Raw genomic sequence first — 288,358 nt, forward strand, 5'->3', positions numbered from 1 at the left:
GAGTAGCAAATAAGCACCGTGCAGACTGTGTGATGTAATCTGTGTAAAGAGGAGGAGGTGTTAGCTCAGGGTGCTGGTCACCAACAGGTCACCCTCTGACTGCAGATTCCACACAAAGGTTGCCCAGGGAGGCTGTGGCTGCCCCATCCCTGGAAGTGTCCAAGGCCAGGTTGGGTGGCACTCTGGTATGTCTGACTTTATACTAATATTAGCAAAAGTAACCTTGAAATAGAATCACTGTTCATTAATCTGAACACTGCTCTAGTCCAAAAATGCTCAGATTACTGACATTCACTGCAATCTTCTTCCCCAGGCCACTATCAATAGCAGTCTTACTACCAACCTTTGAGCACAGTAATTGCCTCAAACTGCTGTTAAGCAAATAAATGATCTGTGGTGCAAAGTGAGGGAAAGGAGTTGGGTTTCTGAGTAGGTAAACTTGGTAATTTTCCAGGCAGCAGATACATATATGCCCTCACTTGGCTGTTTGCAGATTTTCTGCTACAGGAGTTTGGTAATGCATTTTATAGGTGGAAATTTAAGGCAAATTTGGGTGCTCTGGGCAGTTTTTCAGCTCATGAAGCCAGGGTAGCTCAGTAGAGATCCACTGAGAGTCTGAGCTCAGAGCTCAGCTCCATCTGCAAAGTAGGTTTCATGGTTCCATGTAGATGTTGAAGGGGCAAGGGAATTGTACCTTGTGAAATTAGACATTTCAAAGGAGCATCTTTTCAGCCTCTGAAAAAGTGAGAGCATATCCTTGTAAGATATATTTGTATATAATGTAGACTTTAAGGAAATGCTAATTTTTGTTACTTTATCTATAGAATGTCTTCACTCAGCCTAAGAAAACAACCTCTAATTGTTAACTTATATACAGCCATGTTTGTCCTAATTAGTATCTGTGAAGTAATTCTAGACACCCACATATAGAAAGTTATTAAGGATTTTAAAATTATTATTTTATCTAGTGGTCTCTCAGCACCAGCTGCATAAATAGATCCAGAACACTGCTAGTAAAATGAGAAGGGACAGGCAGAGGGGACTTGGTTGTGTCTGGGTTAGCTGTGATGTCCTGGCTTCACCATAGTGGGTTCCTGGGGATGACAATGGAGCCCTGTCCCAACATGCTCCAGTGTTCCTTCAGAAACAGAACATGCTCACTGCTGTCTTGAGGAACCTCAGACCCAGCCAGAAGGGACACAAATGGTCATTGATCGCATGAGTGACTCTTAGGAGCTGTAAGTCAAGGATTATAAACAGGCTGAACATAGTAAGCAATGCATGTGGTGATCCTTATAGTTTTATTCAAGGCACTCTAAATCAACTTGTGGTCCCATATTTTTTCTAAAACTCTGGAAACTGATCATTTTGTTAAGCTGAGTGGTTCTGGTGACTGTTTATGAAAAGGACACCAGGTCAAAGCACACTTAGTAAAGCGCACTTTAAATATACATTTCCAGCTTCTTTCTGCAAAAAGACACGGCAACTGGAACTTGCCCTCATCTGTTGTTTCCTCCCTGCAATATATAAAAATTACATTTCAGCAAATGCCTCTTTCTGATTCCTGTGTCTTGCTGATTTTTTTTCTGCATTGGCTTTGGAGTCCTGCATCCCTAAACGGGGCATCACGAGCAGCCATGAGTCACAGTGCAGGCACTAAATGTCAGAGTTGAGGTGGAGTTTACTGCCACAGTTGGTGTGAGCAGTGTGACGGGCGGTGTGTCATTCCCATAGCGGGGATGTCTGGGCAGGGGGGCCCTGGGTGCCCCCCTCCTCCAGCACAGCATCATTGGGCAGGGATGTCACTGAAAGCACGGCGGCTCCTGCCTTGGTGATCTTTGAAATGTACATTTGAGGGATTCAACAGACCTTGAAAACAAATGTGGTGACCCCAGAGTGCCCTCTGAGCCAGGAGAGCGGCCGCCGTCTGCGGGGTGACTCCGCAGACACGCTCGCTCCCAGCGGGATGGCGTGTTCTCCAGGAACAGCTGCGTAGGGATAATGAGGAGAGCTCAGAGCTGAGGTGCCATGCAGAAGGCAAGGCTCTGCTGGGCTCTCTCCTGGGGCCTTACACTGGAACACTATGTGAAAATTGTCTGTCTTGGGTCCTCATCTGACCTCTTCTTAACAGAACCCGCTATAGCCCTTAGTGGGGAGAGCCAAGGGATTCTGATGGAAAACTCCCCTGCTCCTGTGTTAGGAAGTAACTTCAGGACTCTTGTTTTGGCTCATTTCCTGCCCTAATGTCACCCCTGCCATCATGGGCTTTCCTTCTTGAGACTCACAGTGTTGAAAATAGAAGATGGAGGAGTAGAGGAGTCACTATGGCCTTACACAAACTGGGCTCTTTCTGCTGCTGACCTGCCCAGGGAGCTCCAGTAAATTCCTTCAGGGGGCTAAAACTCTGCTTTGTCTTCTGAAATCTGAGGGCAATATTCTGAGCTATTTTGAGATCAATGGTTGAAGCAGAGGCAGTTAAAGAAGGTAAGTTAAACAGAGGAAGTTAAAACATGAAAATGGAAGACAAGATGAAGAAACGAAAAGAAGTTGCAAGTATTCCTTACTACTTAAATTGAGACTTTTTGGAATCAAGGATTATCCTTTCTGAGCACTGAGCAAGTGCTGAATGATGACTATAAAGAGTTAATGATGGTTTAAGGCCATAGGCTGCACCACTGTGATGGGAGCTCAGCACATTTGATCTTGGGGTGTTAAAGGTCCATGGCACCTTGCAGTTGAAATGTTAGGTTTTTCTCTTTTCTTATCTGGCTCTAAAGCTTCATTCCCATTCAGTAGAGCAAAAATAAATGAAATAACTTTACAAACCCCAACAACTGACAAACCACCCTTTTGGTATTTTTAAGTCTTTTATGGAACCTTGTTTGTAGAATATTATTTATGGATTTTTGATTTGCTCCCAGCCAACCTGCCTTGCTGGCTCTTTGCAGAAACCTCTGCACTACCACAGCACATGGCAGCACCCTTGTGTCAGAATTCTTCTGCAAAGGTGTCACGTCAGCAGGGATGTGCTGGGTACATGACCCAGCTCAGAGGTACATAGTGCCCTACATAAAGTACCAGTGCTGAGCCTGTTCCAGTTTTATTAATTCCCATTGTCTAAATACAGCTTGAACATTATCATAGACAAGGATTCATTCTCCTGGTCATTGTCTGTAATCCTTCCTAAGGACAGGAGTGAAAAATTGTGAGCAGGGTGCTGTAGAAGTCCAGGTCTGTGAAATGAAATCTGGAGCAAAAAGGGGAGTTGTCAGTTGCTAGAGTTCCCCAAATCAAAGTGAATTAACCAAATATTTTTAAATAGGAATGAGATGGGGTGGAACTTGTGGTTGGGAAACATCTTGGTAGCAAAGACTTGGAGGATTAAAATGGCAGAGACCTGGAATTCTGAAACGTGTTCCAAATCTGGCCTTTCCAAAGACCACTGGTGGTGCTGGTTTGTGTAGGGCTGGTTTGCTGCTGGCTGGGCCTAGGCTGGGGCCCAGGCCCTGGTCTCAGGGAGCACAAAAGGTGCCAGGTCAGAATCTCAATGTTGCTGACCTGCAGCAGCTGCAGCGTGGCTTGGATCTATCGGGATATTCTGCTTTGCCATCAGGCTCTGAATGTCACATTGACTCTTGGGGCCTAAGAGAAAGGGAGCCCTTCTGGGACACAGTGCTTTCCATGGACTCAGCAGGAACCAGCTGTCATGGCACCTAAAAGGCTGGAAGAGCCACGGCTAATGGAAACAGGGCTTGAGTTCAGCTGAGGGAGGCACGTCTAAGGAGCAGCTTTTCCCAAAACTTGAGGAAAGGTCAAAGCATGTGGAGCTGGGACAGTCCTACTGCTCGTAACTCATGTAACCCTATCCGCACAAAGCCATTCCCAGCCTTCAGCTCCTTTCCAGGAGAAAGCGAAACCGTTTTGACTTTCTGAAAATACCTGGACATCACCCTTACCTTACTGTAGATCAGTGACACTTTCACCTCTGTCTCATCAGACCCGAAAAATAACTGATTTTTGTCTCCCAAGCCCTGATATCTCTCCAATCTTTGCTTTTATTGCTTTTGGACTTCCAAGTCTTGTGAGTCATATCTGCAAATTACAAGAGTCAGGTTTCAGTGGTGACCATCTCAAAGTGGCTGCTGGAAAAATTCACCATTAGTTCATGCGTTTTTATTTGGTCTATGGCCTTGGTGTGGTGAGTCTTTGCCATTTCTCTTTCAGTTTTTAAAGATGTTTAATTGTATGTTGGCATTCAGGTCCATTGTAAGAGTTTTAATCAAGGGTCTTAAATCTGCCAGCTCTGGAAAAACAGACTTCCTTTAATATTGTCCACAATCCAGCATTTCTGTAGGAGCAACCAATGTAATCTCAGCCACCCAACCCTTACAGTACACACAGGTACCTGGTGAGGTGCAGGGGTTACATCCCACACCTGGAACTGTGGCTTCACAGTTCCTCCTGGTACAAATAACAATTACAAAGTGTTTTTGAAACGTGCTGTACCAATTGCAATACCCAGCTATTGCTTCCTGGCATTTGAAGCATTATTAGCCTAAGTTGTCCTTAAAGCAGAAAAATGATTTTTAAGTTCTGTGACACCTCAAAGTGTGAGGTTTGCAGGTAACAAGTAACAAGCGTGGTTAGGCCTGAAGGGCACCTGGCCTGCACAGCCAGGGGTGATGGGCAGTGACAGGGACAAGCTGTGGGAAGCATGGAGGTGCCTCCAGCTGCTGCCAGGAGTTTGCAGGACACCCAGACAAGATGCACTTGCCCTGCGGGAGGTGACACAGGAAACATGACGTTTCCCGCAGTGGTGGCGGAGAATGACAAAGAGTGTCCTCTGTGAGCTCAAATGGACAGAAAGGAAAGCATTTTGTCAGCTGCAGCTCCTGACAGAATGAGGATTGTGGCTTTCTGCATTCAAAACCAAATTTCCTTAAATTGGCAAGCGGCTCCCAGTGCTGCTGGGGAGAGTTCTCCCAAACCCTGAGCGGGGGAATTGACACCGTGCTGAAAACAGCAATGAAATCACAGCTTCCTTCCTCCCCAGCAGCCTTTGTGCCGGGGAACGTGTGTCCCAGGGCAGCCTGGGACTGCTAATGCCGCTCCTCTGGAAGATGGGAGCGTAACACAAGACAGCTATTCAAGGGCTGCTGCTGTCCCGGAGTGATTTATGGCACGCAGGACAGATTCTGATGTGTCATGCTGCAGGGGGAAAGGAAAGGAAAGCGGGACCGGGGTCATGAACAAAAAGGAATTTGCTTATCCAATTTCCGTCTCTTTCTGAGTTTGATTGGAACTCACAGTTGTCAGGCTGTGTTTAAGTCTCGTCTCTCCCGACGCCTCCTGAACGGCAGAAGGTCAAAACCAATTATTGTTTTGCCTCCAGGGACTTTCCTTCTTCAGAGGGACCTTACAGTGGATATTCTTTAAACCCTTTTCCTTCCAATTAAGGCAGCAAATTCCTCTTTTAGCGGTTTTTTTCAGGGGGTGGGGGGACAGTAATCGGGACACTGATAGATTTATCAATAGCCCTGAAAAACAAAGCCTGTATGTCTCAGGAAGCTTGAAGTCTAATTCCTTTCAATGACTTTTCTCACTCTGAACTTTAAATCTGTCGTTTCATTACACCGGGAATGGAAAGCCCCTAATTTTCCCAGGCTACAGATTTCCTCTGGTTTTTTAACCCTCAAATACCATGTGGATTTATGCCTCTGAGTACCTGTTGATGAAGTTTTTCTTGTAGATAAAAATGCTGAAGGTCTCTTTTTGGGTGGAATTTACAGCTTTATGGACTGGAGGCAGTTGGGAGAGGCTGTACCTACATCAGCAGCTATAGTCTGACTAGTCATGAAGAAGCCTTCCAGATCTTTGGGGTGGAAAGGGAAAACTTCCTGAGATAGTTTTGGATTTTTCCCCTTTCCTTTCTATTTTGGACAGCCTTGTTTTCAGTTTTATTGACAGTATCTCTTCTGCTCCAATGCATTGATGCCACTTAGAGCCTGTGTCAGCAGATTGATTTTTTTTAGATTCATATATGTATCACAGGCTGCTGTCATTATTCCTTTATCCATTGGAGGGGTTAAATCTTTAAATTTACTCTTTCCCCTATATTTTGCATGTAATCCTCGTTGTGGGAAAGATGAGCAAACAAAATAATGTCTCCTGAAAGAGCAAATCCAGTGTAAGGTCAAGGGAGGGAGGCGGTGGAGGAACAGTGAGTACAGGAAGCAATAACTTGGTATTGCAATTGGTACAGCACGTTTCAAAAACACTTTGTAATTGTTATTTGTACCAGGAGGAACGTGAAGCCACAGTTCCAGGTGTGGGATGTAACCCCTGCACCTCCCCAGGTACTTGTTTGCACTGTAAGGGTTGGGTGGCTGAGATTACATTGGTTGCTCCTACAGAAATGCTGGATTGTGGACAATATTAAAGGAAGTCTGTTTTTCCAGAGCTGGCAGATTTAAGACCCTTGATTAAATGCATTCACAGCTTCTCTGAAGAACTGCAGAGCTCATATGATGTGATTATAGGGCAGCTGTGGTCTTGGGGACTGAGAATGAGGGCAGAAATTAGGAAATGTGAGTTGTCTTGATCTACCACACTCTGCTATGTGAGATCCTGGGCTGGTCACTCAAAATGCTTCAACCACCTTTTGATAGACCTGCCTTAGATGTTTAGTTTTGGAGGACTCAGCTCACTCCCTTGACTGTGTTACCCAGAGAGTGAGTGTGGAGGAGCTGGCTGAGATTTCCATCCCAGATGCCTGCATTAATCAGATAATGGGGCTGAGGAGTGCCCTGTCCATCAAGAGACTATTTGCAATTGGTTTATAAAGAGTTAATTTATTATCAATGTCTCAATCAGTCACTCCACACCAAACTGAACAAATCCAGGGATTACTGATAAATGACTTGCAATTTACTGTTCCTGTCTGCAATGTGTGTATAACAAGAGTCAGCCAGGTATTAATCCTTTCTAAAACATTTATAAATAAAACTTGAATACCAAGTGTGGCTGGAATACTCCTAGGTATGACTGAAAGCAGAGGTGCAGAGCCTTAGCCCTGAGATCACATCTGGACACACATCACAGCAGCGGTGCTAAGGAATAATTTATTGGTTGAAAAGAACGATTCCCTTTCTACCCAGAGCAAAGAAAATCATCCAGATCTAATAATAACCCTCTAATCTCACCCCACCGGAGCAGCTGGGGAGCGCAACGGAAATTTCCTTCCCAGCTGCTGGGAGAGCCTGTCCCCAAAGAGGGCTTTTCTTTTGATAAGGTGTCTCCTATCCCAGGCTGCTGAACCAGCCTGAATCAGCACGTCACCCCGGAGTGCAGGAAGATCCCGGTCTCCGCCGCTGAGTCACATGAATAACTGGAATAGTTCTGCAAAGCAGAATTAATTCCCAGAACCTCTCCAGGCACAGACCAGCAGGCACATGCTTTAGCTCCAGCATTACTTCACAGCTCCGTGAGGTAGTGGAAAGGACACTACCGATATTTTTAATTGAGATAAAGCAGTTTACCTGGTGTTAAGAGTGTTAAACCTTACAAGTTTATTGTTGACAGTCTCCTGCTTCCAAGACGATTTAGGAATAAGCCAGGACATAACAGAGCTATTAGGGTTAAGCTCAAATCATCTGTGCAATGACTCAGAGCTTGTAGTCCTTTCAAACCAAGTGCTGTGGGGAGAAGCTGCTTATTATTAACTATTGAGTAGCTTGTGGTTTGTGCAGCCTGTTCAGCCAGCAAAGACATCTATGGAAACTCTCTGGGGTTTTTGACTGAGACAAAAAAGTCTGATTTACAAGAAAACTAAATCAAGAGTGCTGAGATTGTGGTTTAGCAAAGTCCTCAGATTGGAAATTTGGGCAGAGCTATGCAATTCTTTATAGAATTTTTCAGTCCTAAACCTTGTAAGTGCCGCCGGTGTGTTAAAGAAATGAACTTGTCTGAGACAGGGAACTGAGGGGAGAAGGCTCTGTAGCAAATGCAGGATCCAGGTACTGCTCCAAAAAGTGGACCAGGGTGGGGGAGGCTGGACTAGGGAAGTAGGATGAAATCGAATCAGAGGAAAGCAAGTAGAGGGTTAGTAGTTAATGAAAATTTTGAGAGTTTTTCCATTTAAGCTGTATTTTGTTATCTGAATAATAATGATAATCTGACCAGGCTCACAGGAGAAACACCACTTGTACTTCTACCTGTTGCTCTGGAATGTATCATAATGAATACAGGATAAGCTGCTCTGCAGTTCAGCATCACCAATAACAGGAACTGATCACATGGCTCTGATTTCTGCCCTCTCCTCATTGTTCTAGAATATTAAAGTCAAAGTTTGGGCTATTTCTCTACAAGCTGCTGTTGGGTTTAGTGTATGTTAGTCTCCTCCAGAAAACGTGATGTGGTGTTACTCTTGACCTGTTATTTTCAACAACCATCACAAAAGAACATGAAATCTGGAAGTTCAGTGTAATTAGGAAGCATTCCTGAAGGGAGCTCTATGGCCAGCATTTGGAAGTCTGGCTGTCTGTGCCGGATGAACCTGTGCCACTTTCCCGGGCTCCAAGGCAGCACCTTTCCCTGTGCTGTATCCGAAATGAACTCACCAAACCCAGAGGTCTGACATCTGTTCTTGTTTGGATGGCAAAACTTGTGATAATGGTCAGAAGAAAGTAAACAGACCAGTAGCCATGGAAACCTCACCTCGTTTTTTCCTGTTTCTTTTTCTGCTTTTCCTAGTGAATGAGTTGGTGCCGAATCCAGCTGGAATGCAGCCTGGGAGACGGCCATGCCCAGCTCAGCCACGGCACAGGGCAAACTGTGGCCAAAGCCATGAGCCTTCTCCTTGCAGGTGCTCCCCAAAGGGCTGATTTCAGTAATCAGCTTTTTCAGGAAGAGCAGTTCAGTGCCTCAGGAAGGGTCAATGTTCATTCCCTGCTCTCTCTGGCTGTGGCCAGAAAATAAAATAACCCAAACACAAAGTAGCCTATCATGACTCATATCGACATGACTCAACTCTTTCCTCCCATTCCTGCATCCCAAGCAGGTGGCCTCATCCAGACGGTCTACAGGGAGCAATCCTTGGTCTTTGCATCGTCTGGGAGAGCACTGGCTGGGACAGGCCAGAGCCATGCCAGGGAGGGTTCTAACAGTGACACATGGGTCATGGATCAAAGCTGTGCCCTGCTCCTTCTGGATTTGCAGTATAGATTCAACCTCTGGGAAAGCTGTGAGCAGGGAAGGCAGCTGCCAGTGGTGGGTTTGGGTGTGTGACAGGGACACCAGAACAAGGCAGTGCCAGGCACTCTGCTGCTCCAAAGGCTCATTCACAAACACCTCCCAAACCAGGGGGCCCACAGGCAGACAAAAGGTGGCTGGGATTTTCAGAGGCTGTTTGAAGTCATCTGGACGTTTCTGTGCAGTAACCAGAGCTACAGGGATTTGATCCATCCTTGCTGCCCTGAGATGCAACTCAGCTGCTAAACTTTGATACCCAACTCTGCAGTTCAGGTGGTTTAGACATCTCTCATTCTGTCCAGGTGTTTGCAGGCCTGGAACAGGTTGCCCAGAGAAGCTGTGGCTGCCACATCCCTGGAAGTGTTCAAGGCCAGGTTGGATGGGGCTTGCAGCAACCTGGGATAGTGGAAGGTGTCCCTGCCCATGGCAGGGGATGGAACAAGATGATCCTTGAGGTCCTTTCCAACACAAACCATTCTAAGATTCTATAAAACTGTACAGCTGCTTTATGTGCTGCTAATGCCATATTTTGTAGCTTCATTTTAGAAGGGTTAAAGAAACATGTCCCATGGCTCTGTTCAGCTCTGCCTTTTATTTATTTTCTCCTCAGACAAACAGGAGGTTGATATCAAAATCATGATTTTAGGGGTACATGGTGCAGACAGCAGATCTGGCTGAGCAGTAACCGTCAGTTTATGTTCCAAAATGGAGCGGGACAGGTATTTATTGTGGGAAAGCCCCCAGAGTGCAATATTTAGTGGAATGCTCTTTCTATAAAATTTTACAACCAGTTTATAGAATTCCACAGAGAAGATTGTCGAGATGCAATCTTTATTATGTTCCAGTCCAAATCTCTGTGTGGCTTCTAAATATGTGTGTCATAAGTGTGTCTCTAAATGGACTTGTCCCTGGTCACATGGGAAGTGCGTCATGCCAGAATTGATATCATCACTGGATTATCCTCCTCCTTAGCACTTTGGATCTCTGTAATGCACTTTGAAGTCTTCAGAGGAAGAGCTTCATGGGAGTATTTGAAGAGCCTGATTCAGTTCTTAATTGGACTGATTCATGTTGAGTCACCAGAATATCCATTAGCTGCATCTTTAACATCCAACATGCAGATTTTCAGTGGTCTGCAAGGGCATCAGACACCCCCAGCAGCTTCTGAGATTCCATAGGATTGGGATATCTGCTTACCTTGGTGAAAGTGCTGATTCCTGGTGCACCAACCAGCACAGCACTGGCTGCCAAGTCAGCCCATTTCTCAGTTCTCCTGACACCTGGATGACCAACTGCTTGCCAGGAAGGTTTTGGGAATGCCCTCCCTGGCACCTCTTATGCACACAGAGCCCACCACACCCACCCCTCTCCATCCTGCAGGGTGCACTTGGCTGCCAGGAGCAAAGTGAAGAACACAAGGAGCATTATCCTTTTCATTTCCTGGAAAGGCATTTTAGTCCACGAGTGCTCCTTGAACAAAACAGCAAAAGGCAGTGAGTAAGGCACCTGATGACTAAAATAATTTCGATTGTGGGAAGCAGCAGGATTTGATGTTGAACAAAACCCAAGTGGGATTCATTTCACCAAACTCAAGCCATGTGAAGTTAAGCATTCAGTTAAATTCAGCCTAAACAAGGCACCCAACTCTTGATCTCTTGTCAGAGGGGACAAGTAGATGCTCTGAGAGGGTGACTCATCCTGTCTGACTTTGTTCTGCTGGGCTGAAATGAGTTGTCCTTTGAAGTTGCTTCCTAATACTCAGCAAAATATGTAGAGAATCTGGAGTGGGCAGTTTATTGATATTAAATAGCCTAAGTTAGGTAAGATAAAGACAGCACTAATACACTGCCATGTGCAAAGGACCACAGATTCACAGGAATCATGGATTCTATGATTCCATGACCAGCAGTGGCTCACTTAATGTTTTTCCAGACTGTCCAGGTACTCAAAGTGTCTTAATAACTTTCTTTTCCTTTAGAGGTAGCATTTCTGGCAGATTTTTGGCTCTTTACCACTCCTTTTGGAGTGGAAAAAAGGGAGACATCTAATCAATGAACCACCTTGTGAATCTCTGTCCTATAGTTCTCTTTCCTAGAGGAAAACATTTGCTTCATTCTGTAGCAACAACTACACAGAATGGATGGGAAAGGAGAGAATGAGCAATTCCAATTATTAGGATAATAAAGGGAAAAGAATGGGGACACTCAGTAATAAAATTAAACTTTGGCAAACTTGGCCAAACCCATATGTGTGTTCCGGACCCACTTTACCTCTCTTCGAAGATGCAGTGAAGGATCTACAAACCCTGCCAGCACTATGGGGCTGCTGAAACTTCTATCACAGAGATGCAATATGGGACAAGATTTGCAAACTTTTGTTTGATGGAGTAAAAAAAAAAAAAATCCCCACAGGGTGTTTGCAAGATTGAGGGTAAAGTACTAATGCTGCAGCCTCACCTGGGGTGTGATTTTGCTTTTTCATTTTGATAGATTGAAAGCCTAAAACTAAGAAAATGAGCTCTGACTTAGACTCACTAAAAAAACCCCACAAAACAATGTAAGGGATCTGTGACAACTCTCTCTGAGAAGCAGAAGGTTTGACTTGAGAATAACTGTGGGCAATTAAATATTGAATGTAATAAGAATATTTTCTTTGTGTTTCTTACGACATTTCTTGGTTAATTATATCATGCATCTGTTGAATATGTAGAACGTGCTGCTAAAAATGCTCAGCTTCTAAAATTAATAAAAATATGTCAGAGAACTAGATGTGTTATGAATAATACTAGAAATGGTACAAATAATGATGACTATGGAGCCAAGGGGCCTACTCCCACTAGTAGGAATTATTAGGGATGAATAAGAATTGTGGGATGACAACTATAGTACTTTAAATCTTTGAAACACTTCACACACTTTCACCCCAGAGACACCTTGCAGCAACAGAGGAGGAGAGATGCAGGAGCTGATCCTGTGCTATGACGTCAAACAGCTTTGCCCATGACTTCAGGAGGTCTGGGATCAAGCCATAAAATTCCCCGAGGCTGAACTTGGTGTCAGTGGCAGGATGAGCTCAGGCTCCTGCACTCCTGCTCTGGGTGGTCCATAAGACCACTCTCATGGTGTTATCTGTTAGCACAGTGGTGTCTGTATAAGTCACTCCTGCCTTTCAGCTTTGGATTATCCTAATATTTACAGGGCTAGAAGCTTAGGAAATAGCATTATGTCCCTTCCAACCCAAACTATTCTATGATAGGATAGATAGAGAGATAGACAGATAGATGGATAGACAGATAGACTGATGGCTTCAGATGGACAGAGGGCAGGGCTGGATTGGATGGTGAGAAGAAATTCTTCCCTATGAGGGTGGTGAGGCCCTAGAACAGGTTACCCAGAGAAGCTGTGGCTGCCTCATCCCTGGAAGTGTCCAAGGCCAGGTTGGACAGGGCTTGCAGCAACCTGGTCTAGTAGAAGGTGTCCCTGCCCATGGCAGGGGGTGGAACTGGATCATCTTCAAGGTCCCTTCCAACCCAAACCACTCTGTGATTCTATGATTATATATATAACACACATATATATATACTTAAGAGCTGGACATCATCTCCTTTACCTAAACCAGTTTGTGGACCATGAAGGCTAAGGCTGTTCTGAGGCTTTCTTTCTGATGGCCACACTATCCCTCCTTGGATCCCAGGAAAAAGAGTAGCAGAGGTGGAATACAGCTGGGGCAGCACAGGCTGGAGCAGACCAGAGTGGGAGGGGACAGGGGACAGTGTAAAGTCATTGCTTTTTTCCAGAAGATTGATAAATGTGTAATTCTGGAATAAAACTGATTTCAAAGAGAAGGGATGGGCAGAGCTGACAGCAAGGGGAAGGATCCTGTCTGGCCTGGTTTCACTTTGCATTTTTATGTCTGTTCCTGCTGTTGTGAAAGGGCAAAGTGAAGCCCCAAGTTATTTTACTCTGCACCATCAACATTTCAGTCTGAACTAAGAGCTGGATTTATAAGGACTGATCAAGGTTGATTGAAGACCTTTCATAGACATGATGGGGCTTTGGGCTGGGCCTTAACAAAGACCATATTTTTAAATTTATTTCCATATTGCAAAAATGTTTGACATTATTTTCTTCTTGTTGAGTAATACTTGATTCTGGAAACTTTTTTTTCTTCCTACAGCAGAATGAGAAATCTGGAAAATCATTGTTTCATGAATAGAATTGGTAAAAAAAAAGTGTGATATACTGCAACTCCTTAAATAAGAAATTAATCCATTAAAAACTCACAACATTGGACAACCAAAGAAAAAGATGTGTCAGGAAGGAGAACCAAACTTTTCCTGGGTTGTATCCTTATTTTAGGCATCAGTTCCTTGCTGCTGTTTTGTTTATTTGCCAGATTTTCTTTTTATCTTGCTGTAGTTACTGTGCTCAGCTTTCTCCAAAAAGAATGTGCAACAAGGAATATCCAAAAGGTTAGAAAGAGAATTCAACATCATATCTTTGTTCATAAAGACTCTTCTTGAAAAAAGGATTATTTTAGCCAAGTTTTCTAAGGAAACAAGACTCAGGACCATGTATGTGGCAGTCTGTTACTCCCTTTCTAGTAATCCTTAATGGTTTTGGAATTTTACTGGGAAGTAGAGGTCAAATACATACAGTTTCTATAGATTCTGTGGAAATATCTGACAATTAAAGGTAAAGGGTCTTCATAATGTGCCTTATGAGGGAAATGCAAACACAACCCCTATATCCACATGGTAAAGGCAGAGTGGGAAGTAGGGTTTTTTTTGTCCCAGTGCTCATGGGACTATTTAGAGAGCAATGGGTTCATGCCTCTCCAAAGAGAAATGCTATTTATTATTGTCTAGTGGGTGACTTCTGCTTCATGAGGGAAACATGCTTTTCAGAGGGTTTTAGAGAAGAAGGTGCCACCCTGTGCTGGTAGAGACTTTGCACACGGGAAAAAGCAGTGGTTTAAAATGAAAGAGAAAGATGCAAATGAACAGGCACAAAGATGCAGAGGTGGCAGGAGAGGGGAGGAGAAGGATGCTGAGAAATGGAGCCTGGACCAGCTGTGTGGGCAGAGCCCCTTGGGTCTGGCTGAGCACTGGGATGTGGCTCCGTGGCTTCTTCAGAGCAGATGGATAACCAAAGGATTAAGTAAGAGAATTCTCGTGCAGAAAAGGGAGAGAGGAAGCTGACCTGAACAGCTCCATTTCCCTACATGTGTCCTTTAGAACCCCTGCACAAGAGAGCTGGGATGGGAGAACTCTGAATTTGTTGGAGGAACTGGGACAGAGAGGGACAGGGGACACTTCCAGTTAAGAACGGCTGGGTCTGTCCCTCTGGGCAAGAACCATGGATATTTTTTTCCTAAAATAACCCCTTTCCCTTCTTCTTTTGCTTATCTAGACCCTGTTCTTACTGACAGCAAAGGGAGTTTCCATTTTATTTCTTCAGCTTTTGCTGGGTTTTCACATCTTACTGTATTTCTGATACCAGAGAAGTTCTTTTTAGGGCTTAATTCTTAACAAATGTGGACATTTATCAGAACTGACTTTTAGTGCTAAAGTGCTTGCTCTGTCCCTCTCACAATTTGTGAGAAGAGGAAGGTGGGGTGTGAATACACAACATTTCAGCAAGTCCCTGATAACTGCCTGGATGCTCACTTTTGCCCTTGAAAAATGGAAGTGAGCTTACTTCTCTCTTCCTGAAGGCAGTTTATTTTATGTTTAGTGAAAACAAAAGCAAAGCAACAAAGCCATGATAAGAAAATTCTTCTACTCTTGGAAGTTCATTTCTGCCCAGTAGCTGAAATGCTTCAGTTTCACACTGTCTCTAATTTTTCTTTTTTCAAAACTTATTTCTGTATTCCCAGCTAAGGCCTATATTAGATGTATCTTAGGAAAATCATCCAAATCGCATTTCATGAAATAACTTCAAACCTCACTAAAACTTTTTTGACTTGAAGACCTGAGCCTGGTCCTACTGTCAGAGCTTTCTGATGGTGAGACTGGCCCTGGGATTGAAAAGTCACTGTAAATGCTTTAATACCCATGGATTTAGGGATTTCCTCAAGCACTTTATAGTCATGTTCCCAGCTTTGTCTGTGTTTCACTGATGATTGTCTGCTGTTCTCCCTAATCCTCCCTGGGCTTTCTGCAGCTCTATCTTCCCTTCCTGCTGACAGATAAAGATTTATTGTTGCTACCTTCAGTGTTCCTGATGTATTAAGATCTCATTCCTTTCACGTAAACATGGGAATGTTTTGGTGTTTTCTTTTAGTCTTTGATTTCTTAGAAATAATTAATTCATTCTATTATTCTGTTCCTATTAGCAACCTAACATCTGAGCTTTTAATTACTCTACCCTTGCTGTTTAATTAGTTAAAGCTTGCTCAGACCTTTGAAAATAGAAAATACAAGACATGATTATTTAATATTTCTGAACAATTGGCATCAGGATGTTTTAACCTTCTCTTTATATCCACTGATGGAGGAGCATCCCTTGTCACCTCCCCCCAGAAACCAGAGACATAGACCAAAACCATCAGCTGAGTCATTTCTTTGTAATTTGACTTTTGACAGGGAGAGATTTAATATCATTGACTTTCTCTCAGCTTTCTCCACTTTCTGCTATGGATCCTTTTCAGGTGACTGCTTAAATGGATCTCAGAAAGATTTGGGCATGGTGCTGCTGATCCATTTGCCTGTATCAGAACGCACTGCTCATGCCAGGAATGGATTTGTGATGCACTAATTTTGATTTGTGCATGGGAAGACTAAAATTCAGTGCACCTTGATTATAACTGCAGAATTCTCTCTCATATCCAGGAACAGCATGTGTGGAAACAGCCAGTTGTGTGTTGGGCTTTGTTAGTTATCTACAGATCATGAAGCTCTGTGCATATTCACACTGAAAAACTAAACCAACCCCCTCACAACTTAATGTTTGTCAAGGCAAAGATTTTTTTTACCTGCAAAAGAGATGTGGATTTATTATTCTATAGTAGTCATCGAGTGATTCTGATATCTGCTCTTGTGAATCACTAGTATTCTCCAGGACTATTACTTTTAAATGTCAGCTCTTCACATCTCTGCTTGTGATCTGCCACTTCAGCCACCACCCTTTGTTTCCTTATCAGTGTCAGGGCAACTCCCAAACCCACAAAGACTCACCACTTTAGGAAGGCCTTTTTTTCTGAGTCTGATTTCTGCAAAGAGAGTTGTATGAACTCTTCCAGCAAAGCTCTCTTTGAACATCTTCTGTTGTGAACAAGGTGAGAATATGGTTGAGGTAAATGTAGTTCCTGTGCCTGTGAACCTCTGGGTTACATGTGACACCAAGTGACACCATCCTTGCAAGAGGTGTCAGTAAGAGAAATATGTGAGTTTCTACTCTACACTAACTTTGAGACATGGAAAAATTATGATAGCAATAGAAATAGGGAGTTCTTCAGATTCAATTTTCAAGGAACCATTAGAGACTTTTTTTCTGATATAATTCCCAATCTTTTCCCACTCAGCTTTGATAATAAATATCCCTTGAGGACAGCAAACATGAATCTACTGTGAATCTTGGACAAGAGGTTTTAATGATTTCATTTAAAGTGCTGTTCATTCAATCCTTGCAATCTGCCTGTCTCTTTCCTTAGTTCCTTATGTTTTTGTTCAAAGAATTCTCCCTTCCAATTAAGTGAATGAAGCTTAGAATTAAGTAAGGCTGTCACAGGAAGTAAAATGAATATGACTGATTTTTATAATATAAATTGGAAGCAATTACCAGTTTTCTATCTTCATTTTTGCTTGGAAAATTTACACTTAACCCAGCAATACACCTTAATTAAAGGCCTATCTATCTATATAACCTTCTCTTTCTATCAAGAGTCCTTCCGTGGGCTGTGTTAAATTTACTACAGCTTCATCTCTTTGTTAATAACCTTTTCCTATATTTTCAATTAAGTTGCTGGTCACATTATAACACTGAGGTAAGAGCTCTGTCTGACCTTTAATAGGATATGGATAATAGAACATCTTTGGCTCATGTTCTCCTTTGGTAGCACAACCTCTCACTTCTACTAAAAACATCTATGGAATTTGTAGACAGTTAAATGTGCTCCTTGCACGAAGGAAGTCTGTGCCAGACTGCAGTAAAACTGGATGGACTTCCATCCACAGTCTCTGAGACCAGACAGTGCTGAAACAACCTCACTTTTTCTTGGTTTTATGGCAAACACCAGTGGGACACTGTGAATGAGCCTTTATATAAGATAAAATATTTTATTTTGACTGATATTTTCCATATGGCAGGTCATGCTTCTCCCCACATGAACCCAAAGGACTTTGGGGTAAAGGGGGCTGTTATTTGAGGTGATAAGGACCACACTGTATCTGAATTCAGGTAGCTGGACACCAAGTAGAACTGACAATTGATGATAAAGAATGATAAGGGATGTTTGTGCTCTCCTCAACCCCACAGAATTTTGGGGTGGGAAAGGTATATTTGGTATCCAGCCAAAGTTTTGTCAATAGGAATATCAGAACCAGCTGCTTTTCTTGCTGTTCTCCACAGTTGGATTAATCTATTCTTCTTTATGTTTTGTCCTTTTTCTTGTAACTTACAACATGTGATGCTCCAAAGAATTTTACTGCCAGAGTATCATGTGTTTTTCTCTGGATAGGGGATTATTATTTTACTTCATTGAGTATGAAACCTCCAGCTCCTTTTCAGCTTCATTTTTTTGTTCTCAAATCAGCCTTTCCCTAATTTAGTTGAACAACTCATACAACTGGCCTTGGCTGAAAGTTGCCAGAGCACAAAGGGGACACAGTGAGTTAAATCTGCTGAGGTGACACCTCTCTGCATTAATTCCTGTTGATATTTCTGTCTCCACGGATCAGTGTTCAGGAAACCTCATCTGGCATGTCCACATAAAGTGGGGTCTAAAGATCAAGGCAGTAAATTTGTCCCAGATGAGGCAGAGCTTGATATTTCAGAAGGAGAACTCGACCTGTGGCAGACCCTGAATGGATGAAGAGGGAACAGCTCCAGGATGGGCTCAGGGCAGGGAGGCCACTCCTGCCCCAATGTGACTCACACTTATTCCCATATGGGTTTGTCCCACTGACTTGAGTGCTTTGTTCAATGAATTACTGGTTGAACCTGCTGGTGAATGTGCCATATCAAAGGGTTGTGGGGCAATCTCTTCCCCAGGCGGGTTTTGGAAGCTTTGGAAGCGGCTCAGATCCGCAGATAACACTCCCAGAGGAGTTTCTAGGGGCCCTGCCTTGGTGTGGATGCAGCTGATGCTCCTTGTCCTGGAGCAGCAGAATCTCACAGTCACCCTTAGTCAGCAGGACTCATGTTCCATCCATGTCCAAACTGAAAAGGAATTCATCATCATCATCATCATCTTCATCGTCATGTGTTCACCTGTCACGACACTGCCTGCAGCTCCACCAGTATTTCCAGCCCAGTCCACCCATTCATCAGCTTCTTCCACAGTTATTTCCATCCTTCTGTGTCACAGCCTTTGTTCTGATGTGAACTCCCTGACTTTTTCCACCAGGCTCTGAATCTTTGCCTATTTAGTCTCTCTTAAATAAACATTTCAGCTTGTTTTTCTGCAGAACTGAGTTTACTTCTACACTCATTAGGTTTTGTTCCCATTCTCCTCCCCACTTTCTACTTCCCTATCTGTTCTGAGATTGTGGGATAAGGAACAACCCCTTGTTTAACATGCAAAGCATGCAAACACAGGCTAAATAATTATGCAAATACTTTCAATTGCTTTCATTGTGATTTTTATTATCATTGTTTTGGTCTTACCATGGGAAGTGGAAGCCAGTGAGCCAAACTGCCTGAGTAGAGCTGGGACTAGACCCTGAATTTCCTGACTCCTGTTCAGGCTGCAGCACATGACTGTCTCCTCTGGATGTTGTCCCCTGGAAAATTTTTATTTACAGAAACAGAAGTTCTGGAATTTGCATTGTTTTGTAGCAGCAGTTCCTGCAGTGTGCTCAAAATACTGTGTTTTTTTTTTTAATATTCAGACCATGGCAGTCACATTTCTGCAAAATCATAGTAAAGGAAATTATTGTGGACACTGGATACTTCTGTGCTGTTAGACTTCCCACTGTGAGTTTGCTGTAGTTGCTACCAGGCTGCTCTGAACAGGAGGGGGTGGTGTAAGAGAAAGCATTTCTTTTAAAATGTGGTGCACATCAGAAAGAGTCTCCCAAGCCTTGTGTATGGGAATTGCACTCAGGGCTGTGTTTTGGGGCCATTAATGGATCATAGTCCTATGAGAGAGGAGGGAAGGGGCTGTGAAACAGCAGAGGAACAGAAGGAGGGAGCTGCTCTAGGCAGTGCCAGTGCTCTGGGAATGGTCTTCCTCTGACACCAAGGCTGCAGACTCATCCCTGAGGTGCTGCCAGCTTTGCCCCTTCTGCTGGCAGGACCAGCCCAGCAGAGCAGCAGGGCTGGGAGCTCCAAGCTATGGAGAGAAGGATCACTGAGTGAGGCACCATCTCCTCCTGTCACAGGCCACCAGGGAACTGTCAGCCCATTTCATGTGTCATCACTTTCTTTCCCTCTTCAGGTAAACCCACCTCCCATCCAGTGGCCACTTCCAAACCAGGGCTGAACATGCCAAGCCAAGAGGAGAGGGCGGGATGCTCTGGGACACAGACAGGACCCAGACACACAGGATTTCCTCCCTGCTGCCAACTCAGCCCCTAACAATCAGTTAGTTTTCCTGGATATATTTTTAGAAAGAAGCGGAAGGAGGGAAACCTTTCCTGCAACTTTCATTTCTGGAATGAAGTAATTGCTGGATCTTATTTCTGGAACAACAGTTCTGCCTCCTAAGAAGTGAGCACAGGGAACATTGGGAATGACTGAAGCCGTGGGAGGAAGAGTCTGAACATGCCACGCAAAGTATCACATCTTCCAGTTGGTCAAAGGGATAATGAGACATGCCACAGTGCTGGAATGCCATGGATCTGTGGAAAAAACTGGAAAGAAGCTGAGGAAGAGCAGAGATACCAGGCAGCCTGGAAGATGGGATACCATGGAATTTTGAAGAGGAGTGCATGGGCTGTGTGAGAAGCCTGGCAAGACCATGAATTTGCTGGAAATGCAGGAGATGTATGCACAGTATTCAGTTCTTTTGTCATTTAATCCCAAATCATTCCATGTTTTCCATTCTTCAGAAAGCCCTCTTTCTCAGGTTGCCTGATTATATGAGGCTTTTGGCCCTCAATGAGAAACAACTGTACTGGTTCTTCAGGTCACAGCGAAAAGCTTAGCACAGATAATCCAGCTGGGAAAGCTGAAAGCCTTTGGGATGATGTGTGGGGCTCCCAGTGCTATCCCTGTGTTACTTTTCTAGAAGTCACCAAGAGCTAGTCTGAGCTACCACACGTATTTGGGTTTTCAGGCCATGCATTCTACCTAAAATGTGGTAATCTGTGGGAGGAAGATGGAACAGCCCAGAAATGGCATCATTTTGACACATGGAAGACAGTGATTCAGTCACTTCACAGGTACATGGACTGCTGCAAATATGCAGCTCATAAAAACCCTGACAGTGTTTGAAGAAGCAGTTTGACAGTGTCAGTCCCCTCGTCATCCTGCCAACTGGCCAGTCTGTTTTCCATGTAAGCCAAGGGCTCGTGGAACAGGTGAGCACTTGGTTGGCCCGAGGAAATATCCCTGTCTTTGTGCATGAAGCTTTAATGACATTTCTTGATGTGGCCTTGTTCTGTGAGTGAGGAGAGGACCTCAGTCTCTGAGGATGCTAATCCAGCACTTCTTGCTGACCTTACACTGACCTACATAATTTAAACCAAACTGATGCACAAGCGACACAGTTTCTGCTGAGAAAGTGCAATATGTGCCAACATGTTAATAGTACATTTTTTTTCCCTGTCTGTTTAATCCAGTATCTGATGTGAATGGAGGGAAAAAATGTGTGCAACGTATTCCTTGCACCAAAGCCTTAGAAAAGAAAATGTAAATGCACGAGTATGACACGAACTCCCTCTCTGCGAACACGCGCTCACAGACTGGGAGCTGCCAAAGCACAGTGAGCCAACCTACAGTGTGTATGTGATCTACTGAAGGGAGGGGACAGGCCTAATTTATGCACTTGGCCCTCAGAGCAGGGCTTACCTCAATGCTTGTCAATGCACAGATTCTGTAAATCTTTCTGGGAGAAGGAATGTCAGCTCCCACCAGGCTCTGGACACGCTGAAAATGTCGCTCGTGCAGATGATGACTTGTGTTCAATTTGCTGCAGTGGATGGGCCTGAACCAAACTCTCTTTCTTGTTCCAAACATCTCTAAATTTAGGAGTTTTTGGCAACCCAGTCCAGATATGAGTCAATAGTTCTCTGTGTTCCAAAGGATAAGTATTAGGCTGCAAAGGTGGGAGCTGTTATGTAAATGGGATAATATAAAGGAATATCTGTATTAATACCTTTGTTATGCTCAGAGCTAGAGGTTTGCCAAGGCTTAAGTGGACTCATGATGGGCTGGACACATCCAATTAATATAAGTAATGTGATTTTTCTTGAACAAATGTGACTTCTTGGTGCACATTACAGCTGCTGAGTGTTCCAGCTCTGCTGCATCTGGTCCTTGGAGGGTTACAAATGTGTAATCTAGTGCTGAAGCTGCTCTTATTTCTGCATTTGTTTGGTATTCAATAAACGGGTTTGATTTTCAGTGCTTCTGTCAGGGAAGTAAAAAATATTGGGGTGTGTGTTACTGATGGATATAAAAGCCCCAGGGGAAAAAACCCACAGAATATGAAATTAAGAATGATGTGTCCACATGCAAAATAAGTGCATTGGACCTCCCATCTCCTTCCTAATGTCATTGCTGTGTTCAAAGATTCTACATCAAGTAAAATTCTTCCAAGGCTTCTCTCAGTGAGAAACTCTCATCTGAGTTTCTTCCACTGATGCCATAATTAGCACTGAACATGTTCTGCTGTTTCTCTCTTGTCCAGAGGGGGAAGGAACCATAGGTGGGTGTGGTTTATGGTGGGACTTGGTGCTGGCTCAGGGCAGGCGGAAGGTGAATGCCTTGAGCTGTGCACTTGTACTTTGGGTTTTGGTCAAGTGGGCAATTCTGCTTGGTTTTCAGGAAAGGAAACACAACTTCCTTCCACAGTCCTACTGAACCCTTCATATTTAAATATTTCATGACTCACCTGTCAATCATATACCAGTCTCACTCCAGGGTGTCTCCTGAGTGGTCGGAATTCACCACTGGCAGATAGAAGAGAAAACCAGTGGCACTAAGGAAGATTATTCCAATCCCTCTTTTGGCTTCCCAGGCTGGCAAGGACAGGCAGTTCCCCTACTTCTCCACAGCTCTGCCCATGGCTCACCATGATCTCCACCTCCACTCCCTGCAAAGGGCCCCTAACTGGAATTGTCCTTCCCACTCCAGTGCTCCCTTGCTGCTGTGCACCATCACCGTGCTGGTTGTACCATTGTGGAAGGAGCAGGTTTGTCCCTTTTCCTGTGCTGCCTGGAATGCTGAGCACTTTGAATCACCTCCCCAGAAGCAGGAGGCAGTATCATGGAGCAGGCACAACGTGCCACATGAGGATCAGCTTTGTGAGCTGGATCGGTGACACTGTGCAGCAGAACACAAACTGCTTATTCTTTCACAGCTGTTCTCCCAAGCACTTTGAGCATTCATTCCCCTCAGCATGCAGGAGATTTACGTATTTCACTTCCATGGACATGGCAGGAGAGACCCTCCTCACTTGCAGATTTGTTCTTTTAATAGGCATCCAGCACAACTGGGAATTGAGCACATGTGTGTGTCCAACAGAGAAGAGACCAGAACCAGCTGTAGGCACAAAGAACTGCTTAGGAGGCCCATTTTTTTGTGCTGATTTGGTAACTCATGGGCCAGCCAAATCTTCCTTTTTAGGAATGAGAAGAACAGGAAAAACAGAGGACCTCATCTTCAGATTGTATCACCCGTGGAAGGGGAGAGTTAGCAGGGAGAGAACTCACCACATGAGGTTCTCCTCTCCCTGATGCAGCATCTGGAGCAAATAAGGTTCATCGTGGGCAAACGTGAGCTCACTGTGCCTCCACTCCAAGCTGGCAGAGCAGTCGGGGTGTTTGGGCTCTGAGTCAGTGCTGTGATAACTCGCTCGCGTGACCTGCTAATTGAACTTTGAGATCCTTCAAGATACCAAACTGTGGCACAGACCTGCTGCTCCCAGTTTTGGCTGTCTCAGAATCCAAACCTTTTCAAATCATAAATTTTATTGCAAATCGTAGAAGGACAACGTGGGGTTTGGGAGAGGCAGGCCCTGTACCCGTTCTCAGTATTTGGGGTAAGTTACCTGTGCTCTGTGACAACAAGACAAGTGCAAGGAACACAGTCCTCAGCAAAGCCCTTTTAGAGTCAGCCACAGAGAAAGGTGAATCTTAAAACCAAAAGAAAATGGTATTAGGAGGGAAGAAGTGGCAATGAACAGAGGCCTTAATTTGATGCCAATGGGTATCTCAGAGTAAGCAATTTCCCCAAGGATTGCCCGAGATGCGAAATGAATTGTAAGAGCTGCTTTACAGGCAGTTGTGGGCACACACCTGCTCACAGCCAGGGAAAGACAGTGCGTAAATGTCTGGAATATTACATAAAAGCTGTCTGGGAGACTGGGCAGAGCAATTAAAATCCATCTCGCTTAAATGAACCCTGAGTGCAGGTCAAACAAATCTAATTTTTATTGTTCCTTAAGGAGATGTCTGCACAGGAGACAAAGGGGGGATGCAGCCATCAGGTTAAAAAATCAAGATGCCTTTAAAAAATTAAATGTTCACAATAGTGCTACAGCAAGCTGGATAAATGATATATTACAGCGATGGTTTAAAACTAATTGATGACTAATGTTGTAATGCATTTGTAGCTACACTGATCTATTATATATCTCGGCCAAGCTGAAGGGACACTTCAAGGAGAAAAATTGCTAACTGTTTTAACCTGATGGAACTCGGGGAAAAAATAGTTACTTTAGGAGATAAATGGAAAGGTTGTGACCTCCTAATGTACATCTGGGTCTTGCAATGCAAAATCAAATTATCATTAAACAGAATGTGATCGGTGATGGAATTAAAACAACTGCAAACCAGAAATTTCCGTAGGGAAGCAACAATAGCCCAGTTTGAGCTGGGAACACTGGCTGAAAAGCTGCCTGGATAAAGAACTGGTGTAACAAGTTGGGATGGAATTGTTTTGCTCTTTAATGAAAGTTGGTTTAATTGGAGACTGCAGGAAAAACGTAAGCATCTTTACATCCATTTACATACGTAAGCCACTCTATAAACATTACTTAATTAGTGTCTAAATAATTAACAATTTACTCTAAGTTCTCAGTAACATGTGTCTCTCTGGATCTTGGAGGGGAGACAGATGCCTCATTTTCCCCTCCTCATTTTTGTTATGCCTGAGGCTCGTGCCCTCTGGGTTTTACCCTTACAGTTGGAATTTGGAGAAGATGTCAGTCAGGCTCTGCTTATTTTCACATCTAATTCATGCAAAAACCAGGTTTCCTCCCGAGGCAGTAAACTGGCCCAGATTTGCTTCAAAGTTTGGCCCAGGTTCAGTGAATGACTCACTTTAGCTAAGGTACATCCATCTTCCTGGCTGGAACACACAATGGGAAGTGTTGTCACAGAGCAGATACCCCCTAGAACCTCTCACGGATTCAGGAGCTCAGAAACCAAAAGCAGTGGCTTGTTCCATCCCCTGGTTTCCTGTTACCCAATATTCAGGACATTGGGTGGGTGTACCGAGAACACTGTTACTCAACCCTGAGTGCCAACGTGGGGTTTCGCTTGCTAAACATGCTGCAGGGGGCTGGGATGTGCTGCTGGAAGCTGGGCTGGGAGGGGCTGCAGTCATGAGCCTCCCTGGTCCCAGGATCTGTGCAAAATTCTATGGAATAAATCTGGCACTAGGTTACAAATGAAGGTAACGTCATGGGCCACTGCTAAAATATGGATTACCTTGAAAAGGCCATGGTTAAAAGGCCAAAAATACTCCTCTCAACCTCTGAATTGGTTCCCTTTATTAGGACTAGGTAAGATATGAGAGAACAATCTGACCAAGACACCCCTCACCACAGGTGACATGAATTTTCTTCTTGAAAATAAGTTAATGAGCAAGAACATGAGCAGCCTGTGATATTCTCTGAGAGCAACATATTCCTCTTTAACAAATGAACCTTCCAGTGGGAAGGGAAATGCTTGCAATACCAAATTGCAAATATTTTGTACTCTGAAGGGTTTGATGTTCCACAAACCTCCATATATTTTAACTGCTGTACCTTAGGCTTCCTCCTCTGCATTCATTCAGTTCTGGTTTGAAGCCCAATTCAGGCAGCAGCTTAGAAAAATAGTTCTCTAACTCAAGATGGAGCAGCTGAAGTCTTAATTTGGGAGGTCTTTCTTTTACAGGGGGACATTACTCTTGGGTCAAAATTTTAAGTTATTCAGGTCATGGTACTGGTGTCAGTTTTCAACATTAGAAACTCAGTGACAAAAGTACCACTGAGCTGATTTAGAACATTTATTTTCTCAAAGGATGACAAACAGTCACATCCACAGCTCTTATTGGGATTTCTTTCCTTCACTAACATTAAAACAAAGCAACTCTAAGAGGTATTTTTCATTCCATATCAAGGTGATTTCCAAAGCTTGGGGCTAAGTAGATAATCCTGTATGTCCCAAGACGAGGAGTTCTCAGGGTGTGCTGTGACGATGGGGACAAGGTATCAATGGGAACATCCCATGGTATTTCCATGATTGCAACAGACTGTAGGTAAGGAAACTGTTCCTGTGTTTGGATCACACTCATAAACAATGATCCCAGCAATTCTTGGAGAGGGTGGAGTTATGCACCCAGTCACATATTCCTCCTAATTTGGAAACAGACATAAAATAGCCTAAAATAAGGGAGCAGTTACCACTTATTCCCTTCCTCAATTTCTTATCTTGCTTTCTAACAACATTCCTACCTGTGGTTGACAGAAATGGCAAAAATGTCCAGTATTTCTGGGTTTTTACGTGTCTTGATTTTTATTTCACTTTCAGCTTTTCTGACTGGTCAATGATTCAAAAAGTTGATTAAAGCTGTGATGGTTTTATCTTTGCTCTGGAAAGACAAACTGTAAAATCCAAAGGGTAGCAACTCTTTGGGGATTTTAAAGAATGGATTTTAAAGAATGGGATTTTAAAGAATGCTTGAAGCTGCTTCATTTGCTGCTTGTGCTTAACACTGGAAAAAACTCTGAACTGCAGCTGTGCCAAAGTTTTTTTTTAACTCTTGTACACACATTAAAACATATTTCTCCATACATTTTAATTTACTGATAGCATTTGCTCCATTTGATTTATACTAAGTCTTTATAATTGTCAGATTAGTGTAAGAATGCAAGTAGGAAATTGAAAATGTACCTTTGATTGTTCTATCTTTTTCCATATTCTTTCTAATATTATGTCAATAGTCTAAAGGAGTTTTTGATGTGATGCACTGAATATTTTGACTCAATGCTGAGAGCTCAGCACTGGGCACATCATTTACCAGCTCACTGCTGTCAAAAGCTATTTCATCCTTCCTCCCTCTTGACCCAAGCTTGATTAATCTTTCCAGAGTTTCGGTTCTGGTTTTGAAACAGTGTTGATTTTCCCAGGAAGCCTTAAGAAACTGAGCATCTGCTCTGTGCTGTTTGGGCAGCTTGAACAACTGCAGAGGGAAGGGAATAATCTCCCCCAGGCCCCTGACAGGATCACATCCCACCCCATCACAGTGCCCGGTACAGGCAGCGCTGGCAGGAAGAGCCGGGGAAACTCCTGTTTTCTGGGCCGTGACCTGTGAGGCTGCAGGATTTTAGGAAATACCAGGTTAGCTCCAGGAGCAGGGAGGTGTTATAACTCCTTTTCTGTGATTCTGCACAGAAGTTTTCAACATCAGTGAGAGCATCAGTGTGTGCTTCAGATTTCCATCTGTCACACAAAGCATAAATCCAAGGCACTATGTGAGATCAGTCATGCCCAAAACATTTAAAGGTACCTAAAATGTTGGAGAATTAACATCTTAAACTTTTCTCCAGAGTCCTGAGTGGTGCAGATGTTCTGCTAATCATATATTGAAAGCTCAGGCAATGCATTAAGTTTGCAAAATAGATTTATATAACAAAGATGAGGCAGAATGAACCGGATCCACAAATGTCTTTCTACTCACACTGTCTATAATCATTTCATTACATTTATTTGGGGTTTATCCAGTTTTGCTGTGACCACCTACTGACAATGTATCTGTAAGGAAGAAGAAAAAGCACGAAATTCAAATGTGCAAGAAGACGCACAAAATAAACCCTGTGACATTTTCTAACATGTGATTGTTCCCAAATGCCAGACTAAAACATCTCTCCGACCGTTTCTTTTACAAACTACTCTTGTTCCAGAAACTTGGCCTTACTTAGGAGGAAACCCCATAACTGTCCCTTAGAAGTTGAATTGCATCAGTGTGGGTAAGAGGTTGGGCCAAATTCCTTAATGGTGCAATTCCGTGAAAATCAGAAATCCTACACCAGGGCTGAATCTGCCCTGTGGTATAAAAATTATCTCCCCAGAGGCAAGACTTTTGGAAACAGTATCATATTTTAATTCTAAGCAGACAATTTGTTTTGGGTTGTATACAGAGCATGACTCTCTCTGCTATAGGAACCAGCTACATATATGGTGATTTTATTCCTGTTTCTCGTGCTGTTTGGCCTATTTGTGTATGATTTGCAGGTGGCTACATGATCCTACAAACTTCTTTTTATGTAATGGAACGAGCCCCTGCTCCATCTAAGATTTATAAAGATTACAGTGCTGGCATTAGAACATCATTTGTACTTTTTGCAACAAGTTTTGGAGAAAGGCTCTGTGTTGCTTATAATCTTGGAAGTACAGATCCCAGTTAATCTTACCCTTGGAGAACAGAGAGCTACATTTTTTACAAATTAACAGATCTTGACTGATTGCCTCCATGACTGTGTTCACTGGCTTTGGAATTCAAAGGGCAAAATAGGATCTGCCTTTTGTAGGAGGTGCCAGGTGTGGAATCGGGACACGCTGCCTGAAGGGGGTTTGAGCTGCCTTCAATCCTCTCCACTCTGACTGGATTTGGCACCACTGTGTGATATATCACCACTGTAACAAACTACTTCTCACAAGCTGGTCAAATCCTATGGAAAAAGTCTTGGAAGGATGTTGCCGAAAGAATATTTAACCTCTGTTATAGTTGTTTTTCCGGAGATGTGAGGTATTGTGAAACTTGAGGAGCTCGACAAGATTTTCACAGCTTGGCTTGTGAAATTCATTTCCAGCTCGAGAGATTGTGATTTCATGATTTTGCACATCTGGATTGTGGCGCAGAGCTGTGATGGGAGACGTGTGTGGCAATCTTGCCTCTCTCTGCTCCTGGTCAGTGAGGAGTCCTGGCTGTGAGTTGTCACCTGCCTGCCCTCACCTGAGCCGTGTCTGATCCACACAGGAAAGGCTGCACAGCTAGAGTGGGACCAACATCAGTGAGCTCAGGAATTACTTCCATATAAATGTTAATGATAATATTAATATTTCTAATATTTAAGGAGTGTAAAGGCATAGACAAAAAAGTTGCAGGGGTATCTGTACTGTGTGTTCTGTGGAGCAAACAGAACATTTTCACTTGCTGAAAACACTGTGTGCACAGACTGCTGAGCATCTCCTCTGCCACACTGCACCAGTGGGTTGCTTTTCTGGCCGGACAGTTTGGGAGGGGTGGTCTTCTCCTTAACTAATCTGTGGAGATCTGGCAGCCTTCCCAGAGGGGAACCAGTTGATGAAAACAGGACTTAAGGCCAGCATCTTTTCAGCATTCACACCCCAGAAGGAGAATTTACAAAGGTGGCAAGAGCCATGTGCATTTTCCCTTTGTGCATCACTGTGTGACAACAAAGTCATCCCATTTTCCCACCAGGATCACATGGTGTCACAGAACTTCACTTATTCTTATGGCACTGGCAGTGTGGTTTTGCAGAAAAATCCCCGTGCTGTCTGGAATGCTCAACTGTTGGGTACCAGAGTCGGAAAACATCCTGCCTGCCGTGAACGTTAGGAAAACAGAGCAGCCCTGACTCGAGTGCCAAGTGGTTTTTTGGAAGGCTGACTCCCCTGAGAATAAAGGATATTGGTGTCCAGCCAAGAGGGCAGGCAGGAACAGGCCGTGGGCAAGACACTGGAATTTTGGAGCCTGAAATACTGTATGTTTGTTTGTATCAGTTTCTGACTTTGGTATTAAAAGGTGAGCTGCCCAAATGGGTCACAAATTGATAAAATCTGAATTATTTTTTTTCTAGCTATATTTAGAGCCGCATAAAACAGGGATTTCCCTTTTTGGCTGCTCGAGTATCTGAGAGTAACTTAATATTTCTGTTAAAAACAGAAAAAGTCCCCTCAAGGAAATTTCCTTTTTTTCCTATGGTACACTCAAAAATTCCTTCTTGTCGTTACAAAAAATTCAGTTGGTTTTTACTTCCCTATTTCCCTGTTTGAATGAAGAGTCCTAATCTAATGACCCCATGAGCATTTCATCCAGAGTATTCTCCAGCTTCTGTGTCCTATACCACTGTTATACTTATTTAAAATGAGATTAAAACCCACCCTCAAGTGCTTGTATGAACTGCCTGAGCACATGTGTTACAAGAACCTTTATAAATATTTTCTTCCCTTTCATTGTTATGCTAATCAACACTTAAGTGGAATTTTTGGATGCACAGAGATACTTCTGGAAGTAAAACAATTTGCTTGCCTTGTTTTGGTTTGTACATGGATTGGTTTTAGATGAAGTTTTCTGCATAGAAACCCTTGAAAATGTCACACACAATCAGTATGTCCCACTCTTTCATTTGGGGCCCAAATACAGGTCACAAAGCCATTTCTGTTCAGCCCCTGGGGCTGAAATGCACCCACTGGGCTGGTAGATGTTGTCTGGTGTATCTGAGAATCCTAAACCACCGGATTCAGAAGTGCCAACAGTTTTTCCACATAGTTATTTTTGCAAAATGCCCTGTTAACTGAAAAGCCAGGCCCAGCCTTTGCAATTCCAGCATGGCTGTGGGGGCAATTCAGTGAGGAATTCTGCACATGGTTTTTTGCCGGGGTGTCTCCCATGTGAACTTCTGCACTCCCAAAGTGATGGTTCCCACTGATATTCACCAGGGTCTTGGGGCAAAACTTGGGTCCACAGAGCCCAAGGGACATTTTTGTGTTGATCTCAACAGAGCGGGGCTGAATCTTTATTTCCTTGACAAAGCTGGAAAATATTCCTTCCATCTCTTTCCCCTTCACACACATATTTTCTCTTCTTTATAGAAGAAGTAATTTGTCTTTATCTCACCATTCACCTCTTCCTCTGATTGCAGTTAATGGAATTGTCACCTTTATGGACTCATGCTCCATTTCTCAACCTGTCTGGACTTTGGCCTCCAAAGGTTACCATGAGTAGTGAAGTAATATGATTGAGTCTTTTTAGACAGATTTATGCAAGATTTCTTCTGCAGCAAGTGTCACATCTAGTCTAGTTCTGCAACAGAGAATATTTCAAAGATGCCAACTGTCATCTAAAACCACTAAATTGTTCTGAGGGGCTGCTTGAGAGGACTCAGGGCCATCCCGGGCAATGCTGATTTACACTACCTGGAGCTGTATCCCTGCAGCTTGAAATATGAGCTTTGGTTAATAATGATAAAAAGAATGTCCCTGTCTCCCAGAAAGTCCATTTAAAATGGAATTTTCATCAGTTACTCTGTAATGAAAATGCAAAAGGGTATTTTAAGTGAAGCTGTCCAGAATCTTGGAAAAAGAGAGGGGTTATTTGGAAGCAAAACCACAACAACCACGCTCTAAACAGGGAAAGGTGGTCTTGGGTTCCATTTCATACATCTACAGGGGATTTTCAGCTTTACAGAAAGATTTTGAAATTATAGAGGATTCACCACACATGTTCCTACTCCTCCTGCATTTGATACAAGCACAAATCAATCAATCATCATTATTCTGCACTAATACAACACCTGTTAACCCTCGGCTTTCAGAATATTTCAAAGGAGCAATGAATTAAACCTCATGTGGGCTTGGGAATATGTAATAATCTAAACTCTGATTGTTCCATTAAAAAAAAAAAAAGGCATTTTCAGGGCTTTGATTTTGGGGGCTGGAGATCCTTTAACTTTCTTAGAAATATCTTCATTTGTCACCCCCTTGGAAAGAAATCATGTGAGTACTAGGGAAGTGAGATGAAATGGAAAAAATGTATTTAGAAATCTTAAGTTAATACATTTGTCTGTACTTATTTTTGCTACTTCTTGAAGCAAAAAGACCTGGATACATCGAGGTGCTAATGTGATATAGGTATAAAAAAGGCAAAATTGATCCCTGTCTGTAACTAAAAGAGTGCACGGGGAATTATCATCGCCACTATACAAGTCTCCAGCAAGCCATCATTTTCAACATTACACTTTATGTCAGGCTCTGATGACTCGTGCTCAGAAAAGATGAATTCTGACTGAAACAAGTGCAGAGAAAGCTTATTACATACTGCAAAAATTGCTGTTATGAAAGAAAATGTAAATGGTTAATGTTTAACTTGGCAAAACAAAAGAAGGGATTTAAATGGTGTCTACAAATACACTGTGGGAGGACAACAAGTATTATTTAGATTACAAGAAAGTTCGGCAATGTATGAATATATAGGGGACAGAAATAAATTTAGTTTTAATGAACAGAGAAATAGGATTCTGGAACAAAACAGCAAAGAAGGGAGATAGCTGGGAGGGCGAAGAGCCAGAACTATGAACAAGTGCCCATCATGCGCATGGTAGGGTTGTAGGATTTGATTGTCAGAGACAGAAGCACTCTCAGGTCCATTTCTCTGGGCTTCCTTTTACTGTTTTTCAGTTAAACAAAACGTGGGTATCTCCACAGCCACGGCACTTTGTTTTAGGTCACTGAACTAATGTGAAACAGCTTGTTTGTGTCTCTGAGTCTTGCACTTTCTCTCCATGGAGCACTTCCCTGGTCAGTGGTAGCCCTATGCTGGGATTTGTCCCCATGGGCCAGGCTGGACTCAGATCGGGATAGATGTGTCTCAGAAAAGAGACATTTGAATCCTATTACAAAAGTGCAGACCTGTCTTGGAGCAAAGCAGAGCATGAGAGCACACACTCTCACTGTGCCACAAGCTGATTTGGAATTACAGTCAATAGAGAGATTTTTTTTTTTTTAAATCTATCTATTCAAAGCGAAACATTTGAATTAATGCAAGAAAACCTCCATTTGGTCAAATGTCCTTCCCTGCCCCACCTCCATGCAAGGTATTCCCAATGGAAAAACGGATTTTCACCCAGATTTCAGTTTTGTAGCAGTGTTTTCCATCAGAAAATCATTCCAACGGAAAATTACTAACTGGTTGTAGTACAAAGTGACTAGCGAGGCTCTCAAAATGATTCAGTGGTAAAGCTGGAATGAGAACCCACAGTTCCTGACCACGAACCCTGTGCTCTGACCACGAGACAACACTCATCCTTCCCTGAGCAAGGTTGTTCCTGCAGCATTTCTGCCTGGGCTGAAGTGGGAATACTCTGGAAATGTTGCAAGACAGCTTTTTTGCTGCAAGATTTCCTGCTGTAGAATATTTGGGGGATAACGGGAAAAATCCCTGGTGGCTTCCTGGGGCCAGAAGTGTTTGGACATGATGGGAATGTGAGGGCTGCCATCTGCTCCTCCCTTCATGGGTTGTGGAAGGTCATGGAGGGATGTGGTGGGATCTGCAGTGTGCAGCCACAGCTGTGCCATGGGTTAGACTAATTGATTCTGTGATCTCTGTTTCCCAAGGATGCATTTGGAGCAGATCCCAATGCCCCGTCCTCCCTCCATTTTAAGCAAACCTTAACTAAACTCAGGGTTTATTCCTCATATCAGCAGTTTCCCAGCCTTTCAGGTAAAACTCAGAGTAACTCCGTGCAGAACATCACACTCACGGCTCACAGCCCTGTTTTATTTATTTAAGAAGCAATTACATATTTATGGATCAGAGGGTGGTGGATGTCCTTAGCCCTGACATTCCCTCCTGCTTATTTAATATTATATATATTTATATATACTCTCCCATATTTACATATATTTATTATTATATTTACTCTTGTATGTTTATTTATTTTTCTGTATTGTGTATCTCTTTCCCGGGGCTCACCACGTGGCTTCTTGCACCGCTCCAACGCTTCTCTGACCGCCTGTATTTTGCAGTGCTTTATGAGGGCAACGGGGCTGAGAAATACGATATACCAACCCCTTTAGCAAACCAAGACAACCCCACCCCTTCTTTGTGCTTTATTTGCTTTTAAACACAGGATAAAGGCGATTCCCTCCCTTCTGAGCCGATGCCCCTCAGCACCGGAGGAACCCTGCGAGGCCGCTCCCGCCTCTCCTTCCCTCCCCTTCCCTTCCCTTCTCTTCCCGGCGCAGGCGCGGCCGGCCCGGGAAGGGGGAGCCCAGCGGGTTTCCCGGCAGCGGCGGGTTTCAGGGAACGTCCCTGCTCGGGGTGTGCTCGGCCCGGGTAGTGTCAGGGTGGACAAGTAAGTGACGGCGCTCGCCAGGGCACGGCGGCCCCCGGCCCCTCAGCGCGGCCGTGAGGGGAGCGCGCGCTGCCTCAGCGCGGCGGCGGGTCCCGTCCCTGCCCTGTCCTTGTCCTTGTCGCTGACTTTGTCCCTTCTCTAAATCCATCCCCCTCCTCGAGGGCTCGGATCCAGCTGCTAAACTGAGGTCTCGCGTTCGTGTTGTTGTTTAATCACCAGCCCCGCCTCCTTCCCCAGGGAGCCGCTCACGCAGCCTCGGGCCCCACGGCGCCCCGGCCGTGCGGGGGCTGAGCGATTTAATCGCTCCAAATCACCTCGCAGCCTGGTTTTCGTGGAGCTCGTGGGGCATCATAGGATTTACATGTATAACTGTATAACTCCTACATTTAGTGGGAATGGGGCTGCCCTTCACAGCCCCCACTGCCGGGGAGACATTTGAGGCTTCCCTGGGCTGGGCTGGGCACACAGATGGTCCCAGTGCCTCCTCCTGAGGTGCTGGATCACCATTTCCCTGCCGCCTTCCCTCAGATGGCAGCGCTGGGATGACCTGGTGGGCAGGTGGGCTGTGCACGTCACTCATACATTGGCCTAATCCTCCAGATCCCCGTGAGATTTCCATAAATGCAGTTTCCAGTCTGGTATCTCTGGTGTCCCGTTTCCACCGCTGCCTGTTCCATCCTCATGCAGCTCTGCTTTCTTGCACCTTTACAGCCTTGTCTCCTTCCCATGGCATTTGTTCCTGCCTTCCCGTACAGCTCATGGGTTGGCAGGGAGCCCATCCCAGTAACCTGCTGGAATTTGCTCGTGCTTGGTTCCAGAGCGTCCCGTCACATCTGTGTTCCTCTCTGGTGATGGGCTCTGCACTGACCTTGCAGATTCTTTCTCTGCTGAGGAGCCTGGGATTTGTTAGGAAGTTTAATAAATTTAGCACCAGTGTCTCTTGTCTGGAGAACACTTAGGAAACAAATTCCAGGGAAGGAGAGGAGCTGGATCAGTCATCTCTGAGGTTTTTAGAAAGTAATAAGCAACCACATTGCTGTGAAGGTGGTCTTGTCTTTTTTAATCCTCATATATTCCCTCATCTTGGAAGACTATTTGCCTAATTAGCTCGAATTAACTTTTTTCTAAATGTACTTAAATGTAGTACAAAAACATTGACATATAAAGGGTCTGTAATGTTAATGGTCCCCTTTCCTTCAGGAATGTGTACGAGCATATAGTAAAAAAAAGTCACTTTTTTTTCCCTTGGATGTGTGTCTGGGATAGGAGGAGGAAAGAGGAATACGGGGGGAATTGGGTGCTTGCAGGGACAGTTGTTCCCAGCTATAAGAATCATGGAAGAAATAAATTTATAGTGCCAGAAGAGACTAAACAAAGTAGTTCTATGCTGGGAAGATTTTATGTGTATTCTTAGCCACTTCTGTTACTCCATTCTGTGTTTCTCAGCTAAATTACCATTTTAAAATGTTAATTCTTTTGAAAAAATTCTCTTCCCAAATAAGGACTCTTATCCATTTTGTTTCTTCTACTACTTAATAACCCTGTTTTCTCTCTTTCCATAAGTCATCCTTCTTTCAAACATTCCTTTGATTCTGTTAGAGGTTGTTCTGTTTCCTAAGAACTTGTAGATTTACAGGAGGGGATCAGAACGGTTCTCCCTTGTGTTCCTGTTTTGTATCTTGGGCTTTTCTAGTGACTCGACATTTTTCCCTTGTACCTGCTACTGGAACAGCCTGATGTGCAAAATCAACAGAAGTGGCACAGCCTTGGTGGAAATGAGCTTCATTTGAAAGGTGTCTTGAGCTGCCTTCAGCTTCCCCTCTGCATTTCCATGTGTGAAAGGGAAAGTAGTCAGACTGTTCATAAAGTCTGAGAATTTGTGACCTTCAGCTGTTTGAGGCAAGGGAGCTTTCCAGCTCTGGACTTCTGAGCTGTTTTGGGAAAGTCGTTGAAGGGAATTTACAGAGTGGTGTAGGCCTGATATCCTTTCAGGCTTGGCTTTGTAAAAGTTTGGAGTTAAGAAACTGGTGGGCTCATTAAGAAGGCAGATTTTGCACTGGTAAAACCAAACCAACCAACCAAACTCCCCAGCTGTGTATGTGGGGAGAACTCACTGCTTCAGAGAGACAGGTGTGATTCTTCTGTCCCTGTAGAAAAGAAGGGGATGTAGACAAGTTAACATGTATGGTCTGTTTAAACAACAGATTTTTCTGCAGAATTAGTGTTTCTTTTAACCTAAGCTAATATGCAACCTCAATTCCTCTTAAGTAGTTGTGACAGGAACTTCAGGGCTAGTGATTTTGGAATTGCAGCCCAAATAAATGTTTAATTTTAAACTGATGAATTACTTGGGGCTTTCACTCTTCCCAGGCTTTTGCTATGCAAGAGTGAACAAATACTGTGTAATAAACTGTGGATTCGGCTTATAGACACATGTTTGCTTCTGGGCTGAGCATCCTGAAAGAAGTGGTTTGCAGCATGTCTTTAAAAATTTATTTCACTGTTGCATCTCCTGCTGGCCTAAGTGCTCCAGTATCTGCCAGGAGTAATTATAGGCAGTTGGTTCAGATGTTGCTTAAAAGTGTAAGCCTTGATGGGAAATGCAGTGGATTTCAGCCAGAATGCTAATTTTGATGTTTTGTCATTTCATAAAACTGTGAACTCAGAACAAATTATTTTTATACTGATCTGCTGGTACGTAATCACAGGGCTAGCGCCAGATTCAACCATGATGTAGCACTGGAATCTAAAGATGGGATTAAAGTTAGAATATCAGCATTAACAGAAGTTGGCTAATTCAGTATCTACAGTAGTATAATGGCTGTATTTGCCCAGATTTCCATGTAATCCTGCACAGAAGCTCATGGTCCGAGGCTGGTTTGCTCCAGGAATGCAGTTTTAAAGCTGTTACATGAACTGTAGTTGTGCCTTTTGAATTGTATCTATTCCCATGTTACATGTTATAACTTAAACAGATACTTTGCAAATTAACATTATTGTGCGGGAGCTGTGTTTATTTTAGGCTTCTTTTTTTCTGGCATGTTTTGTTGATTGTTTGGAGTTTTTTATTTGTTTCTCCATTTCTGTTACAGCATAAAAGAGAATGAAAAAAAAATACAAACGTCACAGTACAGGAATCTGTCTCAATTTTACAGGGAAAGAACAGAGATTGTTCTTTTTGTCCATCATGGGGTAGGTTAAAGTGATAGAGACATAGGGATAAGAAAGATCTTCCTCAGCATTAGATTAATAAGCTGGTGGATCCAAACACTTGGATCCATCAGTCATTTTGGAGCCTGTTACCTCCTTTCAACTAGTCATGAAGCTGCTACAGCCAGAATTTATGTAATAATCAGATGGCATTTTTCCCCCTCAGTCAATGTAAACAAGATAGTGTCTTCTTTCAGAGCTCCAGGCATCCTGCAGTGTCATTTGGGACGTGTCTGGCTGCCAGATCATTAGCACAGCCTCTGGGGGAGCAGCGTCACGTCAGGGAATGGATCTAAAGAGCTTGGTGTGCGTGGATTGTATCCATTGCCCTTTCTAGGATGTGGAGAGGAAAGGGTGCTCTATATACCCCCCTTATTCTGTAGGTTTTCCTGTGTGAGAATTATGTCTTGACATAAACTGATCAACATTTCCTCTGCTTGACAAGTTGTAGGTTATGGCAAAGGTTCAAAATGCTGCCAACCTGTGAGAGCACCTGTGATGTTCACGAGCATCAGGAGTTTAATCCTGAGCTCCTCATGTGGCTGGGAATTTGGCACTAATGGATGCAGGATCAGACCCCGCTTTTGGAGTGATGGCTCAGTCCCAGCAGGGCTGGGAGAGCTCCTGAGAAATTGGAGCCCTTGGGTTTCCCCAGTAGCCTGTGTCTTCTCATCTGTTTTTGTGTCTTCCCGTGGCCCTTTGCTCAGTCTTCCTTTTTCCTGAGAGCTCCTCTCTGCAGCTGTTTCCTGCTGTTCCCAGGGCTGGGTGAGCACTGGAGCAGAGAGAGCTGAGCGTGTTTCCTCTGTGTGGCAGAGTTACAGGCTGGGGAGGACACGGGGTGTGCTGGGCATGATCCTTGTGCCTGCTGCCAGGGGGGGACCTGGATCTTCCTCTCAAGGAAAGCCAAGGTGAGCCCTAAGCTTTCTCCAAGCATATAGTTGTGAGGAGCTCCTGGGGGCCAGTGTTTTGGGAACTGCCTGAAGCTGGAAATCCCTGGCCTTCCATAGCCACCTCCATGCTCCAGAGCAGCACCTCTCAGTTGACACCAACACGTTGTTTTTGAGCTATATCTCTACTCCGAAGTGGTTTTGGGATCATTTCTGGCTGCTTATTAGAGCTTACTACTGCACTGTGTTATGGTACTTGTTACTGCCACATCCATGAACAGCCAGAGAGCAGAAAAATGCTTTTTGACTTATCTGACCATGTTGAGATTGCGAATTCAGCTCATCACCCGTGGTCTGTGGAGAGCTGCAGTGAGCCCTCTGGGGATGATTCAGAATGCCATGGAGTCGTGACTGCATGGAGAAGGTAAATACAGAGCAATTGCTTAATGTCTCCTCTAGCTCAGGAACTCAGACACATCAAACAAAACTAGCAGGTGGCACACTCAGAGCAAACCAAAGGGCTTTTTCTTGCATTGTTTACACAGAACTTTATAATCCATTACCACAGTAGTTTGCAGTTACAAAAGTTTCCCTGGACTCAGAAAGAGCACAAACAAATTTGGAGAGGAAAAAGTCTTCAAGGTCTGCTAATCCTAAAGATAAAATTTCTGGCTCAGGAAGTGCCTCTGCTATAGATAGCAGGAGGAAGAAGGTGTCCTGGGGAAGGACTGCTGGATGAAAAGGGCACACATATGCTTTTCTTATGGCTGCTGCTGTCTGGGGCAGGATCCTGGGCTAATTGGACCTTTCATCTGACCCAGCACAGCCCTGCTTTGCTCTTTAATCAGGGGCCAGAATGCCATTGCTCTTATTTGATCATGGGCTGCGTCTGCCTGTGTGAGCTGAAGACAGGAACTGGAAGGAGAGCAGGATTCTTCTGTTCAGTACAAATCTCTTCCAGAGCAGAATATAGAAAGAAACAGCTCTGTTGTTTTAAGATCTTGATATTTATTGACACTGGCCATGCTGATGTCTTTGTGCTGTTCCTGAGAGAGATATCTGTGTAGACAGTAGAAGCTGAAAAGAAATAAATTTTTGATCTAGTTTCTTAGAATAATTCACATAGTTATATTCCTTTCTTTGCCGATTAGTTACACCAGGATAAACTGGGATACATCTTGCTTTATATCAGACCAGGTGGAAGTAGTTTGGCCTGAAAGTATTTAAAATGCAAGAGGTAGAATTAAAGGGCAGAAGGCATTGGTGAAGTAATGGCTTTGTCTTGGACACTGAGGGTGAGGGGGGAAAAAAGATATGGAGAGACATTACAGAGGATTAGTGCATAGTGAATTATTTATAGGGAGAAAAGGAGGTACTAGAAAACAGTAGAATATTTTCAGTCCTGCCTGTGGTGGGATTTACTGAGGCTACATTACAATGTTAGAGGGACTGTTAGGAAGGTTTCGGTGGAACAATCTAGGTATTATGGCACTGGGAGATGGGGCTGGATCCTACTACTAAAATTAAGTCTCTTCTGCTATTTGAAACTAGTTTTCCTTGTTGTAAGTTGTGAGTAAGCTCCACAGAATATACCAGAGAATGGATAAAAGAATCTAGAGGTGTTTGGTTTTAGTGAAGAAGCACACTCTCTCCAGCTCTGTTTTTATTTATTCCAGTTTTGTTGTTGTTAACATTGTCCTCACATTCTGAAGACAGAGATCCTGCACCTATGTGTTTCTGTTTTGGGAAGGGAAAAGGTGAGATACGAGGTGTGCTTTTGTTCCTTGTTTTTGTTTTGTTTGCTGTCTGGTAGCTGAAAAATAAATGCTTGTTGATAGTTATAGCACAGTCCCTTGGGCATTGAAGGGTATTTTCTATATTAGTACTGCCCTTCAACACAGCCTTAGAATTCCCCATCTGCTCCTACTCTCCCACACAGACATGTGCCTTCTTTCTCTTTTCAAATTCAAACAGGAATTACAGAACCTGGAAGAGGAAAGGGAGTTTTCAAGAAGAGATGGCCACTCCACCACTGCCCTGTGTGTGGGTTTACTGTAACTCTAGAAAGCCAACAAAGTGCTGAATTTCCAGTATAATGTCAAAAATGATTCTTTCAATTTCTACAATCGAAAAGCAGCTTTTATTTAACATATTTAGATCTTTTCACACAAAGATTAGGAAACCTAATTTGAGCCTGTTAACCTTTTTCGTGGTAATCCATAGAAAAGCACAGCTGCACTACTAAAAACATACTGTTTATCCATGATCACCGAGGCTGGGCAGCCTGCAGCGTTCCAAAGATCAAAGTTTAAAACAGACGTGCCCGTCCTTCCTAATTGCTTGGATTTAAGGACGTGATACCACCAAATCTAGACTTGCTGCTGCTAAAAACTTGAGCTGAGCTTCAACCTGTGTTCATGTGAGAAAGGTACGTCCTGGCAACTTGATAACCATGAAATGAAGTAGGACAGAGCTTGCTAGTTGTAATGAAACAGTCTTCTGATTACTTAGTCATTCCTTTTAAATTAAAGTAAATAGTGTTAAAGATTTTCTTTTTTTTTTTTAAAGAAATATTTTTGCAACCGAGTTTTACCCCTCCTTTTTTTTTTTTTCATTACCTATGTGGGAAAACTAACACGTTTATATAAGGATAAACTGGGAAGTCTGTGGTTTCCAGCATGCACATTTTGAATAATATTTATACAGACTATTATTTAATGGGCCATATAAATATTTATCATATGCTGTAGCCTTTTGATCATAAATGCTTGTTTGAAAAGCCATTCTGTCCCTGCTGTGATTTGCAGAGAAAGAGGCCATTGCTGGTTTAGTGCTTGGAGGGAATTTTGGCTTCTTGTCCTGCCTTAGCAGTTACAGTCATGGATTAACACAGTCAAGCTGAACATGGCTTTTAATTTTATTTTTTTTCTCTGTCCCTTACCTTCTGTTTGCAAATTCAATTAATAAATTGTAAATACGAGGCCCTAATTCTGCAGTGGACAGACAAGGCTCTGTTAAAGTGCTGGAGGCCTTTTTTCTTGGCTGCAAACTTGCTCTTGGCTTTCTGAGCTAGATACTTCAAGGGGATAAAAGGTTCTATCTCCACTGCTTTCACCACTTGGACGTACATAAACATGCATCATCCTGCATTGGATATTCTGGTGTCATGTTGGGAATATTGCACGTGAAGAATGGACCTGTCTGGTCTTTTAGGACATTTTATTTCAGTCATTCTTCTGGGTTGCTGTTTTCCTCCTGCATTGCCTGCAGAAACTGTATGTTGAGAGTCCAATAGATACAAAACCCAAACCAAAGTTTTCTTTGCATAACAAAGTTTTCTTTGCACGTGGCAATGAATGTTGGTGTCCATATTTCAAATCAAGAAATTTGAACCTGGGACCTTCTGCTACCTCTGAACTACATTAAAGAGATTCTTGATTTCTAATTTGGAGCTTCCTCATGTACCAAAGGAATCTTCTGGAAGCAAAACAGAATGGCAACATTCCTCTTTAAAATTCTTCTTAAAGTACTTTGGCTAAAGATTTTCCACTAGCCTGACTGCTGATTCTCAAGAAATACCTTTGGGCAGAGTCCATAATTGGTGACATTTATGACCTGGAGATGACAGTGCTTTCCGTGGATGTGCTTGATAAGTAGGTGGCATACCAAGCCATTGGTATTCCAGAAAAACCCTTGGCATCAAATGATGTTTTTGCAAGCAGATCAGATCCGATTGCAGATCCTATTTACTTCAAACAGCCTCAGTAACTCGGTGCTTGAAAAAAAGATTAATATTTACTTTTACCTTCTTTTCCATGAGACATGGAGTATTGCTTTGTGAATCTAGGCGAGCTTTACTCAGAGAAAGACCGGTTAAAATAGGTTTGTGGTTCTTGGTTTTGGACTCTGTCACTTAACTGGTTTCTGTGTGCACTGATTTACAGCAATAAACTCCTGGATGTGCATAGGCTGATAGGGGCTGCTGGAGCACGTAAACAAACTCTGCTTCCTGCCCAGTCACTCACACGTGCACATCCTGGCTGCTTAGTAAGGAAAAAAAAGGAAAGTAAACATTACATGGGCAGATTGGGTTCCAGGTTTCAAATGTTTGTGGGAAGAATCCAATGCAAAGCCATAATTTTAAGTGCTGAGTAGGAGGTACTGTGAGCTTAATTCTCTAACATCTGTTAAGCTTGTTCTCTAAGTAGCAAAAACACATTAATGAGCTAAAATCAAGGCTGCCTTACAAGGGAGAGAAATTTAGAGTAATATTGTGTGTGTGAACAGGAGACAGGATGTAAAATACTCCTTTTGCTATTTGTATTTTGTGAAAAGCAAGGAAGAAAGATTTGCCTGTGTTTAAAAAAAATAATAATCTGTTTTGCAGCTTGTGGTTTATTCTCAATTTTTTCTGAGTCAGCAGCTAAAGGCAGTGCCGAAATAGGGGAAAACCAGGGAAATTCGTGAGATAGTATCAGGAACAGTCTTATGCAATGTCTTTGTAGTAAAGCTTCTCCCAAGTACCTAGCAGCACCTGCAGCCAGCCTTTGCAGCTCTGAGGAGATGGAGTGCAAAATTAAAAAGTGAACAAACACCATCTTTTGAAAAGAACGTCTTGAAACTGCTTTTCCAGCCGAGGGCTGAGAGGGAGATGCTGAGTGCGTGTCCCCCCAGGAGACAGATGCAGCGTTAGTCACCCACGTCCCCTCTGTGGCAGAGACATCGGCTTTTGTTAGTCTGACCAGGTCACAGAGCCAGGGCCAAGAAAATAAAGGAGCTTTCTTGCCAATATTCCTTAGTGTTAACTCATGGCACACCATTTTTAGCTGCTTGCTCATCGCTGGAACACATGACCTCGCTTAACGAGATTAATGTGTGGCACCTCAGCTGCTGGGCAGAGCCAGTGCTCACAGAGAGGAGCCACAATATACTCCGTAGTTTTGAGTTTTTCCAAGTTTCTGACACTGTCAGAAGCTGATGATCTGTACAGCTTCCTCTGGTGCCCCTGCCATGGTGCGTGCAGAATGCAGCTCAAACTGCTTTGGTCTGTGCCGGGCTGCTCAGGAGTTTTAGTGATGGATAGAACTCCCTTGTGCTGTCCAAGTAGAGAACAAAAAATGGTCCCTGGACCCAGCAGTGGGGTCTAAGCATGAAGTGCCAGGTTGAAGCAGGACAAAATCATTGTGTGATAACAGATCTCCGCAGATCGACCACATTCCCATGAGCTGTTTAAAGGCTGGGATGAGGGGAAGCCTCAGTAGGTTTCTTCTGCCAAGGTGTTATCTTCTGCCTTTTTCAGGGCAAATGAAACTTTGCCCAGCTGTTACACTGCTTAATTATTACCCAGAATCATGTTTGGAGTTTTCTGAGATAAAGGGCTCCTTTTTTTCCCTTCTTTATTTTACCTGCAACCTCTTAGCCTCAGTGATTATAGATTTGTGATGTCCATCAGCAGCAGTGGTTACAAGCCAGCCATGGATGTGAACAGCCACCTGTATTGGGCCAGTGCTATGTTCAGACTGACAGCCAAGGATAGTTCCTGACCCGTACTCAAAATTATGATTAAAATAGAGAAAAAAGGATTAATTTGAAATGTGAATAATCATATTCTACTAAGCATTTCTTTCCAATCTTTCCCTCTTTGCCTATGCCTCTCCCTCTAACCACCCCTTAGTCCACATCCAGAAGTAATCCAGGTCATTTATTTGGGGGAGGGGGGCTGTTTTTAAGTAGAGCCATTTTGATGCTCTGTAAATACCATGTGTTCGTCAAGTGGTAATCGATCCATTCGCTTCCTGGAAGTCAGAAGCTGTGTGTCAGCTGAGTTTCACGTGGTTCAGAGACGTAACAGATTCGCACAGGCACTAAACTTGGTACTTGTCTGATGTTTCAAATACTTGTACCAGCTCTTACTTAGCATTCTCCCAGCTTGGTTAAAATGTAAATGTTAACTCTTAATTAAGAACAAACTGTGAGAAATTTAGAACAGTGAATTTGTCACTATATTAAATGTGAAACAGTTAATATAGTGAAATATGCAACTCATTGTGAATAATTAAATCAATTAACTTAACCTCACTTTGTTCTTGTAGGTTGTCAGAGAGTAGGCAGAGATTTCCTCGGATGCTCTCATAACACTTTTTCAGCAAATTATATTCTGAGGCTTTAAAGTTGAGTGGATTGATGGTGGAGAGCTCTTAAAAACCTAACTTTTTATTTCTTTCTTTTTCCTTGGTTACCATGTACCTGATTGTCACGTGTTTACTTTAATTATCAGCATCACACTAGTTTTTTTTGGAAGAGGAAACTGTTTCCAGAATCTGCAGAGCTCCAGCCTGACTCACTGTCCCATTCAGCAGTAAAATGTCACTCAGGAGCTGGTTGGTTTGATGGGAGGCAGCAACTCTTGTGATCCTCGTTCCCTTCCAGGTCAGGGCTCAGTGGAGCCCAGCCCAGCCCCCCTTTCACTGGTTCAGGAGTGGAATTTGTTTGCTTTGAGACAGTGAATGACCTGTGGTGGTTCTGGCTGTCTTGTCCAGAGGGGAATTCAGCTTTCCGGGCATCACCAGCATCCCCATCTGCCAAAAAAACCCAGGAGCCTCTGGGTTGAAATTTCCCTTGTGTGTAAAGCACCAGCACAGCCTTTGCTTCCCTTCCTCTCTGCCTCTTTCTCCCCTTATGTAGATGTGATACTCTGTGACAACAGCACATTTTCATTGTATGAGTGCAGGAATTTTATCACTGCCTGCATATTTTACATGCACAGTTACAGTTTGCTTTTCAGGAGCTTCTGTGCCATGCAGCTTATGTGCAAACATTTGAAGAAAAGTGGTACAACTAGTGAAAGACTTGAAAACTCTAAGTAATTAAAAATTGCCAAGTGAAGACTTGCTGCAAAAATGAGTTATCCTGTGAAGTGCCTGTACTGCTTCTCTCCTGCCCTGTTCAGTACAGTTTTCCATCATCAGTTGTTTTATCTGCTTTTAATCCTTTTTTTTCCCTTCCACAGGTTTATTAAGAATGCACAGTAAGGAGACTGCAGTCAGGTACTATGTTGGGATTGATGTTGGCTCAGCGAGTGTTCGAGCAGCTTTGGTCGATGGCTGTGGGACAGTGGTGGCACACGCGGAGCAGCCCATCCAAATTTGGGAGCCCCAGCCAGACCACTATGAGCAATCCTCTGCAGACATCTGGGCTGCCTGCTGCTCAGTCACAAAGGTGGGCAAAGGCAAAGAAAATGAAGGATTTGTGTTGCAAGTGGTTCTTCAAGTTTTGAATGTTTGAGGTCTTGCAGTCCTTCAGGTCAGTTTGTGCTGTGTAACTTGTAACTGTCCTTGTACATTAAAGTCACCTTGAGGATGATGGAGCCTCACAGTGTTTGTTTTATTGGTGAGGAGCTGAAGGCCAGAGTGAAAAAAACTTCTGCTACAATTGCAAATAGAATGAAAGGCCCTTCTTTGTGCTGTTTTGGCAGGGGGAGGACTTACCCACTGCCTTCAGGTCTCACGTCTGTGGGGTTTGTTTTGCTGGTGTTTGTTCTACCCATGAGACAGTTCTTTGAGGAGTCAAGGTTGCTTAGAGCCTGGCAGTGCATATATTTGAAGATGTGCTCATACTGCACTGGAGTCACAAAGGAGCATTTATTGTATAGAAATTGTTATTTGGTTTGTAGATGGTCCCCAACATAACACCTGTGATCCTCATTATAAAAGGATCCAGTATTGTAAGACCAAAATAAATGATAAATGTTTGTGGATAACATCAAACATAAACCCAGATTGAAATAAACCTTACTGTAGGGGGAAAATTTGTGCCCACTGATCCAGGGCTCTGCCTGTACCTGCTGGCGGTAAAGGTAAATCTGTGACCTTGCTTGGCAGTGCACACAGAGGCCATTTCATCTTCCTTAGCAAAGCCCAGGCCTGCTCCATGTTCTAGGGTTGGCTTTTGAAATATTTATGACAGGCTTGGTAATTTGCAGATGGACAGTTCACCCATTGTCTTGTTATTGATCAACCTTTTCAAACATTAATGAGCTTGGCTCTGTAGAAATGCCCTGAGATGGAGAGGAGGAGATGAGGGGGAAGGAAGGGAAAGAAGGGAGTGACAGGAGTGATAGGGAAGAACAACTTATTGTTAAAGACAAGCAAGTCTTACTCTTTATTTGATTTTTCTTTTTGTGAGTTGCTTTGTTCTTGCTCTGGACCCCTTTAAATGCAGTCTCTGATGTGTGAGCAATAAAACAGTCTCTGAAACTATGGCTTTCCAGAGCCAGTAAGAGACTGGCACTGTAGCAAGTCTAGTGAAAGTCTTTCCTTATAGTACTAATTAAAATAATGATATTTTTATTGTTGCTGAGAAGTGGCAATTTATTACTCTTGTTCATTTTAGGTGTCTTGCAACCTCCTTTGGCACTTAATCCACGTGGGTGTTGTGTTTTTTTTCCAGTGCTGCTGGAAGCCATGAAGTTCAGGCATTTTGGGGCAGTGTTTTTTTGGTTTTTTTTTGAAAATCTTCCAGAAAAGTATGATGTCCAAACTCTTGGTGAGAGAGAAAAGGTGTGCATTGCAGAGGTGTTATCACTGCTACAGGTTTTGACCGGTTTTATTTTTGGGACCCTTCAGTATTGCAAGGCAAAAAGCTGTGGCTCAATATAACCAAAGCAATTCTAGAGTATTTATTGCTTCCACAGGTGGGAACTGAGTGAAGTAACTGATGGAAACACTTGGCCCTAATCCTGTGTCCGTGTTTCACATGCAGCTCAACTCTAAGCTTTCAAAAACAGAAAATAAATGGTTGCTGGTTTTCTGCTACCTTCATTTTCTGATATTTTTGTGCTTCCTGCTTTATCCAGGACCGCGGCTAGTAAAATTAAAAGCTATTAAGGACCTCTGAATTCAGTTTTGAGAACCAAAGAGTTTTTTGTAATTTATGTATTTTTCATTAGAAGTGTTAAAGAATACAGAATATAAAGAATTTCACAGTTTGAGCTTGCATTTTTAACTTGTAACTCACTTTCTGTACTCATTAGTTCAGTGGGACTTGCATATGAATTGATACATTTGTATTCATGTGTGTTTTGTGTATTTTCAGAAGGTTGTCTGTGGAGTGGATGCTGCCCAGATTCGAGGGATTGGTTTTGATGCTACATGTTCTCTTGTTGTTCTGGATAAACAGTTCCAGCCTTTGGCAGTCAACTGTGAAGGTAGGACTGCACACAAAAAATGGTGTTACTCTGTGTGTGCTACCACTGGTGGGAGTGAACTTTCCATTTCATCCACGTGCTCCATCTCCATCTTGGAGATGGAGATGACACAAAACCTTTTTTGCAAGAGGATTTTTTTTCCAGTTTAACTGTTTTAATTTTACTGCAAAATTAATTTTGGGATGAGAATTGCTGTTTGGCTAAGTATTTGGCATCCCAAGATCAAATTAATTCATCTTGGCTCAAAGAAATTGCTTCTTAGGGAAATCTAGGCTCGTTTTTCTTTTCTGCATGTTTTCTCCTCCTTCAGACTTTGCTGATCATGGCTTTTATAGTCTGTATAAATGCCCATCCACACTGGCTAAAGGAATACTAAAAATGTTGGTGTTAGTGTAGTCCAACTGCTTGCTCTGTCATGAAGCTGCAGGCAAGAGGTTCAGTTGTGTATTTTATTATACTGGTGCTCTGTCTTTGTCTAGGACAGTGCTAAACTTCAGAAACTGACTGTGACCTTCTTCTAAAAATCTGGTGGGTTTTATTAGAGTTGATGATTCAGAAGACTCAAAGTCTTTGTTGCACTTTATTTTTCAATGAATCCCATTTAAGATTAGGTGTGTGCAAAATCAGTAGTTACAGACCTACTCACAATTCTGTGTATGTTCTCTTCCTATTCTCAGATATATTTGTCATCTCCTCTTATCCTCCTCAAAAAACCAGCTTTGCCCCCAAAACATCCTTCTCTAAATTTAGATAGGATTATTTATTTTTCAATTTCAGAGTACCTTACAATCTGTTCGATGCCTAATGATGTCTGGGGCTATTCTGGTCTAGTGAGTCAAATTCAGTTCTTATTTTTTATGTTCTGATATCCCCATGGAACTTGTGAGTGATGGTGTTAAACAAGAAGACAAGAATTCACTGAATATTCTCATGCTGCTAAAAGTCATGCAGTGGTGGGGTTTCAGGCAGTTTCAGATTATTCCCCCTGAAACTGTACTTCTGAAAGAAATTAGGGTAGTTCAGCCCATAAGCACAGAAGAGGAAAGAGAATCTCTGTAGCTGTCTAGCTAGCTGACTAGCTGAGTTCATTTCAATTTACAGCAGAGTTGTTCAGATTTTGTCGCATTTTTAGTCCTTGGTCACCAAAATGCTTCTTTATATTTTTAACTAATTATGTGAACTTTGTCAAGAAGTTTGGGTTCTTTGATTGAAATACGGTCTATGAGAGCATGGTGTTTCAAAGTTCTTGGATGCTCCCAAGCCTGATTGGTTTGTCAGCATTCTCAGTGCTCAGCATGTCTTAAAGTTGGCTCAGAGGGCTGAAATGTTATTTTTAGATACTTAGTGTGGATTATTAGCTCAAAGAGAATTTGAGTTTTCGATGTAGAAGTGAAAGTGTGAAGCAGCTCAGGGTAACTCACAGTATTGAGGTGGGGTTAAACCAGACCTAAAATAATCTCTTTTTTTCCTTTTGTTCTCCCCAGGACAGAACCATAGGAATGTTATTATGTGGATGGATCATCGTGCAGTGAGTCAAGTCGAGCTCATCAATGCAACACAACATAGAGTTTTGAACTACGTAGGGGGAGCAATGTCTGTGGAAATGCAACCACCTAAACTGCTGTGGATAAAGGAGGTGAGTACAGTTAACATTGTGGGGCATTTTTACTAGTGATTAATGCTTTTTGTTAATTCCTGAGAATGAGATTTCTAAAAAGTCTTCAGCCTTGGTGGTGAACTCCAAGGTGTGCAAAGTAAGGCCAGGCTTAACTTGTTCTTTTTTCCTCTCAGTTACATAGAAAGATGTTTGATTTAATTGAAATGGCATGTTTCCTGAGAGGACATTTCATATGCCTTTCTTCTGTAAGATTAGCTATACATAGAAATTTAGGTGCAGGTAATGAATGAGTCCTTGAAGTATCCTGGGATTTAGTTATGGAGGTGTATTTCCTGTTCCAGCTCTTGCATCTGGGCATGCTTACAGGGGTGTAGGTGCTACTTGTGGGCTGGAGTCCCAGAGGCACTGCATCCAGTAGAGAGGGGATGTGATGGCTTTGGCTGCTGGCAGAGGAACTCTTCAGTTAAAGATTCTGTTTATTTCTGTCCCATCAGTAGCAAATAAACCATCTGTAGAGGGAAGATGCCCTGTTTGTAATGTGGAGCTCTACCTCTGTCTCCTGTGTTTAAATTCTGTGTGTCACAGATGACATATGGCCTCTTAAGAACAACTGTCAGATAAAAGGAGAGACACTTGCCACTTGAATTTTTTATAACCTCCTCCAGCCTGGCTTTTACGTTTGGCCTCAGTGATTCTCACGGTCACTTTAACAAAGTCCAAAAGTACTTGCTGCCAGTTTCAAGTAGTCCAAGTCTCCTGTCCTTGCAAACATGAGATATCATATCAGAACAAGGTGCACACTGGGGAGAGTCAAAGGAATTAACTGGTAGAAGCAGGTACTGACAGATTAATGATAATAGACCACAGTGAAAGTTGACAATGAAAAACCAGTATCCATCTACTAGTTCTTCCCTTCTTGAGCAATGAGTATCATACATCAGTCATTTTATAAATAATAAAATGTAAGCTGTAAAAACCTTAAACTGATCCATTAAGTTTAAAACATTTTTATATTGCAAGGTCTGGAATATCAGTACCTGACTGATCAGGAAACCCAGATTATGAGGTGTCCAAATGTGCCCACCAGGGCTGTAAGTGTGTGCTGTGTAAGCCCTCTGCCACAATTGCTGTGGTTTAAAGGGGAGAGCATTGCAGGGCCTGTTCCCTCCATGAGCCAATGGGTAGGACACAGCACTCACCTGATCCTACGTGCCAGCCAGGAGCAGGGATTGCCTGGCAGAAGGTGTTACCGAACAGGGCTTGTTCATGTGTCCCTTTTCAGCTCCTGACATAACAGATAAGGAGATTATTATCCTTAAGAGAGGTTTTTTTCCCCTCAGTATGTGCTTTGCTGAGCTGCTCACGAGACAGTTCCTGAGTGGGCTGGGAATGACTCACCACTAAACTGCTTATGCTTGTCCTGCTTAGCTCAGGCACCTCAACAACATCTACAGCAGCACCTGAGCTGGGGAGAAGAACAGCAACAGCTACCATGGGGTCAGCTGTAATCAGCTGAGATTTGGGCATGGAGTGCTCAGCTTTTGAACTTTGGAGAGGTACAGGATGGAGTGTTCTTACTGCTTCTGTACTTGTTGCAAAGTAGGGGGGTGAAAGGAACTGTCTGAAAAGGAAAGGTTTGTTTTCAGTGCTGGTCACAGTAATGGATCTGTGGATTACATGACATTGGGGCTGTCAGCAAAGGGTCGTGTTGGCCTCTGGCAGCTCAAATTCAGCCTCATGTAGTGCAAGTGTCCTCACTTTTTGCCAAGGAAGAAAAATGTGACAATAATTTTGAATGTCAGGTTCTCCAAATGAGAGCTACAACAGAGTTTACACATAATTTGTTACTCAGTGCACTGTCTTGAACTGGTCTACAAATATAAATTAATGAATTTTTTTCAGATTCTTTGTTACCAATATTTTATAGATAATAAACTGTGACACAGGTATTAAAAGTATGGTCAGGAAAACTACTTATGGTACTTAATGTGTCCTTCCTGTTTTTATGTGCTGTATCTTTATTTTCTGTATTTAGTATTTAGTGTATTTCCCTCCTGCTAATACTGCACAGTTCCCAGAAACATAGCAGAGTAAAATTTTGCTCTAACTCACATATCGTAAGGAAAAAATACTCTGTTCTGGTCACAAGATTATTTCTTAAGCTGGTGATAATGCACAAACTGGCAAAAAGGAAGTTTAGTTTTCAAATCCCTTGGGAGAGTTGCAAGATAAGCAGGTAGAAAGAAACATTTTAGTTTTGTTTTATTTTGTCCTTTTCAACTGAGGATATCTGAGGGCTTTGCAAAGTTGAAACTGGAATTCCCATTATGTTTCTACTTAATTATGACAACTGGTGTTGAGAACATCCTGCACTGGACCTGGTTTGACCTGGTTTACTGCCTGGGAAAGTTTTACATAGTGTGTGCCCACACTGTGCCGGGATGTGATCATGGCTTTGGTCTCTCCAGCTTTCCTGACTTCAGAATGTCACCAAACATGCTGTCAGCATGTTTCAGGTGTTGTGGATCTGAGTAGTTTATTTGTCTTAAATCCTCACCTCTGCTTATGTTTTCTCTCTCATATGTGAAATAATGTTTCCTACCGAGATATTCCTTGCTCCAGTGATCAGTACAGTCTTGGGACCTGCTTGAAAATAAGATCCCTCTCAAAGCATCCCAGAGTCTGTTGCTTTGTTGTGAAATGCTCTTCCAGAATTTTCTGCCAACTCATGCAAATACATACAGGTGGTTCAGATTTTTTCTGCAAACACTGCCTGCATTTCTGGAACTGTTTTCACCTGTCTGACTGCAAGGGCTGCTGCTTGCTGCAAGAATTGCTTTGGCTCAGACCAGGAATCTGTTTGACTCATTTTTGGTCTGATTAGTAGGTTTTTTGCTCTATACATTTAGCTAATTTTTCTGAACCCACATGCACTTTTTACACCAGCTGTGTCTTGTGATGATGACTCCCACTGTGCTTTGTGTGAACAGGTATCTTCTCTTCTGAAACAAGCTCCTTAAATTTCATTTGACTTCCAGTACTTGCAGAGTATAAGGTAGTGAAGTGTATCATTCCCCAGACAACACCTTCATGCCATGGACCATAGGGATATTTTTTTCCCTTTTCTTCCTTACTCCTTTCTTAATATTTCTCCCTGATGTTGTCATATACCTCACAGTATCCCAGGAAGTTAAGGCAAACAGTGGATTGGGCACATTCTCCCGTGACTGACCGTGATCCAAACTGGCTAAACCATGGTGTATCCAGAAGCTGCTTTGGCCTTTGTCCTTTTGGTTGGTGTCACCTTTCTGGAAAGTTCTGGATCAGAAAGCTGGACATGGCTGCAACATGTACAACACATGGATGTTTATAGAGAAAACAAAGCAGCACAAAACCCACAGCCAGACACTTTGCACAGTTTCTGCTCCAGGTCAGCAGAAACACCTTAATATATGAAGAGTCACTGCTGACTTTTGCTTTGAACTCCCTGGACCTTATTTTGAACTCCCCAGGAATTTATTGTTTCTGCTGTTGAATGGTTTTGTGCTGTTTTCCCTCTATACATCTCTGCCTGGGATTGGTGCTGTGCACATTCCACAGCTGCTTGCATTGATTTAGGTTTTGCAGAGAGGGTGCAGTGGGGAAGAGAACTGCTTTGAGTCTGAAGTTAAATAATAAAATAGAAGTTAAATAATAAAGGTAAAATAACCTGGTACTAATAATTAAAAACAATTTATAAATCCATTGAAGTAATCAGCAGAGTCATCTTTGGTGTCATTGGAAAAATGTCTGATACCTTTCTTTTAATCAAACCTCATGTATTTGTAACAATGAACAGCATCTGATTAGGAGAACCTTAAAATTAGTCCCCATGAAATATGTTCTTTTCAGTGGATCCTCATTTCTCTGGTACTCACAGAATTGTTTTCTCGAGCTTCAAAGTTTATTTAGGCTGGCATAAATATAATTTTTTATTTTTGAGTTTATTGCCTAACCAATTAATATTCAAGATTTCCCTTGACTTCTCCATATTCCACAGTTTGTGGATTCAGTCATATAAAACCTCAGTCCTGCTAGTACAAGGTAAGTTACACAAAAGTGACTGTAAATTAAATTAAATTAGTTTGCTAAGAGTCATTTGTGAGACTAATGATTTAGGAGATTAACTAGGTGCACTTTTGGAAGTAGGTTATTTAAAGAACTGATGCTAAATGACCCTTTGGACTGTTGTTACACCAATAGTTAGTTGTGTGTATACTGTGATCAAAGCCTCCCTCTCCCTTTCCATGGTACTAACCTGACTCTGGAGGGCCACATTAAAAGATCCTGTTGTCTCATGTTTTCCCCTGGGAGTATCCAAAAACAGAGTTTCCCTGCAGTATCCAAAAACCTGACCACTGTGAGGAAGGTTCTGACATGGGTCAATTCAGCAGTGTTGGCAAGTTGTGAGTCATTAGGGTGTCTCTCAGAGAAAGGAGTTGAATTTCTATTGTTTGGAGAATTTTCATCCAAGCAATTAAAATTATTTCTGAAGAATATGACTTTGAAAATTTACTCTGAATTGGTTGTAGTAATAAAGAGGGAGGAAAGGGGAGAAAGGACTAAGGTGGAGAGGAACTTTTGTTAAGGGCATGGAGTGATAGGACAAGGGGAAGGGCTTCAAACTGACAGAGGTCAGGGCTGGATTAGAGATTAGGAGGAAATGCTTCCCTGTGAGGGTGGTGAGGCCCTGGCACAGAGAGGCTGTGGCTGCCCCATCTCTGAAGTGACCAAGGCCAGGTTGGATGGGGCTTGCAGCAACCTGGTCTGGTGGAAGGTGTCCCTGCCCATGGCAGGGGATAGAACAAGATGAGCTTTAAGGTCCTCTCCAACCCAAAGCATTTTGTGATTCTGTGATGACCTAACTGTGCTTTTCCATTTCCATCATCCTATTCCTAGAACTGAAGTCAAGGATGGTCTCACTGACTGTGAGGAGTGAGCTGACACCGCTGTAAGAGAAGTAGATACTGGTCCTTATCTCTTTTGTTATGCTTTTCTGTTATGCTCAATTTATTTTTATTTGAGGAAGGATTTACTCTCATCTGCTTCTTTTTTACTTTCTTTTCCATATAATGCATTCTCTTTAACATTTCATCTCCTTACACATAATAAAGATTCAGCTAGAGACAAGAGGCTTCAGGATATATTCTGTTCTTACAGCTCTTCATCTCTATTCCATTTTGGCCTTGAATTAAGAAAATAAACTTTGAAGGCCACAATAGGCTTTTTGAGATCTTTTGTTTGATTTGCAGTGCCTTTCGTTCGGTTTAGTTTGATCAGTGCTGAATCATTTCACCCTCTAACACCTAGTAGTCAGTGTCCATGAAGTGTTTGTGATTGCAGATGGGTGTTCCTGTGGCAAAGCCACCCCTGAAGTGGAGTTTGTGTCAGGGACAGCTGCAGTCAATGATCAATCCTGTGTAGCCTATGGGGCAGTCTGGGTGAAGTGGGCACATCTGTGGCCCACTTAGGAGGAGCATTTTTCTGCTTCCGTGGACCACGTGTGGTGAGAGAGAGAGTCCAGTGTTAAATCTGTAATGTAAAATAAAAGAAATACATGATTTTTTTTTTTTTCCAAAAAGCTGATTTGTGTGGGTGCAGCCACATTTGACTTTTGAATGTGGTCAGCCAAACTAAATACATCAAGTGTAGATAAAGTTGAAATAAAGAATCATTATCCTGTGACAAATATTTAGAAGATAGCTGGAACATAATTCTGACAAAGTCTTGCTAAAGTCAGTGAGGTAAGTTTGAATGTCAGCTTCACTGAAAAAGAGAGGGGTCTTTCAAAATAGCTAGTTAAATTCACTCCTTTTGCTCTTATTTCCTTAGATTTCTTTGTTCTCTAGAATTATCTTGCACACTACTATTGCAATAGTTCTGTAGTTGCAGGTGCATTTTTTGCAGCAATTCTGCTGTTTTGTAGACTTTGGCTAAAGAAATGGGATGTTCACACACATTCAGGGTGTGTGGATAGTTCTGGGAGGTAGATGCCTGCGTATGAGCTGAAAATACAGGTACAGGCTCCTTCCCTTGGGAATTATTTTGCTGCAGGTGTTTCTACAGCATGACTGTACAGATGTCTGTGCTTTGGCAAACCAGCATTAGAGCAGTGAGAGCACAGCTCGAACACGGCCGTGCAAAAATTGCAGGGCAGGGGTTTGCAGCTTCAGAATTAGCCTGTTAGTATTTTTTTTTTCCCCAGAGATAGTAGAAGAAAAAAAATCTTGTTTACTAACTTCTGGCTGGAAATTTTATTGTAGCTTGTGCCAAACTGAAAGGATGCATGTTATGTTTTCCTCATAGTAATGACATTACAAATCAGCTATTTCTAAAAAATACTAGTCCCATGAAATCAGAGATGCTGTAGTTTATTCTAAGTGGGTGGGGGATGCTGGGCTGGGAGTAGATATTTGGTTAGTAACTGTCTCCAAATGAAATGCAATTTTCCTATGCTCTGCTTTCTCAGCTCTGTTCTTAATGTAGTGTTGAAGAACAAAGAAAAGCCTTTAGCAAAAAAAAATTTCACTTCGCAGAATGACTATCTACATATTATTCCTCTGCAATTAATAACTAAAATCAATAGGCTGTATTTTTTTTCCTAGCACAGTGGTCAGTGATGGTTCTGTGTGTTCTGTGTTCACATCCTCAGTTAGAGCTGCTGTTTGATCCAGCGTTCTTCTCTCTGTCCCCTGGGACTTGCAGCTACCAATGGGATAATTTGCAGGAACAATTAAGACATCTCTTTCCCTGGCTGTGGAGGGAAGGACAGTGGATGGACTGGCATCAGCTTGGCAGCAGCTCCTTTACTGCATTTCTTCTTCCTTGCTTGCTGCCCTTGCACTGGCTTTTTGTCTTGTTGAATGTGAGTGAATGTTTTTCCCTTAAAATAAACAGTAAATTCCGTGTTGAGAATGAGTCCAGGCTGTTGAGTTTAGAGCTGAACTCTTGTTTAGAATTGTTTATAAATGTTTCAGCACTCTGTGTTATCAAAGTCCGTACGCAGTGCAGACACATGTGCACAAGCCACACTCAGGATACCTCTGGGATTTGAGGATACCAGCACGTGGCTCTGACACATCTTGCCCTGGTGGTCTTCCTCTAAAAGTTTACATTCCAAGGTCCTCCTCTCCCCCTGTCCCGCTTCCTGAATCTGATCATTGGGTCAGTTAATCTTTTACCAATTAGAGGGCAAGTCATGGTTGCAAAATTGATCCATTTGTGGCCTTGACTCTGGCAAGGACAGAATTTCTGCTCAGGACCTCTCTTGGAATAGCTCTATCCCATGATTTGGCATCCCATGTGAAGTGTGGGAGATGCAGGTTATAAGTCCTTGCTCTGTCTGAGTTGGAGCAGGGCATGGAACATCAGTTTCTTACATTCCTTGAAGTGTTTGCATTAAGTGTTGGGTTGTTCTCTTTCCTCTGTTCACACAATGTACATTTGTTTTCGGTAATTTAGAAAAAGACACACTGATAGACTTCATAGCCCTATGCTACAGATTGCCTGGGAGATGGAGATTCAAATCTGGGGATGAACTGGGAAAAGCAGATGGTTCTTCAGTGATTTTCAGGCTTCTTTCTGGTTTTCGGATGACTTAGAGTTTGACCTGATGTGGAACTTAAATGCTCATATCAGCTTTCATTTTTGCCCTAAATGGTGAAACATTTTTATGCGTCCATCTGTGCCTTTTGATTTTAACCTGGATTTCTGATACACCACACTCAGATGATTTTTGAATTTCTGGGTTTTGGCTGATGAGTAGCCACGAAATTTAGACTGATACACTGTGTTAAATCACATGTTGCTTCTAGCCTAAATTTAGATAATCTCGTGGCCAACAGGGATCTATTATGAAGGCTGTCTATAGTGTAATTTAAGATATTTGATTAATGTTTAATCTCTTAACAATAACAAAAGTTAGAATATCTTTAATGTTTTTATACACAGTTTACTTCTGGTGGAAAAAAGTGTGTTTTAACAAACATTAGATGACTGAAGATCACTCCATCTCACAAGATAACTATACATTCAGTAAGAGCAGAAATCAAAGGTTTCCTGTACAGAAAGAGGCTGCCTCAGCAAACCTGAGTAAAATCTGCATGTTAAAGCTCTTTCAGTTTTTCCAAGGAGAATGTGGCTCTAGGTATCTCCAAAAAATTTCATTGGATGCTGGAGCTCCTGTGAAATTCTACCTTTGTATGTATTTTCAGTCCAATTACAAAGTCCCTCATTATCCTGGACATTCCTTGTCTAGGAATATTAAGAAGCATTGCATTACATAATTCTTAAACTCTTTGTCCCCAAGCATTTGGGATTATCTATAACAACCTCAAAAAAATTATTCTGTGGAGGTATAGTTGTTAAAACAACCCAAAACAATCAGAGAGCTGAAGGAAAGGGACTCTGGAAGTACCCCTGGGAAACAGCAGGACTGTGTGAGTTCCTCCAAGTGAGTTTGGAGGGTGAGTCGCAGGATGTGAACACAGCATTTGGGAACGTTCCCGGATCTTCTCCACAATCCTTTTAATGTGGTCACAGACTCCTGACTGTGGGTGAAAATAAATCTGAATTAACTTCAGTGAAACATGGAGACTTTAAATTTGTTGGGAAAAAGCACCGTGATTCTTGTTGTCTGTACTAATTAGTGATGACACAGCGTCGAGATGGCAAAAAATGAATCATTTGGATGTTCATGAAACAACATACTTTGAGTGTCACTAACATGTGGCTTTTGGGAATTCTTGAAGAAATAAAATCAGGATCCAAGTAGTATCTTTGGTGAAGCAGATTTGTTTGAAGAGGACAGTTACTCTTAATCCAGCTTCCTTTCTTATTATCAGTGATAGACAAACTACTGTTGTTCCTTGAAGGCTATCAGGTGTGTTAACGGCACATAATGGCTTTTATTATCAAAATAATCGGGCTGAGTGACCTTTGGACTAAATTATGGAGCTCCTTTGCATTCACATATGAAGTTAAATATGATGTGTGTAGCAGCCACATGAGCTAAACCTGAATGGTCAGGAACAAACATCCAAAGGTTGTGCATTTAATGTTGAAAAGTTGTAATTGGAGCATTTGTTTTTTGAACTTAGTAGAAATCCAGCAAGTTTCAGAAGGTTTTGAAGAACTAAACAGAAAGATAAGACAGATTCTTTGCATGATCCAAAACTAAAGAAAATTTTTCTTTTTTTACACTTACCCAATTGCACCTTAGTTTCTGGAATTCATTAACTCCTTTTCAACAATTTTCTGGACTTGTAAGATTTTAGTTTGATATCATGTAGTATTTGAATAAAGTTACAGAATCATCAAATCACAGAATGGGCTTGGGAGGGATCTTGAAGCTCATCCGGTTCCAACCCCCTGCCATGGGCAGGGACACCTTCCACTAGCCCAGGCTGCTCCAAGCCCCATCCAGCCTGAACACTTCCAGGGATGGGGCAGCCTCAGCTTCTCTGGGCAGCCTGTGCCAGGGCCTCACCAACCTCACAGAGAAGAATTTCTAGAGCCACATATTCTTTCTTAAAATGGAATTATGTTTTCTTTTAATTTAGCATGTCCCTTCTTAATATTGCATGGAATTAAATCTGGCTCCAGAAAGAGCCCAGGTAGGACTTGTTTTTCTAGCACAGCAGCTGCTCTTAATAAGTGAGAAAACTTTACACCTTTTCAATGATTTAAAAAGCTGGTGGAGGTTTTTAAATCAATGTTATCTTCTTGTGGAAGTCTGTTTGTGACCCTTGTGGTCAGCAGCACTGACTTCTGTTTGGTTTTGATGTTCTTTACTGGTTTTGGTGTACCAAGGTCAGAAGTGGGCATTGAATTCTTGCTTTCTGGACCACCGTCTGTCTGCAGAGTAGAGCAGTGGAAACTCCCTGTAAATGATCTGTCTTGGTAGAAGAGTTTTTTAGGAGTTTGGAAACGTCAAGTGGCTTTTCCAAAAGCCATGTGATCCGAAAGCTTTGCTCTTGTGCTCACAGAGCTGTTTGTTTCATTCCTGTGCTTACAATTAACAAATACGAAATTTGAAATGGTAAATTCTAGAAAGTAGAGTGTCCTTCAAATAAATGGTTTTTGAGAAGATTGTGTGTTGACTTTGAGGCTGCTGTGACACAGAGCAGCTGATGGGGAACTGAGAGCTCATGTTATTGATCTGAAACTTGGGCCTCCGTGAACTTTTCATGGGAAACTTTGCTTAAGATCAGCCTGTGGTGGGGCAAAGGCTCAGTTCTCTAGGCAGCAAATCAGAGAGCAGAGCAGACAGGATGATCAGAGTAGTTGGTTTGAAAAAATTGTCCTTTTTACCTAAATATCAGGGTTTTTTAATTGCATTACAATAAGAACATGATTATACCTGACCTCTAATATCTGCATTTCTAAACATATTTTTGTTAGAACTTGCAGGAATCCTGGGAGAAGGCAGGCTACTTCTTTGATCTTCCGGATTTCTTATCTTGGAAAGCCACAGGTGTCACTGCAAGGTATGTTAATTATAACAATATGATTTGGTCATCCTCATCTATTTTCTTCTGTATGTTCTGCTTTAATTCATTGTGACTGGACATGCTGTTGTGTACATCTGTCTGTAATTGAGTCTACCCGAAAACATCTTGAACCTATCTCCTGCTTCCATGTGCATTCCTGAGCACAGTTGTTCCTGGGAGCAGTGTAGTTCACAGATACAGTTTGTTGCTACAAATGTCAGTTAATTGGTCTTGTGATCCATTTTGGAACAGAAATGTGATTGCTCTAGTTCCTGTGAAATACACTTTTAATAATTCTCTGAAATCTGGGGTTTTTTACAAGTTTATTGACTTTAGGGAGAATTGGAAAGAAACACTTCTTTGCCATGTGGGAGGGATCTGTTAAAATCTTGTTTACAGTGGTCATTTCACTGTAAAACACAGCAGCTGTATTGCTCCTCAAAAGCATCCTGGAATACCTCCTGAGCAGTTTAACAAAATCCTCTGAGAGAACCCCTGAAAAATCTGCATTGAAGTCACCAGCACAAGTGAAGTGTATTTGCAGATAAACAACTCTTTGTGAAAAGTGAGGGATAGTATTATTTATGGACTTACATGACCAGCTGCAGTTCACAGTTATTTCCATTGCAGTTTGTGGAGCTGAATCTGCAAAATGTAGTCTCAGATGAAAACTGGTCACAGGGTAGTTTTGGTCTCTCTGGAAATGAAGATACCTTTGCATCAGACACAGTTTTTTGAGTTATTTGAGTGCTCTATTTTTCCCTAGTTAGTCTTCGTGACTGACAGCTTTTGTTATAGTGTTATATGTTATATATTCCCTACATTATAGAGCAGGGGAATGCTGTGTTTGACTTAAAGGAAAAACAGAGTTGCTAGATGGTAACTGATGGATAGTATCTCAGTTCTTCCTTTGGATTTTCAGTCAGATTTTGCAGTATAACTATGTATTATATATAAAAAAGAACAACTCTCACCCCACAGATCTTGCAATCTAAGCAGTCCTGTCACCTGGCCCAACTCTTCCTTCAACAGGATAAATCCCAGGTCCCAGATGATATTCCGTGCAGGGTCTGCAACTCGTGAAAGTACTCAAGACTTGGATTTAGAATTAGAACCCTTTAGTCAGGGCATTTGGTGGAGAATGGTCTGAAAAGGGAGGGTACAGGGGTACTGATGGCTCCTTGGTCCTGCCTGGGTTTGGCTTTGTACTCTTGGCTGCAGCTTCCTGGAGTTGAAGCAGAGAACCTCTTCTAAAAACAAAAACTGTTGCAGAAGATTATACTCAAAAGTAGAGATGCCTGAATTTAGGCTGGCAAATTCATTCCCTTAGCAATGACAATTTTATTTTTCAAAACCATTTTGATTCTATTGATGAATGTTGGGAAAAGACTTTCTGGACCAAGTCTTCCCCCACCTTTGGTTGAGAGTCTTCTGTTTTGGATAAAATAGTTCTTTGTAGTGCCTCCTTTGCTAACTTAATGTTAAGCCCATTAACATTAAAATTAAGCCCATTGTTTTGGCTCTAGTGAAATGTCTTATAGGGTAGCAAAGCAGGAAGAAAAAGATAGGAAAATAAGGACAAGAAATGTTTTGCTGGAATCAAACCTAATTTTTTCCCCCTTTCTCTCTTTCCCCCATGCACACCTGTTTTTTGGGAATTTCCTTGTAGTTTGGTGAAGTAAAGTAATTTGCCCTGCATATGCTCATAATACAAGGGAATTGTGAATTTGTCAAGTATAAGATTCTTCCCACCTTTTCTCCCTTTGAGCACAAAGGAGCCTATTCACAGGGCAAGACACAGTGTTACTCACTCTGAATCATGCAGAACTTGGCCCTGATAAAAGACAGATTTATTTTTTTAAAAATTTGTTTTGGTGATGGGGATTTTACCAAAATAAATGCAATTCCAAAGGCACTTTTATGGGAAAGACCTTGCTTCTTTAAAATTTTAAGGGGCTCTCTAAAACATTTTGTGTGTGTTTGACATTTAAAAACTGTGTATAGTCTTTTTGCTTCAGTGAGGTCGCTCAGAGCAGAACATTGTGTGTGAGATGCGAATGGGACATGTTTGAAAAGCAGTTCTTGATGTGTATTTCTGAGTATGAAATCCTTTCTCTGTCCCCTTTAATTTTGCTGGCTTGAACTGCCTTGTTGCCAAGGTTTTTTCCAGTGGAACTATAATAAAAACAGTAAAGACTTCTTACCTCCAAGCTGGAGATTCAAATGTATTCTGAGATTTTTTTACCTACTGGCTTTGAAATTGCTCTGTGTCTCACTGAACAACACCCACCCATCACTTCCAGAGGATAAGTTCCAAATTGTTGATTCCCATTGTTCTTGGAAGACTGTTGCCTGTAATATTTCATATTTAAAATAGTTCTTTTTTATTGTTTCTCCTTGATGAAAGACCCTTGAGTTTTTTCTGAATGATCCTGACTATTATGCATTGAAAATGTTACTGACAGCTCTTTAGTTAACAAATTTAAAACTTTGTAACTTCCCAGCTTCTGCCCCCCAAGGTTGCCACAATGAAGTGTTGGTTTTGCCACTTGAACACTCAGTTGTGTTCTCTCAGAAATGCTGTGGTGGAGAGGAAGAGCTGTTCTGTCACAGACATGTTAGAAGTGCTTTGCAGAGGCTCAGCACTTCGACTTGTGGTGAGTGTGACTCACTGCTCCCCCTCCCACCATCTACTACCTCTGATAACTTTTTCTTTATATGGTGTTTTGGGTACAGCTATCTTAATAAAATCTAAACACTTATCTAGTTACAGGCTACTGTGTTATGGATGGAGAATCCAGAGATGTACATCTGTGATTTCAGTGTATTTCTGAGGTCTCGTGAGGGATTCCACTGCAGATAAGAACATGGCTGAGCTGTTCAACTGGGTGGAATTCACACACAGATTTCTCAAAGGTCATGTGTATAGACCCAGCATTCTGCTTCAGGGCCACTTCCAGTCATGAGCAACTCACAGGAAAATGAGTGGGTCTCTCCTGCATTTAAGATGAACTGTAACTAATGAGAGATTAAACCTGTGAAGGAGGATTTGGGAAACATAGGGAAAAATGTCAGGCTGAAGTTATTGAGATAGTGTCCAACATTGTGCTGCAAGCCACCTCCCAAAATTACCAAAAAAAGTTGGAAGAAACTAAATATTTGTACAGATTTTTTTTCCATATTATTATCATCCTCTAGATATGTTAATATTTGGGGGAAAGTAATGTATTACCTAGGAGAGACTTCATCTCTTATAGGGATGTTGATGCAAATAATTTTCCTGTGGAAATAATTGTCCAGTCAGTCTTCAGCTGCTTGCCATCATGACAGGGAAAAGGGTGGAACAGATGTTTTGTATACTTTGGAGGAACTTTTCTAAATTATCTCCTTCCAACAGATCTCAGGATCGTGAGTTTCTCCAGAGAAAATCAGTTTTATAGGAAAGAAATTCATGCTGTTGCGGTAATTACAGACTGCAAAGTGAAGGAGAAATGGTTGTAGTTGATTAAAAGCGTTTCTGGGAACCACATAACCAATATTAGTCTGTATCTCTGTGAGAGGGGGTGATATCTTTTTAATATACAGTGTATTTTCAACAGGAAGATCCCTTGACTAATTGTTTTCTTTCATTTATGAGTTCCTTGGCTTGAGCACATTTAAATAGCTGACTCTTTATGTTAAGCGGTGACTGAGTCCTTAGAGTTTATTTGTCACCCGTTTCCAGTTACTTATCACTAGGGCTTGAGACGGCTCCGTTGCACTGATGGAAATCCAGAGGACTCCTTGGATATTCCTGGGGTTGATGCAGAGTCTGCTGGGATCAATAGCAGAGATTGGTCCCTTGCTGAATCACAGTGATGGAAGTTTATAGTGAAACATTAAGCTGGGAAGGTGCTCTTGAATCCAAGAATCTGGATTCAGGTCTCTGGTCTGTTATATCCCCTGTGTGATTGTAGAAGTGAATTAAATCTGCATCTTCAGGGGTGTTCGGGCAGCTGAACACATTTGGGGATTTCATTCTTGTTCATCCCTGTATTTGCTCTTCAGCTGTTAAATTGATATATCCACACACTCTTAGGAGGTTTCTCGCTTTTACCACTGTGAGGTGAAATCGCTGTGTCAGTGGAGTCCTCACCAAATGTTTTATCCAGATAGGCTGGAAACTCTGAAAAGGGAGAGAGTTTGGAAGAGGAGCTTACGTTTAGAGGTGCAGTTGAAAAAACAAACTGATGTGAGTTAAATGATTATCTGAAGGATGTCTGTGTCTTTTTAAAGGATTGGGCAATCCCTGCAGTGAGACGTGGTAACTGGACCAGTGCAGACACCCATTTTGGGGCCAGCTGCCCTTCCCTTCCTTCCCAGCCTTGCCATGACTAATGTATACCCTTTGGCTGGGCCCTGGAGTTTGGCTTCTTGTTTATATTTTATGCCTACTTCGAAAGATGGCTGGTTTAAAAATCAGGCCTCTCAATGGAAAGAAAGGGCCAAGGGAATATTTCAGGAAGGGCCGAGGGAATATTTCAGAAGGCTGTTGTGATTAGTGCTGAGCCCATGTGGCAGTGACAGTATCCTGAGCTGCACTCAGGGGTTGTGTCCTGTTTATGAAATGAAACCCAAAACTTCAGACTTGCAGACTTGTTTGGAAAAGTCTCTGGGGAAGGGAGAACTATCTTGAAGGGCTGGTTGGGAGGGGAGGAATGGTGTTTTTGTGGATTGGACAAACAAAGTACCATGGATTTCTTGTCATGGAGCCAACAGCAAGTGTCCCTGTGATGGTATCTTTGCCAAATGAGAGAATTCTTCTGCTGTTGGGCTTTTAATAAATTCAAAACATGTTCTTTAGAGACTGGTGACACATAGGCTGATCCAGAAAATAGGAAATGTGTAGCTGGAAAAGTTATCAGGATTGTGAAGGGCAGGTGCAATGTGGGCCGTTACTGTTAGATTTTTTTTTAAAATTTAAAAGTGATATATCCTTGAGTATACAGAGTAACCTGAAAGAATTCTGTGTGCTAAAGAAGAAAATTGTTAGCGGGTCTCGTTAACCTTAGCCAGGAAGCACACAGGCAAACAGGAAGCTTTAGCTATTGTTATTGTACAAGTGCCCTTTACAAAATATTAGCAAAAGGAGCTTAATGTGTTTTCCACAAGAACGGGAGCCCTTCATAGTATCTCACTGTGCAGAAAAACTGCATTGTCCCTTTCCAGCAGCTTTGGACATACACTGAGACCTTGCATTGCAGAGGCTTGCATTGAGATCTTCAAATATTTACTACTTTGATTATTTTTTTAAGATGTTAGGATTGTTAATTAGCTGTGGCAGTATCTAGCCCTTTGTTTTCTATTGTGTTCATTTGCTGCTGAAAAGAAAAAAAAGCCAGCTAGGTCAGTATAGAAAGGATTGGGGCAGGCAGTGGATGTATTCCTGGCAGCGTTCCACAGAGACAGTGAACTCTGAGCCAACCATGAAGTCATCGTGAACTCAGGGAGTCTCACTAATCCAAGGCAATGTGTCTTAATTTGACAAAGCAAAGGCTGCTTGATAAGCCAGCCCAGCTAGAAATACTGTTACAGGGGGTGTTTGTTAAACTGAGATTGTGGACGAGAAACGTGCTGATATGAAAGGAATCATCTTGTTTTCAGGTCCTTACTCCCCCAAGCCCAAAGGCAGCTTGGCTCCCTTCTCCCCTGTGGTTCGGGCTGTGCAGTGGCTTGATGTGAAATTTGAGAAACATATGTAGTTTTCTATTTCAGGAAAATGATCTCAGGGATTGAATGTGTGTTTTGTTGGCTGTTAAGCTCTGATCTTGCCTAGTGTGGTAGTTTGAGAGTGTGTATGTATGTGAGTGTGTGTGTGTGTCTCTGATGGTTAAAATGTTCTCCAGCACTTCAAAAAATAATAATTAAAAAAAAAATAAATCAGAGTTCATATATTCATTGTTAAGGGTCTTATTTCTTCAGTCTCAAAAGGCAACATCCTACATCGTAAGAAGCCTCTTAAATAAATCTACGATGTGCATCAGAAAATATGTTTTATTTTTGCATGGTGATAATTAACATTTACTTGAGCTGATGAGTGGTGCACAGTTTTCCATTGAAGCAAAAAAGCTGTGTTTAAACATCCCTTTCATTGTTGATCCTGTGCAGAAGCAGTATAGATATGTATGAACACTGTAATTATTAACTTCCCTGAGGTTCAGATGATTATCTTCATTTAATAAAGTTTGTGAAGAGATGGCTGGGAATCTCTGAGATCTGTCTTTCTGGGATCCTGACTAATGGTGGCACTGGATAACTGTGCCTCACTGGGGCTGGGGGCGAGTACTGAAGGAGGTTGTGGTGTTATGACCTTAAATTCTGAAGAAAGACAAGACAGAAACTGCAGAGGAGTTTGTTGTCTTTTGGTTCTCTTCATCTCATTTTTTATAATCTTCAGATACAGGCTGAATGTTCAGGGTGATTCTTTTGCATCAGCTCCTGTGAACACCGTCAGGGATCGGACCCTCGTGGTACAGGGGGTGTAATGAACGATCTGTCATCTCCTTTGAAGTCTTCTTATGTGAAACCCCACGGAAAGCCCCACGCAAAGCCCCTGCCCCTTGTGGAATTGGGTCTCTGTTCAGCCAGAGCTGTGTAACAATTGCTTCCTTGCATAAATTTGAACCAGATAAGAAAATAGCCATGTTTATGAACTCCTGGGTCATTTGCAGCCCTGGCAGTGTTTCAGTGTGCACATATATAATGCATGTATTCACAGTAAATTCTTAAAAACCACCCCCCTGAAAACAATAACATTCCAGGAGTGTTCTCATCCAGGGAAGGAAAAGAAAGCTATGTAGCATGAAGTCTGTGCATTGCATGTGTACATACAGTGCTTAGAAGTATTTAAACTCACAGAAATTTATTATTCCATAAGGAGATCTTTCATCTTGTCTTTAAAAAAAAAAAAATCCAAACCTTTACTCTTCTGGAATGTCTTGCGTATAAAAGTGTTAACAAATTCAGGCTTTAAATGCTGCTCTTAAGTAAGAAAGTAGCATTATTATTTTATAGCTGGGAAAAGAGCCGTATAATTTGAAGGGTAACATTCTTCTAAGTGTTTAGCTGGGCATCCAGCTTTCGGTCTGCCTTGCAGTGAGAATTAGGTGTCGTATTCCATGGACATTTTCACAGATCACACTATAAATTATTTATTCAGGACCAATTCTTCCTGCAGACTTCCCAAACAAATGCTTTTCACCACTGGAGTGTTCCTCCTCTCCCTTTCACTGTAACACATGGCTATAGCAACAATCTTGGCCTGGAAGGCAGTTTACCTACAGATTTGCTTTATTTTTGTTGGCTGACTCTCTCAATCTGCTTAATGTGAGTAACTTTCCCTGGAAATTCTCAGCATGCTTTAGGATGACACTGATGGTGTCAGGGTTGATTTACATTATCTCTTTAAAGAGCATTAGCTTGCCTAGGACTTTTTCTTTTATTTGTTTTAGCATTCATGTTCTCCAGAGAGGAGCCTTTTAACTGTGAAATGTAAATAACCTGACAAGGAAGACTTCAAAAGTAAATGATTCTTTGTCCGTGGCAGTGATACCAAGCTTGCCAACTCTGTAACCTTTAAAACAGAGCACTTTTATGCTTGACCTGTCATCTGCCTATAAAAATAATCTTAGATCAATGATACAGTGCTTTCAAGAATGTGTCTGAAGAAAGCAGACACTTCCATGTATGTGTTCTGTCATTTCTCCATTGTGATGGACCATCTGCTGCTTCAGCTCTCAGGGAGATCTGGGTATTGATTTGGTGTCAGTGTCTGGTGTGCTCTGAGGTGGGGAACACTTTCACTGCAGTTTGCAAATTGATGTTGCCAGATAGCGAGCCTGATATTATATAAATATATGTGTTTTGTGAAATCACCAAGGATTTGGTTTTGCCCTCCCCGTTCTTTATTCCAGTGCCATTCCATTAAGCTGTTCATTAGATGAAAGGTTGTAATTCAGTCTTCGGTGGATGAAATGTATATGTACTTATAGAATCAAAGACATTCCAAGAAAGGTTGTTTATTTTCTTACTACCTTCTTTAATTAGATGTCGATGGTAGGATTCTGACTGTCTGCATTCAGAGAAGCAGATGAAGCAGCAATGATTGCAGTGGGATCCAGCAGAGATGACTGAAGTTATGCTTCTTGGTTATCAGACCCTACATGCACAGGAAACTTAATTCTCCTGTGGACAGGAGAGTTGGAATTTCAGATTCCACCATGGCCAGTAGTTTAATTTTAAAGCAAAGGGGAAGTTCTGTATTTTATATTTTACTCTTATGTAACTTCAGATAATATTTTTTCAGTTATATTTCTTTTTGGTTCAAATTGCTCACACTCAGCTTTAAACTGCCCCCAGAGCTGCTAACCTAAGTTAAAACCTGTGTTTGTCCACTTTATTTTAGTTCAGTTTCTCTGTCTCAAACTTGCCAGCCTGAGCTGTGAGCCTGCTGGTGTTCTGCAGAATGGATGTATCCTTGGACTTCCCTGAGTGGGGATTGGAAACCACAAGCATTCCTGTGAGAGCCTGTCCCGGTGTTCCCAGCAGGCTGCAAGCTCAGAGCCCCTGAGCTGGGGCTCTCCTGAAGTCACTCCCAGGATCCATGTGCTAGTGTCAGAGTAGAAGAGAATTCGTGGAGGGTGACCAAGCAATTGCCTCTTGTACCCATGCACAAGGAATTTCTGTCAAAGTGGGAAAGAAAGTGGGAAAGCCCTTCATGCTGCAGAAGGTGATTGGGAAAAATATGAGGATGTGCAAAGATATGCTTGTTCTATCTAAAACCCTCCCCACCCCCAAATCCCACTTGCATTTATCCGTATGGAGTACCCATGTTTGGGATGAGGGAAGTAACTTCAGCTTTCACTCACTGTAGCTTGAAACTTACAGCTTTGAAACTACTTAGATCCTCTCCTTCCAACCTCATTTTCCAAGGTGAGCTCTTCCTTCTGAGGGCTGAGACTGGATCTGCACACTAAAGTGTTTACATCTGTAATTAAAAGTGATGAGAGGGGGTGAACATGCCACAAAACTACTTTCCTGTGGTTTCCATCTTCTGAGATTCCCTCTGCGAAACTCTACTTGGGAGTTTTGTCATTGTATATAAAATACCTAATACAGACTCTTTTGAGAAAAAGAAATGTCATGATATAAGTTTACTTTCAGGAAAGAAATTGAGTGTACTTCCCATCTTAATGGAAAATTAGGTGTGGTGGTGTCCTTAGTTCCTTGTACATGGCATCTGTATGTGAGGGTAATAATCACAGAGCTTTCGTCTCCCTATAAGGAAGGGAAAATGGTGGATGATACACTGTTGACACTTGTTCTTCGTATTCATCCCATCCCGTGCTGCTCTTGCCCTCACCTTTCAGCCCCAAGCTCTGTGGGCACATGTGCAGTCTGGGTCGAGTCTCCTTCCCAAGTGGTGTTTTTCATGTGTCCTGTTGGGCAGTGCTGCCCATGATATGTATCCATACACATATGTATAATTTGAATGTGCATCACAAAGACAAATTAAAGTTCTTTAGTGCTCTCCAGTCCTCAGTAGCACCAGGTATGAATATACCAGGGGACTTCTCTGCAGGGATCCCAATTTGTTTAAGACTTTCTAGGTTTGTATATTTTGTCCTGTAGCAGCTCTTCGTTTTGTGTATAAGGACAGTTCATAAACAGACGTTGAATCTCAACATGGTGCCTGCTATTTCCTGCTATTTCTGACCTGCCTGTAACAACACAGACAATCCTTATTTACACCAGTTAGCTCCACTAGTAAGTTATTCAAGGAAATTTCCTGTTAACTCTTTCAGCTGTCTCTTTAAATGTGGAACAAGGGAAACAGACCTACTAAAATGTTAAGAGATTTCTGATTGCCTAGCCTATCAAGAGACATATTAATTAATTAATTAAAGTAGGTGCTAATTTGCTTTGGCACAGAGAAAGGAGGTAGAGTATAAAGAATGATGTCCAAAATGACATAGCACAAATTAACCTTGTGACTATGATACTGTGCTGATGGAAATCACTTCAGGCTGATTAAGGCTTCAGCCACTATCTCATTTGCATGTTGGTTTATCTATAAGGACCTCTATTTGTATTTGTGCATAAAATAGGGAATACAGTTTGGCCTCATTAAGTTTGAGACTCTGCTTGGAGGAATATTGCTCAAGAAAACCACATCAGGACAAGCTTTTGAGAATGCAGACTGGTTTAGAGAAAGTGTTTTAATATATTGAAGCCTCAAGCCATCTGCCTCTGCTCCTGAGAGCTCTACCTGAAAACTTCCAGGACTGAATAATTTAAGGTTTGGGATTTTTTTTTATTCTTTCTGCAAGAAATACTAGTCTGATGTTTTATTTTCTTAAAGTCTGAACTCCACATAACTTTTTTTCAGAACTGTTTATCCTCACTCCAGACATGAACCTTGGAAAGGTGGCAGAAAAAACAAACAGCTGCTGTGTTTTTGGGCAGTCTGCATTCCTTTAAACTCTCTGAGATCAGACTTGTGCTGAGATTTTCAAATTATTTGTCCTAGGGCTTAAACACTTTCACTCCTGCTTAAAAGTCAGTGAGTTTGCCATACTGGTGCTTGTGAGAGCTGTCATGCAGAGCCTTAATGATTCAAGAACTATGAATATATGATGTGTAGTTAGGGCTTTTTATTATTGTTTCATTCAAATTTCACCTGCCTCCCTAATCATCTTTCCATTTTTGGACTCCAGTCCTTTTTTTAACTTAGGTGCATTGCCTAAGATATTCTAGGAAACTTTGTTTTCATTTTGGTTTGGGAGTAAATTTGATACATATAAAAATGTTATTAATGGACCAAGATGGAGGTAATATAAAAGACTGTCACATTCCCAAGGCCCAGAGTAAGAAATTATCTTCTGAAGCTTGGATTTCCTTTACAAGTGGGAGATGCCAGAAGAGCCATCAGTCCTATGGCAGCATTTTGTGCTCTCTTTATGAGGTCTCCCAAAAATGTTCTGTGGAGCTGGATTTAAGAGATGGAAGACTCAGGACAATGCAGGCTTGTGTGGGGAGCTACTGAAAGAGTAATTAGTGGTTGGGGTCTTCATGTGAGTTTTCCTGCAGGACAGATGTGAAGATGCTGCTATTACTTGTTCCTTATGAGTAGCTGAAATCCCAAACATGTCTTGCAGTTCCTTCCCAATTTGTGGAACTTTGCTGGGTAAAGGGATTGGTTGTACCAGATCAGTGTGTTTGTGATATGGGTTAAATGCATTGGGCAGGATGTTGAGCCCAAAAGTGTGTTTACTAGCAACTGGAATGGAAAACAAAGCAGTCACTGCAGTTCTGAAGGGCTTTTCAGTTACCCAGGCTCATTCTTTTCTTTGGGCCCTTTTCCAGCAAAGCACTTAAGGCACGTGCTCAAAGTTAAGCCTGTGCTTAAGTGCTTTGCTGGTCTGGGTCCTTTGTTTGCTGTCCAGGCATGTTGGTATGAGCAGGCTGTTGGCTGTAGGAATGTTTGGGGAACTGTCCTTCTTACACTGCTCATTTTCCTTTTCTGAACTTCTTGGCTACTTATGGCCTCGAAAAGATAGTTTGTCATTTCAGTGTGACACTGATATCAATTTGCAAACCGTCTGTAGGTTATTGGTTGAAATTAATATACACTGATTAGGAAGAAACTGTGTATTTGGAAAAATCAAGGTCAGTCCACCCAGAGAAGTTTTCATGTGATATCTTTCTCCAGCTGAGTAACATGACTGGCAGCACTTGTCATATAATAAAAGCATCTTCAAACAGTTCAGGTACTGTGAATTTAGCCCATGGTGTGACACGTTATTCCTTCTTCCAGAAAATTCTCTTTGAAGTAGCTGCTGCTGTTTAGATGATGCTTTTTATTTTTTGATCTGGATGTAGATTGATTTATTTATGGTTTTAATTTCTGCACTGCAGAGTTGCATATCTGATTCCTGCAGGACTGCAGGTATTGTGCTGTCCCTCCTCATCATTCCCATAACGTCCATGGCAAGTCAGGACAGGAGAACTTGGTTAAATTTAGTCCATGGGAATTCTCTTTGTGTCTTGCAGCAGTGAAAATTGGCCTTTCACCTCTTAGAACATCAGGGAGTTAATTTCTTCATGCTTTTCTTTGTCAAGGTGCAAACCACTTTACACCAGAGAAAATGACAGAATGTACAGCCTGGTATTGCTGACCTGACTGTGGAGGGAGCAAGGACCATCTGTATGGAATAAGTCAAACACAATCCTGCAGTTGCTTATGCAAACAAGGGACTTCCATAAATGCTCCCGCTGATGTCAGAGACACTGTTGGTTTAGGTCAAGTTACTCACACCTAAGTCTTTGTAGGACCAAGCTCATAGATAAATAGCAGTTTGCAAAATTGTATTTATATATTTGGTTCTTAATTTCTCTTATATAAAAATGTACAGCGTCTCTATGAACAGTGATCTTTTTAATTCCCTCATTTAGTTTGGTAAAGCACACAAGTATGGAAATTCTTGTGCTTTTTTTCCTCATTAAAAAGCTATGAACCATAAAAGAGGGAATAAAGCATTTTCTTTTTTTCAGGCCTCTAACACAGGGATTTTAAATTGACTTTTATTCCATTCTCCTCTGTGCTTGCAGCATTTGTGAGTGTATTTTCTGCAAGCATTACAGTATAATTGAAGTCCCAAGAAAGGGAAAGACAAATATTTTAGTGTTGTTAGAGCTGCATGAAAGGGTTCATTAGAGTTTAGAGCAGTGGTGAACTCCACCCTGCTGGTTCAGCCATCACCCTTCTCGGTGCTGGGGTAAGGCAAGCTCGGGCAGTGCCTGGGAGGGTGAGCTCTGGCTCTGAGAGAGCTGTGGATGTGCATTCCCAGGTGAGGTTGTTGTTAACATTTAAATGAATGTAAAACCCACTGTTGTCCACCTTCCTTGTGTAACAGGCTAAAGCATCTGAAATGAGAAAAGCAACATCCTTCTTTCACTCTTCCAAGAACCCGTGGGTTGATTTGTTTGGTTGTTAGAACAAGTCAAAGTGAAGTTTATTTTGTCCAGTCCCTCCTCTTTTACAGTGGCAGCAGTAATGGTTTCAGAGGAAATAAAAGGAGAGAGGAATCCTAGAATTGAGAACATGTGAGCATCCTTCTGGGGACACTGCTTTCAAATCATGTTCAGTTAATGAGCATTTATGTTCCTGTGTATTATTTCTCTCTATTATTGACTGAAAGCAGTCTAGATATCCATGTAATGTAGCCTCCTTTTTGTTTTTCTTTTCTTTTCTCTTGTCCCAGAAATACCCTTTTTCAATTGCAGAATGATTGCTTGTTTTGTTTGAATGCCTTTATTGCTGTATTCTGAGGAATAATGACAGCTGATCTATCTACTCTATAGCCTCCCTTATTTTCTGTATTGCTCTACTGATGTAAATAAGCTGAAATGTTTTTTCATTCTTACTTTATGGAAATTTATGTATACTTTTATTCACTTGTTACCATTTTCAGAACTCTTTGTGGTTCTACTTTGTGGGGGTTTTCTTTGTTTGGTTTGTGAAATCCCACAGCTATCCAAATAATACTGTTGATCTCTCTGCTTTTTGAGATTTGCTCAAAAATTTACCCTTTTTTTGCATGAATACAATTACAAAGGGCAATGCAAACCATTATTATTATAATTAATTAAAGATACTCCAGAAATAGATACACTGCTACTGTAATTTAAAGTATTAAATTACAGGCATGCAGTACATGTATGATGTATCTGAAACAAGCCATCTTGCTTTTGCTGTGGTTTAAATGACTTACCTTAAAATCTAAAAAACATGTTTTCAGAAATTAATACTAATGACTGTAAATTTTGACTGAATAGATCTAGTATTTAGGAATGAGTTATGATTTTAAGAGTTGTCATTGACTGAACTGATTTTTGTGACAGGAGGTAACAACACACCTTGTTGCCAGTTTAGGAGTCTCTGATGTGCATCTTGATTCAGGTGCACGTGGCAGCTGTATCTTGTCATCCAGACTGGAGTGAGACTTGAAGGTGGCTTCCCTGTATAAAAGAAAGGGGCTCCACACTGGAGTTTAGCATGTGAAATGGGATCAGCCTCCATCAAAATGTAGTTATTAAAACTTTCTTTTATTGCAGTACTCTTGGCAATTCCCTGCTTCTGTTCTGGTTTCACTTAGGCTTTGTCTGGCCACAAGTGCACGACAGCCGAGGTTCCAGTTCAGCACAGCCTGACTAAGCTGGTAACAACTCCCATTAACCCACTGACTGTTCTTCAGAACTTCTTACTCACACGTGTTCACGTACTGTGCTAAACTAGACTATCAGCAGTGTTGATGTTGGGAATATATACATTTTACTAATTCATGAGTAAATAATGTGCCTTTATAGTGAACTTGTGAAGAGATGTCCGGACTAACAGTTTTCTCTCTCAGAATGTCACTGTGAGGGTTGTAAGGGTGTGGTTTTTCACACCCCTCTAATTCTGCTCAGTGACATGAAGACAGCAGAAACCACATCATGAAGTGTAGCACTGATCATGTGGAGATTTGCTTCATTGCTCTGTGTCTGGAGTGTCACTGTGCACGTGGCGCTGGCCAGGCATTGCCCTCAGCATCTGCCACACTTCCTAAACCGCTGCAAGAGTCCACAGAACTTCCTCAGTCTTTGTGCTCCCTGAACAGGGATGTTGGTTGTGCATGCCCCATGTTTACTGCTCACCCACTGGAACGATACACGGTCATGGAGCCAATAACTGCCATCTTCCCACAGCCTGCCCATGGAATAACCATGTCTGTATGTAACATATATCTCTGTATAACACAGATGGGAGGGTACCTGTGGCTGGGGCACCTACTGGTGCTGACAGACATGTTGGGTGATGCACATCTGGGTGCGCTGGGAGACACTGATGCTGCTGAAGGGAATAATCTCACACTATCAAAAGCCACACCACAGTGAGGAAACCATGACCCAACTTCCTTTTGCTTAAGCCTTTGCTTAATCTCTTCACTAGCTTCATTGAATGTTTGGTGAAGCCTTGAACTGTGGTGAATTCGCTCAAGCTTTTCCTTCCAGAGGAAGCTGTACACTGGCTCTGTGTGCTGATATTTTCAGTTTTAATCGTGTCATACTTTTAACTGCCTGAAGAAGGTAACAGGAGAAAATATGTTTTTTAAATACAGGCTCTTAATTGAAATAAATATTTGACTTCCTATTGCAAAGTGCTTTGCTTGAAATACTGAGCTTGAAAGATATATAGTTTTGTGCTGAAATGGAGCTGAAAGGTTGCTGATGTTGCAGAGTGGCAGGAGGTGGGTCCCAAGGCTGCGGGACTGCAGCGATGTCATACATGGGCTCTACTTCTAGTTTTACTTTTCATATCCCTTGCCAGTTTTGGATGATTTTTTTTTTATAACCTCTCCTCCACTTATTATGCTTTTAAAACTTAATGTAGTGATTGCTTGAAACTGTGATTCAGTTTTACATATGTGCACACTTCTTGTTCCTCTCCTATTTAAAAATTTAGACTGAAGTTGCCCATAAAAAGATTTTTAACCTGTTTGGCATCACATTTTCTGAATGGTGCCTTCGTGCCTCGGTCTGTCTCTAGACTGAGTCTCTGCAGTTCAAGATTCAGTTCAGGGGTCTGAATGATGTTTACTCTTTGACCCTTGGCCAAATCCCTCAATTTTTTTTGCCTCTGTTTGCCATCTTTTAAGGAAATGGATTAATATTTCCAATCCCACATGCTATGTCTGATTTGTCTAGACAATACATTTTTTTGTCTAGGACTGTGTCTCATTATGATTTTTTCAACAATGCCGAAGACAATGGACTTGAATCTTGGTTGGGTGTCTGTAATATAACACAGAATGAAATTAATAAAAAAACTAAGCAGTCTGCTGACTGTTTGCTTCCCTTTGCCTCATGACATGGTGAGGCATATGTGGGTGGATAAAATACTCTTATTTTGTACTTTCTGGTCCAACTCAACATATTTAACTAAGAGCATCCCTGGTATGAATCCATTGAAATTATTAGATGCACACAAGGGATTAATCTGACTGGATATGTTGCACTTGAGCTGGGTGGCTCCCTTCAGGTTTGGTGACATAACTTCTAGGAAAACTTAATTCAAGGGTCCAAGTATTTCAATCTTTTGATAGCGTGTTCCTAAAGAGAAACACACTTTTAAAAAGAGTTGAACTCTGATACAAATAGAAGAAACATCATCTCATTGTAGTTAGCGTGATTCACCTTCTGTGTATGACTTCTTTGATATTTGCAGTACTTGATGCATTTATTTGTGTTTTTTAAAGGACAGGTTTAAATAGATTACAGCAAACACAGACAGGCACATTCTCCCAATCCAAAGTGAATATCTGTATGGGTAAAAATACATGTGTGTGTATATTTATGAAAAACTAAAACATTCCAGTTTTCTTACAATACTTAATGTATCAAATGCACACTTTCACATCTCTGGCAAGATGTACAAAAGTTACACTTTTAAGGTACCTCATTCAAGACAGCATTTGGATCAAGGGTTGGACTTGATGATCTCAGAGGTCTTTTCCAACCCAGTTGCTTCGATGATTCTATAATTTTCTTTCTGTTGTTCCTTAGAGTCTGAGTGTCCCAACAGTCTGTCGTTAAGTTTGAGGTTTATCTAATAAAACATCAGTCTCCTACCTCTCCTGGAATATAAGAAAAATCTACACTCTGTATTTCTCAAAAGACTTCTGTGCCTGTTGTGATGGTAATTGGGGGTCACTCCTCACTCTGGTTGGGGTGGTCAGAAGGTTGATGCCAGAGTTTAAAGCACTTTGCTCTTTGAAACCTCGTGCTGCTATGTAGGCTTTGAAAATGATCCTATTGTTCTTCTTTTTTTTCCTTCAAAGTGGCATCCAGAGTTTAAATATAACATGGAATCTCGTCAGGGAGTGGCTGTATTCAGAGGAGATTAATTATAGATGTGGGTGTAGAAAATTGCAAATGTGAATTGTATTTTTCATACAATAAAATCTATCCCTTCAAGTAGGCAACAGACTTGCTTAGAAAATGCTGTGATTTAAAGAGCCAGCCAAAAGCCTCCAAGTGTTGTAGCATGAACACCAAATACTAGAGTATTTAGAAAAAAGTGATTAATACTTTTTCCCCTTTACAAAAATAATCTTTACTTTTTGATTTGCTAATTGAAAGACTTTCTTTCCTGCTTGCTGGTTGTTGCTGAGGGCTGGGAGTGGGACTTCCACTGTCACACATGGAGGGATGTGCTCAGGAGAGCCCCAGAGTCCTCCTTCTACACCCTACAAAAGACCTAAAAACCTTGTCTGATAAATAAGTTTGGAAGTCCTGGTATAATGCCCATGTCTGTTGGTCAGAGATTTGATGGATCCCAGTCCCTCTGATATAGCTGCTGTTCCCCCAGGGCCTCTCTCTTACTCTTTCATGGACTGTTACCCTTTCATGGACTGTGCTCTGGCAGGGAGATTTATGGCAGAGGAAGGGAGACCTGCTTTATATTTTTAAATAAAAGCTGTGCCACCAGTCCAGTGAGAATTCTGACTTGCCAGATGTGAGGCCCACAGAGCTGCTGAATACAAGTTCACAGATTTTTAACCCAGAGTTTAGTCTTGTTGCTTGTGAAGGAGGGTTAGGATCTTACAAGTTCACTGAGTCATGAGTGTGCGGGGAAAAAATGGAGGGAATAATGCATCTCATCAAACAAGTATTTTAAACACAGATTTGAAAGAAAACCTGTAAAGTCTTTACACCAAATGTAGTACTTTAGTATAACTTTTGCAACAACAACAACAAAGAAAAGGCTTGAAAGGTTTTGGAAAGGTATTATATAGTCAAATATCAGTATCATCATTGGGTTCAAGCTTGTAGGTCATGAGCTATTCACTGTCACTTACACACAATAAAGAGAAATCTTTTCTATTAAATCCCTTTTTTTTGAAACTGAAGAGCTATTTTCTGAGAGTGAGTTTTCCCCATCGTGAGGAAAAAGGGAAAAATCCAAATAATTTATTGAACATTTAACTTTTAAAGGTTGAGATCTGGAGTTTAATCCTATTTCACCTGTGAAATATGACAAAATTGCCACTGACCTTAGTGTTAACAAATATTGGCCTTCTATTACATCATTTATATTTGTATTATTATTTTTTTCTCTGCAGTTTTAGTGAAGATTTCAAAGTGGGGAGAAGCTTTTCTTTTGCTGTGATATTTAACCTCCTTAAAAAAATCTAAATGGCAGCCAGACTACTTTTAATTATTTGTGATAAATATAAGTGTTATCCAGAGCATAAGAAGGATGAAGAAGTCTGATTACCGTAATTTCCTTGCTGCCTTTACTGAATAGATTTAAGTCCTCAGACGTGCAAAGACTGAAAGTTGAGGCCTGTGAGTGCAACTGGAATGTGTCTGCTACTTGTCCCAAACAGGCTTCCCCACCTGTCTCCTTTGTTTGGCCTGTTTAATGTTTTGTTAGAAGAAGAAAACCCTTTTCAGGCAAGAGTCATATTGGAGAGCTGTGCTAAGACAATGGGCTTGGGCAGGCTGGAGTTTCACAGGCTTTGGGTCAAAGGCAATAATCATGAAGAGTGGTGTGTTGTAAATATTGGGAACCTGGGATTTGCACGGTTGGGTGGGTGGAACAGCCCCTGACATGTTTTGGTGTGTGCACATGCAATTAAAGAACTGTTGAATGAGTGCAAGGAGTAAAACCCTGGCTGTGAATGTGAACCAGAGCACACCCAGACTCACCCGGCCCCATGGGTCCAAACCAATCTGCCTGAGAGCAACTGTAGGAACTGAGTGACAGCAGGTGCAGCTCTTCTCACACCACCCTGAGCTCAACCCACCTCTCTGAATCCTTTTAAAAACCTTCACCATCGGCAGCATCTCATATGTTTTATACATATCAAGACTGAATGACCAGGTGCCACATTTTTATTCCTATTACTCAGACTTATTCCCTTAGGACAAACTGCCCTCTTCTTCCCTGTTTTCCCCAAAGCAGCCAAAATCCCCAAGCAGTCAGAGGCATTGGCATGCCAGGTAAAAATACCAGTGGGTCCAACAGGTTGGTTCTGTTCCAAAGCTCATTCATTAATGGATATGGCATTAGACCTAAAGGAGCAGAGAGTAATTACATGTTTCCTATTGCTCTGTGATAACCTCTGCTGTATTTCAGGCTCTTGCAGCACCAATGCCCAGTTCTGTTCTTGGATGCTGGGACTGTGTGTGCTGGGTATTAATTTTTTTGTCTGGAACATTTTTGCACAAACCACAGTCAGATCTGTGACTGTGTTTGAGCGGGGAATTGCTCGTTCTTGTGAAAAGCCTGGAGACTGTGGGGTGCAGAATTTGGGAGGACATTGGCAGCTTGGTCCAGATGTTAATATGTGGAGACGTTCATTTAGGCAGAATTTGAATTCAAAATCTGTTTTGAATTTAAACTTTTGAGAACAAAAGGAAAAACACATTTGATGTTGTGACTGTCACACTCCATTGTTTCAGGTCTCCTTCTTGCCTTCACAACATCATAAAGCTTTCTTAGCTCTTGGTTCTTTGTAGCTTTAAATAAATCTGCCCAACACACCACAAAGTGCGACTTTATCCTGCTCCACACTGTTCATTTTGGGTTCTAACTATACCCTGTTCTCACTTCTGTAGGATTTAGTTTTGGTCCAGCCCTCAGCAGGTGCAGCTGGTTTTAGTTCATCACCACTGGACAGTGATCCAGGGAACACATCCTGTGATTAAACTGTTACCTTGTTAATGATGCCTGTAAAATTAATTAAGTTCCTGAGTTTAAATTCATTTCCGAGCAGTTGGGATGAATGAAGCAGATCCTTTTGCTTTGCAATCAAGAGCAAAGCTTACATTCACTTCAGGGTGGCCCAGACAGGATTCTCTGCCCTTAAAACTGATAACTGATGCATTTTCCAGGCTAACTAGTATTGAACTAACCCTCTGGAATGGAAGGTCGTGTAGAAATGCCTTATGGGATCACTTTTCAGGAAGAAACAGTTGCTTTTAATAACTTTTAGTTAGTAGGATTTACCTATTACTCTATTCAAAATCAGGATGACTTCCAGAAGACAACTGCAGTCAAGGAGTATCCCCCAACTGTATTTTCATAGCAGGTATTCTTCCAGGCTGGACTGAATCTCTGCAGAGTTGGGAGTTGTGTCCATACTTACTTTATCCCATTTGGAGTGTGGGAGATGGTGTCAGCAAAGAATGGACCAAAGTGTAAAGCCCTGGTGACTATACAGAGCTGTGGAGAAATTTTTTGTGACCTTTACCTTTTAGATACATTTTATGCAGATGACTGGCCACAGAGTATTTCCCATTTTCATAAATGTATCTAAGTTCCTTCTCTCCAAGAAATACAAGATAGTGAGAGATACTACTCAGAAAGGGCAGATAATGTGGGAAGAGCCACATATCAGCTCACCCTGCTTACAGACAGGGAATTACCAGTGTGTGTTCAATCCCTATGGATTGAACTGAGTTTTTAAGACTACTGAGGTTCTGGTCATACAGAACTTCAGCACATCCACAGTCAATCCTCAGCAACAGATGTGCAAAAACTCAGAGCTGGACAGTGAGAGGAGGGGTTGTGCAAGGTGCTGTAATGAACATTTGTGATGAATGTGGCAGGGATTTTCTTTTCTTGAGGCTGTTGGATGCAAGTAGGATCCTATAGTTCTTTGTAGACTGGTATTTGTAAGAAACTCTAAGCATAATCATGTTCCTGTTGAAAATCTGGTTTAAATATAATTTTTCCATGCACAATGGTTGGTTTTTTTTTGGTAGGAATATTCTAAGCAAATATTTTTGTTCTGAACAGAGAAAGGAAAGCTTTCATTTCATTGCATTGGGAATATGCTTGAAGAAAAGAGTCTTTAAATTCACGGTGTTTCAGCCTGGCTAAATATGACTTGTGCTGCTGAGAGGTTCCACACTACAGCTTCTCAAACCCTGTGCTGGATCAGGCAGCTGGGAGAGCACAGTTGCCTCAAGGATTGCCTGTTAACTCAGCACCTTTGGACCCATTTGATCCTGATAGTAAAATAAGAGGAACATTTGCTTCTATCCATCTGGTTCATCCAGCTTCAGCCAGCACAAGTCTGGTGTTTACGGCCAAATAATTGAGGCAATATTGCCAAATAGTTAGAAAAATGGGATATACCGCAGTGAATATCACCTCTGTTTCTGTTTAACGTCTGCCCTTCATCTCATAAAATTTGGGAGTTACTGTGAAATATAAAATTTTCTCATAGTTGAGGCTTTCTTTGTAGGTGTAGTGATTTGGTCTTTGCCACAGTCTTTCTGGATACAGTTTTCCCACATTAGGAGTCATGCTATCCTTTTCTCAGGGGGATACTCTGAGAAGAATTTCTGAGTGATTTCCCATGAAGTTAATATAAATCTATATAATATATATCTATCTATGCCATTGGCTTCAGCAGTGACAAACCATGAATGAACTGCTCTCTGTGTGTGCACAGAGCTCCTCAGCATATGCAAATTGAGCATCTGTCTGTAATTACTACAGCACCTCATCAGGGAAGGGGCAGGTATTTGAGTTCAACACATCCAGGTGCTTCTGAAGCTTGTGGTGACATTAATCCATTATTACAGGCATCTCAAAGAAATTCCTTTATCTTGAGCTGTTGTCTTAGAGACCAGAGTCCTTTCTGCTGTATAACACTTTCTCTTAGATATTAAGGATTTTTATAAAGCCATATTGTTCCATTAAAAGCCTACTTTTTGAGTGGCAGCAAGAGTGGATTAAGGAGCTTAAATCTCAGATAAGTGCAAATGCTTTGACTGTGTTTCCAACAAGCATTTTGAGTTCCTTGTTGTGGCCGTGGAAATAAAAACCTACCAACATAATGCGTTGGTGTTTTAGCTCGGACTTGAGGTTGGTTTTCCTATCAGAACCTTCCAGTTACAGATCTGCCAGTCAGTTCATTTGGGAAGAGTTGTCCTTCCCAGTTTGTTTTCCATGCTGTGTTAAAAATTCAACCAAAAATCATCTATTTGTCCTTCTCCTGCAAGCACTTTGCACTTATAAATCTACACAATGTGTTCAGTCCAGCCATGTCCTGCAAGAGAGCTGCGTTCTGCTGGAATTCTGTGGATTGGCAGGGGCTGGTCTGTCCCATCCACACCATTTCAGTGGCCCATGTGTGTGGTGTTCCACAGGGGGAGCTCTCTGGGAGAACTGGCCCTGTTTAACACATGCTCTTTGGAGCATTTGTCAGGGTGTGGCATTAGTTCAGAGCTCCGATTTAATTAGAAAAAGACACACTCAGTTCTGATGATAATTTGTTATGATTTGGTATTTCCCATATTTGGGAAAAATTAATTCATTATTGTTTCACTCTTTATGTCTAAATTTTTCCTAAAGTGATGAAGTGCTTTTTTTGTCAAATATCCCGTCTTTATTTTTCCTTTTTATGAGGGGTTTGAACTGATTTGGGGAAAATGTTTATTTTTTCCCAGTATTTTCTTCAGCCTAGAATTTATTTATTCACCCAGTTTTTGTCAAAGGTCCTAATTAGATTTCTGTGTCTGGCTTTTAAATCCTTGGAAATTGGAATTTCTTATATCAACATTGTCATTGCTGTAGTTACAGGACATGTGCTTTTCTGTTTTCACAGAATCACTGAATTGTGATTGCCTGATCTGTTCTTAAACTGTTAGTAAAAAAAAGGGGGTGAGGTATCAAAGCTGTTTTAAGAGTAGCCCTGAAATAATCTCTACAGTATCTATAGGGATATAAATAGTTAACTCTGTATCTTTTTTTTTTCCCCAAAAGATGTTCATTAATTCTCAAGAGCAAATGACACCCCTTTATAACCAGTGGGATGTGAATGAACATCACCTGTGCTCTGGTTGTAAAAACATGGTCACTCCAGCAGCACAGGATGAAATGAAACATGATGCATTTAAAATATACATTTCTGTCCTAGGTGAGAAAATGGGAGTTCAGGGAGTCCCTGGAGTCATCCAGTCTTCTCAGTGTCACATTAAAGAGTGTTGGTTCTTGTCGTAAAACCCTAAAACATGGAATGTGAGCCCCAGATAATTTTCCATCTGTGTGGAAGGGCTCTTCCTGTTCCTGTTTGGCTTTACTGTGTGTATAGTACCAGTGTCCAGAAGCCTTAGCTTTGATTTGTATATAGTAAATAAAAATAGCTTCTGTTTTTCTGTTCAATGCCAGGTTGGATGGGGCTCTGAGCAGCCTGGACTGATGGAAGGTGTCCCAGGCCATGGCAGGGGGTTGGAACAAGATGAGCTTTAAGGCCCCTTCCAAACCAAACCATTCTGTGGTTCATACTTCAATCCTTAGGTAGTTCACTTGGATGAAAGGGAAGGTTTCCTTTTACTCAAAAAATTTTTTTGTAGAGAGGAATTTTTGGATTTTTACTTATGCAAAACTGCCAGAAAAAGTCAAATGCTTCAGTAAAATTGACTTTGCTTTGAAGATACACGTTCAAATTGTAACATCCTGGTAAAGAGAGTATGTCTGTGAGAGCTCACCTTGGCTAAAAATGAGTCACAAATAAGCTACCTTGTAAAACATCAAAGGCAATCCAGCTCTGAACAGGGTTTCTCTTTGAGAACAGTTATGAAGTTCTGTTTCCCTGAGATGCATCTGAGGTGTCTTGCACTTGGTGGCACAGTGGTATTCCCAAGCCTACATGTAACTGCAATTTTCAGTGTTACTTAGCATTTTTAATACATCTTAGTTTATTAACTTCTCAAGTGCAGTTTAATACTGATCTTCTGAGATGACTCTTAGTGTTCAGACAGAAAAGAGTCTTAGTAATACTAAATCTTCAGGAAGGTTTTTCTTATTCTGGGGAGGAGTGAGAGAATGGGAATATCAATAATTTTGGGAGAAGACCGTTCTGTGTTTTAAGACAGACTTTTCTGCAAGTGTTCTTGTCTTTTGTGTATATCCTGCTCCTACAGTGCAGCCTCAGCTTATCAAGAATCAGACTTGAACATGTAACCTGGTTGCCAGTGCATACATGATCTCCTGTAATTTGTAATTTGGTTTGAAAATAAGAAATACAAAGTTTTTCTAAGGACGTACAGTGTGCAAAGCAGTTATTTAGCCTGGAATAGCAGCAATCTGAGCTGCCTGCTAAAGAGCTGCTGTGTTCATGCTCTGCTGTCCTCTAGGCAAATGCATGGCCTGTTATTTGACTGATTTATGCAATGAAGTGGCCAGACCATGGGTTGTTTCAGCAGAGAAGAATCTTAAACACAAGGTCCTTTTAAGGTCCTCAAGACGTGCACTCCAAACAGTAACCAGTTTTTTTAATGTTAGCATTATGCTCGGGGTTTTTGGACCAGTGAAGAAGAGATCCTTTTGCAGAAACTTGTTTCTAGTCACAGGTTTAAAGCCAAATGTGTTCACCTGCCTGATTCTGTGCCCATATTGTCTCTTTTCCAGGTCCCTCTGTACAGTCGTGTGCAAGTGGACGTACACGTCAGACAGGGGTTGGGATGACAGCTTCTGGAAAATGATTGGTTTGGAATGTTTGGTGAAGGATAAGTATGAAAAAATAGGTATATCAGGGTGTTGTTTCATACCTATGCATATTCATACTAATAAAAAGCTATATATATATAAATATATCAGATATAAACATATATATATGGATAGGGCTTGGAGCAACCTGGTCTGGTGGATGGCGTCCCTGCCCATGGCAGGTTGTTGGCATGAGATGATCTTTAAGGTCCCTTCCAACCCAAACCATTCTGGAACTGTATGAATAAAAGATATATAGATATCAGAAGATGTTTTGCTGTATAATTGTGAATGTCAGCAGAAATGTATCTGGGCTTGATGTACTTCAGATGGGCTGCTGAGAAGGCTGGATGCCCATAGGGAACAGGTTTCCTAAGTACGTTTTTTACTTTGCATTGTCATGAGAAACTGTGTTTAAATATTTCATCTTCTACCCTTTGGAAAGGCCTAAAAAGCCTTTTTTGTACTGTTCAGTCTCAACAATCTAGAAGTAAATAGGAGCCCCAGCAATCGATTCCATGAAGGAAACACTCTGTTTGGGTGTACTGGATGGCAGGCTACAAAAAAAAAAGCCATAATATTGTAATTTATAGCTGTTACTGATAGCGTGATTTGCGACCTGTAACCAATCTCCCTTATAGCAATTTTCAAAAAAAGTGCTACTTCTGCTTGTTGTTATCTTTATACATTTTTTTTTCACTCTCAGAGCCCAAGTTTAATTAGAATGGTAGCCTTGCTAATAGCAATTCCTACAGCAGATATTCATTTAAAGTCCATAACGTTAATACACCAGAAAATTTCCAGGATAACTTTATTAGACTTTCCCTGTTAAGTTAATGGACTTTTAATGGATGTCCTAAGCAGACATGTCATTAACAAGAATATTACCAGACATGAATTAAAATATGCTCATTCATCAAAGTTAATTATCTGAAATTTCCTTTGATTTTTTTTTTTTTTATGTCTGGCACTTTGAACAAGTTTCTACAGCAGTTTAAATGCAGCAACATGAAATGGAAATGGTGGAGGAAGGACTGTAGTGAAAAGAAATTTAATGGAATCTATAAAGTTTTCTGATCATCACATAATAAGCTATAAGTCATTTTCAGGTTATCAGAAAATTATGCTTGAAAGCTTCCTTGAATAGATTTCAGCTTTTCCACTGCCACTGAAACTGCTTATGCAGAGATATAAAACCTATGAGGGGAATGAGGCTTTTTAGCTTCCTGAGGTTTGGGTTTGAGTACAGTTCTTACAACATCTATCACATGTGGCTTTTAGCAAATCTTCAACAAGTTAAATTAAGATTTGCAATAAATACATGTTTTTACCAGAAAATTGAACATCTTGCCAGCTGGTGGTCTCATGGAAGAGTATTTTAAAAATAAATTATTTATGAAGTGTAAGCTAAGGCTTTAATACAATATTTATGCAATGCACTTCAAGGACAGTGCAAAGCAATTTACCATTTTAAGTAACAACATACATGTTTTAATCATAAAGTAGCCATTAATAAAAAGGGCCTTTTGCTGTGATGGAAGCCTCATAACACTGATCTATATAAAGCTCAACATTCAGCACGAGAAAAATCATTAATTTCCAATATCAGGCTGCCATGTTCATTAAAACACAGTGTTTACAAAATAAATCAGTAAGTTAACTTCTGTTGATAGGTGTTTCTTGCAAGATGTAAATGTTTTTGTGAGTTAATGGTGAAAGGGTTTAGTTCCTTGGGAAATTGTGTTGATTTTCAAGAAATGAACATAGTATCCCTGGATGAGTTTTGGGTGGAATTGGAGAAGCACTATCTGACCTTCAAACCGTAGGGCAGAACTTGGAAGTTCCTGCAGAGCAAACACTTGTGCTCACCTTGAGAAATCCTTTGGTTTTCACATTCTGGGGCTGATTCCCTCAGGTGTATCCAAAGCATAGGACAGTTTCTGTTTTGCATAATAATGCTGAAACCCAGCCTTAGGGAGAATATGTGCTCGTTTCCCTGACCATTTGTCTAACCTTGCCTTTTTTACAAAGGAAGATGTTGCATTCATTATGTTTAGCTGTGTGATAAAATCACAAAATAGCAGGAGAGTGTCCTTCATTCCTGTGTCTGTGAAGAGGGAGTGAGGAGCTCTCTGCACCAATGTGGGAACCAGTTAGCAACCACTTCATTCCTTTATCTCCTGCACTGCACCTGCTGGAGTCTCTTGGAAGGGTTTGGCTTCAGAAGGGAAACAAAGCACCTCACTCCCTACCCAGAAGCTGCTCCACAGTGTTGTGTGCTGTGGATGGGCTTTGCTTTCTGCTACCCCATATCTTACCAGTGTCCCTGAACATGGGGAAATGGGGATGGTGACTTTGTTCCAACAAAAGTTTGGGGAATTTGATTTGTTTTAATGAGAGTTCAGTGTTAGATGTGGGAAGAGCACTCTAAATCAGCTCAGCTTTCCTCTGCTGAATTTAAATCAATCAGGATAATGTAGATCCACCTACTAGGGAAGTGATATCGAGCACTGGCCAAACTGCAGCTGGAATGGTCTTGGTTAGTGGAAGATTCCTTCCTACAGATCCCACAGCGTTGACATTGGTGGTGAGGCACCATCCCTGCACAGACTTCCTGCCAGGAGCCCTCAAGTGCCACAGGACCACACCTTGCACAAACTCAACTCAAGGTGTATTTATAATATTGCTCCAGGGTTCTGCCCCATAAGGGAGTGGGCTCAGCTGCTGAAACTGCAGCCTGTCACCCAAAAGGAGGGAATTTGTGTGAGTACCTCATATGGACAGTGTGTGCTTCCAGGAGACACATCAGAACTCACTCCAGCTGACAGGGAGGAATTTGAAGCAGTGGGTTTAGCTGGGTTGTGGATTAAGGAACTCGAACTTGTCAGATAACCCAGGTAGGAGTAGGTTGAAGGGAGATTGTACATGCTCAAACTCTCCTCCTAAAATGAAAACAAAACCAAAAACCTGACAGGTCTGAAGTCATTCTAGTGGAATTTCCTTTTCTGTTCTCAAGCTTGTCTAAGTCCATGTCTGTCTGCTCAAGGTTTGTTTAGCTCAAATACAAGGATGTATTTTAGTGCCTGCACATTCCCCTTGCAAAGAGAGATAATGGCATTTTTCTCATGTATCTCTCCTAAAAGATTAGCAGGCTTTGAATCATCATTTCTTTCTAACCAAAGCAAAATGTCCCAAGATAAAATTAGCAAAAATTTCTTACTGTAACAAAAGTAAATACAGAGTTTTACAGTTTAAAAGAGACAGAAGAGACTTTTTTTTCTTTTTTACTCTCTAGTGAAATCATTATTGTTTCCAATCAGAGGGAACTATAGATTGATAGTTACAACTAGACTTGTTTTTTGGAAGTAGCTTTAAATTTCATGCCATTGGAAATACTTACGGATATTACCTGAGAACAACTTCTTTAGTGGATATATTTCTTTATTCTGATAAATACACTTTTAAACATCACTTTTTAAACTTCTTTCCATTTGAAAATATATTTACTGTGATCAGAGTGGTGCTTGTGGTTCCAGGGAGTACACTCCTCCTGGTTTCAGTTTCACTTAACATATGACCTTGTTGATAAGGGAGAGCCTCACATCTGACCTTTAGGATCTTCCGCAAACCTTTCCCACATCAAGGCGTGGGTTCACATCTGAAAATTCCCAGGCCTTTGACTTTTTATGTTTCTCAGAGCAGACCAACCTTTCAGGGAATCCACATAAGTTGTTTGTGGTCCCTTCTGTCCATTGTGAATTTACTGATTAAGTTTGTGAAGGTAGAGTGTCTTATGTAGAGATACTACAAAATTTATTGATCCCATTAATTTGCCCAACAAGAGTAGAAGATGACTTCTGTTCAAAACCACTCTGAAAGTGTTGTGTACTACAGGCATTAGCATTTATCTGCTGTTGTGGAAGCACATGATGAGTATCTCTTTGTGGTATTATAAAACCTAGAAAGACATTAACAATTCCGTTAAAATTTCATGTCCTATAGACCTCTTTGGGTATTGGAGCGTACATTCCATTTGGAGGAAAATGCCTGATAAATTTTCACCACAGCCTTCTACTTCAGGGGCTACTTAAGGGACCAAATAATGATTTTTTTTCTATGGAATGATAATATTTTATGCCATGTCTTTTTTGGGTCGAAGATGTTGAGCGTTGCAGGTACTGCAGAATAGGTGTTACTGAGCTAGTTGGGATTTAATTTACAGCCCCAGCACTTTGCAACTGTAACTCTTCCCTTAATTCCATGAATTTGGGGACTGCAGGCTTGATGTTTTTGCGTTCCTGGACACTTTTGAATGTCCTGAAAAGAAGGATCTATATAACTGGGAGACTAGATGTTCTTTTCTAATACTCTTTCATTTGTAGTACTTATTAATAAATTGATAATACAGAAAACATGTTATTTATAGGAATAGTTATATTCCTGCATGTCCCACTGTCTCCTTCCAAATACAAAGCTAATAATGGTACTGTATATCTCACTTTTTACACTTAAATAGAGTCTGCTTAGGTTTTGTGTTTTGTCAGAAGTGGTCAGTTTTATTACTTGAAAGTTCTGTTCATTTATTTGCATTTAGGCTGAAAATGGGAGATTGAGTCTGGGGTGAGAGAATTAAATAAGTATTAACTTAATGCTGCAGCAGCTGTGAAGGGAATGGTCAATCCATTTGTTCTGCCAGTCTTCTATCTCTTCCAAGGCCTTTGATGCCAGATGCTCTGGAGTATATGAGGGATTTCCTTGAAGGCTGAGAGAAAAGGATGATGATTTTTTTTTTTCAGGTCAGATTGTAGCTGCCAGTTCTTCATAAACCTGGATTGCAGCAAGAAGCTTTGAAATACTCTGCAAATAGTAGAGAATAATAGGTAAAGGGATTCTCTTAAGTATGAGATACCTTTATCTGTCTTTCTTTGGTCTTTTGCTCTCCCCAGTAAATTACAACACGTTACGATTTCAAACAAAATTGAAAGGATGAATCAGAGGATATTTACACTTACATGCTGTCAAAATCCATGGAATTTACAAGTGAAGAGTGTTCCAAATATGCTAACATTTTTCTGGCCTCCTCTCATTCCAGTCTGTCCAAGAGCTGTAGCAACTGTAAAGGAGCTGAAACTGGCCCAGTGCAAAGAGGTTTTTGGGTCTCTCCTTCCTCGGAGCTTCGGGCATTATTTCCTAATACATAATTCAGCAGTAAGAAGTTAGAAGGAATTTTTCTCAGAAAAGATACACATTCCTGTGATTTTTATTTTATTTTATACTTTTTCCATCTTGAGGTCACTGAGTCACATGAATAGTTGAGGTTAGAAGGGCCGTCTTGAAATTATCTAGTCCACTTCTCCCTGCTCAAAGGAGGGTTGGCTGCAGCAGGTTGTTCAGGGCTGTGTCCAGTTGAGTTTTGAGTATTTCCAATCATGGAGACTCCAAAATCTGCCCGGGCAACCTGTTCCAGTGTCTTGAGCACTTTTCCCCAATAAAAACATTTTCATTTGGTTTAAGTGCAGTTTCCTGTATTTCAGTTTGTGTGTCACCAGTTGTAGTGTCACTGAGTGCCTCTGAGAAGAGTCTTGCTGCATCACCTTTGCTCCTTCCCTCCCACCAGATGTTGATACACACATGGATAAGATCTGCCCCCACCACCTCCAAGCCTTCTCTTCGCTGTCTAGTCTGGGATATTCTTCCTCTTTCCAGTAGCTGTTCTTAATAGGCTGAACTTGGGTGGCTCAAGTTTCTTCACAGCGTTTCCTGGGTGACATTTCCCATTCCTCTTCCGCTGGGAAAGGGACCATCATTCACTCTGCTTATCATCAGGTTGAGTCCTGCTGGCAGGTGGTTCCTCTCCACTTCTGCCTCCTCTCTGCTGCAAGAAGTGTGCTGTCCTTTCATCTGTCATAGCTTAGACAACTCATGGTAGAAGTTTAGATCTTTCAAAAAATAATTGTTCAGAAATTTCCTACTGTCCACTTGTAGAGTTCTGGTCTCAGACTCTGCCTGTCTCGGGAATCACATTTTCTTCTACTCTGGCAACACTGCAGACTTGTGAACTTTCTGGTATGAAAACTATGAGCTTTTCCTTTGAATTTATATTTTTAAATGTTGTAGAAACTTTGAACCTGTTGTGATTGTTTAATATTCAAATTTCTGAGATATCATCCTTTTTCTTATTTTTCATACAGTTCTAAAAAAAAAGGAAAGAAAAAAAAGACATTTCTCAGAATTATGCTGGGTCATTTCTTCTTTTTACTTTCTTTTTACCTTTTTTTCTTCCTCCCCCAGACTTGATTTGTTCTTCATCTTCTTTTTTTTGACTTTAGCCTCTCGCTGAGATAACTTTTAAAACAGTGCTGTCTGCTTTATGAGTCAGGATTCACAAAAACAGAAGGACTATTTCAAACAATTTGCCGACACCCTCCAAGTCAGAGGCAGTTGGACTCCTTAAAATTAATGTTGAAGTAGCTTGAAGAGTATCTTAGAACCAATCATGATTTTATAATTTCCTGTAATGGAGAGCCCACTTCAGACTTACAGGTTGTTGATTGTTAGTTGCTGTCATGTCTCAAAATGAATGAATTAATTTAAGAACACACTTTATTTTTCATCTGAAGGTTGACTTCCTCCTCCTGCCTGGCAGACGGAGGGACACGCTTGACCTGCACACACTGAAATTTTCTGTGTTCCAAAAAAATGCTGAGCTGCTTGAGATTTCTCCCCAAAACACTTGGGCAAACTGTCAAACTTCTCAATCCTTGTAATTGCTTGCCTGACTCATTTTTGAACCTTTCACAGTGCATCAGTATCTTCTCAGTACGGATGTTAGAGCTGGATACTGTGTGAATGTGGTGGGGAAGAAGCTTGGCTGGGAGATTCGAAAGTGTTCTTTCAGTAACTGATAAGGTTATTTTTGGTCTGTCATTTCTTTCAGTTCTGAAAAAGGGCTAATTATTTCTTTGAAGAGGAGTTTTATTATGTGAATTATTAAAAAATATCCAGTAAAAAAAAATTCTTTTAGGTAATAATCTGTAATTAATACAAGCTAAAATACCTGTACAATCTTAGTGTATTGTACCAACCCAAAAAATCTCTGAAAGTATATCAGTCGTTCTGTCATTTGCATTGATAATCATTGTATTTAGAGAAACTCTGAGGAATATTGTGCTCTAAAGTGCCAGAAATGTAAATTATCAGCTTATTGAATTTATGATTTGCAACAAATAACAAGGTCGGGTAGCTGAGTTTGGATGCAAGTACATTGCAACTAGATACTTAGTAAGACATCCAAGTACATATTGTACACCTTGAGTAAGACATCAAATGTATGTGCTGTGTACCCAGAGGCCTGTCAGCAGTGAGCAGTGAACCAGGCACTCAGGGAGATGTTTGTTCTGCACTGGTTCACTGAAATCCGGGGAAGAAAACTCACTCACGGCCACCATGACGTGTCTAATGATCCAGTGATGCAGAATGCTTCCTTTTCTTTTTCTTTTGACCTTTAACCAGGAAAGCTTGTCATTTATCCATGGAGCAGCTCTCTTTCCTTGGGCCGAGAAGGGAAGCAGCCTCTGTTGAAGTTGGCACCAATGGTCTGCTGACCAATTTACTGTTCAACTTAATCAACCAGGACCTGCCTGCACACAGGTTGCTTGATTTTGCCAATATTTAGCAGCTTAATATGTCTGCCTGAACTACTTACACATTAGGTGGAGATGTAGTTCAGCCAAAGACATTGGCTGTGTGGGACACTGGGATGGAAAGGACCCAAAGTAGATTGCCTCAAGCTCCTGTGGCAGCTCTTGTAGACAGAGATGGATTTTGATCTGAAGAAAGCTAAGGTGGTTTTGTTTAACCAACTGTTTTTCTCACTTTTATGTTATCTAGCCTATAATATCACATTTTGGTTTGATTTTCCTCAGTGCAAATGCTAAAGTCTTTAACCGCCAAACAGGAAATTTTGTGGAGGGTATTTGCAGGTTAAAAACCCCCCAGATCTCACTGTTTCTATATCCTTTATCCACCTTGCATTCAGTCCTAAGAAAAAATTAGTATTATATTTTATAGACTGCATCATTATCCTGCTTCCTTTGATCTTAGCACTATTTTGGCTATTCAGCTGGATTAAAAATTCTAGAAAAGCAGCCATATACATCTCAGTTAAATGTGAGTATTGTATGTAACTGAGAGGGATGTTTGACAATGTGTTGTGTATGAGATAGGGTTGGGATGATGTATATTATTAATATTATTTGTAGACTCTTGGCATTGTGAGATTATTATAAAATACAAAAATTGGAGTTTGTCTCCATGCTTTGTAAAGAACAAAACATCAAAGGGGAAAATCCCTTACATTGCCTATTACAAGATCCATCTGAATGGACGGTGCTTCTTTTTACTGAGATCCTGTTTCCTTTGATGCTTATTTAGCACTGTTTTATTTAACTAGATAACTTCTGCAGTGCATGTTCTATATCCCTTATTTAACAGTTTTTTGGATGGTCTTTTAAACCAGAAGGCATTTAGATTGTCCAGTCTGGGGGGCTATGAAATGGGGATGGGATGTACCATCCAGCTGGGTTTCTTTCTGAGGCTGCTGGGACTTCAGCAAGGGATTGATATACCCAAATTCAGGTTTGCTTCTGTCAAGTTAGTGAAGAACAGGGACATCTCCCTTGGATTTTATTCCTTTTGAATTTTTAAGCACTTACACAGCCACATATAAGTGCATGTGAAGTGCAGCCCTCTTCTGCATGATAGATGAAAAGCTGTTTGGATGAGTGTATCACAGCTCAGTCAGCTGGGCCCCTGCTGGGCTTGGCTTTGTTGTTTTAAAAAGGGCTACATCCTAAAGTACCTCATTCTGTTAAATATTAGTAAGCCAGTACAGTGTATTTTGATCACTAAAGTTGACTGAAAATACATTATCTGCCTTGTGTGTTGTGTTTTGTAAATAGCTGGTTCCTGTGGGAACCACTTAAAAAGGTAGAGGGTCCTTGGTAGCCCAGAAATTCTTCAAGCAAAGCTTGATTATAGCAAATTCTAATACAAGTCTTCGAAGAAGGATAAAAGCAGAGGAAGAGATTCAGACAGCTTTTTCCTTTTGTAAACTCGCTGCTTTACAGGGGAAAAAAGTAACTGGAAATAGCCTGTCTCGTCCCAAATGAAAGGTTGTGGATTAAGGCATTGCATTAGTGAGACAGCTGCACGAATGTGAAACAGAAAGTCCTCCAGCTTCAGCCATTATGGGTTTGTTTGGTTAGGTCTAATTTTGGAAGTCATTATAGCAAAGGTAAATGACTTGCACAGGAGACTACTGTAAACAAAGGACTCGATACATTTACTTTGGCAGGAGCCTTGAGGAGTTTCGGGCCTTTCAGTGCCTCCTTTATGCAGCCTCCTGCCCTGCTCTCACTACCCGGCTCTGTGCAGGCAGCTCTCACTTCCCTCCCTTCCCCTCCCACAGCTTCTTTTTCCCCTGACAGGTTGGATTTAGGGGTGGCAGCACCTGCTCTGAATTGCTGGTGTGTAGCTGTGCAATACCTTTATGTTTGTAGTATCTGTCCCTTGATTTCTAAAGCTGCTGTGTTTTGCTCAAGTAAGAATCTGTTCCCTCCCTCCCAGTCTGGTACCGGAATGCAGTTTCAAACACTTCACTTTTAATTGTGGCTCCTCACTGGTTACTTTTTGTATGTTTTATCATTTAATAACTTTACATTTACAGATTCTAATACTGATGCTTAGCTGAGTTTTCTAGTTTCTCAGTGAAGATTAAACCATGAGAATTATAATTCCCTTCCCAGGTCTCTACCCGTGTGGTTCAGTGTCCATTCCACATACTTTTTCCCACTTGTGTAAGTGGAGAGGCAAATTCTGTGATGCCAAGAGTGGCCAGGCAGATCTTGCTCCTTCCCTTTTACAAAGCTCCTTGTGAACACACTGTATGGGTGTAGCAGAGCTTACATTGATCTCTAAAGCTGATCTCTAAATTGATCTCTATTTTTCTCCAATGTCTTAAAAAAAAGCCATAAAGATAATACAGAATTCTCTTAAAGAGAAACATTCTGCACTCCGAATTACTGGGAAAAAATGCAAAAGATATACCTTTTGAAAAAGATGGCACAATGTTTTGATTTTACAATACATAATTAATGAAGTATAAAATTGATAAAATACAGACTTTTTTTCCTGTGAGGAGGTCATGTAATGTCATCACATCCTTCTGTATAAGCTTAGTGGTGAAGTTTGGTTATTGCCCCCAATATTTGAATATAAACCAAAGTTAAGTGCAAAAATTTGGGCTATATAGACTTGTCTTAAATTTCCAGTGTGAGATTCAGCCTGAAATTTCAGGCTCAGTGGTGTGTGACTGTCAATAGAATAGAAATTCTTAGAGAAATGAACTTCATACCATGAATTTGTGTGTGCTGTGTGATCCCTAAGTGCTCCATACACTGCATTCCTCAGGAAGTAGGCAGAAGGGGAATGTGAATTCTTAAACTGAAGAACCAACATCATTTACAGCAAAGTGATATGAAAAACTGAAGACCTGTGAATTTAAATACCATAATCTTTTCATCCAACAGGCATTAAACAGCATTTCTAGAAGTTCACACTCATGGGCATTAGTGTATTCCTGATATGTTACGATGTGCTACTCCTCTTAATTAATGTCTGTTGTGGAGGATTGTTGTGTCCTTTCTAAACATCAGAATGTGCTTTAGGTGTAACATTCACGATAGAATCGACCCTGAAAATAGGATTGTATTTTAAAAAGGAGTTCTGCCGACTCTGCCCAGATGTGTTGAATTTAGTAAATGGTACAGATAATGTACCAAAAGCCCCGGCACTGGCAAGGAGATCTCTGGGAGCTCCCACTGAGCTTTTCTCTGCCTCCCACCCCCAAACCTTTAGATAAATAGTGAAGTGTGTGCATTCCCAGGAGCTGTTGGTCTCACTGGCTGGGGTTATCAGCAGGCTGAGAGGAGGCTCTCAGGGTTGTCCTTAAATTCTGATAGTTTAATGAATTTAGATTTGTTCTTCTAAAGTCTGAGCAGCCTCTATCACCATGATTTAATTATTGGAACAGCATTTCACAAGACAGAACTGGATGTGTGTTATGGCAGTGGAGGGAAATGCAGGCAGGACCTGCCCCTGGGCTCCCCAGTGACAGGGCTGGGAGGGAGGGGTTGTGTTCTCTGCCTTCTTCACGCTGCACAAGGCCAGAGAAGGCTCAAAAAGACATTATTTAAGTCTGTGAGGAAATACAGCTGCAACAGGAGGAATTTGCTGCTTAAGCCAGTTTCTTTTTCAGAGTTTCTGTTGCTATAGCCACATTTTTCCTAGTAGTAAGTGCTGGAAGGGATGGAAATGGAAAAAAAAATTGGCCTGTTCCTTGTGCAACAGGTGCAGTGTTCATTTGTGAGCATGGACTGAGCCGAGTCTCCTTCCTATGCCCAGAGAGTGGCTCAGGCAGCCCAGGCAGCAACTGCCCCAGGAATCTGGGATTTCTGCATTTCATATCTCCTGGAAAGATGCCAAGCAGAATTTAATTGCTTGTGGTGAAATCTTTCTCTGTGGCAAGATAGGACATTGAATGCTTTTGAACTTCTAAATTGCTATGGGACAGCCTGATCCAGCCTGGTTGTGTTTAATGCACAGACAGATAATGAAAGATCCTTCTCCATCCCACTGAGTTCTTTGATGCACTTCTTTGTTTTATGAATCCCAGGCTGACTTGAGGGAGAGGAAGGGAGTTCTTGTAATAACATACACGTTGGTTTTTCTGTTTAGTAAATTGACAGGTGTTTGGTTTTTCTTGTGTCTGCCCAGGAAACCACGTCTTGTCTCCTGGAGAGGCCGTTGGAAAAGGTCTAACACCAGAAGCTGCCAAAGATCTGGGTCTCCCCGAAGGGATTGCAGTGGCAGCATCTCTCATTGATGCACATGCTGGAGGACTAGGTACTCACTCATGTGTTTACTATTCTTGGAGTTGGGAATGTACTGAATTAACCTTAGAAAGCTGTTTTTCTCACAGCCTGTTTTTATCCAACTGATGCTATTCTTAAAAAAAATAAAGTCATCGCAATAACTGCTAATATTGTATGTCTGTTTATAGAAAGGAGCTATCACTGTTATTTGTCTTTTCAGCTGAGTTTCCCAGTTCTTGGGTTTATATTCGTATATATCCCAATAACTTCTGCTAGTTCCACTTTGAGTTCCAGAGCCCAAGTACCATTCTGTTGGAATGTCAACATGCTGAGAGTTTGCATCTTCTATCGCTCAAAACTTTGGGGATAGGCAAGAAAAATAAAAAAGTAACATTCCGAGGGAGAAGCCTCATATCTGAGGCTTGTTCATAGTTCATCTTTCTCCTTAGTTTTAGAAGTGATTCAGGCTTCAAGGCTTTAAGGCCTGATGCTTAGACTCTGTTTCTTTTCCAACATCCTATTCTGATGTGCCCAGTTACAACTGTGTTGAAATGTATTTGGTAGGTTCAGTGCCTTCATTTTCTTACTATGTAGTTTAGCCTTATCTTAATGCAGTCAATAACAAAGAGATTCAGTGTAACTTTTTCAGCAGGAAATTGAGGTTATTAGTTTCTTTGTTTAGAAAAAAGTCTTACCTCAGGAAGTTACAGTGTTATTGAAACAGTATTTTTCAATGGAAATCTATTGCTCATCAGAAGATTTTTCTCTAGGTTGAACTGAAATATGATTATCTGCTAAAATACCAGTTTTGTTTCAAATATTTTGTGCTGTTTTAAGTCTCATTTGTTCTTCTAGAAGCTGGAGTCTGGAACTTTTAAAATGTTTAAATCCCTTCACTTTGCTTCTGATCACTGTTTCTGATGAGGTTTAGTAATCATGCAGATTGCTTTTCTTACCACCTCAGAGGGATTAGATATAGATCTGATATCTATGTGCAAAAAGGAGGACTGAGCTTTAGTGTCATAGTTGTAGATGTGTTGTGCCCCTACTGTTGTGACTGACTTAAAAATCTATTCCTGTCAATTATTATCCCAACTGCATAAAAATGTGTTTAACTGTGTGCCTTGGCAGTTCTGTGTTCTTGGAAAAGGATGTCATAATAAACTGACCTGAAATAATGAACTTGCTGCGAAACTGGGTTGTCACAGAGCACCCAAAAATGTGGCAGTGGAGGGACCTTGTTTAATTGGCATCATGACGTGAGTACTGGATCCAGAGCGCAGAAAGTTTCATGTGTTGAAATCAGTTAATTGAATTTAAAGAAGAATAGAGAGCAACTGTCCGTTCCTTTTTTTATAGACTTCTGTAAAGAAACTCTAACATTAGAAATACGTAACTACTGACAGCCCTCAGAGAAGGGCTTCAGTGGATTGAGGCAGTCTGCTTATGCTAGTCCTGTTTATCCAAATATGTTTTCCCAGATGGCGCCACAAACATGAGCAGACTACTGAAATGATTGCCAGGGGAAGGAAAACACAACATCCAGGTTGTTGTTAGAGAGGGAGAGGGGAATCACAGAGGGAAGAGTCAGGAAGGCAGTGGGAGAACCCACATGGTGATCACACGATAGCTCTACAGTCTGGGACAAGAGGAAGACTGAAGATGGAACTCATCCTTGAGTCTGGGAAGGATCATAAATAGGTAGGGAAACTAGTAGAAAAGGAAGTAAAAATGAAAAGATTTTGATAACAGAAGTGACAACAGGAGAAGAAGGAGAACTGTAGAGTGCAAATGTATGTAAAGAGAATAAACAGTGTGGCTGCACATCTGAAATGCTGAATATAAATCCTTCATCCATAGCTGTTGATAACAAGAAATTTAAATATTTTTCCAGTCGAGTTTTACCTGCACTGTGTAGAATACAGAGCTGAAATTCCTGAAGGTAAAGCAGGAATGCAAAAAGGAGAAGAAACATAATATAATGAGGAAATTAAACTGTTCTGGTTAAAAGACACCAAGGATGGCAATGCACTAAATCATATTAATCTTTTAATAATGATTAAAATAGCACAGAAGAAAAGAGAGAAGAGATATTTGAAACAGTGAAGTAAAATGTGAAAATATTGGAAATAAATATATCTTGTAGTTGATGTAAAACATCTATTTAGGAAAGGCACTGATATATGTTTTAGTTCTTAACCCTTCTGTGTTCTGTATTGAAATACTGAAGTTTACAATTTGATGAAGGATATGATCTGTAGAGTAGTAGGCATTAGGTTAGTCTGGGGGACAACAACATCCAGTGGGTGTCATTCTTCTTATTTGTGAACACATTCTGCTGTTTTTTTAAAAAATAGTTTGTAACAGCAGAGTAATGAAAAGGGCTCTTTGGTGTCCTACAGGCTAAACCAGAATGACATGATGGACATCTTGTCTTTGGTGTTAATAATTTTTGATGTAGTTCACATCTACTTTTGGCTGGATATAAAGTGCAATTTTGTTGGGCAGACTTCAGTTCCTGAAGTTTATAAAGGCTTCACAGTTTTGAGTAAAATAAGGTACAGATAAAGAATTATTTAGTATTTGTGTTTGTGGAGGTCATGTGTGACTCCTGAATTGGTCCATCTGATACCTTTTATGGAAAAGTAAAAATCCAAGAGCTGAGTAGTTATGTCTTACATTTTGAGGTACTGTACCAATTGTAAAGTGTACAGATAAAAATGTGAGACTTTGGGACTGGCCTTATAAAAGTACTGTTTACATTGTACCTTTTCAAAAGACATCAGCATTGTTTCAACAAAAGTAGATAATTTATTATACAGTATCTAAAATACCTTGTCACCGTGGAGCAGATCCAGAAGTGCACATGCTAAACATTGCCTGCTTTCCTAAAAATCTCACCTATGTTTTGTGGGGTGCACAGATTTCTTGTTCTTAGTGTCTCTTAAGATACTTCAAAAGATGTTGAGTCACCCCTGGACTATGAAAAATTCCAACTAAGTTAGAGGTGAAAGTGACTTATAACAGCAATTATATTTAGCTAATAAAATATCAAAGCCTTAATTGTTATGAGAATATTCTGGACTTATTTGCTCTCTGACTTCAATTAATCATGAATAGGAAGACTCTTGTGACTCTAAACACTAGTAAAGCTACTCTCAAAAACTCCAAAAAGGCCCAGAATGCCTGTTTTGCAGAATGTATATTTTCTTAGTGATTAAAAAAATATCTAAACATGGAGTCATTAATTTTGTATTTTTTATGAAAATGCATTTATGACATGTGTTAACAGTTCAGTTTCATATATTTGGTCCCTCTCAAGTGTGAACAGTATTTTTAGCTCCTTTAGAAATTCTAATATACTGTTGCTTAGTACAGGAAATTGCCTTGTAGACAACTCTATCCAAAATTCCTAATATGAACTGATACATGTCATGTTGGAGCAGTGAAAAATAAAGCATATGAGGTAAAAGCCTTACTTTTAGCTTTCCCTTGTTCCTGACTCTTTGCCTGACAGCTGTGCAACCACATAATTAAAGGATAAAGGGGCATAAGGACAGATTATGATTCCTATGATTATTGAAGACTAAAATTTTAGCCCCTTAATTTTCTGATTATTTAGATGACTTCCAACCATGATAATACCAGGATAACCGTGGTGCTCAAAGTAAGACAACCCCCAAAAGAATGTTGCAGTGGTGACCTAAACAAGAAGGTGTTAATGAAATGTAGGATATGAACCAGCCACAGCACTTGGCATCCTTCACAGTGTCCAGCAAGTGCTTTCATGATCCTTCTACTGTGAGGGGAAAGGGGTTTTTTTGGCAGGATTGGCAAACTAGTATCCAGACTGAGCATTGCAGATGCAGATGCAATGAGCAGTCTGGTGACCAGTTTGCCAGTTGAGAAGTGATATTCAAGAGATAAAAAGACAACTAAGAGAATGTTACTTGTTGGACTGCTGCATTTTGCTGAGTGCAGCACAATGTGGTGCAAGAATGCAGCCTGGGAGAGGAGGAGGAGAGGGCAGGATTCCCACTGTAACCTCCCATGGAGTGAATCAAGCAGGATGTGATGTGTTCTGAGGCTTGGCCATAGGTTTTCCTGGCACCTCTCTGGCATCTCCTGGGTATATTTTCTGCTACAGCCTGATTGTTGCTGAGTTTGCCCTCTGTTCTGTCCTGTCCTGCACGCAGAGGCTCCTCAAAGCCAAGCTCAGTTCCTCTAAGGGAAGGAATAATCTCCCTTTGGATGGTTCTGACATGGACAGAAGAGCAGCAGCAGTGAAGACAACAAAGCTGGCAGCCTTCCAGTCTCCTGCCAAGTTACCCCTTTCTCCAACTCATCCCCTGACAAAACACATCATCTGGGATGTGCATGATAAACTGTGAACAAATAAACACATCTGCAGCCTGCCATTACAGCAGGGCACTCTTTACTCTGCGTGTCAGTGTGCTACCTAAGAGAATATAGTCAGGTTATAGGCAAAATAACACTGAAAAATCATGATGATAAACATGAACATAGAAGAAATCATCCTGTGTCCTTGTATCTGGAATAAAAATTTTAATCTGATGGATAAAATAATTTTCTTTATTGACTAAGTAGACTTTCTTGATTTGTGGCAGTTGTGTCAGATTATTTAGCAATCATTTGTGTGCAGAAGAGCTCTGTTTGGTGAGGGGTGGCTTGTTCTTCTTTAAAAGAGAATTTTAATTTTATTTTAATAGGAGTAATTGGAGCAGATGTGAAAGGACATAACCTGCCATGTGAGAACCAGCCGATTACGTCCCGAGTTGCAATGATCTGTGGAACATCTTCGTGCCACATGGGGGTAGGTTGTGTGTCCTAATTTGTACAGAATATACTAACTTATGTTTTTGAAGGGAAAAGTGACCTTTGTCCTTCTCACCCAGTTCCTTTCCCTTGAATTTTTTCTGGTAACTCTATCTTTTCCTTCAGATATTAATTATAAATTACTGTGCATTTGCTATTAGGCAAGAACTTTAATAGTAGTAGAAATCAATACTGAAAAATGACATGGAAAGTAAAAACCACGATGCCAGAGTGGCTTAAAGAGCAGCCTGAAATCTGAGCCAAAGACTCTGAGCCTGAGTTATCTGTGACAAGCCTGTCACTAATGTGTTGCAGAATAGTGGCTTTGGAGAAGGAGTGCACGTCTTCAGTCACAGCCCTTCTCCCCCACCTCTTCCCTGAATCAATATAAATCGTTCTTCCTCTGAAAATTGCCATGATGTATAGAATTATGATACTTATCATGACTAAAAAGAAGGAAAACCCCCAATAAGCAATTTTCACGTTGCTAATTTTTCTCAGTGAATTAATACAAAAGCTTTCTCTGAGATTGCAATTAAAATTTAGTGTCTGCTTTTGAAATTTATACCGTTTTAAAATGTATGAGTCTGAGAGCATTCCATTTAGATAAGTACCCTTTTCTGCCACATTTTTTATTTAAAACTCATTTTGGTCTTAAATTTAGACTGATTATAACTTGGATTTTTCCAAAAGGAGCAAATGGCACGGGGAGTGCTAGAGGTGTTAGAGAGGACTAACATGCTTCATGGAGAAAGCGGCAGGAGAGACAAAGAAAGGAGGCTGATAATAAAACATCAGGCTTAACAGTAAGTTAAGTTGTCTCTGTAGTGACAGCGTGAATCCGTGGTGATCTTGAGCATGAATAAATGGTGATCTTGTCACATGGATTGTCGTTCTGCAAAGCATTTTAGCACATGATTGAATTTAAAGACGTGAATAATCCCACTATTGTGAAACAGAGCATTGAACAAGAGCTTCAATCCTGTAGGCAAACTGGAATATATTTGGGGTCCTTCCTAAGCAAAAGTTTCAAACCTCAAACTCCATCACTTTTGACTTGCTCTGTCTCTGAACAATTCCACTGGTACCTCTGTGTCTGTCACAGGGCAGGTGGGGCACCTGCAGGTACCAGCCCTGGGGGAAGGAGTCACCCTTTGAGCCTGCCACTACTCTCATTATTTCCAGGGTTTTTGCTGGAGGTTTCTACCCTTTCAGTAGAAGCTGTTTGAGTGAACTTTTCCTAACCTGTTTCATTTAGCTGAGTTAGTTTAAATTGTTAAAATTAGTTGAGTTAATAGAGACATAATACTGGACTGAAATGAGCTGAGGAGCTCGCAGACAGTTTCCCCCAAAGGTCTAAGGGCAGCCTTGAGTAGCTGGCAATGGGCCACCTGGCTCCAGCTTATTCCTTTAGTACAACCAGCCCTGTAGGAGCACATGTATGTGGCTATTTATTAATTTTTAATATTTGTACATTAGTAAGTTCTAATTAGACCCAGTTCACAAGTATAGATTATTTTGCTTCCCAGACTAGAGCATGGCACATCAGCATTGACACTTCCACAGCACTTTTTGTGTGCATGCTCCACAACCATGAGAGATGTGGCTCCATTAAATATGCTAATAGAACAAAAGGGACTTGAGAAAGTCCATGTCAATGTCTGTCATTAAAGCAACCCCGAAGTCAAACACAGACTGCACAAGGTAGAACCTTTTAAGGCTCTTAATCATTTCAATGCAAACCTGGGAATAGATGCTTGTGCAGTTTTTGGCTAGATTTAAGTGGATCTTTATTTAAATGTAACTACTCAGCATTTTATAATCATTTCCTTAACTGCCTTCCTTCACTCATCTGCACAGAGGTATAACAATCTGTAGCCAGCAGACAATAAGTAAGTTCTAAACTTCTCTGGATTCAATCTGTGAAAGGACTTTGGTTTACTGTTCTTTTATCTATTACCTGCACAGGCTGCATGAAGTGAATGTACAGCACACAGAGCAGTTGTATTTGTGTTTTAATGAGACCTATATGCAGCTGCATTTGGCTGAAATTAGCTGTTCCTTTTTTTAATTAGGGCTATAAAATGAAAGTATATTATACTTGTGTTTTGATAGAAATATATATTTTCTCTCTCTGTGTGCACCAGGGGACCCTCAGGGCTACAGAGATTAATCATCGAGTTTAATTTAATGCAGTGGGAGAGAGACCTGTGTGGTCAGGCGGGCACTAAAAAGTGCCTTTGATGTGCCTCAGGTGCACTGAGCCCCAGTGAACCAGCAACAATAATACCTTTGTGAGATGATCAGAGAGGAGAGAGGGAGAAAATGGCCTGTGTGGAAACTCAAGGCCGTCCTTTGTTGTGGTTCTGGCAAATGAAGGAGCCAACTGTCAGGAGAAATTCAGCAAACAGAAAGCAGGGAGAAAGTATGGCTGGATTTCTTTCAAGGGACCGTAACAGGAAACTGTTCAAAATCATCTGCTAGGCCTTTCTTTTCCCCCCCTTCCTCCTTTTTTGTGAGGGCAGTGGTACTACTGTTGGGGGGTGTGTGTTGCTACAGTAGTTCCATTCTCTGCACCAAATACTCCATGAGTCACAGGAGCAGGTATTGCTTGAACACAGCATTTACTTTAAACTTTGAGAGAAACTACTCCTTGACCCAGTTTTCATTACCTCCAGGACTCTAGAGATCTTAAACAAAAGACTTTACTAACCATACCTTTGATATTTTAGAAAGTACAAATGTGGAACCTAATTTTACTCATGGCTATAATAGTTTAATTTGTGGTACAACTACCATTTTTAAGTGAGGATACGCTTTTGGAATTAACCACTGACAGTTTGGGGTAATCACACACACAAACACACGAAGAATTTTGTGTTTCTTTGAGATACTTGAATAGCTCATGAAAGCAGCAGAATGCATGTTGTAATTAGGTTATTGATCCCAGTCCAGGTCTGAGTTGTTAGTTGCTCAAAATCACTGCCACCTCAGGGCTCATCATTATCCATGAGGAAAAAGAAACGAAAAGATGGTCTGCTGAATATTTTTGGACAGTTATTCGTTTTACATGATTCTCTGCTGCCTCCCTTGCCCTAGCAAAAGTCATGGACAGAATTTGCGTGTGGAATGGCAAATAAGCTGTCCTTGCACTTGTGAAGGATTGTCCCTTGGTTTAGGGCTGGGATTCATCCCTGTGGATTTGATCCATGGGTATTCCACTCCAGTGATGGACACTCACAGATGACTTTTCCGAGTGGCCTGCTTCCATCATGCTTTGCAGACAGGGTCTCTGGGCTCCAGCACCCACACTTAGCTTTGGAACTTTTTAGCCTTTCCCTGTGTAGCCACAGTGACTGCACAAAATGTGTGAGTAGTTTTTCCCAGCAAAATAGCAGCAGGTTCGAGGCCCTGAAATAGGAGCTCACGTGTCACTCCTAACTCATAGTTTGCAGGGGTCTAAGAGGCATGTCCTAACTTCTGGGAATAAGGTAATTGCTTTCCCTAGAAGCCTGCCTTACTGCCAGTGTCCTAGGGTTTTATGGGATGTTTTAAATGTTTCAAAAATTTTTTTTTCTTCTGAAACCTTGATGTGATCAGGAGGATTTCAGGCTCAGGTATCTGTATTCCCATATCCCAGCCCTGAGCGCAGGCGTGTTTGCCTTTTGCTGATGTGTAAGACCACCAAGAATTGAGTTAACTCTCAGATGCAAGTTAGCAAAAGCTGAAAAGTAACAGGGACAACAAGCAGTGTGACAGGGGACTTGGACACAGAAATTTTCCAGTATTCCTTGTGGCAAGTAATCTGGCAGTACTGTGGCTTCTGTCAGGTTTTAAACCAAAAGAGGGTTGATTTAGACTAGATTTTAGGAAGAAATTTTTTACAGTGAGAGTGATGAGGCCCTGGCACAGGTTGCCCGGAGAAGCTGTGGCTGCCCCATCCCTGGAATTGTCCAAGGCCAGGTTGGATGGGGCTTGGAGCAACCTGGGCTAGTGGAAGGTGTCCCTGCCCATGGCAGGCAGTGGAACGAGATGGCCCCTTAAAGGTCCCTTCCAACCCAGACTGGGACCTTCATGAGGGACAAGGAGAATGTGCACACAGAGCTACAGGATCCAGACATATCGAAGAAGAGAAAACTGGGATCTTTTGCAGCACCCCATCTTCTCTTTTGTTTCTATTTTGTGGTGAATCTCAGTTAGAGATCAGTGTTCTGCTTTGTACTTGTCCCAGAACAGTTGTAGCATCATGAAAATACTTGTTGTTCTTACTCTAAAACCTTTTGTGATTCACAGCTGAAGGAATTAGCAGGAGCATCTTCCAATGGGAGCATTGTCTGGCCTATTTTCAGCTTACTGAGGTGGGGGGGCGGTGTCTGAATTTGATGGTATTTTGAGTCCCAAATACAGAAGGTTTGTGCTACTTCCTATCCAGAGTCTCTGATATTTTTTTCTGTCTTCATCTGGGGATGTGCTCTGTGTTCTTCTTCAGTCATTCCTTCTTTATCAGCTCTCAACACTTCTTTTTGGGGATTATCAGGGAACCTTTTCAAGTTTAGGTGTAGTCTCTTTTGCATCTGTTTTTGTTACTTCTCTAACTCTTGACATTGGGAATGGACTCACCTGGCTTGGTGCACAGTTCTTTTTTCCCCAGGTGATATTGTATATGTGGTTTGAAGTGTATAATTTAGTCATTTTTTAAATTGGAGAGGGACGAGTAATTTATCTTCTATCTTTTTAGATTTACTGTATGTTCTAAAAGACAGAGCAACTACACAAATAGCAAAATGGGCAGATCATTTTACTGTCCAAGTGTTTACTATTTATAATTTCAGGAAGAATATCCCATACTCTCTTTCACTAAGCCTGACCAGCCTTTGAGTGCTTTTTGCTAAAGGAACTTCAGCCCATTTTGCATATTCTAAATTTGTTCATTTGATTCTCGTGATGACTGGCAAACACAATAGAGCTTCTTTGCTCCGCAATATCCGCCTGAGCTGCCAGCTTTGTTCACACAAATAGAGTGTAAAGCACGTTTCCACCCCCAAAGCATGCACAGTACGTGTCCTTTGCAGTACATCCTGGAGAGGAGACTGCAGAGACATGCTGGCTCGAAGTGTTCTCAGAGCCTGATCTCTAATCTCGGTGGGAGCCAGACCAGCAAGTGCATTCAGTGTATTTTGGCTCTGATACGAGAGTCTCCTCTTCAGAACATGCCACGTTGTTAAAGCAGCAGACTTTGAGTAATCACTGCACAGGGACTCCTCAGCTGCTGGAAATCATCTGTGATGAGAGGAAAGCTTGCAGGGGCTAAGTGGGCTGGTAGTTGCTTTGCCAGCTCCGTTTGATCCAGTGGGATGGCACCGGGCAGTGTGTGTTTGGAGAGCGGGTCGGAGCACTCCAGCCTCGCACGCCTCCCTCCCGCAGGACACGCATCCCTCACACGAACGTGCAGTCTCCGGGGGGACAGGGCCAGCAGCCCAGGGCAGCACATCCCGGTGCCAACTGGCTGTGACCCAGGGCTTAGCAGAGGCAGCAATTTGTCCTTCTCCTGACCAGGGGAAAGAGGCTGGGTTTGGGAGGGTCAGGCGAGGAGGGAGGAGGGGGGGGGGAATGCGGGAGGGAAAAAATAAAAACAAAAGCAAACCTAGTGAAGCTGGGACAGCCTGGGCGTGTTTGTGAAATGATCTGTGTGATCATTTAGGAAATTGATAAGTGCCTACCCTCTTGATTTTTTAATATTCTTGTGTTCTTTAAGGCCTGTTCTGCACGTGAGTCACAGAGCCAGTGCCTTTCGAATGGGAGAAATGACTGTCTTAGGAACCTCTCCCTCGCTCTGTCCTCGTTCAGTTGAGTCCTGCTCTCTTCTATATTGCATTTGGCAGCAGTCACAGTGCTGACTTCCCAGCTAATGAAGACGTTTTACATTGAGGGACGGCTGCATGAAATGAAAACCACACTGACTTCACGACTCTTGTTGCAGGTTCTTAGTGTACACAGATTTAGCCTTATGAAGAAAAGGTCACAGAGCCTATTTAGATGCCTTTTCAGCTCATGGCCTTAGAAGGGTTATATATCCATAAAATTGCCACCTTCTTTTACTTGTCCCTCAAAGAACTCCTCCACACCCTTTTTTTAATGAAACTGTCTCGTTCCATGTTCTTGCATCCTCAGTTTCAAAAAGAAACAAACACAACTGTAATATCCCCTTTGCTGGCATTAATTTGCCCTTGTATGCTTTGCTTGCTTTGTTTTGTTTTTAAAAGGCAAGAAGTAAAATATTTTTGCTAGCAGGGCATATAAAAGATTGTTGCTTTTCTGACCTCCTTATTATATTAATAAAAGCTAGGAAGACTTCAGTAGTGGTGGGAGATCATGTGCAGGCAGCCTCCAAAACCCAAAGCACTTACTTGCAGAACTAGTAAACCACAAAGCTTAAGATCTTGAAATGTAAATAGGAAGTTGGAGAGTTTACATTAGAGCCAGCAGTGGTGAGTCTGTACAATGTTTATTTCTGCTTGCCTCCCAGCCTTTCCTAAAGCTTGGCAGAGATGAAAGGGAGGCTTTCTCAGCGAGTTATTAAAAGTTTTTGTTATGAGCAAGATTCCTTTGTTCCTGGCCTGACATAATTCAAAGCTCAGGTATGTCTTGGTGACAGGGAGAATGGGACGTTCCTATTTAGTGCGTGCCTGTTCAGAGACATCAAAGATTTGCACCCCAGTGCTCTCCTGGTAATCAACCTGTGCAGGGCAATGTATGTGAAAGCAATTTAATCTCTATTGTACGTAAACTAGATAAAGCTTAGTAACGTTCCCAGAAAACTGTACATCCAACTCCCCTTCCCTTTCGTGAACAGATCGTTTGGGTTCAAAGACTCAAAGGATAGATGTGGACAGAGGGAATGCTTTGGAAAATACTCTGCTTGGAGACTCCATGAAGGCTGATTTTCCAGAGACGTCTCACTGGCATCAGTGAAAACACTTGCTTTGAAAATTCCAACACACTGTGGTTACCTGCAAACTGCCCCATGTGACACAGAGCCATGGATTAGGGTGTCAGATTTAGGATACTGAGGCTTTAGAATACTTACCCAGAGAAGTGGTAGCTGCCCCATCCCTGGAAGTGTCCAAGGCCAGAGTGGACGGGGCTTGGAGCAACCTAGGATAGTGGAAGGTATCCCTGCCCATGGTAGGGGGTGGTGATGAGCTTAAATCTCCCTTGCAACCCAAATCATTCCAGAATTCCGTGATTTTATGATTCTTTCTGCGGTGTCTTCTCTTTGGTGGTCTTGGGGTTTTTTGCAACAGTGAAGGGGTAAGACAGTAGGAATGTTCTTCCAGTTTTGTTAGACGGTAGACTGAGGCACTTCATAGTTAAGTGTGATTCTAATTATCATTCCTTTAATTGCTGCTTTTACAAACTGCCCTATCCAGTGCTTTGGGAGTGTATGACAGCTGGAAATGTTGACCTGTATATGTGTATTTCCTTTGTGTTCTGAAGTGACAGCATTTGCACACCACAGGCAAGAGTATATTACACTATATGTTAAACAATGTGGAAACCAGAAATCTGTTTTCTGCCTCCTTGAATTTTCTTTTGTTTTTGAAACAAACACAATGGATATAAAGCCTTATGTTGGACTTTTTCTAGGACTGTTAACAGGGCTCTTCTCCTGTTCCTCACTCCCTTCCCTGTGTTTTGCCTTAGAAAGACTGAGAAAGGGAGACTGAGCTTTTCACATACTTATGTTGACACTACTAAGATTTATCTGGTCTGGCTGCTGGAAGTTTTGGCTGCCTAATTTGGGCCTCTCTGCTTAAAGTAGTGTGGCATTGAAGGTTACCTGTTACTAGATCTAGCCCTTGAGTCTGGCACCTTGCACCTTTATATCCTAACTGTAACAGCTGAATATTTTAGTAGTGTTTGGGGGATTTTGCTGCTTCTGTTGTAGGAAGGAGTTGTATTCTGGATTATGTGATTCTGTGGAAGTTACAAATTTGTCTTCTTTCATTAATCTTCACATAACAGCATCACTCCGTTGTAGGGGACAGGACAAAGCAACTAAATTTTGATTTGTTGTCAATATATCAATATTCCCATTTTTGTTCAGGAAAGTCCAGCAGCAGCAGCGGCCTTTCATTGTAACAGAAGATTTTTGGTTTTCCTTTTCTGTATTCTTCAAAGTGATGGTATCAGATCTGACAGGTACAACACTCTTATCAAGTCTGCAGATAACCAAATGTGATCACTCTCTAGACCCAGGAGGATGTATTAGCCTGAAGCCCAAAATCTTGAGCAAACCCAAGTGTCTTCCTGGAGTGTTCTGTTCCAAGGAGAGCTGGATAGGAGATTTTTCTCAGATCACAAGCATAGATATGTATAGTGAATGACCCTTCCAGATTCTTTGTCTATCTTGGATTTTGGAGTAGGCATGAATTTATTGAACAGCTTGTTTGCTCTCTGTTGTTCTCATGGTGAACAAAAAGGAACCAATATGTGCTCCTTTTCTTACAATAGCTGTAAAATAATAACTAAAATATAAATGAAATAGGGTATGATAAGGGATTTCTTGGTCATTTGTTAGGTTTCTTCTGGGCCTTGAAACAACTGAATGGAATTTTCAAGGGAATACAGTAATTGTATAAAACCCAAGAATTTTCTGTTAGATTTAAATTCTTTGAATTAGCCATATTTGCAGTGAGGAGTGTGAAAATTTGGGTCAAAATCCCAGATATTGTTCAGTGAGCTGGTTTGCTGTATGAGTCTGTCAGATTATTGCCTTTCCTTAGTTTACCTAAGGAAACTAGGTAAACTAGTTTTCAGTTTTTGAAAACTGAAACTGTGCACACAGGCATTTTCTTATGGAAGGGGGGCTATGAGAGTGCTGGGTATTAAGGACTTCATGGTCCAAGGGGGTATAGATGCAATGGTATTTACTCTTCTTAACAGCACCAGTTCCCCCAGTCAGGCAAATTTCTTCAGTATTTGGGCTTTATGCCTCCCACTGAGACCTTTTTTCCCCCTCCATTTCCAATTGTATTCATCGTCTCATGAATCAGTAGTTCTTCATCTAAGTTTCTTGTTGCTGTTCCAGCTGTGCATGGGAGAAGATCTTGGATGGGCCACGTTTCATTAGGGAGAAACTAAATCTCTCCTCATATAATCATTCTGGAAGCAAAATGGGGAGCAGCATTAAGTGCTGCTTCTCTCCCAGTGTCAGCTGGGAATCACAGTTCGTGCTGAGTTCATTGTTTATAGCTGTGGGTGAAGGCCTGAGGTCCCCTCTCACTGTTTACTCTGTCCTTGGGAGTTTGTCTCAGTAAGTAAAGGCTGAATAAACACGGGGTAAGGTTCTCAGGATTTACCCATTTAGTTATTCAAATGTTTAAAAATATGTTTAAAATAGTGTGTGAACACATATCCCATACAATGTAAATCTGCTTCCAAACTCAGGGGTACTGCAGAAGATTTATTGAACCTGGAGGTGATACTATTGTTGATAGTGGCCTTCACTGATATAGAAGGCACACTTAGCTAATGGTGAAAAAGGAAAATAAATCTCTAAAATGAACTGTATTATGTGATAAATAAATAAGAAAGTCCTTAAGGTATGTGGGAAGGGCATCCAGAGTAGATAAATACACCAGACCTCGTTTGAAAAGAGTTTGATTCTCTTTAATATTTCCCACTGAGTTAGGTAAGAACTGCAGGTTTGGAAGAATAATTCTCCCCGCCAAAATATTAAGTTTAGGGATAATACCTATATGCAACCCCCCCTCGAATTTCCTGTTCCACCTCTGAGATTTCTTTCCCACAGCTTGTATCTTCATCAGCTTTTTGGGAAAAGGTCAGTGCTGGAAAGCTCTTCTGGAGACCCCCTGAACTGTGCTGGCCCAGCATGTCCCACTCTTCTTTTCCAGAAGAAAGGGCTGGGCTTTCCTTGGACTGCACAGTTTGGATGGGGGTCTTGGTGGGGTTTTCTTAAATATCATTTGGAGCAGGAGGTTTTTTTTGTTATTTGTGACACAGCTGTTCCATGAGCGCAGTTCCCAACCTTCCAGGCTGGGATGAGGTCTCCCTGGTCCCCTAAAACGGGATAGTGCTGCAAATAGTACCCGAGGTGTGTTTTTTTAGGAACCAGAACTGAAGTTAAAGGGTTGTGAGCTAAAGGAATAATTCTGAGACACTTAAAAAATTCCAATGTTCATTTAAGTCTTACATTGATCTACAAGTTGTCACTATAGTAAATTCATTTTCTAATGCAAAAATTGAGCTTTTTACTGAGACATAGCTAATGTTCATGAAAATGGGATTTGTTTGCAATGTCAGTCACTTTTGAAGACTTGGTTGGTTGAAAGTAAGAACAGAAATTTGCTTGAACTTCATCTCACTGGAGGGTTGGAGGACATTTTGAGGAAGAATTATTGTGTGTTTACTGTGTTCCTATGATCTTCCCTAAGCCACCTGTTCCTGCCCACTGTTAACAGGTTAGTGGGCTTCATGGATCTTTGGGGTTTGATTTTATTTTTTAAACTTGAGGAAAGTTAGTTCTTATTGTGATGAACTTTAAGGAATTTAATTTACCATAGCAGCCAAATTGTAGTGTTATAAAGCACATATTTAAAATGACCTGCAGTTAGTTGTCTGGGCTGGAAGATTTATAATCTTCACATAAACTGGCATTTTGTGACAGTGAATATCTATCATTGTAGGAGAAGTAAAAATAAATGGGTGGTGTAAATTGTAGCTCATTTGAGGCCCTGTATCCCCTGTGAGCTATTGTTCTGAGAGGCACAGAAGGAACTGCTGTGAGTCATGGAGCAGCACTGCTGGAGAAGGGGACACAGCAGCATCTCACTAAGGACACAAGTAGAAGCTGTGGTGTAACCAGACAACCTCTCAGTCCATTTATCAAAACACTTGTAGTGCCCATTTCAAGGAAGGCGACACAGTAAATATGAGAAAAAAAAAGGTTATTCTGTGTATCTGTATCCAGACATTTCACTAAATAAAACAATAAAATAAATCAATGCAGGACTGCTGGTGCTTAAGTGTTTAGCAAAAAGCATCTGAATCCATCACAAATGTGGGTGCTTTTTTCCTGGTTTGGATCTTGAAAACAACTTAACAGATTAAAAGGTCTTTTTTTACCAAGTTATATAAGAAACCTTGACCTTTGGGAATACAAAGAAAAGGACGATCTGCTACTGTGTGTCTGTTGTGTACTTTCCCAAGCTGAAACATAAATATGCTTAGTGCTAATGGATTCTGATAAAAAGCAGAAGTAAATGTATGGGAACATTCAAGCTTGGAACAGTCAAAATTCATTGAGTGTAAGGGTTTTGTTTCAAAGCTGAGCATTCAGTCAGGGTCCCTGATAAGACATTGGAAGTTTTTACATCTCTTATTTAGACAGATGGAAATGGTGGACACTGAATGAGTCTGGAATAATTACCCCAGAATTCATTCTTATTTAACTTCTTCCAGAGCTGAAACTCACACGTTGTCCCAGGCTTAGTTCCAAATTTGCTTCCTGGAACAAACACAGGAGGTTAAACTCATATACAAGGAACGCAGATTTAACAGGAGTGCAGATTTTCTGTTGAGGACACCAGTGTTGTTCTTTTCTGTGTCTGGGGACAGCAAGGCAGATGCTATGCTTAGACTTCTCTCTGCTCCCGTTGTGATCTCCTGGAGACCCATCCTATAAATGTCTCTGACTAATCTGACACCACTCTCTAGACCCTCCTGGCCTCTCCCTGTACCAGTTCAGAACCTGTTTGACCCACTTGCTCCAGCCGCTCCCTGGGGACGGTTCCCTGTTCTTTGGTTCAGTGTCTCAGCCATCTGACAGTGCCTCGTAAAACCCTTCATTCTACAAAACAAACAGCATCATTTTTCTACAAAGAAAACAAGTGAGCCTATCCCTGATACCTTTTAATTTATTATAATTTTTAGAAGATCATCTGTTGGACCCCAGGCAGCCTTCTCAGCCCAGGGGTCTCAGGTGTATTTTTCTACCACCGTAGTCTTTTTCCCTGTTGCTCAATTAGAAGGATCAATCTTACTGCTCACGTTTTTTGTTAATTGGTTTCAGTTCTACCTCAACAGTGCTCAGGGCTTGTCTCTTTATGACAGGAGTCTCAGGATCCAGCTTTCCAAGATGGTAGAGCTCCCTCACCCCAAGCTGCTGTTCTCTTCCACCACCTGTGAGGTTCGTGACCCTGATTCATAGATATGACTCAGGCGTTTTTGATGCCTCATGGGTGGATTATACCCACATGAAATGGAAACCTGAGAGTCTGCTGCCCACAGGGGTTCAATCAAGTCATCACTCATGGTCAGGAGATCACTGGCAAAAGATCTTGTAGAAGGTTGAGAAGTTTGTATCTATTCCACAATATTGATTTTTATAATTCTCCTTTTTAATTGTTCACCTCAAAGTGCCCTGGTAGGGTGGTTATTTAATATTCCTGATACAGGTATCATTAAGCCCTGCTCCTCATAGCTTTTGCTTTTAAGTGGCCAACTTCCAACCACTCACGTCCCATTACAGCTTTCATCTTTTGCACACAGCAACCAAATTTCAGAAAAGAACTGGAGCAGGAATTGAGGAACACGTTGTTCAGATGTGGCCCTCTCAGCCTCTGTGGCCAGAGTGCTCCTGGGTAAAGATAAGGTGAGGTGGCTGAGAGGTGCATCACCTACAACCCTTCTTTGCACCTTTATTCCAAGGTGCATCATCTGCTTTCAAACAGTGGGTCACGGATCACATGTTTGTGATATCTCAAATCCTCCTCACAACTCTTTCCTTGTGGCAAGGGGAGAGATAATGAGAATACAGGTTGTAGCTGTCTTTTATGAAAAAATACCTGGAGGGAGAGGTCTCTGTGTACAGCAGGGAGAAGATTTGATGAGAAGGAGGTACAAGGACATTGCTGGCAGCCTTGTGGGAGTTTGGTGGCTACTGTTGTACATGGTTTGGATTTCAGCACCATTTTTGAACTAGAGCACTCACTCTTTGATCTCTCCTTATGAGGATTAAGTTAATTGGGAAGGTTTAATGCTGCCCTAAATGCTGTGAGCCAAAGACTTTCTTATCATTGAGTTTCCATGCCTCGATGAGGTAGGCAAAATATAATGAAAATAAAACATATATTCACTCTATTTATTTAATCATGCCTGAAGTTTTCTTCTCTCTGTCTGTCTCTCATTTTACTAAAATCTTTTCCTGGCTGAAAAAGTAATCTATAAAAATACAATTTTTTGGCAGAGAAATGATATTTTATTAACATCTCAGTTTTAAAATAGATAATAGTAAGGCAAAAAAATGAAGAGCATTTTGCTTCCAGTATAATTTAAATTTTTTCCTGTTTTTATTTTCTGCTTCAGAATTTGGAGTTTTGAGTGCAAAGGGAGGAAGTAAAAAGTTTACAGTAGGAGAGGTAGGTACCAGTCTTGCTCTCTATTTTCTCCTAGGGAAAATGGCAGGATTTTATGATGTGAAAAAGATTGTTCTATTTAAAACACGTATCAGTTGTCCAGCTTTGCTGGTTAATGTTTGAAGCTGATACCACTGCAAGCTTCCTTCATAAGGTCGGTATTAGAAAAAAAATAGTAAAAGTAGAATTTTAAAATCCTGTTGTATGATCAAGTAATAGGAGCAGAGGCAGATGAAGAAATTAACTGAGTAATCTATAGTGTGTATTTGCACGGTGTCAGCAGCTCGGAGCAGCACTCCTGGCCCTGGTTTCCTGTGGAATGTGCGAGGTCCCTGGGATCTGTCACACGATACACCACAGAAGGATGATGAGTAGAGGTGGTTTTGCTGGGCAACTGTCCTCCTAGTTTTGCCCATAATAATTTATTCATGTGGCTGTACCCTGAGATGTCCTAATACCAAACATACCTTGGGCTGAAAATTGATGCGGCACGTTGAAAAAAAGCATAAAATACCCACAGGCAGCTGAGATGAAGAGGCTGGACCTGGCTGCTGTCAGAAAATGGGCCTCCATGCAGAGGTGTAGGGGGTTCTGTGCTCTGTTTAAGGAGAACAGTGAGTTAGTTCAGCCCCACAGCACTCACTCATACAAGTGCAGCCTGTGACCTCTTCTTACATTCACTGCTCTTGGCGAGAGTCTGATCTGTTACATTTTTAAAATACAGCTGAGTAAAACAGGGGTGTCTTTTTGCTAAATGTGATTTTTTTTGTTGCTGTTGTTACCAGTTTTAAACAACATTGTAATTGATGTGTTTTAACAGTTTTAAGATCTGGTATCCTCTGGGTGAAAGGGGAAACACCCAAACACTGCCTTATATTTCTGCTGGTGGATTAGTTTTAAAGCTCTAAATGTTTGAGTATGTGGTCATCTTCCTTAGTGAGGAGTATGTCTAGTCAAGTCATTCTTCTCCTTCTACTTCTCCTTCTCCTTCCCTTCTCCTTCCCCTTCTCCTTCTCCTTCTTTTTGTCCTCCTCCTCCTCCTTCTCCTCCTCTTTTTCCTCCTCTTCTTCTTCCTTCTACCTTCTTCTCCTCTTCTTCTTCTTCTCTTCTCTTGAGCTGTTGGGCCAAATAAATTTCTCTTTATACCAATTAATATAAACTAAATACAACTTGAATATCTAATGTTATTGTGAGTCAACCTATTCTTTTATTAAAAATGGTAAGATTTAAACATTTTTCAAATACCTTTCCTTATTTAGCCTTGAATAAAAATCTCACTATGGGAATGTTTAATAAACTGAGTGAAGTTTTACTCAAATTAATTCTTGTTAGATATAAAGACAGTTTGTGCAGTATATAGTCCCAACACATAACTCACCTGAAATATTTTCAGAGATGAAGCAATCAGGTTGCCCTAGGAGTGTTGTTTCTTTACTGGGTATTAACCACGTACTTTGTTTGGTCTCTAGTTTGTAGACCAGTTAATGTTTTATGAAGAACTTAGAAAATTAGAAATAGTTCTGCGTGCGTGTAATTCGCAGTTTGCTGCCCTTCTCAGATGGGTTACTGTTTGCAATAAGGGGTAACAGTAGTCCCTAAGAACCCATTTGTGTCTCTTGGTTTTAGGTTGTATCTGAGAGTTTTGTCTGGGAAATAATGAACACAGGGGTTGCACTGGGATATGGGCTCCAAATCATCATCAGAAATTTCAGATACCAGTCTGCATTTGTGCATACTCTCTGTATGTTTCTAATTCTGGTAATTTTTACTTAAACCTGTTCCTGTGGTTGTGACTGGTTTGATTTTTGCCAGACAAGTTTGTGATATTATCAATTTCAGAGTAAGCAGCAAAAATAAGAAGATCTTTGTTTCCATATTGTCACCCACCTCCTTTGTGGTGAGCTGCACTTGGCACCTTGCCGAGCTGAAATGTGCTAGGCTTGTGTTCTTAGTGCTGTTGTGGTGGGTAAATAAGCAATATCAATACAATTAGATTTTCTGGTTGTAAACTCTCCTCCAAGGCCCATCATGCCAGTGGCCTCAGGTCCTGAGGACTCAGGAGGTACATGTGGCTCTACCAGAGCTCCAGCCCTGCCAGCAGTCACCCTTCACACTCATCCCATGAGCCCAGGGCCAGTGAGGGGACACGGGGGACATAAAACATGGCAGTACTACAGCCAACATGAAAGAAACCAACTTGGGCAAAAAAATAATACTGAATACATGTTTCTGTTTCAACCTCCCTCCCACAGACCACTCTCTGGCCATAAGTTTATGCTCTGAGCAGTGCCCAGAACCCTTTGATTCTCTTGCATGATTGTTTCTGGTTTGGATGGTATCTGCCTTTCTATCTGCCTCTTTCAACCTTGTCTGGCTCCACAGTCAGAAATCTTATCTTGCAGTATCTTGTGCTGCAAAAATACTGCCTGATGGCTTTGAATATTGTGGTTTTGTTGTTGCACAACCTTGATCGACATAGTTGGAGAATTTTGTTCTGCTTTGATTCACTCTGTTGCCATTCTCAGAGCTAAATGAGATTAACTAAGGTTTAAAAATTTTACAGGTCTCTGTGGCATAGCCTTGGCAATAAATGATGGGATGCATATTCAGCAAGGCATTTATGGAAGTGTTTTGTATCACATAAGCCTGAATTCTTCAACTGGATGTAAACAGGTTACCAAAACCATCCGTGGGCAGATGTGTTCAGGCAGAACCCCGAAGTCCATGTTCTCTCTCTGTGTTGTTGCCACTCAAGTAAATTCCATGCTTCCAGTGGGATAAAGTGAGCTCTGTGCAAACATTTTTGTGGCCTAGTCTTAATATCATTGCAGAGTAAATCTGTCACCGTGGATGTCTCAGGGGATGCCAACCTGTCACGTGGAGCAGAGCTGGGTGACTTGCCACCACAAGCTGTGCAGTTGCATAGCAAACCCATGATGGCCAGGGACCTGAGCTTAAAATATAAGCAAATAAATTGCTGGTAGTGGATGACCTATAGGAATTGGAATATTAATAAATTTTAATTTCCTTTGTTTTCTGAAGTACATTTCTTGTGTTCCAAGACCTTGTTTTCTTAAATACATTTTGCATCAGGCTAAAACTGGGATGCTGTTATGTGTTTAACATGTAATTGCTGCTAATAATAAGCATATTTTAAGAAGTTGACTATGTGCACCATAGGTTTAATGTAGAGAATTGCCTCCAGAGTTAGAGGGAAGCTTAGTTTTAAACCCATCTAGTGCTTGAGAAATCATGCCAGGATGGCAATTTTAGAGTAGGCATCAGTTCTCTGAAAACACAATTTCATGCCCCAACTCCACCCCGTTAATATAAATGCCACCAGCAAGTGCTGTTATTAAATCACACATTCAGTAGCTATTACTGTGACCTAAGTTTGAACCAGAAACCCAGAAATGAAACATTCTTGGGTTTCCCTTTGAGTGCTGTTTTTTTTTTATGAATCTCTTTCATTCTTTGTCAGAGTTGGGGTCGAGGAGCTATATAAGACCCATCTGTCAGCAAAAGCAAAATGATACAGTTTTCTTAATACAGGATTTTATGCATCGATGTAAAGTCCCTGACCTGAATGAATGTCAGTATTCTCAATCCACAGTCAGTCAGAAACTTTGAAAGTTAAAAGTCAGCAGAGAAGTTAATGAAAGTATTTGACTTGTCACTGATCAAAGTGCCGAACTGTAAAGGGCATTTATTAGTTGGTGACTGATATGGTGCTTTTCCTTGTTTCTTTCCCTGCTCTCCATTAATATCTTAGATCTTTTCTTCATACCTGTCTTAGCCTAACAAAAGCAGCTGTTATTTTGAATTTCTGGCTATAGAAGCTGATAAGTGAGGTGATTTTCAAACAAATTTTCTGACCTAGCTTCTCGTTAGCAAATGGTTACTCTAAAAAAGTTGTGACAATAGAATGAAGGTTTAATTTTGCTTTCATGTGAGTGTAATTCAAGAAGAGTTCAGCAGAAATCTGATTTTCTGTCTCTGTAAGTAAATAGAAAATCTGATAGTGGTACCAGAATGCTGCCAGATCTCAGAGACACAATATTGGAAAGCAGAAATGAAAATGGCACAATATGGATATACCTTGGTAATATAAAGATTTACTTTTCAGGTAATAGCAAGTTCTCTGTCAGTGTTACTGAAGAAGTTTGTCTAAGCCTACACCAGCAACAGATGGTGTCAACTAAGGAAGAAAATTCTGCTGAAATTCATGATTCCACAAACCTGCTCTCGCCAGTGTGGTGTGTTTTATTTTATCTTGTCTCTGATTGCCGTAACATTTACATAAAACTGAGGAGGAAACACAAGCATGTGCCTGATCATTATGGCTAGTCTGGCAAAACAAAGCTAAGTAAAATAAATCTCCCACTACCACTTGCTCATTTTATGGGATGGCTGGATGCCTGGGAGATGCTCCTCTGTGAAGGTCTGTGTTCTGTTCTGTCCTTGAACCAAATGATAGTCCTGAAAGCTGAACTTACTTTGGATGGAAGGCACTGGCTCCCCTGATTCACTTACATGAGCTCTGAGTTAGCCTGTCCTGCTTTTTTTCTATGACTTTAATAATAGAAGTGAATTTTTTTGCCTCTTTTTTTTTTTTTTTTCTGAGGGGAGAGGCAAGTGGGAAAGACTAATAAATTAAGTACATTACAGATCTCATATTAGTGTCATTTAAGCAGGTCTTCTCATACTTTGGCCTAGTTCTATGCAGCTTTATGTATTTTAAAGACATTTTTTATTTCTGTGGGCTGCCAGATGTACTTCTGATACCTTCTGATCTGAGGTAGTTTGACACTGATTTTCCTAGCACACGCCAGGGTTCAAATCTGGTCTGTAACCCATCCAAATGATCTATTCATAACAAAAAGTGCCTTCTGGCACTTGCACCACAGCTGAATATTGTTAAACTGAATTCATCATTTCATTTGTTTCTGATTGCTCTATAATGTTTACATATCTTACATATTAGTATGATCTTTTATAAAGCACATGCCGAAGTTAAACCCTCCCAGACAGAACTTTATTTCCCTTCTTCTCCCTTTCAGAAGGTGTTCAAGTCTTTTTCCCTTCACATGAGCAGGAATCTTGGAAATGCTTAATGCTCATTTCATCTGAAATGATGGGGCTGAGCAAGTAGGAATGTGCGTGTTGGGGAGACATGGAAAGGTGACATTTTCTTGCACAAAAGGGATTCTTTCCCATCAACAGACAGAGTAACTGTGAGGTGGAATAGCATGGCTGAGTATAATCCTTGGGTAAGTTGGCATCATCACACATAGGGGCAACAATCTCGGTGTGAACATGTTCAACTGAAATATTTATAGATGCAGCTTATGACTCAAAGTGTGAATAAGTTGAGCTTCTCATCTCCAGTCTTCTAATTCCTGCTTCGTTGTTGGGCAGAGATCATTCTCAGGTCTAGCAGAGGAAATCCTCTCTGTGTTCAGTTTCGCTCTATGTAAAAGATAATAAACATTAACATGGCTTGCAATAGGAGTGTGTCACAGAAGGAATTTCAGTTAAATGGAAGGCAGAAAATCTGAGGCTCCTTTTGAATTTGTATGTTAACTTCCATAGAAGGATGACATCTCTTATTTGCTTTCAAAATAAAAATCAATTCCCCATAAATCTAAAACACATGTTGTTTTTCTACTAAAAAGATTAAGGATTTTCTTAAGCTCATTAAAGGGAAAAAAAAATGGCATTGATCCTCCTATATCATCATGAGAATGTCTGAAGGCAATTGAAAGCTATAAAAGAGACATGGTATTAGTGTAACAAAAATAACCCCGAATCTGGCAAATTGTGCTTTTCTTCTGGGTTCTGTGGCAAACTTTGTGCTTTTTCTCCAACCTTACACTTATGTCTAGTCATGTGTTTTGGTGGGATTGGGTGGGATGTATACTCAAACAGAATATGGACCTTTTATTATGAAAATACAAATGCCAGCTGCTGCATGGCTTGAAAGACCATCCAAATATTTCAAGAAAGGGAAATGGAAACCATTTGCTATTTTTTATGCATAGAGCTATGGAAGGATGTTACTTCTCAAAGACTGTGTGTCTGTTTTGGGGAGAATGTTATTCCCAATTTTTGCTTTCCACATGCATCAAAACCCAGAGTCTGAAAAATGTGAATTAAACCCCTTAACTGAGAGGAGGAGATAGGAGATCTGATGGTGCCTATCATCAAATAATGCATGATAGCCAAGGTTCTTTTATTCCAGTTAAAAGTTCCCACAGCAACAAAACTGATAACCAAGTACCCCACTGCCTCTATCCATCAGCGTGGCAATTCCCAGTTCCCTTGTTTGCTCTGTTCATGTGTTGAAAGTTTTCTGGAATGTGAACAGACGGTACTTAGTAGTAAGCTGATAGGAAGGTCTCACTGTAATTTGAGAGGAGCCAGCATGGAAATATCCTGTCCTGGCAAATTCCTGTGGGTGCCCAAAGTACTAGAGCAGAAGTACTGGCTGCAGAGAGAATTTGGTCTTTTAATGAATCTAAACTTTTTGGTGTTATCAGATGTAGAGGACAACTTTGTAAATTGAGGACCGATGATAGAAAAAAGGTGTGGTTTCTGTTTTTATTTTATAAAATATATTGTCCTTCTTGATGTTTAGACTTTCTCCTGACTTCACAAAGCATCTTTATGCTTTCAGTGCCCTTTGTTTTTTCAGGCTACACAGCAGTTGGATTTTAAGCTTGATCCACTTGGTGTAACTAGATTTTTCCTTCAGTGAGCTACAGAACACTGCAAAGTTTGCTGCATCAAAAAATTTCTGAGATAAAACTTCAAAATCCCAGGCCCCTTTTACCCTAAATGTTTCTTGTCACCTGTAGAGACACATGCTGTGTCCACAGCTATAGGATGGGGAGGAGACAGGATGTTTGGGTTCTCCCCACACTTCCATCACCAGTTTGGAGCAGATGCTGACATGGTGTGTTCTCAGTAAGGTCAGTGATGTGGAATAGGTCTAAAAATCAGCTTAGTTTAGGATTTTCTTTTTCTTGCACTTCATTTTCATATTGAAATTGTAAAAGAAGCCTTGTCCCGTTGAGGTGATGAAAACTCAAAGCTGTATTAATTTGTAGTTTTAAGAGAAAAAAAAACAAAACCAAATGTCTCCACAGTGTTTTTGACGTAGCTTCGTCCACTTCGAGTCATAAATGCCTTTGTAAATTCATTGCAGCTATTCTTGCTCTTTAATGGGTTTAGTCAGCCAAAATCTTGCACAGACACACAGACACATGTGTGCACGTACATCTTTAGGGAAAGTAAGTCAGGGCTTTAGAGCTGATAAGGGAGAACTGAGCAAGATTCCTGTATTTGTTAGATGCTTTCCTGAGAGAAATCATGATTTCTCGACATGGTGCTGATTTATTTTGAGAAACAAATTTTTGGGTTTTTTGTTTTCCTACTTAACTTCATGACAAGAATCAGCTGTACTGTGAGTTTATGGCTGGAGCAGACTATTGTTTGTGCAGAAACCTCCCTGCTGCTGTATTTACTAAACATGTGTGATGCACAAATGCCAGTAAGCTGCATCTTGGAGCGTATTCCCTAGTTGCTTGTAAAAACTGTCTTTAAAGTTTGGCCTGTTTAAGTATACGGAGAATGTGCATCATGTTTAACAGGAACAGGCCTCAAAACTGTTTTGACTTGAAGTCCAGGCCTTATTGAATCAATAGCAAACCTTAAGCATCCTTCAATGGGTCTAGAATTTTGCTAATGAAGAACAAGGTCTAAATACAAAAAAACCCCATTGTTCCATTGACTGAGACCACTCTTTTTTTGCTGTCACAGCATTGAAAGCATACAGACTTGTTTTGTTACGGAATTAATTCTCTTGTTTCCTTCTCTGGGAGCAAAGCACCTTCTAGAAAACAACAGTTGCAGATTTAGCCATCCCATTAACATGGAATGATGGGAAGTGCATCATGCGTCATGTGGTGGTGTAGGACTGCACTGCTGTTCTCTTGAGTGTGTAAATGTGGTCCTGGAAGAGAAAACATGAAATCTGCTTCCAAGAGAAGAGGGTAGCCTGGCAGGGGATGGTGACCTGTCTCCTCCAGCCCCTGCTGCAAGAATTCATTGTTCAACCAGTCGGGAATACACAACTAGTCTTTGGAGTAAGTGCTACGACCTCCTTAGGCCTTCTGCTGACCCAGAATGAAAGCCTAGAAAGTCTGTGAGGTCTACTGAAAGTGGAACAGCTTCATAGGAGGAAGGAAAATGCCCTCCACCCTTATAAACTGGTAATTTGCATTTTCTGAAGCAGAGAAAGGAAATGAACCAGTGTCTCCCACATCCTGAGCGGTCTAACCACTAAAATACTGTGTGGGGCAGCTGTCACTGTACACAGAGGGGTGTATTGGTGTGAATAGGGGCCTGTTGTTTCTGTAGGATAGTGCTCAGATAGCTGCCTTGATCTACCTTCACAGGTGTGAAGGAAGGAGTGGTTTGTGTAAAGCTGAGCCTAAGTAAGGGGCAGAGTCTGATGTTTACCCAGGCACATGTTTCCTGTTGGCCATACCAAGCACATCCCCCTTTGCCCAGCCCAGGTCTGCAGCTTCCACACAAGGCACCCAACAATCCTGGCAGCTATGTGGGAACACTGGAGCCTGGGGTTCCTTGCCAGCTTTGGGAGTTGGTGGCAGATCTTGGGGGACATCACTGTCCTCTGTCAGCAGGATTCCCTCCCGATTCCTAACTCTGCAAACACCCATCACCAAGTACATTGGCTGTATTTGCTGAGGACAGTCAACAGAGTGTTGTATCCAACTGTTCATTCTAAATAAGGCATTTTTTTAGAGAAATGAGGCAATTTCCCTCTTCCTGTAAAATACAGCTCCCATTCCTGAAACTTCTTCCTTTCTGCTCAGCCAGGCCCAGCTGTTTAGGGGCACTTGTGTGATAAGTAGCTGCAACTGTGTCATGTGAGCTAAAAATGATGCAATTAGAAGATCTCCACATTATCCTTGGAGTAAATCTATACCTGTGGATCTCCACTCCTGTTGGTAACTCCTGTGGAAGAGCAGGAATTGTTTCAGTCTTGGACTCCAATAACTGCCAAGCATTAGTTGTGAAGTCCCTACTTTGACAGGTTGTTTGATTCACCAGAGCTTTCTTTTGCTTTTACAGGTCAGTGAAAAACCCATTTTTGTTCCTGGTGTTTGGGGACCATATTTCTCTGCAATGGTACCTGGATTGTGGTTGAATGAGGGAGGTCAAAGTGCTACAGGAAAGCTGGTAAGTGTTTGGAGACACAGGCAGACTCCAAGATGGGAGGTCTGGCATAATTGCTGTCATTTGGAATAACTTCACTGTCAGTTCAGGCAGAGCTCTGCCTGAAGCACCTCTGTAAGATCATGGGAGATACAGGCTGCTGAAAGCAATGAACAATTAGTTGATTGTTATGTCTCTTACAAACTGTTCATTTGCATATGGATAAGGGATTATATACAGGGCATGTCTTCCTTTTATGGTGGTGATGATTATTGTTATTATCTTACAGGCAAATAGGCTTCATTCTTTACTTCAGCAGGAGGCTGAGATAAAGAAAATTGCACATATTATGTTACATAGATCAATTGTGCTCATTGATGGGCATAAGTGAAAGATGTATTTTATGGACAGATACTAATATAGTAGCATGTTATCCTGTCACCTCAGTTCTTTGCTCGAATACAAAGAGTCTAACTGTATTAGGTTAATTTAATTTACCAGGCTGGATTACCTAAAAAGTGAATGTTTTTACAGGAAGTCAGAACTAAAACATTGATGTCAAATTTAAAGGCTAGATGTACACAACAGTATTTAGGCTTGAGTCCAAAAGTGCCACCAAGATCTTCGTGATTGCTCAACCATGAAACTTCCAGAGCTCCCTGTGTGTCTCCTTGGCCAGTCTGACTGCTCTTAGGACTGAGCTGCAAAGGCCTTGTGAGAAGCTGCAGGAGGCAGGCGAGGCCTGGGGATGTCCCCTGTAAACCCACCATATGCAGGTGGAGTTTGGTCTGTCACCAGTTGCAGGTGTAGCTGCTCTGACTCAGACCCAGCACCACCCACCTTTTTAAAAGCCTAGAGATGGGAGAACATGTCCAGGAAATAGATTGGGGAATCCCTGCACTTACACATTCCACATGGAACAGTCACTGAATGAGAAGCACAAATCATCCCAGACACACCCCAAGCACTGAGCTGTCAATGGTGTTCCCTCCTGTGCTCTCCCCTTGGCCACGTTCACCTGACATTCCTCTCTGTGTCACGGCTTCAGTGGGAGAGTCACCCCTCTTTCTCTCCTGCAGCCTTGCTTCCCATCCCACCACCAGCCCATCTTTAGCCTTCTGGCTAAAAAATGCTCTTGCAGCACGTGGGATGTGTATTTTAATTCTTTTAATTGTGTACTTTAAATTTTTCAGGTCAAGATTGGGCTAGGACCAAAAAGTGTCCTATTTTATAGGTAACTGCTACAACCAGAAATAAAACTAAATTATATATATATAAAATACATATAATATCTAAAATAATATATGCTCAAAACACCCCCATTTTAAAAGGAAAGTGGCAAATCTTGTGTGTTTCTTTGCAAGAACACGTTTGAGAGGGAAGTCTCTATCTGTTTAATCCAAAGCAGGTAAATACTCTTATCTAAGATCTAGAGAGGATACAACAAGTCAGTGGTTTTTCTCAGCTGGCTCAGGATAGTTCCACACTTTAAATGTACTATGACAGTTAGGGCATTTCAAAAAGATGATTTAAAAAATCCTTTCTGTTCTAGTACCAGATATTCCTGAATCATTAAAGAAATTGCTGGAAAAAGTGGATGGTCTTGTTAGGACCCATAGCAAAAGCCATGGGAGGTAACAGTGCATGTGCTCTGTGTGGAGGGTACAGGGCATTCATTATCTCTGTCATTTTCAAGCTGAAGGTTTTTAAGATCCTGCTTTCTCACACCTTCTGAAAATAAACAAACAAAAAGGGTATGTTTGGGGTTCTTTTCATTGCTTGATCAACACCCCAATGTTAATTACTTTCATAAAATGTGAACAGTCTGTTCAACTTCTTAAAAGTAGAGCTGATACACTTCCCTTTAAAAAGCTCTAATTAATTTTTTTTTATACAACTGCTAAAGAAATCTGCTGGGTTTTGAAAACTGTGGAGTCCAAATGAAGGATTAAGTCCTCTTGTTCTGAAAAAGTTTGATTTTTTTTGTATGTTAGATGGGTTTTCGCACTGGATTTTCAAAATTTATAAGAAGAAAGATATAGCACAACAGAGACAAAGGATGACATGACATAATTAGAAACTGAAATAAAAAATAGCAGAAAACGGTTTCTATGTGTATCCCTCATGTGGTCATGTCTTGAATTAAGGGCATTTAAATATCTAACTTCATAACTCCTGTAACAGTTTTCTATAAAAGTGTTTTCATGTGATGTTTATTCATAAATTTATTTCTGAATTTATGAGCTGGCCCTGTATTCTAAGGGGATTATGCAAGATTGCAGAATTCAGGCCTGAGCTTTGTTTCTAATGCAGACGCACATTTGAGTTCTGTCTGATGCCAATCTCAGGAAGAACAGGCATTATTTTCATTGCTATGTTCAGATGTGTTTGCTTCATTATATGTTTTCCTGCACTCGTTCAGGACTAGACTCATGCTGTTAAAAATTAAATACTGATGTGATTTTCTGCCCATAGGTATTGCCAAAAATACTCAGTGCTCTTGAGTAGCTCTAGTTTTGCCTCCTTAGCTTTTACTGTCACCTCTGATGGGATATTACCAAGAGGCCACAAAACCTGCTGAATTATTGTCTTAAAAGCCCATATTATTCTACCTGATACTTTGTTTTGTGAGTAATGGTAACCACTCTGGACTGAAAGGACAAGTTGATTTATAAATTCAGTATAAGACAGAGCGTATATTGATCTTCCTTTATAGCAGTAATTGCTTCTCAGGGTATACATTTTGTTTCCTGCAATGAATGTATGAAGCATCTATCAGGATGACAACACACCTTGTGTTTTATTTCAACGGAGTGATACAGAAAGATGTAGGGATTTGGGCCAAGGAGATGTTCCTGGTAGAATTCCAATGAGGATAAGCATGCAAGAGAATGGGAGAGACCAGAGGACATGCTCTCAGGTGCTGTTGGAGACAGGAAAAATGTCATCCTGTCACCTTGCTCTCCTGACTGAGGAGCTGCATACTTAGCATTTTGCCAGTTTTTGGTGCAAGGTTGGATGTTTTTCCTTACTGTTCATAAACCAAATCCTGAATGTCAGTGGTAGTTCTGCCATTGGCTTCACTAGGACTTAACACTTCATGAGTAATTTGGAAGCTCTCTTGTCTTTTAAAGTTATAACACTGCCTTACCCTTTTCCAGGACCGAAGTTGTAAGATGTAATCATCCTAAAAATGTTGCTTTTCTCTTTTTCAGATCGATCATGTGGTCCGAGGCCACGTCGCCTTCCCAGAATTACAGTCAAAAGCTGCAGCCAGGTCACTGTCCTTATTCCTTTATCACACACCTGCCTTACAAACTGATGACACAATGTATTCTCAGCAGTGTCCTTACTCTGAAACAGGGCAATTAACAGTCTGATAGAGGGTTGGAAGTATTTACAAAGGCTTGCCAGGTGATTGCTCAAAGATGAAAGCTTTAAACTCCCCTCAGATACCTTTGGCATATCTAAGTGGTGATATTAACTTACTGCTTTTCAGCTTTTCTGTCCAAGGGTATTTCTTGATTCTGTAGCATCATCCCTGTTCAGCAGACCCGCCTCTATGCTTTGGGCTAACAATGTGTCTTCATTTGTAGGTGACACAACTAAGCTCCAAGGATGAGATAGAGCTTAATTAGGATATGTTATTCAGTATTTTTGAAACAATCATCTAAAGGAAGGTATAGCCACCATATGGAAAACCCCTGCATGGCAGCACAAATAGAACAGGGAAACCCTGGATGAATTTTCAGACAAAACTCAAGATGGAGGAGTGACTTGGAGGTAACTCCTGGATTCCTTGAGCAGCAGACTGTGTGCAGTGTGGAATTTTAGTGTGGTCTGCTTTAGAAGTGGATGAAGACGGTCCAGACTGGTCTGGACTTCGTCAAGCGATTTTGGCTTGGATTCCTTTTAAGATGATTCCCATCACTTCCAGAGAGGTCTTAGCTGAACAGTTTGGGCACATTGGATGACAATTTTATTCTCTTTTAATGTCTTTTTCATCCTCAGATTAAAGAAAAAAACCAGCAAAATTGGCATTTTCTCTTCAGTTTGTCCCTCTGGTCTAAAAGACAAGGATCAGTCCTGATACATATATGCACAGTCACATAGTTATTTTCAGTCCTCCTGGGGGGATAAAGCTACCTGGTTTTTCTAGATGACCCTTCCATCCCTTGCAGGGCCCACTGTCTTACTTGTTTTTTAAGAACTTGTCCAGGATTCCCAGAAATGTATTGGACTTCATTCAATATGAAACAGATTCACGCTTCCTAGAATTCTCTTTGTTGTTCTGTGAAAAAGGAAATCAGGAAATAAATGCATCTGTGTATGTTTGGAATAAAGATTGATCTGGGGCTTTTTCAGAATTTTGGCTTCTAGGCCATTTTTCCAGTGCCCCCATATGAAGCTCAAGCATAGGACAAACAGTTTAGTCTGTAATGCCAGGATAAACCAATTTTTGTTTTTGCAAAAATGGCTACAGAGTAGCCTCCTTGTCTCTGCTAGGTCTGATACTGAACTGACTGACCACAATAATGCTATAGTGCAAAAACTTGGAGTGTGGTGTGAGCAAGACACTAAATATGGAATACTGGGAATAGAACTCCATGTTATCCAAGGGTATGATGTCATAACTTTGGATTTGAGTCTCGTGCAATTAGTAAAACTCTGGAGAACAGTATTGATAATAAGAACTGTAATATTTTATTAAAAGAGTAATAATATTTTATTAAGTTAATTTACTCAATGGTATTCTTGTAATGCTTTCCAGATATTACTCTACTAATGAAATGTTTACATAGCTATAAATTTAGTAAACAATTCACTTACTAATTCCCTCATCCGCTTTCTCCCCTCCCTTCTGAAATATCTGTTAAACTTAAAGAAGGAATGCCTTCCATCATCCCAGGTTGCTCCAAGTCCTGTCCAACCTGGCCTTGAACATTTCCAATCACAGCTTCTCTGGGCAACCTGTGCCAGGGCCTCCCCACCCTCACAGGGAAGAATTTCCTCCCGATATCCCATCTAAACCTGCTCTCTGTCAGTGTGAAGCCATTGCCCCTTGCCCTGTCACTCCAGGCCCTTGTGAATAGTCTCTCTCCATCTTTCTGGCAGGCTCCCTTCGAACATAGTGTCTTGTTTTGGAGGATTATTGGTGATGATGATAAATTATCTGCCTGGAAATTTCAGCAGAATTATTATGTTTAGGATGTTCTCTGTGTGGGTGTAGGAATTTGCATCTGTTCAGTCAGTTGCAAACGGCCACAGAAGGAAAACAAAATGAGAATTCCATGTTTGGGTGTGCAATTCCATATTACCTTTACTTGCCATGGTAGATGCAGTGCTGAGAAGAGTTAAGCACATGCATGTCTGGATCATTAAAACAAGAACAACTGAGGTCACAAATCCCTGCCTGTTGCTTTCTGCTGCCTCTCACCTACTCCTGCATCCCTAAACCTGTCCTTCCTTTCTCCTCATGCTGCCTATAAGCAGGTTTGGAATGGCAAGTGCCTGCTGAGCAGCTATCCCAGAGGCTTCTTTGTGCAGACTCCTCCTATTCCTTTGCCCACACCAGAGCAGTTTTCCAGCTGCATTTATCACCAGTTTAGTAATTTTGGTAACTTGTAAGGGCGTGAGAGCTCAGACAACCAGCTCCTGCTGACCACTGCTGCTGAGGACCAGGCTTGTGCAACCCTCCCAGTGCTATTCCTATGTCCTTTATTCCCTTCTTTTACTGGAAGTGGACAGGGTTGAATTACATGAGGATTTTCTGGACAGCTGTAAATTTAGCATTTGGTCAAATGGTTGGCACTCTGCAAACAACAAAACTTGATTTTTTTCCAGGCAATTCTTCGAGTTGCAGAAATTGCTGTGATGCATCACTTTTGCTCTTCAACCTACATATTGTGTAGGTCTGACATTTAACCATCACTGATGTGTTAAATCCTGTACAAGTAGGCTAGAGTGGGAAATCAAAACAAATAATATGATCATTTATGGTCATATATTCTGTTGCCTAGAATGACCATGTCTAATCTTTTGGAGGAGAAAAATACCTGACAGTAAAGTTGATGTGCCCTCTGGCACTTTGTGAAGTGCTGTGTTTTCGGACAGAATTCCCTTTCCTATTCATCTCGATGCCACTTCCCATCTAAAGAGATGTCTCTTCAAAATAAAACTTTGAAGTTACACATACAGGACCCATCAGCAATTCTGGGATCTTTCAAGTAGAACGTAATAACCATATTTGGCAGTTTTCTGTACCTCTATATGGTTTGAGTCCTTTTTTTTTGATTTAGAAATCTGACATTTTAATTTTTTTGTCCCCTGAAAGATACCTGTTGACATCTTCTAGGATTCTTGAACAGATTAAATACCAACCTCTTGATTGATGCTTTCTGAAGTTATGTCCCAAGTATGAACATAAACCTGGGCAAACTTGCATTGATTTCTTATTCTCTACTTTCAGCACAGTTCTTTTTTCATAGCAATAGCTCATGCTCAGCTCTGCAGGTCAGATGCAGCTGCCACTGATACCTTGTCATAGAAATGAATAGAGAAAGCTCTGCGAGTTGATGCTATAATATTATGTATAACCCAAAGGTGGGAGAAACAGGAACTGGCAAGTGTTTGAAGGATTTTGCCAGTCCAAGTGTAGTCCCTTGAACCCTTATCTATATATAGAAAAAAAAAAATTTAAAAAGGTGTGGGGAAGAATGTAATTCCAAGTTTATGTGGGTTTTAAGCATATTTGGCTCAATTTCAGCCTCTTTTTGTTCAGTCCTTGTGTTCTGACAGAGCTGCACAAATGACTAATTCTTGTGAGAGCAGTCAAGCACGATGGAGATGAGATAGAAGCTGGGCTATCTGGTGGGTCTTCTTGAGTGAAGCTTTCCTTTTTTCCCCCCCTTCCCAACAGTCAAGCCCTGATTTAGACTGGAAATAAAATTACTTTATCCTTAGCATGTACTGCTTATAGTGCAGTCTTTAGGGATGAAGAAAACAGGGCCACTTTCACAACAAGGGGAAAAAAATGATTTTGACCTCAAAATTATCATAATTTAGGTCCAGGAAGACACATAAAGTACATTTTAAAGGACGTGAATAATGATGTAAATTAGTTATTTTAATGTCTTCCAAGTGTAGTTCATTTTGAATGATATCCTCTGATAGCATACACATGGTAAGGTATAATTGAAAAAACATGCAGCTGAATGGTTGAATGCAAAGTATAAATATACAGCTGCTAGTGGGTCAGAAGTCAAACTAGTAAAGCATATGCCAAATTCCCTCAGGGATCTCATTAGTGCATGATTGAATATACATGTAGAGGCTAAATGAATATCACTGTTTGGGTCTGCAGTGGATGAGACAATGACTAATCAATTGTAATTAGGGTTAGATGCTGTTATTGACCCACATGTCTAGAATTAAATGCCCCACTTGGAGATTTCTAAGGAGTTGAAAAATATATATGGATTTGTTTGTGATAGGGTGAGTGTTTGAAAAAAATATTCCAAACATAATTGCAACATTTTTTAAACGGAATGTCACCAGAGTCACTGCAAGCCAGGGCACTGAAGAATTCACCATTAGTCCTAGGTCCAGGAAAAAGGCTGTTGGATATTGTGGAGTTGGGTGTAGCATCTGAACTTAGATGCAATCATATTTAGGCCCATGGTGGGCTCCTCCCTAAAGTAGCAGCCACTCACTTTCTCTCCTCCACCCTTAGTGCTGCATTTTAATCATAACACACACTGAAATAATTATGGTTTAAAAAAGGAAAGCTCTACATGCTATTGATTAATCAGAGAAATTTTTAAACATTTGCAAAGGAATTTGATTTTCACTTCTGTCTGGAATCCTCCTCACTCCTCCCTCTCCACTTGCTTTTCTCCAGCTTTCCTTGCACAGTTTCAGCACAGTTCTGTGGGAGACAAGCATCAGCAGCCCCAAATATCAAACAGCTCTGGCTCCTCCAGGGACCTGGAGGAGTCAATGTACAAACTCAAGGTCATATTATCTCCCCTCATCCCATGAAATTAAGGAATTCAGGTGGCCTGTTGAGCACACATGCAGATAGACATCCCCTCAGTGCCATGGGCTTGGCAAGGAGGGGGATTTTGCTGTTCTTTGGTGGGTTTTGTGCATTTGATGGTAGTACAAATGTTTTATGTTTGATGAATAACCTCCCCTCTCTGTTTCCAACTTGTTTTTCTCCTAGTGCTCACAGCATATATACATACTTGAACAGTCACCTGGATCTGATTAAGAAATCTTTGCCTGTGGGTTTCCTCACTGTTGATTTACATGTTTGGCCAGATTTCCATGGTAACAGATCTCCCTTAACAGATCTGACACTAAAGGGCATGGTAAGAAACAGCCTGTCTTTGCAAAAAGGTCAATACAGGGTAAAAAAAAAAAAAAAAGGAGCTTTTCTTCACTTTTGAGTGTACTCCTCCTTAGCTGTTTACACTATCACAGAGGATCTGGGTTTCTTGCTGCATTTCGAAGTGTGCTGATGTTTCAGTAGAAAACCAGAGATCACTGTAGTTGAGATATCACTACAGCCACATTTATTTTCTAAAAATATGAGGAGTGCTGTGTGTGTCTCCCAGGATCTTCCCTAGGAATCACATTTCACAGCACTTGCTGTTGTTAACTCACTTGTCTACCAAATTTTGAATATTTCTTGCAATGAATTTCAACACAGATTTGTGTAAACCTATCTGGAAAAGGCATGAAGTATTCTGATGATAGATTGCTTGATTTTAAACAGCTTTTCAGCCCATCTTTAAGTGTTTTGATGTGTCTTTCTACTGAGCTTATGGTGGTAGATCAGATGGGTCACAAGGCTGTGCAGAACTGTAACAGAAGAATGTCATAAGGGTATAATTTGGTGATGTCAAAATACCTGGTGATTAATGCAAAAACGTCTTTCAAAATGACATATTGTCCTTGAAATGAGCATCTCAAGCTACTCACCAGCACTATAATCTGCAGTATTTGAGGTTGAGGTAGGATAGGGTATAAGCACTACAGCATTTAAATCACAGATGAGGGAAACATTAAAAGAATAAAAAAGGGCTATATATTTTTGGGTCCTAATAATACCTGCTTTATTTTATGAGAGAATTATATGCTGCAGCAGAATCAGAATTTCCTTGGTATGATGCCCCTATGCAAATACTGTTGATAGCAGCCTGGTTTTTTCTGTCATAATTATGGCTGCATTTGGGTCTTGCCTATGCTGATATTAATCCAGAGTAACTACAGTGCAGTATTGATTTATGTCAGAGTAAAGGAGGCTAAGATATAGTATTTAATTATTAACTGTGTTTCACTGTTAGGGTGCTTGGATGGGAGGGGGAGAAATGCTTTTAAAAAGTTATTTTTATGTAATAGCATTTTCATATTATTACATTAAATACATTCACGAGCAATATCTGAATCATAACATAAAACTGTCAGAGTTAATCTATCTCTAATCCCATACAATATGCTGTTTGTTCTTTATTTCTTTGCAAGGGCAAGAATAATTTATGTGGTTCTTCCCCAGATCAGGAATAACATGTTTAACATAGCATTATGTGTACAGCTCACAGAAGTAAGGCTTAGAATTAGTGTTTAAAACTTGTTACAACAAGAAGCCATAGAAAATAATAGAGTTTTATGTTGGCTGGATTTGTACATTTTCTTTTTGATCTTTGCACAGGTTGTTGGACTGACATTGTCCCGGGGTCTGGATGAACTTGCCCTTATCTACCTGGCCACGATCCAAGCCATTGCTGTAAGGCATTTTAAGTGCATAAAAGAAGAAATGAGTTGTCTCATGTGCTGTGAAGAGTGATCATTACCTTCTGCTAACCAGATTTCTAATAATACATGAATTCACTTAATGGACTTCTTAAAGGACCAAGATGATGTTTATCCGTGTTGGTGACTATTCCCAACTGTGGGAGAATAGACAGACAGAAAACGTTCCCCTAAAACATCTTTTCCTTGAGGCAATTCTGTAAATGGAGCTTTTTCCTCTGGTGCAGATGTGAGGAAGTAGCTGATAGTCCATGGAGCAGTGTTACACCATGGGCTGTCTAGAGGGAAGCTGAGAGGGGGGAAAAAAGCTTTGGCAATTGCACAAAGGACCCTGAGCTCCCCTAAAAGCCTTAGCTTCAGATTGTTCCTAAATCCATGGATTTTCCCTGCTTGTCTGGTGGATGGGGCAGAGCTCTGTGCCACAGTGAGCAGGAGGGGCTGAGATTGAGTTCACAGCTCCCAGACCCAACAGAGCAGATCTTCCCCCTCTTGTCCCTGCTCCAAGGAGAGCAGCTGGTTCCCGTGGCACTCCCAGCTGGGTGGATGTATGGAGCAGGCAGGGAGGCTCTGAAATGTCCCTGGTGTTTGCCAACACTCAAATGGGGAATTTTATTGGAATACTTTTCTTTCTGCCCTGATTTTCTATCGAACCCAGGATTTCCAGTTCACAAGAAGTTCTGTTCTGAAGCGAAAACCTGGGTCACAGAAGTTGTTTGGAAAACCTGGCACAGGGTATTTTCCATGGGGCCTTTTGGTGACCAAAATCCACATTCCTTTGACATCCTTTCTGTGATTTTTTTTATTTTTTTAAAGTTTGCTGAACTTGAGGCATTTTTTGCAAAACATTAACAGTTTGATGAATTGGGGAGTTTTCCTGACAAAACTCTATTCGGTTGGAAAACTTCCAAACTCCTCTCCTGGTTAAACAACAACTTTGCTAGGCTGGGTCAGCCATCTGGGATGGAGAGGGTGGGTGGCTGCTGTGAATTTACTGGGAATTGTCCATTTTATGTGTTAACCCTCCCTAGTCAGCAAATAAGGGGAACTTAACTCCAGCCTGGAATTCATTGTTGTGAATTTTGAGCCTTTTTAAGATGAAAGTAGCTTGGTTATACCTGATGCTTCAGCATAATCCCACCATTGAAATAAGAATGCCTAGGAGAGGTTGAACAATGCCAGGGACTGATACTGCCCCTGAAAGGAACTTCCCAGTCTGGAACAGGTGCTCTCTGATTATATGCTGCTAACGAAGTGGAAACCTTCTCTGCTGGAAATCCTGGGAAAGTCACCTATTATCTCATTGTATGATACAGCTCAGATTTTATTGTAAAACACAAATCCTGTGTTGAACACTAAATTCAGCAGCTGCATATCTTTTTGATACCTGATTGGGCTGATATAATGTAAAGAGGCCATCCTGTAGTTTTCTTTTCACTGTAAGTTCAAGGAAATTCATTTTTCCTGAAGCGTTATTGAAACAGTAACTAAAAAGTAGACAGAGAATGTTGGGTTTGACTTGATATATTTACTAATTGCCAATGTGACACCTAGGAAATTTAATTTTCCTCCCATGCTCCTTCACTCCCAATTTTAGCTTCACTTTTATTGAAGGAAACAGTTGTAGTAATCCTGCACCATTAGCTGCCTTCAATGGGTGCAAGATAAACTTTCAACCCAAGTAAAAATCTTGTACAAAGTGTAGGCCTGCCCACAGAATGTTAATCTCTAGTTTTCTTTTCAGCAGGAGAGGCTTTTTTCTTTTTATATAAAATTTGCATTTGAAGCCCCTCAATTTGCATTTTCTCCAATCCAGGATTAAATTAGTTCCCCCCCACCCACGGTGAAATAAGTCTGGCTTTAATTTAAATTGCTGTGTGAATACAATTTTCCAGGCAGGTAAACACAAAATAATTTTCACAGCATGTTCTTTCTCAGGGTCTTTGACGTGTGTATGTTGTGAGAGAAGTTGTTAAAAAATTTGAATTTCAGAAGTAGTGAAATAGAATCTCCTTTTAACCATTCACTGCAAGATGCAATGCAACAGTTGGACGGCTGAGAACACAATCAGGGATGTAATTGTGGCCCGTTCTGAGCAGACAGACTCCTTTTAGAGCAGTTTATTTTTCCATAATTAAAATTGTGGATTTGGAAATTAGCCCTCTGTGTCAGTAGGGAAGCGATGGATTTAGTCAGCTGGGGTTGTGGCTGCTCATGTTCCTCTTAACTGCTTCCCTAAAAATCAAAATATATTTGAAGGCCTGTCCAGAATAGTGCTGGTCATTCATCGTGAATATCTCCATCTCACGGAACTCTGCTTGTTCCATTTTCAGTGGCTTTTATTTGAAGATGAGTTTATTGCAGCTGCAGACATCTTAATGAACTTGCAGCATGACATAAAGAAAACTTAAACATTAGTTTATGAAAACTCTGACCAGGTTGTGTTTTGTGAGGAATCTACCTACACAGAGTCAGCCTGGGCAGCATTTTGCCTTGAATTTGACAAGTCTGAGCTTCAAACTTAACTTCCAAGGTATTATAAAGAGCTGGGAGTTATTTTTGGTCAAATAGTTTGTCAAAGAAATGTGAAATACTCCTGAAAAAGGGAAATAGGGGGAAGGTTGTCTTCAGTGAGGAGCTGGAGGCAAGCAAAGCAAAAAAAAGAGAAAAGCTATATTTTTAAAATGGCAAAGCATTCACTTTGGTTGTTCTAATTTGAGTTTCTCAGAATTGAGACTGTAAATGAAAAGTTTAAAATATGCCTCCATTTGAGATGTTTCAATTAATCCAGGCATGAAACGGAACATTTTATTTTGTGTAGGGCAAAGGCCAAGAGAAATAGTTAAGCCAATACAGAATTCTTCAGGTTTTCTTTTTTGCTGAAATGACAGAAAACATAGGTTTTTTAATTTGCTGTTCTTTTTTTGTTCTGTTTTGCTATTTGGCTTCAGAATTGAAACACTGAGAGGGATTTTCAGATGCCATTACACAAAGTAAATAGAAAGTTTCGGTGGGGATGTCTTTGCACATGAGTATAGTTCTGTTCCTGTGGCTGCTCTCCTGTGCTCATCTGGCTTGTTTTTCTCTCCCTTTCTGAAGTTAGGAACAAGACATATTTTGGAAACGATGCAGGCTGCAGGACATGATATCAACACGCTGTTTCTGTGTGGTGGGTTGAGCAAGAACCCTCTCTTTGTGCAGATGCACGCTGACATTACTGGTAAGTTAGGGGAAGTACAGGGAAAGGAGTGTAAACTGCTTTTATTTTAGGTGCCTAAGTACCTTGTCTTTGGAAAAATAAAGACTTTCTTTATACAGAACTGTATTTTGCTGCTTGGCCAAAAAGCGTGTCATGAAATATTACTTTATGAGCTTCATCCTGTTTGACTTGTGACACTTCCTGTTCTTGCTGGGCATTGTATCCATTATTGCTTCCATGTCTGTATCTCTCATATGGTTTAGGGGACAATGTCTGGACTCTTGCTCCTGCACAGTGTTGTCTTTGGTTTTGTAGAATTCCTGATGGGTAGAAGGAAGCTCCTGGATCTGTGTTTCACTGCAATCTCAGGCCTGTGTGGTATTTTTGGTCCCCCTTCAGCCTGTGTGTGTTGGACATCTTAGCACACCTGCGAGTCAGTTGAATATACTTCAAAAAATGTGGAAAAAATAACAAAATTTAGTGTAAAGGACTTCAGAGAAACATTGAATGATGTGTGTTTTGGGTATATTTCAAATTAAGACCAGTTGAGCTGTCATGAATAAAGTTTAAGGCTCAATTTTGGGGCATTTTGTCTGGAGATCTGTCTTGCCCTGACATCAAATTACACTTCATAACCTTGATGCAGGAAGGAAGATGAAAACATGCTTTACCTGAGAGGAGAACAGAAATGGAGAAGCAAAAAGCATAATGCCTATTGACCTAAAAATTCACTAATTACATTGTAGTCAAAGTGAAAAAATTATATTGTCAAGTCTGTGCCTTACAGAACTCAGATGTTTTAGGTGAATTTCAGCTATGTGTGGAGTTGTGCTGCTGGTCTGTGATGTGTAAAAGAAAAGATCTGTGAAAAGGTATTCTGATTAAAATGTAATCACAAGTTCTTTGACTGTAACTAATGGCCAAGTACAATTCATTACAAAAAGGCCTTTTTGCAGTCTGGAGTTCTCCCCCATTTGTAAAATCAGTGACTGACAAGGGATGTCAGAGTTCATCTCGCTGAAATGCTCTTGGTTATGTTGAACTCATTAGAGCCTATCAGATAAAATAACTAACATTCCAGGATCAATCCCCCATTCTTTCCCGAAAAGAAAAAAATCTGAATATATTATTGTTAGCTGCAAATGCCCATGACTCAGCCATGCAGACATCCAATAGATAATTCCACAGGCCACTTAAAAAGTATCTTGATCTTTTTGTTTGCCCGGTAAGAATTCCTATTCATTCTGATGATGCGGGAAATGGGCAGTAAATTTTCGAGCACGCTGAAAATTGCTCACTGACGCCTGACAAACAGCCCTGGAGCTTTGAGCTTGAGCTTTAGATTTGCTGTTCCAGGTTGACCCAAGTCCTGAGCTGTGATCCAGCTGAACTGGAGGAATGCTCAGGTGACAGGGAAAAGTAACTGGAAATGTAACTGGATGCCTGTTGCAAGGAGAATTTACTTTGTGTCAGTAATTGCTGCTTATATTAATAATTTTATTCCTCACTTTGCAGAACGTGTATTTACCTTTTCCTCTCTAGGAGCTGTTCATGGCTAACTTTAGGTCTTCCTCCAAATTCCAGCTCCTTCTAATCTTCCAGCTGGCTCTCAGGAGCAGCATTTTTTGGGGCGTAATATCATGGAGACTATTCTCAGAAGGAATCCCTCCTTCCACCCCTGTGTTTGCATCGTCATTCACTCAATGACATTATCTCAGTAATGGAAATTTAGCCACATGCCAAATACTGTAGGAATATTAAATTTTTCGGCTTAGTGAGGATAAACATCAGAAGTGCAACTAGAAAAGTATTTAGACTTATGGTCTTAGTTTAGATTTTTCAGGAGAATTAATAAAGCAGGCTGTTTTTTATTTATTAGTATTTTTCTTCCTGTTTTTACATCGGTGAAACATGTCTCAGACACTTTGTGTGAACCAAAGGGAAAGTATGTTCACGATAGTACCCCTGGGTGATGAAACAATATTTTTTAATTCTGCTTCATAATATATATTGTTTGTTTGTTTTTCCAGTGTTTTAATTTTGTTTTTGAGTATCTTGCACAATTTGGAAGGCAAGATTTCCCTTATTATTTCATACATAGCTTGAGAAAGTTTGCTACTCATATTTTCATGTCTTCCAGCAAAACCAGACTGGCTTTGTTGGCTATATATTTAAAACCAAACACAAACAGTCTTTTGTTTGTTTGTTGCAAAAGAAACAAAAAAGACACCGCCCTGTTTTCCCCTCCAGGTTAACTTTTAATGGGCACGTGGGTTTGGAGGGTGTGGGTAACAAGTTTATACCAAGCCCTCTGAGATAAATAGCCAGTGTCAAAGATCTGGGGGGGTTGGTTTTTGTGCCCTTTATGTTCTGCATTAATATTTGCTGAAATCGTTGTATTTAAATCCTGCATTTTTCCTGGAGCCTGGAACCACAGAGCAGAGTGCTTTGCATTAACCTACAGCAGAAGGTAGCTCTGAATGGAGTAATGAATAATGGTTTTCAAGCCCTTTTTGATTTCTTTTTTTGCTTTAATTATTTATGGTGCTGCTGGTGCAGTCCTGCTGTGTTCTCCCTAACAGACCTGACTCTTTCCTGTGCAGGGAAGCCTGTTGTCCTGTCCAAAGAGGTGGAGTCTGTTTTGGTGGGTGCTGCTATTCTTGGAGCTTGTGCTTCTGGGGATTTTGCATCTATACAGGTATGAAATACCTGATTTTACTTTTTTTTTTCTTCAGTTTTAATGTGTTTTACACCTTGACTTTTGGCACTACACACAGACTTCAACCCAAGTGGAAAAGTTTGTACCTTCTACGTGGCTGGACAAGAGCCAGTATCGCCTTCTCTCCATCCCCTGTTTAACTCCACATTTAGGTGTATTGAGTATTCATTTGTCTTTTCACTGTAGAGACATGCATGGAAGCTGCTGTCTATGAAGTTGGGCCATGTAATTTTACAGACAAAACAGGGAATTTAGCAAGGCTCTGATCCTGCAGGAAGGTCATGCTTTCATCTCAGTTATATTCGTCTGACTTTCCTTCCTTCATATTGAGGAATGTTAAACATAAGAAGCAACATAGCACTATTAATGCAGTAAAAAATAACACACCTATAGCTCTTGTCTTGCCCACAGTGAATGCAGAGTTAATAATGAGGATGGAACTTCATGTTTATTCATGTTATTTCAATCCATTAGCAGTTGCAAAAGTAGCAGTAAGGCTTTTATTTTCAGTGGATCAGGCAAAGCATGACTTAGCTGCATTTGTATAAACAGCAGTGGTTTACAGAAACCTGAGGAAGGGTCTGACTTCCCCAGATCATGCCTGTTTTCCCACCTGGCAATCCCACTAGTATGAGACATCTTCTCTCTTCATGCTACACGAGGACATTAAACAACACACTGCATTCAGTTGGACAAACTTATTTATTGGGATGGTCCCTTGTGCATTTAATACATTTTTCTTTATAACATCAGGCACAGATACTTGTAGATGAAATTTTGCACAAAAGCTTATCTGGATATATTTTCTGAATAGGGAGTTCAGCTTCTTGACCTTGTTAAATGGATGCAGTTCCACTGGAATCAATAAACAGCTCAACATAAGCTGATGAGCTGGGCTGTGCTTGGCATTTCTCCAAATGGGAATATTCTACAGTGCTATGTAGGTTAGCAGGAAGAGCAGTTTCCTTTCATAAGAATTTTCCCATTAAAATGAATGCCATTGCAACAAATATATATATATATATATAATATCTGTATATAATAGTTCTAATGCTTGTAAGAAGAACTTGTTTTGATAAATGTAATTTCAGTAGCAACTTTTGGTGACAGGACTTTATATTTATTTCTTACTCTTCTGTTAATCTTTTGCCTTCAAATACATATTTCATTCCGAGTCTGCCATGTTTTTCATTACAATGCAATAACTGAACATCTCAAAACTGATTTTATCAAGTCTGTTTTAATCACCATTAGAAAAACCTAATGCTGCGAAGTTTTCTGTGATGTGTTCGTATATATTTTTGGTGTATTCACTTACTTTTAGTTTTTACCTTGCTCTTATATGCAAAAATATTTCAGAAGCATATCCAATAATGTCAGAACAGATACATATATTTTATACATACATTAATATGTCAGTGTTCATCACACACCCCTTCAGATGTCTTTTTCAGTGAAACTGAATCCTTTGAACCAGCCATGTCGCAGACTTTTAAATTGCAATGTGTTAGATTATGTAAAAACATTTTTAAAAGAATTTAGCTACATGAGATAAAGAAATGAGAAACGGAATAAATGTATTTTAGGGAGAGGGAAGTGTAAATGCATATCTAGCATCACAGTTCAATAACATCTCTTACATTTATCTTTGTAACACATGTTCCAAAACAACCCTTTCTTAGAAGTGCTGCTGCAAACATTCAGCATCATTGTAGACTTTGCAAATAATAGCGTTTATTACCTCTCCTCTAATAGATGGTTTGTGCTTAATTACTGTCCTTTTCAAAGCTCTTTGTTTGCTCAGTCTAATAGTAAAGGAGAAAATTGTGGGTTTTTTCAGTAACCTCTCTCCTCATGTCTATGGTTTTTTGAAGGGGATTTTTTACTGTAGCTTTCCCAGTCACTGGTCACATTTCTCAGAATGATTTTTGGACATTTCCACTCAATGTCAAGATCAAAATGCTTAAAAGCTCTCTGGTTTTTATGGGTTGGCTGTTCTCCATTTTCTAAAACTCAAGCCTTTTTAGGACAGCTTGGAAGTAGCACCCAAAGCCAGGATCCCTCAAAATCACTTCTGATAATCTTAGTCCAGCTCTACCATGCTCTGCTGACTGAAGGACTGGCTGCTGAACAAGCAGTGAGTCCCACTAGTGATGCTGAACCTGATGCTTTGGGGATGAAATGTGCACCATGAGCTGACCTGCTCATATTGACTGGAACACTAAAGAGCTCTTCCTTTGATATCCCTAAATAAGTTTATTCTCACAAACACACAAGCAGTGATGTACCTTCCGTCTCTTTTCCCTTTCCATACCACAGCAGCAACTGTTCTCAGGATGCAGCATTTTATTCTAATTCTTAATTTTCATATATTTTTCTTCATATTTTGAGTGATTTGGGTAAAGGTTTTCGTGCTTTCTGCTGACCACATCTGTATTACTATCAAAATTTGCAGTGTGCTGAGCCTTTACAAAGAAGCATTGGAAATCAAGGTCATTGCAAAATTTGTAACTATACAAGTTAATTTGCAAGCTCCTAGTGTGGATCTAAAAGTTCAAGCCCCTTGAAGCTGCAATTTCATCTTTAGGTAATTCTATCAAGGGAAGATTTATAACCTCCATCTCTCAGGCCTGGTCACCATATGTTGTTGCTTCAAAGAATGTTGACTTCCCTATTTTCCTCTTCATTTACTCTCTCTGCATTTTTCTCCTCTGTGGTAAAACAATTGGTCTATCCAAAAAGAAAAAAGAACATGCAGTGTGGTGAGTTCTTCCCCATTTCATCTCTCCATTATTTAGTTTCTAGAAACTCTGGAAAGAGGAGAAAATAAACTGAATTTCTTCTTGGTTCATCTTTTAATTTGTCCAGATGCTACACCCTTTTTCTGTGAGTGGTTTTGTGGTGCCCATGAGCTCTAACATAGCCTGGATGTGTCCCAGCAGACAGTGCTGAGTAAAATCCTGTGACAGAAAGATTTTTGAAATACAGACTCTATTTTGGGGATTTGGATTTTTGAAATATGCTGCATTGAATGAACTAACCCTCACATTGCTGCTTAGATAGGTCAGTTTATTGGTTCTGACCATTCCTTTCATGCTGAGCAGCAGGATCCTGGTTTTCTATGGGATTGTTTCTATAGTAAAAATATAGTTTCCGGTTTAGCAAGCCAGCAATTCCTTCTCAGAGAAAATGTTCAATAAATAAATGTCAAAGTTTCCAGTATATCCTCGTTACTCTGCCTCACTCGTTCGTAATTGAAAATGGGAAGAAGGTGCTGTTTGACTTGGCAGTTATCCAGCTCTTTTTTTTTTGAATAGCCCACTCTTTGGGACAAAGCTGTACACAAGGGAACAGGATTATTGCCTTATAAAACCCTGCAGCCCACTGACTATTCCTTAATTGCATATTAAAGCAATTAATAAAATTACCTGTATGAAACCAGATTACCAGATTTATTTTGGGTATTCTGCATTCATGTGGGACATTGTTACTGGCCAGTATGGGAGAGAAGAAACTCTGATTTTCTATAATGCATATTGTCGGTACCTCCCTGTAATCAGCTTTCTGTAATCATTTTTCGTGTCAAACATTGAGCTAGAATTGAGAGTCTTCATGATTACAAGATTTTTCAGGTACAAATTGACTTTTAAGAGAGGTTTAGTCTTTTCTTTGTTAGTTTTAGTTGTTGTGCAAGTTGCTGGTATACTCTACAAAAAGATAGGAAAAAGCATTTTAATTATTTTTATCAAGCAGATTGGAGGTATCTAAAAATGAGCTGGATTCTATAGAAAGAAGTGTTAGGTAATTATCTAATGTGGATTAGCTGAATTATTTAGCAGCAGTAGCAGTTGAGCAGGTGAAGTACCCCTTGGGCACAATCTGCATCCCTGGAAGCAGCCCTAGGAGCTGTGTGGATCGGGATCACCCGATAACTCTGGACTATATTGCAGGTGGAGGTTGAAGTTACGGTGATGCAGGGGACATGATTCACTTACAACTCCACTAAAGGAGCTCAGAAGAGTTTTGTTTGAGCACTGCGGGGTTTTGCTTAATTTAATGGACATCTCCTCTCAGTTGTCTTGGGATGTTGTTGGGTGGTAAAGCATAAAATCAAATAACCAACCCCACAGATAACACAGGTTTTATAAAGATCAGCCAGGAAGAACATCCGATACACAACTTATTCGCCTTTTAACAATTAAAATGTTACAGACTGTTATGAATGTAAAGAAGTTCCTCAGCACTACAGTTATTCCACAACCTTGGTAATGGACCAACTGGCGATGGGGAATAGACAGCATTTCATAAGAACACCCATAAATAGTACTGGGACATATTCAACACTTCTGCTGACAGAACTGGAGGGGATTAGGCCATTTCCATTTCTGAATCAAGCAGTTTCTGGCGTAATTTTGTTCCATTTATTTCAGTGGATGTACTTCAGTTGATGATCTGATCCTCTATTCCTCTTCCAAAGCATTACCTGTCAGGTCATGGCTTGAAATTAATACAAGCCTCTTGTTGATTTCCATATTTTCAAAAGGAAGAACCGAGTAAAAGATCAGGGAGGGGATAGTTTTTTCCTTAGAAATGGTAATAACATGGGAAATCAAAAGAGGAAGTAAAATGACTTCTCCCTGTTGAGTTAGGGAATGTTGCCTTCCCTCATCTCATTAAAAATTTAAAGCACTCTTGTTTTTGAGCTGGGTGAATTAGTAATTAAGTGCTGTAATCAACTTGTGTAAACATAATATTGAAGGAGAACAGCAAATTAATCATTTCGTTGGCTTGCCTTCCCCAATTAATGCACCTTTTAGTAAAGGCCTTCCTGCCATGTTGGGATGGTTTTTTTTCTCCTGTTCCCTTAATCAGAAGAGTTATGAAAGGCAGAGGAAGGAGATGGTTGCTCTTAGGCACCATGGTGTACACGAGGAGTGTCCTAAGTTGCTGTGATCTTCTCTTGCTTTTCTTCAAAAACTCCAAATCTGGGCATGTAGAGTTTGAGCCCAAAGTTTAGTGGAGATAAAAGTGGAGTGATTTGGGGGAAAAAACCAAAAGCAAACAAAAAAAAAAACCCTTAAAAAAACCCAAAAAAAGCTCTTGCTTTCCTAAGTAGTGTGTTGTCTGGTACGGCCTCTTCATCTAAGTGATTTCAAGAACCAGACTGTTTTCCCTGTAAGATGTTGGATGGCTGTGGAGAACATTTACAGCTCACCGGGCCTGACTCAAGGCAGTGACTCGGCAGTAGCAGAACTCCATCCCTTTACCTCTTTCCTTGGTGTTTTGACACTGAAATACGTCTTTCCTTAATTGAAAGTGGGTTTTTTTCCCTGTGTAATAAAGTTTGATTCAGTATGGCATGCATGAAACCACTAAGATACTGGCAATGCCTCTGGCTTTTGTATAGAGTCAGCTGCCTTCTTACCAGAAATCTTTAGAGAAATATAGATGAGGGAGAAAAATGAAAAGGCAGTGATTTGATGGCCACTGGCCAGTTCCTTGTGGCCTAGAGTTTATGGTACAAAGAGTGCCTTTTTAGTTAGCATATTTTGGCCTTACTGTCAGAAGTCTTTGCAGTGAGGGTAAAAAGGAGATGAATCACAACTACTCTTTTGCCCTATGGTTGATCCTTCTGCATTAAAGCTGAGAAATATAAATGCTGGTTTGTCTCTTGCAAGCACAGGGTGAGCTTTCAATCAGTTTGAGAATGTGACTTTTTTTTTTCACTTTTCAAACCACAATAAATATATAGAAACCTTTCTACTTTCTTTCAGCTGACTCCAGTGGACAGTATTTCCATGTGGCTGGAGATCCTCTCTTGGTGGGAGTTAAATCACACATACAAGCACCACCACTTAGAGTCACACAGCTGAGATGTGGCTGCAGCTGATCACACGATGCTTTCACAAAAGTGCTTAGAAAAGTACCCTCTGTCTTGTTGCTGTTTACTGACATGTGATACTGGTTGACATCTGTTGCCCTTCTCATTTGAGGTCTGTTTGCTTTACTAACTTTAACATTTCCACATTGCTGTGCTGCTGAAGTGCAGATACACAAATCTCCTTGCAGTCCCCAAGGTCCTTTTATGAGAAGCAGAGCTGCCACCATTTGATATCATCCTGCTGGCTGCCTTTTATATTGGAGTGGAGAGAAATAATTCTGTTGCTGTGAAATGTTCTTGGTGGAGTGCAATGTCTAGTGCTATATGTTGTCATACATTTGATGTATGATCAGATCAGTACATGCTGTACAGTAGCATTTACTTCATTATCACAGCACATGATTTGTGGTCGGTTTATATCACTTGAAATTATTACAGGTAAAAACTTGTCTAAGAAAATGTCAAAGTTTGTCACAGCAGGTCATATAGCTACTGAAATGACAGATGATCTTAGTCCATAATCCTAATGCAGAATTCTCAGTTCATGTAAATCAGCATTGCTCCAGGATTTCAGAGGAATGACACCAGTTTACTCCAGTGCCCTGATCCAGTCAAGCACTCAGGTACCTCATCTGACTTTAGGCAAGAAGCTCAGTTGAAGATAAGCAGGACTGCCCATGTGCTGAAATACTTTACTGGATTAGAGCCCAAACAGGAATCTGACACAGTTCACTGGAGATGACACATCTTGAAATGATAAGAGTGATTAGAGCTCTTGCAATTGGTTTTTGTTGTTACACCTTCAGGAACAAGTTGTGGATGCCACAAGTTGTGGATACTATGTAATGAGATACAAAGGTGTTGTCTTTTGTTAAGTGGTATGCTTTTGTGGAAACCCAGCATGCCTGAATTTTAAATGTCATCCAGTACACAAATGTTCAGATTTGGAATTTCTCAGTAACTGTTTAATGACGAGGAAAGGCAGCTGCAGTGGGTCAGTGTAATGTGTTGGCTATAACAGGACTGCCCATTTACATTAGCTGAGTATTTGTTCAGACACAGGAGGTAACAACCTCAGAAATCCAGTGCTTAGAGATGGGGCCATATTATTTTTCTGAAAGTAGGTGGTTTAATTAAAATGAAATCAAACATGGCCTTTCATGTGGGCATTGGCAGAAGGAGACAGAGCTCTGTGTGTCGGGACATCAGTTTGACTTACCTGGTTATTAATTCTGGCTGAAAGTGGTGATAAAGGTTTTATTGCCTATTTCACACATTTACAAGGATGGACTAAAAGGTAATGAAGACCTCCCAAAGGGAAGCATGATGAAAGAAATCTGTTTAATCTCTGTGCTAAAGGTGCTTTGTGCACTGGCACAGAACTTCACCTGAGTTCTGGATCTTGCAGGCACACCCCAATTACTGTATTAGAAACAACCACGTGTGTGTCAATATAATCTGCTCTATCTATGGGATTAACACTTACATTGTCGTGTCTTTTAGCTTTTTAAAAACTCACATCAGCTGATGTTGGCAAAGAATAACATGTAGTGTTTTGTTAATCTACAGAAGTTGAGACTCTTACTAAACCAGTGGTATTCTTCTCTTCTGTCAGTAAGCCCAAGACCTGGCAAGCAGGAGAAAAAAAGCTGCCTGGAATAGTTCAGGTTCTGCTGCAATGTATTTTTGTAACAAACCATGAAATGACCACAGTGGAGTTTGTCTAAGGAGATGTACAATTAGTTGATTTTTTTTTTTCAAGAAGAAAAAGCTTGTAGCAGTTTAATAATATCACAACTTACAGATTTTCCAGCTTGCTGACCTTGTCTTTTCTTGAGGAAAACCATAAATATGAGGAAACCATAAATGTGTCTTTATAGTAGATAGTTACTTTCTTTAAAATGTACTGTGATCCTTCTCCTTTCTATTTTAAGGACAGATTTTACCCACGTACTCAAGAGACATGGCTGAAGTCATTCAGACCTTGGACTCCCCTTCTGTCCAGGCCATTTAAGCAGGGAAAAGTGTGATAGCAATATTTTATAGGCAGGATGAGTACAAAGGAGGATACCATGGATCTTTTGTAACTGTCAGTAGCCAAGAAGGTCCTTTTCAGAGCGTGTCTTGTTTAAATGATGTTTGGGATGTCAAATGAGTTACAGTCTCACTGCCCTCGTCTCTTCAGTAGCTGAGCAGAACAACCTTCAAGTTATGCACTGGAGAATTGGAAACTCAATCTGGCTACATTGTGAGATTAATTTTCCATCTGGGATTTGCACTCTTGCAGTGTCAGCGCAGGGATCAGACTGTTCCGTGGTGAAGCACGGGCGTGTGGAGTCACAGCACTGTCTGAAACGCTTGAGGGTTCTTCACAATAAAGTTTCTGAAGGACATTATGATCACTTAGTCGTGGGATTTGATGCCAGTAACTCAAACCACTAGAACATACTTTTTCCACCCTATATTTGAAAAAGTTTTATGTTTTACATATATTAGATTGTTCTTTCTCCTAAAGATGTCTAGAGGGTTTTGCTTCTCAAAATTCACCCTATCTGTATAGTTTAACTAGACCGTTTACTGTCTAGGAGTTTCCAGTGCATTTCATTTTGTTGTGGTTAACAGTGAAGACATTTTCCTTTATTCCCTTTCATATAATCATGGATCTGAAATGGTGAAGGAGAGATCCCATAACATTTATTAGTTTTTTTAAAAGGCAGTTACTTTGTTATTGGCTTTCCTCAGAATTGGAATCCAATTCTCATTTTTCCTTTCTCTGTTCTGTCGTATGTTCTTGTTTCCTTGGTTTCTTAGATTAGACATATAACAACCATTCCCCTTCTTTCTTGTTTTGAAGCAACTTTTCACACCTCCTGTATGTAAATATTTCTGAGGCACAGCTTGAAACTGGACAATGCGATGTAGAGAGAATCCATATGAAATTCCTTCATGACTCTGTTTTGTTTTTATTGGGACAAGTGTCCATGTAATGAGTAGCAAAACCATAATTGTCACTCTGAGGGAAGTATAGGCAGAAAGGCTGACCACCAAGTGGGCACGGAAAAGCCTAAGTTGCAAATTTTTGCACAGAGATATTCCTCCAGATGAGGGTTGAAAAACACTGGCAGAACACAAATAAGGAGAACTTCTGTGCTCATTTCTTGCTGTGCCTTATAAGCATGTATAAGCAGCAAAAGTGAGTTGGGTTGTTACCTTAAGAATGATTTATAGGGCATGTACTCAATGTGTAGCACTCCTGGGGCTGCATTCCCCTGAGCATTACTAACCCTCAGCACATAAATACATCCTGACCCGTGTTGGGCCTGTTTATGTGAGCCCCTGCTGCCTTCTGCACTGCCTCCTGATGGTCCTTTACCAGGTAGAAGTCTTAGGGAGGAGTGTGGGTGTGGAAGCTATGGTGGGAGCATATTGTTTGGGCAAGGAACAGAGTGAAGTGATGTGACAATGCTGCTCCTCGCTAAGCAGACCAGGGTGCTTGGATCTACCATGTCACTGGTTTTGGAGCTTGGGAAGCACAGGGGACCCTCAAGGGAGAACAGTCTGGAAAGTAAACCAGCTTCTAATCAATATTTTTTCCTTTGGAGAGTCTCTGCATGATAAGAATATGTGGGAGAGATCTCTACCCCAGAGCCCAACCTCTGCCTCCCAACACCATGGGTTGGATGATGATAACATGTCACATTTGGAAGGTTCCTTTATTGCCCAGCCCTGTAGCACAGAACCGACTTAGGCATCTTGGATACATTTGGCAATATATTGCTGAGTCTAGTACCCTTGTGTCAGACTCCTTTGGCTTTCAAAATGTCTGGTAGGACTTGATTTTTGTCTAATTTTCCCAAATTTGTGTCTTTGTATCTGTTGCTGTGAAATCACATGTTTCTGTCAACTTGAAGAAATTCAGGCATTGAGTCCTGTATCTTTAGACAGAGTGAAGCAGCTTGGGTGTCTTCCAGCAGATAAATGGGATATGTGTTAGTCTCTAGGTTGGGAGCTGGCACTTACTTTAGGTGTAGGAGGTGAGTAATGGCCCTAAAGATGCTAAGCTGTGTGAAAACCTTCTGATAAATGGGGTCTTTTCGTGATGAGCTATCCTCACGTTCCTGGACTGGTTGGCATAAAAACTTTGCATATACAAGCACATTACTCATTATTTACTGGTCGTGGTTGTAAGGTTGTTTAATTTTGCAATAGTTCCATCTAAGGGATGATTCTTGCATTGCATGAAAGGGAGTCTAAGCAAGATCCACTTTTTTATTTACTTTGTATAACTTTGCCCCTGTAGATATTCAGCACACATGCCATAAGACACAAAATGCCGAACTTGGGGCTTGCTGGACGTGGAAATTCCACTCATCCCAAAAGAGAACCAGGCATGGTAAGAGAATAAAAGAAAGAAGATAAGTTGGAGGAGAATGCGGCTTTTCTCTTTTGGCACTAAATCCCAGATATTTCCACCATCTCCCTCTCCCTGCTGCTGCTCTGATGTTGTTTATTCTTTCCTCTTGTATTCTTGCCTTCTTGTTTGTACTTCTCTTTTGTTTAATAATTTGGTTTTTTCTTCTTTTATCAACTGTTGATTTTTCTCCTCTCCTCTCCTCTCCTCTCCTCTCCTCTCCTCTCCTCTCCTCTCCTCTCCTCTCCTCTCCTCTCCTCTCCTCTCCTCTCCTCTCCTCTCCTCTCCTCTCCTCTCCTCTCCTCTCCTCTCCTCTCCTCTCCTCTCCTCTCCTCTCCTCCTCTCCTCTCCTCTCCTCTCCTCTCCTCTCCTCTCCTCTCCTCTCCTCTCCTCTCCTCTCCTCTCCTCTCCTCTCCTCTCCTCTCCTCTCCTCTCCTCTCCTCTCCTCTCCTCTCCTCTCCTCTCCTCTCCTCTCCTCTCCTCTCCTCTCCTCTCCTCTCCTCTCCTCTCCTCTCCCTCCTCTCCTCTCCTCTCCTCTCCTCTCCTCTCCTCTCCTCTCCTCTCCTCTCCTCTCCTCTCCGCTCCTCTCCTCTCCTCTCCTCTCCTCTCCTCTCCTCTCCTCTCCTCTCCTCTCCCTCTCCTCTCCTCTCCTCTCCTCTCCTCTCCTCTCCCTCTCCTCTCCTCTCCTCATCCTCTCCTCTCCTCTCCTCTCCTCTCCTCTCCTCCTCTCCTCTCCTCTCCTCTCCTCTCCTCTCCTCTCCTCCTCCTCTCCTCTCCTCTCCTCTCCTCTCCTCTCCTCTCCTCTCCTCTCCTCTCCTCTCTTCCATTTTCTTCCTCTTCTTTTGTTCTCTCTCTCTCTTTTCCAACTCTTTCCACATCTCAGTCCCTTACCCCTGTCCTCATATAATAAAAAGCAAGGATGAAGGAATGGTTTGTGCTGATCCCTCACCTCAGGTCCACTCTCAAGGCTTGTAGACTTCAGTAAAGCCTTGTGGCATGTCCTCTGCTTTATGGGTACAGCATATCCACACATTTCCAGCCCTGACTGGGCTGTGCCAGTGTTCTTGGACTGGAAGAGGAGAGATTTATGATGGCACCGATCACAGAGCTAAAATAAACTGCCCTCCCTCAGCCAGAGGAATATGAGTTTGTAAATGCCAGCATTTTATACACAAAATGAAGGGCACAGGCTGAGGGAGCCAGCTGCCTGGGGTAGCTGTGCAGGGTCTGAAAATGGCAAGTCTCTAAAAACAAAGAGCCAGAAGAAGTCATTTATGTTAAAACAAACTCTGTCATGAGTCATTTGACTTCTTTTTCTCTTACACACATAGTTTATGTCTCAGGCCTTCTAAGGCCCGAGTAACATCTGATACTCCTTAGCCTGAGCCAGCTCTAATAGGAGTGGGATCCTGCTTCCACTTACATTTGCCACTTAGAACTCTATTTAATTTGAGTCTTGTGTTTACAGGCTGTAACTATTACTTATTTGTCATTTTTATGGTAATAAAAAGATTGTTTGTCTGCGATTCAGTCCCAGCCATGCTGTTGAATAGGTCTGTGTCCTCAGCAGCAGCAGAGAAAAAGTGGCCCAAGCGGGCTTTTACTTTTTGCCTCATTCATTTTTCTCCTGTGGCTCCAGTTGAGCAGGTCAGCAGGTCAGCAGGCAAGAGGGGGGATGCAGGTCCTTGCCATCCCTCCCAATCACTGTCTCTCTCTAATGATACCAGCAGAGCATCACTCCACATTTCTCACACTGTTTGCAATGAGCTGCAGGTGATTTTTCTTCCCTTCTCCTTTAAAAGAACCAACCCCAAAGTGTACACTGTTTGAAAAATACAGCTTTGCCTCTTTTACCATTTTTATTTTATTTTTCATCCTCTCCCTTTGTCTCCTCCCTTTTTCTCCCAGGTTTTTGTTTAAATATTTTTACCAGGTGGTTCAGGTGCAAAAAAAATAGTTAATTGCAGCTATAAAATATGAAAGGTCTATGAATTCTTCAAGTCTTGTTCCCTGCTTGTGCCAAAGCCTATGGAGATCTGAAAGGGGAAAATGAAACACAGCCAAAGAGCAAAAAAGCTTTGTCCCAATCCAAGGTTTACAGGGAAAGGATTCAAACCCCTGAACCAGCTTCTCTGGTCGAGGATAACCCTCAGACCCCCTGCTAAAAGTGGCTGCACCTTAATTAAGAGCATGACTCTTGTTCCCTCTAGTGGCTAATTACACAGCATCTCCCTCACACCAGCATGTCATTCCCCTGCCTTTCCGCTTCCCTGCCCAATTTTCCTCCCATCCACAGTTTTTTGATGTGTTTTGTAACTGTCTCAATGGCGTTTGCCATTCTTTGGAGTGCAACTTTAGAAAGCAGGGAACCCTCCTATGGGTAGATGCTACCTTACATCTGCAACACAGCAGTAGGACCTCAGGGTGGAGAGGTTTTTGCCCATATTCCACCCATGCTGGATTTTTTATAGCATTAGTAGTAAGGGTTAAGGAAGAAGGGATTTTCTTGGTTTATCAGCATCCCTGTTCCTATTGTAACTCCTTGAGTATGAACAGATATGGATGCCCAGAACTACTAGACACCTCAAATCACAGGCTTGTTTAATGTCCTGGAGATAAGGACTGAATTGCCTGGCTTTCCAGATCAAACAAATACCACGTAAAATGTAGTGGCATATTTCTTAGTGACACAGGAAAAAAAAAAATCTGTGTTTGCCAAAGTAGTTCTTATTGACAGCCTGGTAATGGGAGACACTCTGTGCTAGTTCAAATCTAACATAAACTACTGCAGCATAACTAAGTTATTCTGAGTTTACCTCAGTATAAATAAAAGCAGAATTTGACAATGAGAAAACAACGTGTTACCTAACTCGAGAGTCAGAGTAAGTAGTTTTTATTCACAATTCCAGCACGGATTCTGTCTATGTCTTTGGGCAAGTTGTTTAGCTTTGCTCTTGATCCATCTGATTTGTGAAGCAGGTTTAGTGATGTTTAAGTACCTCAGAGGTGGAATTTATAGTTACAGTAAAGGTGATAGAATGAAAAGTGCAAGGCAAATCTATGATGATGTTAATGGTGTTACTCTGGGGGATTAAAATAAATCAGAATGGAAAGGCTGGAGACTGACAACACTGTTACACATAGTTGGAACATCTTTTGACTTCAAATCTCACTTTAGAACGGCGGTTTTATTATTTGTGATAATTTACATGGCTATGAATATAATATGAAATATGGCCTATGTAGTATGGCATGGCTACAGCTCTGATTTTTATATCAATTTTTAGTATTTACAGCATTCAGGACTTTTAAAGGTTGTGTTATACATCTGCACTGAAATGCTCAATGTGAAAAATGCACTTTATATGCAGAATTCTTGTTTTTGAAAATATTTGAGCAGGAATGGTTGACCACATCCTTTAAAGCACAAATTCACCCATGGTTTGTATTGGCAATTTCTTAGGAACAACAAAGGCTAATTCCAGAGCAGCATTTTCATTCCCAGGCCTGTCGTTTTAGACATCTCATGCCTTGTCCAGCACGTAACTGAGGGACTGGGTGCTCTTTTTTCTCAAGTATGGAGCCTTCTAAACTGCAGTTAAAGACATTTTTGGAGACTTCTGAAAATCAACTGTTATCCTTTTTTGACTGCAGTGGGACCAGTATTACCAGAAACAACAGATGCATATTGCTTTGCTGAGCATCCTCCAATTTGCATCTGAAGTTTGTGATAGGCCAGTAACCCAGGGAGTGTAATCTAAAACATTCAGCAGGATAAGACCTCCTTGTTAGAACTGTATCCTTTTTCTTGTATGTCTGGGTTATATTCTTTTAAATTAAATTACTGAGTTGTAGAGTGACCCACATTCCTTCTATTCCTGTAAAAATGACTGACAGCTTTCCAGTTGCACATGGTCCTGCTGTTTGTTGGGAGAGGAGGGCACAGAATGGGATCCTACCAAATTTTTTACATATTATATATAAAGATTGTTGAGCATGAGAAAATGGCTACTTATCAAGGATTTAGTTAGATCTGTTGCTGAACCAGTCTAATCTTATATAGATCTTCACTAATTATTCCAATACCAATAACCAAGCCAGAGCAGAACAATGGATAAGTGTGTTTAGAAAGGTGTACTGTAAAATTAAGACTTTCATCAGGTAAAAGTAATTTAATATATTTCCCCCCACTCTAGACTTGTCACAGATGAAGAAATACCTTTGAACAAAAAGTAGCTTTTTTTTTTCAGATTTGCTCCATTAAGCAATTTCCAAGGTACGGAATTGCTGCTAATGGAAAAGCGAAACAAATCTGGGATTTTGAGCTGGTGGAGTATTCGTGCAAGTGATTAGGCTGTACAAAAGGAGCATTCATCTTGAAATGACAGATAAGTGCTAAGGACAGGATTGAAAACTGTAAATATGTTAGCACTTTAAGCGAGAGCACAGCTCCAGCACTTGTGAGACTCATCAGCTGCTGTAAACAATATGGATCTTTGAGATGATCTCTGCCGAGATCTCAGTACATTAGATAATGATGGAGTTGTTCATTTTTGCTTCTTCTGTTTTGCTTTTTTTTTGCTTTCAGAAAGTACTTTCTGCAAAGAATAGGCCCATGATGGTGCCAGCACACACTTATCTCTCTCCACGAGCAGAGGCTGCAGAGTCCCCGTGGGGAGCAAAGAACAATCCGCAGAGCCAGGCTCTGCCTTTCCCAAAATTTATGCACAGGTGAGGAACAGTATGTGCAGCTGCACTGCAACTTTCCTTGCAGGGCTGTGCCTCTACCCACGGCTGGGAAAGGCTCTTTGAGGTCGCCCAGCCTCAGTTCACAGTTAGGACACTTCAAGTGTGATTTTAAAAGGCAAGTGTTCAGGTGGTGGCAGCAGCTTCCCTTGTGGAGTGTTGCGAAGGGTTAACAGTGACTGAGCTGTAGCAATGGAGGGTTTCATGTTGTGAAAGCTGCATACAAGAGAAATTAATTTGAAACCAATAAATCCCCTTTGCAAAGGACACTATAAAAAGCTGGCATACCATGATAGCTCCAAACACTCACTGACCTCGCTGAGGTTCTGTTCGGTGACCTACCAGTGAAAAGCTCCATTTGAGTCTCTGCTATTCATCTCTTTTCCCAGCTTGCTGTCTTTAAATAAAAGGACAGATCCTCAGCAGCAGGAATTGGCTCAATTCTTAGGATCAGCTGAATTGTGAAGCACAAAGTGTTTTTACTTCAGCTGTGTCCCACATTGGCCAGGTTTTCCTCCTGAGTGTTTGATATTAGTCTAGTGGTGTTATTGATTGTCATGGAATACATGAGAAACTGAGGTGCAGAAGGCTTGTGTGACTTGTCCAGGGTTAAAATTCGGGAGCCAGTGAATCCAGCTGCCCTCCTTACAGTCACAGAAGTTGTGCTGGGAAGAGTTTTCCCCCATAAGCACTTCAGGAGCAGTGAGATTTCTCACTGAAGTGACTGAAAGGGTAAGATTTGCTTGGAAACAAGAGCCACAGGGTGCAGCTCACTGGGGATTCTTAAAAACTGGGAAATAGGATGGGACAACAAAGTAAAAGTAGGAATGGTGACTGGCTGGGTGTTGCGAGAACATCCCTCTGGAAGGATTCTGTGCTGCTCCCTGGCAGTTCTGGGTGGCAGGTTTGGATTTGCTCATTAAGAGAGGTTTTGCAATATTACTGTCATCAAAGGCTCTTCTATGGCTCTGGGGCAGGTGGGGATTTATAGTCCTTGAGTTTGGTTTTGTGTAGAAAAATGTCAGATACCCAGAGTGGTGATAAGGGTAGCTGGAAATTTATCAGCAAGAATAGTTTATTTCAAATTATTTTGTTCAAGTTGGCGCCTACAGGTTTTCTGTGCAATAAATGTGATTGCGGTGCACAGACAGGTTTGCATATAGAGAGGCTCTTGCTGACAGAGAAGTTTTAATTATAAAGAAAACTGTATTTACCATTTCCCAATGGTCTGTAAGAGCTACAAGCCAAAGTTTTTAGGTGCGAGGGGAGCAGAACACCCATTCTGATGTGACTGTTACAGTTTCTCATATAAATCTCCCTGAATTCTATGTCCACAGAATCCTACAGGGCAAGTTGAGAGTCTCCCTTGCTGCTGTTAGAGCACATTTGGCAACAGACTGGCCATCCCACCTGTCAGACCAGGCTTCCCAGGTGTTTAAGGAATCAAGAGCTTCCTGAAATTGTTTAGCAATATGTATCCAGCATTAAAGTGCTTTTTTAGAAACAGTACTCTTCTTAGAGGACAGTTCTAGTGGCAGAAGAGCAAATGAGAGCAGAAGCTTCTCATCCCTGGCTGCCTCTGATTTCCAGCCCTGAAGAAGAAAGGATGTTCAGTTTTTAACAGAAAAAATATCATCAGCTGGTCATAGAATCATAGAATGGTTTGGGTTGGAAGAGACCTTTAAAGGTCATCACCCGCTGCCATGATGAGTGTGCCTTGCTTCAGCCTCACTTAGTTTAGTCACTTGTAACCTCTAATTTGGGAAAGAAAAATACTTTCTGGAGCAGTTTGCTACAAAAGGTTGCTGACCCTTTCTCTGTAGCAATTGTGGCAAGGAAAGCAAATGCCTTGTGCCATGGACAGCTGCCTTCTCTGGGCTTTGCTTCACAATAAAATACCAGTTTTCTCTTAAATTAAACTTCAATTTTTTGTTGGACATAGAATTTCTGTGAGGTTCCTAGAAATGCTTTCTTCATGTTTTAATGAAGTTTTACCCACTGTTTAACATCTCAACCTTTCGTATACAGTAGTGAAAGACTTTTTTTCTAAAGGTCTCTCATTTTTTATGAGCCCCTGTCCAGGGTGATTTCCCAAATGCAGTCCAGATTGAGCAAAATTTAAGCATATTTCTGAGGTACAGTTTTTTTAATAGTAAACCACGTATCAGATTAAATACATAAAAAATAATCCCAAATGAAAACTCACAGCAGGGATTTCCCTCATTAACCTCAGGTAGACACTGGAGCACAGCAGAGTGTTTTTGAAACATGAGGGGAAAGGGAAAGTCTCCTCAGCTAGAGCTGGAAACAGGGAAAAAATAATTAGAGTGAAATGTTGCAAATAATTTTGTTTTTGTGATGGAGTAACCCTAAAGCAAAGTATAGGGAGAAGTTGGTTTTATGACAAAATCCCTGCTAGATAACCCCAAAAATGCTCAAACCCACCGAGTGGGGAAATGAACAGAGAGACGGATTAATTAGATCGAAAAAATGTTTTGACAGCATAAGTGAACATATGGAAAGAATTGAGAGAACCCGATCCAGGTCCCCATGTGTAAATGATGCCTTAGCCATAGCTCATAAAGCAAATACAGATGCAAAAAAAAAAAAAAAAGAAAAAAAGCCCCTTTCCTATCCCCTCCCCCCAGTAAATCCCAATCCATTGCCAGATGGCAAATAAAAGTTTGAACTCGGTGACTAAAGGCGAGGAAAGCTGTATGTTCAGTGTGAATGTGGAAAGAAATCAGCTGAATAAATCTGAATTTTGCATCCTGAAGGAAGTGGTGCAGTTCACCTAAATATTGTGTCAAGTCACAGCCAGGCATCAGGATATCCTGTGTGGATGCTTGATCCTCAGCTTCTCTGTTTTATCCTTCCCTGTCCAAATCGTGGAATCACGGAATGGTTTGGGCAGGGGCACCCTTCAGTAGACCAGGTTGCTCCAAGCCCCGTCCAACCTGGCCTGGAAGACTTCCCAGGATAGAACGCTCTGTGCCAGGGCCTCACCACCTCACAGGGGAGAACTGCTTTGTTTTGTTATGCATGTCTGTGGAACCCCACACCCACCCTGCCTGCCCCAAAGGTTCTACCATCTAAAACTGAGAGTAAAAGCATTGGGACAGGTGCTGTAAGCTGAGGCTGTAAGGAGAAGGGAGCCAGAGAAGCAAAACAACTTGTTGCAGGTTGTGCAGAGGAGCAGCGTGCCAGGATTAGTTTACTCCATCCCCAGAAGCCGGGAGAAGGCTGTTACAGGAGTGCCCTGCACTGGGAGCTGATGAAGGAATCTCATGGCTCCCAGGTGAGCTCGTGTCCTGTTAAACACAGCTGCCTGTCAGCATAACATTGCCCAGCCTAAAAAGTGGGTTAAATCGATACATTTTCATGTGGTTTATACGGACAAACCTCAGTCTACTCTGACAGTTATGCTGTGTGTGGTTAACGAATTTATTCCACCTCAGAAGGGGGTGAGGGAAGTGTGCTGTCTGTGCCAGGTGGTGCTGGAGTCAGGAGCCTGTGCCAGCTGTGGCATTGCCACCCACAGCGTGGGACCGGCAAAGAGGCCCCAGGATCTCCACACACAGACGCTGGGGAGTGAACACTCACATGGATAAGCTGTACAAGCTCATGTCAGGGTAAGAACAGCTAAACCCTGCCCCAGCCTGCTTGGATGTTGCCCCCAGACTGTTGATTCATGGCACCCAGTGCCAGCAATCTGTGAGGCTGAAACAGGAGCTGAACACTTGGGCCCTTTCCATTGCCTGGGTAAGCCGAAACCCTTGCTAAGCCGTCAAGTTGGCGTCCAGGCACTGAGAGGTGCCAGCAACGGAGCCCTCACAAAGCAAACTGCTTAATTATTTGATAGTCAAAGGCAACTTGGGGGAGGGCAGAGGCAAATCAACAACTAACCAACTTATATTTAGTAGCAGTGTGGCTGGAGCTTAGACCCAAAGATAGTTTCCAGCTGATAGATGATGTGGCAATCATAGCTGATCCTCGTCCCATTCTAAATTTGGGCTGTGGAATAAGTCATTAGTATCATTGCTGGCATGGCCAGGCACCCTCACAGCAGCTGCCCTGCCACTGCTGCTCCTCTTAGGGCTGTGCCCATGGCTGCCCAGCCTGGCTGGAGCTCTGTGGGGCACTCAGTGACCACAGCCTGTCTGGCACCCTGTAGCCACTGAGGCAAAGTCAGTGCTCTGGAGGTAGAAGTGGTGCTGTGTCCTCACCTGCTCTTGTCTCTGCTCTCAGGAGCTCTCTGCCATTTGTCCTTGTCCCTGATGCTAAGGAGTGAAAGCTGTGCTCTGATGGTACAGGACAGGTTGAGTGATCTGTGCTTTAGTGAGATGTGGAGGGTGCAGTAGGGTAAGAACTCCATGTACCACTCACAGTGCAAAATTAGGGACAAAGCAAACTGGGGAAACAGGGCACAGCCTATTTCAGAGAGAGGAATTACTGAAAAATCACTGAAAATCAAAAGAGTAAATTACATGTCCCAAATAACTCGGGGAATTTGTGGAAGCTTTATGGATCCTGATTCAGTGTTTGAACCGGAAAACCACCTTGTCTCAGTACTGAGGATCCATCCAGTTGGCCTCTGTCAACTCAGATTGGATGGTTGAAAGGTAGAATAATGTTGGGCTTCTTCTAAGCTACCTGCCTGATTCCCTTCCACAACAGTAACAGTTTGCAACAAACTAATGTATAAATTATTTCTCTAAGATGGACTAGTGCTGTTACTGAACATATGGATAATGAGGTTCAAAAGGCCAGTGACTTTTCCTGGAAGACAAATTCGAACTCAAGTCCTGAGCTGGTGTCCTGCTGGACCTCCATCCTTCCATCCCTTCTCCCTCCTTCTCTGCAGTCTCACGTACACAGACACAGACAGACAGAAACACTTTTTCTCTCTGAGGTTTGATATGGACCCAGAAATCAATGTTGGATCAGAGCAAAAGGAAAATACAAGCTTGTGTGAAATTTTCCACCTTTTCACTAAATGAATCAAAGCCAAATTTTCACACTTTGGTCTTAGGTGTGAAATTTTTGCTCAGCTCTAATATTTATCCATAATGTGTTTTAAAACTTGGCTCGCTCCATTCAGAATACCACAGAGAATTGAGTTACAGATTCTGGGCTTTGTGCACGCTGCCAAGATCTGCCCCTATAACTCAAACAAATTTAAGGGGGGGAAAAAAAACACTAGAAAAATATTGTATATGGTCCATCACATGCTTTCTTCATGCAGTCATATACCACTAAAAAGTAATGTTCTGCTAGGCCTGTGTTACAGAAATACATTCATGTGACTCCTGTAAGCGTAGATAAGATGGATTTTGCATCTCCAGGCTATGGACCAAGCAATCCCTAAATAAAAGCCTATAAAGAAATAGCAGCCTTACTTAAAATTCTTAGAAAAATTTAGAAGTGTTTCTTGAACATCAGCATTTCAAGAAATCTATTTATTCCTCTCAAATCCAAATATATCTGTGACTGGACTTCTTAAAATGATGGTAAAGAGCATCTGTTAGTCTGAGCTTATGTGTGTAGAATAGAGATGAGTGAGAGGGAGGTTCTTCACTGACAAAGAACAGTTAAAATTATTATATATAACATTATTTATTGTATTTGTTGTGAGGACTAGAAGTGTAAAGAAGGTCTGTTAGTTTGAAGGTTGTTACACCTGCTGAATCCTCAAGTCAGCACAGGTCTGGTGGGAAGAATGTTCCTGCATTTCAGCCTATTGTGAATAGGGCAACTTTTACATTATTTTCCTTTGCTTCTGGATCTGTGACAGGAAAGCTGTACAGGAACACTGGGCAGTCGAGACTGGCCTGAGTGGGAGCATCGTGTCCCCACAGTTTGGTGCTTTGCTGTATGTGCAGCCAGGTGCTTTCAGCCACTGAAATTGTACAGGAAAGCTTTAAATGATATGTGGTTTTTTATTGTTAATAACTATGCCAGGTAAAAATCCAAACATTTCTTGGGATTATTGAAATGACTTAAGTGGAGAGAACACATCTGGGAAATTGCACTTGTGCTGGAAATATCCATCTAACTTTGGATACAATTTTAAAGTACCTAAATAAAGCAACCCCCCAGTTTCTTAAAGGGACTGATGTTCCCAGCTCATTCATTTCAATGACATTTTATTACTGCACATTCATAGCCAAGAGTGACATCCCTGAATCTGACTTCTCATTTAAGGGCCTACATCCCATTTATTTTCAGTAATACTCAGCCATGTAAGTCCTTGGGTCACTACTGAAAATCAGACTTGGGGACTATTTACAAGTGGGCTGATCTTCCATGGCTCCCTCTGTAGTCCCAAGGAAGATGGGCTCTTCTTGTAGGATGGGCAGGATGGTGCTGGGTGCTCTGAGGCAGCTCTTGGAGGATCCCATGAGGTAAGGAATCAGAGAAGACCAGGCTCCCAGTCTAAAGCTATTCCTTGTGTGCTCCTCCTGTGGGCTCCCATGCCAGGCTGATGGGCTTGTCCTGGTGCCTCCTGGTATGACGGAGTAACTTGCTGCACTGTGGCCACACAGGGTTAAAAACCTTTTCCTTCCCATTATTGAAGGGAAAACAGTTGAAATGTCCAGCTTTTAGTTGCTGTGTCAAAGTAGGATCTCCACAGGAGACAAGGTTTTCCCTGGTTTCCAGTAGGGATTCCCTGGGAGATCCGCTGCCTGTTGAGGCTCTGCCCTGGATTTTTCAACTTATCCCCTGCCCCAGATGGTGCTGAAAAGCTGAATTCAGCCACCAGGACCAAGTGGATTTGAATGATCTTCCCAGCAGCAAAATGGCACCTTGTTCTGAAGTCTTGGTGGCCTTGGAGAGTTTGGTTCCCTGGGCCTGTTCCTTCTTTCCCGGGCAGGGTAACCCTGTTGGACTGACTCTCTCCATGGAGAGCAGAGTGTTTACTGCCTTGTATCTGTCTCAGCATTGACACTCCAACAAAAGGTTAGCAATCATGAATGCATCCCTTTATTCCTGCTCCACAGTGCCTCTCTTTTTTTCTGTGTAAACCCTTCACTTGCCTCTTGCCCAGCCTTTAGAAACGATGATCAAATGCGAACTTTCAGGGGTTATTTATAGCATAGCCTTTATGGAAAGAGAGAAAAGAAATGATTAAAAAGCAATTTTACAAAATATTTTGTTTTAAGAGAGAATTCATTGTGTTTTAAATCACTATATTCATTGTGCTGTCTAGACTGGCAAACAAAGAAGATAGAGCGTCATTCAAATTAAGATTGTGAAATTCTTGGTGACTGGAATTATGGATTTGTATGTCAACCCTCCAACAAACTATTTCTGAACAGCAGTATTATCACTTTGCTATATTTAAGGCTTTGTTGGAGACAGAGCAGTGCACAAGGTTGATTCGATTCAGTAATGCAATTCTAATGTTCTTTTGTTTCCCATTTCATTATGAATTCATATTTTCAATGTTCTGTTCCTCTTTGTCCCCAGAAAATTGTTTAAAAGACTCTCCTCTGGGAGTAAAGTTTTTTGTTCAAACTAACAATGACCAAACTGACTTTAAAACACAGAAAAACACACAACTGAAATGTGAATTAAGAGAGGGAATTAATTTAGGATATTTTGAGCAACATAGAATGGGTGAGTTGTTGAAAATTGCTGGCTGTGTATTTTTTTGACATGTTAATTCCACATAACTGTGGTAGTTGCTGTGAGACTTTAATGCTGTGGATTCTCAAGGATCTGGGTATTTTCTGTAGATTTAAAAACACAAAAGTATTTTAGCAGATAAACTGGAAACACTGCCTGGGCACCTTCCTCCTTAGCTCAAGGTGGCTGGATGAGGGGACCAGGCCCTGTTTCCTAGTTTAGATCAGGCCTTGAGGGACCAGATTTCCTTTAGGGACCTCTCCATGGGAGCGGTGACACCCTCTCCTGACACCTCCCTCACAGAGGATGGTGAATCTGTGCACAGGGGTTTCAGGGTTGGGGAGACTTCACAGGGAGTGTGGGAAGCTCTCAGCAGCCTTGTGGAGACTTGGTTTCACCCTTTGAAGACTCTACAAAGCACTTGGTCTGGAAGCTGGGCCCCAGCAGGGCAGTGGAGACACAGGTGGGGAGGGGGGACGTGTGGAGGGACCCTGAGCCGGGTGGGATTGCCGTGCAGAGCTGGGATGCCCTCAGCCTCCCATACCTAGGGGAGCCTGTTCTCTCCTGGATCAGCCCAGGAGACCTGGGGTTTGATGAGTAACAGCGTAAAAATAAAACCTGTGTGGAGATGGGTTTATCTCCAAGCTGGCTGACTGCCCAGAGCAGCAGCAGGGCTTGTGCTGCACTGGAAGGCGTAAGAGGCCCCAGAGTAAAGCACAGCACGAGTGTGTGGAGAACTTATGTCAGAGGCAGGACATATCCTGGGAATGGTGCTGTTTGTGTCCTGGTCTGTTAATGCTGCCCAGGCAGGCCTGAGTGTGCAGGGAGCAGGGAATGGCAAAGTCTGTCCCTCCCCTTCAGTTTGATTGGATGTTTAGACCCTTTACATGTCTTGGTTTTTTTTCCATTCAGCAAGGTGACTCTTCCATTAGTGAGAGAAAGGGCTGCAAGGGGCTTTGCCTTACATTTTCTGTAAGACACAATGGAAAATCAGTATCCATTGTAACAGAGGGAATTGGCATTTACTTGTAGGCTTTTCTTCTGTGTCTTCATTCATTATTTTTGGTATCTCTAAATCCAGCTGGCCATGTAATGGAGTTGTAAGAGACTGACTGTTGTAAACAGGGACAATGCTTAAATGTTGTCGGCATCACCTATTAAACGACAGGGAATAAAATGCCTGTTCCTCTTACTGGGAAGGATATCAACCTTTCCATGCCTGTATTTTAATCTGGCGGGTGTGCAGAGTCTCAGTGCCAGCAGGCTCACGTGTCCCGTGGAAAGGAACACACTATCTCGCTGGAAGTGTTATTTCAAGGGTGTTTCTTGGGGAATCAAAGTACAATCAACCTCTGCACATAGGAAAGAGAATGGGCATATGAGAGCACAGAAATATTCCCTGGTAGTTTATCAGCAGCCCTAGCAGAGTAAAATCCTGACTGCACACACTGGCAGTCTTTTTACTTCTATAGAACCACGATTTCATCCAGTATCGACACCCTGAAGTTGACAAAAGTAGAAAGAAGTGTTCCATGTTCTAGTGGGACATTTGGACTGGCAGGATGAAAGGACACTCCCAGAACATGCCAGGTAATACTGCAGGTTCAGTCAGGCAGAGCTTATCCTTGGAGCCTCCCTGCCTGTCCTGGGCTGTGACACTGTGCTGACGTTGCTCATCCACTTCTAAAGTTCTAGGAAATCCTTGGCTGTGAAGTGCTGGATTAGTGGAAAGCACGGATTTCACTACAGCAGATATTACAGCCTGTAAAATCATCCAACCCTTCTAAAAATGCAGCTGAAGCAGTTGGGTGGAAGGTTCCAGCAGCAGCACAGGCTGCCTGTTCTCCGGGGTCATCCTGATTCTTAGACACTACATTAGAGCACTTTCAGGGTCGTGCTTAGAAACTATAAACATTGATTTAGTCACACACTGATTCTTGAATCCTGATATTTAATGTTTTTAACATTCTTCCATCTAAAAGCTATTGCTTTGATACTCCTTGTGAAATCACTGAGTGCCTGCTGGCACCGCCGTATCCTGAGAGCTTGGTCCCCTGTGAACTTCAGTGATTAGTATCTCATTCCAGGAGGATTGTTCAGGAGAATCTACGGAAAATCAGAATCTCACAGAGAGCAGGAGAGGAACCGAATTACTTGTTTCTCTCCCTTCCGTGACTGTCCCAGACTCCTTCTCCAGGGGGTTCTGCAAAATCTGACTTTGTTTTGGCCAAAAGCAGAGGAGGATCATAGTTTGCCTCTTACAGAGTGTGAGGGAAGTTGTGGGCTCCAGAACAGGCCTTTCCAGGTTACCTTTAGCTTCTGGAGCACCCTCCAGTCCCCCCTTGCTGCAGGGAACCGATACTTTCAGAATACGATTAAGGGATCTGATGTACAGTATCATTTTATTTGAGAAACTCCCCTCTGGGGACACAGTGTTTAACATTTCCTTTGGTTACTGTAAATAATAAAAGATAAGTCTGTTCCGCCTGGGACTCCCAGTGAGAAAGAGGAACAGATTTTGGTGATGAGGGGTCTGCAGTGCTTTGTTCTCATGACTACTATATAATGGGATTGAACATATTTGCTGCCATCTGGCCCGTGCAGCCGAAACAAAATACATCACTAATGTTCCGATTGGTTTTGAAACATCTTGTTCTCGTCAAAAAGTATTTTAAACCAAAACAGGCTTTTCCAGTTTGTGTTTGTCTTTTCCTAGGAGGCCATGGCGAAAATGGGGAAAATTGGGAAAGTTGTGCAGCCCAACCACGAGCACAAAAGGTAACACTGGGATTGTTGTGTTCCCCTGGGAAAGTTGGGGTGTATCTCTTTATATCCCTGTTCAAGGACAGTAGTGTTGAGCACCCAGATTTTTTAAGTGTCATAGTACATTATATTTTTAAGATTGTTCACATTAAATTTCTAAGGATCATTTCTATTAAGGTTTAATTATTTCTGTTATATTTTTAAGGATTATATTATATTTTAAGCGTTATTTGTGTTAATTTTTTAAGGACTGTAATATATTTTAAGGGTTATTTATGTTACATTTTTAAGGATTCCATATTCCATGGGCGGCGGCGCGCGGGCTCCCCCTGGTGGCGGGAGCGGGTCCGCGCGCCCCGGAACCGGGATGGGGGACACGGGGGACAGGGACACGGCGGGACACGGCGGGACACGGGGGTCCCCTCGCCACAGACACACATTGAGAGGCTGGAGCGTGTCCAGGGAAGGGAACAGAGCTGGGGAAGGGTCTGGAGCACCAGGAGCGGCTGAGGAAGGTGGGAGGGCTCGACCTGGAGAAAAGGAGGCTCAGGGGGCACCTTCTGGCTCTCTGCAACTCCCTGACAGGAGGGTGGAGTGGAGTCGGGGGGGATCGGGCTCTGCTCCCAGGGAACAAGGGACAGGACAAAGGGAAACGGCCTTAAGTTACATCAGGGGAGACTTAGATTGATGTGAGGGAAAATTCCTTTATGGAAGGTGTTGTCCTGCCCTGGCACAGCTGCCCAGGGCAGTGGTGGGGTCCTCACCCCTGCAGATATTTAAAAAACATGTGGATGTGCCACTTGGGGACATGGGTTAGTGGTGGCCTTGGCAGTGCTGGGGGAACAATTGGACTTGGAGGGCTTTTCCAGCCTGAATGATTCTGTGCAGCACCAGTGTCTCCCCACTCCCATGGCAGAGAACTCTGGGGAAAAGCTGTCTGGGAAGCAAAGCTGGCTGTAAGGAAAAGGTGTAATTACAGCTTGAAATCACTCGTTTGGGTGGAAACTGTGCCCTGGCAGCGCACAGGGAGGGCTCTGATCCCGGCAGAAGGTGTAATTAGGGAAGAGTCAGTTTCTTTGATGTTGAGGGAAGGCAGTAAACGTGTGTATTACAGGGGGTTTAGATCTTCAAATCTTGGGCTTTGTTGAAATTAACTTCCTTACACAGATTTTATGACAAGAAATATGAAGTATTTTTGAAGCTTGTGGAACATCAGAGGGAGTATCGCTCCATCATGAACAGCTCGTGATCCCAAGGGATGTCGTCTGGGAACAGCAGGGATAATGAATTTCCAAGCACGTGTGATGTGGGTAATTTCTTCTTACTGTGCCGTCCATGTTAAAAATATACTTTTATCATTTAAAGTATACATTTTAATTTTCAATGAGAAATAAAATGCACTCACTTCGCTGTGAAGCACTGTGTATTTCCTGTCAATAATCCCTGCACCCAAGGGACAAGGAATATTCATCTGTTCCAGTCAGAGAACACAAGATAACCATCTGCAGGTACCCCAGTGCTTGTGTTTGGACTGGCAGGAACAGCACAAGGAACAACGTGACGCACTCTGATGGACTTGAGTCCACAGAGTCACTGTTCATGTAGGTAGACTCCATGTTATACCTTTAGCTTGAGAGAAATTCATTCTTTAGCATTGGCATAGGCTGCAATTCCCAGTTAAATGCAAACAGAAGTCACACAATAAAAAAATTGGACTTGGAATATTTGGAAAATAATAGTTTCTGCTTTTTTTTTTATGTTCATAGTTAGTCCTGAAAAACATCTGGTAATTTTTTTAAAGAAACAATGCACTTCCTGCCTTGTAGTTCATGGAAAAGCAATTGTTGCCATTTCCAAAGTACCCATTGTTAGGAGAAACAGCTTTACAAGTTCAGGGACATAATTAAAGACAATGAAAGTTGATGGGAATAAAATGAAGAAACATCACAACACAAAGAGTAAAACAAGCAAGAAAATGACTGAGACACGGTGGTGTGTCAGAGCTCACAGCTCAAGGGCATGATAAAATATGGCAGCTGGGAATACAGGGAGGGGAAAAGCAGTTGGAGACCAGTGTGTTGTAAACAACAAATATTCATAAATTTTAATGTATCTATTTCAATATACAATTAATCTGTAAAAAAGAAGTCCACAGACTCCAAATGGATAGCAAATGTACTGATTATACAGGGACAGATGTGCAGGGTTGGCTGGCACTGTACCAGCGCTTCTACTCTTTGCAGTTCAATACAAACACACACACAAACAGCTTCAGCAAAGTTTCCATAAACTTCCTGCTTTTTATATCATTATCATCAAACTGGCCTTGATTCCTCAGGCTGAACTGGTACCAAGGAGTGTATGGAGTTTAGAAAGGAAACAAACACACTGGCTTGGTGTAAAATGTAGATGCACAAAATTCAAGGAATCTCTGTACCTTATGTGGGCTTGCACAAAACAGTTACAGGGAGATTTGTTCACATTTCCTACAGGGCTTTTTAATGTTTTTCTCCCCGTGTAATACTTGTACTTTATAGCTGCATTTCTGTTGCAGGACAACGTTACTACCAGTTTCACATTATGCATTTTAAAATCTGACTGTTCCCATTGCGGAGCTGTAAGAAATCCATATCCCAGTGTCTGGGAGATCAGCTGTGATAACACAAACACTGGTACAGGATTTTGCAGTGAGATTGTCTGACCATCCTTTTGTTATGCAAGACTTAGCAAATTGTACAGCTTGTCAAGTTCTCAAATTAAAATTTAATTGAAATTGAGCCAAGATGTAAAATGTTAAAGCTCAGGAGTTCTAGCACTCTTCAGCTGCAGGTCGATGGGCATTTTAATGTTAAACTCTGTTTTTGGCTTTAGGCACTTTCAATTTAGGCTCTTTGGATGATGAGAAGTTACAGAAAAATGCAACATGAGAGAGTTTAGCAAGTGCACAGTGTAAAACTGCCCTCTGAGGTTTCACACTGAGTCACTTGGTGGTGCCAAGCACTGCTGGGTCTTGATCCAGCCCATGTCACCAGCAGAGGGACAAACCCATCACACGTGTCCCCAGTCCAAGAGAAGCCTGTTCACCGTTTGGTGAAGTTTGCCCAAGGGCCCCACTGGAGCCAGTCAGGCCCAGGCCTTGCCTCCCTCACCCACTGGGTGCAATTTGCTGACAGATGTTTATCATGCAACTTAAAAGAAGGGGAACCACCCTGTCATCAGCTGCTCCAAGTATCCTGCAGAGAGGCCCAGGCTTCACATCAAATGGAGAAGACAAGCATATTGTGGTTCCAAAGGAGCAAACAGCAACTCTGAGGAAAAAAATTCACGAGACACCCCCAGGTGAAGATTCTTCACAAGGCAAGAGTCAGGAACAGCAGCATGTCATACAGGTAATCTGCAAACTGAGTATTCACATGACATAAGTTATTTTGCATCCTGATGCTTTCAGTTCAATGTGTCTCTAAGCATTTTCAGATTCAAATCTCTTGAATGAAGAACCTTTCTGTGCTGCGTGAATGCCCCTGTGCTGTTCAATTGTTGTGCAGTATCCAGAGAAACACTTCTAAAAGGGATCCCCACTGCCCCAGACCTTGGAAAAGAAAATATTCTGCCTGACATTGAATCCTTTTGGGAATTGGGTCTTAACGGCTGCGCTGGTGTGTGCCTGGACTGAGAATTTGGCACCGAGTGTAGGCTGTGAGTGCTTGGAAATGAGGCCTTGAGTCTCGCCCTGCTTTGCACAGGAACTGTAGGACTAAGTGATTGTTCCTCTTCATTAATGCTGTTGTGTTGGGTTAAAAATTAATGTTCCCCTCCACGGGGCGTAGTTTAATCTGTAGGTTAAAACAGACTCCACAGTTCTTTCAGGCTCCTTCCCAGGATGTGACAGGAGAGGAAGGAAGTGCTTTGGTGATATCTTACACCCTGTCAGGAACAGGCCTTGCTTGTGTCTTTTACTTTGCAAAGTGACTGTGCAAAAATGGAGCCTTTGCTCTTCTACACTGATACGTACAGAGATACACAGACCAACCAAGGGAGGGTTTCCTTTCCGCAGTTTCTTTCCCTGTGGATAACACCTTATTCTTGAAGCTCCCTGGATTGTGTTTGAAGCCCTCAGGAATACAGGTACCCTGTGGACAGAAGCATTGCTGCTCCATCAAAGAGTTGTCCAGAGCCAGTGTGGCTTTCAGGGTTGTGAGGGCCAGTTATCCCAGACAAAACCAGGAGGCACTGCCAAGGAGCAGATGTACCTCTGGAAAATCCAGTTGTCACATCCTTTCCAATTCTTCTTACCCAGACAACTGCTGATTTCCAAGTACAGCATAGAGAGGTCTCAGGAAAGAGGGCAGGAAGATGAGGCTGGACGTGTGGTGACAGCAGTGGGTGACACACACACTAATGTCAGGGCTGGCACCAACAGCAAAAACAGCAAAGCACAAACAGCATCTGATCAGAAGCAGCATGGCTTGACTTGCAGCTCCTGGGGCAGCGAGCAGTGTGACAGCTTAGGGGAAACAAAACCTCTCAACAATTAAACTGATCAAACCTGACAAGGACGCCAGTGCAAACAGCAGCACAGCACTGAGCTGCCACTGGGATGGAATTGTTCTGTTGAACTGAACAATTACCTTTGTTCTTCAAAATAACCAGCAAGTAGTTTTTTGTAAGCTGTGCTGTAATGAGGAGTCTCCAGGATCCCTCAGTGCAGGGTTTCTGCACCCAGAGTTACTTTGTCTGCTGTCATTGGAAAGGGGAATATGGGATAAACCGTGCTTGAAATCCAGTATAACAATGGTCCTGATGCCATTGGTTACATGGTGTGTACAAGGACTGGGGATGTTAAATTTGGCCCAAAAGTATTTTTATGAACCTTGCTCTGACTTCTGCTTTTTACTCTTGTTTTTGTTCAAGTGTGGGGTTTTCCTTTGTGACTGTTGTGTTCTGTTTGCACTCACAGACCAGTTGTTTGGGCCCATGGCTGTGTTTATCCCTAAATCCCCACCCAGCCTGTATAAGCCCAGTCTGGCACCCAGCTTGCAGCATCCCCTTGAGCTTTTGCATTTGCCAGCCATCACACCTGACTTCAGGAACTGCTTTCTTTGCCCCAGTGGATCCAGATCCTGTCTGGTGATCCAGTGGCTGCACTGCTGTGTCTGTGCTCCATCCTGGTGAGGTGGACAGGGCACGGATGGGTCCCAGAGTTCTCCAAGGCCTTTCACAAAAGAACCCTGTGGAAATTAAGATTTGCTGCACGTGGAATCCTTTGTTTGGTAGAGGAAAGGAAGGACTCCTCTGAAGTTGACCTATTTGTGCTTTGGTGCATTTTTCATAAAATAGACAAAATCCTGTTTTAATCCAGCTCACTCCACAACCTTCTGAGGGAGCCTGTAGGTTTCTCTAAAATACCTCTGTGGTTATTGTTAATTAGAAAAAAATAATATTGCTCAAGGATCGCTTTTCAGTTGAACTTCCTGAACATATGGTTCAAACTGAAGCTGAAAAGGAAAACTTCAGGACAAACTGTATGAATTACTACTAATAATAAAATCAGACATTTTTTATAAGTCCACATTAATCTTCCTTAAAAGCTTTGGGTTGACCACATTTTTTAAATAAAACTTTTACCGGAGCGGAATTTATTAAGAGAGCTCAGCGTTGCCTTAGCTCTGATCCACAGGGCATCAAGAGAAGTTTTATTGCTGATTTCAGTCACAGCAGACTTAGATCTACACTGAATGGTTTTGATAAGCCCAATGTAAAGTTTTATTGGTTTAAGACATGAAAAACAGACATTACAGAGAGCACTTCTACTCTATAAACACAGTCATAACATGTATAATGCTTTGCAAGGAGTCAGTGCTTTGGAGTGTAAATAATGGTGTGTGGAGGAAAGTGAAGCCTGGCTAAACACATACAACTAACAAAACCAGTATAGACCAAGCTTGTACATGGTGCTTCTACTCTGCAGATCTCAAAATTAAATACAAATAGTCTGTATCATTAGGTCATACTCACAGATGGGAAAGGGAAAATTAACCAGACCAGGAAAGAGGGAAGTTGATGCTCTTTGTTGTTATGTCTGTCCTTGAAACTATAACTACTGTGGTATTATTTGAAACACATTTTGAGGCCATGTGCTCATTGTTTGTCCTGGAAGAGTTCTATTCAAAGCCACCTTTTCCTGTATGTTATAAAACAGTGTTAGAAAAACATGAAACAACATAGAATATTACACGGTGTCTCTCCTGAGGTGTCCTGGCTGTTGGTGATCCACTGATGCGTCGTGATCTCGGAGGATGGTGATGCTGGCAATGGTGACAAGGGGCTGTGCTGTGTGAGCATCATTTCAATCTAGGGGAAAAGTACATTTCCTAAAGATAAAAATGTGGTTTTATTGCACCTTGTTCTTCCTTGTAAATATAACTTGCACTTGCTCTAAGGTTGTGGTTCTGGCTCCAGTGGTGCAGAATGTGGGCCTTAAAAATCTTGAAATCCCCTTTATAAATGGAATTATGAACATAACTCCCTCCACTATTCTATGCTTCATCATTGTATTCACTTGGAATAACTATTGAAATGCTGTAATCCCAACCATATGGCTCAGAGCCTCAGAGAAGGCATTTAGCAGGCACGTTTATCCAGAGAATTATGGTTTTACATAGATTACCAGTGGCTGGAGATGCTCTGGGGAAAGACAGGAGCCCACATCAGGGGCAGCCTTGACAGAAGGACCCTCTAAATCTGATCTGTCCCTTTCCTGTTAAACAGATCCTGGGCTGGAATAAACACTTACTGAGCATGTAATGAGATGTCTTTGAACATTTTTCCCCTATATGACCACAAAGATTTACTTAAAAAGCAATAAACGGATTAAAAAAGGCTTTATACATGGCTAGAAACTAACTTACTGAATTGTTTAATATGGACCTTCTGTGATTTTGTTTGTTTAGAAAACTGTCACAGGGCTGCAAAGCAATGTAATTATGCCTGGATCACTTCTGCTTTATTTTAGGCAGAATCAGTCCTAAGACTGGTGTGTCTTACTCCTGATTTTCACCAATATAAATTAGTTTTATGGAATAGCTGGATTTTTATGCTGATGATTAAAAAGACAAGCTGTCTTCTGAGAATTGAGTTCATGCTTTCACAGTTACAAATGTGTGATTATTGGACTGTTGATTTTTATAATAAGTTGGGGGTTTTTTTGCATATTTGAATACAAATTTTGTAATTTTCTGGTGCATTTTACCCATTCCACAAATTTGTGTTGTAATTTAACAGTATACTATGAGAGGATCTATTACTTCTTGGGCATTTCAAAAGTGGCACCTTGTAATGTGAAAGCAATGAGCAAATAAAAATTTGCTGGGGCAGCTGGAGTCCCTGTGATTACTGGGTTGCCAAATCTGGAGTGATTCCTGGAAGAGTAGTAGTACAGAGTCTTCAATAAATTAGTAATTTGATTGACATATTCAGTTCATTAATAATAATTTACTGTGGTTAGCAGAACATCACAGAAGAACAAATGCCACACATAACTGTTACTGTTTTCCCCCCTCATTTTTAGTCATGTCAGTCACTTAAATGTACTGAAATAAAGTCCAGTGCATTCTCTGCCTTCCTTGGGTGGCAGAACAGGATTCTTAGTGTGTACCATTGGATGGGTAGCAAAAAGACCCTTTACTTAAGTAAATTAATTGCTTCCAAACAATCCATCCCTTTGCTTAGCAAAGTCTGAAATTAGTAATAATATTAAGCTTTGTTTTTGGAGTTGGAAGAGAAGAATTCTATAAGCTGCTGAAATGATAAAGACACATTCTCAAATGCAAAGTGTATTATCATATGTTCCATTGCCACAGCCACGATGAGATCAGTCTTTGAAGTCAGAAATTAAATACCTGATTGGCACCTGTCTACATGACAGATCAATGAATGCACCTCCAAGTATCTGACTTTTTTACAGAATAGTGGGAAGAACCAGATGACTGGGAAGATTCAAGCTCATTTGAGAACAAACTGGTTTTTTAAATTAGTTTTTCTAATATAATAATTCTAAGAAAGAAGAGAAAGGTCATTGTGTAGGTCTGCCAGGTGAGTGTTGAGAAACCGGGTCTCTTGCCAGAGCCATGTCTAAAACTATGTCTAAACTCATTCATCAAATGAATAATTTCAAATAAGCACTGTTGATACCAATCTTTCCTCCTAGAATGAGGATCTGTAAATAGGAGGAACTGGAGGCTTCAAAACAAAGTGCCAGAATGAGGACTCAATGATCTCAGAGGGCTTTTCCAATCTAAACAATACTATGTTTCTGTAACTACTGGAAAAGAATCTTTCTCGTTTACTGTTTGTGAAGTTATAAATGTATTTGTTTCCGATTCTCAAAAGAAGAATTTCAGATGCCAAAGGCCTTTCAGATTTTTGTATTCAGATTTTCGTATTCAGATTTTCTTCTCCCTGCACTGATAAGATTCTCTCCTGATGAGATAACAACGACACAATAGCAAAGCTGGGATGGCCATGTAGGAGTAACTAAACCTCAGGAGGTGAACTCCAGGCAAAGAGGCTTTTTTTAATTCAGTGCTACCTGAAATTCATCCAGCACGTCCCACTCCTGTATTTTGACTTCCCTGCAGGACTGAGGGTATTTCCAGATCCAAAAGAGCATTATTTCAGGTACAAGCTGTGGTGGTTTCTGTCAGCTGGCACTGCCCCAGAGCTGTGTTTACAAACACTGCACACATGACATAAACCCATTAGGTATCTACTCTTTGTTTTTGCACAGTAATAACACACACATTTCTTTAGCTTTGTCTCGTACAACAAAGGGAACGAAATGTGTTTCTGATTATGCAATAGATACGGAGTCAAGGGAAACCCAGCATTCCCAGACCATAACCAATGGAAATTCTGAAAGGCTCTCCTGCCCTTTGCAGCCTCAACACGTTGAAACCTCTTGTGTATTTTGTATTAGCATGTGTTGTACAATAATTAACTTATTATATGACTCCTGAGGGACAAGTGATTATGGTTTATTTCCAGATGACTCATGAGCAAGTCTGCAGAAGGAGAGTTTGTGCTGCTCAGAAGATAGGAAAACGAAATGCTCAGTCTTGCTGATGATCCCAGTTCTGGCTGCTGAGCTCAGGCACCGTGCAAAGGTGCTGGATACTCATCAGCTGCAGTGCAATGTCCTGTCGAGACCCTGAAAATGCTCAAGCTCTGCTCCCAGAGCATTTGAGTTAGGACTATGAATTACAGCAAAGAGCCAGGCAGTGATCCTGTTCTGGGTGAACAGTATATGCATATATGGGAAGAAGAAAAGTCATTTAAAACCCAGTATCATGACACCATATTTTTTATTTTCTTGTGATCTCTGACTGAATGAAGCGAAGTGGGAAACTCAGCCAGCTCCTGCAGTGTGACAGAGGATGCAAAAAAAGGCAGTTCTTTACATACATGGTTAAGCTGTGGACATTCTTATGGATGTTAGAGGTTTCTGAGCCCAACAGGTACTGAGGGCAAGGTGGCCCTGGTTTCACCCAGTAGAGCCATTCCTTCCCCCAGTTGTATTAACACAGCATTTGGGAGGAAAAAGAGACTTGGGGTCACCTTCAGCAAAGACATCAGTGGCTTAGTCTTGTCCTGAGTAGATCAGCTAGGAAAAACATGCCAAACCTCTCATTTGTTTTTAATAGATTATATGCACATAATCAAATTTCTGATTTATTGAGTCCAAGCACTTAAAATGATGCTCAAGTTGGCTCTGTCCTGGTTATAAGGGGCCCTCCCAGCTGGATGTGATAGAAGGAGAAGACAGATGATATCTGACATCGCTGTGAGTCTGCCAGAATTAATTTACCCCTTCCAAAATCCTGAGCTGGCCTTTGAACATTTGAACGAGCAGATTGAATTAGAGATTGCAGGAGTGATTATGGCAGTTAGGGTTTGTGTCGTGAGGCTTTGAGTTTTTGATGGCATTAAACAGTCTTAACAAAATAAAATATTTAGTGTGACTTTGCGTACAATGACAGATTTTTAGGGAGCTTCCTCTCATGCAGTAGTTCTGTGTCCAGTTGCAAAGAACACAATTAAATTTGTCATTCCTCGTAGCATTTCAGGCTGGAAACTCTGTGACAGCCCATAAAAGCAACTATTTTATAGCCTTGATTTTGATCTTGGTGCCTATATATTGATGTTTCTAACCCCCATCTTCTTGGGAATCCTGCTACAGCAGAATGGGATGGTAAAATGTTTAGTTCACTAGAAGTCAATTTAATTCATTTGGGGAAATAAAAAAAAAAATGCAAACAACTAAAACCAAACCCCAAGTTCAGCAGCAAATTATTCTGAAAAACAGACTTAGAATGCAAAGAAAGAATTCAAAGATCCAGAAAAAACTTGTAACTTTTTCAGGAATAGAGTCCTTATGTTGATATTGCTTTCTCAGTGAACACGTGTTCACTGAGGCCACTTTTCTACAGCTCAGATTTGCTGAATTCTCCATGTAGGTACTTCATCAAGGGCCAGGCTTTGAAACTGTGATGGATTTTTGAGACAAAGGAGATATTTTCAAATCTTGACACATCTTTTGGCTTAAAATGAAAGCTGAGCATTTCAGAAAACAATTGTAGTAGAACGCTGCAAAACCAAGCCCATTGTACTAAACCCCAGCCATCAGATATGAGACATTTTTAATTCTTTCATGCAAAAGAAAGCCGTGAGGCACTGATCAGTTTGTTGACTATGAAGCCAGAAACTCCTGGGTATAAACCTTTATCTCTGTGCCACAGCTCAGCTCACAACATCCTCCAGCTTTACCACAAGGAAATTTAGCTTTAAAGCATCAGTGGTGAGTCCATTCTCATCAGCATCTTTGAGGAGAGGGAATTAAAGTTTAAAGAGCGCTTAGCAGATTTGAGTGCTAACAAATAGTAATTCATTTTTCCATGAGAATATGCTGTATTTAGTAAAGCAAGCCATGCTTTGAGGTTTGGAGTTGTCAGGAAGGTGACAGTGTGTGACCTCTGGCCAGCTTGCTCTGACAGGTGAGCAGCTGCTCAGGGTCTCAGTTACAAGGCCAAGTAAGATGACCAGGGAGGAGACACTGGACAGCTCATTATTTGACAACACATATTTAGCATAATTATAAGCAAATTCTAAACATGACATTTTAAAGGGAAGAAGTGATTCATGCAGATTTTCAAACAGTAATCTAATGCTAAAGTCTAAATAAATACTTCAATTATTTATTCATAATCAGTCTAATGAACACTTTTTAGAGTGGTCCAGGACACCTATGTGATGTTTGGCTTATCATTCCCCTTTCCAGAAATGTTTGAGAGGAGTTGACAGTGTTGGTGTACAATCATTCAGCAAGACCAATTATGCCTTATTTGTCAATTATTAACTTAGTTGCCCAATGGCAAGGGGCTGACAGGTTTTCTAAATTATATCTATGAAAGAAATGTACTTTTTTCCATCTCAAAATAAAACACTCCCTTTCTAAATCTTCTCCAAGATACACTTAACATCTTGAAAAGATACCTGAACCTAATAAAAAAAAATTGTGTTCCTATTTTTAAATATTAACTTGATCAAGTGCACACTGCAGGTATTTTGATCACCTGACAGAGTAGCAGCTTATCAGTGCTGTTGTGAAACAGCCCTAAAACTTGCCAGACACTTATGGTGCTTAGGAATTGCATAACTGCAGAATTAGGTTGTGTAATACAACATTGTCCAATTCCTAAGTGAAGTGCAGAATTTAAGCAGAAGGTCTAATATGCTAAAATAATTTTAATTGATAGGCATTTATACTTCATAGGGTTTTTATTCTTTGTCATGATCTGTGGTCCTTGAGGAAGGTTTGGTTTCTGTAAAAGTGTTCTCCAATTTAATGCAGCAAAATTAATAAGGAAACCTGCTCATGGCTTGGTTTTGTGCAGTGTTCACCATCCTGATCCTGATTCAACAAGGCACTGAAGCACAAGCTGAATTTTCAGCCCTCAGGTAACACATAACCTCTTATGTGTCAGTAATATTGGAATAGAAATACACTTATAACAGCAATAATGCCCCTGGTATTCCTGCTGGAGCACTGATAAGCTAAACAAAGCACTTTTCAAAGACTAATAACCGGATGGGATTTGTAGCATAAACAATGCTCCTTGTTAGTCACCAGTCCCCAGGGCATCTTCCTCACTTCGTTACAGATAAATCAGTAACAAATGAAATGCTGTGTGTGATTTCCTGCCCTGGCTGTGTCTCCCTGCTCGCGTGCCAGTGTGAGAGCTGTCAGTTATTATTTATCCATGGCTGTGTTCACATCCACAGTGTGATTTAATTACTTATTAAAGGTGCAGACTGGCAGATGCAGAAGCTGGAGCAGTTTTATTATCCAGAGAAGTGACACGGTGTGAGCAGTAATATCCTTTCAGGATGTTCTCGGAAAATGCTTCACCACAATGGACTCCTCAAATCCTTCTCTCCAGCCTTTTCCCAGCTTCTCTGCTCCAAGTGTTAAATTCAGAAAGGCTGCTCACAGAGATGTCAGTTAGTCCTGTGGTTTTTAGATGGGAATGTGGATACCCTGGAAAATCATTTTGAACACATTAAATCTATTTTAGCTAGGCCACTTGACCATTGGTTAGTACTAACTCAAGAAAGGATCTGAATGGTTTTAATACAGAGGTGAAACCTACTCTAACTAAATAGTAGCAAAAAAGATTATTTGTAAAGGGGGAATGAGCCCAGAGGATTTCCTTCTGCTGGCCAGGGGCTGTGTGCACAGGGCTGTGGTTCTTCTGCAGTAACTCAGACATGCTTGTCTTGGAAACTGGAGGCTGAATTCTGCACTATTTCAATAAGCAGGATTTTGGGTCCATTTTTTTACATCACTCCAAGCCTATTATTGCTTGGTTCAAAGCTCTTCCCCACCCCTGGGCACAGCTGGATGCAGGAGAGCAGGGGATCTTCTTGCACTTCCATCAGTGCCCAGGCTTTAATGGGGAAACTGAGATTTTATTTGGCTAAACTCAATGAATTTGACCAGAGAAAGGCTGTTAAATAACAGCAGGTTCCCTTCACACAGCTCCAGAATATTTTGAGAAAGATATCGGACACAAGAAAATCCAAACTTCTGTGAATCTCTACATTAAATCAGTCAATCCATGATTGCCCCAGGCCAGCCATTCCTGTTTCCTTGCTGACTTTATTGGTCCCAGCACATGCCTGGAAGTTGCAATCCTGGATCCACTTTGCCAATTATAGTTCAGGATTTTTTGGTGCTAGATCTTTGCAGAGTCCTTGAAGCACAACTGCAGTGCCAGTCACAGTGTTTGCTGATAATGAGCTTGTTGTTTGGCTCTAGAGTTTAAGCTGGCAAACACTCCCATGCCTGAGTTATTTTGCACAGTCCAGTGGTCCCATCAAAGCCAACAGGTCTGTATGTGCCAACCACTGGCATTACTGCCTTATTAATTCCCAATTTTACAAATCAGGTTTCTTCATCTACTCCACAAAAGGCTACCTAACCAAAAACTGGGCCTGTGAAGTATAAAGATGGGGCTGAGAGGTACAAAGGTGTGAAACAGCATTCCCTGGCAGTGTTTTGGAGCAAGGCCTGTGTAATGGCTTTTGACCACTGAGGGGTTTTTGACTGAGACCATTTTGCATGATGCACCCTTAGTGAGTCCCATCTGTGACCCTAATTCCATCCTGGAATGTAAGACTGGGAGCTGCTGGGTATGTAGGCAGGCTTCACAGAGTTCTGCTCAGATGAGGAGCTCAGCTCAGAACTGCTGAGAACCTGTTCCTGTGCACAAGCAAAGCACATCTGAGCAGCTGCCGGTGGAGGGCAGCAGGAAAGCAAGGGAGGAATCTCTATAAGAGCAAACAGAAGGGACTGGCTGGTAAAATCAGACAATAGTAACCTTTAGCTTCAAAAATGATCCAAGTGCAAAATGCAATTTTGTTAGAAATGCCAGTAAATACAATTGCAACTCCCCAGCACTGCTTAGAGAGAACAGTCTGTTAAAGAGACTCGACCCCCTGCTGTAGGAGTTGGCTTTCCCTCTTTGGAATATACTGGATCAAGAGAACCTTCAAATATGAAAGAACATGTGTTCAAAATTTTTAGGCAAACTGAATCTTATTTTCCAAGAAAACCAAGAAAAATGACATTGATATAAAAATGATGGGAAATCTGAAATCAGTTTTGACAGATGCACAGTAACTTGTTTATTTAATACATAAATATTGCAGTTAGTATCAGAATAATTCATCCTGCACTTCACATACCTGTAGCTCTCCCACTCTGATTAGCTGTGGTTGGGTTTGAGACATTGCTGTGTTATTCAATAGCAAGTGAGAGCTGTGACATTTCCACTCAGTGTTTCTATTTTTGAACACAGATTCTTCTTCAGCTAGAGAATACTATTTAAATATTCCATTTAAAAACATATCTTTTAGTAATTTTTTACACCAACTTACAGATGTTGAGAAAGAAATACCCCTTAATAAGTTAGCTGTTGATTTTCCACTTAAAAATAATAAATCAAGTTATTAACATTTTATTCAGTGAATCTTCTATGCTGATAAAGTTTATGAATAATAAAGATAATGGTATATAACTGGTACAATGGAACACAGAGTTTTGAAAATTATTTTGTTTAAAGAGATTAGAGATATTACCACAATTAGTTTCTCTAGTAGTACGTACCAGTACCCTGGTACAGAATCAATCTATGGGGATTTTCTTTTCAGAAATTAAGTTTGTGATTTCCCTGATCCTGCAAAAAACCAGAATTCTGAGCTTACTCATGGAGTAATCCCAGACTGTGGTGAGAACTGAAAGTATTTGGACAATATTAAATAAGTGTGAGGATATTCCCAGGATCAAAATCTCCAGAATGGCCTTGTTTGGACACAAACCCACCCGCCAAGCTGGTGCCTTACAAGTCACCACATGCCTCTTTGATGCACCTGTGGAAAGAGGATGTCAAAGTGGGAACGTGGATTTGTTTGTGACCAACACGCCTCTGTCACAGTTCATATCCCAGTCCTGCATTTTTTCTCATGGGCACCAACTGAAATTGTATCTGAGACATTTAATACATGTGAATTTGCAAAGCCAGGAGCTGTTACTGTGACAGAGCAAACAGTTCCATGATGTCAATGAACGTCAGCCGGAATGCTGGAACTGCCAAAGCCCACTTTCACTTGTGACCTTGTTCAGTAAAAAAGATAAAAGCGCTAAAATAGAAGGGCAGGTATCAGGGAGAAAGTTAATGAAAAGGCAGAAATAAAAAAAACCACAGATGGGAGATTGGCAAATGTTAGGGAACGACTGAGGCAGCGAGAGCAGGCCCGGAGGGACGGGACAGTGGCAAAGCAGGGTCCGGCTGAGGAGAAATGATGTTGCAGAGCTGTATTTTATTCTGCTCGAGTCACTGCTCTTAAAAGTTCCTGATTCTGAGCTGTTGCCCTGAGATAATCGAAGCGGATCATTCCTTAAAATGTTAACCATTTACTTTCCTGCTGTACAGGGCCAAAAGGTACAATTCCAAGACCTGGTCTCTTTTATGAGCACAGGTAGGTAGTTTTCCACCTCTGACCTGCTTTGTCTCCAGTATAGCTTTTTATGGAATTTAATGAGCTATCACAGCTATTGGCTCTGTGGCTCTATTTCCATCTTTTCTCTTAAAGTTTATCAATGCCTATTTCACTGACATATGAGAAACCCTAAATAATATTTGTATAAGCAGTTGCTATTTTTTTCTGAAACTGCTATAATAAACTAAATATTATTCTGTGTAGAAAGTGTGGATGCATTTTTACTCTGCATGCACACACTCGCTGTATCACATGGGCTAAGATAACTGCACCTGAAAGTTTGTAACCAAGGACCCCAGAAACTACTCCAGTCAAAACTAAATTAACCATAAAACAGACTAGAAATGCCAGCCCAAGCCTTCATAGTTTTAATGAGATGACTATTTCTTACCAGTATTAAATCTGTGGGGAGAGGGAAATGTTCAGTGAGTTAAGATGTGCTAAGAAAAGTGTAAAGAAGAGCATAAACGGCTCAGGAATTCCAGGAATCCCACTGGCTTAAACAGTCTTTTATTTAAAGCAAATGTTCTCATAGTTGAATGACTTCCAAGAAGGGCCTCAAGTGATGAAAGTATTTCCATCTAATGTGAAAATACTTGAAAGATGCTTATTCCCTGTGAAAATATTGCCACCTTTCAGTAAAGCCTGAATACAAGACTCCTTCAATGAATATACTCTTGTAAAAGGTATTAATTTTCAGAATTAATATATGAAATATCCCAAATTCCTACTGTTTTGATAATAACAGATTCTAACGAATTTCATCTCCTAGAACAGCCAAATTAATTCAAAGTATTTTACAAAACAGATACTTCAGTTACAGAGTGAAAAATTTCACATTCATCATCATGGCATTGCTCCCATTTCCCTCGGGGTATAACTGACCTGGAAAGTACTATGGAGCATCTGCAGGGAAAAGCAGTTGGGAAACACAAACCTGCACGAGACCAGCAAGGCAGTGAGAACGTCACACAACTACAGTTCACATTAATGGCTTTTTAATTCATATTTTATGATTTTTAGGTGTTATGTTGAATAAACTCCATTTGATTACCATAAATTTTAATTTGGCCAAATGTGGAGAATAAACAGATAGTCAATGCCTTTTTCATGGAAACAGAATAACTTCCAATACACATAGAGCTTGACTCAAAAGAAGTGGGAGTGTTTATGCCAGGAAGGTGTAAGAGACTGTGACAGGACATGAAGGGATGTGTGGCCCAGGGAATACAGCACGTATCAAATCAGTTTGTATTGTGTAATAATTCACTGCACGCATTTTGGGAATTCGTTTCTAGTTTGTATATCTGAAAAATTCAAACGTGCCTCGGCACCACAGAACACCACGGGGCTTATGGGATGTTCCTAAAGCTTTTGAAAAAGCTTTGAAAGATGCTTGGGAGGTGCAGACTTCCATAAATCAAATCCATCAAGCTGCTAAACGTGACTGAAAAGCTGAGGAATGTTTTTTATCTTATGTTTTCTAATGGCAAGAAACGTGCAAGGTACACAACTAACCACTAAGGGTCACTGTTTGGTGTTTTCACATCCTGATGTCTGTCTTTCCAAGTGCTTAGAAAACCCCTTTTAAGATCCAGTCCTGTATATTAGGATTTTCCAACAACACTATTTTTAAACTACCAGTGAGATGCATATGTGCCACAAAAGGTATGGGAAAATTCCAGTGTCTGGATATGGAGCTTTCTTGAGCAAGCCACCAAGTAATGTCTGAACTGAATACTGTTCATATTACTGGATACGATGATGTAAGTGTCACTGAACATAAAACCAACCCCTTAGGAATCTATTTTATTTTTATGAATAGCAGTTAAATAATTGTAGCAAATGCCATTCTTCTGTTTTGTTAAGAAAGTTAAATAGCCCTCACTGAGAGATTGTCAGATGCTTTGTCAAGAAGGCAAGAGATACACTATCAAAAGGAGTGGGCACATTTTAAATAAGTCCCTCTTGTGAGAAGTAATTTAACCTGACTTTAAAATGCAGTAACAGTGGATATCAGACATCAGGAGACTGAGCTGCAGTCCTGCCATGAGGTGGAGTCCTGGCTGGCCTGCCCAGTTTCTAGGATGTTAATATAGGTCATAATCCTTGATTGGCACTAACCCAGAATGTGATGACAGACATTCACAAAAGCTGCAGCTCATGAAGAAATCTCCAACCAGGCTTAAAAAATAAACCCAAACCACCTTATTCTGCATCAGGCACAGAGATCCCTTTGTTACACTTCTGCCCCACGGCTGAGCTCCCGGCATGGCTGGACAGTGCTGTGGTGTTCCTGATGTGCCCTGAAAAATGTGGAAGAGCTGCACAGATCTGTCTGCAGCTGTATTTTATTTCTCTGCAGGTTCAGACAAACCCTTGCTGTGTGCTGACACTAGTTTGTCTGGGTGAGTGCTCCCTCACCCGAGCCAGCCGTCTGACCTGGATGCAGCAGCCAGGAGCACATGGGTGAGCCGATCTCTCCTGACATAATCCCAGATTACCAGACCTGCACAGCCTGCCTTGTTTTTACACGGATCTCAGCCATGCTCCCTGCACCAGCCACACTCTCAATAACACCTTTCCTGCACTGCCATCCCTTAGGAATAATAATTTCTGGATGCTTTTGAAAGAGGAGCAACCCTGAGCCTCACCTGGTGCCTCCACCCATCCCTTCTGTTCCACCTCAGCCCTGGGTGCAGCAGTGTCACAGTCGTGCCTGTGCCTGTCCAGGGACCCCATGGATGTGGACCGTGCCCTGTGGACTGAATTCCCACCTTGGCCTCAGAGCTGCCTCGTCACTGTGCACCTGCCTGGTGGTCACAGGACTGTACCTGACTCTGGTCACCTCACTGGGCCTCACCCTCACCGGCTTCCCGGGTTTTACACTGGCAGGAAGCGACTGATGTTGGGATACGACACTGCCTGAGAGGGAAAGGACATCAAATTATGGAACCTGTAAGGAAATAAAGAGGGGTAATATAAGCAAAAACTAGTAGAAATTATAAAAGAGCAAAAATACTAAAAAACTAAAATGAGCATGCTCAACAGTGCAAATCCCAGCACAGAACTATGTGGGATTTTACTGTAAAAACCTTTTATTCCTTATTCTGTTTTTAATAAGGATTTACGTTAATCTTCCATGGCAACCAAGTCTCTTTAAGAACCTTTGGTGAAGGAAGTCAGTAATAGGGTTTCCAGAAATCAAAGTCTGCTCTTGAGCCTTTATCAATTCTGGACAGCACTTTGAGGGAAATAGTCATGTAAATATTGTCCATGTCATGACCACAATTTCCATCTCTGCAAGGAAAAGTAGAATCAGTAACAGAAAATTAAATTATGTGTCTTTAAAAATGGCTAAAAAGGAATATATGATGCTTGTAACAGCTATTACTCAAGATACTTAGTGTATTCTTAGGCTACCTTAAACACTAATGTGTTTAATGCCATTCTGCACAGAATCAGCTAACGAAAAATAATGGTTCAAATAAATGAGTAAAAGAGGAGATAGAAGTAAGTTCTTTTGCTGAAACAAGAAAGGCTCAGAATAATCCCATTGTTTTAGTGTAAGGTAGAGATTTTTCTCTGGTGTCTGGGGCATGGTGGTATAGAAGACAGGATCCTGAATCAGTCCAATCAATCCACAAGATCTGATCAAATAAGGTAAGCTTTTCCTATGAAACAAATATAGTAGAGGGAAGAGAGTGAACAAATTTTGGTAGTTCCTTTTTTTTCATTGAAATAAAAAAAGATCAAACAACAAAGTACTTCTACGTTTTAGCTCTCATGTCGTGAACTGTGTAAAATGCAAAGAAGTGCGTGGTGCCTGTGTGGTGGTGTGTGCCGTGCTGAGCAGGCAGGCAGAAATGACAATATAAATTAAGAACAGGTAAAAGATGTAGCCCTTCTCAATCTGTCCTGTTCGATGGGGGCAAGGGGTCCCTTCTCCAGAGGGGTTAAAGCAGTAGCTCCTCACCCCTGTGCTTCAGCCCTTCCTCCCCAGGAGATGGATTGCTATTTTTGCCTCGTTTGACAATTTTTTTAAAATTAAGCTGTTTTTTAAGAAATTCTGTATCCTGCTCTGAAATGAACGCGTGTGGCGGGTACAGGTACACTGACCTACCTACACCTTAAGCACAGGTAATTCTGCACCACACCAGCAGCTCTTCGCCCGCGATCTCCCCGGCCCGCCCGACCCGCGACAGCGCCGTGACAGCCTGGGCGGGCCGTGACGCGGCAGTGCCCGCCATGTTGTGACGGAGCGGCTCCTCCCAGGCGGATGGGATAACGCGGGGGTTGCACTCGCTGAGTCGTGGCCCATTAGTTCACTCCGGGGGAGCGAGTGACACAATCCCGCTTCGCCCACGCATCACCCCGGGGCTGGCGACACCATCCCACCCAGACCTCGCTCCTCCTGAGAGAAGCGGCGCGGCCGTAATGGGATCCCCGCCCCTAACGGGTCTCACTGTGATTGGCGCGAACACACCCCTCCTCCCCTCTGATTGGTCAGATGCGTTGTCACTCCGGGCAGGCACGGGCGCTGACTGGCCGGCGTTGGCGGCAGCCCCGCCCCCGCGCGGCCGCGCGGCCGGAGCGGAGCCGCGACCGGAGCCGCCGAGCGGGGGCGGCTTGAGAGTGAGGGGGCCGGGTCTGCTGCCGCGATGGAGCCAAAACCGGCGGATCCGCTGCTGTGCGACAGCCTCATCCTCTGGGTGAGTGGCGCAGGGGTGCTGCCGCCTCTGGGGAACCCGCGGGGGCAGCGAGGAGGCGCAGCTGGCGGGGGAGAGTTCCACCCGTCTCTTCCATCCCTCCGTCCCCGGCCGAAGGTCGGGCACAGGCGCGGCCGCGGCGGTGGGGCTGCCCAGGACACTGTTCTCAGAGCCCGCAAAAGGTTCCCGCAGCACCCCCGGGGTGTGGATGTGGTGGTTGGAATATCGCCTGGGCCCAGTAGTGGTTCTCCAGCGGTGGCTTCAGTGTGGAAACTGCTCAGTAATTTATAATAATAACAATAATAAATGCAATTAATTTGAATTGGCGGGCGCAGAAACCTCAGAGCGTTTCATAGCAGCTGGTTAAAGCGTGTATTAGTCAGGCACACCACACCTGGGTGTGGGGTGTTACCTGAGCCAGAAGCACCGGTTTAGAATTGTGGAATCATTCAGGTGGGAAAAGGCTTCTAAGGTCATCGAGGACAACCGTGTTTGTTAAACTCATCAATCGTTGCTTCCTCTTTATCTTTCTTTCCAAGCTCCTTCCGTGACCTTGTCTGTAAATCTGGTCCTGCAAGTGCAGTGTTTTTAGTGAGAGTGAGCTCTGCTAAACAGAACTGCTGTGTGACACCTTGGCAGGGGAGAGGCCACAATTACCTGTGTGAAGGGTTTCTCTAGAAATAGCAGGTGTTTTGCCTCTGTGAGGTGTCAATCATGGAAGAAGGGAGTGTTTTGGAAGCATTGTGGAAATTAGGAATGAAACTGGCAAAAGTGGTAGCTACTAGGGTAGGTAGTATTCTTAATTTCTGCATGGCAGCACAGAAGTTTTGAAGAGTTAAAGTTGGTAATAAATCACTGAAAAACAATTTCCTTCTTTTTCTCCCTTAATTTTCCTCTTAGTGACATTCCAAGGTTTTGTCGGTCTGTAGAATTTTGGTTGTCTTATGCTTACCTCTGTGGACCTGAGTTAATCTCTCTGTTTTATGCTCTTTAACTTTGTATTTTCCTCTCAGTAGCCATGTAAGAATAATTCCATCATGATTCAGTTGCAAAAAAAAAATCACTGCATTCCTGAACTCTTTCTTAAAATCCTTAAGTCAGCAGTACTGAACTGCTTTATAATTTTTGTAATTCCTGCTTAAAATATTTTAAGCCTAATTCTCATTTCTAGTATCTTCACAGTGCATAGCTGTAATTACATCCTGAATCTTAAAGGGAATGTAAGTCTGGCCTTAAGATGAGCTTTGTGTCAATGTAAAGGAACATCCAGCCCTGTGTTCAGGTTTTCTATACAACCCTCAGCAGAGGCATTGTCAGCATGTTCTTAGATTTAACACCCTATTTCTCAGACCTAGTTTAGAACTTTATAGAAACTGATTGTTAACACTCTAAGATGTGTTTCAAACATCCTTCACAAGTTGAACTTCAGTGTGAATAATAGGGAAAAATGTGGTGTGGGGAGTGGGAATGAAATGCTGGAGAGAAAAAGAGTTCTTTATCTCTGTGGTTCAAAAGGTTTCTCAGTTTGCTTACTCATTAATGTAGCAAGCACATGCTTATGAGTTTCTCTGCTCTGCTGCCAAGGTGTGTATTTTTCTATTTTTATTTTACCAAATTCTGTAGTAGAAAACATGCATTATCCAGAGAAGAAAGAGAGTTTGAATAAAAACATTATCTGTTGGTTTTGCAACCCAGGTGTCATTGAATTATGAAGTTCTGAGGATGTTGCAGAAAAAACAAAATGCAGTTGAATTGAGTTTGGGGGGAAATGGAGGGAAAAGATTAACAGCAGTAGGTGTAGTGATGGCACTGGCATTGTTGATGATGTTAATTCTGTCCAGTGGCTGAGTTTATTCTATCAGTATTCTGGGAATGGGAATGTTTGTTGCTACTTTAAAATCTGTTTGATTGCTCTGTAATCCCCAGTGTGTAAAATCTGGGTATGAAATGGAGAAATTCAACCCCACATTGTCCAGGTGACACTGAGGGCACACCTTCCCGAGGTGGAGAGGATGATTTCCTCTGGGCACTGTGAACACTCATGTTTCATCTGCAGTTGTTTGGTGGTGGAGCTATAAAATTCATTTTTCAGCTGTTTATTGTGAGCATAATATCTGTGTGCCTGAGAGAAAAACACTTGCTTCTCCTGTAGTAGCAGGGTGCATTTGGGCTGGAACTCACAAAATGGTTTTCAGTGTGAGTAGCATGTCCTTGAAGCTATATTTAGTAAAACCAAAAAAACAGAGCACTGCTACAGCCCTGAAGTCTGTGGCTGCTTCTGCCAGCCTCCTCCCCATGCCTGCTGCTTTCATGGGGTTTGCTAGAACACTAAAAATCCGTTTTGAGGAAATGATTGGGCTGGCATGAGGTTTGGGGAACCTGTAATTAATACTTCTACTCTCATATTATTTCTAGGCCCTTATGTGACTTTTAAATATATAAAGAAACAGACTGTCAGTCCTGCTTTATAATTAATTTTAATTAGCTGTTTCTATTCTGGGAGATTCTGCCTAAAGCAGTGTCACCTATCATGGGGTTTTCTAAGGCTTTGCTTAACAGGCCCAGGTGAAATGGTATTACCTGTGCTTAGCAATTCCCTTGGTTTGCAGCGGGGTGTATCCACATGGCAGCATCTCAGTCCTGTTATGTGAATTCTGTGGGTTCTGGGAAGCTCAGCCTTGACTCGTAGTCGTGCCTGTGTTGGTGTGGAGGCTGCTGGAGTAACAGAAACCAGGGCTGTCAGTCACAGCAGCTTTGGGTTGTGGTGTTCCACTTAATCTTTTATGTAACCTGCAAGGGATTACTGACTTCTCACTTCCCGTAATACAAGATTTTAAACTGCTTTTTCAATTGAAAAACAAATGGAAAAAACAGTAAGAACAAAGCCTTGCTCTGCATATTTTTCTCTTGGCTAGATTTGGCTGGTTTTGAAGCAAGCAAATATTCAGAGTTGCAGTCACTCTTTGTAAACACAGACTGGACAAAAACTGCCTCAAATTCTCACAGCTGGAAACTGCTTTTCCATCACTGTGGTCCAAGTAGCTCCATTTCCCAAACACAAGGTCATTCACCAGTGTGTTCTGAAGAAGCTTGTGTTTCACAGAACATTTGGGAAAGCCCTCTTGCAGATGAAAGGTAATTTAGGACACTGACTTCTTAAACCTCCTACATTTACGATTTCTGCAGTGGACAGAGATTATAAGGACCTGTACTTGCTCCAATTCCATTTCATATACGCATCTTTTAGTAGTACTAAAAGCAAACTTTCTATTTTGTTCATAGTGGTGAAGAAGGCTCTTATTTTCCTCTGATGAACTGACATGTGTATGGAAGTGGCTCTCTCACCTAGAATAGTTAGTTCTGAGGTGATTGATTGTGGAGGAATAAAATATTGCAACTCTAAATATACATCTAATTCTGTCATAATGTTAGATATAAGCTTGGGGATAGCTTAAAAAAACCCCAAAATATCTAAAACGGAGAAACATTTTTAACACTGAGGTAATCCCATCCTACTTCTATTACTAAGTTCTTGTTGTAAAAGACTGGAATTTTTTTCTCTGCAAATTTCACACCTTATTCTCATACCCTTTTTTATTTAGGTAATTATGGCCAGAACTAAGCACTGCAACATAATTGGAGGGATGGATAAATACAACTGTAGTTTCCCAAGTTATCATTCCATAATTTGATTTACAATAGAAGGTCTGGCATGAAAAAGCAAAGCGTGGGTGGTTGTACGAACTTTTTAAGCTACTAGTCATAACAGTCACAAGTATTGGGATAATTGGGTTGGCTTAAAACCTGCATAGTTCAAAAAGGATTTTAGCTGCCTCAAGTGAAAAGACATCTTTAACTTAAAGAGGAAAAGGAAAGTGGTAACTAATTTCCTGTCCTTTTGTCTGCTGAATGAGAAACACAGTGTTTTTTCCCTGTTTTAGCTGCAGACCTTCAATACTGCTGCACCTTGCAGAGATGTTCAGGACCTGACTAATGGGGTTGCCATGGCACAGGTGCTTCACCAAATGTAAGTTGATTCTTCAGTTTGAAGAAGAGGTGTTTAATTCCTTGAGGTTTTTGTGTCTGACATACATAGTTACTTTTAAAGTAGGCAGAAACTCGGAGTGGGCAGTTCATAGAAGAAGATAGAATATGCCTGTGTATTGCTGTTTTGGTGATGATATAACAGTTGAATAATAACATGATGGAGAAGGTGATAAATATATATATATATAAATATCTATGTTTTTATATATATAAATATAGATATATATATGTTTATACTGCAGTATAAAGGATAGCTAGGCAAGAATGGCATGATCTTTTTCACTTTTCCCATCAACACTTGTTGTTGGCTCAAATAATTTAAGAGAAGTCTGCATTACCATCTCCTGCTCAAATTGTAATTTTGGTTATTAAGAAATTACTTAAACACCACCACAAAACCCCACCCCCGTAAGAAAACCCCTCCTGAACTCAGAAGTCCTCCTGTCTGCTTGTGAAGATTTAAAATGTGCTGTGTAAAGACAGAAACCATATTTTTCCTGAAACATGGCAAAAATTGATTTAGGATTTGCTGAGGATTGCTTCCCACGTGTTTGGGGTGCTGGGTTGTCACAGGCTCTGGGCAGACCTCTGCACAGCCAAGTTGGTTCATGTGCAAGTTGGGATAATAATTGTCCTTTATTAGGTGCTTTGAGACCAGTGAATAAACAGTACATTGTAAAAGTTAATATGTTGTTAAATATGCTGTGATTGTACTGCTTGGCAGCTTGGTGTGTATAAACACCTCCCACAACAACTCATCTTTATTTATGCTGGCAAAGTGAAAAGACTTCTGCCCAGGGGAACCAAACACACAAAAAATACAAAATGCCAGTAGTTCAAACTGGTTTTTTAATAAGTGCCTTTGACAAATTGTGGTGAATGTTAGAAAGTCCAACGTGCAGGAATGGATACCAAACTCAATATCAGCACTAGTCAAAAAGGGATGTTTCTTTGCATGATTCCAATCGCTTTATCAGGTATAAAAATTCAGCATGGCAAAGATCTACACGTCCTTGTGTTCCAGCTGTTCCCAGCTCAAGCACACATGGAAATTCTTCCAGCCCTGGAAGGTGTCTTAATGCAGCCAGCAGGATGGGAATTTCCTGTAACATAAGTTTACCTTGCAATCTCCAGAAATTCATGCCTCATTAGACACTGTAGTTCAACACCTGGTGATTTAATGCTGGGAATTTGCTATCTTATTTAAGTCTGTGCTTATCGATTAATCATTTAATTTTGTTTCAGAGACGTTGCTTGGTTTGATGCCTCTTGGCTAAATCGCATTAAAGATGATGTTGGTGACAACTGGAGAATAAAGGTATTTAAAACTGAAGACAGTGAAATTTATGGAGTCCTGAGATCTAGCAGTCCAAAACCTACAGAATTAAGATCAGGCTTTCAAGCGTATTTTAAATGAACTTGAACTGTCTGTTGATAGTTTTAAGAGCCTTCCAGCATTGTTGCATGGGGATTTTCTGTTGGGATATTGCATCAAAATCAAAAATTTTAATTAAAGCTTGTAACTTTGTCTTTCATGCACAACAATTAGTCCAGTAATCTGAAGAAGATACTGCAAGGAATTATGGACTACTACCATGAGGTATGGATTATTGCCCTCCTTCACCTGGGTTTGTTTTTTTTTTTTGTTGGCAAGTGAATTTATCTTAAGGACTTCTTTGGCAGAAAGTGTATGTTGATTATCTGCCAAGTGGGAGGTCTGAGTGAATATAAAATTAATTTTAGCAGATGTATTTTAAATGACCCTTGTAGTATAATCTGGAAACCATGTCTCTGCCCAGGTAAATGTCATAAGGACTGAGCTGCAGAATCCTGTTGACTTTAGTCTGTGCATTCATGTTTGCTCTTCTCTAGAGAAGCTTTAATCCTTTTGTACACAACAGAACAGACTCAGCAACCCCAGTCTAGGTTTTATGATATTCACTTGGAAGCTGAAAGCCAAGGTACAAATCCTCCTGGATCATTTTCTCTGCATGGCTCACTGAGTCCAGATTTTTTGCGTGATACCAGATTTTCATGTTGTACAGAAGTGGGAGTCTGCTTTATCTCTTAATTAATTTTTTTCCATTTTTTTCAGTTCTTGGGTCAGCAGATTTCAGAAGAGCTTATTCCAGACTTAAACCAGATATCTGAGAACTCAGATCCCACTGAACTGGGCAGACTTCTGCAGCTTATTTTAGGTTGCGCAGTCAACTGTGAGAGGAAACAAGGTAGGCACTACCTTAACCTGTTCAACAATCACCAGACTTTGATAAGTGATTGTTAAGGTATGAGGCATAGAAACTTTTTTCTTATGTGTCAGAAAGTCTCTATTTTTGATACATTACATTCCTATTCTGAAACTGGAGTTCACTTAAAGGAAAATCTGTGGGAAACTTCTTTGGATAAAACTCAAAACTTTGTTCAAGTAGGTTTAAAAAAATAGTCTAAAGCATCTGAGGATTAAAATGTGTACCAAGACCTAAAACTTACTATTCAAATGCAAATCTAACAAATTAAATTCAAAACTTACATTGGGAACTGTCTCTTGTTTGTCTGCAGAGTCTCAAAACTGAATTGGTTGTTTTCTCTCCCCGTACCAGAGCTAATGCTCCATGCTCTGATGGCATTGCTCCTTACTCTGTTGTGCAGAATATTAATTTGTGCAGTTAAGAGTTTATAATCTCTTGTGTTTACACCATATTAGTGGATAATAATGTTGTTGGTTAACAGTAGTCCTCTGTACAAAAAGACCACTACCTGTTCTGAAGGAGCTTTATGGATAATAGTTTCTTCTGGATCTTTCTGCAAACACTTTATCACATTACTCAAGCTGTTAAGATGAACGTGGTCATGAGTCACTGCAAATTGTTTTTCACAGAACACATACAAAATATCATGACCCTTGAAGAGTCTGTTCAGCATGTTGTCATGACAGCCATTCAAGAGGTAGGTAACAGTTCACAGCCTAATGCTGTCAGTTGAGAAGTCCAAATATCTATTTGTTATCTTTGACCTTTGCTTGAATGAAAGAATTTACAGGGAAGACTGTGAGTACTTTCCTAAATTATTTGGGAGGTTCAGGACCAAGAGGCCCCAGATTCCAACCAAGGGGTTTTTTATTTTAGTCTCATGTGCCCAAACATACAACAAATGCTTAAGATTTTTCATTCCACACAAGAAATGTATATAGTTGCCAACCACTGATTATACTGGAGTCAGATTCTGAAATGTCCCAGTGTTATAGTCTTGGTCCCAGAATTAACCTGATTATGTCTGTGAGGCTGCATTGTTATGGAAGGACCATTCCAGCCTCTGATTTACAAGCTTGCAGCTGCATCTCTTCCATTCTTGTCATGGTGTGCTCCTCGTCCTGTTTTAATTTGGTTTTGGTTGGATCATCTTGGAGGTCCAACTCACGGCTTAGCTCTGCAGTCACTCACATTTGTAAGCTTAAGGACTGAAGCAGAGTGTGGAGAAAGGCAAAAACTAAATACTGACTTCAAAGAAAAGGTGGTGTGTAACTGGAACCTCATCAAGGTGTGAGTGGAGTTGGTAATAGGCTTTAAAACTCAGATTTAAATTGACTGGATAGTCTTTAAAGGTGCAGGGGTCCTATTGGTAGAAAGAAATCCATAAACCTCTTGATTGTTGTCTTCTGATTAATTAAAATTTCTGAAGAAGGTCTAGAAATAGTACAGTAATTCCTGAGTGAAAAGTAAAGCCCTGTAATTGTTGACAGATACACTGTGTACCTCTTTGTACTGGAGATCAGTGAGAGCAGTGTTAATGTTCCCATTGTTTGCTTAGTGGCAATTAACGGAGTACAAAGAAGTGTGATGACTGTTAATTTAATTGACTGAAATCCTGTCCTCTGGTTCACTCCATTTTAACTTCAACAGATAACAGATTCATCCAATAAGATATTACTGCTAACTTGATTTTTTTTTTTTTGAGGGGCGGAAGGGAGGGAGAGGTAAAAAAATGTAATCTTATTCTAGATTTGTTTAAATCCTTTACCAATCATGAGGTGGGTTTTATTATTACTATTAATCTATTTTGACATATTGAAGGAATGCAGTGATATAGTGGCAAATACAATTGGTACTCTGTAGGCAGTGAATTTACAGATATTTAACCTCTGACTTAACCTTTTTTCCTGTGGCCTCTTCTTGTAGCTCATGAGCAAGGAAGTAACGAGTCCTTCCACCTGTGATTCATCAAGTGAAATGGAACAGCAGGTAACTGCCTAATATTTGTCACTGTTGTAGATCAAGCCTGAACAATAAGCTGGTTTCTTGCCATCCTTTAAGTGAAATAATGTTGGTTTTCAGTGCTAATTAAGTAAAGAGTTATTTACTGTTCTATAACTTCTTAAAAAAAAAAAAAAATCAGTGCCTGCTATGTCATCTTACTGGATGGGGTAAAACTGGTCAGTGCAAGAGGAGGTGAGGGTACATCAAGGCTCAGCCATGCCAGGCTGAACACTTCAGGTTATTTTTAAGGGGTCATGAAAAGTCTTGATAACCTTAACACTACAAGTTACACATAAAATGAAACTTGTCTTTACAAGTAGCTGCTCATAAAGGAGCATCAGTATATCTATTCTAAGGTGAAGGGCAGGCATTTCTTTAACAGGCAGGGATTTTGAAATTGTGACCACATGAATGCTCCTGTATTTCATTTTGTTATGCTTTTAGCTCAGGTTGCTGCGTTTGCTGTTTTTCAATAATTTACTTGTTACATGTGGCAGTCATTTAGAACACAAGTGAAATGAGCAGGGATCCTGATGTAACAGTGTATATATAGGTTTCTGTGTCAGTGTGTGCACCTGACATACTTCTTAAACAGTTCATATAAGCAGTTAAGTTGTTTTGTAAACTACAACTGTGAGCACTTTGGATATGGGCCACAGTGACTGACTGTCTTATTTTTGAAAGCTTAAAAGAGCCTTGGAGGATCTTCAGGAAGCATTAGCAGAAAAAGAAGAGTTGGCACAAAGATGTCAAGAGCTTGATTTGCAGGTAAGAAACAGCAAGTTGCTTACTTCTTTAATATGTAGTGGTGCTGCTATTAAGATGCAGAAGTGAAGGGCAAAGTGAATTTTGCATTATTTAAATTTCTGTGAGAATTCTTGTGGGGGAAAAGCAATCATTCTGTACTCCAAAATGCAGTTACTGGGGAACGTTTTCCAATGGAAGTGTAAGCTGAGGTCCTGTGCCAGCTGTTACCTCAGATGGTCTTTGATCTCTTACCTTTGTTTACCTTTAGTAGCAGGTAGTGTTAAAACAATGTTCTCATGGTTGTAAAAATTGCCCTTCTCATTTTTAATCACTGCTTCCTCTAGTCTTTTGTACTGTGTCCAAAAAATCCAGTTCATGTAATAACCAGTCATTAGATTTAATCACAGGAAAATGATGCTGTTTGAATAGGAGTTGATGAATGACTAGATTTTGAAATTTATCTAAAATTTGTTAACTTTTTGTCATGCACAAGTGTAATATGGAGGATACTTCTGGATAAAATAATGGAAACTAATAGATCCTTGCTGACATTTTCAAACAACACTAATAATAGACCTATTTTTGTTTTTAATGGATATAGCAGTTAATCAAGTCACTCTTGAAAAAAAGTAGAGAGGATTTCTTAACAATAAAGAGAAATTTGCATTTCAATCAACTTTTTAAAGAAAAAAGAATCCATTTGATACTCTTAAGTGTGATTCCTCTTTTATGGCACAATAATCTGAGAATAGAAAGAGTTTTATCTGGCAAGAAACTTCATCTCAAATTTGGCTCTGCACAAAGAGAACATTTGGATTGCATCTTCTTAGAGGAACCAAAGGGCTGTACTGGCTATGTGAGCATCTGAAAATGAACACCCACAAAAGCAGAGGCCAGCTTTACGTTTCTTACAGGCAGTGACAACTGAAAAAGTTGAATACTTGTATATGAAGTAGCTCAGAGCTAGTTGCCATGCCCAGGAAGCTATTGTTATAATGGAATTGGTATTTAATTTTCTCTTTTCTTGAGGCAGCAGTAAGGCTTCCTAGTGAAAACAGATATAAAAGTGAACAGAATCTGCAGGAGAAGTCCCAGGCTTTCACCTGTCTCCCACAAATTTGTCTTTCCAGATTTCTCTATTAATTAATCATAAGTTATGCAAATAAAATAGTATGGGACAGGTGAAAGGTGTTTTAAGGGAAAGGTACTGCTGAGTATAAACAGAGGAGTTAATTCACCACACTCTGTAATACTGTGATGTGTGTTTAAAATATCTCTTTATAATCTGTGTTGACTTTGACACCACTTCTGTTATGCTGAAATAATAAAAGAGAAAACTATCAGAAAGGAACTGAGAAAAGATGTAAAACTTGCTCCGAGTTGTGTCATAGTTTGATTTTAAGGTTTTTTTAAGTCTGAGATGGGAGATGTCTTAATGTTATTCTTGAAGTCTGAATGTTGTACATGCTTAAGGAGTGGCTGAACCTTGAACAGGAACTGTTTTGCTGAGCAAGGCTCAGATACGGTCTCTACTCACAGATGTTTCTATGAATGCAAATAGTAAATTACATCTGGTATTGTAAAAAAGGAGTGAACCCAGAAAGCCAGCACCTAATGAAGTGGTAGATTAACTACTGTTTGATTTTTATATGTTTGACTGATAGACTTTAAAATTATGATCACAAACAAATTGTTTCTTAATATTGCATACTCTAGGTTGTATCTATTTTATAATATGTTTTTTTAATTTTATTTATTTGAAGCCGTAATATTGACTGACACTTCTCATTTAAACTAATTCTTAATAAATTCACTTGTAAGGTCTCAGTCTTCCTTGATATTTTCCAAGAGTATAAGAAAGGTAGGTTTACTTTCTGATTCAGGAAAACGTAACCCAAAAAGCATATTGTCCCTGTTTAAATGCCAGTTGACTAACACATGCTACGTGCTCTTGTGTTTGACAGGACGTTAAAATTAACACAACAGCTTTCACTAGAAAAACTTTAAAGGTTTAATCCTCCTAATCCTTCCCCATTTTATGGCTGTTTAATATACTTCCAGTGAAGTGTTGTATCCTCATTTGCTTAGCTGTGAGCACCCAGTATCTGACTGTTGCCCAGTGCATGCTCTCTCTGAAGCTGGCCAGGTTTTCTTTTGCGTGTGTGCTTACGGCGCCTGAAACCGCTTCCGAACGCGCAGCCATTCACTGCTGAGCACGGCAGTCCCTGGGTGTGCTGGCCATGCCATCCTGCTGCTTATTGTCCAGTACAAGCAAGATGGAGAGTAACCTTTGCACCAGTTTTGGAGTTTTTTGTACGGCGTCCGTGGTGTTTTTAATGAAAGTACCAGTTCCTCTCCATATCACTTTGTGTGCCTTTACTGTGGTTTCAGTTACAAAAAATTGTCTTTTTTTTTTTTCTTAGAAGGACTTTTCCTTTAGTGCTTCATAACTGTCATACACTAAAGCATCTGTATGCTCAAGTGTGCTCTGTAAAACTACATTCTGAAATTTCTAAGCGCTCAACCCTTTTTCATAAACTAATTTGGTGACATCCTGCTGCCTTGCTTGAGTTCTTTGGACAGGTCTTACAGTGTTGATGCTGTTTTATCTGTACTAGGTAGCTGCCCTCCAGGATGAAAAAAACAGCTTGATGTCAGAAAATGAGATTATGAATGACAGACTAGAGCAATTAGACGACTCTCTTGATGATCCAAATACTGTGGTTGCAAAAAAGTATTTTAATGCACAGTTGCAGCTGGAGCAATTGCAAGAAGAAAACTTCAGGTATTAAATTATTTCCTTCAAAAATCCCTCACTTGCCTAATATATCCTGAGAATTTCTGATACTCTTTTGGCATTTTCCATCTCAATTTCTTTTGCATTAAAAGCTTTCTAGTGCTGTATAAGCATATTTTAAAGATAGTCCTTATATTTAAAAAGACACCGTTACTTGTAAAAGATATTACTTTGTAATTGATATAGCCCTCTGATACTTCAAAAAAGGGGATGGAGGACAGAAAATGAGTGCTGAAGTGATTGCTGTGTAAACAAAACAAACCCCAACCCCCCTAACACCATCATATCTCCTTACTGTACTCTTTTCTTTCACACATTAGTCTTTCTCTCTGTGATACATAGTGGGGGGAAAATCACTTTTCATGTGGTCCCTTGATACTGATGTGGCAGATTAGTAGTGAACAATCCATTATGATTTAACAGGTAGACAGTAAAATGTTCCATGTTTACAATACCATTTTTCTGGTGACTTAACAGTTTTCCTTTGTCTTATTTTTAGTAATTCTAGCACTAAATGAGAACTGTATAATAACAAAATGTTCCTAACAGAGTTCCTGTTTTTGATCTGGTAGGCTTGAAGCTGCGAAAGATGATTATCGTGTCCATTGTGAAGATCTAGAAAAACAACTGATTGAACTGCAACATAGAAACAATGAACTGACCTCCCTGGCAGAAGAATCTAGAGCCTTGAAAGATGAAAATGATATTCTTAGGTATGTAGTAGGGGGAGCTCCACACACACATTAGGAGGATTTAATGACTAAATCCAAGGCTTTGTATTTAACAAGATTTTTTGGAGGTGTTACTTCTGCAGATCTTACCTGGATGAGGTGTTTGACAAAGCAGAGATGAAGTGGCAGCTTTCAGGCAAACTTCTGTTGTTTGACAAGAATAACACATAGAATTAATTAAAGCAGAATTAATGACTACAGAACTTATCCTTCTTCATGTGGGATGGAAAGTTGAAGTTCCAAAGTAGAAAAGCATATATACAGCTAGAACTTTGACACAATTTTGGTGTCAGCATTCTAGGCCAGATTTAGGTTAGGGAGATCATTAACAAAATGAAGATGAAATACAAAGTAACCTCCATGAGAATTTAAGGTAACATACCAGACCACCCAAGAACTCACACTGTGAAAGCAGGTCTGCTATTCATAAAATATTATCAATAAAACATAGAAATAAAATTGGTTCCAGGGACTTAACTTACAATGATTTTTAAGTAACATCTGAAACAAATGTTAACTATAGATTTTTTCCATAATTTTCTTGTACCAGTTTTTAATGATATGAGGATGCAGATATTAAACACAAACATTAAAATAATTTGAAATTTATGATTCCAGTATTTTCTTACTGTGTAGATTTTTGTTAATGATAAGCTGATAATTCTTGGTCATATCTGCTAATGATCATTCCCATAGTGCAATTACGTTCTCATTATGTATAATCCCACAATGAGAACACCTGTGTGGTTTTCCTTCCCAGGTACCAGCAGTTTGAGATGATTATCTAGCACAGGATGTGGTGCATTTACATTGCACCCCACAGAATTCCCCAGGGGTATTTGACACACTAACCCTTGCCCATACTTCTTGCATACAACTGTCAGTCTTACTCCCACTTAAACCCTGTGCTGATTTCAATTTTTATGAGCAAGTTTATGTTGATTATACATTTAAAAATAAAGCAGTAAGATGTAAGTGCTGCTAAGCGTGTTGCATCTCTCTTTGAAAATAGCTTGAATGCTCATGACAGCAGAATTGGGCTTTTGTAAGCTCTTGAAGAAACATGCTCTCTGTTCTAATTCCTGTTCATACTTTAAGGGCTACTGCAGACAAGGCCAGTAAGCTGGAATCAACTGTGGAAGTGTATCGGAAGAAGCTGCAGGATCTGAACGACTTCCGCAGACAGGTCAAGTCGCTGCAGGAGACCAACATGATGTACATGCACAACACAGTCAGCCTGGAGGATGAGCTGAAGAAAGCCAACGCAGCACGAGCCCAGCTGGAGACCTACAAACGACAGGTGAGGCCACACTTATACTGGAAATATTAATTTTTCCTCAGATACTTGGGAACGGTTTAATGTAACAGCCCATGGGCTTAACCTGTGTCATCCCCTTAGAATTTCTTATTTATGAAAACTCTTTCATACGCTGCCATTCACTTCTGGGGTTTTCCCCTGTTTGTTAAACTGGCAAGCTTAACTGGTTGCCCTCTCAACTGATGTGAAAGTCTGTGGTTTGCAAAGTTTTCTTTTTTACTGTCTTTTGTTCAGCTATTACTGAGATCACTTGTAAGGAATCACAGAATGGTTTGGGTTGGAAGGGGCCTTCAAGATCATCTTATTCCAACCCCCTGCCATAGGCAGGGACACTTTCCACTAGACCAAGTTGCTCCAAGCCCCATCCGACCTGGCCTTGAACGTTTCCAGGGATGGGGCAGCCACAGCTTCCCTGGGCAACCCTCACAGGAAAGATCCTCACCACCCTCGCAGGAAAGAATTTCATATACCTAACCTAAATTTTCTCTCTTTACAATCTGAACCCATTCACCCTTGTCCTGTCACTACATGCTTATATTCTTATATTTATTCATGGAAATGTATTTTAAACTGTAGTTTTATTTTAATTTCAGTAGTAATTAGAGAGTTAAATATAAAAAAAAAACCAAACCAACCAACTAACAAAAAAAACCCCAAAGCACACAGGCTCCTGTCCCATCTTCCCTCTCCTAAGCTTGAGGGACCAGCTGTTTTATTTTGGCTGAACTGGACAGGAATGACTGTTTTAATATAGCTTTTAGAAGTAGCATCTTGCAGTATTCATACAGTGTTTTTCTGAAAAGGTCCAAGAGCTTCATAACAAACTGTCTGAAGAATCCAAAAGAGCTGATAAGCTGGCATTTGAAATGAAGAGACTTGAAGAAAAACATGAAGCTTTAATCAAAGAAAAAGAGGTAAGTCTCTCTAAGGGAGTTTATTTGAGCACCTAATGTCTCTCTTAAATGCTCTGCTGGAGAAAAATCTTCCTGGAATTAGTCTCTTCATAAAAATTGTGTGTGTGTGTGTGTGTGTGTGTGTGTATACACATATAATAAAGAATCATAGAATCATCCAGGTTGGAAAAGACCTCCAAGATCATCAAGTCCAACCTGAAAAGTGCATGTGTCAGTATTAGTTCTGCTTATTGTTATTTGCTCTTAAAATGGAGCAGTTTGACTTAACTCCACCTCAAATCTGTCTTGTTAGAGACTGATAGTGCAGTGTGATGCATTAAAAGAAACAAATGAAGAGCTCCGGTGTTCACAGATGCAGCAGGATCACCTGAGTCAAACAGGTATTTCTGTACCTTCAGAGGCTTTTTTGTTTGTATTAGAGATTTCTTTGAGTGTGTTAAATTAAACTTCCCATGTGATTTCAGGTGGCTCTCGTGTTAAAAGCCATGAGAATCTTGCTGCTGAAATTCTGCCAGTGGAATACAGGTGAGACCAAAAGGTAGAGGTTGTTTTGGGATGTTCATGGGTGGGTCTTGATGCTACCTCTGGGAAGGTTCATGACTCTGTATCCCAATTCCTGCTTTGCCTCCATGATGCTTATTCAGACCACCATGTAGCAGTTAATTGTTATTTTCCTATACTACAATTAATTTTTCTTAAAAGCATATCAGATTGCTGTAAATAAATCTGGGTTTGGAGTGACAACTTAAAACTTTACTCATATCTCTTACAATTAGCAAACATCACAATATTTTAAGTCACCTTTTAGTAAAAAATTGCAGTGTTACCCCAGTTATAGCATTAAGCAGAACTTGATTTACTCATACTTTAAGGCTGGGAGAGTGAACAGGAATATTACTTCTTCCTCTTCATCACCTTCTTAATTAACAGGGACTTTTTTTGTTTGTTTTTTTTTTTTGATTCAGAGAAATGTTTATTCGGCTGCAGCATGAAAATAAGATGCTCCTGTTGAAACAGGAAGGGTCAGAAAATGAGCGTATTGCAGAGCTCCAGGAACAGCTGGAGCAGAAGCACCGGACAGTGAACGAACTGGAAACTGAGAAAAGGTGAAACTACATCTTAAAACACAGCAGAAAGTGATTTCTGGAATTTGAGAGTGGCCTTGTGGCCTGTATCTGTAGTGTAGCGCCGTGTAGGAAGCCAAGTACCTTTTCTTTCACCAGTGTAACCATAGATGAGACGTCGCTTTTAGGACACTTTTCTTAGTTCTGAGTGATTCTTGAAAGTAAACCAAGAATGGATATAAATATTTCTAGAACTTCAAACTGCTAGACCATGGGATATGGTCTGAATTTCTCTATCAGTTAATGCTGAAAGCAGTTCATTAGAATATGAGAGTTTTTGGTAGTTAAGGTGTCTCAAAACTTAAAATGATTCTAGGTATTTCATTATGAAATGTTGGTTAAAGCTCCATGTGCTTGTTTCAGCAGAAGTTCAAGTCAAACTAAAAATCAGTTCCTTTGTGGCTTAAGTCCTCCTGGATCTACCTCTGAAAAACTGTTATCCAGACATGAAGCAGAAAAATTTGTCTACGATCTATACAGATGACCAATAACTGTCTTTTCTTCCTAAAAGGCTGAATGAAGAGCGTATTGGGGGATTACAGCAGCAGATTGAAGATCTGCAAAAGACTTTGCAGGAGCAGGGATCCAAGACTGAAGGAGTAAGTAGAAGTTCAGGCTTCTTGGCCTTGAACACAACATACCAGTTTTGTTTTAAGTCCTTCAGTGTAACATCAAGTCCTTTGTTTAGATGTCCAGCTTATTTTTCAGTGTGTCTGAAAAACACCCCACACCAACTGTATTTCAGTTGAAAAGCTCATGTTTTATGTGATTCCTTTCCTCCACTTTCTTTAAGGAACTGTAACTCTTCTACCTTCTACATTTAGTTTTATCAGTCAGTAGTGGTATAATGAGAGGGAGAGCTTTAAAGAAAAGGATGTGGAATTGATTTCTGTGCAAAGCAAAAAAATATGAATGTAGTTACAAAAATGCAGTTTCCTTAGTATTTATTTGCTTTGACTTACTTGTGCTAAGTATTCTTGGCTGATTTGTAAGAGCACTTTAATGTTGCTGGGAATGAAACGCTGAAATATAACTGAATTTTAACTCTTTCTTCTCATAGTCCAGCAACCTGAAGCAGAAGTTGGCAGCACACATGTAAGTAAGGCACATGCATCCACAACAGCTTATTTATGCTAAATACAGCACAGAAACTGCTTAAATCTTTGCAGGGATGTCTTGTGTTTCTAAGCCACTGACTTGAGAATCCTGCATAAAGTGAGTAAAGTGTTGGTGTTCTGGTTTTGTCTACTCTGATCATGATGATCTGGTAATACTAGTACCACTTAACTGTCTTAACCACCACTAGCATTTTAAGTGTTCTGATTCTACAACAGACTACTAAAAGCATCACTGTTACTGGGCTCAAAATATATTCCATTCTTCTGGAATACTTCCATCCTCTCAGCAGATGTACTTCCTGCTAAGGAGCTGCTGGAGGGGTTTAATTGTTGATTTTTTCCTAGTTTTAGGTAAATGAGACTCAATTCAGGAGTCACAACTTTTATGGTTCTTCAAAAATACATACTAATATTTCTGTTTAAACTCAGAAGAATTGCCAGAGCTTAAAATAGTTATTTAAGCACTTCTGCCATCAAGTTTCAGCTTCCAGCTCTTAAAACTGCATGGAATTATTTTTGAACTTAATCCTTAGTCCAGTCTTTCATTCATAGGGAAAAGTTGAACGAAGTTCATGATGAGTTACAGAAGAAAGAGGCTGATCTTGCAGAGCTCCAGCCTGATGACAGTCAGAACCGTAAGTTGTTTTGTGTGGCATTTTTGGGCTTTTGGCTTTTTTTTTTTTTTTAATAAGAATAAGTTAAGTGTCTTTTGAAATGATTCCCATAGCCAGTGGACTATGGGGTACTTGTCTGGATAGGGGTTTCTGCTACAGCTTAGCTTTAAACATGAAATGGGGTGTATGGAGGGAATTTTTTTTTGTGCCCGCTGGTGGGCAGGGAGAGGATCCTGGGGGCTTAGTTTTGTTGCACAGCACTCTGCCAAATGGGAATTCAGGGTCAGGTGGGACAGCTGAGACAAAAATCATAACTTAGAGAACTCTGTAGTAGCCAGAAGGTTTATTTTGAGAGTGTTGAAATCAAGGGAACTCAGAAGCCTTGAAAGTACCACATCTGTTTTTATTTTGTATGTCTTCGTTGGTAATTTCTGTAAATAGCCCAGAAGATTGGAGAGCTGGAAGCAGCTTTACGAAAAAAAGATGAGGATATGAAAGCAATGGAAGAAAGATATAAAATGTACCTTGAGAAAGCAAGAAATGTAAGTTGCTTATTTCTGAACATACACATTCCTCCCTCATAAATTGTTAAACAGATTTATTTGAATGTGTGTGTCCCTACCTCCCAATTAAAAATGGCATTCTTAATCAAATGGCTCAACTGCAGTCAGTTAAGTGTATGAGAGAATGGGGTTTATACTAAACATGAGGTACGTTAATAATGCCTTTGTACCCTTTGGTCTCTGTTAACAGTGTAACAGCCTAATTTTCATCATAATTCCCTGAGCAGTGCCCAGACTGTTTCCATATTCCTCCTCTGAGAAGATGAGGTGCAGAGCTGTTGAGAATCAAACCTGGCTTGTTATGCTCTTGTTTTTTGCCTTATCCAGGTGATAAAAACCTTAGACCCCAAGCTAAATCCAGCATCAGCAGAAATTATGTTGCTCAGAAAACAGATACTGGAGAAAGACAAAAAAATTGAAGCACTAGAGGTAAAAATTTTACACATATTTAATAACAACTTGTAATGTGTTCTGTCTTGATATTAGACAGTCAAGATACTGTTTCCTAATGATTCAGTAATGATTCAGGATTTCAGCTTGGCTGAAATTCTGAAAGGATTGTTGACAGTAGTCCAAATATCAAAAAAAATGGAGAAATGCATTCAGTTTTACAGCAATATTGATGGGACTAGTTAAATAGTTACCTGGACAAATACAGAATTTCTCAACACACATGAGTAGGCTGATAGGTCTGACTCTATAAATGCTGTGGCCTCAGATTGCTTTTATGCCAGATGTTCTAAGTATATTATATAATAGCAATTTGGTAACACAATAAGAATAGTCAGCCACTGGAAGTACATTCTTGTCTTTTCAACTGGAAAGATTACTAAATTATTTATAGACTTTCTGATACACCCCACACAATCCCTCAGAGTATATTTCTAAGTTGTTTCTGACTGCAACTTTTATGAAGTTTAGCCTCTTTGAAGTAGTCTGATAATTTATCTCTCAGTCTTTAATGGAAGTATCTTTATTTATGCTTCTAAGCTTTCTAGTTATTTTGTGTATTGAAGCATTTCTGCTGCCTCTGTTTCACTCAATGGGCTGCCATAAGTTTATGCAGATAAAATTTGTTTTAATTGAGCTTGTCTTCCCTCTTGTCTGCTTGTAGAACGAATACAAACTGGCTAAGCTACGTGATTATGAGGAAAAACTAATTGTAACTGCGTGGTATAACAAGGTGGGTCAAAAATTCATTTGTTGGTGTATCAGAAAAACATATTATGCTAAATGCGACAGTTACATTTTAGTTAATCTAAGAAATCCAGTAAAAGAATTTCTGTGTGCATACTAAATAAGGATGAGCTTTGTGTATGAAAGATGGCAGGGCTTTTTTCTTCCGTTTTTGCTATTATTTAAGTTGTTGTTTAACTGTTTTGCAGAGCCTGACTCTGCAGAAGCTGGGTATGGAAGCAAGGCTGGTTGGCAGCAGTGGTGCCTGCAAAGATGGGCCTGGACGCTCCTTCCTGGCTCAGCAACGTCACGTCACCACCACCAGGAGGAATCTCACTGTTAAAGTACCAGGGGCAACATCTGATTAAACCACAAGGACCATGAGGAAAACTTACCTGCTAAAGTGTCCTTAAATGTTTTATAGCTTCCACTTTACTTGAGGAAAGAGGAGGTTAGAACTGGGCAGCTGCAAATTCAACATCAGAACTGTCAAGGAGTGATTAATTTGATCAGTGGTGTGTGTAGAAGCTAGCACGTAGTTTTCCAAGTAGATTTGATAACTGCAGTACCTATTTACAAGCACAACATAAAAGATTTATATTTGCCTTCAGATTATATTGTAAATATGAAATTTGGCACTATATATTTAAAACTTTATTTAATGGGTTTGGGCTACAAAGTTGACTTTTATAATGGGAAGATGTTATGCAAAAATTTACTTCAGGAAACTGGCAATATTGGGCATTTTTGCTGGGCTCTTCTAAAAATAGATTTAAAAGATTGGTACCATGTTTTAAAATAATACAGGTTTTTTTTAGAATAGAAAGTACAGTTTTAAATGCAAGAAAATACTTGCATTTATAGAAAAAGAAAATAAAGGTATAGTACCAGTACAGAAGACAGGATTTGTTTCATGAGAAGCAGAATTACTCAGTTTAGTAAAAAAAAAAAAAAAGGTTAAGTTTGTGCAAATACACACTAAAGTAAACCTGTCTTTAAGATGCTGAATTCACTTAAGCCAAAAAAGCTTGTCTTTTCCTGTGTAAGAGAAAAGCTATAATAATAATAATAATAATAATTCAGAAGTCTGGGCTGTATTTTAAAGTCTAGCATATTCATATGCTGCATTTATTTGCAGAAGGGGGATTAGGTGGGAAGAAGCCCCATTTATTTCAACCTATTTATACAACCCTGTGCATGGAAATTAATTTTCCTTTTTTAAATGTAGTTTTCACTTCAGTTATTCTCAACTGACTACTAGGCAGAGGAATGAAAGATGGCTTTAACAGTTGTTGGCAGGGAGAGAAGTGCATAAACTATAATAGTGTGATAGAAGATGAAAAAGGGATTGATATCTGAAATTTGTGTGCAGGAAGTTGCTGTCTTTCACAGAATTTGTCACTTTATTTTCCAAATGTCTTATTTTTGTTTTGAATTGTATTTTTAGGAAACCTGTCAATGTCTGTTCTTCTTTGCAGACTGTCTAGAACAAATTCATTATGCCAATAGTTAAATGAAATAAAATTGCAGCAGCCTGTAAAATAAAATGAATACACTTAAACTAAGTATTTGAGGATGGTGTATTAGAGCATCATCTAATACAAAACTCAACCACATTTGTGAATGAAAACACACCTGTCTCACCATCTTTGATTTGAGAGCAGAATTCAGCTTTGCAGAATTTAAGTCTTGAATTATGAAATTTGGGTAGTCTTTCATTTTACATGCCTCTCACTATGGCTTGTCATTTGATTTCTTCCTTCCCCAACATCTTAAATTCTTTATTGGGCATTGCATGCAATGCCAGGGAAAAGGCAAGTATTAATTTCTAATACTTAGGGTTACTTCTTAGTTGTGGTGGTTGTTTTACAGTGCTGTACATTTAGGCATTCAACAGATTTCCTTCTTCAAAAAGCACTGTTTAAAAGCCAGTCTCATTCTACATATGTTGTGAGAGCAGAGAACATGCCAGACGAGTGGCTGTTGGAGAGTTTTGTCTGTCTGGTGCTGTTCTTTGGGACTCTATGCTTGGACTACCTCTTGGGTTTTGAGGTCTTTTATTGCTGCAGTGATATTAGTGGAGTTTGTGTTTTTAAGATACAGTTGCTTGTTCACTCTGCTGGTAGTGTGGGAGATGGTGGTGAGCAGTGCAGCAGGAGATTCAGTCTTAGCAAGATGCTTACATTCCTAAAGCCTGGTCTGTGGTGTGGTGTAGTGAAATGTGAAGCTGTCACTGATGGTGTTGAGTGGGTCTCTTAACCCTCGTTCTTTGCAGCATGGAAACTTTCATGGACGTCCCTCAAATACTCATCTAGTTTGTAGGCTTGATGCATTTGTTGTACTTCTCACAGTAGTAGAGCTGTGTCAGTCAGTGTCTGTCAGGTGCTGAATAGTGACAAACTTGGAGCAAATGTCTTTGACTTGCACTTCTCAAAACTGCAGACCCTGGGACCAAAAATAAGCAAGAACCTCCCTTATCATTTAATTGGAAGTTTGTCTTCTAACTAGTGATGGAAGAATTTCAATCCCAAACTACAGGCAGGGATCAGCCTTTTTCAGGGCACACTTGTCCCCATAGTCTCGTTGGGGTTGCCAAAAATTAATCAGGTTTTCAGATATTGAATAAAATGTTGCTTATTTGGGACTTTTCCAAACTGTTAGAAGTTAAGCCTGTGAATATAACTTACGGGTTTCTTTGGGATTGAGAACCTGTTTAAGAGCAGCTGTTCTACAACTGGTAAAACTTGGGTTATGTCCTATGAATGAGGAACTGATCTTCAGAAATAAATATTGGATTATAAGCCATGGTGGTGTGTTCACTTCAGCTCCTCTGGCTGTGCAGGAAGGACCATTAGATGAGTGTAATTTTAATGTTTGCTTCATTCACGTCAAACAAAAAAAGCTACTAATGCCATTGCTGTTTTACAGCCGAGTTGTATCCAACATGTAGCAGCAGAGCTCTGTCAATAGTGTCCTTTTATGCACCACTGCTGAGGCAGGACAAAGAAAGAGGCCACTATCTCTGCTGCAAGATGAATTCATACCATCCCATCAGCCCAGTTAGGAACACATCCAAATATGAGGTGAAATCACTGAATACTGGTGAAGTTAAACAGGATTATTAGTAATTTAGCCAGTTTCCAGTAAAACGGGTAATACAGATCCAAAGAAACAACAAATATGTTCTGATTGACATATCATTTGTTAATTATTTTTTATATAAGATTACTATGGAAGAGAAGTTTTATAGCAATAATACAAATTCTGGACTAGTGAGTTCTTTTACTCAAGATGGGTCAGGCAGCAGTTTTGAGAAGATTCTTTTGCAACAACTTTATTATAGTGGATTAAGAAACATTCACTGAAAATAAATTTTCACCTGATTTTTTTGGTTCATTAAATATATATATATATATATGGGTATTTTATTTTATATGATATACACTTACTTGGAAATAAGTAATATAAGCAATACTGATGTTCTATTTAGGTAGCCATAAATAGATTAGAAATTAGAAAATAAAAACAATTGTTTAAGAGTTGGTAATGTCTAGTACAGTAATTTACATGTTTCTTTTTCTCCTTCCCCTAATGCTAGACTTAAAGTTTTCAGTGTATCGGTGTCCACATCTTCTGTTTAAAACAAATGTAAACACTGTGTTGCGTAGAACTTGAAAATTGCACTAATTTTTAAACTTTTGGGTTTATTTTTTTCTTTGGAAAAAGTTCTTTTATATTCACATAAAGATTTTTAAAATTAATTCTTTGGTGTCTTTATTCCAAGAAATGCATTTAATGGTCCCTAGTTGCTGTAAGCATCCGTATTTCTGGGCAACATGTGACCTGGATCAGCATGTTGATACACTTATACCATCTAAATGTCATGTGCCGGGATGTGTAACGTGTGTATAATGAGGGTATGGATGTAATGAGTTGTGCTACCTTTCCCTCCTCTTCTCAGTTCTTTCCTGCTCATATTTCTGCTCCCAGCCAAAGCTGGTTCCCTCTGCTCAGCCTGCAGTCAGTCATCTCAGAGCTGGGCAAGGGACTTCGGGAAGTGAAAAGCCTAAACCCTACTACAGATAAACTGTCAGGTGACTTCAGGAATTGCTTACAGCTACGGAAGGAGGGGAGGGTATCTGCCTGTTGTCAGCCCCACCTGAGAGGACACAGAACAGGTACATCTCTAAATCACTGTTTGCTGTTATTTGGAACAGAAAGCTGACTGCCCTCTGCAGCCTGCTTTGCAGGTGATTGATGTGCTCCACTGGGAGTCTCACTGTAAGCTTTCTTGTTCTCTGAGCTCCAACCCAGAAGTGATGCTGGGGAAGATCAGGCAGCCTTCAGCCTTGCAGAGGGAAGACCTGAGGATGAGGACCTGTGATGCCTCAGTGTGGAAGGGCCTTTGCACTGGCAGAAATCCTGGTGAGCATGAGGTGAACAACCACATACAGAAGAACTGTTTTTCCTGCTTTCTGAGGCTAGATTTAAAGGCAATTTCAGACACTGAAGAACAAAATGTGCAGGTGTGTGTCTGAGGGAGAAAGGAAGAGAGGAGGCACTCAGCTGTGCAGGAAGCCTGAGCTGAGCTGTGCTCAGCCCTGACCCTGTTTACTTACGCCTTTTCTGGTAACTCCTGAAGAGCCAAGCACTGCAGTGGGAGGTTTGTATGTTTGTGAGAGGGGGACCCTGGAGGAGAGATGCAGGAATAAAGCCTGGAGTGCAAAGACAAGGAGTTGAGGTAAACGTGTGTGGGAGATGGTTTTGGTGGAGGGGGCAAAATATTCAAGAAGCCTGTGAGATGTGTTTTTCTCTCAGAGTACAACAGAGGCCTGGGGAGGAAGCTTTTGGATATAGCAGCAGCTTGGGAAAGGAAATGGGAATCTGAGCCAAGCGTTGGGGAAACAAAAGTACCACAAAACAGTCAAATGACACGTGCGAACTGGGAGTGCTTTGAAAGTAATGCTGCACACAGCAGACACTGCTCCCCCCTTCCCTGTTCCCAGTCAATTCCAGGCACGCAGCCCGCTTCCAGCCTTCCCCTTCTGCTTCTCCCAAGAAAGGAAAAGAAAGGATGTAAGGTCTAGAAAGTCAAATAGACTGTCTTGTTTCTGCTGTCAAGGGAAGGTGTGGGAGTCCTGTGCCAGCAGCAGGTAGGAGGGCAGCTGGCATGGGGAGAGGAGGTGTTGAGAGCTGGGGTTGGGAATGACCAGGTTCTCACTAGAATTGGGATGAGACAAGTCTCCTGCACTTTATAAATGGATTGGTTTGGGTCCCACCATGTGTTATTTTGTCTCCCCCCCATGGATCTGCAAAACAGCTTTGAGTGCTAGAAACAGCATCTTACTCCAACCTCTTGCTTCCACCTGGCACAGAAAGTCAGAGGAGGTGGCAGAACCTCCCCACCAAGCCCTGTCCTTGACGGAGCCTTGCCAGAAGCTGTGATCTGGGAGAAATTTGCTTCCTCTAGGAACACGTGAACAGTACACCAGGGAAAACTGAAAATTAACAGGAAAAGATGGTTCTCTCCCCATTTCCTCATCAGGTGAACAGGAATTGGAGTGTGTGTTACCGGTGCTGTGCTGCTTTCCTGACAGGCAGCCCCGGTCCCGCTCCCAGGAGCTGCAGCTTCTCATGCCTGGAGGCCTCACCAGGATCCTGTGGTGCAGCCATTACCCAGTCAATGCTTTTACTGGTGTTAACCATCAGTTGTGAATCTTCGGACTGTTTCACCTTGCATGTGATTGTTTAAAATAGTAATTTATTGCTGGTGTTTTCCAAGGGACCCTCTTTCTCATTAGAATCTTAAGTGCATCATGTATTGCTGGAGCTCACCCCTCTGCCCCTGGACACACCAGCCACTCAGTGATGCTGGGCAGGTAAACGGGGATGATTTTGAATATCCTAGTTCTAGTTTACTTGTTCTGTCAGGGTCATTTATTTCCATCAGTTCATCAGAACTGGCTTTGCTGTTACAGAGCTAGCCTCCTGCAACCCTGCAGCAATGTGGGGCAGGCCAAAGGCTACAGCCAGTGCTGGACATGGCCTGTGTTGGTCTTTACTTTGCAGAATGCTTCATGCTAAAAATGTTTCGGTAAACATTTATTGATGCATAAGAGAGAGCTGTTAGAGAGTTTTTTTTTTTTTTTAGAGGAGTACATTTCCTTAAAATGTTGATGAATTACTGCTTGTATTCTTGTATTAGTGTTACAAAACAAGGGCTGGTATTGCTCTTTGACTGTATACAGCCACAGCCTCTACACTGCAATCTCTCAAGTGTCCCTCATTTTGCCAAGGTGAACTACGGCAAATTAATTTCCCATAAAATTAGGAGGGCCCCAAACCTCTCATTCATTTACAGTGCCATAGGGCCTGAAAGTGCCCTGTCAGCTCCCAGGCTGATGACGTTTCTCATGGCAAACAGAGCACAAGGTCCACATATAAAGGAAATTATTTAGCAACTGCTTTAAAAGAAATAAACAGCCCCGCCTCTCCCTTGAGCACAGCAGAGCTGCCAAGAGCTTGTTTTCGGCACTCCTGAAAAAGGATTTTCCCTGTGAGGATTGTGGCTGAGGCTTCCCTACTGAGGCACAGCACAGATCTTGTAGGGCTGTGGGGCCATCGTGATGCCCATCAGGGGCTGGAGGCTGAGTGTGGTGTCCAGGGGTGCCTGGAAGGTGAATTTCTGGAGCAGAGACGTGAAGAAGAGGAAGAGCTCGGAGCGGGCCAGCACCTCGCCCAGGCAGGCGCGCTTCCCTGCGGAGACAGCAAGCCACGGCATCCTCAGACTGAGCTTTTGCTGCTGGAAATGCTTCTGCCTTCCCTCAGGACCATGGTCCCTGATCCCTTCCCAGGATGAGTTTTGCAGCCCCAACTGAGAAGGTGTGTGATGCTGGCATGGGAAACAGGGTGCTAAAAGCCACCTCCCCAGGGAAGCTGCTGGCTGGGGTAGCCTGGGGTGGCAACAGTGAGTCCCCAGTGACCTCAGCCATGTGGGAGCAGGAGCACAGAGCGATGCTTCTGCCCTGGTGAAGGTGTTCCTGGGGTCCCTGGAATTATCAGAGATTTTTATTCATTCTCATCTCCCTTCTCCGCATTTAAAAAGAGAGACAAGAAAGGGTTCTGAGGGTCATTGTGGTGCTTTGGGATGACCACATGGCCACTGTGTGAGCGGTATCTCCCAACTATATCTGCCCTTCTATCCATGCAGTTGGAAACCTAAGCCTAGTGCCTCAGCATGAAAACACCACAATTCAGCAAATCTTACCCACAGAAAATGCCAAAAATGATTCTCTTTTCCAGAACTTCCCATCCTTCAGGAAATGCCCAGGGTTAAAAGTGTCAGGAGTTTCCCACTCACTCTTGTCAAACATCACAGAGGTTATATTTATTGTTAAAACAGTGCCCTAAGAGGAGAAAAAGGAAAATAATTCACATTTTCTCATGCACTGACAGCAGGAAGGGCAGTTTTATCTTCCAGTCTCTCCACGAAGAACATGCAGAGTCAAATTCTACTGCAATTATTTGTCTAACAACCCTTGCAGGGTCAGGGTCCCTTTGGAGATGCAATGACTATAGAACCACGTTTTCCCCTCATCAGCATCACTTCTGTCTGCTGTAATCTTGGACCAGAGTTCCTGTAAGAGCCCTGTGAGCTGGGATCTGTGTCTCAAAGGTGTGCCCGAGGGATGGGGCACCCTGCAGGGTTCTGCACCCTTTGGGGAGCTGGAGAATATTGGTTGGTTGGATGGCAAAAGTCCACACTGAGCAGGAGTGAACTCTGGACAGGGCAGGGACGGTGTGTCTGTGCAGGAGGGAGCTGGCCTGATGAATTGTGCCTGGGGAGCTGGGAGTCTCCCTGAGGTTCCAGCGCTCAGGGTGAGCTTACCTTTGGGATGAAGAAGCCATCCACCATTGTGTCCTTTTCTGCCATTCTTGGCATGCTGAAAGGGACAATGTTGGCTTTCCTCTGCACCTCATGGATGACGGCGTTGGTGTAGGGCATGTTGTTCCTGTCCTCCAGCACTGGCTGCCGAGCCTGTCCGATGACGGCGTCGATCTCGGCTTGCACACGGGCTGGTGGGAAAGAGCAGGAATCAGCCAAGGCCCAAGGACAAAAACCCTTGGAAGAACACAAGGTTGTTGCTGTGAGGGTCCCCTAAGGATTAACCTGGAACACCTGCCACTGTTTGCACCTCTTTTGTGTGAGTGCAGGGAGATTCCCAACTTTTCTCTCAAGAAAAGTGTCTCTCACAAAGCTGTGAGGGATAAAAGGAAGGGAAACCCTGACCTTTTGCTATTCGTACCTTGAATTTCTGGATGTAAGGCCATGAACAGCAGAGCCCAACGGAGGGTCGAGGAAGTGGTCTCGGTTCCGGCAAACATCAGGTCGAGTGTGCAGGCGACGAGATGTTCCTCCCGGAAGGTGTCACTGCCCTTGTCCTTCACAAAAAGGTGTGTTAGTGCTGCAGGAACAGGGAGGGCTGTCCTGACACCAGGCTTAGTCCAAACCACACAAGAATTTGGGCAGGAGCTGCTGGCCCCCTGCCCTCCCATCCCAATGATGGATGCCCTGACCCTGATGTGCATCCTAAGCTCCTAAATGGCCACGCAGGCAGCTCAGCTGGAGAATTTGGCTCCTTTCTCGTCCCTCCTCATTTCTAAGCCCTGCTGCACAAGGTTTTCCTCTGCATTGCTGACCTTGGCTATCTCCTGCAGGTAGCTGTCGATGTAGTCTCGGCTCTCCGAGGGGTTCCAATCCTCCTTGTGCTTGTTGATCTGCTCTTCCATGTAGCTTTTCAACGACTTCCAGTTTTTAGAAATGGTTTGGTGTGCTCCAGGGAGGAACTTCATTATAGATGGGAAAGAGTTGTACAGCTTTGGACACAAAAGGAGAAAGAAAAATTGAATAAAGGACTGAAAACCCCTTCAAACCCCCAAAATTGAGGATCCTGCAATGCTGTGCTTGCTGAAGTGCTGGAGTTGGTGGAAAGAGCTCAGCTCCAGAAGAGCAGGAATCCCTCACGAAGGAAGGACTTGTGTGTTGCCAGGTATTATAGCAGGCAGGTTGGCAGTCAAAGGGCAGGAGAAGTGATGTTGAGTGAGAGAAAGCAGCATGAGCAAGGCCCAGCTTGAAAGTAAGGCAGAAAGAAATTACAGGCCAATCCACCCTGTGCAAAGCAATAGGCATCACTGAGCAAATGGAAAATAGACAACACTGAGCTCTGAGGTTGACTCCAGAGAAAAAACTACAGCTGTGGGGTGGTGGCACGAGGGTTGTACCTGTGTTGTGATGGCTCCCTGAAGGAAAACTATCTCATGCATCAGCTTCAGCAACTTTTGGAAGTCTTCATCCTGGTAGTCAAACCGATTGCCGAGGGTGAGGGAGCAGATGACATTTGAAACAGCGTTAGTGAGTGTAAACTGAGGGTCAAAAGGATTCCCTGGAGAAGGAAAAGATCAATTCTCTTGTGGTCTTCTCAGAAAAGGAGAAGAAAGCACACTTGGTAAAGGTAAAATAGTCAACAAATACAAATGAAATGAGTGGTCCTAGTGACCATTCTGTGTCACTGCTTTGCTTGGACACCTCACTGCCCCTATGAGATGGCCAAGCTTGTCTGGGAAACCCCAGCAGTCCCAGTTCTATCAGATTATTGAGATGTTTGCTTCCTTTGAAAAGCAAGATCTGCAGGAGAGGGATGTCATTGGAATACATTGTTTCTGTCACTGGAATTCCTTGGGAACATCAGTGTTTCTACACACATGGTATTTCCCAGAGATCTCAGTGAGAGCAGGAGGCTGAAGGTGGGCTATGAATAATGCATGGGGTGTTACCTGCCTGCACTCTCCAGTCACTTTGAAGGCCAAACCCCTGCAGGAGGGAGCAGGGATGCTGGTGGGGCTGCAGCATCCCTTGTCAGGTGAGGTATTTTTCAGTGTGCAGTGAACCACGGGTGAAATGATACCAGGCCGTACCAGGTCCTGCCTTCAGCACAGCTGCTGAGGGAGGCACGTGGCACTCACCCTGCTCATCCTTAAAGGCATCCACGAGGAATCGGCACTCCTCCTGGATGCGCTCCTCCACGCTCCTCTTCCCCAAGCCAAAGTTTCGGAGGGTGCTCAGGGTGAACCTCCTCTGTGCCTTCCACAAGTGCCCACTGGAGGAGATCAGTCCTGGCAGAAACAGCCCCCCGTGAGCCAAGGCTGATCCCCCACTGGGGGGGAAAAAGCTCCAGGGCTCTGCCTTCTCCCCAGCTGTCTCAGACCTCTGCAGGGCCAGCACCTGAACCTAACAGCTCAGGTGCATGTCTTGAGAGATCACTCACCTATCTTGCTGAACATATCCATAGGAATTTCTGGGCGATCCAAAAAGTTATCCCCTTGGTTTACAAGCACTTCCTTAACCAGCCGCATCCCATTTACTACCACAAACTTCATGCTGCCCATGGACATGCCGAAGATGTCACCATATTTTTCAGTGTACTGAGAGAGGAAATAATAAAGGGGGTTTCATTTGAATGAATGTGTCTGTTGGGACAGGGACAGCCCCGTCAGGGCGTACAGGTGAAAATAAGGGAAGCTGACAGTGTGAGGAGACAAAGAATCTTTGTACAAATCTCTGCCTGACTGCATAGTGTTTTCTCTTTCCTCTTTTTCTGAATCACTGATCACTAAATCAAGTAAACCTCTCCAGGTTTCATTTTGTAGTTCTGTGTTTTTCGAGCTTTTCCCTTCCCAAACACCGTTCCAGCCCACGCTCAGTCCTACGGGGCTCCTACAGCTGCGACTGCACCTGTGGGATCATGTTGTGCCCTTTGCTCCAGGAATCACAGCACACTTGTGCCCCACCGTGTACCCAGGCAAACCGTTGAGGGCAAACCTCCTGTCTGCCTTCCTGGTCCATGGGGACTGCTTTAATCCCTTACCTGTAGGGGCCGTTCCCTCTGTTACTTCCCCCACAGTGCCCACCACCCCTGTACCTTCTGCACTGTGATATGCGGAGCTTTGAAGTCCATCATGTAGATGTGTCCTAAAAAGGGAAGACGTAAAGGGGTGGGAGGGAAGTTCTTTGGGTTTCTGTTCTTCATATAGTCAGCAACAAACAGGAAGACAATGAGGAAGATGAGGAGTGTATGGAAGGAGATGCTGTCCCAGAGGAAGTGCAGCATGGCTGGATGGGGGGGCTGTGCACGGACGTGTCCCACGGCAGGTCAGGGCAGGTCGAGCTCCCAGGGCACCACTGAATCCCCAGGGACACGGGGAGAGGGGTGATGTGCTGGCTCTGTGGGTACAAACACAAGAGAGCGTGGAACAGCTTTTGCTGCCCTGGTCTAGAGGCTGAGTTCAGACTCCTGCTTTGCCAGCTCTCAGTTTAATCTTCTTGATTAAACCCGAGCATTTCCTCTGCTGCGGTTAAAAACCACAAACCACCACAAACCAAAACACCCCCGGCTGCCACTTTCCCCTCCCGCCTCCCAGCGCTGCTTCACCAAACCCCAGTGATCCACGCCTTGTGTAAGGGACAGAACTGAGCTTTGCGGGATCAAGATTAAAACCTTCCGGCAGCTTCCCTGCGCTGTTCCCGCAAGCCCCTGGCTCAGCCCAGCCCTGCTCTCTCATCCCCCTGCTGCCCTCACTGTGCCGGGTCCCGCTGTCAGCTCCACGGTGCCGGGGAGGCTCCAGCCGCTCCGAGTACCTCGAGCTTTCCTCGTTGACAGGAGCTCGTCCGCTGCTTTGAAGAGTCCCACACCAAGGCCCAGGTCGCCGGGGGCATCCGAGATAAGGTTGCACAAACCTTCCCAAAGCGCCTGACTGCTTCCTTCCGGCTTCTGTGTGTCACAGTGACGCGGGCTGCCAGCAAAGAGCCGTCCAGGCTCTGCAGGGTCCCGAAGCACCGTCCTTTTCTCATCCCCGCGGGACAAGTGCAAGCAGAGCAACTTGCTCTGGCCGGGAGGTTGGCCCTGCCCGAGCCCTCCAGCCATCCCTTCCCAGACCTCCCTTGTTCTTTGGGTGTGTAGCCCGTGGTGGAGCCGTTCCCAAAGCCCCACAAAGCTGGGGCAGGTGCTGAGAAGCCAAAGCAGATGCCCAGGTCTGCCAGCGGGGGCCCTTTCGGGGTAGCTGGCAACAGGCTGTGCTGACTTTTCCCCCTTGGATCGGCTCTGAGGCCGGGAGGTGTTCGTGCACGTGCAGCACGTGGACTTTTGCTGTACATGTTGTGTTTTATTGTGAAAGCAGCAGGGGGGTTGCAGCAGCAGTTTGACATTGTAACCATGTGGCTCTGCAGTTGTCAGCTGCCCCCTCGTGCTCTGGGGGCCGTTTTGGGTGCCTTTTCTCCCTTTTGGGGCCATCAGTTGTGGCCATTGGGGTTGTCCAGTGCTGATGAGAAGGTACAGAGGTGCAGCAGAGCCCCTGGGTTGATGCCATGCATGTGTTCTCCATAGCCCTCACACTTGGGAAGCTTGAACTGTTAAATCCCTGTTCTATTGTGGAAGTGAAAGTGGGAACACCAGATTTTGAGGAGAATTTCTCTTTTAATGTCTCCCCTTTGAGCACACTTAGGCATGAGCCTGTGAAGGTGCACATGTTCCATTTAGTTACATGAGATGTATCGCGCAGAGAATTTATGAATTCATGCCTCCTGCCTTTATGTTGTGGGATAATTGTATTGATTTTCCACCCCCCCAACTGATTAAAATAAAGAAAAAAAGAAGAATGAAAAAATTACTTGAATTATTTATTTTCTCCATGAGCAGGGGAGGAAACCCTAAAGTAATTGGGAAACACAAGTTTGAAAAGCAAGAGAGAAGAGATCATCATTCATTGCTAATCCACTGCAAAAAATACATGCCAGAAGTCAGACCTACAGCAGAATGAATGAAAAAATGAAGAGAAACCAGTGCCTGGTTCTAAGTGGCTTTGAAAAGTTCATAGATGGAAAAAAGTTTTCAGACCTTTTATGTTTTCTCTTTGAGAAAGACAATAGCAAAACTTGGGAGCCTGTGACTGTTAAAAATTAATTAAAAACGCAATAGGATTCAAGTGATGAGTTGGAAGGACAGCTCAGTGACAGAATCCCTGAGTGCCTGGCATGGCAGGGATGTGATGTGCAGAGGACTCTCCCGTGTGGCATAAATCTGCCACTGCACAGTGATTGCTTTGTACTGCAGCAAAGTGGATGTAAGAGGATGTGGATTGCCAGGGATGTAGGAGATAACCAGTGGAAATGGAACTCAATGTAAACCTCTTTTCCTGTTAACGTTCTGTGTCCTACGTGGGTGCCCATTGAAAAGTCTTCTATGAAAGGTGAGAAGCCAAACAAGAGAAAAAAGAAGAATCTTTGCTGTGACTACACTGCAGACAGAAGCACCCTGGAGACAGCATTTCTAAGCCTAAATACTTGGTCACGTAAATGAAAAAGCTCTTTACAAGTTGCATGTTTAATGAACTGTTATCCAAAAGGAGCTGGAATGGGCAGGAGCAGTGTGTCCGTCACCGAGGGGGCCATGTCCCAACCCACTTCCTCAGCCCCACACTGTGTCCATGCCCATCATGCATAGACACAAATCTTTGCCACAAACAGAGGGGAAATGTTGAACTCGAGACGTTTCTCCACAAAGCCACTTCCTTCCTGACAGCCAGTGGTGAGCTGCCACAGGCACGACCCTTCCAACACTCTCTGCTGCTTCTCCTTCTCTTGGGCTTTGGATAAAGTGCTCCCAAGCAACAGAGGGATTATTTTTTGCAGCTTTTCTGTTTTTTATTTTATTAGCCCAGATGAGTTGACAAGGGCTTGTTTTCTGCACTCCTGATAAAGGATTTTCCCTGTGAGGATTGTGGCTGAGGCTTCCCTACCGAGGCACAGCACAGATCTTGTAGGGCTCTGGGTCAGTCACCGTGCCCGCCGCGGGCTGGAGGCTGAGTGTGGTGTCCGGTGGTGCCTGGAAGGTGAATTTCTGGAGCAGAGACGTGAAGAAGAGGAAGAGCTCGGAGCGGGCCAGCACCTCGCCCAGGCAGGCGCGCTTCCCTGCGGAGACAGCAAGCCACGGCATCCTCAGACTGAGCTTTTGCTGCTGGAAATGCTTCTGCCTTCCCTCAGGACCATGGTCCAGCTCTCTTACCCAAAAGTCTGTTACCCAAACCCCTGTTCTGGATAGGCTTTGCAACCCAACGTGAGGTTCCCAATGAGGACATTGGCATTACAATACAGGCTGCCCCCAAATTGCATAATATTGCGAGGGCTTGACTGTTTAATCATATACAGACATGCTTCTGCCCTGGTGATGGTGTTCCTGGGGTCTCTGGAATTATCAGGGATTTTTATTCATCCTCATCTCCCTTCTCTGCATTTAAAAAGAGAGACAAGAAAGGGCTCTGAGTGTGGTTGTGGTGCTTTGGGATGACCATGTGGCCACTGTTTGAGTGGCACCTCTTGACTGTATCTGCCCCTCCCTTCCATGCAGTTGGAAAACTAAGCCTGGTGCCTCAACATGAAACCCCCACAGTTCAGCAAATCTTACCTATAGAAAATGCTAGAAATGATTCCCTTTTACAGAACTTCCCATCCTTCAGGAAATGCCCAGGGTTAAAAGTGTCGGGAGTTTCCCACTCGTTCTTGTCAAACATCACAGAGGTTATATTTGTCATCAAAACAGTGCCCTAAAAGGAGAAAAAGAAAAATAATTCACACTTTTGGTGGCACTGACAGCAGGAGGGGCAGTTTTATCTTCCAGTCTCTCCATGTAGAACATGCAGAGTCAAATTCCACTGCAATTATTTGTCTGACAATCCCTGCAGGTCCAGAGTCCCTTTGGAGGTGCAGTGATTATGGAACCACATTTTTCCCTCATCAGCATCACTTTTGTCTGCTGTAATCTTGGGCCAGAGTTCCTGTAAGAGCTCTGGGATCTGTGCCTCAAAGGTGTGCCCAGGGGATGTGGGACCCTGCAGGGCTCTGCACCCTTCGGGGAGCTGGAGAATATTGGTTGGTTGGATGGCAAAAGTCCACACTGAGCACAAGTGAACTCTGAGCAGGGCAGGGACAGTGTGTCTGTGCAGGAGGGAGCTGGCCTGGTGAATTGTGCCTGGGGAGCTGGGAGTCTCCCTGAGGTCCCAGTGCTCAGGGTGAGCTTACCTTTGGGATGAAGAAGCCATCCACCATTGTGTCCTTTGCTGCCATTCTTGGCACGTTGAAAGGGACAATGTTGGCTTTCCTCTGCACCTCATGGATGACGGCGTTGGTGTAGGGCATGTTGTTCCTGTCCTCCAGCACTGGCTGCCGAGCCTGTCCGATGACGGCGTCGATCTCGGCTTGCACACGGGCTGGTGGGAAAGAGCAGGAATCAGCCAAGGCCCAAGGACAAAAACCCTTGGAAGAACACAAGGTTGTTGCTGTGAGGGTCCCCTAAGGATTAACCTGGAACACCTGCCACTGTTTGCACCTCTTTTGCGTGAGTGCAGGGAGATTCCCAACTTTTCTCTCAAGAAAAGTGTCTCTCACAAAGCTGTGAGGGATAAAAGGAAGGGAAACCACTGACTTTTTGCTATTTGTACCTTGAATTTCTGGATGTAAGGCCATGAACAGCAGAGCCCAGCGGAGGGTCGTGGAAGTGGTCTCGGTTCCGGCAAACATCAGGTCAAGCGAGCACGTGATAAGATGTTCCTCCCGGAAGGTGTCACTGCCCTTGTCCTTCACAAAAAGGTGTGTTAGTGCTGCAGGAACAGGGAGGGCTGTCCTGACACCAGGCTTAGTTCAAACCACATAAGAATTTGGGCAGGAGCTGCTGGCCCCCTGCCATCCCATCCCAATGATGGGTGCCCTGACCCTGATATCTGTCCTAAGCTCAGCTGGAGAATTTGGCTCCTTTCTCGTCCCTCCTCATTTCTAAGCCCTGCTGCACAAGGTTTTGCTCTGCATTGCTGACCTTGGCTATCTCCTGCAGGTAGCTGTCGATGTAGTCCCTGCTCTCCGAGGGGTTCCAATCCTCCTTGTGCTTGTTGATCTGCTCTTCCATGTAGCTTTTCAACAACTTTGAGTTTTTAAAAATGGTTTGGTGTGCTCCAGGGAGGAACTTCATTATAGATGGAAAGAGTTGTACAGCTTTGGACACAAAAGGAGAAAGAAAAATTGAATAAAGGACTTCAAAACCCCTTCAAAAGCCCAAAATTGAGGATCCTGCAATGCTGTGCTTGCTGAAGTGCTGGAGTTGGTGGAAAGAGCTCAGCTCCAGAAGAGCAGGAATCCCTCATGAAGGAAGGACTTGTGTGTTGCCAGGTATTATAGCAGGCAAGTTGGCAGTCAATGGGCAGGAGAAGTGATGTTGAGTGAGAGAAAGCAGCATGAGCAAGGTCCAGCTTGAAAGTAAGGCAGAAAGAAATTACAGGCCAATCCACCCCGAGCTAAGCAATAGGCAAAGAGAGGTTTGGTGATGACAACACTGAGCTCTGAGGTTGACTCCAGAGAAGAAACTATGGCTGTGCGGTGGTGGCAGGAGGGCTATACCTGGGCTGTGTTGGTTCCCTGAAGGATAATAATCTCATGCAGAAGCTTCAGCAATTTTTGGAAGTCCTGATCGTGGTAGTCAAACCGATTACCAAAGATAAGGGAGCAGATGACATTTGAAACAGCATTAGTGATGGTAAATTGAGGGTCAAAAGGATTCCCTGGAGAAGGAAAAGATCAATTCTCTTCTGGTCTTCTCAGAAAAGGAGAATACACTTGGTAAAGATAAAATAGTAAACAAATATGAATGAAATGAATGGCCCCTGATAGACACCGACCTCAGTCACTGCTTTACTAGGACACTTCGCTACCCCCATGAGATGGCCAAGCTTGACTTGGCAACTCATTGGTCCCAGTTCTGTCAGATTATGGAGATGATTATTTCCTTTGAAAAGCAAAGGAAAGGGATATCTTTGGAATACATTGGAAACATCATTGTTTCTGTCACTGGAATTCCTTGGGAACATCAGTGTTTCTACACGCATGGTATTTCCCAGAGATCTCAGTGAGAGCAGGAGGCTGAAGGTGGGCTATGAATAATGCATGGGGTGTTACCTGCCTGCACTCTCCAGTCACTTTGAAGGCCAAACCCCTGCAGGAGGGAGCAGGGATGCTGGTGGGGCTGCAGCTTCCCTTGTCAGGTGAGGTATTTTTCAGTGTGCAGTGAACCACGGGTGAAATGATACCAGGCCGTACCAGGTCCTGCCTTCAGCACAGCTGCTGAGGGAGGCACGTGGCACTCACCCTGCTCATCCTTAAAGGCATCCACGAGGAATCGGCACTCCTCCTGGATGCGCTCCTCCACGCTCCTCTTCCCCAAGCCAAAGTTTCGGAGGGTGCTCAGGGTGAACCTCCTCTGTGCCTTCCACAAGTGCCCACTGGAGGAGATCAGTCCTGGCAGAAACAGCCCCCCGTGAGCCAAGGCTGATCCCCCACTGAGGGGGAAAAGCTCCAGGGCTCTGCCTTCTCCCCAGCTGTCTCAGACCTCTGCATTGTTGTCACTTGGGCCTTACAGCTGAGGTGCATGTTCTGAGGGATCACTCACCTGTCTTGCTGAACATATCCTTGTGAATAGGCATTTCTGGTCGCTCCAGGAAGTTATCCCCTTGGTTTACAAGCACTTCCTTAACCAGCCGCATCCCATTTACTACCACAACTTTCATGCTGCCCATGGACATGCCAATGATGTCACCATATATTTTAGTAAGCTAGAAGGGGAAATAAATAAAAGGAGTTTCATTTGAATGAATGTGTCTGTTGGGACAGGGACAGCCCCGTCATGAAGCACAGGCAGAAATAAGGGAAAGTGAAAGGGGGAGAGGACTCAGAATTTGAGCACAAATATCTGCCTGACTTTGTAGAGTTTTTTCTTTCCTCTTTTCCTGAGTCACTGATCAGGAGTTGGTGTTGATTGTCCACAAATCAAGTAAACCTCTCCAACTTTCATTTTTCAGTTCTATGTTTTTCCAGCTTTTGTTGTGCTCCCTTCCCAAACACCCTTCCAGACCCCAGCTCAGTCCTACAGGGCTCCTACATCTGTGACTGCACCTGTGTGATCATGTTGTGCCCTTTGCCCCAGGGATCACTGCACACTTGTGCCCCACCGTGTACGCAGGTAAACGTCACTTATGATTACAAACCTCCTGCCTGGCCCATGGGTCTGGTTTAACCCCTTCCCTGTAGGTACAATTTCCTTTGTCCCTTCCCTCACAGTGTCCCCCACCCATGTACCTTCTTCACTGTGCTAATGGGATTTTTGAAGTCCATCAAATAAAGGTGCCCTACAAAGGGAAGGCGTAAAGGGGTGGGAGGGAAGTTCTTTGGGTTTCTGTTCTTCATATAGTCAGCGACAAACAGGAAGACAATGAGGAAGATGAGGAGTGTATGGAAGGAGATGCTGTCCCAGAGGAAGTGCAGCATGGCTGGATGGGGGGGCTGTGCACGGACGTGTCCCACGGCAGGTCAGGGCAGGTCGAGCTCCCAGGGCACCACTGAATCCCCAGGGACAGGGGCAGAGGGGTGATGTGCTGGCTCTGTGGGTACAAACACAAGAGAGCACGAAGCAGCTTTTGCTGCCCTGGTCTAGAGGCTGAGTTCAGACTCCTGCTTTGCCAGCTCTCAGCAAGGATTAAACCCCTTCTTGATTAAACCCGAGCATTTCCTCTGCTGCGGTTAAAAACCACAAACCACCACAAACCAAAACACCCCCAGCTGCCACTTTCCCCTCCCGCCTCCCAGCGCTGCTTCACCAAACCCCAGTGATCCACGCCTTGTGTAAGGGACAGAACTGAGCTTTGCGGGATCAAGATTAAAACCTTCCGGCAGCTTCCCTGCGCTGTTCCCGCAAGCCCCTGGCTCAGCCCAGCCCTGCTCTCTCATCCCCCTGCTGCCCTCACTGTGCCGGGTCCCGCTGTCAACTCCACGGTGCCGGGGAGGCTCCAGCCGCTCCGAGTGCCTCGAGCTTTCCTCGTTGACAGGAGCTCGTCCGCTGCTTTGAAGAGTCCCACACCAAGGCCCAGGTCGCCGGGGGCATCCGAGATAAGGTTGCACAAACCTTCCCAAAGCGCCTGACTGCTTCCTTCCGGCTTCTGTGTGTCACAGTGACGCGGGCTGCCAGCAAAGAGCCGTCCAGGCTCTGCAGGGTCCCGAAGCACCGTCCTTTTCTCATCCCCGCGGGACAAGTGCAAGCAGAGCAACTTGCTCTGGCCGGGAGGTTGGCCCTGCCCGAGCCCTCCAGCCATCCCTTCCCAGACCTCCCTTGTTCTTTGGGTGTGTAGCCCGTGGTGGAGCCGTTCCCAAAGCCCCACAAAGCTGGGGCAGGTGCTGAGAAGCCAAAGCAGATGCCCAGGTCTGCCAGCGGGGGCCCTTTCGGGGTAGCTGGCAACAGGCTGTGCTGACTTTTCCCCCTTGGATCGGCTCTGAGGCCGGGAGGTGTTCGTGCACGTGCAGCACGTGGACTTTTGCTGTACATGTTGTGTTTTATTGTGAAAGCAGCAGGGGGGTTGCAGCAGCAGTTTGACATTGTAACCATGTGGCTCTGCAGTTGTCAGCTGCCCCCTCGTGCTCTGGGGGCCGTTTTGGGTGCCTTTTCTCCCTTTTGGGGCCATCAGTTGTGGCCATTGGGGTTGTCCAGTGCTGATGAGAAGGCACAGAGGTGCAGCAGAGCCCCTGGGTTGATGCCATTCATGTGTTCTCCATAGCCCTCACACTTGGGAAGCTTGAACTGTTAAATCCCTGTTCTATTGTGGAAGTGAAAGTGGGAACACCTGATTTTGAGGAGAATTTCTCTTTTAATGTCTCGCCTTTGAGCACACTTAGGCATGAGCCTGTGAAGGTGCACATGTTCCATTTAGTTACATGAGATGTATCGCACCGAGAATTTATGAATTCGTGCCTCCTGCCTTTATATTGTGGGATAATTGCAGTGATTCCCCCCCCCAACTGATTAAAATAAAAAGAATGAAAAGATTATTGAATCATTTATTCTCTCCATGAGTAGGGGAGGAAACCCTAAAGTAATTGGGAAACACAAGTTTGAAATGCAAGAGAGAAGAGATCATCTTTCATTGCTAATCCACTGCAAATAATACAAGTTGTAGTCACATACCAGAGGTCAGACCTACAGCAGAACGAATGAAAAAATGAAGAGAAACCAGTGCCTGGTTCTGAGTGGCTTTGAAAAGTTCATAGGTAAAAAAAACTTCTCAGACCTTTTGTATTTTCTCTTTGAGAAAGACAATAGCACAACTTTGGAGCCCATGACTGCTCAAAATTAATTAAAAATGCAATAGGAATCAAGTGGTGAGTTGGAAGGACAGCACAGTGAGAGAATCCCTGAGTGCCTGGCATGGCAGGGATGTGATGTGCAGAGGACTCTCCCGTGTGGCATAAATCTGCCACTGCACAGTGATTGCTTTGTACTGCAGCAAAGTGGATGTAAGAGGATGTGGATTGCCGGGGATGTAGAGGGAACCAGTGGAAATGGAACTCAATGCAATCCTCTTTTCCTGTTAACTATTCTGCATTCTACGTGGGTGCCCATTGAAAAGTCTTCTATGAAAGGTGAGAAGCCAAAAAAAGAGAAAAAAGAAGAATCTTTGCTGTGACTACACTGCAGACAGAAGCACCCTGGAGACAGCATTTCTAAACCTAAATAGTTGGTCATGTAAATGAAAAAGCTCTTTACAAGTTGCATGTTTAATGAACTCTTATCCAAAGGGAGCTGGAATGGGCAGGAGCAGTGTGTCCGTCACCGAGGGGGCCATGTCCCAACCCACTTCCTCAGCCCCACACTGTGTCCATGCCCATCATGCATAGACACAAATCTTTGCCATAAACAGAGGGGAAATGTTGAACTCGAGACGTTTCACCACAAAGCCACTTCCTTCCTGACAGCCAGTGGTGAGCTGCCACAGGCACGACCCTTCCAACACTCTCTGCTGCTTCTCCTTCTCTTGGGCTTTGGATAAAGTGCTCCCAAGCAACAGAGGGATTATTTTTTTGCGGGTTTTCTATTTTTTATTTTATCAGCCCAGATGAGTTGACAAGGGCTTGTATTTCGCACTCCTGACAAAGGATTTTCCCTGTGAGGATTGTGGCTGAGGCTTCTCTACCGAGGCACAGCGCAGATCTTGTAGGGCTGTGGGGCCATCGTGATGCCCATCATGGGGTGGAGGCTGAATGTGGTGTCCGGGGGTGCCTGGAAGGTGAATTTCTGGAGCAGAGATGTGAAGAAGAGGAAGAGCTCGGAGCGGGCCAGCACCTCGCCCAGGCAGGCGCGCTTCCCTGCGGAGACAGCAAGCCACGGCATCCTCAGACTGAGCTTTTGCTGCTGGAAATGCTTCTGCCTTCCCTCAGGACCACACTCCATCATGCAGTTGGAAACCCAAGACCACTGCCTCAGCACAATTCAGCAAATCTTACCCACAGAAAATGCCAAAAATGATTCTCTTTTCCAGAACTTCCCATCCTTCAGGAAATGCCCAGGGTTAAAAGTGTCATGGGTTTCCCACTCATTCTTGTCAAACATCACAGAGGTTAAATTTGTCAACAACATAGTGCCCTAAGAGGAGAAAAAGAAACATTATTCACATTTTCTCTTGCACTGACAGCAGGAGGGGCAGTTTTATCTTCCAGTCTCTCCACGAAGAACATGCAGAGTCAAATTCTACTGCAATTATTTGTCTAACAACCACTGCAGGGCCAGGCTCTCTTTGGAGGTGCAATGATTATAGAACCACATTTTCCCCTCATCAGCATCACTTTTGTCTGCTGTAATCTTGGGCCAGAGTTCCTGTAAGAGCCCTGTGAGCTGTGCCTCGAAGGTGTGCCCAGGGGATGTGGGACCCTGCAGGGCTCTGCACCCTTCGGGGAGCTGGAGAATATTGGTTGGTTGGATGGCAAAAGTCCACACTGAGCACGAGTGAACTCTGGACAGGGCAGGGACGGTGTGTCTGTGCAGGAGGGAGCTGGCCTGATGAATTGTGCCTGGGGAGCTGGGAGTCTCCCTGAGGTCCCAGTGCTCAGGGTGAGCTTACCTTTGGGATGAAGAAGCCATCCACCATTGTGTCCTTTGCTGCCATTCTTGGCCCGTTGAAAGGGATAATGTTGGCTTTCCTCTGCACCTCATGGATGACGGCGTTGGTGTAGGGCATGTTGTTCCTGTCCTCCAGCACTGGCTGCCGAGCCTGTCCGATGACGGCGTCGATCTCGGCTTGCACACGGGCTGGTGGGAAAGAGCAGGAATCAGCCAAGGCCCAAGGACAAAAACCCTTGGGAGAACACAAGGTTGTTGCTTTGAGGGTCCCCTAAGGACTAACCTGGAACACCTGCCACTGTTTGCACCTCTTTTGTGTGAGTGCAGGGAGATTCCCAACTTTTCTCTCAAGAAAAGCATCTCTCACAAAGCTGTGAGGGATAAAAGGAAGGGAAACCCTGACCTTTTGCTATTTGTACCTTGAATTTCTGGATGTAAGGCCATGAACAGCAGAGCCCAACGGAGGGTCGAGGAAGTGGTCTCGGTTCCGGCAAACATCAGGTCGAGTGTGCAGGCGACGAGATGTTCCTCCCGGAAGGTGTCACTGCCCTTGTCCTTCACAAAAAGGTGTGTTAGTGCTGCAGGAACAGGGAGGGCTGTCCTGACACCAGGCTTAGTCCAAACCACACAAGAATTTGGGCAGGAGCTGCTGGCCCCCTGCCCTCCCATCCCAATGATGGATGCCCTGACCCTGATGTGCATCCTAAGCTCCTAAATGGCCACGCAGGCAGCTCAGCTGGAGAATTTGGCTCCTTTCTCGTCCCTCCTCATTTCTAAGCCCTGCTGCACAAGGCTTTGCTCTGCATTGCTGACCTTGGCTATCTCCTGCAGGTAGCTGTCGATGTAGTCTCGGCTCTCCGAGGGGTTCCAATCCTCCTTGTGCTTGTTGATCTGCTCTTCCATGTAGCTTTTCAACAACTTTGAGTTTTTAAAAATGGTTTGGTGTGCTCCAGGGAGGAACTTCATTATGGATGGGAAAGAGTTGTACAGCTTTGGACACAAAAGGAGAAAGAAAAATTGAATAAAGGACTGAAAACCCCTTCAAACCCCTAAAATTGAGGATCCTGCAATGCTGTGCTTGCTGAAGTGCTGGAGTTGGTGGAAAGAGCTCAGCTCCAGAAGAGCAGGAATCCCTCATGAAGGAAGGACTTGTGTGTTGCCAGGTATTATAGCAGGCAAGTTGGCAGTCAATGGGCAGGAGAAGTGATGTTGAGTGAGAGAAAGCAGCATGAGCAAGGCCCAGCTTGAAAGTAAGGCAGAAAGAAATTACAGGCCAATCCACCCCGAGCAAAGCAATAGGCAAAGTCAGGTTTGGTGATAACAACACTGAGCTCTGAGATTTACTCCAGAGAAGAATCTATGGCTGTGGGGTGGCGGCAGGAGGGCTGTACCTGGGCTGTGATGGTTCCATGGAGGGCAGTCGTTTCATACATCAGCTTCAGCAATTTTTGGAAGTCCTCATCGTGGTAATCAAACCGATTGCCGAGGGTGAGGGAGCAGATGACATTTGAAACAGCATTAGTGACGGTAAACTGAGGGTCAAAAGGATTCCCTGGAGAAGGAAAAGATCAATTCTCTTCTGGTCTTCTCAGAAAAGGAGAAGAAAACACATTTGGTAAAGGTAAAATAGTCAACAAATACAAATGAAATGACTGAAAGCAGTGACCATCCTGTCACTGCTTTGCTTGGACATCTCGCTGCCCCCAAGAGCTGGCCAAGCTTGTCTGGGAAACCCCAGTAGTCCCAGTTCTATCAGATTATGGAGATGTTTGTTTGCTTTGGTATACAAGGTCTGCAGGAGAGGGATGTCATTGGAAATATAATTGTTTCTGTCACTGTAATTCCTTGGGAACATCAGTGTTTCTACACACATGGTATTTCCCAGAGATCTCAGTGAGAGCAGGAGGCTGAAGGTGGGCTATGAATAATGCATGGGGTGTTACCTGCCTGCACTCTCCAGTCACTTTGAAGGCCAAACCCCTGCAGGAGGGAGCAGGGATGCTGGTGGGGCTGCAGCATCCCTTGTCAGGTGAGGTATTTTTCAGTGTGCAGTGAACCATGGGTGAAATGATACCAGGCCGTACCAGGTCCTGCCTTCAGCACAGCTGCTGAGGGAGGCACGTGGCACTCACCCTGCTCATCCTTAAAGGCATCCACGAGGAATCGGCACTCCTCCTGGATGCGCTCCTCCACGCTCCTCTTCCCCAAGCCAAAGTTTCGGAGGGTGCTCAGGGTGAACCTCCTCTGTGCCTTCCACAAGTGCCCACTGGAGGAGATCAGTCCTGGCAGAAACAGCCCCCCGTGAGCCAAGGCTGATCCCCCACTGAGGGGAAAAAGCTCCAGGGCTCTGTCTTCTCCCCAGCTGTCTCAGACCTCTGCAGGGTTGTCACCTGGGCCTTGCAGCTGAGGTGCATGTTCTGAGGGATCACTCACCCATCTTGCTGAAGATTTCAGTAGGAACTTCTGGGCGCTCCAGGAAGTTCTCCCCTTGGTTTACAAGCACTTCCTTAACCAGCTGAATCCCATTTACCATCACAAACTTCATGCTGCCCATGGAAATGCCAAAGATGTCACCATATTTTTCATTAAGCTGGGTGAGCTAAAAAATAAAAGGAGTTTTATTTGAATGAATATGTCTGTTGGGACTGGGATAACCCTGTCGTATGGCACAGGTAAAACTAAGGGAAGCTGAGAGTGACAGAGGAAAGAGAATTTGTGCACAAATCTCTGCCTGATTGCACAGTGTTTTCTCTTTCCTCTTTTCCTGAATCACTGATCAGGAGTTGGTGTTAACTGTCCATAAATCAAATAAACCTCTACCAGCTTTCATTTTTCAGTTCTATGTTTTTCCAGCTTTTGTTGTGCTCCCTTCCCAAACACCCTTCCAGACCCCAACTCAGTCTTACGGGGCTCCTACATCTGTGACTGCACCTGCGTGATCATGTTGTGCCCTTTGCCCCAGGAATCACTGCACACTTGTGCTCCACCTTGTACTCAGGGAAACATAAGTTATGATTACAAATCTCCTGCCTGGCCCATGGGTCTGGTTTAACCCCTTCCCTGCAGCTACAATTCCCTCTGTCCCTTCCCCTACAGTGCCCACCACCCATGTACCTTCTTCACTCCCTTTTGAGGATCTTTGAAGTCCATCAAATAAAGGTGCCCTACAAGGGAAGGCGAAAAGGGGTGGGAGGGAAGTTCTTTGGGTTCTGTTCTTCATATAGTCAGCGACAAACAGGAAGACAATGAGGAAGATGAGGAGTGTATGGAAGGAGATGCTGTCCCAGAGGAAGTGCAGCATGGCTGGATGGGGGGGCTGTGCACGGACGTGTCCCACGGCCGGTCAGGGCAGGTCGAGCTCCCAGGGCACCACTGAATCCCCAGGGACACGGGGAGAGGGGTGATGTGCTGGCTCTGTGGGTACAAACACAAGAGAGCATGGAGCAGCTTTTGCTGCCCTGGTCTAGAGGCTGAGTTCAGACTCCTGCTTTGCCAGCTCTCAGTTTAATCTTCTTGATTAAACCCGAGCATTTCCTCTGCTGCGGTTAAAAACCACAAACCACCACAAACCAAAACACCCCCGGCTGCCCCTTTCCCCTCCCGCCTCCCAGCGCTGCTTCACCAAACCCCAGTGATCCACGCCTTGTGTAAGGGACAGAACTGAGCTTTGCGGGATCAAGATTAAAACCTTCCGGCAGCTTCCCTGCGCTGTTCCCGCAAGCCCCTGGCTCAGCCCAGCCCTGCTCTCTCATCCCCCTGCTGCCCTCACTGTGCCGGGTCCCGCTGTCAGCTCCACGGTGCCGGGGAGGCTCCAGCCGCTCCGAGTGCCTCGAGCTTTCCTCGTTGACAGGAGCTCGTCCGCTGCTTTGAAGAGTCCCACACCAAGGCCCAGGTCGCCGGGGGCATCCGAGATAAGGTTGCACAAACCTTCCCAAACCACCTGACTGCTTCCTTCCGGCTTGTGTGTGTCACAGTGACGCGGGCTGCCAGCAAAGAGCCGTCCAGGCTCTGCAGGGTCCCGAAGCACCGTCCTTTTCTCATCCCCGCGGGACAAGTGCAAGCAGAGCAACTTGCTCTGGCCGGGAGGTTGGCCCTGCCCGAGCCCTCCAGCCATCCCTTCCCAGACCTCCCTTGTTCTTTGGGTGCGTAGCCCGTGGTGGAGCCGTTCCCAAAGCCCCACAAAGCTGGGGCAGGTGCTGAGGAGCCAAAGCAGATGCCCAGGTCTGCCAGCGGGGGCCCTTTCGGGGTAGCTGGCAACAGGCTGTGCTGACTTTTCCCCCTTGGATCGGCTCTGAGGCCGGGAGGTGTTCGTGCACGTGCAGCACGTGGACTTTTGCTGTACATGTTGTGTTTTATTGTGAAAGCAGCAGGGGGGTTGCAGCAGCAGTTTGACATTGTTACCATGTGGCTCTGCAGTTGTCAGCTGCCCCCTCGTGCTCTGGGGGCCGTTTTGGGTGCCTTTTCTCCCTTTTGGGGCCATCAGTTGTGGCCATTGGGGTTGTCCAGTGCTGATGAGAAGGCACAGAGGTGCAGCAGAGCCCCTGGGTTGATGCCATTCATGTGTTCTCCATAGCCCTTACACTTGGGAAGGTTGAACAGTTAAATCCCTTTTTTATGGTGGGACTTAAAGGGGGAAAACACATCTTTTGTTTTTTTGAAAGACCAAAGCACAACTTGAGAGCCTGTGACTGTGACCATGAATTACAAATTAAAATAGTGGTGGTGAATTGGAAGGACAGCTCAGTGAGAGAATCCCTGAGTGCCTGGCATGGCAGGGATGTGATGTGCAGAGGACTCTCCCACGTGGCATAAATCTGCCACTGCACAGTGATTGCTTTGTACTGCAGCAAAGTGGTTATCGCCAGGGATGTAGGAGGAAACCAGTGGAAATGGAACTCAGTGCAATCCTCTTTTCCTGTTAACTATTCTGCATTCTACGTGGGTGCCCATTGAAAAGTCTTCTATAAAGGTGAGAAGCCAAACAAGAGAAAAAAGAAGAATCTTTGCTGTGACTACACTGCAGACAGAAGCACCCTGGAGACAGCATTTCTAAGCCTAAATAGTTGGTCATGTAAATGAAAAAGCTCTTTACAAGTTGCATGTTTAATGAACTCTTATCCAAAGGGAGCTGGAATGGGCAGGAGCAGTGTGTCCGTCACCGAGGGGGCCGAGTGGGTCCCAACCCACTTCCTCAGCCCCACACTGTGTCCATGCCCATCATGCATAGACACAAATCTTTGCCACAAACAGAGGGGAAGTGTTGAACTCAAGACTTCTCACCAGAAAGCCACTTCCTTCCTGACAGCCAGTGGTGAACTGCCACAGGCACGACCCTTCCAACACTCTCTGCTGCTTCTCCTTCTCTGGGCATTGGATAAAGTGCTCCCAAGCAACAGAGGGATTATTTTTTTGCAACTTTTCTGTTTTTTATTTTATTAGCCCAGATGAGTTGACAAGGGCTTGTATTTCGCACTCCTGACAAAGGATTTTCCCTGTGAGGATTGTGGCTGAGGCTTCCCTACCGAGGCACAGCACAGATCTTGTAGGGCTGTGGGGCCATCGTGATGCCCATCAGGGGGTGGAGGCTGAATGTAGTGTCCGGGGGTGCCTGGAAGGTGAATTTCTGGAGCAGAGATGTGAAGAAGAGGAAGAGCTCGGAGCGGGCCAGCACCTCGCCCAGGCAGGCGCGCTTCCCTGCGGAGACAGCAAGCCACGGCATCCTCAGACTGAGCTTTTGCTGCTGGAAATGCTTCTACCTTCCCTCAGGACTATGGTCCCTGATCTCTTCCCAGGATGAGTTTTGCAGCCCCAACTGAGAAGGTGTGTGATGCTGGCATGGGAAACAGGGTGCTAAAAGCCACCTCCCCAGGGAAGCTGCTGGCTGGGGTAGCCTGGGGTGGCAACAGTGAGTCCCCAGTGACCTCAGCAATGTGGGAGCAGGAGCAGAGAGTGATGCTTCTGCCCTGGTGAGGTGTTCCTGGGGTCTCTGGAATTATCAGGGATTTTTATTCATTCTCATCTCCCTTCTCTGCATTTAAAAAGAGAGACAAGAAAGAGCTCTGAGCCTCGTTGTGGTGGTTTCGGACGACCATGTGGCCACTGTTTGAGCGGCACCTCCATCACTATGTTCCTCTCTATCTCCATCATGCAGTTGGAAACCCAAGACCATTGCCTCAGCACAATTCAGCAAATCCTACCTATAGAAAATGCCAAAAATGATTCTCTTTTCCAGAACTTCCCATCCTTCAGGAAATGCCCAGGGTTAAAAGTGTTGGGGGTTTCCCACTCGTTCTTGTCAAACATCACAGAGGTTATATTTGTCAACAACATAGTGCCCTAAGAGGAGAAAAAGAAACATTATTCACATTTTCTCTTGCACTGACAACAGGAGGGGCAGTTTTATCTTCCAGTCTCTCCATGAAGAACAAGCAGACTCAAATTCTACTGCAATTATTTGTCTGACAATCCCTGCAGGTACAGGGTCCCTTTGGAGGTGCAGTGATTATAGAACCACTTTTTCCCCTCATCAGCATCACTTTTGTGTGCTGTAATCCTGGGCCAGAGTTCCTGTAAGAGCCCTGTGAGCTGGGATCTGTGTCTCAAAGGTGTGCCCGAGGGATGTGGGACCCTGCAGGGCTCTGCACCCTTCGGGGAGCTGGAGAATATTGGTTGGTTGGATGGCAAAAGTCCACACTGAGCACGAGTGAACTCTGGACAGGGCAGGGACGGTGTGTCTGTGCAGGAGGGAGCTGGCCTGATGAATTGTGCCTGGGGAGCTGGGAGTCTCCCTGAGGTCCCAGTGCTCAGGGTGAGCTTACCTTTGGGATGAAGAAGCCATCCAGGATCGTGTCCTTTACTGCCACTCTTGGCACGTTGAAAGGGACAATGTTGGCTTTCCTCTGCACCTCATGGATGACGGCGTTGGTGTAGGGCATGTTGTTCCTGTCCTCCAGCACTGGCTGCCGAGCCTGTCCGATGACGGCGTCGATCTCGGCTTGCACACGGGCTGGTGGGAAAGAGCAGGAATCAGCCAAGGCCCAAGGACAAAAACCCTTGGAAGAACACAAGGTTGTTGCTGTGAGGGTCCCCTAAGGATTAACCTGGAACACCTGCCACTGTTTGCACCTCTTTTGCGTGAGTGCAGGGAGATTCCCAACTTTTCTCTCAAGAAAAGCATCTCTCACAAAGTTGAGAGGGATAAAAGGAAGGGAAACCCTGACCTTTTGCTATTTGTACCTTGAATTTCTGGATGTAAGGCCATGAACAGCAGAGCCCAACGGAGGGTCGTGGAAGTGGTCTCAGTTCCAGCAAACATCAGGTCGAGTGTGCAGGCGACGAGATGTTCCTCCCGGAAGGTGTCACTGCCCTTGTCCTTCACAAAAAGGTGTGTTAGTGCTGCAGGAACAGGGAGGGCTGTCCTGACACCAGGCTTAGTCCAAACCACACAAGAATTTGGGCAGGAGCTGCTGGCCCCCTGCCCTCCCATCCCAATGATGGATGCCCTGACCCTGATGTGCATCCTAAGCTCCTAAATGGCCACGCAGGCAGCTCAGCTGGAGAATTTGGCTCCTTTCTTGTCCCTCCTCATTTCTAAGCCCTGCTGCACAAGGTTTTCCTCTGCATTGCTGACCTTGGCTATCTCCTGCAGGTAGCTGTCGATGTAGTCCCGGCTTTCCGAGGGGTTCCAATCCTCCTTGTGCTTGTTGATCTGCTCTTCCATGTAGCTTTTCAACAACTTCGTGTTTTTAAAAATGGTTTGGTGTGCTCCAGGGAGGAACTTCATTATAGATGGGAAAGAGTTGTACAGCTTTGGACACAAAAGGAGAAAGAAAAATTGAATAAAGGACTGAAAACCCCTTCAAACCCCCAAAATTGAGGATCCTGCAATGCTGTGCTTGCTGAAGTGCTGGAGTTGGTGGAAGAGCTCAGCTCCAGAAGAGCAGGAATCCTCATGAAGGAAGGACTTGTGTGTTGCCAGGTATAATAGCAGGCAAGTGGCAGTCAATGGGCAGGAGAGTGATGTTGATGAGAGAAAGCAGCATGAGCAAGGTCCAGCTTGCAAAGTAAGGCAGAAAGAAATTACAGGTCAATCCATCCTGTGCAAAGCAATAGGCAAAGAGAGGTTTGGTGATGACAACACTGAGCTCTGAGGTTGACTCCAGAGAAGAAAACTATGGCTGTGCGGTGGTGGCAGGAGGGCTATACCTGGGCTGTGATGGCTCCCGGAGGAGAACTATCTCATTCATCAGCTTTAGCATTTTTGGAAGTCCTGATCGTGGTAGTCAAACCGATTACCAAGATAAGGAGCAGATGACATTTGAAACAGCATTAGTGACGGTAAACTGAGGGTCAAAAGGGTTCCCTGGAGAAGGAAAAGATCAATTCTCTTCTGGTCTTCTCAGAAAAGGAGAAGAAAACACACTTGGTAAAGGTAAAATAGTCAACAAATACAAATGAAATGAGTGGTCCCAGTGACCATTCTGTGTCACTGCTTTGCTTGGACACCTCACTGCCCCTATGAGATGGCCAAGCTTGTCTGGGAAACCCCAGCAGTCCCAGTTCTATCAGATTATTGGGATGTTTGCTTCCTTTGAAAAGCAAGATCTGCAGGAGAGGGATGTCATTGGAATACATTGGAAATATCATTGTTTCTGTCACTGTAATTCCTTGGGAACATCAGTGTTTCTACACACATGGTATTTCCCAGAGATCTCAGTGAGAGCAGGAGGCTGAAGGTGGGCTATGAATAATGCATGGGGTGTTACCTGCCTGCACTCTCCAGTCACTCTGAAGGCCAAACCCCTGCAGGAGGGAGCAGGGATGCTGGTGGGGCTGCAGCTTCCCTTGTCAGGTGAGGTATTTTTCAGTGTGCAGTGAACCACGGGTGAAATGATACCAGGCCGTACCAGGTCCTGCCTTCAGCACAGCTGCTGAGGGAGGCACGTGGCACTCACCCTGCTCATCCTTAAAGGCATCCACGAGGAATCGGCACTCCTCCTGGATGCGCTCCTCCACGCTCCTCTTCCCCAAGCCAAAGTTTCGGAGGGTGCTCAGGGTGAACCTCCTCTGTGCCTTCCACAAGTGCCCACTGGAGGAGATCAGTCCTGGCAGAAACAGCCCCCTGTGAGCCAAGGCTGATCCCCCACTGAGGGGAAAAAGCTCCAGGGCTCTGCCTTCTCCCCAGCTGTCTCAGACCTCTGCAGGGTTGTCACTTGGGCCTTACAGCTGAGGTGCATGTTCTGAGGGATCACTCACCTGTCTTGCTGAAGATTTCAGAAGGCATTTCTGGGCGCTCCAGGAAGTTCTCCCCTTGGTTTACAAGCACTTCCTTAACCAGCCGCATCCCATTTACCATCACAAACTTCATGCTGCCCATCGAAGAGCCAAAGATGTCACCATATTTTTCAGTAAGCTGGGTGAGCAAAAAAATAAAAGGGGTTTCATTTGAATGAATGTGTCTGTTGGGACAGGCACAACCTTGTCATAGGGCACAGGTAAAACTAAGGGAAGCTGAGAGTGGGAAAGAGAATTTGTGCACAAATCTCTGCCTGATTTGCACAGTGTTTTCTCTTTTCTCTTTTCCTGAATAACTGATCAGGACTTGGTGTTAATTGTCAGGTTGGTGTTAAATCAAATAAACCTCTACCAGCTTTCATTTTTCAGTTCTATGTTTTTCCAGCTTTTGTTGTGCTCCCTTCCCAAACACCCTTCCAGACCCCAACTCAGTCCTACGGGTCTCCTACATCTGTGACTGCACCTGTGTGATCGTGTTGTGCCCTTTGCCCCAGGGATCACTGCGCACTTGTGCCCCACTGTGTACGCAGGTAAACGTCACTTATGATTACAAACCTCCTGCCTGGCCCATGGGTCTGGTTTAACCCCTTCCCTGCAACTACAGTTCCCTCTGTCCCTTCCCCCACAGTGCCCACCACCCATGTACCTTCTTCACTCCCACTCGGGGATCTTTGAAGTCCATCAAATAAAGGTGCCCTACAAAGGGAAGGCGTAAAGGGGTGGGAGGGAAGTTCTTTGGGTTTCTGTTCTTCATATAGTCAGCGACAAACAGGAAGACAATGAGGAAGATGAGGAGTGTATGGAAGGAGATGCTGTCCCAGAGGAAGTGCAGCATGGCTGGATGGGGGGGCTGTGCACGGACGTGTCCCACGGCCGGTCAGGGCAGGTCGAGCTCCCAGGGCACCACTGAATCCCCAGGGACACGGGGAGAGGGGTGATGTGCTGGCTCTGTGGGTACAAACACAAGAGAGCACGAAGCAGCTTTTGCTGCCCTGGTCTACAGGGTGAGTTCAGACTCCTGCTTTGCCAGCTCTCAGCAAGGATTAAACCCCTTCTTGATTTAACCCGAGCATTTCCTCTGCTGCGGTTAAAAACCACAAACCACCACAAACCAAAACACCCCCGGCTGCCCCTTTCCCCTCCCGCCTCCCAGCGCTGCTTCACCAAACCCCAGTGATCCACGCCTTGTGTAAGGGACAGAACTGAGCTTTGCGGGATCAAGATTAAAACCTTCCGGCAGCTTCCCTGCGCTGTTCCCGCAAGCCCCTGGCTCAGCCCAGCCCTGCTCTCTCATCCCCCTGCTGCCCTCACTGTGCCGGGTCCCGCTGTCAGCTCCACGGTGCCGGGGAGGCTCCAGCCGCTCCGAGTGCCTCGAGCTTTCCTCGTTGACAGGAGCTCGTCCGCTGCTTTGAAGAGTCCCACACCAAGGCCCAGGTCGCCGGGGGCATCCGAGATAAGGTTGCACAAACCTTCCCAAACCACCTGACTGCTTCCTTCCGGCTTCTGTGTGTCACAGTGACGCGGGCTGCCAGCAAAGAGCCGTCCAGGCTCTGCAGGGTCCCGAAGCACCGTCCTTTTCTCATCCCCGCGGGACAAGTGCAAGCAGAGCAACTTGCTCTGGCCGGGAGGTTGGCCCTGCCCGAGCCCTCCAGCCATCCCTTCCCAGACCTCCCTTGTTCTTTGGGTGTGTAGCCCGTGGTGGAGCCGTTCCCAAAGCCCCACAAAGCTGGGGCAGGTGCTGAGAAGCCAAAGCAGATGCCCAGGTCTGCCAGCGGGGGCCCTTTCGGGGTAGCTGGCAACAGGCTGTGCTGACTTTTCCCCCTTGGATCGGCTCTGAGGCCGGGAGGTGTTCGTGCACGTGCAGCACGTGGACTTTTGCTGTACATGTTGTGTTTTATTGTGAAGGCAGCAGGGGGGTTGCAGCAGCAGTTTGACATTGTTACAATGTGGCTCTGCAGTTGTCAGCTGCCCCCTCGTGCTCTGGGGGCCGTTTTGGGTGCCTTTTCTCCCTTTTGGGGCCATCAGTTGTGGCCATTGGGGTTGTCCAGTGCTGATGAGAAGGCACAGAGGTGCAGCAGAGCCCCTGGGTTGATGCCATTCATGTGTTCTCCATAGCCCTTACACTTGGGAAGGTTGAACAGTTAAATCCCTTTTTTATGGTGGGACTTAAAGGGGGAAAACAGATCTTTTGTTTCCTCTTTTAGAAAGACCAAAGCACAACTTGAGAGCCTGTGACTGTGACCATGAATTACAAATTAATATAGGATTCAAGCGGTGAGTTGGAAGGACAGCTCAGTGAGAGAATCCCTGAGTGCCTGGCATGGCAGGGATGTGATGTGCAGAGGACTCTCCCGTGTGGCATAAATCTGCCACTGCACAGTGATTGCTTTGTACTGCAGCAAAGTGGATGTAGGAGGATGTGGATTGTCAGAGATGTAGAGGGAACCAGTGGAAATGGAACTCAATGCAATCCTCTTTTCCTGTTAACTGTTCTGTGTCCTACGTGGGTGCCCATTGAAAAGTCTTCTATGAAAGGTGAGAAGCCAAACAAGAGAAAAAAGAAGAATCTTTGCTGTGACTACACTGCAGACAGAAGCACCCTGGAGACAGCATTTCTAAGCCTAAATAGTTGGTCACGTAAATGAAAAAGCTCTTTACAAGTTGCATGTTTAATGAACTCTTATCCAAAGGGAGCTGGTACGGGCAGGAGCAGTGTGTCCGTCACCGAGGGGGCCATGTCCCAACCCACTTCCTCAGCCCCACACTGTGTCCATGCCCATCATGCATAGACACAAATCTTTGCCACAAACAGAGGGGAAGTGTTGAACTCGAGACGTTTCACCACAAAGCCACTTCCTTCCTGACAGCCAGTGGTGAGCTGCCACAGGCATGACCCTTCCAACACTCTCTGCTGCTTCTCCTTCTCTTGGGCTTTGGATAAAGTGCTCCCAAGCAACAGAGGGATTATTTTTTTGCAACTTTTCTGTTTTTTTTTTATTAGCACAAACCTATTGCATTTCCATTACAGTATCCCAATACTGTATTTTTATAATCATTCCAGGCCTGCTGGTTGCACAGCTTTTTGTGCCATCCTACTTGGGTTGGAATTTTGGTAGAAGGTTCTTCTCCCCTATTGGTTCCTAATTCAAATTTCCATATTATCTATGATATCCAAAAAATGCATGCTGCTGCAGAGATCTCTGCTTAGATATTTCTAATCCCTGGAAGTGTTCAAGGACAGGTTGGACTTGGACTTGGGTCTTGGAGCAACCCTGGCCTAGCGGAAGGTGTCCCTGCCCACGGCAGGGGGGTGGAACAAGATGAGCTTTAAGGTCCCTTCTAAACAGAACCATTCTGTGATTTCCATCACAAAGCATCAATGTGGTGGTGCAGGGAGTGTCCACCACACTGAGCACAAGCCCAATCCCACCCGAGGCTCAGGATTGTCCATGGCCACCTTGAAGTACAAATTTGTGCTCAAGCATAAGCTCAGGGCTTGTATATCATGTCCTTGTATATGAAGGCCAGCTGTTCTCCCTGCCAAAGGATACTTCAGAAAACACAGCCCTTGGCTATAGGGGGTTCTGCAGCTTTGGGATTTAGTGGTTGCTAAATGGTCTCTGGGTGATGGGCATATCCCCTTGCCGAGAAGTCAACACGAAACCATGTTTTCACGGGTGGCATATACCTTCCTGTGAGTTGCTAATGGTGGAAATGAGGTAATAAGGCTTTTAAATTCATGCATTTTTTCAAACTGGTCGAGGGGAGGAGGAATGAAGGGAAGAACCACAATGGTTGTCTTTGTTGCAGTGTTCAGGATGTGGCCCTTCTGCCCTTTCCCTGCAACCCAGATGTTGATGGGTGCTAGACCTCTACGGCCCATCATTGCAGCCCAAAATCTGTGGGGCAGATGGGTGAAGGGACACTCTCAGTTTTGTGGAGGGCTGCAGAGGAGGGTCACAGGGCAGCCCCACATCGACCCTCAGTCACGAGGCATCGCCACAGATCTGGAAGGGCTTGGGGCAGCGTGTGAGGCTGAGTGTGAAGGCGAAGGTCAGCGCGGGTCTGCTGGCGCCTGGAAGGTGAACTTCGCAGGAGGGCTACGAAGAAGAGAAGAGCTCAGTCCTGGCGAGCTGCTCCCCGGGACAAGCCCTCTTGCCTGAAAAGGAGCAAAAATAATCCAAAAGACTCCTGATGAGCTCCATCCCACCTCTGACTCTCCTCTTGCCTGCGCCGCCTCGCACAGGCTGCTGCGGCTTTTCTTCCTGGAAAGGTTAGGTGGCAATGTTCACCCACACAATCTGCTCAAACCTTACCGAGAAGTTTACTGCTGAGCAAACTGCGGCTGCTCAGATAGACAGAGAGGGGAACGGTGAAAAAAACCCAGTTATGCAACTGTACAAGAGGAAAAAGGCTTATTTTCTTTATCCTGCAGTAACAAATTGATTTCCCTCCTGCTCCGAGCAGTCAGTATAACAGTGACTGGGACTTTCACTGTGGGATCGGCTGTAAGCTGGACAGGAGCAGTGCCCCCTACTCTATAAGCTGTGTCTTGGGGGAAAAAAATAAAAGCATTGCAAAAAGGAAAGCCACCTCCCCATCCATCACCCTACCTGCAGAGAAGGGCAGAAAAGCCTCCCGCCTCCTGTACTGGCCGTTTTCCAGGAAATGTTCAGGATTAAAGGTGTCTGGAGTCTCCCACACGTTTTTGTCGAACATTATCGAAGTCAGGCTGGTCATCAGAGTGGTGCCCTGCGAGAGGTGGGGAAAGCGGGCGATTACGTGGCAGAGAAGAGCCGAAGTGTTGTCAGACCGCGTTATTATTAGCTCTGTTCCACACACAGTGTAAACTACATTTTCTTAAGGGCAAAATGTGGTTTATTTTTTTTTCCCCTAAGCCATGTAATTAAATGAGGATGAAAACCTACAGGATTGTTCACTTCTGTGTGTCTTTAAGTATCACCATAGTGTTGATCCACACCTTGAGCTGCTGTAACAGGTGATGTTACTATAAACCAACTTTAAATTGGTAACACTGCAATCCCATAGGAATTTGAAGCAATTAAATCAAATACTTTTCAATCAGTTTGTTTTATTGAGCCTTAAAAAACCCCCAGACTTGATCTGTTTATCTCCACATCCTCCACAGGAAGAGAATATTCTAATCAATGTGGAGGAAAACACTCAGATTTTTTATTTCTAATTTTCCTTGATGCAACCAGCCATATAGATTGAAGAGTCTAGATGTATCTAAATCTAATATTTGCTTTCGTAATTGCAGCACAGTGTGCGTGCAACAATACCCACTACCTGGCTTTAATCAAGTTCTGGTTTTAATAGATGATTTTTAATACTCTGTGGAATTAACAAACACAAACTATTTGATTTCCTGTGTTTCTTGGCCCTCTATTCGCATGATGTGTGGAATATAAAATTACAAAATTTTAAGGGATAAATCTTTTAAAATTGGAAATTATGACCAACACCATAAGGATCTTACAATTCTCCTCTGTAAGGAACTGAGACCCATAACAGCCCCACACCCTCTATCAGGAGGGCTTGTATTTTCTATATAACGGTGATATCTCTGCAAGATCCTGCTGGTTGGTTCCCTTCCAGGTGAGATTTGGAATTTGGGCTGTGAAGACCCTGCTCTGGTAGGATGGAGGCTGGTGGACTGCACGCACTTTGGGCAGGTGGAAGCCGGCCAGGGTGGTGTCGCTGGTGGCCATCCTGGGCACCCCCAGTGGCACCACGTTGCCCATTCTCAGGACCTCGCTCAGCACCGCGCTGGTGTAGGGCATATTCTCCTTGTCGGCCATCGTGGGCTGGCGGGACTGGCCAAGCACCGTGTCGATTTCCAGCTGTACTTTCTCTGTGGAGAGCGAAAAAACAAAAACCTGTCTTCATAGAATCATAGATTGTTAAGGTAGGAAAAACCCCTTAAGACCATCGAGTCAAACATTAACCCAACACTGCCAGGCCACCACTAAACCGGGTCCCCAAGCACATATCCATACTCCTTTAGAAGATTTCCAGGGGTGGTGATTTCATTATTTCCCTCTTCCAGCCTCTTTCAGGGCTTGACAACCCTTTCAGTGAAGAAATTTTCTCTAATATCTAATCTAAACTTCCCCTGGCACAACTTGAGGCTGTTTCCTCTTCTCCAATCACCTATTCCTTGGGAGAAGAGACCAACCCCCACCTGGTTACAACCTCCTTTCAGGGAGTTGTAGAGTATGAGAAAGTCTCCCCTGAGCCCCCCAAGCCTCCTTTTTTCCAGGCTAAACCCTCCCAGCTCCCTCAATCACTCATTCTAAAAATTCCCAATAAGATACCTGGAGCACAGGCATATCCAACACATGGCAAAGCTGGGATAACTCTGTTCCCTGAGTTTCACTTATCTAGTTTTGGGCTAAGCAAAGGACCCGTCCGTGGCCCTACCCTGGATATGGGGGTACATGGCCATGTAGAGCACGGCCCAGCGGATGGCAGTCGCCGTTGTCTCAGTCCCAGTTAAGAACAGGTCCAAGGTGGAGCACAACAGATTTTCCTCATGGAAATATGAGCTGGTGTCACCCTTAAACTTAGGAGAAAAACATGGCAATGAAAACTCTTATTAAGGAGGGGATGATGCTTTCAAAAACCCGATCCAGAACCACTGGTATGTAACCTAAATCCTGCTGCTCCTTTATTATCTTCCAACCCTGGACTTGGAAATTTCTAGCTCTTATTTTCACTGAATTTTAAGCCCTATGGACTGTTTTGAAAGACAATCTGGATGCTGTAGAGCAATTCTTGAATGAAGGTAGTGTTTTTAAATGTCAAGTTTCCCAACAGCAAACACAGGCCTGAGAGCTCTCGTGTAAACCTGAACATGTTCCTGAGAGTCCTCCTACGCCATGTAACAGAGTGAAAAAGGGAAGAAGACAAAGTGTAAATACTTTCAAACGGAAAAAAAAAATCTATGTGTTTTCAAAGTGATCGGGCTCCTACTGTTTCTGGAGTTTGACATGGCAGAGGTAGGGAGGAGAAGGCATGAGGAGCGTGAGGCATAAGCGCCCCTGACAAAACAGACTTGAGTCGTCTCTACTCATTCTATGGGTTAATCTTTCAGTGGCTTTAGGCATTTCCCTCCTACCTTTTCTATTTCCCTCAGGTAACAGTCAATATAATCTCCTGCCTCGGACTGGTCCAAATGCTCCTTGTGCTTTGCGATCACACCTTTCACAAAATATCGAAGTTTCTCCCAGTGCCTGAAGATTTTCTTGAAGGTCCTGGCAGCCAGCTATGACCAAAGGAAAAGCGTTATACAACTGGTGAGAAATCAGGACAGAGCAGAAGAGCATTTCTTGAGTTTGAAAAGAGCAGGTATCATTGTTGAGATTATAGGACAATTTATCAACTCCACTTGCTGCCAGGAAGAAACATGAGTTTTGCTACAAAGGTCCAATTGGTGCAAATCTACTATGTAAACAAGTACAAACAAGATAAGAATGGCCCAGATGTTTTCTGCTGATAAAATTCTCTGATTGCACCAAATGTGAGGTGGCCACAGATGAGGTGGGTGCAGATTGGCTCTTTAGTGCCCTCATGGAGGGGACAGAGATCAGACCTGACCCATGGTATGTGGCCATGCAGGAACTACATTTATGTTGTTCTTTGGCTATGTAACACATAAGATTGGGTTTACAATCCCGTAGTATGTTTTTTTCCCATATGCCCAAATTATTTTAACTTACTTCCTTGCTTTCCTGATAGATTTGTGTATGTTTCCAGTCTAATGTAGAACAATACTTTTGGAAATTTTTCTTATAACGTGACTTTTTCTACAGGGAAAAGGAGATTATATCAGTGCCTTAGAAACTCCAGTTTCTGAGCTCTTACAAGCAGCTGAAGCTAGAAAAACATCCAACTCTCTTTACCTGGCCCCAGAAACTTCCAATGAGTAGCAGTGTTTCAGCCAGCAAGTGCAGTAATTCCTGGAAACGGTTGTCATGGTAGTCAAAGCGGTTCCCAAAAGTTATGGAACAGATGATGTTTGAAACAGCACCATTAATTTTGTAGTGAGGGTCAAATGGTTGTCCTGGAGGAAATAAAATGAAAGAAATTGCCTGAAAGGCGGTTGTAGCCAGGTGGGGGTTGGGTTCTTCTTCCAGGTGACATGCGACAGGACAAGAGGAAATGGCCTCAAGTTGTGCCGGGGAGGTTTAGGTTGGATATTGGGGAAAATTTCCTCACTGAAAGGGTGGTCAGGTATAGAAATATGCTGTCCAGGGCACTGATGGAGTCACCATTAATGGAAGTGTTTAAAAGGCTTGTGGATATGGCACTTGGGACCTTGATTTAGTGGTGAACACAGCAGTGCTAGGTGGCTGAATGATCTTAAGGGACTTTTCCTATCTAAATGGCTCTCTGATTCCAATAACAGCTTTTTTTTTTCTTTAAAGTCTCAGTCAAAACCACAACTCTACCACAGCTGTAAAGCTGGGGTGAGATCTCACCTAATTCTCACCCATGGTGATGATAAAGGCTTCAGTTGGGTCTTGAGGTACCCACCAACCCCATCACTTCCACCATCCCATTGGAGGTTAGGCCCTGTGGGCCATGATATCCTTTCCCCAAGGACATCCCCTCCTGTCTCCAGCCCAGGCTGCTGGCAGACACTGACATTGGCACAGAGCTGCCCAAGCAGGGTTTGAGACACCAGGGAAAACAACCAGAAGCAGGGTTTGAAACGAGAGAAAACAACCAGAAGCATACCATGCTATGGCTGTTGAGTTTGTATGCTGCAACACATTTGGTCCCTCAAAGCTTAGCCCAGGGCAGGGAGCACTGCAAAAATACCATTGCGCTGACCTTTATTTGTCCACCACAAAGAAATCCGGTGACATGAGGGAGAGAGGGAAGAGTGTTTCAAGTCTCTGTGCCCACTGTAAACTCCAGCAACAGCTCATATGGCCCATAGACATGATGCACATTTACAAGAATAAAGTGTGGTGTGACACTCGTCACATCTGCACTCCGTGGGAGGGCTGTTGAGCAGACACCATCATCTCCCAGGACACATTTCAGCAGTGTGGAGAGCTCCTTGCTGTGACATGAGAGACTAATCTCAGTAACAAACCCAACCCACCCCTGAGCTTCTGTCTCTACACTGGGGAGCATCACTTTGAAATGCAAGGCACTCTGCACAGGACTGCTGATCTCCACTCTTCAAGAAAGTAATTAAACCGGGCTGGTGCTCGGATATCAGAGTGATGGACATGATCACTATTTGTCATTGCTAATGGGAAGAAAGGCCCAAACCAGCAGCTTAATTAGTTTATTGATTAGGAATATAAAGGACTATAATCAATTGGCAACATGGAGTATTTGGCTTGTTCAGTGCAACAGCAATTAAAATGGAGCAAGTTTAGTATATAATTTCACAATTCCTATTTAGATCTTTCTTGTTTACTATATATAGCTCCATAGAATTAGCTCAGCCCCATCTGCTTCTATTTAAAGCTGAAGTGCAACATCACCCATGTACCAACATACAAATTATTCTTACTAATATCCCTCTGGCAGTTTTTAAAAGCTGGACCATAAAAGAGCAAAACACACACTTCATCTTTATGTGACACAAAAGGAAAGCCTGACTAAACAAGTTTTAAAATACTTTGCAAAACCAAGGACAAGCAGAGGTTAACTAAGCCTCTGAGTGGTAGTGCTTGATAGCAGGAGAGCTGCATTTATTCCTTCGCAGAATACAGGAGACACCTTCTTAGCCCTATAAACATGCATGTTTTAATAACCAGCCACTATGTATTTGCTTGATATTAATAAAGAAGAACTGAAATAGGAGGCCTGAGGTCTAAAGTAAGTGCTAAAAGGCACAGTCTGGAAGTGTAAGATAGAGATTTGAGCTATTGAAGAAATGTTTTGCATGTTAGGAGCTGTGCTGGGGTAAGGGTTTTACTTCTCATTGTTCGTTTAGCTGGAAGCTCTGAGCACGTTGCTGTACATTAACCCCCCACCTTTTTCCTCCTCAATCGTCTCCACGAGGTACCGGCTCTCCTCTTGCACTTTTTCCTCAAAATTTACAGCAAGGCTCTTCAGGGTTGCTAAAACAAACTTTCTCTGTTGCCTCCATATGTGCCCATTTGAAGATATGAGCCCTGTAGGTGGAAAAAACAAGTGAACAAACCTCTCTCTGGGTCATGTGTGAGCATTAGGATTCAGAAGCAGCCATTCATCGTGAACAAAAACCCCAAACCAAAGCAAACAAAGCCCATAGATATGGAAAAACTATGGCTTTGCCTGGGAATTAAAATTCAAGAGTAATTGGCTTATGCTAAAGATCTTTAGCTTTATGGATTTGCTTTAATCTGCTACTTTGTCACTTTGCGTGGGAAAAAAAGGTGTAAGCCAAAATACTATGAGCACTATCACGCTGCTGGCAGAGCTGCAGGCAGGAGCACCACATCCCATCTCTGGAGCTGTATGCAACTGAGGGAGAAAAAGTAAAGGAGAAATTAAAACCAAAGGGAAAACTCTTCAAATATATCGTTTGCTGGGCAGCTCGAATTTATTTCTCCTCTTTCATCAAGACCTGGCTTTGATCCCATCCTCATCCCTAAATCTCAGAGAAATTAAAACATACTCCTGGGAGGTTTTTAGTCTGAATTCAATTCTTGCCTTCCCCAGTGCAGTTCACAAGTGTTGAATTCAGCCTGTTCCTTTCACTCTAATTGTTATCATTCCAAATGGATAAAATATTTGTCCCCAAATCTTGGTAGTCGTGCTTACCAAAGCCTTTGAATATTTCTTGAAGGAGTGGAATATTTGGCCGATCAGCAAATATTTCAGCCTGGTGGACAAGAGCTTCTCTCACCATCTGGTATCCGTTGACAACCACGAAAGTCAGACTTCCAAATTGCACACTGAAGATGTTCCCATACTGACCAGTGAGCTGAAAGAGAGATCATTGCCCTCTGAGGTCAATAAGGTGGGGATTTTAGAAACTCATCTGGACAAGACCTTGAACAAGGGGATCTAACTTAAAATTTAATCCTTCCTGAAGCAAGGGGACTTAAGAAAAACCCAAAACCAAGCCTGCACATCCCATCCAATCTAAACTATTCCATGAAGGCTGGAGAAGGCCTAAAAAGAGCTGGAGAGCTGTAATGTGGGAGAGATGGTTTGCTTATATTTGTTAGCAGGTGTGACCTGGGTTTTACCAGGTGTTTGCATCAATTTGACTTGTAAGAAGGACATGACTTGCTTTGTAACTGATGGGCATTTCTTCATGGAAAGAGTACAAAAAGTGGAAGCACCACCTGGGTCACCACACTCAGGTTCTTCCTGCTCAGGGCAAAGTAAAACGAATTATCTCTTTCATCAGCTTTGTGTTTAAAGTAGTGTGGCTTCTCCAGCTCTCCCACTTAGAGGGGAGCTCCAGCTGCTTATGGATGGAAATGTACTTCTAATTTTAAGCCTGAATGCATTTATGTCCAAATTATAGCCATTTTCCTTGCATGGATTCTGCTGGCCTTAGTGCCTCCTGGCTGATGTATGAGAGCAAAGGACAGTCGCATCCTGTCTCTGCCAAGGAGTTCATCCTCTTCTCAGTGTGAGTGTACATGGAAAGGCACACACAGTCACCCTGAACTGCTGTGGTGACTCATGAAACCATCCTGGGACCAAATGGGTGTTTCAGTGGCTGTGTGTGTGCAAATGAATGGGATTAATGTTCTTAATAATTGTGTGTATTGACAAAATATTCTGAGCTTGCTGCTTCAGCCTTCCCCAAGGGTACCCTCAGGGGACATCTGTGCTAGTAGCATGTGAAAACCCAGGGTAGATAAGCTGGTGTCAGCCTGCTAAGTAAAAGCAAGAGATAAATAGTCAGTAGAAAGGATATTTGCAGCCAGCAAGTCAGAACTTCTCCCACCTTTTCAGAGAGTCATACTCAGCATGTATAAAATATCTCTCTTTTGTTGGCTTTGATGGGAGCCAAAGCTCTGGAAACCTTTCAAGAGCAATCACTGCCTCTTTCTGCAACACAGAAGAAGCCACAGGGCTGGTTAATTCAGGGTCTTAAATGTTTCTTTCAGATGTAATGGGGCAAATTGTTACCCTCTGAGCAAAGAAAATTTCCGGAGGTGATCCTCACAGTCCCAACAGTTCATTTCTCACACAGCACTTGCTGTCTGTCCCCCAGCCTGGCTCAGTCCTTCCTGGGCTCCAGAAGAAAATGGTCATGGTCAGATGGGAAGAAAGAGGAGGAACATGTAGGTCTTCCTCCATTATGGGTTTCTTTTCCATTTAACCTTCCTACTCTCATGGAAGAGGAGGTGACAGTGAGAGATAAAATCAAGAAGGGTCATCTGTCATACATGGTTATTATATAGGTAGTTCTTCAGAGGCTGCCCTTGCTTCTTCCCAGTTTGGTGACAAAAGTCATGGAAGAGGTTAAGATATTGTTAGTAGGAGAAATGTCCATGGAGCTCTTACCTTCTGCAGGGCAAGATGGAGGGGCTGCTTGAAATCCACAAAGGTTCCTACGAGAGGAAAGAGCTGCGGCCCTGGAGGAAAATTCCTGGGTCGTCTCTTTTTCACAAGGTCAATAATCAAAAGAAACAAGAGCAGAAATACCAAGAGCATCCGACCATTCAGCTTTTCCAAGAGAGAAACCAAATCAGACCAAAACTGAAGCTCCATCTTGGCTGATGAACTCACAGATTTTCATCCCAGGAAGGGACGTGATTCTGGTGTTACATTTGCTAAAACAGGAGTAAGAAAGGACTGGAAAGGAAACAAAAAAAACTAAGACTGGTAGCTTTCTGAGGACAGGACTTGCCATGGGCGAGCTGCTTTTCCATGTGCTGCCAGACGTCCTACTGAATAAGTAACTGTGAACACCAGGACCTCCAAAAACAACCCCAAAACCTTAAAACATTTGGCCAACCAAAAGCAATCTTGCAAATCTTTAGCTTTACATTTCTGTCAACTCCCTAATTTTCTTATAGAAGAGCATTTCTCCGTTTTGCCCTGGACAAGGGACTCCTTTATACAGACACCTAGCTGAGATTATCAGCATGGCAAACATTTGAGGTGAGGTGAAAGCAGCTTACTTGGCTAATTACATATGGTGGGCGTTGCATAGATTCAGAAATGGTGAGGCATCTGAGGTGATGGACATCATACAAGTGGCTAAGAGGCTGATCCTATTAAGTGCTAAGCACCCTCTGCAAAGAGCTGGATGCCATCAGTGCCCACCAAAGCCTTCTCAGCTTTGTCAGAGCCATCAGGTGAGGTTCGGACAAGGGAAGCACGGCAGGAGCCCAGGGCTCTTCCAGCCACTTAAATAAGAGATAAAGGAGCTTTATTTCGAGAGTGAGAAGACAGACTCATGCATTTGCCATGAGATTGCAACTTATGCATTTAAATCTCCTGGGTTTTCTGAAAATCTCCTTTGAATTAAGCTTCACGCTGTCCTGGGGGAAGGCTGCAGAGCACTGACGTTGACCTCTGTGACTGGAAAGCAGTCTCATGTCACCTGCTAATACTTTAGCTACAACTTGTTTCCAGCTCCTTTTTTTCCTTTTTCCTTTTTTTTTTTCTTTTTCTTTTAATAAATTTACTTGCAAACAATCTAAATTTATACCAAAGCAAAGCTGTCAGTAACGAGTTTTCAAATTATTTGCCTAGAAGTTACAGTGAGGAGTTCAGAAGGGTAGTAAATTTTTCTTGTCATAGAATCCCAGAATGGTTTGGGTTGAAGGGAACTTAAAGACCACCTAATTCCCACTCCTGCCATGGGCAAGGAAGCTATGTCTTCAGTATTTTTCAGAAAGCTTTAATTTTCCAGAAAAAAAGAGCAAATTTTCGTAGGGAGCAACCATTGGGAAAAAATTGGCATTCTCTAGTTTTTCAACATTTTTACAAACTTTGTTGCCCATGTCTTTCATTACCTTAGAAGCACACACAGGCTGTATGATAGACCTTCACTTCAGCTTTTGCAGAAGTCCTTTTTAAGAGCAACCCACCCCTCTCTCTTTGAAGTATTATTTACAGGTTTCTGGATGGGACTAGGCATCAAATGGGGAGGAACAGTGGGACAAACATTTCACATCACTTGTCTATGAAGTGTATTTTGCATGTCACCATAGCACAGCTGCGAGCAGCAGTGGTTGGACATGCTGTGCTTCTCCCCATGCCAATGCACCAACCCTCGTGTTCCAGCCTTCCTGGTGTGGCAAGCCAAGCCTCGCTTACCAGAGGCTAAATCAGGATAGCAGGCTCATGCTCTTCATCCTGGCATCGGGGAGATGACTCGGTTGGTGGAGGTGTCAGCCTACAGCATGCTCAGAGGGACTGTGATGATAAGGCGTCAACTTCTGCTAGCCCAGTTTCACTCCTCTGTTCCTCGCTATGCCATATGATTTGTCAGCATGCACACAGAGTGCAGATCCCTCTACCACTTGTGGCTGCTGTGAATCGGGCTACGTGCAAAGCCAAGGTGTTAATGTGTTCTTCTGGGTGGTGTTGTGGGGGTGGATGCATCGTGGTTGACAGGAGAAATGTTATTTTTAGCAGGAGGAGCACATTTTGCATGTACTCACATGTGTCTTGTCAGTCACAAACCTCAAGCCTATTCCTTTGCCTTGAAGTTTCACATGTCCAAAAGCATCCCCTCACAAAGTTCTTAACACACCAGATTTCCTAAAAATTAGGGAAGAGCATTCCAGTATTACCAGGGCTCTCCTAACCTTGGCAGACAATAACACTAGCGTGTTATCAAACTGTGTCACGATGATGCTATTTTGGGTCCTAGGCTTTAATCAACTCAGTGCTCAGCACGTGGTGATGTGCAGATCCCCAAGGCATAGAGGAAGTCACATCACTACAGTGCATGGGCAGTGCAAAGGTGTTGGACAACTCTGATTTTTGTAGTTTTGATAAGACCCTTAGCATAAGATCCTGGTCACCCGGAAGATGAACCTGTTCCTCTGGTCAGCACCACGAACATCAGTCTTATGTGGTCCAAATAACCAAAATTTGAATTAATATGAGGATGAGAACTCACACATCTAGTAGGGAACAGGATGTAAACCCACCTTCCCCCAATTTCTCCTTGAATACCTTCTCTGACCCCAGCACACAACTTTTGACCACCTCACCTGAGCTCCTGAATACCATGTAGATAACTTGTGCCATATTGCATGGACACACACACATCACTGCTTGAATATTAAGGCATCTTGAACAGCCAACAGACAGAAATTGGCCCATATGCTTTGTACCTTCTTCCCTGGCTAGATGTCTAACTGTGTGCAGAAGGTTTTGAAACACAAAGAGAAACATTCTGTTAAAAATGCAATTACCATTTGTTTTTCAAGATAGAGTATCCCATTATTTTTTCCAGAGAAGTGAAATTCAATAAGGTTACAACAGAATGTAGTCCAACAGTTACCGTACTTTCAGAGCATTATTTAAGCTACAGAATTTCTTAATGATTAGAAACATATGTAGGAAAAATCACATGCGAAATGAAATGACTGGAGACAATTTTCCCCCAAAACACTTTTTTTTTTCAGGCAAGTAACAGCTCATCCACCACTGTGGTTCCATCCATCATGTTGGAGGTGTGAGACCCCCACCCACCCAGGGAGCCGTGTGCTCAGGTCATGTCAACAAACAGGCTCCAGAGAAATCCAAGGACCTATCCTGTCTTACACCAAGGAATATTTTGCTGTTTCTTCCCTCTTTGTGTTAGTCCCAAAGGAGCAGGGCAATTTTCACCATGGACAAGCTGGTGAACAGCAGCGACTGCCCCAGTGAGTGTCCTAAAGCCACGTCCCAGAAGGTTTCACAGAGGTGCAGCTGCTGTTTCATGATCCAGCCAATGTGAGTCTTCATGAACCTGGAGTCAGTGACAGCTTTGGACACTCATTTGCTTTTAGGACTTACTTTACTGGATCAATTGAAAAGATTTGTAATTTCAGAAGGCCAGGAATGGGAAGTGCTGGGGCATCCAAATCTCCTGGAGCAAGCTCAAAAGACATGGTTGAACTCATTTCTTATGCTTAAATTCCCTGCTTGGGGTGATTTCACAGGTACAGAAGGACTCCTCTGGGAGCTCAGGGCTCAGATATATCTAGGACTTTGACTACAAGCCCCAGAATCAGGGAGCCAAGTACGTATTTGCTGCTGTGTCTATGTGGTGAATACTAAAATACCTCCAGTTTCGCATCTTCTCTCTCTCCTTCCTCACACAAACTAGATGTAAATATTCCCTAGGTTTTCCTGGAACCATAGACCTCTCACCTGTACCCTCCTGGCCACAGCAACATTTCCAGCACTCAGAGCTATAAGACAGGGGGCTGTCGCCAGGAATGGGTAAAGTGAAAGTGAGGCATTATGAGCAGTGTGAGTAGACCTACAAAGTGTCCCACTGTGCCATCTGGGAGGGATCCCAGAAGATGGGAAGCTCAGTCCCACTCTGCAGCAGGCCAAAATGTCCATTTTCTGCTGTGGTGAAAGGTTTGCATTCAGACTTGTCAGCCAGATAATTAGATGTAGGTAGCACAAAGCACTGCAGGGAAGCTCCCTGTGCTCCCGGACCCTGGATCACCCCTAGCTTTTTGGTCTGTTGGCCAAATTTTATTCCCTTCCCATCCAGGAGCTGCACTGCCTCAGAGCCCAGACGGACGCACGGAATAAGATTTGGGGGTGCCGGCTGCTTCCCCCCGAGGGGGCCGAGCCCGAGGCAGTGCCGGCGGCAGCCGCCCACCATCCCCCTGGCAAGGCTCTCCCACCGTCTGCCGCAACCTGGCACAGCCGGGGCTGCAACCCCGGCTGTTCGCGCGGGGCGGCTTCCCGCATCCCAGTCCGTCCTCCGGCTTCCCGCAAACCTCCGGAATACTCTCCCTTCTAAAGCGCACCTTTTCAGTATTCACAGAGAAGAGTACAGTCACATATTCCTCTCAAAGCCACAAGGACTTGACTAGAGCTAAAATGTCATTTATGTACATATCACAAGCGTTTTTCTAGGCACAGATGTCTTTCTGGTGCCAATATGCTGTTTATGTACTTATCTGTCACAAGCACATGTCTACATACATATGCCCTGCTGGCAGAGGCACAGAGCATTTTGAAACTCTTATTAGACTGCTAATGAATAATACGCATACAAAGGAGAAAACAGAAGGTGGGTCTATCAGGAACAGCCTCTTTCTTAACTACCTTTTAATTGTAGGAGAGGAAGAAAAGAGATGAATTTTGATATGTTGGCATCTGTGAGGGCCTGCTTAGCAGCATCCAACGCCATCATTTTAAAAGTGGATTTTTCGCAGGTTTGGGTATTTTGGGGGGGAGGGGAGGATTTTTTTTTTCCTCTTAAAAAAAAAAAAATCCACAAAATTTTGACACTGAGAGTATTGCAAATCCTGGTGCCAATGATGTACGATAGTGTGATTGTCACCATGGAATGCTGAAAAGCCCGAGCAGCTGTTTGGCATATTGACAGTGCGAATTCGGAGCGTTTTAAATGCAAATGACAGTATTCAATTGATCGCAGGAAAACAATGGGTCATAGCCTTACCTTTCCTTGGCTATGCTCTGAATAATCAGGCTGCAAATCCATGCACAATAGGGATATTGTACACGTTCTGGGGATTTTGTTCCCCGCGTACATGGGGGTCGATGTGATGCTTCTTTTGGGCAGAGCTGAAATAGAGGTGCCGCTGCACCGTCCCCGGCACCTCGCTGGGGTGACGTGGGGAAAAGGGCATAATTTGCTCCAAATCCACCACGTCCTAAGTGTCAGCCTGTTTTTCTTCACTTCTATCCTTTTCTGCTTGCTCTTTAATCATTCCCAAGGGTGGCTGGCTTTCTGCCTGACTTGTCTCCATTATACCCTGCTGCAATCAATATGGCAAGCAGAAATCAGCAGGAGAAGGCATGTTCTGCTCCCAGTGAGAGCCGGTGGGAGGGAAGGAGATCAGGCCAGCCAGCTGCAACCCCAGCCCGGCAGGCAAGTCGAAATCCAGCCGAAAAAGCTGCCACCAGACGGCTGGGTCCTGTTTGCTTCATGGTGCCTCCTGCCTGGCAGCGAGCAGCAGGTAAAGCTATTCCTCCCTTTCTGAGCCCAGGGAGGGCAGACAGGAAAACCTGTGGTAAAACTTACACTGAAAGTCGCTTTTTTGTTTGTTTGTTTGCTGTTTTGTTTTGTTTTTGTCTTTGTTTTGTTTTTGTTTTGTTTAGTGGGGGAAAGAAAAAGAAAGGTCTTTCCAAAGCAGAAAAATTCAGGAATGGAGGAGCCAGCCTTTCACCCTGAGCAGGTCTGTTACATATGGACGCTGCTGAGCACTTGCTCGTTCAGGTAGGTTCATACTGGTTCAGGTCTCCAAGGTTGGCCATATTAAATTGAAGGCAGCCACTCTCACTTCTGAATATCTCTAGCCTTAGATTTTTGTTTTTAAGACCCACATTTCTTTGAAGAAAAGTTCAAAAACCATAGAGAAGTGCTGTGGGTGAGGGCATCACCCAGTGCTTTCTGCCCATGGCTTTATCTTACCTCATACATATATGACATCTCTCTCCAAGAATTTTAACTTTGTGAATTTCTTCCCTTTCCTTAGTTAGTAAGCCTGAAAGGGCTTTTCAGGGTCCATTTCATTCCTACAAGCCCCTGATTGTATCTAAATTGCACCAGTGAGCAGTGCTTTTCTGTCTCCTGTGCTTCCATCCACCCTTCTGGTTTTTCAGTCTTAAACACTTTGGGTCAAGCACAGTTTTTTGGATCTCCTTAGTGGGTGAGTTATGTGCTCTGAGACATTTTTGAGTGCTTATGCAATACAACCACTGTACAAACAGCAATGCAGTTGCCAGAGCAGTTGCTGAGATGTCTGCAAGATATCCATGGACAGATTTGCACCTGGAATCAGAAGGGTGAGTGGAACATCACAAATGGCTGATGCTCCTGTGCCATCTGAATTTAGAATCTATGTGAGGGCACCAGAAATTGCCTTTTCCAGGGAATTTGCCAATTAGAAAAAGTTCTATTCTAAAAGGAGAGGTTCATGAGGAGCTGGAATTGGAGACCACATGGCTAATGTCATCCATTCATGGAGTCCTGTTAGGAAGCTCCACAATTTTTTTTCAGGCTTTTCCAATTTTGCCCAGCAATCCCAGTCACCTATACTGCCTAGGTACAAAAATCAAGGGATTGTATGACTAACTTACACCTATTTCACCATTCAAACTTTCCATCTCTGATGGAAGGCAATGAGTAAGACCCAGCATCATTATTACCTTTCCCTTCCTAAGATAAATCTGTTTACCTGTAAAATAGATGCATTAAAAACCAATCAGCCAATAGAAGTAATTAGTTACAGCATAGGCATGTGATTTGCTCAGCCTCTGGAACGGGGTAATGTCTTGCTTAGCTTGAACTCTTTGCTGATGGATGCTTGGTGAAAGGTCTTGGAGACGATGTACTCAGCTAAACGCTGGGGAGACAGAGAGTGATTACTACAGAGAGACATTGCTCAAGTCAGCTCTGCAAGAAATTCATCACCAGCAGCATTGGCACCACACATGAGCAGCAGCGTATGGAAACTGAACTGTAAAAAGTAACAAAATCAGGGAACTAAGGGAATGTTGCATATCGTGAGCGTGGGGGAATGCATCATTTCCCAGAGGGAGAAACGTTCTTGGTTAGAAGGCTTTTGTTTTGTTATAGGAAATGCTTGGATGAGGGAATTTAGCTGTGGACACAGAGCCTTTGTTTTCTGGGAACAAAGGGAACCAAACCAACACAGGTTGGTAACAGATAAACTTTCTGTGCTGAGCTGGAGGGTACAGCCTTGAGCTTGCAATAAAACACACAGTACTGGCCTCTTGGGCCTAAAATCCCATAGCCCAAAGAGCTGCCCCTGGAGGGAAGTTTATAGCTCATTTCTGCTTATTGGCCAGAAGACCACACTAAAATAAAGCCACCACCAGGAGCAAGAGAAGGGGCTGCTGCAAAAGGCTTCTGCCCGTCTCCAACGTGCACATGTCTGAGCAAGATGGTCTTGATAAACCTTTAAAAGAAGGAGATGTTGGCTTCAGTCTGGAAGGCCAATGCTTTCTCTGAGTCTTTCTGGGAAACTCCTCCTGCACTGGAACCAGGAATTGGGGTCTCCTCTGCCCCAAAGGCTTTCTGTGACCCCTTTTACCTGAAAGGTGAAGCACAGCAGCCTTCAAAAGCTCATGAACACCCAACCAAGAGTTGAATTTCATGTTGAATATGACAAAATCCCATATCATTTACAAGTAGTTTAGCACATCTGGAACGAAAAAGAAGATGCCTTGTCTTCAGCTAAATGGAGGGTCTGATCTCATCCTACCAGAAGGAGAGGAGTAACAATAAAACAACTCCACAACCGTCCCTTGTGATGACAGGACTAGTAGAATTTTTCCAGTCCTGCTGGCAAACAGTAGAAGGCAGAAGTCTTGTGGAGACAGAAGGAATAAAAACAAAATGTCTTGCAAAAGGCTAGAAAACTTTCCCGAAGCATTTTTCTTTAAACTTAACCACAAGATTTACAAGCTTATTATTAGTTCCCCTCTCCTAACATAAAAAGAGAAATTTAAAAAGTGTAGATTAACACATTTTTGGATATCGTCCAAGCTCTCAATTCCTCTGCTTAAAGGATTATTTTAACAAATCAAAGATCACTTTTTGGGTGGCCTGCAGAGACGCGAATTTGTGTTCTTTCTGTAGGAAAAATGGTCACTTCTAGAAGGGTGTTTAGTTGTGCCTCAGACAAATACAGAGGCAAATCCAGTCCAGCTCCTGATCTAACTAAGAGGCAGTTTAAGAACAAGTCAAATCACTGTGAAAGGAACAATTGTCTTGGAATGGAAAAAAAAATTATATATATATATATATTCACTTAAAGGCAATCTTCGTAAACAGGTTGAACAAGACTACGAGGCTGGAGGAACAGATGGGAAAATGGAACAAACAGATGGAAAAACTCTATTTCTGAAAAAAAAATAATCTATTTGTAAAGCTATAACTATTTTGAATGAATGTTTCAATGTTAGGGAGCTGAGGCATGAGAAAATTCATAACAAGGCCATAAATTCTTACATCTGAGATCAATAGGATGGCAGGTCTTTTAGGCAGGTGAATAAGGTGCTTCCCAAATAGCCATGTACATTATTTATCCATACTTAAAGCCTCCATCCACATGTATACTTTGCTGCCCTTTAAGGATGTATCTTACTCACTTTACAGTTAAAAATTATCTTTCAGCTTTCATTAATGATCACTAGCTCATATATTTAAAAGAAAAAGAGCAAGTTCACCTTGCTTTCTGTCATTTAATCACAGGAAAGAAATGGGCCCGAGCTCACCAGCATCATTAGAGAAGTCCTACAAACAAGATGATGAGGAGTGAGCACCGTGGCTCAATTCACTGACTTGATGGGGAAGTAAAGGCATCTCCATTAGATGCCTTCTGTTCATCCAGCTGTTCCTGGTCAGCTCTCTGACTAGTTACTGTGGGGAAGATCAAGAGACAAAGAGGGAGGAAAGGTCTGGTGCTACACTGACTCCAGGAGGAAACCTCACTTGCAGCAACCAAACGATGCATGGGATGAGACACAGCCTTACAGTAAAACATGGGTCATGTGTTTTAGTCTTAAAAACACCACTTGGAGAAATAAATCCAGTGTATGTTTCACACAGTATTCCTTGGTGAAGATGGGCGAGATACAGAAAAAAATTTTCCAGCCATGGAGCAGGTGTCCAGAAAGTCTCCCTGGAGTAAATGAGTTCAGCAACCTCCAAGCAGTGAATAGGATAAGCAAAACCAAAAATGCATTACACAAAATTCTAACTTTTAGGACTCAGGAGATGAGTGGTTTGGGCTGGGCAGGCAGTGCTAATGGGTGCTGTTTTATGATCTTGGCTTTAATCCCTCTGAATTGCAGCTTCACAGCTGCGAGAAGGGACAGTAGAAGTGCTTCAGCTCACTAGGGAGATGCAAAGATTGAATTTTTGACTGTGTGCATTCAGCAGTGTGGAAGTAGAAAAGGATGTTTGTTTTCAGCCCAGGGACTGGGATGGGAATATGATGGTGGGAACCCACCTGCCAACTGTGTTTTGCTCTCTCCCTTATTTCAGGTCATTTCTTTTAAGTCAGTGCAGAGCTTTTAAGGATTGTGTCCCATATCTGGGTCTTAGCAGATTTGCCCACATGTTTTCCTGTGTGTCTCTGGGACTCATAAAAGCGTCTTTAGTGCTCAAGTAAGTTCCCCTTTGAGAAGGGACTGTCAAAGACAGGCACTAATGTCATTAGGAGGTTACAAGGGGGAAACAAGAGAGAATTTGCTACAGATCCTCATTTCCATAATCTTGCCTTGGCATCCTCGTTTGTCAGTTCTTAACCTCAATTCCTTAACCTCCAAATCTGTGGAGTCATTGACCTTGGGGATTTGTCTTCAAACTGATTTCAAGTTTTAGGCAATCTAAATTAGGCTCCCTGTGACAGAAGACAAAACTTGGTCTTTGCACCCAAATGTGAAAGACAGGCCCAGAGTGCAAGTGAAATCTTGCAATCGTTTTTTCAAACCATCTGCCCATCTGCAGTCCCAGAACAATATCAGTTCGGTGCTGCCTTCCCTCTCTCTCTCACAGGAATAAAGAAATTACCATAAACAAAGCAGATCAAGGGTCTTTTTAAGCCAAATGCAGCCAAGACACATTGCTTCAGAAAGGAGCAGGAGGGGAAGAAAAAGAGCTGCAGGGGAAGTTTCTTCCTAATTCCCATTAACTCCAGTTTGGCCAGTGATGCTGGACACTACAGTGTAGTTTGGAGTGGATGGTGCTGTGTCCCTCTCCATTTCCAAGGTATTTCTGTGGCAAACAAAAGTGATCACCACATATGGAAACATACACACACACACACACACACACACACACACACACACACACACAAAAAAAAAAGGAAAAAACCTGCAGAACTGCTCCCTAACTGTGCAGAGGGAAATTAGGCTGGACACAAAGAGCCTTTTTCATTTCTCAGACCATTTCTGCATTGCACATGGCAGTCAAACCCCTGCCTGAATCATGCTATTTATTTCAGGGAGTAGAGCCATTGTGAAAAGATGCATTTATTTCCCAGAGTGTGCTCTGGGTTAGAGAGGCTGCGGCAAACTGGCAGGGCAGCTTGGCACGAGGATTTTCTGGAGCAGCAGGTAGAGATGAACAACAGGAGCTGGACCAGTCCCCGCATGACGGGGAAACAGGGGAGGCAGAGACATTAAATAATTCAGTGTATGTGTTGATGTGATGCATGGAAAAATACCACCAGAATTCACGAAGCTAAATGCTTATGTGCCTTTTCAATGGATCAGAGAGCAGGTTTTGGGGTAAAGAGAGGGAAACAGGCACATCCGTGTTGGGGAGCAGCTTGTGCAGTGGTGGCTGCAGAGAGGCTGCCCCTGAGGTGCCGAGAGGGGGAAGGAGATCTGCGGGAGCCTCAGCCTCATTATTTTTATGTTCAGCTGCCTAATTACTACGTGTCAGCTGTCTGTTGGAAGGAACGATGTACTGCAGCCTCTCGTTTGGGAATTTATAGTGATTAATGGGCCTGGAGGGAATGACTAACGAGGAAATGTTAGAATTAGTAAATATGCATCACCGTGCAATGAGTAAACTGAGGGACATGACAAATGAGCCCAAGTATGTGAAAGATGTAAATGTCACAGAGGGACAGCTTTTGGGAGGCCCCAGGGACCCACAGGAACCGAGAGGAACTGGAGAATGGGAGCAACACAGGTGTGAGCCCATGCATTGACAACAAACCAAGTGAGAAGGACCATCCAAAGCCTAGACAGAGGAACAAACTTACTCTGGCACAGCACTGTAACAGGATTGAAGCCCTGCTTCCCTGTCTGTTGTCTCCTGTGGAGCACAGCAAAGAGCCCTGTGTTGGGTGATCACAGCAATCAGTTCCCACACCAGGACCTGGACTTAGGTACTGCAAGACCAAACCCACTCAGTTTACATATTTCATGTGCAGACATTGCTTTCAGCTTGACTTGTTCAGAAGAATTTGTTTACTAAATAACAGCTTTGCTGCATGCCAGGGACCTGTAGCTGGTCCAAGGCCCATGTGAAGTAACACCTGCAGATTCAGTCTTACAGGCAAGAACAATAGAAAACAAGGTCCTGGTTTTGGGGGCTACTTTCATTATATTTCTATATAAGAGAGATTTATAACCCCCCCCGAATTACAGCATGCAGGTGTTCTTGTATGCCTGGCATTTTAATACTGTAACTCTTGTAAAAATGCTACTAATTTCAGCAAATTTATTAAAACCTGTAAAACCATTCAAATGAACAGGATTAAGGAAGAAGAGCAGCTGTCTTAGTTTCTTGGTCTAACATCTCACTGATATCATCTGGCAATCACTGGTCTGCTACATCTGTCTATTGACAGCGTCTGCAGGTGAGAACGCTTCTTGAGCAGTGTAAGGTAAATCTTTGTTGATGTTGCTTTCTTTATAAGAAGAAATTAGAACCCCAGATTCAAATGCTTTTGAGTTTTGGGTCATGAAAATCTAGAATTATATATGCTACAGAATACTGAAATTTGGTCTCATTTGCATCTCCCAGATCAAACCCCTCACTCCATGTGGGTTTCCATTTTATTTCCAGCACAGCAACATTATTCAAATTTCACCCAATTGAAAGATGCAGCTGTTTCTATTTTTGGTGCATCCCTGTTAGAGAATAGGAATCAAACAACAATTCTGCACTACGTTTGGAGATCAGCAATATTCTGTCTGTAAGATATTTTTCACTCACTGGAAACAGAAGTCAGGGGAGCAATAGTTTAGGTGCTTTTGCCCTTCAAATACTGCAAAGCAGCTGTAATGTTATATTTTCCCCATAATAGACATTTCTGAAAGCTGAAGTAATTTTCAGAGGACATATCTACATCATAGCTAGGGCTGTAGTTACGGAATAGATAATTTTCCTTTTCCAGAATTCCTTGATGCAAAAAGAGAATTATTTATAGGAAAAAGAAAAAAAAACACCACAAAACAAACACCTCCCACCCTGTTACAATCTGCTTAAATGTTGCAGGAAGAACTTCAGATTCGAATATGCCCCTGAGCAAAATTAAAACTCACACAAGTTATCTGTTGATATCAAACCTGATATTTTTATTTATATTAATTGCTAGGAGATGCAAAGAGAAAGAGGAAAAAATAAGAAAAGGCTGGAAAAAGATAAGATTACTTTTAGAAGCGTAGATAAGGTACCACCGAGCTACCTTTTGAGCCGAGATGATTGGGGGGGGGGAGAGGGGGAAGGAGCAGGGTTTTTTTTTTCTGTCTCTGACGCTTTTCGATGTTATCTCTTAGCTGCAGCGGGGGGGTCTTAGCAGCTTAGTTCTCTGGAATGCAGCCAGGATGTGTGGCCTTGCTGCTCACGTTGAGCCCTTTCCCAGGCCGTGCAGGGTCTCGATTCAGCAGCAGCTCTCGGCCCTCGGTAAGGACAGAAGGATGAGGTGTAACTCACACGTGTGGCACGATGGGTCTCAGTTCCCCAGGCCGGCAGGGTTTCAGTCTCTGGTGGCAGGCAGCCAGCGTGGGGTGGCGGAGAAGAGGGAAGGGGAAGGGGGGGGGGGGGCGAGAGATGCGTGGTTACTGTAACTAGTTCTCTCCGTCCTTTTCCTCTCCCTCATTTTCCAAAATTTTTCCTCAACTTTTGTAGTGTTCAAAGGAGGTTGTACATGATTTCTTGGCACACAGCCCTATTCAGATGTTCGAAGAGATATGATAACCATAAACAATAGCAGGATCTTTTGGCAGGAAAACTCCAGCAAGAAACTCTGGTGAGGACTTCTGGCAGGAAAGCAGACAGAGAATTCTTGGTAGGAAGTTTTGACATGCAGAAACAATGGTGAAACATTAGTTTTGGCATTTCTATATTATCTGAATGTTACACACCCCCAAAACAATCAACTAATCTCCTTTGTGAGAATTAAATAATCTAAATAACTCTTGCTTTGGTTAGTGAACAGCATGTAAAACCCATAAAATGGAGTGTGAGAAAGGAATTTAATAATCTCTGACAGTGTATTGCCATTCAGTCTGTGTTCATTGTGGAGAGGATGAGCTTTAACCCTCACACCTTGGCTGGCACAGGTTAGAATCATAGAATATCTTGAGTTGGAAGGGGTCTACAGTAATCTTTGACTCCAGCTTCTGGCTCTGCACAAGACAGCCCCAAAAAATCACACCATGTGCCTTAGGGCATTGTCCAAGTGCTTCTTGAACTCTGGCAGGTTTGCTGCTCACTGGCTGGTCCAGAGGACTTTGAAACCAGATGAAAGATTAAGATGGGTTAAAGGCAGATTGAATGCACAAACGAGGTATGTGAATTTACTTGTTCGTGGTTATGCAGCAAAATCACCATGGAGCTGGAAGGAGAACATATTTCTTGACTTTCAGGACTATGCTTTACCCACAGATCTATGACTTAAGCTTAAAAGAACCTTAAGCTTAAAAGAACCTCTCCAGTGAAATCCATAGGGTGACTTGTCTTGGAAATACAACTTCAGTAAAAAAAGGTTTAAGACTGTTTCCCTTCATTGGATAGATCTAATTCCCAGTACTTATGTCATGTAAGCAACCCTCCTGATACAGCCTGTCTGGTAGCTGTATTTAACTTGTTATTTGAGTGCAAATGGAGTATTCACTGAAGCCTTCTGCACTGTTGTCTTCTGCTATCCCTCTCATCAGTCTCACTAAAGTATAGCTGGAGTTACTTCTCTTTTTCTCCCTCCTGGCCACAGGATTTTGTACTTGGAGACCTGTGAGCAGGAATCACCTGTTTTTCTGGGCTGCCACAAAGGAGTAATTGAGAAGTACAACAGAAAGGACATACCACTAATCATTGTTAGGGAGATGAGGAGAGAACTGATCAGAAGATGACTGTGAGCTCCTACAGGTAGCAGCAGGATCACTCTGTGTTGAAAAGTATTTTAGGGCTCTGAAAGTGAAGCAGAACCACCAGTGCTGTCCACCTCCAAACAGTTGCTGACTGGATAACAATGATTTCTATAATTATATTTTAAAAGAACAAGTACTTCCCTTGCTTGTTTGTAGAGATCAATATAGAGAGCATCCACACATCAACCAACTTCTTCATCAACAGCTTGACTCCATCCCTTCCACTGACCCTGCTCCATCGGCATCAAAGTCACTGCAGAGACCTTCTCTGGTCTCTCCTAAAGCAGAAATGGCAATAGGAAGGACACTACAACCTCCCCTTTCCATAAAAAAATTCAAAAAGTCTATTTTGGCAAACCAAAGACCTCCTCCAGTGCTCCCACAGGCAATGGGAAATATCTCATGGACACAAACCTTCATGAGCAGCCCAGCTCCTGCCTTTTTCTCTGGCAGCAATGATGTAAAACATCAAATCTCAGCCTTGAAATCAGGACTTTTTTCCTTTTCCATAGGTCTGTGGCCTCAGCCAAATGCCACTTCCCATTACTTGTAAGAGTGCTGTGACCACTGCACACCAGGTGAAGGATGAAGTCATCCTCCATGAGAAGGTTCAGGACTGAACCAGGGCTCTCACGTTCTCTGGTTTCACCACTGGCAAAAGCAGTTCAACGCTTGGCTGAAATGATGAAAAAGAAAACAATTAGCTGAAACATTATAAATACTCTAGTTACAATCAATCTATCCTCAAATAAAATATTTAATTTCAATCTTCACAGTGCCGGCTTTATTTGGGGGCTGTACATCCAGGGGCAAAAGGATTTCTATTTTGCAACAGCAAAACATGGTGTTTTGAATGTACTTTTTCTGTTGGAAAATGACAGGATGGAAAATCCACAGCTATCTCTACTCATAACACATCATGGTTAGGTGTGTGTGCATAGCACTTAGCACAGCATAAAACATAACATAGCACATAACACATCCAGGTGGGTGTGCATATGGCATGGGAACAAAAAAGTAAGTTTTAGAGACAAAGTTTGAGGACACAGAAACTATTGGAAAAGGAGGGTTAAATAGCAGTCAGATCCGATGGTACAAGGAAAGCTGTGCTTTCTAGTTCTCAAGGAAAGTTAAAATACAAAAGCCAGTTTGCAGGTGACACTGAAAACACTTTGGAGGTCCCTCCATTTATTGTTGGGTACAGGGAGACCTGGTGAAAGAAAAAAAATTAAAATACAGACAATACTGAACTCTCAGCAGAGACAAAGTCAAAACCCAGCTGATGTGTCGGAGTCGGAAGCAAGTGCAACTGGTCAGACATGCCACACGCTTTCTCCCCCTCCATGTGGAAATAATATGGCTTCCAAATTTTTTGGGAGCATGAAGATCACAACAACAGCCCCAGCAGAGCTCCCCTGTGCTGCGTTGTTTACTTTTAAGGGAAATTGTTGACTGCTTTTCATATTGCCACCTGTGAGACAAAACAATCCCACTATCCTTTTATTCAATAAAATTGTTTAATATTCCAGGTTTCTTGTGTGATTCAGAAGGGGACTGTTTTTAAGTGCCAGCCTCTCCTGTTGGGGAGTGGAAAATGCCTGCTTCTGGCTTGGTTTAACAGCAGGCTGGTGGCAGATCAGCCTTTCCAAAGCAAAGGGCCTTGGGTAGTGCCAGAAAGAGGTGCCCAACACTCAGCCAAAATGGGCCTAAATATCGTCCAAAGCCAGGGGAGGAAAGATTTTTAATAAATCACCTAAAAAGGCAAAAATTATTTGCCAAAGATTGCAGCAATATCACAGTTAATGCAGATGATTCTTGTGTTAAACATGGGGAATTAATTGCCTGAATTGCCTAAAGTGGGTCAGTTATCACCCAGGGAACCACTGGCCAAGTCTGACCTCTCCACCTCACACCTGGGTGCAATTTCCAGCAGCCCAGCCGCTGTTTGCAGAGAAATCAAAGCCGATGCAGCCGCTGACTTCTAAGATCTCCGACAGGGAGATCTCAGCTGTGGTTACCAGCTGGGCTGCGCAAGTGGCATTTTCCAGAAAACCCATCTGCCACATTGAGGCTCCAGTAGCCAAGAATCTGCTACTTACTACCACAAAACTGCTCCAGATTTTCATTGGGGTAACTACGAGCATTTACATTTTGGGAGGGACAGAGAAGGTGGATTTCAGAAACTGTTACTTTCAATGTTGAAAGGAAATTTTTATCTTACTGCACTGGTCCAACCCTGCCTTTTTCTTTGCTGCTTTCTTGTTTTGCTACTTCATTTTCAGATAGGTGCCCATGGCTTCCCAAGACTATAGGCCATCTCTTGGCTCTTATCTTTCTTGACATTTTGCATCTGTTTTATGTCTCTAACTGCCTTTGGTTTCAGCCTGACTTCCTTTTTCTCATATTCAAGCTTAGAGGCAGAGGCAATCCAGCTGGGATTCACATCTCCACGGATGTTAGATGCCTCCAGGGTTGATGTCTGCATTGGAGCTAGTGGTTTAGATTCCCTTTAGCATCGATGGAGAGAAATGAGTGAGTAAATCATGGTTTATCTGAGCCACTTGAGGCATCTGAACTTAGCGGGGGGTAATTCCTGCATCCCAAGCATCTCTTTTGCTCAAGTGACAACCGATGGAGAAGTCAATGTCAAGAGACATGGCTCCTATCCCGTATCATAAAAATAAATTTTAAAAGTGCTCTGAATGTGCCTTTCCTTTGGGAGAATCCTATCTCTTCACAAGTGCCTTTCTACACCCCTTGGCTCAAATGATTCACAGGCACCTGCCTTCCCAGGTGATGCCATCAAGGTTCATGTACCTGGTCCTGGATTTCTGCAAGGTCTGGCAAATCCACCTCAGCTTATTGCCAGTGTATCTGGTCTGAGTTTTCTCCAAGAGGCCACGTGAAACCTGAAACGCCATCAATGACCGTCTTTGAAGAGTATGGCTATTTATGTACAGGCAGACAGGCTACAGAATGAAGGTGTTTTGGTAGAAAAGGAGATTTATCATGATGGATGAAGGGCATTTTTAGCTCAAGAGGCAGCTGGTTTCCCTGCAACCAGATGGCCACAGGGTCCTGGCCAAACTTTGCATCTTGACCGTGCTCCAGTGTAATGATTACAACTGACAACTCAGAGTTTGGCCGCTGTGAGAATATTAAACACCCCAGAATTGTTTCTAAAGATTATTAGATTAGTGTAGCACCCAGGTCAACATCTCACCACTGAGCTTAGGAAAACAAGAGGCATAAATCAACATCTTTAAAAGACGTGTCAGTGAGAAGTGCACTCTAAGAACAAGACACTTAAACCATTAAAACTGGACCAGGATGGAGGTGCTGGAGCCCACCTAACATACAAGGGAATTGTAAAATGCACCAAATCTGAGCTCAGATATGGATCCTGGTTTTACACATGTGCATTTTATCAATAAAAACATTGGCTACAAACATCTCAACACCTTCTGGTTTACCTAATTTGGCTTGATACTGAAATTTGGATGTTTGAAGCACCTCTATTACTTCTTCATAGAGATGGCATAAAATTCAGCTTGAGTTGCCCTTATGCTAAATGACTCCCAACCAGACATATGAAAACCTGCTAATAGTAGTCTAGTAAGACAGCTGAGTGCAGTGGCATCTTGGGAACTTACTGTCAAGTAAATTCCTGTTTTGGGGAGCAGCAGGAGGAAGAGGGAAAGGAGCAGGATGAAGGTCTGGTACCTATCTGCTCTGGTCATCTGGAGTTAATCTGCAGCCAGGTGTCTGTCAAAGCTCCTAAATTCTTTGGGTATCTTAGAGACAACTGAGAGGGAGAATGCATGAAAAGGAAGTCAGCTCTGGAAATGGATCCTTTGCACGTGATACAACCAAACGTGAGCACCCAAAAACCACACCAACAGAAACCACTCGCTTTCCTGAAATAAGGCAGACCTTATGTCCATGGATTATATGTATTTTAGAGCTAAATGCAGGGACCTTGATGAGCCATTTAGCAAAGAAAAAAAGGAGTAAATAGGAAGACAAGTAGAAGTAAAACTACTCTCCCTGTGATGCCTGCAACTGGCTTCTGTGAACTGCACGACACAGCTCCTCAGTGCATCCTGATCCAGGGTTTATCCGTGGAGGGAGGATCTTCCCCAATGCATCTGCACTTCATTAGTAGTTTGTAGACTGCTAAATGAGCAACAGACACCAGCATGAATGTGCATTGTCTGAGCTGGGCTGATCGCACTGTGTGATACAAGGGAGTGTTAAAAAAAACTGCTGTTCTTCAGTAAACATTGGAAAAGGAGACTGAAGATTAATTCAAACAGCTTGGAAAACTGAAACGAGAGAAACAAGCAGAATATTTCCAAATATGGGCTACCTTACTCCAGTATCAAGCCGGGAGAACCCTGGGGCATGCAAGCCAACTGAGCTGCAACTCCCTGGATAACAAGGCCTTAATTAAAAGCTAAATTGCACATACATAAAAAAACCCACAGGGCTCACTTCAGCCACAGAGGTCATGAAATCACAGGCAATCATATGACAAACATTAATCCAAAAGTCCAGGGAACACTGCTCTGCATACACTCACTCAACACAAGCCACAAAAACACTTCGCAAAAATGCCATAACGAGCTTAAGGCTTTTAGCACAAATAAATAAAGCCACAAATAGTAACACCAAAGGAAGAGAGAAAAGGAACCACCAAGGGCTCTGGTCTTCTGTAGTGGGAAGTTGTTCAGTGAAAATGCCAAATTAACTCCAAGAGAGAGATTCTCTCCAGTGTTCCCCCCACTCCCCAGCTCCTCGCTTCCCTGCTTCACTCCCCCAACTGCTCCTGCTAATCTGATCTGTAGGAAAACGTCTTCCCTGCTCCAAATCTGGCACTCATTTTACCCTCACATACAATCAAAACATGCCAACCAGCACTTGAGATGTTTTTCTTTAATACCGTAAGGAGCAATAACACACCATGTTCAACATCCCATCTCCAGCTGCTTTGGAGAAAAGCAAAAAGCCCCAGCTCAGACACCAAACTATGCACAGGGGGCACAGGGAGAGGAATAATTAGCTCATTTATGTAATTCCCACATTCAGCCCTGGGTTTTTCTCATTACCCTGTGTTGGATGGTCCTGACTCTGACCACCTTGAGCAGCAGATCTCCCCACACATACCGTGGCACCAGGGATGAGCACAGATGGTCCCACATTGAGGTTGGATCCAGGAGGTCAGTGCAGGGTAATTTATCTCTCAGAGCACAGCAGATCCTGGGACTCAGCTGCTATAATTTGGGGGCAACCCAGCTACTGACATGGACATCTGTTGAGGATCTGCTCCTCTGTTTCTGCACTATTTTTGCCATGAAACACCAGCAGCTTTCAAGAAAAGGAGTGAGAAAACCTATAAAAGAGAGGAAATTTGTAGAGTGAACCAGGGACATTGTCCCATGTTGGCAGTGATGACCCACCAAACAGCACGTTATAATGCACAACCTACCCTTGCAAGTCTTTATTGCTAATTTTGACTCAAGATCACCATTTAATGAACTTTCTTTGCATTTTCATTTCAACTGGAGCTTGAAAGACCATTTCCTTTGGAAGAAACACCAACCCAAAGCTCAGCATGGCGCTTGTGGATGGTGAGATTGCCCACAGCAGGACTCCTCTTAGAAGAAGGTTCCCTGTGCCTGTGGGTCTTTTGCCCAAGTTAAATACAGCCTTCCCTGACAGCTCATTGGATCTCCCAGGTATGACATGGAGTCACAAGCTCTTGTCCCATGGGACAGGCACACGAGGAGTTTCCTGGGAATGAGCAGACCCAAACGACATCATGTATAACTTCTTTCTGCAGGAGGGAACATTCCAGGGTTACACACATGTTAAAAAAAAAATAATAATAATCAGATTTTCCCCAAAGTTCCTGAGCTTTACTGGTGGAAGTCCAGGACTTTGCCGAGAGCAGGAAATGAGCACGTGGATGTACTCTGGAAATAGTACATGTACTCAATGTACTCAAATAGGCCATGAAACAATACAATTGAACACAGTCTGCCAGCAGAAATACACTGGGGACAACGCTTCCCAAGCCTTCCCTCTGCACCCACCACTGTCTGCACATTGTGGATGTGGGGCTTTTGTTCTGCTCACTGAGATGGGAAGAAAGCAGCCTCAGCAGCACCACTGTCAGGGCCGGATCTGGAGGCAGCACTGAGCAAACCAGATGGATTTTTCTCTGAGGGTCCAGCCGGTGGGGATGTGGTCACACAGCTGTAAGGGAAGAAGCTATAAATGAGTGTTGTTCTCCATCTCCTGACGTCAAGGGAAGCTTTGCTGGTGAGCCTTGCCAAGCTCCGGAGAAGATCTCCCACCCCACGCAGCCCCCACGTGAGATCTCAGCCGTCTCCCTCCCTGCTGGGTGCTGGCACATCTCCACACCCCAGCCCTGAGCTGCTGTGATGGGAGAAGATGCTGCCAAAAGCTGCTCGCCCAGAAAGCCGCTTTCCATCAACAGCACCTTGTGCTGGACCCCAAATAGATGGTGGTGTGTATCCAGGGGACCCCGGGATGGGAGTGCTGTGAGTCCCCCTGATTCATGGCAGCATGATGGAGAGAAACTATCTCACATGCAGCTTTAACCTCTGATACTTTTCAATCAACACCTGGTTTTGAGCAGTTGCTCTTTATTTTCATTACTGACAGGGGAGTTATTGTGTTGCTCCCTTTCACAGGGAGGGAGATCTTTGAGCCTCTTCTAGAAAACAAAAATAAATAAAATCATACACCTATTTGCTCCTGCAAATGGTCAGGACTGAGCTGGAGAAAGAGTGAGGTCAGGAGAAGCAGGTAACCCTTTGCAGCTAAGACACAGGATTAAAAATGCCATTCCCATCATATCCTTAAACAAACCCATGAGAGAAGCCAAAGCCACCCCAAACTTTCCCTTTCAGCCTGCAATTTTCAGACAACAAATCAATCCTTTCACTTTTCTAAAGGAGCAAAGAGAAAGGCAGAGAACTGGAAAAACCCTTTATAGAAATATCAGCTGTTCCTCCTCATTCCCACCCCCAGTTCTGTTTTTTGACAAGTTAAAGTGAGGCCATAACTTATTCTGCTTTGTTCGACAGGGCTAATCACACGTGACTCTAATCACTCATGATGTTTTATTGATTTTAAGCACATTTAATCAGAAATTGGCTCTGAGTTAGATTCCTGCTAATTACTGAGAAGCAGCATTTTGAATGACTTCACAATTGGACTGCAGATTAGAATGGACAATATGTACTAAAATAATGATTCATGCATTCAGCTCCCTAGATTTATTTTGTTTATATTGGATTTTTTAATCTTTAAAGACATAATTCTGCATATGGGCAAGCAGCATTAAAAACCCTTAGCAAAATGGGTTTAATTTAACAGTCTAGGCTTTTGCCAGAGATGGGATATGTGGGGAACAGTTTATCCCCTGCAAATGCAATTCTTTCTCCGAAGGTCACTGGACATGCCTTGCCCATGGTGACACCATGCACGGGTGGTCGTGGGAGGTGGGAGGCCACTGCATGAGGTGCCTTTAGCATCCCCACAAAATTCATCATCTCTGCTCTGAAATCAGAATGAGCTTTTCTGGTGCAGTCCCTGCACTGTCCCTACTTCCAGCCTCAAACCCAAAATGCAAATGGCTCATTCAGGCTAAGGGGACCCAGCTCTGAGAGGTGGCTACAGTGAGCAGAACCACCCCAGCTGAGTCCATCCACCACCTCACCCCTCCAGCTGCTCAAATCTTTCAACAACAGAGGGTTAACCAGTTTATATTTCCATAATTCTTGACTTAAAACCCACCTTCTCATTGAAAATCAGATTATTGCTGATCACAGCCTGGTATTAGATTTCTTTAATTTCAATGGCCACAGGTGTCTCATCTCGATTAGTGTCTAAGACATCCATTTCAAAGTGGCTGCAAATACTCCAGTGACACTGTCCATGCTCAGACCTTTCTTACCTCTGCAAAACTTCCTCTGCCTCCTGGAAAACACTGATCCAGGATCAACAGGAAAGCTGGAGGCTGGCGGAGAGGACATGCTGGAGGCTACCAGCTATTTGAACTAGTAGGAAAGGAAAATTTCCTTCTGATTGAAAACAGAAACTTTCCATTTCTATCTACGTTATTTTATGTTTGTTGGAAAATAAGAAGTCACACTGTGGAAGCTCCCACAGTTTTCAGCTAAAATTTTCAAGGTTTGAGTTATAAAGTCAAAATTTTCCATGAAAAAAAGGAATATTTTTTCCCCCAACACAACTCTACTAGGAATACTTACAGCCATTTTGCCAGCCAATTGCTTTCATATAAAACCAAGCCTAAATTCAGAATGATGTACAGAATACTCTGCAAAAACCAACATCTAAAAAGCAACAGCTCCAAGGTCTCCTGTTCTGCTCCCACTCCTTTCCATGGGTCCACAACACCATGATTCAGTGGGTGAAACTTGGTCACAAATGATGTGAAACCTCAGTTTCACAAAAATCTGGGAAGTTCACCCCAGAATCACCACTGTCCTCCCAAGGAACGAGCCTGCAAGTCTGTGCTAGTGCATCTATCATTGAGGAGTGGTGATTTTTAGTCCTAGAGTAATGATGCACTCCTTGGATATAATATGGCAAGACTCCAACCTTCATGTAGTACTCAAACTATAGTGAAGTCCAGAGTGTAATACTGACTCCTGCATCCTTCATTGTCACAACCATCCCCATTTCCCACAGTGTCATTTTATTATCTTTGCAGAACAGGATTTAGAGGCACAAGGAACTCTCACCTTGGTGTAACTTCACAGGTTTGCAAAGGGGATTCTGCATCAACTATAAAACTCACCACATCCAGAATTACTGGGTGTAGGTGTTCACAGCCCTGAGGCATGTTGCTTTAGTAGTTTTCTGAATGGACATGAGTGACACAACAGCAAATTTGTGTTCTTTCACTCACTGGTTGACTCCAACTTCAGAGTCTTCAGTGAGAATGACAGGCTTGAAATTATTCTGAAGTTACAGCACCTACAAGAGCTTTACCAGATGGAAACCTGAAAAAAGATTACTGATTACTTCTCAGATGCATTGCTCATTTGTTCAGAGTAATTAGTACATGCAAACCCAAAAATAGACCCTTTTCCTTTGATCTTCTCCAGTCGGATTCTGCACATGACAACCCAGAGCACATATCTGGATATTCTGCACTGAAACTGCTGCAGTTTTCGTTCAAAACCCAACCAGTGTTTCACATCTCACCTATGAAAATGAAAATGCAAATGGAGATAAGTCCTGTCAAAGGACACTGGTGAGCATCAACCTGTCCCAAACCCTCACATTTTGCATCTTCCTAGGGGGAAGAAACCACATGCAGGCTTACTTGCAGACTTTGAAATGTCCCAGCCTGTGCTGTTCCCCTCTGGTCATTTAATCAACTATTAAAAATCTGCCCTGAAGTGAGCAGCTAATGTCTTTTCAATGTCCTGAAGTCCATGGCAGCCCTTTCTTTAACACCACTAGCTTTGGGATTAGCCCTTTATATACAGCCCAGAGCAAAGAGTGAGGAAGAAGAATGGTTTCCAAGAGGGGATGGAAGAGTGGAGTAGATGGGGCACAGCTTGGCAGCAAGTTCCTACGATTGTGAGAGGAAGGGCTGGCAGCAGGAGATTGGATGGGCTATGTCAGGAATATCCAATGCTGCCAGAACAACCCAAGAGACAAGGGCCCCTCCATCCCAGTTGATCGCTCTAAAAATAGAGGAGATCCTCTTACAGTGCAAAGCTGGCTGAGCACACGCATGCTGGCCATTCTGCTCGAATGTTCCTGAGCAAGAGCTGCCTCATTCCTCTCCGAGCAGCTCCAGCACCTCGACATGGGCATCTGCCTCCCAAGGAGGTGCTGAGAGGTGGGAGCCAGCATCTGAAGTTTCTCTGCAGGTTTTCTGGCAAGGCTGAACAAAGGAAGGTCATATGGACCCATTGCCCGTCAGTGCCTGGAAAGACTTGTCCTCCTTGGGTGCTCCAAGAGCTGGACTGGCTGCATGGCCAGGAGGGAGACAGAGGGTGGAGAAGCTGGGACTCACACTGCTGTACCACTCTTGTGGCTTGTGGCAAAGCTCAGTGCAATAATACAGTCCCAAATTAAACCATCAGCAAGTGTTTCATCAACCCCAGCAGCGGTGCTGAGTCCAGTCAGCAGATGGACCAGTGGGGTCATGGTCATGTTTCCACCTGTACATTTAACAAACCTCGTTCTTTATGCTGAGCATTAGCACTGACATCCTGCACTAGAGATTAAGGCAATACTGTACATTATTTCCAGCAAGGGATTAATTAAATCTCAAAATATAAAGGAAGCCATTCATTTCAGTGAGATCCAAGTTAACAAGTTCCTCATTTGCTTCTAAACTTGCTCCATGGTGGAGTGAAATGCAAGCTGGGAGCTACCTCTTGCAAATACTTTAAAATGCCTAATAATGATATAAATTATCTACCTCCAGAGTTTACACATGCCAACTACTGCTCCTTCCTCTTCGGGTACTGAAACAGCCTTTTCTCTGCCCTAAGAGTAGGTCTCAAGTCTGACAGCAATGTCCCTGTCAGCACACTGCCCAAATGACCTCTGCAGTGCTTTGTTCCTGATGTTCCTTAGGCTGGGGGGAAGCAGCATGAAGCCCAAGGCACCATGCTAGGAGAGAAGGAAAACCCTGTTTGTGTTTTAATGTGGTGAGAGGACACAAGTGGGGACAGGACTGAGCGTTTTGCTACAAATAGCTGCAAACAGGGGGTGTGAAGGAGCCTCAGCAGGTATGAAGATGGGGCAGCAGAGCTAATGTGCCCTGGAGATGTGAAGTGGGAGGCCACCCGCCAATGTTTTGGGGGGATTTTTCCCAGGAAAATGGTATGTCTGCCATCAAAAAGCCCCAGACCTAAACAAAACACTGGCTTCACGAGGACTCTTCACTGGCAAAACTGCTCACAGATTTACTCATTGTCCTCCCCTACCTGTAGTGTTCATGCCATAATCACATGCTTATGGAGAGACCTGGGTATTTCCGTGCCATTCACCACCACACGGCATTTTTCATGGTTTCTGGGCTTTTTCTGGGGCAGCAAAACAGCTGGGTTTGCCCACAGCTGCTCACTTTGCTTTCTCAAAATCTGCTGTTGCTTGTTTGGGCTTATTTAAACTCTCTTTCTTCCTGTTCACTTTTATTCTGCTTTTCGTCATCAAAATCCTGCTTGGGCCGATGAGGGATTTTGAAACCTGGAGGGTTTCCATGGGTCTGGCTTGTATTAGAGGGGGGCAATTTCCCAACCACCGGCTGAGTTTCAACATTCCCGCTCTCCTTGCCTTGCTGAGGAAAAGCAGGGGCACACATGCAGCCTCTTGCAAAGACTTACTCAAGGTGAGGGAATTTTGACAAGAGCAACAGAGCGGGCTGAGCTGGAGAGCTGCTGCTGGCGTGCTTGGAGCTGAGTTTTTTCAGACTGATGATAATTTCTGCTACTCATCCTCCATCCTCTTCCCTCTTTGCAACTACAACCCCAAGCCCACAATGATCCTCCCTTGCAACTGCAGCCTTTGCTTCCCCTCTGCTACAAGGGGGCTCTTGTACAGCGCTGCTGATTTAGGGCCTGGAGGTTTTTTTAACCTGGGGATGAACACTGGCAGGACACGTTGAAATGAATTGGAGAGGACAGTTTTTGCTGGACTTTTATAAACTGTAGGTGCAAGGCATGTCCATAGGACTGAACATCGTTGTAGTCTTCACAAAGCCTACACTTTTGTGTAAAGAGAAGCAGAAGGGTAGGTTGAAGTGACATTCCCAAACTAGCACCAGTGCCACGATAACAATATAATAAAAACTAGAAATCTGGGTTTTACCCTTCAGTGTTTCAGTGCAGCTCCAATTAGTCATAGAAGTAAAATGTAAAAATCAATGGGAAAAAAAAAAAAAGAATTGCATAGGCATGAGATCCCACATCCCTGGGAACATTCAAGGTCAGGTTGGGACAGGCTCTGAGAGAGGTTGGACTAAAGGGTCTTTAAGGGTCCCTTCCAACCCAAACTTTCTACGATAATCATGCCATACATTCTACTCTAATTGACAACCTTTCATCATTTGGAGGAGAGTTTCCTCCTGGTCCTTCTCATGTATTAGGGTGCATCCCATAGCCACCTTTGCATTTGCAAAGCCAAAATCCACGGATGAATTCCGTGTAACACAGGACACTGAGCAGTGTGGCTGTGCTTCCTGGTGGGAAAGGCAGCGCTTAGTCCTTTGATTGCTCACGTTGGAATTGAGCTCTCCCATCTTCCCCTCCCACCTCCACTGTTACAGGCCCGGCTACACAATATTAATTGCTCTTACCCATGTATCTCATGTCCAGTGGATATTGCCTTTTAATAAGTGCCATCATGCAATTAAGCATCAGCGGTGCGAGGCAGGAATTCTGCAGCACCAGCAATTTTTGCAGGAAACCACAAGATGGCGATGGAATAGAAATTTCTATTGACAGAAAAAGCAGTTTTGAGTTAGGGAGAAAGGACTGAACCCCTTGGATGCTGAGCCCTCAGCCAGAAAGCAAAAAGCACGAAGGTGTGGAAATTTTGCATTATTTTCCATCTTTTTTTGGGGCATGCATGTACTGGTTCTGCATTTATATGTTACCAAATATCTGAAGCATAGCACAGTTTTCCTTTTTTTTTTTTTTTTTTTTTTAATATTAGTAGCTGCCTTGAAATCTCCTATTAGAGCAGCAGCTTGATCCTGCCATGACCAATCAAATCAGCATGAAGAGGCAGTAAACTGAAGCCTTTTAGAATTTGCTGCATAGGAGCCATTAAAGAAAAGGTATCTTTCCTTTCTCTAGCAAAACTCTCCATTTCCCAAGAGATGTGTCCATTATTGATCCTCACACTGAAGGAAATTTGCACACAAAGGGAAAAATTAATTAAGATTTTTAATTAAAACACAGAGGCATGGAAAATGGGGAGCTGGCTGATGAAGCACATGTAGTTGCAACCCCTTTAACCTCTGAGCTCACCCCTTCCCTCAGAATGGTCTGACTGGGATGTGAAAAGTGGGATGAATAAGTGTGACTTGAATGTGCAAGCAGGAAGTCAAGATGGATCTGAATACTGCTAATCAAAAAACCCTGCTTTATGATCTTATTTTTGCTTATGGCCTTTCTGTCTTATTGTAAACCTGTCTCCACAGGCAAAGGTAAAGTCCTTTCTATTTAAGGAATAAATGTTCATAGAATCATAGAATAGTTTGGGTTGGGAGGGACCTTAAAGCTTCCACCCCCTGCCATGGGCAGGGACACCTTCCACCAGACCAGGTTGCTCCAAGCCCTGTCCAACCTGGCCTTGGACACTGCCAGGGATGGGGCAGCCACAGCTTCTCTGGACAACCTGTGCCAGTCTATGACCACCCTCACAAGGCCCCTGGTTGTTCCTGTGATTATTCTCAGCACAAAGGAGTGATGTTGGCAGTTTTATACACAAGAAGCCAAGTCAAAAAATATTGCACTGTTTTCAAAAGCTTGCCAGGCAAAACCCAAGATCTATGTCCAACATCTCCATCTTCCCTCTAAAAACCCTGAGTGAATGAGTACTCAAATCCTAAAGCCATCAAATTATGACATTTTTTTAATATGTTTTTTTAACATAATCCCATAAAAAATTGTCTGCCTCTTCTCTGGATGTCTGTACCCCCAGCTCTCATAGTGCAGGGCATGGGAGCAGCACCCACTTCCCACCAAGCCCTTTGGCTCTACACAAGGAGAGGATGGTAGTTTTCACCTTCTTTATCCAGGGTAGCAGTATTTCTATTGCCAACCCCAAATCTGGGAACGCGTTGAGCTGAATGAGAATAAAGCTCCAAATTTTGAGCCTATAATTCAATTAGGATTTGCACAAATGCAGCTTCAAAGTGCCCTCATGAAATTTTGCCCTGCAAATTAAAACTTCCCTTTACAAATCTGCCCTTTAGGTTCCTACTTGGGAAGGAGATGGGAGACAGCTTGAGGAGATTCATTTTTCTCTAGTTTATATATAACTTGCTAAGCTTTTTATTTTTTTAAATGAGCTTACTATGTCCAATTTAAGTCAAAATTTAATGATCCCTGCAGTAATTCATTTAAGGATACAGCTTCAATAAATGCCATAGCATAAGTCAGGGAATAACTGTCCTTGTCCGCAGCACAATGATTAATCAACTTTATTAAAATTAGGATTGGCTGAGGAGATTTGCATAATAAAAGAAGACTCGGAGCCTTCTCCAGAACTAAAATGGACCTGAGACCAAACCTTGGGTATTTCCTCCATGCTTTGCCAGAGCTCTTTGCTCCGTGTAACTTAGGAGGATCCATGTCCAGTGTTCCTAGTTGGCATCATGCCTGGAGGTAGATGGTATGATAGTGGTCCTAAAAAGGGTTAAAAAAGACCAATAGTCCTTAGCACAGGCAGGCTGGTTGCTATGCACTTTGGACAGGAAGGGGGTGTGGGAAACATCCTCTTTCTGGCAATTTAAGTGGTGCTTCTCAATGCTTTGGTGTAGGGATGCTTTCTGGATGAGGCATTAGCCTTAGAGCAAGCACCTGGAGTTATTTGATATTATTTTATGCTATTTTACATCATTACATGTTATTTTACATTATTACATGATATTTTATGTCTTCATCTCTCCCTTCTGCTGGACAAGGCCCTGGATGCCTGCTCTGCTTAGTGAGTGACCTGTGTGGATGCTCTGAGTGGCTCAGCCCCCTCAGCAGGCCAGGAGAGGCAAAAGCAGCCCAAGATACTCAGGGCAGCTCTGTACCCCTGGCTCCACGGGCAGCCCCCTGCCATGGCCCTGCCACTGGGCTGCCATGTCCACTGGACCAGCCCCCACGGACCCCCCGTCAGCGCTGCAATGACCCAATATGTAACATGGCCAACCATGAGGGACCAATTAGATTCCTGGATCTAATTAGCAGCAGCTGTGATTTGTGTGCATCCCTCAGTACGTGGCTGTGCTGAACTTTCCCTCTGTTTCAAATGTCCCTGCATAGCACAGGCGAGACGAGAGGAAGGAACATTTTTCTCGGGCTTTTTGAAAGCCTTTATTATGATGGACGAGGAACCTTTTACATCATTCACTAACCTGCAAACAAATTAGGTACCTTCATCACCTTCCCCTGATAGCAGAGCTGGCAAGCAACAGCCCGATGAACTGTCGGGGAGCGGGTGGGTGCACAAGTGTTTCATTGGACATCATCAACTAAGTTTGCTGGAAATAAAATATAAGTGAATTCAGATGCTGAGGGCTTAAGTGTCCATGCATTAACCAAGATGGTTTCCATCTCGTGGAGCAATTTGGGCTTTGGCCATTTAAGGCAGGACAAGGATTATTATTCATTTTAATGAATGTCGGGCATCCAAATCCCTTTGGTGGGATTGAAACATCTCATCCCTAATTTCTGTGTGTTTCAGTCCCTCACATGCAGCCAAGTCCTGCAGGGCACTCCAGGAAGCCTGATAAAAGTGTTACTGGTTTTACCCGTAATGATCTTCAGTTTCATTGAAGAGATCAGAGTAGGAAGAAGAGAAGGAAACGTCCAGGTCTGTTGACAAAATGATAAGGAGGTGAATAGAGCTGGCTCCTTTTTCCCCGTCAGTGGTTCCAGCCCAGAAATAGAGGATCCCATCAACTGCAGCCCACTAGAAGCCCTGTGCTCAGGACTTCACACACAGTGAAACAGCAGGACTGCTGGCAGCAGAATGGGACAATGCAGATTAGGGTAGGTCCTGCTGCTGCCTGATCCTGGTGACCGGGAGCAAGGCTGTGATAAATGACTGGGAGTTCTGCAGATTAGCCCAAGAGATCAGTCCCTCTTTCCTACATCCACAGAGATTTTAATGGCAGGCTTGTTCTTAGCAGGAGGTGTTGATAATGGAGTGGATCACCAGCTCCAGTGCAAAGGGAGGAGATAAAACTACTTTATAGGGTGTTTTAGAAAAATAGTCAGCTAGCTGAAAAGTATCTGTTAAAAAACAAGGCACAGTTGGAGAAGAGACCCCTGCAGATATGCATAGCCTTGACAAAAATGTTTAGGGCAGAGGCACTAGAAACAAGGCCCTGGATTGTTTTATTGCTTGATAAACAACTTGGTGTCTCGTTGCTGGCAGTGCTTAGAAATCATAGAATCATTTGTGTTGGAAAAGCCCTCTAAGTTCATTGAGTCCAAACATTAACCTGGCACTGCTGTGTTCACCACCAAACCCTAGTGCCACGTCCACATGCCTTTTGAACACTTCCAGGGATGGTGATTCCACCACTTCCCTGAGCAGCCTGTTCCATTGCTTGACCACCCTTTCATAGACAAAATTTTTCCTAAATGAGCCTTTATACACAGCAGCCAGCAGGCACTTGGATCCTGAGCATGAGCATGGGAAGGAGCTGCAGGTAAATTGGGAGAGCAGGAAAGGAGTTGAAGGTTGCATGACATCACTTCATCTAAGTCTGTCTGAGAAAACTCAAAATAGTTTCTCCCTGTTTGGGTGAAAAGTGAAGGGGACTGACCTGGCAGTGGCAGTTCCCCATTCCTCCTCTTACAGGTTCAACCTGTGTTTCCTTGGTGGGGAGTAGGTAAAGTCGGGCAACGTTATCTGTAGAGTGGAAGGATAAACCGAGTGTTATTTTCCATGGAAGTGGAAAACTCAGCAGAATTAAACTTGATCCTTGGAAGAAGATAAACATGTTTGAAAACCCAGCCCAAATGCTGAAGTCACAGTAGCTGACCCATAGAGAGGAAGAATACTTTTGTGGTTAAGGCACTTCACTGTGATCTGAAAAATCAGGGTTTCATTCCATTAGCCCCAATCTCCCTGACAAACCACAGACATTCCATTAGCCCCAATCTCACAGACAAACCACTTCCTATCTTTTTGCCCAGCTCACTATATAAAATGAGAGTGACAGCTCTTTTTCAAACAGATAGTTCTTACCATGAAGAGGCTGCAGTCGTGGCAAACTCTATATTGTGGATTGAAGCAACAAGTTTCAGGAGCATGTTGCCCTGATAATGATGGCAATGTTTTATTGTCCTTCATGGAAGGAGCTGAATGCTTCACTTGGAAGCAGAATATTATATCCACAATCCATTCCTCTTCATGGGTCAGTATTTGAAAACAATTCCTGTATTAAAAGAGATGAATCACAGCACAAAAGTGACTTAATTAGTTTTGTAGACAGCCAGTGTGAGCGCAGAATACCCCAAGCGAGGGTCCTCTCCAGCCAAACACCGTCCTTTACGGAACTTGGCATTCCTTCCAGGCTGTGTGTCAAGGAGACTGAGCAACTTTACATCAACACAACATGGGTTTTCCTTCTACCAAACTACTCTGCAATCTGTAATTTTTAACCTCACAAGTTTGAGATTGTACCTTAACATTTGCAGGAAGCAGATGGCTTCTGCATACTGCCAACCTGTTGTTACAAAAGCATCTTCCAAGAATTGTTTTCTACCCACAGTCGCTAACCATAATTAACCTTTCATATGATTTAATAAACAGCAAAAAATATTTGCCATCTCATATTAATAAAGAGAGCTCTTCAGGACATGTTCCCCCCTCTTCTAGAACATAGAAGCTGCGGTAATTTTTTTGTGTGCTTGTTTTATTGCCTTTCAAACTATTTAGGGATGCAGTTTACCTATCCAGATTAAAGCTGTGAAGGACTGCAGAACAGTGGATGAGCAGAGCACCTTCTGGTGTGGCACAAAGTGATCTCTTATTTGAGGAAAAAAAGCAAATCTAAGTGAGAAGAGCAACTGACTGCGGAGCCCAGCGACAGCCACAGCGATATCAAGGCAGCCAGCTGTCTTTTACACCTTTTCCACACTCATAATTTTAATGCCTCATGCAGTTTTAAGCGATCATAATAGAGTCCTGTAGTACTTTGACCTTTTTTATATTGGGAAACTTCACTGACTTGTCATTTTTGGATGGAGGGCTCTGTCTATATATACATACCATGGTGACAGACATCTCCAAAGAGTCTAGGAGACAGCCAAGTGCAAAGTGGGATATTACCATGATTTCATTAAAGAATGAAAATGAAGATGTTGGATAAGACTTTCCCCATATTATGGAGGAAATTAAATGACAGACATAAGTAAAAAGCTGGCATGGGGGACCAAAGTACATCTCTCTGTTCCTGATGGGTTGTTGCTTTGGCTTAGGACGTGGAAGGCTTTCTGAAGAGCTGAAACTGTAAAAGAAATATTCTCTTAGTTTAACCGATTTCTATAATGGGGATTAGGGAACATTCTCCCTGCTCCCTGCTAGGACAGGAGAACATCTTCTTGAATTAATGTTTCTTGTGACTGTTAAGACCTTATCATCCATTAGTATAATAATGCGTCTTTAAAATTACAAATACAATTATAACTGCTTGGCTACTAAATACATATATATATATATATATATATATATATATATATATATATATATACAAACACTGAACTGTAGCCCAGGAACTGATTCCAGGAGATGGCCCCAGGTTTTCTGCTTTCTCCGTGGTTTTGCTGGTAAGCTGGAGTTTGCTGAATGGTGTTTCATTTCCATTTATTATCAATATGCTGCCAAGATTGAAATGGATCAACTTCAATTAAGATGGATGCACATCAAATTAATGCAAGCCTGAGGAGACTGGCTTTGTAGGTGAAAATAAAAAATGATAAAATAATTTTTAAAAAAATTGCTTTCTGAAGCTAGAAATGAAACAAAGGAAACCAAAGACCTCAAAGAGACAGTATTTTTTTTTTTAAACTAAGGATAAAACTTCTTTATAAATATAATATGCACCTGAAAACAACCAAGCAGCTGTAGTGTTTTGTCTGCATCCCATTACCATCTCAGATGTTGACTGATATATTTGCTTGCCTGGAATACAGTAGAAAACCACCATTCTGTTAAAGATGCCATTTCTTTTACTATTTTCAGCAGCCATTTCTTTAACTACTTTCAGTAAATAATGCTTCAGTTATATCAGACTGTGGATACACTTCTTACTCAACTTCCTTTTGTGATAATTTTGTCCTTGTCTTAGTCTAGCTTAGAACAACTTAAAAAAATATTCCTATTGAAGAAAATGTTGTTTTCTTCCAGAAGTTGTGAACACACAAAACATGCATTGTGACATTGACACACGTTTGAAAAATGCAAATATAGTTTTTACTTTTGCAGAGCTCAGTGAGATACAGAGTAGAAGAAATCCAGGATCAGTAATCTTTCATATGAACCTTACCTCTTTGTATGGTACCTTAAGGTGCCCTGTCCAACTCTGAAAATTCAGTCTGGTGCTGCTGTTGTCCTTGGAGATTTAATTTTTTAAGCTTCAACCCCAGTTTACAAGGTCTGACCAATTGAATTTAATTTTCTTTCCTTTTCAATTCAGTTTTAGATTCAGGTGAAGGCTCAGCCTTTGACCTTCTGAATTTTCCTTTTCCTGTCCAATGTCTCAATATTATTATTATTATTTTAATATAAAGGGGTTTTCTTGCTGTTGTTTCTTGTTTTGCTTTTTTTGGTTTATTTAGCTTTTTTTTTTCTCCTTTTTTTCCTGCAGGACGGGTTAAACAGTCGCTCTGAGCACTTTTTGGATTCATTGGATCCAGCTTAAATCCATGGGACAAACATTTTGCTGCCACAAGAGCCCCAAGGATCTATAATCTGCAGTTCCTTTCACTACCCTGGCAGCTGTTTCGAGCCAGGATGTGTTTGATGGGTTTTTTGGAAGAACATGTTTTCATTCAAGAGTTGTTACAGCAAAATCTGAGCAAGGTCTGTGGTGGTCTGTGTCCGAAGGCAACAAAGCCAGCTTTCTCCTCCACTTTGGGTTTCTTTTCAGCACTTACCAACTTTGTCTCACAACACCCTTGAGGAGGCAAATGTGCTTTTTGTTCCTTTATTAACAGTCAAGGGAAGTGGGACAGTAAAATCCCAGTGGTGCAGCAGGAGGCAGCCCTGGGGGTGCCCTGTGGGGGCGAAGGGGGGGTTTGGATGTGATGCTTTGGGTACCCCTCAACAGCTGCTCACCTTACCCACTCTCACAAACTTATTCCCTCAAAATTGAGAGTCACAAAGCTTGGGGATTGCTGCTTTGGCGGGAAGGCAGAGGATTTGTTTGTTTCTGACCTCTTTGGGGAATTATTTTTTGTTCCTCTCCAGCCGGCGCATGGCCCTGCCATCGCTGCCGCCCCTCGGCAGTTTTAAGGCATTTATATACAGATCCCTGTGGAGGAAATGGGCTCTTTTTGTCCCGTATTGCAGATGGCAGCTACGAGAGAGGAAGATTTATGTCACTTGCCCAACTTCACCCTGGAAGTCTTTGGCAGAGGTTTGCACCCTGCTCTCCAACTTCTTGCTACAATTTGTGACCATCGGTTCTGGCTCCACTTCAGCCTCTCCTCTCTCAAAGAAGGGATAAGGACCATTGCCATCTTTCACCCCTTATAACAAATCTCACAATATTTTATGAATATTTTTTTAAAAATCCATCTTTTGACGTGGTTTGAGAGTGTGTGAAACTCCATGTTCATTAAAAGGAAAATTAAAGTTATAGACAAAAGGCTGAAAGACTAGAAACTGTAATACTAACAGAAACAATTCAACATTAAAAAACCAATCTGCTGCTCCAAGGGTCATCCTGTGATTTACATGGAGTGATTCATGCTTTTCCAGCACAGTTGCTGGGCAGACCTTTGTGGGAATACTATGTGGGAATACTAATTTCAAAAAGTATTCAGCTCCTCATCAGATGTTGAAGAGTATGGCACGCTTTCATTTCTCCTGCACATTAGCCAAATTAAATCAAAATAAATATCAATGAAAATATTGCACAGGACATAAAACCCCATCCATTTATGCTCTATCCATATGCTGCCTTACGAGACGCTGGGTTCCTCTCCTGCTCCGCTCTCCGCTGCCAGCCCCGAGAGCGCAGCAAGGCGTGGAGTCCCCGATGTGCTTTAGGCATTCATCCCTCAAATACTGCACCCCCGGGCCTGCCTGCATTTTTGTTCTCACCATGTCTCTTCGCCAGGCTCATTCCTGCCCGCAGGCAGCAGCCATGGCCTGGCTAACGCCTGCCAGTCCGGCTCCAGTCCCAGCCGCGGCGGGATCAGCTGTAAAGTGCATTTCTGCCAGCAAAAAGTACAGTTGCTGAAAGGTGCTTTGTTCATTAATTATCTTAGGGTTGGTTGGGACACAGCAAACATTTCCATGTCCAGGAAGTTGTTTCTTAGGGATGCTGGTGTGTTCACACCCCGTGGGGTCCCTTGCTGTACATCTGCATCCGAGACGCCGCACGACCTGCAAAGCACAGAACGCCTGCTGCAGAAATCACAAAACACAGCTCAGGGTTTAAAAATGCAACCAATTTGCATCGGCTCAGGAGCAAGAACAGTGATTCCTGCTCTTAGAACTGGTGCAGTTTAGGGTAATGTAATTAGAGATTCAACATTTCCCCCTCTCATTATTATTTAGCTTCCTCATTTGAATACTCAGGTTTGAGGGAAGGGGGATTGCTTGGAAATTACAGACGCAGACAAATTTCTTCCTTCCCCTTTGACAGGGCAGTGCTGATGGTTATTGTTCTTTTCTAGCTGCATTACACTGTCCTTGATTTTTGTTTCAAGCAGTCTAATGGCATGATGTCAAATCCTGCTAATTGGTTTAGGATTAAAATGCAGGGCCACATCACTCTCTTGATTAACCAGCAGCAAAACTGCTTTTGTCTAACGATCGTTTCAGAGGAGAAAGAAAATAAAGCATATAAAGGAAGCTTCAGGCTTTTGTCAGTAAAAATACATAGGAAACTGCTTTTTTTTTTTTTTTTTTAAGGAAAAAAATTGCCACTGTGAAGCCCACTAAGTTTTGACTTGCAGCAGTTAAAAGGCAGCCCTGCGGGAAAAGATCGCTTCCTGAGGAGCAAGGACTGTGCTTTATCTAGAATCCAGCCACTCGCTGCGCTGCACCGGAGCGTCTATGGCTGGACCTGCTTGTATTTAATAAATCGGCAACAAATATCAGTGAGAATGTCTCAGCCCCGCTTCTGGCCTTTCTGACTCCCAAACGACTCCACTCCCCGCTGAGTTTGCAGCGGGATACGTAATCTGAGCAAGGGCTGTGGTGAGCAGTGCAGGGCCTGGGAGCTGCTGGGAGCTGCAGGCACTAGTGGGGAGCTGAGCAGGATGTGAGATGCCAGGGGCCATGGGGAAGGGTCTGTACCTGCAGCATCCCCCCCCACTCATCCCAAGGACTCAGAAATCAATTCTGTATCCCAAGATGGGGCTGTGCTTGCTGGGACTGAGCTCACCTGTTGGGTATTGAGCATAAAGAAGTAGTTTTTCGTGGAGATTATTGGGAGGGGAAGGGGGGAATAGTTCAAATTAAAATAGAGGAAACAACATTAAACCACTACTTTGTTACCTCTCTACTGTAAAAATATACCCCAACAAACCCACAAGAAACCCCACCATCAACTCCCAGAGATTCTCCCTGCTGCACTGTTTAATCTGTTTGGCTCCTGTTTTCCCTGACCAGCTGAGAGATTTAATTTCCAGGGAATTAGACGTCCAATTCAGGGCATTATTTTGGGAACTGTGCACATGATTTACCACACACAGTCCTGAAAGTCACTGTCGGACCCAGCGCTCCCAGCACACTCCAGTCCCAGCCCCGCTCTGCCGGGAGGTGAAAGGGACTTTATTGGGAAGGTTTTGATGCATTTGGCATGTCTTTGAACCTGGCTTCCCCAAAGGGAAAGAATGAACTCAGGCGGAGAAAGAAAAAGGAAATAAAAGGGCCCTTCCCATCTGCCTGGCTGCATTGAATGGGGAGCTTTTTAAAAGGTATAATAGAGGTTTGTGTGTTCCTGCTGAGATTTGTTCTGGTCAACTTCTCCAGGGCGCTCAGACAGGGCGGTGTGGTGTGCCCGCCTTCCCCCAGCGTCCTCAGAAAGAAATTATGGTGGGGTTTTTTTTTCCGATTATTTTTTTCTGCTGCAAAAAGTGTGTGTCCTGCACACGCGTTGCTCTCACACAAAAGAAAATCGAGCCACCCCCACTGAAAAATAAAGTGGGTTTTTCTCTGTTTCTTTTACCAGCAGTGCAGTTAAGCCCGGCATTCCCAACGCCAAACATCCCCACAGGGTCCAGTCCAGGTTTTTCTAGAGAGCGTCTCTGGGATGGTGGGGATGGGGAGCATCTTCGGGCTCAGCCCGTTTTTCCAGCGTCCCGTTGTGGAATTAAATCAACAGCACATTGGCTGTACTCCAGAAGTTGTCCTGCTCTTTATTGTGCTCTGTGAGTTGTTGGTGTGATTATTAAAAGCCAGGTCAGATGCAGAGCTGTTTTTTTCACTGTGATCCTGGCCCCGACACAGACGAGATGACATTTAACAACACTAAACGCTCAAGAAGGGGCCCCGTGTCAGCACCCAACAGGTACAGAAACGCCTGAGAAGTTCTTGGCTGTCGTGAGCAGTTTTCTGCTTTGCAAACTATGATAGAAAGAGTGGAAATACGTTTTGTCTGCTTTTTCCTGACTCCGGGACTCCAAAGCAGGAAGATGAGAACATCCTGCACACATGTTAATTAGTCATTCCTTAAAACCAAATGTCACAGCACTCATATTTAATTCCAAGAACAGACTGATGAATATGTACGTATAGTTATATTTCATTTACATACTCTGGGATTTGTTAAGAGACGCCTAATAAAACCATCTAAAATGAATTAGATGTTCTCCTAACAACATTTATTTTGAATATACGTATATCAGAGGAGCATTCCCAATACTGTAACAAGAGATTTTTGCAGAAAATTGCATTTCATAAGTACAGATAGTGAGTTAAAGCAGCCAGCTCTAAAATGGGATTTGATTCCTGAGGTAGCAAACACACAAAAAAGGGGCTTGAGGACCAGGAGGAGGCATTGATTGGGTTTATAGGAGCCCAAAGAGGATAAAGCTCAGCACCTAGAAGGCTGTAAGAAAATGTCCACGTAAGGAATATGTTAAAGGAACTGAATTAGCTTCTCAAAGTCAGCAAGAAAAGACAATCTCTTTGAGACATTTGTGTCTTATTTTCAATTTCCCAGTTCTGTATGTAATATTTTTTAACATTTATTCTTTCCTTTGCTCAGAGCCCCTACCCCTGGAGTGGGGTGGCATGCAGGTAGCTGCGCTCATAAAAGCCCTTCCAGCCCAAGAGGCCCTTCAGGTTTTGTCTTTTTTTTTTTTTTTTTTTCTTTTCAAACCAAACTAGTTTATAGGAGAAAAACACTGTGGTTTTGGTTTTCTATTTTGCTATTCCCCCTCTAAGTGCCCTGCACCCTGCAAGAGCTCAGGGAGCACAAAAGCAGGGCTGCTCGTCCTGGCAGGCACATCATCCGCTCGACAGGTCCTGCCGCGGGAATTCAGCTCACACTCCCGCTGGTGTGCGAGTCTGGAACAAATCTGGCTCACTTGCCCGCCTTGGCTGGCCTCTGTAGGGCTAAGAGGGGTGGAAAGCAGTAAAATCTCCTTTCAGTCTATAAAAATCTGCAGAGATATTTGGAATGTGCAGAGGGAGCAGATCTCCCGAGTAAACCAGAGCAATGATTAAAATAGTCGCTTTTCTGACCGTAATCGCAATTTAAATACTGCAGCTTTTGTTTGCAGAATAGCTTTGGTTTATATTCTAGTGACAGTCACACAACTCCAGGGGTTGTTTTTGGAGTTAGTGGCAAAAACATGTGGTTTGAATTTAAAGTCTTAAAGTTAGAGGATCAATGTTACTCCAGGAAAGATATTGCCAGTGTCTCTGCAAGTCATAATTTTTAATCATCAGGAACCTGAACACTCCTCATTAAATGATTAAAGGGAACAGTAATGAAAAAGCTAAAAGAAGGGATAAATATACAGCCATAGAAGCAGGAACATCTATTTTCAAAGCAGAAAAAAATACTGCTATCCTGACAAAGGGCAATAAACATATCAAACTAACTCACTCTTTTTTTTTTTTTTTTAGCTGAGAATGTAATCTTAATAAAGTAACAAATTACAGATGGCAGGGTAAGATTACAGCTCTTCTAGACTAGGACTAGAGTTTTCCCATAAACAGGTTATTGCTACGGGTTCTGGTCATAATTATCTCTGTATTTATGTCCCACTTTCAAGAATAAAATGATCCCCGAGACACAATTCTTGATGCGAAGTTTTCTGTTGGGATATCAGCCTTGTTTCTCGCTATGAGCAACGTTTGCATTTCCCCCAATAACAACAGCCTCAATTCAGCCGTCCCAGACCTGAGCCCATTTCATTCTCCCCTCCCAAAGTAGAGAGTGTGACATACAGACTGGAGCAGGGCTGGGTTTTGTAGACCAGCACCTGCATACAACGGAAAGGAGCAAAGATACCCTCTTTCTGCATAAGAACATACCTTAGCTGAGCTGCTTTTTCCTTCCTCAGACAGTTCATGGGCTGTGCAGTACCCCAGAGCCAGTTTCAGTAAGGCCTGGAATGGGAAGGATCACAGTTATACCAAAGAAGGCACTTGTTGGAACCTTTGGTTCGTTGTATTTACAGGAATTGCGTTGGGTGGGTTGCAGTTTTAGTCTTTCAGTGCCTGTTTTGGAGAAAATATGTGAAAAAAATAAA

At 42.6% G+C, this 288,358-nt stretch overlaps 4 protein-coding genes, 2 long non-coding RNA genes and 2 pseudogenes across 20 annotated transcripts; 2 read left to right on the forward strand and 6 right to left on the reverse strand.

The window, feature by feature from the left end:
- The first annotated feature begins 33,820 nt into the window (after positions 1-33,820).
- On the forward strand, positions 33,821-183,652 carry FGGY (FGGY carbohydrate kinase domain containing). 12 transcript variants are annotated; one of them, XM_032696830.1, is made up of 18 exons: positions 40,341-40,467; positions 45,049-45,257; positions 47,133-47,244; positions 48,729-48,880; positions 59,303-59,388; positions 83,903-84,018; positions 95,816-95,944; positions 100,644-100,747; positions 123,348-123,455; positions 126,647-126,708; positions 131,656-131,803; positions 133,147-133,221; positions 136,344-136,464; positions 139,047-139,141; positions 164,546-164,607; positions 167,789-167,981; positions 180,141-180,186; positions 182,573-183,652. In XM_032696830.1, exons 2-18 carry the CDS (start codon positions 45,060-45,062, stop codon positions 182,617-182,619), a joined length of 1,854 nt encoding a protein of 617 aa, XP_032552721.1. In that variant the 5' UTR covers positions 40,341-40,467; positions 45,049-45,059; the 3' UTR covers positions 182,620-183,652. The 12 variants fall into 12 exon arrangements, 11 of the variants coding, with proteins under 11 accessions (XP_032552716.1, XP_032552718.1, XP_032552721.1 ...); XM_032696826.1 differs by lacking the exon at positions 180,141-180,186 and having other exon boundaries at positions 182,573-182,676; positions 182,812-183,651; XM_032696832.1 differs by lacking the exon at positions 182,573-183,652 and adding an exon at positions 181,016-181,188.
- On the reverse strand, positions 180,045-184,652 carry LOC116791125. Of its 2 annotated transcripts, none has more exons than XR_004358614.1 (2): positions 184,331-184,652; positions 180,045-183,507 (listed from the first exon to the last, which is right to left on the reverse strand). It is a non-coding gene; the product is annotated as an uncharacterized LOC116791125 (long non-coding RNA). The 2 variants fall into 2 exon arrangements; XR_004358613.1 differs by having other exon boundaries at positions 184,327-184,652.
- A 128-nt stretch (positions 184,653-184,780) lies between these two features.
- Positions 184,781-205,366, forward strand: HOOK1 (hook microtubule tethering protein 1). The gene is made up of 22 exons (XM_032696823.1): positions 184,781-184,919; positions 188,858-188,943; positions 190,209-190,281; positions 190,513-190,563; positions 191,059-191,191; positions 191,842-191,909; positions 193,139-193,201; positions 193,901-193,984; positions 196,582-196,748; positions 197,333-197,473; positions 198,590-198,791; positions 199,613-199,723; positions 200,016-200,103; positions 200,188-200,248; positions 200,689-200,829; positions 201,359-201,446; positions 201,908-201,942; positions 202,518-202,600; positions 203,021-203,121; positions 203,470-203,571; positions 204,257-204,325; positions 204,528-205,366. Exons 1-22 carry the CDS (start codon positions 184,869-184,871, stop codon positions 204,684-204,686), a joined length of 2,157 nt encoding a protein of 718 aa, XP_032552714.1. The 5' UTR covers positions 184,781-184,868; the 3' UTR covers positions 204,687-205,366.
- Positions 205,367-210,467: 5,101 nt separating this feature from the next.
- On the reverse strand, positions 210,468-216,225 carry LOC116790714 (cytochrome P450 2J2-like). Of its 2 annotated transcripts, none has more exons than XM_032695947.1 (10): positions 216,113-216,225; positions 215,298-215,599; positions 214,644-214,800; positions 214,342-214,491; positions 213,601-213,761; positions 213,019-213,195; positions 212,625-212,760; positions 212,207-212,394; positions 211,586-211,724; positions 210,468-211,074 (listed from the first exon to the last, which is right to left on the reverse strand). In XM_032695947.1, the coding sequence occupies exons 2-10, from the start codon at positions 215,484-215,486 to the stop codon at positions 210,899-210,901; spliced, it is 1,473 nt and encodes a 490-aa protein (XP_032551838.1). In that variant the 5' UTR covers positions 215,487-215,599; positions 216,113-216,225; the 3' UTR covers positions 210,468-210,898. The 2 variants fall into 2 exon arrangements, with proteins under 2 accessions (XP_032551838.1, XP_032551836.1); XM_032695945.1 differs by lacking the exon at positions 216,113-216,225 and adding an exon at positions 215,955-216,064.
- A 1,827-nt stretch (positions 216,226-218,052) lies between these two features.
- Positions 218,053-223,364, reverse strand: LOC116790713 (annotated as a pseudogene).
- Positions 223,365-224,997: 1,633 nt separating this feature from the next.
- Positions 224,998-237,076, reverse strand: LOC116790712 (cytochrome P450 2J2-like). 2 transcript variants are annotated; one of them, XM_032695943.1, is made up of 10 exons: positions 236,958-237,076; positions 236,293-236,594; positions 228,786-228,951; positions 228,485-228,634; positions 227,744-227,904; positions 227,166-227,342; positions 226,772-226,907; positions 226,354-226,541; positions 225,740-225,878; positions 224,998-225,601 (listed from the first exon to the last, which is right to left on the reverse strand). In XM_032695943.1, the coding sequence occupies exons 2-10, from the start codon at positions 236,479-236,481 to the stop codon at positions 225,426-225,428; spliced, it is 1,482 nt and encodes a 493-aa protein (XP_032551834.1). In that variant the 5' UTR covers positions 236,482-236,594; positions 236,958-237,076; the 3' UTR covers positions 224,998-225,425. The 2 variants fall into 2 exon arrangements, with proteins under 2 accessions (XP_032551834.1, XP_032551835.1); XM_032695944.1 differs by lacking the exons at positions 236,293-236,594; positions 236,958-237,076 and adding exons at positions 229,467-229,766; positions 230,122-230,240.
- A 2,467-nt stretch (positions 237,077-239,543) lies between these two features.
- Positions 239,544-248,354, reverse strand: LOC116790711 (annotated as a pseudogene).
- Positions 248,355-261,920: 13,566 nt separating this feature from the next.
- On the reverse strand, positions 261,921-279,000 carry LOC116791317. The gene is made up of 3 exons (XR_004358688.1): positions 278,991-279,000; positions 275,705-275,711; positions 261,921-262,002 (listed from the first exon to the last, which is right to left on the reverse strand). It is a non-coding gene; the product is annotated as an uncharacterized LOC116791317 (long non-coding RNA).
- Between the last annotated feature and the right edge of the window lie 9,358 nt (positions 279,001-288,358).

The sequence above is a fragment of the Chiroxiphia lanceolata genome, chromosome 9 (assembly GCF_009829145.1).
Source record: "Chiroxiphia lanceolata isolate bChiLan1 chromosome 9, bChiLan1.pri, whole genome shotgun sequence".
NCBI classification, from domain to species: Eukaryota; Metazoa; Chordata; class Aves; order Passeriformes; family Pipridae; genus Chiroxiphia; species Chiroxiphia lanceolata.

Coding starts and splice junctions, on each gene's coding strand:
- FGGY (XM_032696825.1), top strand. CDS start 45,060: ATGCACAGTAAGGAGACTGCAGTCAGGTACTATGTTGGGATTGATGTT. Junction 45,258..47,132: donor CCTGCTGCTCAGTCACAAAG/GTGGGCAAAGGC, acceptor GTGTATTTTCAG/AAGGTTGTCTGTGGAGTGGA. Junction 100,748..123,347: donor CATCTTCGTGCCACATGGGG/GTAGGTTGTGTG, acceptor TTGCTTTTACAG/GTCAGTGAAAAACCCATTTT.
- HOOK1 (XM_032696823.1), top strand. CDS start 184,869: ATGGAGCCAAAACCGGCGGATCCGCTGCTGTGCGACAGCCTCATCCTC. Junction 197,474..198,589: donor GATGAAAATGATATTCTTAG/GTATGTAGTAGG, acceptor TCATACTTTAAG/GGCTACTGCAGACAAGGCCA. Junction 203,122..203,469: donor ACCTTGAGAAAGCAAGAAAT/GTAAGTTGCTTA, acceptor TGCCTTATCCAG/GTGATAAAAACCTTAGACCC.
- LOC116790714 (XM_032695947.1), bottom strand. CDS start 215,486: ATGCTGCACTTCCTCTGGGACAGCATCTCCTTCCATACACTCCTCATC. Junction 214,492..214,643: donor GGATATGTTCAGCAAGATAG/GTGAGTGATCTC, acceptor TGTTTCTGCCAG/GACTGATCTCCTCCAGTGGG. Junction 211,075..211,585: donor ATTTTTGGCATTTTCTGTGG/GTAAGATTTGCT, acceptor CTGTCTCCGCAG/GGAAGCGCGCCTGCCTGGGC.
- LOC116790712 (XM_032695943.1), bottom strand. CDS start 236,481: ATGCTGCACTTCCTCTGGGACAGCATCTCCTTCCATACACTCCTCATC. Junction 227,343..227,743: donor ATGGAACCATCACAGCCCAG/GTACAGCCCTCC, acceptor TTGTGTCCAAAG/CTGTACAACTCTTTCCCATC. Junction 226,908..227,165: donor ACCTGCAGGAGATAGCCAAG/GTCAGCAATGCA, acceptor CTTTTTGTGAAG/GACAAGGGCAGTGACACCTT.